This window comes from Oncorhynchus keta, unplaced genomic scaffold (genome assembly GCF_023373465.1).
Source record: "Oncorhynchus keta strain PuntledgeMale-10-30-2019 unplaced genomic scaffold, Oket_V2 Un_contig_2759_pilon_pilon, whole genome shotgun sequence".
In the NCBI taxonomy this organism is placed as follows: Eukaryota; Metazoa; Chordata; class Actinopteri; order Salmoniformes; family Salmonidae; genus Oncorhynchus; species Oncorhynchus keta.
The window spans coordinates 147,501-389,658 of record NW_026285609.1 but is presented as its reverse complement, the minus strand read 5'-3'; the positions used below and the strand labels follow the sequence as shown (position 1 = coordinate 389,658).

The window sequence follows — 242,158 nt, the reverse complement described above, 5'->3', positions numbered from 1 at the left end:
ACAGATGTCCTTGTGTCCCACTAACTCTTCTCCCCCCACACACACCTAATCACTAGATTGCCATACAGACTTGAAACGGCTCAAGTCAATAATCAAGCCAACTCCATAATCTAAAGTTTATTTAGTCAGTCAATCAGATATGTTTCTCTCATGTATATAATCAACATTCTAACTCCACACTGTGGAAGATGTGTTAATGTGTGGTTAAAATGCACAGAGAAATGCCAGTAGTCCTTGGGTGTAGGCATTTCCTAAATACAGGAATACATTCTATGCAAATAAAATTCTGAAGCTGTAATTCCTAAGGAGGTTTATGGGATTCTTTTCATTTGTAGTTCCTGATTAAATGACTACAGGCCCTGTGAAAAGTAAACTTGGGTTCTAGATACAAGAGATTGTATGGCTCAACATTGGCATTTTAGGGTTAAGCCTGACCACTCCCTTTGGTTAGACTCACTCCGTTGCGTTTCCTGTGCAAATGATGACGCGTGTCTGAGGGACTCGGGACTCTGGTTGGGTGAGAGTATGAGTCAAGCTTCCACTGAGCTGCTTTCCTCATAGGCTGGAGTGGGCGGAGGGCGAGTCTTTTTTTGCATCCCTAATGGCACCCTATTCCCTTTATAGTGCACTATTTTAGACCAGGGCCCATAGGACTCTGGCCGATGTAGTGCATTACGTTGAAAATAGGGTGCCATTTGGGACACACGCTCTGTCTGGATGATGTCACAATGGCTTGTCAGGGCCAGCACAGCCGTCTAGGTCCAATGCAGCTGTTTTTAACTTTGTCAAATCATTTCTGTGTAACAATTAAGTACCTTATGTGATTGTTTTTCAAAATAAATTTCAAGAAGAATAGATGGCATCATAACAAATAGTAATTTCTCAAGCAAGAATATTGTTAAGACTGTCTGGGAGCAGTCTGAGTAGGGAAAACTGAAAACTACCTGTTATTGGCAAAGAGCTGTGGAACTCTTTCTTATTGGTCTATTGCCCAAGTTAGCACCTTTTGATGTTACTAGGCAAGCCAAAACGCCATCACGCCAAAGCAGGCTGAAGTTTCAGGCAGTCTTTTCAAACAGCCCTTACAATACAACGGCATTATCATAATTTTCACAATTTCACAGTATTATTCAACCTCATAGTGTGGAAGTATATAAAAAGCATTTTCTGTCTGACCTTGTCCAGACTCCTGACAGGATGTGAAACCAAAATATCATTGTGTTATTTGAGTGAACTATCCCTTTAAGAGCTGTAGTCACCTTTCAGCCAATCAGCCGTCCTCCTTAACTCCTCTGTACATCTCCCGTTTGCCACCGTCCACCTGCCTTTCCTCCTGAACAGTGTCTGTCTGTTCTACAACTTCGGCAAGTCCTGGAAATCAGACCCCGGGATCATCAAAGCCTCAGAGGAGCAGAAGAAAAAGGTAAATGCTGGTACTACCCATGACGCTGGCACTACCCATGACGCTGGCACTACCCATGACGCTGGCACTACCCATGACGCTGGCACTACCCATGACGCTGGCACTACCCATGACGCTGGCACTACCCATGACGCTGGCACTACCCATGACGCTGGCACTACCCATGACGCTGGCACTACCCATGACGCTGGCACTAGCCATGACGCTGGCACTAGCCATGACGCTGGCACTAGCCATGACGCTGGCACTAGCCATCATGCCGGCTACTAGCCCACCATTTTGTTACGCTGGCACTAGCCATGACACTGATCTGGCACTTTAGCCTTTTTCCAACTGATGTTTGGGGTTGGCACTAGCCATGCGCTGGCAGCTGGCACCAGCCATGACGCTGGCACTAGCCATGACGCTGGCACTAGCCATGACGCTGGCACTAGCCATCATGCCGATACTACTAACCAACGCACCACCATTTTGTTATGAAATGGCAAGTAGAGTTGGGTGAGGTTGCCCATAGACACTGATCTTGGGTCAGTTTAACCTTTTTCCAACTGATGTTTGGGGTTGGCGAAGCTGATCCTAGATCTGTACCTAAGGGAAACCACCCCCGGAGCATGAGAAGTGCCTAAGTTGAGAATTTGATTAGAGAGCTGGGCACATTGCACCATTTGTTTTTTTACGACTTAAAAGTAGTACACTATATGGGGAATAGGATGTAATTTGTGACACACAATGTTCAACCCAGTGGCCCAGTGCTAGAGGCATCCACTCTCTCCCCACAGCTCTGGGAGTCGTCTCTCATTAGCACACACTGATGGAGTATAGTAGGGTATCCAGCTTTTTACTGACCCCAGCTCAATCCCCATTGTGTGGGATTGATGAGAGGGCTAAAAATAGCCCCCATCGTTAGTGCTCTGTAGTGTTAACCAGAGCCTGGTCCACTGGTCTGGGCCATGCCCCCATCGTTAGTGCTCTGTAGTGTTAACCAGAGCCTGGTCCACTGGTCTGGGCATTGCCCCCATCGTTAGTGCTCTGTAGTGTTAACCAGAGCCTGGTCCACTGGTCTGGGCATTGCCCCCATCGTTAGTGCTCTGTAGTGTTAACCAGAGCCTGGTCCACTGGTCTGGGCATTGCCCCCATCGTTAGTGCTCTGTAGTGTTAACCAGAGCCTGGTCCACTGGTCTGGGCATTGCCCCCATCGTTAGTGCTCTGTAGTGTTAACCAGAGCCTGGTCCACTGGTCTGGGCATTGCCCCCATCGTTAGTGCTCTGTAGTGTTAACCAGAGCCTGGTCCACTGGTCTGGGCATTGCCCCCATCGTTAGTGCTCTGTAGTGTTAACCAGAGCCTGGTCCACTGGTCTGGGCATTGCCCCCATCGTTAGTGCTCTGTAGTGTTAACCAGAGCCTGGTCCACTGGTCTGGGCATTGCCCCCATCGTTAGTGCTCTGTAGTGTTAACCAGAGCCTGGTCCACTGGTCTGGGCATTGCCCCCATCGTTAGTGCTCTGTAGTGTTAACCAGAGCCTGGTCCACTGGTCTGGGCATTGCCCCCATCGTTAGTGCTCTGTAGTGTTAACCAGAGCCTGGTCCTCTGGGCTGGGCATTGCCCCCATCGTTAGTGCTCTGTAGTGTTAACCAGAGCCTGGTCCTCTGGTCTGGGCATTGCCCCCATCGTTAGTGCTCTGTAGTGTTAACCAGAGCCTGGTCCTCTGGGCTGGGCATTGCCCCCATCGTTAGTGCTCTGTAGTGTTAACCAGAGCCTGGTCCACTGGTCTGGGCATTGCCCCCATCGTTAGTGCTCTGTAGTGTTAACCAGAGCCTGGTCCACTGGTCTGGGCATTGCCCCCATCGTTAGTGCTCTGTAGTGTTAACCAGAGCCTGGTCCACTGGTCTGGGCATTGCCCCCATCGTTAGTGCTCTGTAGTGTTAACCAGAGCCCGGTCCACTGGTTAACACCTCTCTCTCTCACCTCTCTCTCTCTCTCACATCTCCAGACTATTGTTGAACTGGCGGAGACAGGAAGCCTGGATCTCAGCATATTCTGCAGTACTTGTTTGGTAAAGAAATTACTTAATTGTATTATGTACTGAAGTGTTTTGCATGGTTTGGGTTTAACATTGTCATTCTGTCAAGCCCCAATACATTTGTATTTGTCCACACAGATAAGGAAGCCCATCCGGTCCAAACACTGTGCCGTGTGCAACCGCTGTATCGCCAAGTTCGACCACCACTGCCCTTGGGTGGGCAACTGTGTCGGTATGTGTAACACCAGCAGCAGTTTTTAGCTTAGCAACAACCCATAGCCCAGCAACCGGAGTTAGTTCAGCTGATAGTCATTTATGTCCACAGAATTCCAGCCTATGAAGCAGCACATGGTTCTTTAAGAAAAATAAACAAGCTGACACCCATATGAATTCATTAGCTGTTCTGGCAGAATATAGAAAGGTGTGTGTGTGTGTGTGTGTGTGTGTGTGTGTGTGCTGACCAGCTCTATTAGCCGTGAAGCAGCAGCTGCCTGTTTTTCCCTCGACTGTTTGGACTTCCAGACAGATGGCCTCATGAACAGCTGACACGTGTCCAGACATGTCTGCCTGTAAACTTTGAGATGGAAGGAAGGGGGTCCTAAAGCGTCCATGCTGTCCCCTAAGAGCCTGACAGGATGGAGTTTGCCTTTCAGACAGGCAGCGACGTAGACGCACTACCAGTTACTCCCTAGAGGTCCACAGTGTGTTGGCCAGGTGCCCCCCCTCCTCACATCCTTTAGTCCAAACAGTGACTGGCAGCAGCCCCACACACCTGCTCATGTATCTGAGTATGACCCAACGAGCCGACTGACAGATCTGACAACTACTTGGCCTCATTCAATCCTACTGTACTTCTCCTTCTCTCTCTCTACGTCTCTCATTTGTCTTGACCTGGAGAGGAGCCAGGAGGACAGTGAGGGAGGGGATGAGGACAGTGAGGGAGGGGATGAGGACAGTGAGGGAGGGGATGAGGACAGTGAGGGAGGGGATGAGGACAGTGAGGGAGGGGATGAGGACAGTGAGGGAGGGGGTGAGGACAGTGAGGGAGGGGATGAGGAATGTGAGGCATCAGACAGATGAGGCATAACTCCCCCTCTCACTTTTCTCATTGTACTGTCAACAGGAAGTGGGAATCACCGCTACTTCATGGGTTATCTGTTCTTCCTGCTCTGCATGATCAGCTGGATGATCTACGGCTGTATCTGCTGTGAGTGGACCACCCCAACCCACCACACCTCATTCTAGTTACACCACCCTACCACACCTCATTCTTGTTACACCACCCTACCACCCCTCATTCCAGTTACACCACCCTACCACCCCTCATTCCAGTTACACCACCCTACCACCCCTCATTCCAGTTACACCACCCTACCACCCCTCATTCCAGTTACACCACCCTACCACACCTCATTCTAGTTACACCACCCTACCACCCCTCATTCCAGTTACACCACCCTACCACCCCTCATTCCAGTTACACCACCCTACCACACCTCATTCTAGTTACACCACCCTACCACACCTCATTCTAGTTACACCACCCCACCACACCTCATTCTAGTTACACCACCCCACCACACCTCATTCTAGTTACAACACCCCACCACACCTCATTCTAGTTACACCACCCCACCACACCTCTCATTCTAGTTACACCACCCCACCACACCTCTCATTCTAGTTACACCACCCCACCACACCTCTCATTCTAGTTACACCATCACACCACACCTCTCATTCTAGTTACACCATCACACCACACCTCTCATTCTAGTTACACCACCACACCTCATTCTAGTTACACCATCACACCTCATTCTAGTTACACCACCACACCTCATTCTAGTTACACCACCACACCTCATTCTAGTTACACCACCACACCTCATTCTAGTTACACCACCACACCTCTCATTCTAGTTACACCACCACACCTCTCATTCTAGTTACACCACCACACCTCTCATTCTAGTTACACCACCACACCTCTCATTCTAGTTACACCACCACACCTGTCATTAAAGTTACACACCATGATGTCTTTATAATTGTACAGCTGTTAACAACCTAGCTGTATACAGGATGTTTGGCTGCACCACTGCCCAGTCATGTGAAATCCATAGATTTGGCCTTTATGAATTTATTTCATTTGACTGATTCCCTTCTATGAACTGCAACTCAGTAAAGTCTTTGAAATGGTTAGATAACAAAATAACATCTCTATTGGTTATGGCACACCACATTTTGGTTGTTACTTTCATTTGTCCATTAATCCAGTTATTTGTGCTGTTATTTAATTTCTATAAACTTGTAATATAACCCTTTCAGTCATAGGTTGTCAAAGTAATCACTCATACATTTGTCAATCAGACTGCGGGATCAGGTTTAATCGTCAGTCCTTCTCCCTTGGGTTCTTCCCTAACCTCTCTGCCCAGACTGGAGGATCAGGTTTAATCGTCAGTCCTTCTCCTTCACCCTAGGGTTCTTCCCTAACCTCTCTGCCCAGACTGGAGGATCAGGTTTAATCGTCAGTCCTTCTCCTTCACCCTAGGGTTCTTCCCTAACCTCTCTGCCCCTCTACCCAGACTGGAGGATCAGGTTTAATCATCAGTCCTTCTCCTTCACCCTAGGGTTCTTCCCTAACCTCTCTGCCCCTCTACCCAGACTGGAGGATCCACTGCGCCACCAACTACACCAAGGATGGTTTCTGGCTGTACCTGACACAGATCGCCTCCTGCTCTCCCTGGATGTTCTGGATGTTCCTCAACAGTGTGTTCCACTTCATGTGGGTGGCTGTGCTGATCATGTGCCAGCTCTACCAGGTTAGAGAGACCATTGATTGGTTGTATGTTTAACCTGCATTTAGCCAGGTGAGATACGTAAAGTAAGCCTGGTCCCAGCTAGAACGACCCATAGGACAGGAGCATATATCCTGTTTAGAATCAGAATTGTCCATGGGATGCATTTACATCCTTGACCCTCATCTTGACCCTTTGTTGTGATGCCATAGATAGGTACATTTTATTTCTTTTGTACAACTATTTGTGACATGTGTTCTACGCGTGTGCCGGCCCCTCTTCCAGATTGCTGGTCTGGGAATCACCACAAACGAGAGGATGAACGCCAGGAGATACAAGCACTTTAAAGTAACGGCCACTTCAATCGAGAGCCCCTTCAAGTGAGTACTAGCCCTCCCTTCAGGAGCCTCTGCCAATCTGTGTCCTCCTACCCAGAAATACTGACCTGATCCTGGGTCAGTACAGGACAATTTTGCCTTTTTAATGTTTTTATTCCCTCAAAATTGACTGTTCCGGTTATGGTAACAATGGGTACATTCTGGTGCTTACTTAAAGGGATGGTTCATCCAATCTACGGGCCCGTTTCCCAGGCACAGATGAAGCCTAGTGCAGGACTAAAAAGCATTCTCAATCGAGATCTGTTGAAAGTGCTTTATAGTCCAGCACTAGGCCTAATCTGTGTCTGGGGAAACGGGCCCTACATGTTTTGGGTGAAATTAATGTTACCTTGAGTTGTCCCCCGAATTCCCATTTGTTAATATTCCCCTGATATTAGCAAAGCTGCTACCTACCAAAACTTCACCTGATACACATGGTGTACTACTTGTATCAATGGATAACACATGAAGAAGAAGTTATTAGGTCATGATGTCAACATTTTAATTTCTCTCCCTCTCCGTAGTCATGGGTGTGTACGGAACCTCATAGACTTCTTTGAGATCCGCTGCTGTGGCCTGATCCGGCCCAAGGCGATAGACTGGACCACACAGTACACAATCGAGTACGACCAGACGTCCGGGTCGGGCTACCAGCTGGTGTAGCCGAGAAGAGAGGAGAGGTGGAGCGACTGTGTCTAGAAGAGGAGGAGGGGGTTCCCCAGGGTTCAGTATCGGAGCCAGGCTGTTCTTTGGAGCACTCCCCTCAGACCTCCTTCCTCACCCATTCAGACTGAGAAAACCAGCCAGGAACTAGCATGCTGTTACAGGACACCACCATAAGACCAACACCTACTACTAGTCTATATGAAACCACCTCCATTACTGTACCCACCACCACCTCCGAGCCCCTCCTGGGGGGGCCTTCTCCTCTGGTCCCCCCCCTCTCCTGCCCATGGACGGTGCACCGCTGCCAGACGCGGCAGGGAGAGAGGCAGAGGGAGGAGGAGAAAAGAGAATATAAAAAAAACAAAAATAAGGAATCTTTATTTGTTTGCTGTACTAGAGTCATTATGCTGCGGTGAAGGCAGTACGGTTGACGGCAGTATCATTTGTTCCCTTATTTTTTTAGATAAATTTCACATCCATTTTTTTTATCGTCCATCTTGCCCTGCAGATTTATTTTTTTTGGTTTGTTTTTTTATTGTTGCTCAAAACTCTATTGTTCCTTTTAGAACTGTGGTGGCTTGGGAGACTGGGGAAGGAAGGCCTTTTAAGGAAGAAATTGGTTGTTAAGCAGGATTTGATAAGGGATGTTTACTATGGCATGGTCATGTACCATCGTTCAAGTCACCCTGAGGATTGCTTAGAATTGCCAAAGTTGTCAGTATGTCGTAAAATGGCATTTGCAATTGTTGGGGGGGGGGGGGTTGTTCCCAGTGGTCTCTTTCACAAGGTATTGAAGGTGCAGATAGGAGCGACATCCCACTTATAATGTGATGCAAGCATATTTATTTTAACTCTATTTATAGATCAAATGATGTTATAGTATCATCTTATTTTAAATTTGTTTTTTTTTATCAAGAAAAACATCAGCTACAAATTGTATATGGATGTCTGACATGGTGCCCTGAGACCTTCACTAGAAAAGTCGGCACACACACTACAAGAGTAGTGTTAGTGAGAGATCAACTAGAGTCAGGGGAAGATGAGGCCATTCCATCCCAGACTGAATGGATGGTTCTGGGAGTTTACAACAAAGGTTCATTCCAAGTGTGATTTTTTTTTGGGGGGTCCTTTTGTTTGTCTGCCTATGACAATGCACTGATCACCTTTTTGTTTCCGGTCTCGCCGTTACTGAAGAAATACAGGCGTACTCCCGACAAACACTTCAATGTTTACCGATTGACGGAGCTCGGGCCCAATGAGAGAAAGGTATATAGCCCGAGACCTGCCCCTTCTTCTGGGTTCTCATCACATTTCCCGCTAGTCGTCTCTACGCAGCGGCAGCGCAAGGACGGACTGAAATGTAAAATATGTCCAATTGTACATAAACAATCTAGTTTTCTTCGTGAGTGATTTTATTTTGTCAGTTGAAGCTGCTCCTTTTTAAACGTTGATTTCATCCAACCAAATGTAAAAGAGAACTCCCCGATTATAATCCAATTGTATGACTGTAGCTTTTAGTGATGTCCGACACTGCTGTCTAAAGGCATTTTAACCCTGCAAACTACACTGCATGGACATTGGGCTGTCGCCATACTGTTGACCCCCCATCCAAGCTGCCCAGTGATAGCCATGTGTCTGTATATAGTGAATGTTCAGTATTTACAAGTACTTTCTTCGGTATGTTCGCTTTTGTTTTTTAAATCCAGTGTGTATCTTCAGTGCAAGTCCTCCTTCTCGGTCTGCAGACACCAGATATCAAGTCTGGTCCAACCTGCCGAAGTGTAATATTAATGTTCCATGCTGGTGGTTGGATTATACTGGAAGTAAAGGTTTTTTCTATGTCATATTGCTGGGTTTGTTACCCCACTGGATGCAAGAGAAATAATGACAGTATTTTTTTCTAAACTGAAATCATGCGTGTCATCGTACGCTGTAATCCAGGATAACATAGAGGTATGAAGCATGGGTTTAGACATCGTTGTTTGTATCCCCTTATGACGTAAGAGCACGGGACGCACCATTGAGGCGATCTCCATTTTTGAAGTACATTTTCTACTTTAATCAGTTGGCAAACTGCCACCTGGAGTGGGTTGTTGGCGATTTACCACCACCTGCAGGTATGGGGTGTTTGCCCACGAGTATAATTCATTGGTGGTGACCTGGATGGAATTATACAACCCTTCGTTAACTACTTCAAAATGGTGAGAGTCCTCAACGGTGCTGCCTGTGCTAAAACAGGCTTTTGAGAACTAGAGTCCTGTATGGTATTAAAAGGTTTACCATCTTGTGTGGTCATGTCTACATCAGTGAGGGACACAGGGGATCATTTTGCAGGCTCACCTACATCTAAAAGGAGCTCAGCGGTCATCATAAACAACCTACAGGTATAGAGCTCATCCAGGTTCTGTTTCGGTTCCAGAGAAATATTCACACTAGCCTGAGTGCCACTGTTTGTACACATGCCAATTCCTTGTCACCCATTGTCATGCCAAACATGTTTGACTTGACAATGAGGAATGGAGTTGTCAAGAGCACAAACTGATCTGGGATCAGGCTTTTCACACCGGCTCTTCCAACAAATGTCATTTTCCCCCCAGCTGCCACCATGTGAAAAGCACATGATCATCTACAGTGCCTCTCCGCCTTCTTCAGGACATCACCGTAACCCTGCTTCAGATGTTAATATATTGGGCATGGTTCAATTTTAATGGCTTTAATAATAAAATACATTCAAATGTGAAAATACACATTTGTGTTGCTCTCCTGTGGTTTCTTCGAAGGCTAAATGTGTTCTGATTATAGCTATCAAAACATGTCGGTTTTTGAAGTTCAGCTCTTCCCCCATGTATCTGCAAGGAATGTTTCACACTTAAGTTGTTTTTGGTATAGCTTTTTATTTATTTATTGTATTTATTATGGCCCTCCCCCAGCCTTTAAAAAAAACAACGTGGCACAGCGGTTTTCACAGTCAGAAATGCCTGGTCTTGAGGGTGATCATCATTCGGCATGCACCAGAGCGCCAGCTCCCTGGCCATAACCAAATCCTTTGGGTCCAAAGTTCTTTGCGTAACATGCTGGGGACAAAGAAAACAGTGAGTATGGAAATGCATCCTAAAACATGTCAAAGGGTGATTGCAATGGAGGAAGCTGTGTTAAATACAACACTGCTGAAGAAAAGTAACCTTACAATGGACTGTTTCCCTGTGAGCTTGCTGATCCAATGAGGAGTTAATACACCACAGCACAAAACGAGCCTGATCTCAATGCTGCGTGGGCGCTACATGAGACGCTACATTAAAAGCCAACTGATCAATCCGCCAGTTGGCTCTGGGTCCCTGAACATACTCTGGTTGTACAACTAATTTGACAAAACATTTGTTCTTCACTCATGATTACACAGCGGCTCAATGGTTTTGTGCAAACAAACTGTTGTAGTACAGTTCTTAAATGATATTACAACTGAGTCAGATTCGCTGGACAAGTTGAGTGTTTGCAGGGCCTAAAATTCCACCTTGAGCTTCAATAAAATAACCCCTAAGTGCGTATGGGACTGTGCGTGCGCACGTACGTGGACAGCGCTGAATCTATTGTTTAGCCAAAACATTCCAATGCCATTTGGTGTGTATGACCTGGAAAGAGGAGCCATTGTGGAAGATGGATTTGGAATGTTTAGGGCATCGTGACTTGAATTCTAGCGGTTAGATTTCCAGGTGACATGGACAGAGTAACAAAGGCTTAAAGTCCAGAGCCTTCCATCCTAACCCCAGGCACACAAACACAGCTAGAATACATGGCCTCCAATGCCCTCTGCTAATAGTATAATGCTCCTGTTTTGCAGTGCTTTTATGTAACAGCTAGTTCATCTAGTTCTTGTGCCTCAGGTATAATCATGTAATCTGCCTATGGTGGGTTGGGTTCCTTCTCTCTGGTGACAGCTCCGGGGTGAAGTGTCCTCTAGGTACAGATCTACGATCAGCTTTCCCTCCCCTAATCCTAAAACTGAACCAAGATCAGCTTCTAGGGGCAACTTCACCCTACAACAGTTCCCTCACACTGGTGACCATGCAGGCCCAAGCCTGAAAGGGAATCTAGAAACCCGATGTCTCACCTTTGCAGTAGATCTCTCCATCTTTCTCTGTCTGGGTGGTCGACTCCAGGCTCTTCCCACACTTGGCACAGCGGAAGCAGTTCTTATGCCATGGCTGTCAAGATGAGATACTACTTTATTCATTACTGAGGAATAGGACCATCATATCATTGACTAGATTGTAAGAATGTATCAACTAGTGCGCATTGAGGGCAGATTCTAATGTTTTTCATTCCCCAGCAGTATACTACACAGGTACAAATCATACAGGCATTGTTCTAACATCAACACCAGATCTTATTATCAAAGGATTCTTATTGTGTTGCCATAATCCTTCACATACTGTACATTTCCTCTCATTGTGAGCCGCAGAATGCAGCGTAACACCAGTTTAAAGTCTAGCTAAAATCACAGCCTGCCATGACGTGATGGCCTACATCTGCCTGAATCCCCCCAGCCAGTCAGTCAGCACTGCAGACTTCTACACCAGCTGCCTGGAAACCAGCCCTCCAAATCCAGAGTTTATGAAAAAGCTTAAGCCAGAAAAATGTCATTTCTGTCTTGTGAATTTCCTGCAGTGAATCCATCCAATCAGCCCCTTGCAATAGTAAACCCACCTGTTTTCAATCACTGGTGGTCTCTATACAGTTAGCTCAAAACCTTAATACTCTACTACTACCCCCCCGCTCACCTTGCCTGCCCCCACGATCTTCTCCGCAGCGTACACTGACTCCCCACACCGGCCACACTTATCCGAGCCCCCGAACTTCTGGGCGAATTTGGAGGGGTTGGGGTTGGTGGTGGGTCTGTGACACTGGGTCCTGAAGGTACACACAAACAAACAGCATTAGGGGAACAAATCCCCTCTGATTTCTCTGGGGAGTGCATCAGGCCCCTCTCGTCCCCAGGACCAAGGAGTCAGGCTTGGGTAAACTCTGGGACCTTGGAGCGCTCCCTAACGAAGGGGAACCGCCTGCCCCACAGGCCCTGAATAGGAGGCTTTGTGCCGGGGACAGTGTGGAGAGAGAAGAGGGTCAGCAGGGCTGCCCAGGAACCTGTGGTTAGGTTACATAATGGGGCCCTTTCATCATAACAACCACCTGATGCCAGACTGGGTAAACAGCCCTGTGTGTACAGTAGATGAGGTGACTGGCCATTACCACGGCTCTGACTGACTGGCTAGAAGGTTACTGGCCATTACCACGGCTCTGACTGACTGGCTAGAAGGTTACTGGCCATTACCACGGCTCTGACTGACTGGCTAGAAGGTTACTGGCCATTACCACGGCTCTGACTGACTGGCTAGAAGGTTACTGGCCATTACCACGGCTCTGACTGACTGGCTAGAAGGTTACTGGCCATTACCACGGCTCTGACTGACTGGCTAGAAGGTTACTGGCCATTACCACGGCTCTGACTGGCTAGAAGGTTACTGGCCATTACCACGGCTCTGACTGACTGGCTAGAAGGTTACTGGCCATTGCCACGGCTCTGACTAGGAGCCTATCAGGTTATTCCCAGGTCTCTCAGAAATACAACTATGTAGAAAGAGTGTCATGCTGCAATATGAGTCTGGGCCCATATTCAAAAAGCATTTCAGAATAGGAGTACTGATCTAGGATCATGTCCTCTGTCCATTATGATCTAAAAGGGAAATCTGATCCTAGCTCAGTACTCCTATGTTGATTTGTTCTAAATACAAACCCTGATTACAGTACTTAGTGTCTATATTAGTTTATAGTTTATTTTGACAGATGTATATGCACTCTAGTCTAATGTATTCTAGGCTGAACTCTGGAAGTTTACAGTATTTCTCAGATGATCAGGGATCCATTTGGATAACTGTTGAGCAACTATATGTCAGTGTAAATGCACATCAGCACCAATGCAATAATATTAACTGAACAATCGCGTCAGGTCTAATCCGACAGCTGGGTTTCCCTTTAGTCATTTAGCAGATGCTCTTACCCAGAGCCACTTACAGGAGCAATTAGGGTTAAGTGCCTTGCTCAAGGGCACATTTACCTAGTCGGCTCGGGTATTCGAACCAGCAACCTTTCGGTTCCTGGCCCAGTGCCCTTAACCGCTAGGCTTTTGCTGCCCACATAATCTGCAATAGAATACGATTTCATTGTAACTTGATTTACCATACAACCACACAGTAACCAATGAACAGAAGAGAGGAATATGGTGTAGGGCGAAGTTGCCCCTAGATGCTGATCTTTGGTCAGTTTTGCATTTCCCCCACTAATGGTTAGGATTGGGGAAGCTGATCTGTACCAAGGGGAAACTCCACCCCAGAGCTTTGTATATACTACACACGTACTCCTCTGGTTTGATCCCCAGTCTCTCTCCACGGTCCATGCTGAGTGTCCCAGCTCCCTGACCGTAGCCGTAGCCCTTGGGGCCGTACTTCTTTCCATAGCAGGACTTGCAGTAGATCTCAGTGTCGTGGATGGCCACATTGTTGCTGTCTAAACCCTTTCTGCAGACCACTGGATAGGAAGGAAAAATAAAGCTGTCTGAATGACACATTGCATTGTAACTGGAGGGATACTGAATTGTCACAAGTTTCCCTAAAAAGGTCTTAATTCCACAACGGTGGATTTAGTTTCTAAATGGGATATTATCCCTCATTCCAGGAAGGAGGGGGGCAAGAGAGAGCGCCACAGTGTGACATCACAGCAGCAAGATGACCCGTTGCCACAGGAAAATGCAACCAGTGAAGAACACCACTGTAAATACAACCCATATGTTTATTTTGCCTTTTGTACTTTGTGTAAATAGTTAGTTACAACACTGTACATATGACATTCATATGGAACTTTGAGTAATGTTTACTTTGATTATTTCACTTTGGTTTAGTAATGTAAACATATGTTTCCCATCCCAATAAAGCCCATTTAATTGAAATAAGACTGAGTGAGACAGAGAGCATTCTTTCAGATTATGTGCATCAGGTACAATCTGAAACAACACAGTGATTTTGTCCCCACTACCATCCCCCTCGGGCCCGGGTCAGGTTATAAAAGCATACAGGTGAAATAGTATGGGGGCTTCCGGTTTGAGTATGTAGGAGTAAGGTGGTTCCCACACACATTTACCTGAAACTACAATTCACCTTTAACTCCAGATTAAAGTATTTTAATGTACAATGTTTAAGACAGTTTATTATCTCACAACTTAATTCTTGTACAAGCAAGATCAATGTATAACTACCATTTGATAAATGGCATCTAAATAGCATGGCTTCATTTATAAGGTGTTCAACAAAGCAAAACTGGAGGTAGGTGCATTATTAATGCATAAATAGTACACTACCCTATGAGTCCTGGTCAGAAGTAATGCACTATGTAGGGAATAGGGTGCCATTTGGGACTCAGATATTGGTTCCCACTGCTCATTAACTCATCTATAGGTCTGTCTGTCTCTAAACAAAGCCAGTTTTGTAAGGAACCCACAAAAATAGTTAATTTGTGGGACAGATTGTTTTTGTGCTTGCTTTGATGGCAGAGTGCTAATCCACAGCACGTGCTCTGTGTGTACTCTCCAGTCAAGGTCCCCAAAACGTCTTCTTCACTGAGGAGGTACAGACACACAATCTCGTACGGCTAGAAGGACCATGTCCACTTACTATTTACTGAGCTATGGGATGAGAAACACATCAATGCATTGTGCATGATACACTGCATAGATTGGTGAACTTCAGTTTGACCCCTATCATATGACTTCCTCAAAGTATAGTTCCTTTCTCATGGTTCCCATTCATATTAAAGTGGACAGAAAAGACCATTCAAGATGGAGGTTGGGCAGCGTGGGTTCACATGCCCTGTTCAGACACACCCTCTAGTCCCCTCAAACTCTGATTACTTTCATTCATTATTCCCTCTAATCAAGGACTGATTTAGACCTGGGAAAGCTGAGCTGTGTTCACACAGGCATTCCAATTCGATTTTTCTTTTTACCAATCAGATCAGCTCGGAAAAATAACTGATGTGAAAAGATCTGATTTGATTGATCGAAAAAACATCAGAATTGAGCTGCCTGTGTAAACGCTGCCCAGGTGGGTGCAATTCATTGTCAGGTAGAACAGAAAAGCAGCAGTAGTCTGGACCTCGTAGGGTCAGATTTTAATACCCCTGCTCTAGTCTAACCACATCACACTTGTAGATCTGAAATGATTGATTGGGATAGGTTTAAGCAATAAGGTGAACCTTCCACCTGGCTTATCAGGAAGAAAGGTAGAATGACAACCATATTTCTGTGGCTCCTTACACCTGTTCAATCCTTTCAGAGCTCCACAATTGACATGGACAAAGCGGACTAACAGGGCCACCACGTTCAGTAGCCAAACATTGTCGAATATTTCAGATAGAACGTTCCAAAATGTTTTGTCCTACTGAACGCATGCCACTTAGGCTGATCCAACACTGAGGAGAGACAATGAGGTTGCACTCACTGCACAGGAAGCAGCATTTGTGGAAGCTCTTCCCATCACACTGCACCTCCTCGGCATGGTACACCGTCCCCTGGCAGGCACCACACTTGTTACCTCCTCCCCAGTTTGGCATGTTTGTGCTATTGGAGAGAAAAGTGCAGAGGGGATGAGAGACATGATGTGAGACTTAAAATAAGTACTTTGGGTGAAGTTTCCCCTAGGTACAGATCTAGGATCAGTTTCCCCTCCCACAATCCTAACCTTAACCATTAGTGGGGGAAATTGACCCAAGATCACAGTCTAGGGGCAACTTCAGCCTACTCTGAAAGGAGAAACACAGAGGAAGTTACAGGTTAGTCCTTCCTGTCCTGTTTGACACGAAACACCTTCCTGGACCAATGAGATACAGGCACAAGACAACAACCCCCCTGTGCTCAGGAAGTCCAAACAGAACAACAGGTGACTGAGTCGAAGTGAGGACAAAACAATAACACATTATGGAGGTTTCATAGGTTCTACAACACCTCAGAACAATGTTTTTCTAGGAGTTAGAAAATATTAATTCAAATGGCTTGTACAAAACAAGTGTGACCTATAAACACTGATCTGGTGGCCACATAGAATCTACATGACAAACTGATGCAGAGAGTCACATGTCATCATTTTATAGACCAGCCAGCCGTACACTGGTATTTGATTAGAGACACAAAAACATAATTTAAGATGTTACACTTCCATCTGCATTCAATGACAAGCAGAGGGTCCACAAACAACCAGAACGTCCACTGATTACTATGTAGTGCACTACTTTTGATATGGGCCCTGGTCAAAAGAAGTGAATAGGATGCCTTTTGGGACATAACATGATGTCACCATCAAGAAAATAAAGAGTGCTCTTACTTTTTCATGAAGGAAACCACAGAGCAGTGCAGTCATTGATCAAGCATGAGGACAGGTACTTTGTGGAGTTCCCACCCTCCCAACGTTATTACAGACTGCATGACATGCCCAAACATGAGAGAGAATCAAAAGTTCTCAGGGCCTATAATGTCTGATCTTTCAAAAGGGTATCAATGCCCTGCATCCAATATTTAAAATCAGTCTTGTGGTATGTGCATGAATATGTTATTGGGAGTTTCACCACTTGGTTGTGCCTCAATGTTTTTAATACATCTACACATTATGTACTTATTTTTGAGACATGGGAGAGCAGATTTGGGGTGAGGTTTAACCAACTGAAAAAATAGCAATGAAGCCTATTCAATCAAAAACCAAAGAGTTTTGAATAGGTATAATTTTTACATGTATGTGGAATCACATACAACCATATATATATAGGATATTTGCAGACGACAGTACGGTGGTAGGCCTGATCACCGACGACGATGAGACGGCTTACAGCAGGGTTCCCCAACTGGCGGCCTGCGGGACGATTTTATTCGCCCCCCAAGAAAATGAATACCCTAAATAAATACATTATTATTTTTTTTTATCAATTGTTGGACATAAGACTAAAAACAACAGTAAATCAACTCCAAGTGATTTTAATTTAGAACATGTTCCCAAAGTAATTCCACACATAGATATACATATATATATGTGATAGTAAACAAATGTAAGCAAGGTTTGAAATGATGTTTTAGTCAAATGTTATGCGTTTGGGCTTCTTGCGGTCAATTTGTTGTCTACAAATTATTTGTAATTATGTTCCGCCTCCCTGACTATCTGCTCAAGAAAATAAATTGAACCGCGACTGAATTTAGTTGATGATCCCTGGCCTACAGGGAGAAAGTCTGACCTGGCAGTGTGGTCCCAGGACAACAACTCCCTCAATGTCAGCAAGACAAAGGAGCTGATCGTGGACTACAGGAAATGGAATTCCGAGCACGCCCCCATCCACAGGGCTGTAGTGGAGCGGGTCGTGAGCTTGAAGTTCCTGGGTGTCCACAGCACAGCTCTTACCCCCCTGGAGGCTGAAAAGATTCGGCATGAGCCCTCAGATACTCAAAATGTTATACAGATGCACCATTAAGAGCATCTTGATTGGCAACGGCTTAGCAGACGACGACTAGGCGCTACAGAGGGTAGTTCGCACCCAGGACCTCTACACCAGGCGGTGTCAGTGGAAGGACATAAAGATTGTCCATCCACCCGTCATAGAATGTTCTCTTTTCTACCGCACAGCAAGCGGTACCAATGCACCAATTCTGGAACCAACTCGACACCGAACAGCTTCTACCCCCAAGCCATAAAACTGCTAACTAGTTAACTAATAACCTACCCGGACTAACTGCATTGATCCTTTTTGCACCAACGATTTTTACTAATCACATACGCTGCTGTTACCGTTTATCTATCCTATTGCCGATAGTCACTTTATCCCTACATGTGTACATAATTACCTCATACCCCTGCACATCGACTCGGTACTGCGTGTAACGTTACATCGCTAAATTATCGTTATTTCTCTTTTTTCTCTCTGCATTGTTGGGAAGGACCGTAAGTAAGCATTTCACTGTTCGTCTATACATGTTGTCCCTGTAGGCCAGGGATCATGATTTAACCATTTGTATTTCTGTTGATAAGTCTCATCAGATGTTGCCTAACCCAAGAACCTCGACAGACAGTACAGGAAACTGCTACAGTATAGATAACTCACCAGGCTAAACAGGTGTGCCAATTTATTTGGAAAAGTTGAATCAACGGTCCAACTGAGATATGAACCAAACCACTTGCCTGAGCCAAGACTATAGTAAAAGTCTATGCAACAAACGAGTTATTTCACCTGAGCGACTTGTCGTCGACCCAATCTATCTGAAGAATCCAACTGTTTCACGTAAATAAACTCTCCTCGTGCCACCAATATGGATTCAGCTCTGCTTCATAGAAACAAAATGTACCGACCTGTATTTGTTGTGGGAGAATCCTTCAATTTGATCCCAGCGTTTCGACGTCGTGTCCTTTGCGGACTCACCAAACGACTGTGTTCACGGTTGTTTTAGAGAGGGGAGTGGTTTAGCCAGGCAGTGGAGGAGAGTTGTACTGTTTTACTCATTCATTGCTTTTAACCCAACATGTCAGAAATAGGGCATGAAAGCATACCTGTGATTAGACCTGTCTGAGTTAAGCCAGATATCAGTTTTAATTAGAATGCATGCAGGAAACCATAAGTGTTAGAGGTGGTGTGTTGCAAAAACATGTATTTTTACTGCAATAATTATTTTGCAGCAATAAGGTACCTCGAGGGTTTATCCAGGCAGTCAGTGTTGTCCTTAAGAACAGCCCTTAGCCATGTTATATTGGCCATATATCACACCCTGTCGGGTCTTATTGCTATTATAAACTGGTTAGCAACGTAATTATTGCAGTAAAAATGAATGTTTTGTCATACTTGTGGTATACGGCCTGTAAAGTAGAATACATAAAGCCATCACATCACACTGAGACCAGCATGCATCCGTTTAATTTGGAAATGGTGTCCTATGATTGGTTGAAAATGTCATCCAATAGAATAGTAAGTCACATGAGTAGATCATGCATTGTGAAGATGTGATCACCTGCATAGACCTGTGCAGAATGTATGTATCTGCAATATACCACTACACTGTTGTGTACTGTAACTGAGTTGGAATGAAGTGAAAACTGTCAGAAACCTACATGTGGATCTATGGTGGCAAGGCTGAATGTCGGAATGTTAGAATCCACTGATGTTCAAATATCAGGTTTCCCACATCATAATGGAAGCTTCGTCATGGAAACAGAAAAGTGACAGGCACAGAGGCATCTCACAGGGGAGTATGCTCTTCAGATAAGGAGGATCCTACAGACAGCCTAGATAGAAATAAACATGCTTAAGAGGCAGCCCTTTGAGACGGATAGCAGTCTGCACACACTCGCAGGCAGACAATCCCTCCCTCTCTGCACCCACAACAAGGCTATAACTTTTGTTTTAGGGACTCTGTACTTTAAATGTTCCTGCAGCAACCGAGTAGTACTGGGTCGTGCCTCTGTGGATGACTTCACATGGTATGGGGTGAAGTTGCCCGTAGACACTGATCTTTGGTCAGTGTTTAATGTCCCATAAACTTCACCCTACTCCATTAGTTAACACTGTTGTGTAAAAATTAACCAGAATGCTGAGCAAAGGCCTTTTCTGAGATATTTCCACTTCATCAAGATGTGGGTTGGCTTGGTGTGGGTGATATTTAACTTGTCTCAGGGGTTACATCCATTATGTAATCCCCCTCTCTGTGATTAATGTGACACACACACACGCTGCTAATACACTCATCCAACTTCGCTCTGCTCACATATGTGAATCATATTAGCAGGACATGGCAGTATGTTGACAGTAAAATGTATTCGTAAGTAGTAAAAGATGACTGTAGTCAGCCTCCCCTCTCACAACATAGTATCATTGGTCCATATGTTGTCAGCCTCCCCTCTCACAACATAGTATCAGTGGTCCATATGTTGTCAGCCTCCCCTCTCATACCATAGTATCATTGGTCCATATGTTGTCAGCCTCCCCTCTCACAACATAGTATCATTGGTCCATATGTTGTCAGCCTCCCCTCTCATACCATAGTATCATTGGTCCATATGTTGTCAGCCTCCCCTCTCATACCATAGTATCAGTGGTCCATATGTTGTCAGCCTCCCCTCTCATACCATAGTATCATTGGTCCATATGTTGTCAGCCTCCCCTCTCATACCATAGTATCAGTGGTCCATATGTTGTCAGCCTCCCCTCTCATACCATAGTATCATTGGTCCATATGTTGTCAGCCTCCCCTCTCATACCATAGTATCAGTGGTCCATATGTTGTCAGCCTCCCCTCTCATACCATAGTATAATAGCAGCACTGTAGAAACTATTACACTCAACGGAACGACTTGATTAGTGTAGTGTCAACAACGCAGCCACTGCCAGCTAGCCTACAAAGTCAACAACGCAGCCACTGCCAGCTAGCCTACTTCAGCAGTACTGTATCATTTTAATCATTTTAGTCAATAAGATTCTTGCTACGTAAGCTTAACTTTCTGAACATTCGTGACGTGTAGTCCACTTGTCATTCCAATCTCCTTGCATAACGTAGCCTCTTCTGTAGCCTGTCAACTATGTGTCTGTCTATCCCTGTTCTCTCCTCTCTGCACAGACCATACAAACGCTCCACACCGCGTGGCCGCGGCCACCCTAATCTGGTGGTCCCAGCGCGCACGACCCACGTGGAGTTCCAGGTCTCCGGTAGCCTCTGGAACTGCCGATCTGCGGCCAACAAGGCAGAGTTCATCTCAGCCTATGCCTCCCTCCAGTCCCTCGACTTCTTGGCACTGACGGAAACATGGATCACCACAGATAACACTGCTACTCCTACTGCTCTCTCTTCGTCCGCCCACGTGTTCTCGCACACCCCGAGAGCTTCTGGTCAGCGGGGTGGTGGCACCGGGATCCTCATCTCTCCCAAGTGGTCATTCTCTCTTTCTCCCCTTACCCATCTGTCTATCGCCTCCTTTGAATTCCATGCTGTCACAGTTACCAGCCCTTTCAAGCTTAACATCCTTATCATTTATCGCCCTCCAGGTTCCCTCGGAGAGTTCATCAATGAGCTTGATGCCTTGATAAGCTCCTTTCCTGAGGACGGCTCACCTCTCACAGTTCTGGGCGACTTTAACCTCCCCACGTCTACCTTTGACTCATTCCTCTCTGCCTCCTTCTTTCCACTCCTCTCCTCTTTTGACCTCACCCTCTCACCTTCCCCCCTACTCACAAGGCAGGCAATACGCTCGACCTCATCTTTACTAGATGCTGTTCTTCCACTAACCTCATTGCAACTCCCCTCCAAGTCTCCGACCACTACCTTGTATCCTTTTCCCTCTCGCTCTCATCCAACACTTCCCACACTGCCCCTACTCGGATGGTATCGCGCCGTCCCAACCTTCGCTCTCTCTCCCCCGCTACTCTCTCCTCTTCCATCCTATCATCTCTTCCCTCTGCTCAAACCTTCTCCAACCTATCTCCTGATTCTGCCTCCTCAACCCTCCTCTCCTCCCTTTCTGCATCCTTTGACTCTCTATGTCCCCTATCCTCCAGGCCGGCTCGGTCCTCCCCTCCCGCTCCGTGGCTCGACGACTCATTGCGAGCTCACAGAACAGGGCTCCGGGCAGCCGAGCGGAAATGGAGGAAAACTCGCCTCCCTGCGGACCTGGCATCCTTTCACTCCCTCCTCTCTACATTTTCCTCCTCTGTCTCTGCTGCTAAAGCCACTTTCTACCACTCTAAATTCCAAGCATCTGCCTCTAACCCTAGGAAGCTCTTTGCCACCTTCTCCTCCCTCCTGAATCCTCCTCCCCCTCCCCCTCCTCCCTCTCTGCAGATGACTTTGTCAACCATTTTGAAAAGAAGGTCGACGACATCCGATCCTCGTTTGCTAAGTCAAACGACACCGCTGGTTCTGCTCACACTGCCCTACCCTGTGCTCTGACCTCTTTCTCCCCTCTCTCTCCAGATGAAATCTCGCGTCTTGTGACGGCCGGCCGCCCAACAACCTGCCCGCTTGACCCTATCCCCTCTTCTCTTCTCCAGACCATTTCCGGAGACCTTCTCCCTTACCTCACCTCGCTCATCAACTCATCCCTGACCGCTGGCTACGTCCCTTCCGTCTTCAAAAGAGCGAGAGTTGCACCCCTTCTGAAAAAACCTACACTCGATCCTTCCGATGTCAACAACTACAGACCAGTATCCCTTCTTTCTTTTCTCTCCAAAACTCTTGAACGTGCCGTCCTTGGCCAGCTCTCCCGATATCTCTCTCAGAATGACCTTCTTGATCCAAATCAGTCAGGTTTCAAGACTAGTCATTCAACTGAGACTGCTCTTCTCTGTATCACGGAGGCGCTCCGCACTGCTAAAGCTAACTCTCTCTCCTCTGCTCTCATCCTTCTAGACCTATCGGCTGCCTTCGATACTGTGAACCATCAGATCCTCCTCTCCACCCTCTCCGAGTTGGGCATCTCCGGCGCGGCCCACGCTTGGATTGCGTCCTACCTGACAGGTCGCTCCTACCAGGTGGCGTGGCGAGAATCTGTCTCCTCACCACGCGCTCTCACCACTGGTGTCCCCCAGGGCTCTGTTCTAGGCCCTCTCCTATTCTCGCTATACACCAAGTCACTTGGCTCTGTCATAACCTCACATGGTCTCTCCTATCATTGCTATGCAGACGACACACAATTAATCTTCTCCTTTCCCCCTTCTGATGACCAGGTGGCGAATCGCATCTCTGCATGTCTGGCAGACATATCAGTGCGGATGACGGATCACCACCTCAAGCTGAACCTCGGCAAGACGGAGCTGCTCTTCCTCCCGGGGAAGGACTGCCCGTTCCATGATCTCGCCATCACGGTTGACAACTCCATTGTGTCCTCCTCCCAGAGCGCTAAGAACCTTGGCGTGATCCTGGACAACACCCTGTCGTTCTCAACTAACATCAAGGCGGTGGCCCGTTCCTGTAGGTTCATGCTCTACAACATCCGCAGAGTACGACCCTGCCTCACACAGGAAGCGGCGCAGGTCCTAATCCAGGCACTTGTCATCTCCCTTCTGGATTACTGCAACTCGCTGTTGGCTGGGCTCCCTGCCTGTGCCATTAAACCCCTACAACTCATCCAGAACGCCGCAGCCCGTCTGGTGTTCAACCTTCCCAAGTTCTCTCACGTCACCCCGCTCCTCCGCTCTCTCCACTGGCTTCCGGTTGAAGCTCGCATCCGCTACAAGACCATGGTGCTTGCCTACGGAGCTGTGAGGGGAACGGCACCTCCGTACCTCCAGGCTCTGATCAGGCCCTACACCCAAACAAGGGCACTGCGTTTATCCACCTCTGGCCTGCTCGCCTCCCTACCACTGAGGAAGTACAGTTCCCGCTCAGCCCAGTCAAAACTGTTCGCTGCTCTGGCCCCCCAATGGTGGAACACACTCCCTCACGACGCCAGGACAGCAGAGTCAATCACCACCTTCCGGAGACATCTGAAACCCCACCTCTTTAAGGAATACCTAGGATAGGATAAGTAATCCTTCTCACCCCCCCCCCCCTAAAAGATTTAGATGCACTATTGTAAAGTGGCTGTTCCACTGGGTGTCATAAGGTGAATGCACCAATTTGTAAGTCGCTGTGGATAAGAGCGCCTGCTAAATGACTTAAATGTAAATGTAAAATGTAATGTATCAGTGGTCCATATGTTGTCAGCCTCCCCTCTCATACCATAGTATCAGTGGTCCATATCTGTAGTCAGCCTCCCCTCTCATACCATAGTATCATTGGTCCATATCTGTAGTCAGCCTCCCCTCTCATACCATAGTATCATTGGTCCATATCTGTAGTCAGCCTCCCCTCTCATACCATAGTATCATTGGTCCATTTGTTGTCAGCCTCCCCTCTCATACCATAGTATCATTGGTCCATATCTGTAGTCAGCCTCCCCTCTCATACCATAGTATCATTGGTCCATATCTATAGTCAGCCTCCCCTCTCATACCATAGTATCAGTGGTCCATATGTTGTCAGCCTCCCCTCTCATACCATAGTATCATTGGTCCATATGTTGTCAGCCTCCCCTCTCATACCATAGTATCATTGGTCCATATGTTGTCAGCCTCCCCTCTCATACCATAGTATCATTGGTCCATATCTATAGTCAGCCTCCCCTCTCATACCATAGTATCATTGGTCCATATGTTGTCAGCCTCCCCTCTCATACCATAGTATCATTGGTCCATATCTATAGTCAGCCTCCCCTCTCATACCATAGTATCATTGGTCCATATGTTGTCAGCCTCCCCTCTCATACCATAGTATCATTGGTCCATATCTATAGTCAGCCTCCCCTCTCATACCATAGTATCATTGGTCCATATGTTGTCAGCCTCCCCTCTCATACCATAGTATCATTGGTCCATATGTTGTCAGCCTCCCCTCTCATACCATAGTATCAGTGGTCCATATGTTGTCAGCCTCCCCTCTCATACCATAGTATCAGTGGTCCATATCTGTAGTCAGCCTCCCCTCTCATACCATAGTATCAGTGGTCCATATCTGTAGTCAGCCTCCCCTCCCCTCTCCTCTCATACCATAGTATCATTGGTCCATATCTGTAGTCAGCCTCCCCTCTCATACCATAGTATCATTGGTCCATATCTATAGTCAGCCTCCCCTCTCATACCATAGTCTCATAAAGGGTCTAAGAGTGCTGATCTAGGATCAGGTCTCTCCCTGTCTATGTAATCGTGTTTATTATGATCTAAAAGGCTAAACTGATCCTAGATCAGCATTTCTACTCTAAGACGCTGGCCCTGGTTACTGGATCTGGAGGAGTCTAGTCATCAACCAGTGGTGAATCCTCCCTTTCTCTGAGGTCAGGGTTACAACATACCCAGAGATCCTCCCTTCTCTGAGGCCTCAGTACCCAGAGGCACCCTATTGTCAGTCTGACGTCAACAGGCTTTTCTCTGGGTGGATCATAATGCCTTGTAGTCAAATCCATCTCTCAGGACTACGGTGAGAGTCGCAAATGGCAATGGCACCCTATTCCCTATAAAGTACACTACTTTTTACTAGGGATGATAGGGCTTTGGCCAAAAGTAGTGCATTATATAGGGAATAGGGTACCATTTGAGACGTAATCTACCAGATAATTAGCTTGGCCTGTTTTCAGGGCAGAGTCCAGCCCTCAGACAGAGGTGGGATTGTTGGATATTGTTTGGGTGTTCACTCACATATAACTAAAATATTTACCCCTCTGTCTGTCTCAGTCTTCCCAAACCTCAGTGTCCTGTATGATAGCTTTTCTGCGTCCCAAATTTGCACCCCATCCCCAATATAGTGCATTACTTTTGACCAGTGCCCATAGGGAAAAAGTAGTGATGTAAGAAATAGGGTGCCATTTGGAGCACAAACCATTGTGTTATGGTTGGAATGTGCCAAGTATCTGAGATAGCGGCCACATATGGAATCCTCTAGTAACCAAAAAAGTGTTCAACAAATCAAAATATGTTTTAGATTTGAGTTTCTTCAAAGTAGCCACCCTTTGCCTTGATGACAGCTTTGCACACTCTTGGCATTCTCTCAACCAGCTTCATGAGGTTGTCACCTGGAATGCATTAAAAAAACAGGTGTGCCTTCTTAAAAGTTAATTTGTGGAATTTCTTTCCTTCTTCATGCGTTTTAGCGAATTAGTTGTGTTGTGACAAGATAGGGGGTTACAGAAGATAGCCCTATTTGGTAAAAGACCAAGTCCATATTATGTCAAGAACAGCTCAAATAAGCAAAGAGAAAATACAGACCATCATTACCTTAAGACATGAAGGTCAGTCAATACGGAACATTTCAAGAACTTTAAGTGCAGTTTATTCAAGTGCGGTCTCAAAAACCATCAAGCGCTATGATATCCTATTCCTCAAGCTTACTTACACCCGCAACAACACATGATGAAACTGGCTCCCATGAGGACCGCCACAGGATTGGAAGACCCAGAGTTACCTTATAGATACCAACCTCAGAAATTGCTGCCCAAATAAATAAGTAACAGACACATCTCAACATCAACTGGTCAGAGAAGACTGAATCAGGCCTTCATGGTTAAATTGCTGCAAAGAAACAACTACTAAAGGACACCAATAAGAAGAAGAGACTTGCTTGGGCCAAGAAACACAAGCAATGGACAATAGACCGGTGGAAATGTGTCCTTTGGTCTGAAGTCCAAATTTGAGATTTTTGGTTCCAACCACGTCTTTGTGAGACGCGTTTTGTGGGTGAACGGATGATCTCCGCATGTGTATTCCCCACCATGAAGCATGGCGGAGGAGGTGTTATGGTTTGGGGGTGCTTTGCTGGTGACACTATCTGTGACTTATTTAGAATTCAAGGCACACTTAACCAGCATGGCTACCACAGCATTCTGCAGCGATACGCCATCCCATCTGGTTTGGGCTTTGTGGGACTATCATTTGTTTTTCAACAGGACAATGACCCAACATACCTCCAATCAATCAAATCACATTTATTTATAAAGCCCTTCAGCAGAAACCCAGCCTAAAACCCCAAACAGCAAGCAATCCAGGTGTAGAAGCACGGTGGCTAGGAAAAACTCCATAGAAAGGCCAGAACCTAGGAAGAAACATAGAGAGGAACCAGGCTGTGAGGGGTGGCCAGTCCTCTTCTGGTTGTGCTGGGTGGATATTATAACAGAACATGGCCAAGATGTTCAAATGTTCATAGATGACTAGCAGGGTCAAATAATAATAATCAGGCTGTGTAAACGCTATTTTACCAAGAAGGAGAGTGATTGAGTGCTGCATCAGATGACCTGGCCTCCACAATCCCCCGACCTCAACCAAATTGAGGTGGTTTGGGATGAATCGGACCGCAGAGTGAAGGAAAAGCAGCCAACAAGTGCCCAGCATATGTGGGAACTCCTTCAAGGCTGTTGGAAAAGCATTCTAGGTGAAGCTGGTTGAGAGAATACCAAAAGTGTGCAAATCTGTCATCAAGGCAAAGGGTGGCTATTTGAAGAATCTCAAATATAACATATATTTAGATTTTATTTAATACTTTTTTGGTTGCTACATGATTCCATATGTGTTATTTCATAGTTTTGATGTCTTCACTATTATTCTACTATGTAGAAAAGGGTAAAAAGAAAGAAAAACCCTTTAATGAGTAGGTGTTCTAAACGTTTTGGCCGGTAGTGAACATATATAAATAATACCAAGAAAACCCTTGAAGTGAACTGTGCCTCTGACTAAATTTCTTATCTTTCTGTACATTTGGTTTGCCTTTCAATTCAAAGTTTTCATCTCTGATAATACATTGACCAACTACTGCACGACAGAGTCAGATGGTTGGAGTGAAGAAAAACAAGAACGCAGGTTGCACTAACTCATATGGCTCCCAATCTCCACATATCTGCCATCAGACAGCTTGACATGTGTGTTTCCTAAACTCATTTCCTCTGGTCCTTTCTATACTGCACTCCCTTTTCCATACGCTGTCTAGCGTAGTCTCAGTGCCAGCTGGGGAAACCAAGTGCACAACCCATGACAATCCCAGCCAGCTGTGGTCTTCACACAGCAACATGACAGACCTTTATTTCATTGTTATGATGTCTTCACTATTATTCTGCAATGTAGAAAATAGTACAAATTTAGAAAAAACATTGAATGAGTAGGTGTTCTAAAACTTTTGACCGGCAGTGTATATATATATTTAAATGATTTTTAAATGTCTTTCTCTCCTCTCTGTTGACTGAGAAAGGACAGTTCTGAACGGCTCTCCATGAAAGTCGTTACTGAACGCCAAGGACACCAACCGGTAACACGATACTGTAATGAACAAGTGAAAACCTCACACACGATCACGTTGAATGGGTCTGTTACCATTGTGACGCTCAAGCTAGGAATGGTCCAGGGCCATGCGTGGCGAATGGTCCCGTTCACTGCTATGGTTGAACTGCAATGAATTCTCAACTGAAGGGTAGAACCAGTGTTGTTGCGGGTGTAAGTAAGCTTGAGGAATAGGAGATCAAAGCCTCTGATAAGCATTAATGTGTTTCCATTGAATACACCTCTGAGAAGCAGTAGTGTGTTTCCATTCAATAAACCTCTGAGAAGCAGTAGTGTTTCCATTGAATACACCTCTGAGAAGCAGTAGTGTTTCCATTGAATACACCTCTGAGAAGCAGTAGTGTGTTTCCATTGAATACACCTCTGAGAAGCAGTAGTGTGTTTCCATTGAATACACCTCTGAGAAGCAGTAGTGTTTCCATTGAATACACCTCTGAGAAGCAGTAGTGTTTCCATTGAATACACCTCTGAGAAGCAGTAGTGTTTCCATTGAATACACCTCTGAGTGTTTCCAAAGACACAGTAGTGTGTTTCCATTGAATACACCTCTGAGAAGCAGTAGTGTTTCCATTGAATACACCTCTGAGAAGCAGTAGTGTTTCCATTGAATACACCTCTGAGAAGCAGTAGTGTTTCCATTGAATACACCTCTGAGAAGCAGTAGTGTTTCCATTGAATACACCTCTGAGAAGCAGTAGTGTTTCCATTGAATACACCTCTGAGAAGCAGTAATGTGTTTCCATTGAATACACCTCTGAGAAGAAGTAGTGTGTTTCCATTGAATACACCTCTGAGAAGCAGTAGTGTTTCCATTGAATACACCTCTGAGAAGCAGTAGTGTTTCCATTGAATAAACCTCTGAGAAGCAGTAGTGTTTCCATTGAATACACCTCTGAGAAGAAGTAGTGTTTCCATTGAATACACCTCTGAGAAGAAGTAGTGTGTTTCCATTGAATACACCTCTGAGAAGCAGTAGTGTTTCCATTGAATACACCTCTGAGAAGAAGTAATGTGTTTCCATTGAATACACCTCTGAGAAGCAGTCATGTGTTTCCATTGAATACACCTCTGAGAAGCAGTCATGTGTTTCCATTGAATACACCTCTGAGAAGCAGTAGTGTTTCCATTGAATACACCTCTGAGAAGAAGTAGTGTGTTTCCATTGAATACACCTCTGAGAAGAAGTAGTGTGTTTCCATTGAATACACCTCTGAGAAGAAGTCATGTGTTTCCATTGAATACACCTCTGAGAAGCAGTAGTGTGTTTCCATTGAATACACCTCTGAGAAGAAGTAGTGTGTTTCCATTGAATACACCTCTGAGAAGAAGTAGTGTGTTTCCATTGAATACACCTCTGAGAAGAAGTCATGTGTTTCCATTGAATACACCTCTGAGAAGAAGTAGTGTTTCCATTGAATACACCTCTGAGAAGAAGTCATGTGTTTCCATTGAATACACCTCTGAGAAGAAGTAGTGTGTTTCCATTGAATACACCTCTGAGAAGAAGTAGTGTGTTTCCATTGAATACACCTCTGAGAAGAAGTAGTGTGTTTCCATTGAATACACCTCTGAGAAGCAGTAGTGTTTCCATTGAATACACCTCTGAGAAGCAGTCATGTGTTTCCATTGAATACACCTCTGAGAAGAAGTAGTGTGTTTCCATTGAATACACCTCTGAGAAGCAGTAGTGTTTCCATTGAATACACCTCTGAGAAGCAGTAGTGTTTCCATTGAATACACCTCTGAGAAGCAGTAGTGTGTTTCCATTGAATAAACCTCTGAGAAGCAGTAGTGTTTCCATTGAATACACCTCTGAGAAGAAGTAGTGTGTTTCCATTGAATACACCTCTGAGAAGCAGTAATGTTTCCATTGAATACACCTCTGAGAAGCAGTAGTGTGTTTCCATTGAATACACCTCTGAGAAGCAGTAGTGTTTCCATTGAATACACCTCTGAGAAGCAGTCATGTGTTTCCATTGAATACACCTCTGAGAAGAAGTAGTGTGTTTCCATTGAATACACCTCTGAGAAGCAGTAGTGTTTCCATTGAATACACCTCTGAGAAGCAGTAGTGTTTCCATTGAATACACCTCTGAGAAGCAGTAGTGTGTTTCCATTGAATAAACCTCTGAGAAGCAGTAGTGTTTCCATTGAATACACCTCTGAGAAGAAGTAGTGTGTTTCCATTGAATACACCTCTGAGAAGCAGTAATGTTTCCATTGAATACACCTCTGAGAAGCAGTAGTGTGTTTCCATTGAATACACCTCTGAGAAGCAGTAGTGTTTCCATTGAATACACCTCTGAGAAGCAGTAGTGTTTCCATTGAATACACCTCTGAGAAGCAGTAGTGTTTCCATTGAATACACCTCTGAGAAGCAGTAGTGTTTTTCCATTGAATACACCTCTGAGAAACAGTAGTGTTTCCATTGAATACACCTCTGAGAAGCAGTAGTGTTTCCATTGAATACACCTCTGACAGCTCATAGATCATATCTTAAACTCTCTTTATGTATTGAATGTTTACAACCTCTGTTCACTTTAAATACAATTAATTAATTAACTCAGTATCATGCCCAGCCTGAACCAGATGTAATGTCCAGTATCATGCCCAGCCCGAACAAGATGTAATGTCCAGTATCATGCCCAGCCCGAACAAGATGTAATGTCCAGTATCATGACCGAACCAGATGTAATGTCTATGGCACACCATTTGGTAAGCCCTCTAGTGGTGCTTTCTAGTGAATTAGTAGAAGAGCTTCACAAATCATTATGTGTAATGTGTATGATTTTAACCTATTGAATGGAACACAATGGAGCCTACAGTAGAGTCACATCCCATCTGGGGCCGTATGCATCAAATGTAGGAATGCTGATGTAGGATCAGTTTTGTCTTTTATATATTTGTTTAATATCCTAGATCAGCACTCCTACCCTGTCCTTCAGCTTAACCTCTTCATACTGACCTACTTTTACTTTTACTTTTTCTAGTCTGCCAAAGGATTAGATTTGGAACTATGTTTGGGGGCAAACGATCGGCTTCAAATGTAGAAATCCTGGAAGGAGTGGGCAGAGAGTGGACTCATGGGCCTAACCTGTTACTCCTACATTGGCACTGCTCAGGCCAAAGCTTTTCAGCTGGAATGAAAATAATTAGAAATGTAATTCAGAAATTGCGCTCTAGTGATTTCTTGTGGCGGGCCTGGGTGCATTTCTTGTGGCGGGCCTGGGTGCATTTCTTGTGGCGGGCCTGGGTGCATGCACACTGACTTCGGTCGCCAGCTGGTCTGTTTCCTCCGACACATTGGTGCAGCTGGCTTCCGGGTTAAGCGAGCATTGTGTCAAGAAGCAGTGCAGCTTGCCGGGGTCGTGTTTTGGAGGACGCATGGTTCTCAACCTTCACCTTAGACCGCTGCGCCACTCGTGAGTCCTGTCTGTAGATGTTTTTGACCTCTCCCAAGGTAACCGTTGAGAAAAACAACACATTCACATGATTGGCATTAGTGTGCAATTATAATGACCCCCGGAGCTCTACTCATGTTTCATACTGTCCACAGGGAGTCCTGCTTGTTTAAAGTCTCTATGATGTTAACAAAAGGTGATGTTGGAGAGCCTAAGTGCTGTTCAGCTGCAGGAGCTGCTTTGATGAGGAAACACCTGCAGCCGCTAGCAGCCCACACCATAGAACTAGAATCACATTACATCACCATAGAACTAGAATCACATTACATCACCATAGAACTAGAATCACATTACATCACCATAGAACTAGAATCACATTACATCACCATAGAACTAGAATCACATCACCATAGAACTAGAATCACATTACATCACCATAGAACTAGAATCACATTACATCACCATAGAACTAGAATCACATTACATCACCATAGAACTAGAATCACATTACATCACCATAGAACTAGAATCACATTACATCACCATAGAACTAGAATCACATTACATCACCATAGAACTAGAATCCCATTACATCACCGTAGAACTAGAATCCCATTACATCACCATAGAACTAGAATCCCATTACATCACCATAGAACTAGAATCCCATTACATCACCATAGAACTAGAATCACATTACATCACCATAGAACTAGAATCACATTACATCACCATAGAACTAGAATCCCATTACATCACCGTAGAACTAGAATCACATTACATCAGCGTAGAACTGGAATCACATTACATCACCATAGAACTAGAATCCCATTACATCACCATAGAACTAGAATCACATTACATCACCATAGAACTGGAATCACATTACATCACCATAGAACTGGAATCAAAATCATTACATCACCATAGAACTAGAATCACATTACATCAGCGTAGAACTGGAAAAAATCATTTTCATCACCATAGAACTAGAATCAAATTACATCAGTCGTAGAACTGAATCACATTACATCACCATAGAACTGGAATCCCATTACATCACCATAGAACTAGAATCAGGTATTACATCACCATAGAACTAGAATCACATTACATCACCATAGAACTAGAATCACATTCCAACTATAGCAGAACCTTACATCAGCGTAGAACTGGAATCACATTACATCACCGTAGAACTAGAATCCCATTACATCACCGTAGAACTAGAATCACATTACATCACCATAGAACTAGCATCACATTACATCACCATAGAACTAGAATCCCATTACATCACCGTAGAACTAGAATCACATTACATCAGCGTAGAACTGGAATCCCATTACATCACCATAGAACTGGAATCACATTACATCACCATAGAACTGGAATCACTGATTCTTGTTCTTTGTTACAGAGATGCTGGCCTACATACTCCTTAACAAAATTCAACTATAAAACAAAATCAATAGAGATGCTGGCTTCTCTTTTATATATTCAACAATCACCATTGGCTAGAAGTCAGGTATTCTATTTTTAGACAGAGATTGCAAACAAATTCCAACAGAGAAAAAAATAATTTTCTCTCCACAATCACTAGAACAAATTAATTCTTCTTGTCTTCCAAAGAACTGCATAATTGTTGGCCATGTAGTTGAAAATGTCCCAATATGACAAAATAAAGTGTTTGCTGAGGCCTGTGTAACTTGGCTAGAAGTCAGGTATGTTGCTTGTTTCCTCCAGACAGAGATGCTGGCCTGCTACTCTTTTGCAGGTATTCCAACTATAGCAGAACCTTGGCTAGAAGTCAGGTATGTTGCTTGTTTCCTCCAGACAGAGATGCTGGCCTGCTACTCTTTTGCAGATATTCCAACTATAGCAGAACCTTGGCTAGAAGTCAGGTATGTTGCTTGTTTCCTCCAGACAGAGATGCTGGCCTGCTACTCTTTTGCAGATATTCCAACTATAGCAGAACCTTGGCTAGAAGTCAGGCATGTTGCTTGTTTCCTCCAGACAGAGATGCTGGCCTGCTACTCCTTTGCAGATATTCCAACTATAGCAGAACCTTGGCTAGAAGTCAGGTATGTTGCTTGTTTCCTCCAGACAGAGATGCTGGCCTGCTACTCTTTTGCAGATATTCCAACTATAGCAGAACCTTGGCTAGAAGTCAGGTATGTTGCTTGTTTTCTCCAGACAGAGATGCTGGCCTGCTAATCTTTTGCAGATATTCCAACTATAGCAGAACCTTGGCTAGAAGTCAGGTATGTTGCTTGTTTCCTCCAGACAGAGATGCTGGCCTGCTACTCTTTTGCAGATATTCCAACTTTGCAGAACCTTGGCTAGAAGTCAGGTATGTTGCTTGTTTCCTCCAGACAGAGATGCTGGCCTGCTACTCCTTTGCAGATATTCCAACTATAGCAGAACCTTGGCTAGAAGTCAGGTATGTTGCTTGCTTCCTCCAGACAGAGATGCTGGCCTGCTACTCTTTTGCAGATATTCCAACTATAGCAGAACCTTGGCTAGAAGTCAGGTATGTTGCTTGCTTCCTCCAGACAGAGATGCTGGCCTGCTACTCTTTTGCAGATATTCCAACTATAGCAGAACCTTGGCTAGAAGTCAGGTATGTTGCTTGCTTCCTCCAGACAGAGATGCTGGCCTGCTACTCCTTTGCAGATATTCCAACTATAGCAGAACCTTGGCTAGAAGTCAGGTATGTTGCTTGCTTCCTCCAGACAGAGATGCTGGCCTGCTACTCCTTTGCAGATATTCCAACTATAGCAGAACCTTGGCTAGAAGTCAGGTATGTTGCTTGTTTCCTCCAGACAGAGATGCTGGCCTGCTACTCTTTTGCAGATATTCCAACTATAGCAGAACCTTGGCTAGAAGTCAGGTATGTTGCTTGTTTCCTCCAGACAGAGATGCTGGCCTGCTACTCCTTTGCAGATATTCCAACTATAGCAGAACCTTGGCTAGAAGTCAGGTATGTTGCTTGTTTCCTCCAGACAGAGATGCTGGCCTGCTACTCCTTTGCAGATATTCCAACTATAGCAGAACCTTGGCTAGAAGTCAGGTATGTTGCTTGTTTCCTCCAGACAGAGATGCTGGCCTGCTACTCCTTTGCAGATATTCCAACTATAGCAGAACCTTGGCTAGAAGTCAGGTATGTTGCTTGTTTCCTCCAGACAGAGATGCTGGCCTGCTAATCTTTTGCAGATATTCCAACTATAGCAGAACCTTGGCTAGAAGTCAGGTATGTTGCTTGTTTCCTCCAGACAGAGATGCTGGCCTGCTACTCTTTTGCAGATATTCCAACTTTGCAGAACCTTGGCTAGAAGTCAGGTATGTTGCTTGTTTCCTCCAGACAGAGATGCTGGCCTGCTCCTCTTTTGCAGATATTCCAACTATAGCAGAACCTTGGCTAGAAGTCAGGTATGTTGCTTGTTTCCTCCAGACAGAGATGCTGGCCTGCTACTCTTTTGCAGATATTCCAACTATAGCAGAACCTTGGCTAGAAGTCAGGCATGTTGCTTGTTTCCTCCAGACAGAGATGCTGGCCTGCTACTCCTTTGCAGATATTCCAACTATAGCAGAACCTTGGCTAGAAGTCAGGTATGTTGCTTGCTTCCTCCAGACAGAGATGCTGGCCTGCTACTCTTTTGCAGATATTCCAACTATAGCAGAACCTTGGCTAGAAGTCAGGTATGTTGCTTGCTTCCTCCAGACAGAGATGCTGGCCTGCTCCTCTTTTGCAGATATTCCAACTATAGCAGAACCTTGGCTGAAGTCAGGTATGTTGCTTGTTTCCTCAGACAGAGATGCTGGCCTGCTACTCTTTTCATCTACAGATATTCCAACTATAGCAGAACCTTGGCTAGAAGTCAGGTATGTTGCTTGTTTCCTCCAGACCGAGATGCTGGCCTGCTACTCCTTTGCAGATATTCCAACTATAGCAGAACCTTGGCTAGAAGTCAGGTATGTTGCTTGCTTCCTCCAGACAGAGATGCTGGCCTGCTACTCCTTTGCAGATATTCCAACTATAGCAGAACCTTGGCTAGAAGTCAGGTATGTTGCTTGTTTCCTCCAGACAGAGATGCTGGCCTGCTACTCCTTTGCAGATATTCCAACTATAGCAGAACACGTCATTATGACACAACCATGATCTTCTTGGATCTACCCATCAATGGAGAAAGATGACTTCAGGACTGATATTGTAATATCAAACACCACAGATATCAATACGGTAATCTGAAGTCTAAACAGAGACTTTTGTTTCATGTTTGGCTAAGGCTGAGCAGTTCACTCAACATTCTCTATTATTAATTATGAATGGAATAAGAGCCCAGACATGACAGTCTACTCTGTTCTCATCTACAGTTGATGTTTTTTAATGTGGCCACTACCAGTATGCTGTTGTTCATCTACAGATATGGTTTTAATGCCTGGCCACCTATCAGGGATGTTTTTAATACTACCAGACTATGCTGTTGATTCATCTACAGATGATGTTTTTAATGCCTGGCCACTACCAGACTATGCTGTTGATTCATCTACAGATGATTTTTTTAATGCCTGGCCACTACCAGACTATGCTGTTGATTCATCTACAGATGATGTTTTTAATGCCTGGCCACTACCAGACTATGCTGTTGATTCATCTACAGATGATGTTTTTAATGCCTGGCCACTACCAGACTATGCTGTTGATTCATCTACAGATGATGTTTTTAATGCCTGGCCACTACCAGACTATGCTGTTGATTCATCTACAGATGATGTTTTTAATGCCTGGCCACTACCAGACTATGCTGTTGATTCATCTACAGATGATGTTTTTAATGCCTGGCCACTACCAGACTATGCTGTTGATTCATCTACAGATGATGTTTTTAATGCCTGGCCACTACCAGACTATGCCTGTTGATTCATCTACAGATGATGTTTTTAATGCCTGGCCACTACCAGACTATGCTGTTGATTCATCTACAGATGATGTTTTTAATGCCTGGCCACTACCAGACTATGCTGTTGATTCATCTACAGATGATGTTTTTAATGCCTGGCCACTACCAGACTATGCTGTTGATTCATCTACAGATGATGTTTTTAATGCCTGGCCACTACCAGACTATGCTGTTGATTCATCTACAGATGATGTTTTTAATGCCTGGCCACTACCAGACTATGCTGTTGATTCATCTACAGATGATGTTTTTAATGCCTGGCCACTACCAGACTATGCTGTTGATTCATCTACAGATGATGTTTTTAATGCCTGGCCACTACCAGACTATGCTGTTGATTCATCTACAGATGATGTTTTTAATGCCTGGCCACTACCAGACTATGCTGTTGATTCATCTACAGATGATGTTTTTAATGCCTGGCCACTACCAGACTATGCTGTTGATTCATCTACAGATGATGTTTTTAATGCCTGGCCACTACCAGACTATGCTGTTGATTCATCTACAGATGATGTTTTTAATGCCTGGCCACTACCAGACTATGCTGTTGATTCATCTACAGATGATGTTTTTAATGCCTGGCCACTACCAGACTATGCTGTTGATTCATCTACAGATGATGTTTTTAATGCCTGGCCACTACCAGACTATGCTGTTGATTCATCTACAGATGATGTTTTTAATGCCTGGCCACTACCAGACTATGCTGTTGATTCATCTACAGATGATGTTTTTAATGCCTGGCCACTACCAGACTATGCTGTTGATTCATCTACAGATGATGTTTTTAATGCCTGGCCACTACCAGACTATGCTGTTGATTCATCTACAGATGATGTTTTTAATGCCTGGCCACTACCAGACTATGCTGTTGATTCATCTACAGATGATGTTTTTAATGCCTGGCCACTACCAGACTATGCTGTTGATTCATCTACAGATGATGTTTTTAATGCCTGGCCATCTACTGACCAGACTATATGCTGTTGATTCATCTACAGATGATGTTTTTAATGCCTGGCCACTACCAGACTATGCTGTTGATTCATCTACAGATGATGTTTTTAATGCCTGGCCACTACCAGACTATGCTGTTGATTCATCTACAGATGATGTTTTTAATGCCTGGCCACTACCAGACTATGCTGTTGATTCATCTACAGATGATGTTTTTAATGCCTGGCCACTACCAGACTATGCTGTTGATTCATCTGATGTTTGTCGTAAATACATACAAGGCCTAAGCCCGAACCGAACCTATGGGCAGCAACCCACCAGGTTTATTACACCTGTAATAAAATACCAGATTGGTCTGCAGTCACACTGACAGGATGTTAGATGTTAGATCTTATTAGGACAGCTTTGATTGGATTTAGAGGTCGTTGGCCCTGTTTGAATACTGTTAGAATAATTAACGTGATCTGAATGATGACCAATCCAGGCATGTCCATGTCAGACTAGTGAATACTTCAGAGAAAGGAAGGATGCAGGTTTTCATTCAGGGCCTTTAGGATATGGAGCATGCTGTTACTTTGAGTGATCTACTGCCATCTATTGGTCAGTTCCTTCAATGGCAGCCAAGTGCCAGTGCCTTATTCACTATATTGTGTAGCACAACGACCTGTGGCTAAATATGTTGTAATTTGACAAAACGAAGTGTCATTGCTCAGAGCTAGATATACAATGCTACATTTACAGGTGAAAAATCTGTGTGAGAAATACGAGTTGCTCATATCACTGGACATTTTCACTTTTTTATTACAAAGGTTGTGGATGTCTAGAGAAAAAACCCTGTTTGTCCCATAACATACATACAGCCAGTAGTAAGCAGCGTGAAAATAACAATGTGTTGTAATGTTAGAAAAGGTTTCCTACAAAGCAGCGGACGGATAACTACAGAAACTAGCAGTGCAATTATTATTTTATGATAAGAAGCAGCATTAAATTAAACATTTCAATGTTTTGAAGTAATAATTAAAAACATATGAATACAATATACAAAAATAATTACTGGTAAAAAAAAATCAAAAAGAGAAAGATTTGTACATGAACAACACATGTACAGCAGTGGAGGCCTCTGACTGGAGGACGGCTCATAATAATGGCCAGAACAGAGCCAATGGAATGGCATCAAACACATGGAAGCCATGTGTGATGACACCATTCCAGATTCCACTCATTACCATGAGCCCGTCCTCCCCAATTAAGGTGCCACCAACCTCCTGTGTTCTACAGTTCAAGTAGATGATCAGCACCCTTTGGTATAATGTAACTTTTCCTCAATTACCCCAAAAAATATTCCAGAGGCCAAACTCTAATGCATGTCATTTAATGCATTAAATACAGTACTTAGATATTTCACTCTAGTCTCCAGTATATACTGCTAGATAACTAAGTCATTCAAGTATCTTGTAACATCATCAAATCATTTCACATTTAGTTTTCACCTGGCAATGCTGGCATTTGGTGTTATTCTTAAAGCCCAACCATTGGAAACCTGTAAACCACATGAGTGTTGTACAAATACAGAACCCTTTGGAGTGGCCAAGATGCCAGTCTTTGTACCAAAAACCCTGGCAGCCATTTTGTAGGCCTTAAGCTCACCAATGTGTTGCTGTGACTGATTAAAGGAAAACTCCACCCAAAACATCTTGGACTATATCAACAATGGACTAATGAAACACAGCAAAATATAGTTTTTGGGTTTAAGTGAACCTCATTTACACAGTGAAAACCAGTGGTTTTTAAACCTCTCTTAGAGCCAGGTCAGTTACACGCTAGAAATGCAACCGAGAAGCGTATTGATATCTCTTCGACGTCAGGACTTATTACCAACACCAGTTTCTGAAATGTGTCATCATGGGAAACCTTTCAGCTTCCGCAGATATTCACCTATGATCAACTGTTTTCCCTTTTCCTACGGATACCGTTTTACCGAATCCCCCCCAGAGCCAGCGAAACTCAAGAATCAGAAGTATATTCTTAAATAATTAGTGCTAAAAGTAGAGGAACATCATCGGAATTGTTACTCAACAGTCCCAATACTCAACAGATATATTAGTTAATGTATAAATAACGTTGGGATATAATAAAGTCATGGGTGGTGTGATTACCAAGGTAGCTCAATCTTTCTATGGAAGATGGACTAGAAAAATAAATATGAGTGGTACCTAACTCCCACCACAGGAGGGCACTAAAACAAAAGACGACAACACTGCTTCCCTGTGTCCTCTGATAGTTATCGGTGTCCCACAGTCCAATCATGAGGAACTCGAGGGTGAAGTTTCCCCTAGGATCAGCTTCCCTTCCCCCAATCCTAACCTTAACCATTAGTGGGGAAACTGCAAACTGGCCCAAAATCAGAGTCTAGGGGCAACTTCGCCCTACATGATGAGGCACTTAAAGGAGGTATCGTATAGACTAGCATTCATTCCCTAGTAATAAGGCGAAGCACCAGTGGTATGAAAGCAACACAGTTCGGTCATACAGAAAAGATACCCTGAGAGTCAGAGCGTGGGGAGTAAAGCCAAAGCTAGCGCAGTCAGAGCACGTTTAGCCGGAGAGCAACATTTGTCCATTCCTCTCAGGCCACTAGGCAGCCTTTCAGGTTATAGCTAACAGCCATGCCCACTCTAAAAGTCCCCAGACTTCTAATTGGTCAGTGGTTGGCCGATGTCCAGCCTCCTCTGGGCGGAGCCTCGTCGGCGGGCCACGGGGGTTGTGGTGGCCGTTCCCAGGGTCCCTGGCGTCTGGAAGAAGGCCTTGGAGCCACCGCCAGCTGCCGCCTCCTCCTCCTTGGGAGTCTGTGGTGTCTGTGGAGGAGAGACAAGAGAGTGAGGCCCTGAAACCACACAGTTTAAGGAATGCTGCCTCTGCCGAGCATCTCACTACAGATGAATAATCAACTCTGGCAGTAGAGTATCACTGTGACAGTATTCCATCTACCCCTCACCCCCTCTTCCAAATACCAGCCTTATAAAATACCACTCAATTCAATTCTAAGAAACAATGTTTTCCAGCGAAGGACACATTTCAGCTTGAACCCTATTCCCCACTGCGAAACCGAGCTATGCATTTCTAAGCAGAACAAGCGAACAACCTGTTGGAAACAGACCACTTGTATACAGTCTTCATTCCATCAATGTTAGGAGAGGGAGTACATAGCAGGAATGGGAGACCGTGTGCTGATTCATTTGTTATGGATGAACACGTTGGCTCGTCCAATCATTAATAATGTCCCTTCATTTTGCGCCAAGAGTCTAATGAGTGAGCTTGTGTCCCAAATGGTACCCTAATCCCTACATAATGCACTACTTTAGACAAAAGTCCTATGGGCTCTGGTCAAAGGTAGTGAGTTATAGCTATAGGGAATAGAGTCCAATTTGGGATGCAACCGCAGTCTGAGAAGTGTCTTCTCGAGGCACAGAGTGATGTCATCAGAGCTATGTTGGGGAGTTTAATTGTCTTTTAATGACCAAAAGATTCATGAACTCTGAGGTTAAAAAAGCTATATTTTCCTTTTCGGGGATAATCTTTTTAAAGCAAACAAAAGCTGAACTGCTGTGGAATAGTTAAAACATGATAAACAGAGTTTGACAGTGGCATTTCCAGTGTTTGTCTGCTACACAAAAGGTCATACATCATGTGACCGGATTTAACTGCTTTCCAATATAATCTGATCCATGTGAAGTGGTTAAAGCACGGTCTGTCTGTCTATATAATCTGATCCACGTGAAGTGGTTAAGGCACGGTCTGTCTGTCTATATAATCTGATCCACGTGAAGTGGTTAAGGCACGGTCTGTCTGTCTATATAATCTGATCCACGTGAAGTGGTTAAGGCACGGTCTGTCTGTCTATATAATCTGATCCACGTGAAGTGGTTAAGGCACGGTCTGTCTGTCTATATAATCTGATCCACGTGAAGTGGTTAAGGCACGGTCTGTCTGTCTATATAATCTGATCCACGTGAAGTGGTTAAAGCACGGTCTGTCTGTCTATATAATCTGATCCACGTGAAGTGGTTAAAGCACGGTCTGTCTGTCTATATAATCTGATCCACGTGAAGTGGTTAAAGCACGGTCTGTCTGTCTATATAATCTGATCCACGTGAAGTGGTTAAAGCACGGTCTGTCTGTCTATATAATCTGATCCACGTGAAGTGGTTAAGGCACGGTCTGTCTGTCTATATAATCTGATCCATGTGAAGTGGTTAAGGCACGGTCTGTCTGTCTATATAATCTGAAGTCCACTGTCTATATAATCTGATCCACGTGAAGTGGTTAAAACACGCATATAATCTGATCCACGTGAAGTGGTTAAGGCACTGTCTGTCTATATAATCTGATCCACGTGAAGTGGTTAAAGCACGGTCTGTCTGTCTATATAATCTGATCCACGTGAAGTGGTTAAAGCACGGTCTGTCTGTCTATATAATCTGATCCACGTGAAGTGGTTAAAGCACGGTCTGTCTGTCTATATAATCTGATCCACGTGAAGTGGTTAAGGCACGGTCTGTCTGTCTATATAATCTGATCCACGTGAAGTGGTTAATAATCTGATCCACGTGAAGTGGTTAAAGCACGTCTGTCTGTCTGCTATATAATCTGATCCACGTGAAGTGGTTAAAGCACGGTCTGTCTGTCTATATAATCTGATCCACGTGAAGTGGTTAAAGCACGGTCTGTCTGTCTATATAATCTGATCCACGTGAAGTGGTTAAAGCACGGTCTGTCTGTCTATATAATCTGATCCACGTGAAGTGGTTAAAGCACGGTCTGTCTGTCTATATAATCTGATCCACGTGAAGTGGTTAAGGCACGGTCTGTCTGTCTATATAATCTGATCCACGTGAAGTGGTTAAGGCACGGTCTGTCTGTCTATATAATCTGATCCACGTGAAGTGGTTAAAGCACGGTCTGTCTGTCTATATAATCTGATCCACGTGAAGTGGTTAAGGCACGGTCTGTCTGTCTATATAATCTGATCCACGTGAAGTGGTTAAAGCACGGTCTGTCTGTCTATATAATCTGATCCACGTGAAGTGGTTAAAGCACGGTCTGTCTGTCTATATAATCTGATCCACGTGAAGTGGTTAAGGCACGGTCTGTCTGTCTATATAATCTGATCCACGTGAAGTGGTTAAAGCACGGTCTGTCTGTCTATATAATCTGATCCACGTGAAGTGGTTAAAGCACGGTCTGTCTGTCTATATAATCTGATCCACGTGAAGTGGTTAAGGCACGGTCTGTCTGTCTATATAATCTGATCCACGTGAAGTGGTTAAAGCACGGTCTGTCTGTCTATATAATCTGATCCACGTGAAGTGGTTAAGGCACGGTCTGTCTGTCTATATAATCTGATCCACGTGAAGTGGTTAAAGCACGGTCTGTCTGTCTATATAATCTGATCCACGTGAAGTGGTTAAAGCACGGTCTGTCTGTCTATATAATCTGATCCACGTGAAGTGGTTAAGGCACGGTCTGTCTGCCTATATAATCTGATCCACGTGAAGTGGTTAAGGCACGGTCTGTCTGTCTATATAATCTGATCCACGTGAAGTGGTTAAGGCACGGTCTGTCTGTCTATATAATCTGATCCACGTGAAGTGGTTAAAGCACGGTCTGTCTGTCTATATAATCTGATCCACGTGAAGTGGTTAAAGCACGGTCTGTCTGTCTATATAATCTGATCCACGTGAAGTGGTTAAGGCACGGTCTGTCTGTCTATATAATCTGGTCTGTCTGTCTATATAATCTGATCCACGTGAAGGTGGTCTATCTAATCCTGCCGACGGTCTGTCTGTCTATATAATCTATCCACGTGAAGTGGTTAAAGCACTATCTGTCTGTCTATATAATCTGATCCACGTGAAGTGGTTAAAGCACGGTCTGTCTGTCTATATAATCTGATCCACGTGAAGTCTATCTGCTGTCTATATAATCTGATCCACGTGAAGTGGTTAAGGCTGATCGGTCTGTCTGTCTATATAATCTGATCCACGTGAAGTGGTTAAGGCACGGTCTGTCTGTCTATATAATCTGATCCACGTGAAGTGGTTAAAGCTGCCTATCTATAATCTATCTATCTATCTGTCTATATAATCTGATCCACGTGAAGTGGTTAAGGCACGGTCTGTCTGTCTATATAATCTGATCCACGTGAAGTGGTTAAGGCACGGTCTGTCTGTCTATATAATCTGATCCACGTGAAGTGGTTAAAGCTATCTACTATCTTCTGTCTGCCTATATAATCTGATCTATCGTGAAGTGGTTAATCTACGGTCTGTCTGTCTATATAATCTGATCCACGTGAAGTGGTTAATCTTCCTGCCTATCTGTCTGTCTATATAATTCTGCATCTATCTATCTGGTCTATCTATCTATCTATCTGTCTGTCTATATAATCTGATCCACGTGAAGTGGTTAAAGCACGGTCTGTCTGTCTATATAATCTGATCCACGTGAAGTGGTTAAAGCACGGTCTGTCTGTCTATATAATCTGATCCACGTGAAGTGGTTAAAGCACGGTCTGTCTGCCTATATCTGATCCATCTGTCTGTCTATCTGATCACGTGAAGTGGTTAATCTTCCTGGCATCGGTCTGTCTGCCTATATAATCTGATCCACGTGAAGTGGTTAAGGCACGGTCTGTCTGTCTATATAATCTGATCCACGTGAAGTGGTTAAGGCACGGTCTGTCTGTCTATATAATCTGATCCACGTGAAGTGGTTAAAGCACGGTCTGTCTGTCTATATAATCTGATCCACGTGAAGTGGTTAAAGCACGGTCTGTCTGTCTATATAATCTGATCCACGTGAAGTGGTTAAGGCACGGTCTGTCTGTCTATATAATCTGATCCACGTGAAGTGGTTAAGGCACGGTCTGTCTGTCTATATAATCTGATCCACGTGGTTAAGTCTGTCTGTCTATATATCTGATCCACGGTCTGTCTGTCTATATAATCTGATCCACGTGAAGTGGTTAAAGCACGGTCTGTCTGTCTATATAATCTGATCTGATCTGTCTATATATCTGATCCACGTGAAGTGGTTAAGGCACGGTCTGTCTGTCTATATAATCTGATCCACGTGAAGTGGTTAAGGCACGGTCTGTCTGCCTATATAATCTGATCCACGTGAAGTGGTTAAAGCACGGTCTGTCTGTCTATATAATCTGATCCACGTGGTTAAGGCAGTCTATCTATATAATCTGCCACGGTCTCTGTCTATCTATCTAAGTCTGATCCTATATAATCTGATCCACGTGAGTGGTTAAGGCACGGTCTGTCTGTCTATATAATCTGATCCACGTGAAGTGGTTAAGGCACTATCTGTCTGTCTATATATCTCTGATCCATCGTGAATCTATCTTCCTATCTGGTCTATCTATCTTCCTGGCTATCTATCTATCTTCCTGCTGTCTGTCTGCCTATATAATCTGATCCTATCGCTGAATCTATCTATCTTCCTGGTCTATCTATCTATCTTCCTGGCTATCTATCTATCTCTGCCTATCTATCTATCTTCCTGCTGGTCTATCTATCTATCTTCCTGTGAATCTATCTATCTTCCTGGTCTATCTATCTATGCTGTCTATCTATCTATCTATCTTCCTGCTGGTCTATCTATCTATCTTCCTGCTGGTCTATCTATCTATCTTCCTGCTGGTCTATCTATCTTCCTGCTGGTCTATCTATCTATCTTCCTGCTGGTCTATCTATCTATCTTCCTGCTGGTCTATCTATCTATCTTCCTGCTGGTCTATCTATCTATCTATCTACCTGCTGATCTATCTATCTATCTTCCTGCTGATCTATCTATCTATCTTCCTGCTGATCTATCTATCTATCTTCCTGCTGATCTATCTATCTATCTTCCTGCTGATCTATCTATCTATCTTCCTGCTGATCTATCTATCTATCTATCTTCCTGCTGATCTATCTATCTATCTTCCTGCTGATCTATCTATCTATCTTCCTGCTGATCTATCTATCTATCTTCCTGCTGATCTATCTATCTATCTTCCTGCTGATCTATCTATCTATCTATCTATCTTCCTGCTGATCTATCTATCTATCTTCTATCTTCCTGCTGATCTATCTATCTATCTATCTTCCTGCTGATCTATCTATCTATCTTCCTGCTGATCTATCTATCTATCTTCCTGCTGATCTATCTATCTATCTTCCTGCTGATCTATCTATCTATCTTCCTGCTGATCTATCTATCTATCTTCCTGCTGATCTATCTATCTATCTTCCTGCTGATCTATCTATCTATCTTCCTGCTGATCTATCTATCTATCTATCTATCTATCTATCTTCCCACCGGTCTGTCTGTCTTCCTGCCGATCTCACCTGTGTCTCTGTCTGGATGAAGGTCAGAGACGGCCTGGTCTCCAAGGGAGAATGTGGAGGTATGGGTGCCGACCCGAACAGCGGGTGCTGCTCTGGACTGGAGAGGGCCGGCGCCACTGCCACCCCATTGAACTCCGGGGCCCCGGCCACTGTGTAGGGCCCGGCGGATCCCACCACGAAGCAGGCGGGGGACATCATGGTGGACATGTTGAAATTGAGATTGGCATCGCCCCTGTTGGCCATGAGTGGGTAGGGGGAGAGGGTGGAGGAGGACACAAGGACATAGGGCAGGGTGCCAGCAGGTAGAGTCAGGCCGCATGTCGTCTGACCAGCAGAGAGGAGGAAGTTGAGACTGTTGAGACCTGGAGGGGAGAGGGGTGAATGAGGACGAGTCATCTGTGAAAAATGGCACCTTATTCCCCATTTAGTGCACTATTTTTGACCAGCGCCCTATGAAACCATGAGGAGGGGGAGTAGACATCGCTTCAACCAACAGGAGACGAGGTACAGCCAAAAATCACAAGAACATAGAAAAATAGGCGTGATCATCACTCACAATGCCTTTATCCTTGAAGGACTACAAATCTCTACATGGGACTGAGGTCACTACGTTAAGGACACTGCTCCTAAGTAGACAACAAGTCTATCAGCACTACCTGTACAGTCCAATATCCATCCTGTCACAGAGTCTAAAGGTCATGTTTCAGAGACGCAAACAAAAAAAAATGATGTTAGTGTGGATAAGACACGTTAACTGAGCAACACTGACTGACTGGCACAGAGTTGTTTTTAACATAGCATACCTGCAGAGTTAGGCACATAGAGCTAGTGTGGATAAGACACATTAACTGAGCAACACTGACTGACTGGCACAGAGTTGTTTTTAACATAGCATACCTGCAGAGTTAGGCACATAGAGCTAGTGTGGATAAGACACATTAACTGAGCAACACTGACTGACTGGCACAGAGTTGTTTTTAACATAGCATACCTGCAGAGTTAGGCACATAGAGGTAGTGTGAAGGCCGGACCAGGTTGTTGTGGGGGCTCTGTCTGCCCACCTCCCCGTCTCGGAGGACTCTCAATAGGGCCTCTTCCCTGACTAGCCCCCCTGGGTGCTCTAGGGAGCTGGTCCTTGGGCTGGTGGTCATCTGACAGCTGTTTCCCTCCACTCTCCTTCTCTAGGAATAGAAAAACTATTTGTAAAGTGTGCCAAGTACAACAATAATAAACAGCTAGTAGCAGCAGTGTACAAAAGGGAGGAGGGGGGGGGGTTGTCAATGTAAATAGTCCGGTGGCCATTTGATTAATTGTTCAGCAGTCTTATGGCTTGGGGGTATCAGCTGTTAAGGAGCCTTTTGGTCCAAGACTTGGCGCTCTGTTACCGCTTGCCGTGTGGTAGCAGAGAAAACAGTCTATGACTTGGGTGACTGGAGTCTGACAATTTTTGGGGCTTTCCTCTGACACCTATAGTATATAGGTAGAAGCTGTTAAAGAGCCTTTTGGTCCAAGACTTGGCGCTCCGGTACCGCTTGCCGGGTCCTAGGCCCCAGTGATGTACTGGGCCGTGCGCACTACCCTCTGTAGCGCATCACGGTCAGATGCCGAACAGTTTCTATACTAGGTAGTGATGCAACCGTTCAGGATGCTCTCGATGGTGCAGCTGTAGAACTTTGAGGATCTGGGGACCCATGCCAAACCTTTTCAGTCTCCTGAGGGGGAAAAGGTGTTGTTGTGCCCTCTTCACAACTCTCTTGGTGTGTTCGGACCATGATAGTTGGTTGGTGATGTGGAAACCAAGGCACTTAACTCTCTACACTACAGTTAATGGGGGCCTGTTCGGCCCACCTTTGCCTGTAGTCCACGTTCAGCTCCCATTCTTCAGTTTTTAATGCGACCCTCCCACAGCCCAATGCTGCAGCGCTCCCTAGTGCATCCCATAATTAATTTACGATGAGCTTTGATCACATTTCCCTCTCAAATAATGAGCCATGAAATTGCATGGCTCATCTACAAAAATGATAGCTCTGTTTTGCTAATTTTTCAAGCAAAAATAATGTGAACTGCTACGCTTCCTCTGCAGAGGATTTTGTGACTGTTTCAGGTGAATGTACCAGACTACTGGTAGGTAGAAATACTGTGTGGATTTGAGCACACCTACCATGACTTCTCTCACCTACCATGACTTCTCTCACTCCTCAATTTGAATGGAAGTGAGAGGCTGAGATTAATAGTCTGGGGTTTTGTACAATTACAAATATCACATGCATCACCAAAATGATAATGCCATTGTGTTTAATTACAACTTGGAATACTTTTATCCTGGTCAGGGAGCATGCAGTGATTCAGATTTTAATTTAATGCTTCGCTTTCGGGAATCATTAACAACATTTTCTGCATTTTCTGAATTAAATCACAGCATGTATGATGATGAAATATACTGAAATAAATGTCGTCCTCTACTACTTCCACGTCTCCATAATGTCGTCCTCTACTACTTCCACGTCTCCATAATGTCGTCCTCTACTACTTCCACGTCTCCATAATGTCGTCCTCTACTACTTCCACGTCTCCATAATGTCGTCCTCTACTACTTCCACGTCTCCATAATGTCGTCCTCTACTACTTCCACGTCTCCATAATGTCGTCCTCTACTACTTCCACGTCTCCATAATGTCGTCCTCTACTACTTCCACGTCTCCATAATGTCGTCCTCTACTACTTCCACGTCTCCATAATGTCGTCCTCTACTACTTCCACGTCTCCATAATGTCGTCCTCTACTACTTCCACGTCTTCATAATGTCGTCCTCTACTACTTCCACGTCTCCATAATGTCGTCCTCTACTACTTCCACGTCTCCATAATGTCGTCCTCTACTACTTCCACGTCTTCATAATGTCATCCTCTACTACTTCCACGTCTTCATAATGTCGTCCTCTACTACTTCCACGTCTTCATAATGTCGTCCTCTACTACTTCCACGTCTCATAATGTCGTCCTCTACTACTTCCACGTCTTCATAATGTCGTCCTCTACTACTTCCACGTCTTCATAATGTCGTCCTCTACTACTTCCACGTCTTCATAATGTCGTCCTCTACTACTTCCACGTCTTCATAATGTCGTCCTCTACTACTTCCACGTCTTCATAATGTCGTCCTCTACTACTTCCACGTCTTCATAATGTCGTCCTCTACTACTTCCACGTCTTCATAATGTCGTCCTCTACTACTTCCACGTCTCCATAATGTCGTCCTCTACTACTTCCACGTCTTCATAATGTCGTCCTCTACTACTTCCACGTCTTCATAATGTCGTCCTCTATTACTTCAATGTCTTCATATCATCATCAGAAGCTCTCAATTTTCTAATCAATCAGTATAATGCTGCTAAGAAACTTGAGGAAACCTCTTTTCATTATGAAGTGATCGCTGAACATAAACAGCACATTCTTCTGAGTTATGTCTTTCACCTTCACATGTAATGAACCTCACAAAATCACAGGCTGCCTCTCAAATGGCACCCTATTCCCTATATAGTGCACTAGTTTTGGTCAGGGCCCATAGGGAACAGGGTGTCATTTGGGAAACAGCCGTGGTGGAAAATGAAACTCCCTCCTTGGAGAAAACATTCCTGTACGTAAACAAACCATTTGGTAATTCACTGGTCTGACCCCCCCTCATGAGATCAGGCCTGAGTCCCAAGTGGCACCCTATTCCCTACATAGTGCACCACTCTATAGACCCTGGTCTAAAATAGTGCACTATATAGCAAATAGGGTGCCATATAGGAAGCAACACATACTTCCAATACACATGTTGAATTAAACCAACAGAGGACAAAGTTATGTACTGTGATCTTTAGAGGGTATAAATGGAGTGTCCAGACAGACAGGCAGTTCTGTGTGTGTGTGAGACTTCTCAGCAGTCGTACCAGTGTGTGTCACTTATAAATAACAAAAGGGCATCATTGGGAAGCTCATTATTGACAATGCATAAAGAGTGTACTGGTCACCTTGGAAACCAACCAGTGTGTTATTAAGACGGAGGGTTCTATTCAATCAGATCTGCTTTATGTGACATTGGCATAGAGATTGTTTTGGCGGTGGAACTGTAGGAGGTGGAACTGCGTTAGAACTGTCAAATCCACAAGCAGCTCACGTCATTATACCTAAAGCGGACATTGCCATTGGCTGCACAGAGTCGCATTATGAGAATCCCATGCAGCCTGGTTTAGACTGAACACTGATAGAACTCGTCATTATTTCTATGTAGCCTTTCTCCTTCTGAACTTTTACGTGAGCGGGACGGTGTGGCTTCCTGACAATGATCAAGGCCGATTTGACAGCGCCAATGCAGTTCCACCTCCAACACATCAGCGATGAGGGTGTCAGCTATCTCCGGTTAACACTTGATCTGATTGAATCTAGACCTGAGACGTTACAGTATGAGGCGTCGCTCTCCCTGACCGGTCTTATCGGTTGTCAAATCACCACGCTTCTAATTAAAAAGGGAAGTTTCGCTTTTCACAACTTCCCCTTTAAATATGGATCATACATTACTGTGATTGGTCTAGCAGGAGGAGGATGATCTACAGTGATCTAAGGTCAGAGGTGGTCCTAGGTACAGTGTGGAAATATGGACAACGACTACCTGAAGCGTGTCAGGCTTATGGTCAATCAGAGATCCACAGTACATCTGTGGATTTCACTTTCTCCACAAACTCACCTTTTCAGATAGCTCTGTCTCAGGCGACTCCCTCTTCTCCCCCACTCCTTCATCCTTCTTCCTCTTCTCCAGGATGTTCTCTCTGGACCTTGACCCCGGTGACCTTTGAACTTCCGTGGTCAGGCAGTCAAGCCCATCCTGCGCCTCCGGACCTCCATACAGCATGACCACCGAGGCCTGGGATAGGCTGGGTAGATAGGCCATGTGGTGGGGATGGGGGGACAGGGGTCCCACGTATGAACCCTCTGGGTGGACGGGCACGGCCAGGGGGGCTAGGCCCGGGGAGCAGAGCAGGGAGTTGCAGTCACTGTGGGCGGGGCTCTGAAGTCCGCCGCTGGGGTGGGAGACACTGCAAAGACACAGAGGAACCAACTTAGACATATGTTTCTGTCATTCTCTCCAAGTAAATGCTCTGGAGCAGGGCTGTCAAATTCATTTCCTGGAGGGGCCAAGTGTCTACGGGTTTTGTTCCAATGAATGATATGAATTAGTTAGGAACTCTCTAGGTCTTAATCAGACATGGTCCTCTAGGAATTCAGTTTCACACCTTTGCATTATACTGTTTATAAAAAAGATGGGACATTAGAATGTAGAAACATATAGTAGTAAAGTCCTTAAATGCTTTTTCTTCCAGAAAAACAAAACAATGTGGTGACTGCATTAGAGACCAGATTTCAATTGTAAAAAATATAACAAAAAAACACTCCCTCTCAGCAGTTTGGAACCAGCAACCTTTACGACTCCTCCATCCCCACTTTAAAAACACTTAGAGCAGCAACAGCCTTGAGACGGCTGTGGCTTGGCCACCGGTGAAATAGCCACCACATCCCTAGTAGAAATGGTCAGAAACCGAGAGGACCAGGAGACACTGCAGCCAACTCATGTAAAACATGTCAAACCCAGCCTAAACAAACACCAGGGTAAGAGTAAAAACTCAAAGCGAACCATTACGAAAACCACCTTTTATAAATTAAATGAACTGTGAGACGTGGACCAATAACAGTTTGCGGAGAGCTTCAGCCGGGCCTATTAAAAACTCCAAGCCGGAGCCTCTGGAGCTGGTCATTTGCACGCATCACTTCCTCTAAGGGCCCAGTTTCCTGTTCCTGAGTTGCAACTAAATCACCACATAAGCCATGTCTCAAATGGCCCCTTATTCACTATATAGTGCACTACTTTTGACCAGGGCACATAGGGCTCCGGTCAAAAGTAGTGCACTATAAAGGGTGCCATTTGGGGCACCTTCATATATTTTATTCACATGGCAGCCCTGTTGTATACCAGTGGACCTGATGTGTCATTACATTCAACCAACAAGCTAGTCCTTGGCAACAGGCAGTGTAATAGATCATGAAATGCAACACAGAAGTTGTAGATTGTTTGCAGTAAATCTCAGGTTATTACCACTGGATGGCGTATGAAAAGTGATGGTGTGATTAGGAACAGGACTGGTAGCAGCCTGGGATGTGTGTGTGTGAGCCTCCTTCCGTGTGTGTTCTACTTACCCTGTAACAGTGGTTCCAAACTGCAGCCGGCACACAGCGCTGTTGCTCACACACCTTCTGGAATAGTCCACTGACTGGGGAAGCAGACCTGGACAGAAGCAAGGGAGATGTGAGTTAATTACATTTACAGGTATTACTTTATTTGAATGGTCCCAAATAGATGGTTGGTAGAAGTTTAACTAACTAGCTGCTTGCCCTAACCTTATCCTAGTCTTACCCCGACCTGTAACCCTAGCATATCAACAGATTAGTAGTTGGTTGACAGTTGACAGCTATGTGCTCTGACCCACATCACAACTGGTTCATTGGGAACCAGTTGTGATGTGAGCTGTCTGTCCCGACTCCTTACCCGTGACCTCTCTGCGTGGGCTGCTGGGCGCCGAGTTGACACGGCGTTGGCTGGCCACGGAGGTGGGCACCACATTGAAGGAGGCATGGCGTGCCAGCTTCTGTTTCCTGCCGCCCGGAAGAGCGATGGCCTCCGGAAGAGCGATGGCCGCTACAGCCTCTGAGTCCTCTGTTGAAAAACAGAGTGGGGTGTGTCAGTAGGAGTAGGGTGAAGTTGCCCCTAGACACTGATCTTGGGTCAGTTTATCATTTTCCACACTAATAGTTAAGGCTAGGACAGGAGGAGAGGAAGCTGATCCTAGATCTGTGCCTTAATCCCAGAGCGTGTTAGTCTTGGTCAGTAGACAGGTTTATGAGTAGTTTTAGTAGAAGTGAAGACAGTTCCATTATAAATGTGTATAATGCATCCATTTCCATTCACTGTAATAGTGTTTAATAGATGGTCTCCCTATGTACTGAGCTGATGCCCTTCTGAACCAATATGGGAGTGATGTTATTTGTTTTACCACCGAGGACCACTGTGTGAAAAGTGTTTTAATGAATGCTTTTAAGTGCTATCCTATGTGGATCCACATCTGGCTGTATTATTCACTACCCAAATCATTTCAATTCAATCTTACCATGTCTGCTGTGGAAGTCTGCCGGGCCGATCCACTTGAACGCAGGCTTCCTCCCCCTCTCCTCCCGGACGTGGACCTTCTTGATCAATCCCAGACTCGTCAGGACGTTGGCGATGTCATACAGCCGCCGCACCTTAGCTGAAGACAGATTTGAATCAGATTCGAACAACACAGTAAAAAGGCCAATGGGAGGGATGTCTGGGGGTATCTGAGGTGACGTTGCCCCTAGACACTGATCTTGGGTCAGTTTTGCATCTTCCACACTAATGTTTAAGGTTAGGATTATTAGAGGAGAAGTTGATCCTAGACCTGTACTAGGGGAAACTTCAACCTGCAGCTATTTGGTGGCTGGGTTGTGATCATTAGGCCCCAAAGGGAAAACACTGACTGAAACAGCCAGGGACTACCTGGACTTGATGTTGTGTCAGAGGCTCTTTGACTGCACAGCAAAACCCTCAAGATCCCCATGAGCTCTGGTCAAAAGTCATGCACTATGTAGGTAATAGGATGCTTACTTTTGTACTTGCTGTGGCTGGCGGGGTCCTGGCTTTCCTCGATGAGGATTTTGGCGGCCACGTCCAGAGTGACCGTCTGGGTCCTGGACACCAGGAAGAGCATGACAAACTTCTGACTCATGATGCGTAGGGACTTGTCTTTCCTCGTGCTGGCGGCCACTGCAAACAGACAAGCAGAACAAAGTTAAACGGAATACTGGGTTCTATTCACGAAGTGGCAAACGGAAGAAAATGGACAGAAACAGGGAGCGAACTACCTGAACTAGTTTCCACTTTTCCGTTGCAAAACGTTTTGCGATGGTGTGCACTAATGAATAGGACGTTGCAGTGGCTTGTATGGTCTAGTGCTGTTTACATACCAGTGTCAGCGTGGGTTTGAATCTGACCTACAGCACGCCACACCCTCCTCCTATAATAATACTACTACTTTAATGTCCGTGTTACAGAGAACGATGGATATTTGACTCAAGACCTGAGTTACCTGTCAAACAGGTGGTCTTGTCAAACAGGACCATAATACGAACGACAACGTTCCTTATTCAGTGAGAGAAAGTGACCCTTCCCTCCTCTCAAAGGGACGTTATGACAGGAAGTGGATGGCCTAGTGTTCTGCAGGAGGGGACGCCAGATCCAAGGCAACCACTGCCTCTCTAGGGAACAGTAGCTTTGGATTCTGTTAGCAAGCTACATGCAGCTACCTAGTTAGCCAATTAGCCACGTTGAAACGCACAGCCCAGCGTCGTCCCGGGTTAGGGTTTGGCCGGGGTAGCCGTCATTGTAAATAATAATTGGTTCTTAACTTGCCTAGTTAAATACAGGTTAAATCATTTTTTAAAGAATTTGCCTTTAAGCCCAAGTCAGTAAAAGCATTCCTCATCGTCATGAAGATGAGGGTAGGGGGTAACGGCCTCACGGGTTTACCAAGGCTGATGGGATTCTTTGTGTTAATGTGTGTGATGACCAAGCGCTCCTCGTCAATGTGATGGATCACTAATACAACTGGGAGATGACAGCAGAGGAATGGCGACAGGAGCGAAGCTTGGCGGCTGAGCTTTTGATGTGGCACATATTAACTAGCAATCTCCAAACGCCCGCTGAAGTTAATTAACCAGACTGTTTGACTAATAACGACACAGGGTATAAGTGATCCATTACCTGTCGTGAGAAGATTCCCCCCCCAATCCTAACCTTAACCATTAGTGTGGAAAATGCAACACTGACCCAAGATCAGCGTCTAGGGGCAATTTCCCCCTACTCTGCTCTCACCACAGCCGGAGTCTCCTTCACCTCCCTCCTCTGGGGTGTGTGTGGTGGCTCCCTCTCTGTGACCACCCTCCGCGGCCTGCTCCATGTGCAGGTGGTAGCGCTGCTGCCTGCCTATCCCCTGCAGCTCGGCCAGGGTGGACCCCAGGCGCCGCCGCCCGTACCACACGTACTGGTTCTTAGCCACGCGCCCCACGATCATCAGAGACTCCAGGACGTTTACGATGTCATAGATCCGCCGCCGCTCCACCCCTAAAGACAGACAGACACCAGGGACAGGTCACACTGGGGTCAGCAACATGATTTCAGTGTTCTGTTATGTGAGCTGGTTATATAACAAAGCTCTAAGGTACCTCAACAGGATTTAATGACGCAGCAGACCATGTCTGGCTGCATCTTAACGTTCCTCAGTCTCAGACATTGCTTGGTTTATACTACAACCTGGTGCTATTCTGGAAGGTACAGTGGGATACGAGGGCTCTGCGGGAAGGTATCCATAGCAACCATTTCCAAAATCCAATAGTGCGTGATATTTCACATAGCTAATGTAATATCCGTTTTATGAGCTATTTCCATTATTGTCTTCCTTTCTGTGCGGTTACCAATTATGGCAGCCTCCCTGAGCCGGGTCGTGTTCATTAGTCATAAAACGGAAGACAACGGGTCATTTGTAGCGGAGTTGCGAGTGCATGATGCTTGTAACACAAGGGTAGTGGGATCGATTCTCGGTACGGCCCATATGTATAATGTCTGCACGCATGACTAAGTTGCTTCGGATAAAAGTGTCTGCTAAATGGCATTTATTATGTAACGGACTGAAACAGGGAGGGACTGTTAAAACATTTGCAAAACATTTTACATCGCTTGCCCTGATGAACATGACCCAGGTGTAGCTGTAATCTCCCTCTCTGAATTCATTGGCTCTTACCCAGGCTAGTAGACACCTCATCCAATGAGATACTGATGGTGTCAGAGGTTGGATAGTCCGGATACAGGGCCAGGAACTTCTGGCACAGCAGGCCCAGGCTCTTCTGCTTCCTGCTGGGCTTCCTTTCCCCCTCTTCCTCCTCCTCGTCCACCACATCAAACTGATCAGAGAGACAAAGCATTGTCAAGAAAGTCATTGAGTCAAGAATTGTAAGAATTTATTACAGCATGATACTTAAGATTTCAGCATCTATAAATCCATTAGTTGGAAGATGATAATAAAATGACAATGTCACTGTATATTCAAGATAACATATCCTACCAGCAGTTTCTGGCATAACCTTTGCTAATCTCAATCCATACAAATGACCCATAACACATTAATAACTGCTTGCCCAAAGGCAGCCATCACTATCAATTCAGTATAGGAGGTCAGTGTCAGTGTCCCAAATGGCATCTTATTCCCTATACAGTTGACTAGTGTTGACCAGAGCCCTGTGGGCCCTGGTTAAAAGTGGTGCACTATAAAGGGAACAGGGTGCCATTTGGGGTGCAGTCGGTGAGTGGTCAAAGGGTACCTGGCACGGGCCATCCACCTCGACATCCTCCACTGCTCTCTCATTCTCAATGGGCCTAAACAGCACCTTCTTCATCTCTCTGTCGCGGATGTCAGGGCTGGCAGCACTGATGAGCATCCTGAGGTTGGCCGTGGGGGTCCAGGGGTCCGCGTGGGGAGGGGCCCCCCGCTCAGAAGGCTTAACAGGGGTGCTCTGGAGGTGTTCCGGGGTGGGAGGCTTACTGCCATACAGCAGCATGGTGGCCGTGGTGTCCATCTTGTGAGGGGTGGTTCTTCTTCGCTCGACACATCTGTTCTCCTGGGAAGGAGCACAATGTTATGAACTTTGAATAAGTGGGGTGGAGTGATATGAAATGTGTTGCATTTGTAGCCGGATCTACTTCATATAAATAACATAAGCATAACCATCTTCGGTTTGTACTTTTTAATTACCGTTTATAATATTACATATATATATATATTCCCCCCCTCGCTCGACTTTCTTCATTCAACTTTTTCCACCCTGTACACTTTATCTGGACATGGTTCTACAGAACCTCCACCAGCCAAAGCTAAGTGGCAACATTAACATGAAGACTAAGAATTGCTGTACTCATAATATACAGGACAACAATCACCTTATGGTGAGGATAGCCGTGCTGCAAGCAAAGCTTCAGACGCAATCGTTAGGCAAGGGTCATAAGTACAGATCGTAATATAAATCCTCTCGCACAATCCCAAGGGTCATAAGTACAGATAGTAATATCAATCCTCTCGCACGGTCCCAGCAGCCGGACAATTTTCTCATGGCTTCTGGAAGGAAATACTGTAGGAATGCTCAACCGGCTCTCCCCATTAAGCAACAAGTCGGAGTCCGAGTCTTCTCTGGTGTCTCCTCAACCCGTTACGGGGTCTGAGACGCCGAAGCCTCCCACCATTAGCTCTGACAAATTGAACACCGTAGTCATTGCCGACTCCATTTTCCATAGTATTAGACTTCCAGCGATCATACACTGTTTACCAGGGGGCAGGGCTACCGACGTTAAGGCTCATCTGAAGATGGTGCTGGCTAAGACTAAAACTGGCGAGTGTAGAGTATAGGGATATTGTTATCCACGCCAGCATAGTGGAGTCTGCCACTAGCACAGTCAGTGTAGTCAGCTCAGCTATCCCCATTGAGACCATGTCTGTGCCTTGATCTAGGTTGGGCAAAACTAAACATGGCGGTGTTCGATTTAGCAATCTCACTGGAATAAAGACCTCCTCCATTCCTGCCATTATTGAAAGAGATTGTGATATCTCACATCGCAAAATAGGGCTACTTAATGTTAGATCCCTCACTTCCAAGGCAGTTATAGTCAATGAACTGATCATAATCTTGATGTGACTGGCCTGACTGAAACATGGCTTAAGCCTGATGAATATACTGTGTTAAATGAGGCCTCACCTCCTGGTTACACTAGTGACCATATACCTGCGCATCCTGCAAAGGCGGAGGTGTTGCTAACATTTACGATAGAAAATTTCAATTTACAATTTATTTTTTTGTTTAAATTAAAAAATGACTTGAGTTTTCATCCTTTGAGCTTCTAGTTATGAAATCTATGCAGCCTTCTCAATCACTTTTTACAGCTACTGTTTATAGGCCTCCTGGGCCATATACAGCGTTCCTAACTGAGTTCCTATCAGACCTTGCAGATAATATTCACATTTTTGGTGACTTTAATATTCGCATGGAAAAGTCCACAGACCCACTCCAAAAGGCTTTCGGAGCCATCATCGACTCAATGGGTTTTGTCCAACATGTCTCTGGACCTACTCACTGTCACAGTCATACGCTGGACCTAGTTTTGTCCAGTGGAATAAATGTTGTGGATCTTAATGTTTTTCCTCATAATCCTGGACTATTGGACCACCATTTTATTACGTTTGCAATCGCAACAAATAATCTGCTCAGACCCCAACCAAGGATCATCAAAAGCCATGCTATAAATTCTCGGACAACCCAAAGATTCCTAGATGCCCTTCCAGACTCCCTCCACCTACCCAAGGACGTCAGAGTATAAAAAAATATTTTTTTAAATATTTAAAAATAAATAAATAATTTGGTTAACCACCTAACTGAGGAACTAAATTAAATATTGTAATACTATAGTGTAGTCACACCCATAAAAACAAAAAAAACATTTGTCATAAGAAACTAGCTCCCTGGTATACTGAAAATACCCGAGCCCTGAAGCAAGTGTCCAGAAAAATGGAATGAAAAATGGAACGGAAATGGCGCCACACCAAACTGGAAGTCTTCCGACTAGCTTGGAAAGACAGTACCGTGCAGTATCAAAGAGCTCTCACTGCTGCTCGATCCTCCTAGTTTTCCAACTTAATTGAGAAGAAGAACAATCCCAAATGTATTTTTTAATACTGTCGCAAAGCTAACTAAAAAGCAGCATTCCCCATTAGAGGATGGCTTTCACTTCAGCAGTGATCATTTCATGAACTTCTTTGACAAAAAGATAATGATCATTAGAAAGCAAATGATGGACTCCTCTTTAAATCTGCGTATTTCTCCAAAGCTCAGTTGTCCTGAGTCTGCACGACACTGCCAAGACATAGGATCAAGGGAGACACTCAAGTTTTTAATACTATATCTCTTGACACATTGATGAAAATCTCTGAACCGTCAAGCTGCATGCCGGACCCTATTCCAACTAAACTACTGAAAGAGCTGCTTCCTGTACTTGGCCATCCTATGTTGAATATAATAAATGGCTCCCTATCCACCGGATGTGTCCCAAACTCACTAAAAGTGGCAGTAATAAAGCCTCTCTTGAAAAAGTCAAACCTTCATCCGGAAAATATAAAAAACTAAAATAGGCTTATATTGAATCTCCCATTCCTCTCAAAAAATGTAAGAAGCTGTTGCGCAGCAACTCACTGCCTTCCTGAAGACAATGTATACAAAACACTTCAGTCTGGTTTCATACCCCATCATAGCACTGAGACACTCGTGAAGGTGGTAAATGACCTTTTAAAATGCTTTAGACCAAGGCTCTGTATCTGTCCTTGTGCTCCTAGACCTTAGTGCTGCTTTTGATATCATCGACTACCATTCTTTTGGAGAGATTTGGAAACCCAAATTGGTCTACAAGGACAAGTTCTGGCCTGGTTTAGATATTATCTGTTGGAAAGATAACAGTTTGTCTATGTGGATGGTTTGTCTTCTGACAAATCAACTGTAAATTTCGTTGTTCCTCAAGGTTCACTATATATTTTACCTCTTGGTGATGTCATTTGGAAACAATGTTAACTTTCACTGCTATTCGGACGATACACAGCTGTACATTTCGATGAAACATGGTGAAGCCCCAAAATGGCCCTCTCTGGAAGCCTGTGTTTCAGACATAAGGAAGTGGATGGTGGCAAATGTTTTACTTTTAAACTCAGACAAAACAGAGATGCTAGTCCTAGGTCCCAATTAACAAATAGATCTTCTGTTGGACCTGACAATTAATCTTGATGGTTGTACAGTCATCTCAAATAAAACTGTGAAGGACCTCGGTGTTACTCTGGATCCTGATATCTCTTTTGATGAACATATCAAGAATATTTCAAGGACAGCTTTCTTCCATCTACGTAACATTGAAAAAATCAGAAACGTTCTGTCCAAAAATGATGCAGAAAAATGTATCCATGCTTTTGTCACTTCTAGATTAAGACTACTGCAATGCTCTACTTTCCGGCTACCCGAATAAAGCACTACATGAACTTCAGTTAGTGCTAAACAAGGCTGCTAGAATCTTGACTAGAACCAACATTTTTTTTATCATATTACTCCAGTGCTAGCCTCTCTACACTGACTTCCTGTTAAGGCAAGGGCTGATTTCAAGGTTTTACTGTTAACCTACAAAGCGTTACATGGACTTTCTCCTACCTATCTTTCCGATGTGATCCTGCAGTACATACCTACACGTACACTACGGTCATAAGAAGCAGGCCTCCAGCAGGCAAACAGCTGGAGGCCGGGGTTTCTCCTATAGAGCAACATTTTTAAGGAATGGTCTGCCTATCCATGTGAGAGACGCAGACTCAGTCTCGACCTTTAAGTCTTTATTGAAGACTCATCTGTTCAGAAGGTCCTATGATTGAGTGTAGTCTGGCCCAGGTGTGTGAAGGTGAACGGAAAGGCACTGGAGCGATGAACCGCCCTTGGGGTCTCTGCCTGGCCGGTTCCCCTCTCTCCACTAGGATTCTCTGCCTTTAACCCTATTACGGGGACCGAGTCACTGGCTTACTGGTGCTCTTCCATGCTGTCCCTAGGAGGGGTGCGTCACCTGAGTCCCTGACGTGATCTTCCTGTCCGGGTTGGCTCCCCCCTTGGGTTCGTGCTTTGGGGGAGATCTTCGTGGGCTATACTCAGCCTTGTCTCAGGGTAGTAGGTTGAAGACATCCCTCTAGTGGTGTGGGGGCTGTGCCTTGGCAAAGTGGGTGGGGTTATATCCTGCCTGTTTGGCCCTGTCCGGGAGTATCGTCGGACAGGGCCACAGTGTCTCCCGACCCTTCCTGTCTCAGGCTCCAGTATTTATGCTGCAATAGTTTGTGGTGGGGGGCTAGGGTCTGTCTGTTATATCTGGAGTATTTCTCATGTCCTTTCCGGTGTCCTGTGTGAATTTAAGTATGCTCGCTCTAATTCGGTCTCTCTTTTTCTCCCTCTCTTCTCTCGGAGGAATTGAGCCATGCCTCAGGACTACCTTGCCTGATGACTCCTTGCTGTCCCCAGTCCACCTGGTCATACTGCTGCTCCACTTTCAACTGTTATGCCTGCAGCTATGGAACCCTGACCTGTTCACTGGACGTGCTATCTTGTCCCAGACCTGTTGTTTTGGACTCTCTACCACACCTGCTGTCTCTAACTCTGAATGATTGGCTATGAAAAGCCAACTGACATTTACTCCCGAGGTGCTGACCTGTTGCACCCTCTACAACCACTGTGATTATCATTATCTGACCTTGCTGGTCATCTATGAACATCTTGGCAATGTTCTGTTATAATCTCCACCCGGCACAGCCAGAAGAGTACTGGCCACCTCTCAGAGCCTGGTTTCTCTATAGGTTTCTTCCTAGGTTCTGGCCTAGGGGGGGGTTTCCTAGCCACCGTGCTTCTACATCTACATCTGCATTGCTTGCTGTTTGGGGGTTTAAGCTGGGTGTCTGTACAGCACTTTGTGACATCAGCTGATGTAAAAAAGGGCTTTATAAATCAATTTGATTGATTGCTTTAGTTCATGTGAGAAATAATCTTATTTCAAGACACTCCAGGCATGTCATATAACGGTGCTACAAATTCACAAAAAGAGGAATTGACTCTGAAGATTGTTCCTTATTGAAGAGACACTCAGAAACAATAAATAATAAGGAATTGAAGGGTTCATTTGACTTGGATTCAAAACATACCTTCTGATCATTTCTGCCTCCAACTTCCTCCATGTCTGCTTTGCTCTTCTTTGGACTTATGAGATCTCTCAAAGCTAGACATTCAACTTCCATCTGAAAAACAATTAGCCATATCATATTCATTTGTCTCTGAACTGTGCAGAAAGGTCATTATTTAGTTTCATACAGTCATATTTCAGTCACTACTTTGCTATAGCCAAATGCAGCAAATAGATCGATCTATTACATGGCCATAAGATATCAGTGGTCAGAAGATTTTGGCGCAAAGACCTTAGCCCACCTAACGTTAGCTGACGAATCTAGCTAGCTAACAAGCTAACTATCTACTATCACATCTAATTCTGACACATTGAATATTGCTACTGTAAAAGTCCTGATGACAAGACGAATACACAATAAATAGCTAAATTGTAGCTATAGTACACAATGGAAACACTTGACAAAAAAAGGATGCAATCTTGGGAAGTATTTTCTTTGGGCAAATTGAGTATTAATACTGATCCATTCAACCGGACACTTAGCTAGCTAAAAGTTAACAGGTTGCAAGACAAAAAGTATATATACTGTTAATAAATAAACAAAACATATTTGTCTATTTACTTAATACATAAATACCTTGCTACATGATTTACCTGCTGGCTGTCATCTAACTTACTGTAGCTAGGCTAGCTAACGTTAGTGATTATTATTTTACTCACCTTCTTCAGCGTTTCCTACGTAACGTAAGAAGATAAAGTTGTCAATACCAACGTACAGTATCTCCAATTGCACAGACTTACTGGTGGTACGTTGTTTAACTCAAATCAACATAACTTTAATTTCTTAAATAAGTGGGCTTTCTTCTAATATCCAGCTGTAAAACTTCTCCTGTTCCGCTGAAGTTACTTGTGTTGGAATTGCATTACTGAACAGGAATAGCTACAACCAAAAACACCCGCTAAAGCTTTTTTTTCTGGCGCTCTCATGCGTTTCACTCAGTCGAGCCAATCAGCATCTAGATGTTGTGACGCGTACAATTGATTTATCCAATAGGCAAGGGGCAACAGACACGCCTCTAAAGATTCTTGGCGGGGCAGTCCGCGCGGTCTTGACTGAGATTCGTGCTGTTCAGTTTGACTGCTGCTGTTCATGGTGTTGAGTGGCATAGCCGCGCACTTAGAAACCCTATTAATAACCTTAATCACAGAGGCGTTGTTGTTGCATGTATCGACTACGGACCCACTGCGGTTCCATCTAATTAGCTTGCGTGGCTCAGGGAAACAGATGGGACAGGAGTGGGTGGCGCTCATTCTACCTGTGACACCGCGCGAAAAGTTGTAACGTGAGGAGCCCAATACCCAGGGTCCCGCCCTCAGGCTTTCCCAGTCCCTCGAGTTGTCCGGGTTATCACATAATCCCCGCCCAATATTTCAAGACTGTTTACTTGTAGGTTTACAGAAATAATATATAATTTATATTCTTCATTTATTTGCAAAAAACTAAATGTTTCTCAGATACATGGGATTGCATATTTAATGTATTAACATTTATTGAATTGTAAATGTATCCAGTGCAAAATTAGCAAAGGAGAACAAATGGCTATTGATTGGTCCTGGTTGCCTATACTATATATCTACTTTCAGAGAGATAGCATCTTCCCAAAGCACCTGAAACCCTGCCTCTTTAAAGAGTATTTGAAATACCCCCCCCCCTTCTAGCTCTGGCTTTGCTTATAGCTACTTTACTGAGGGAAATGGAACTTACTATGACTGTGATATGTGGTTGTCCCATCTAGCTATCTTAAGATGAATGCACTAATGTCTGCTGAAGGACTAATATGTAAAATGTGCAATGTTGCATTCTCTGCATGGACAGGATGGATGGCAATATACTTTCAACAACAATGTGGAATTGTTCTCTCTCTGAGAAGCTCTATTTGTCACCCAAAGAGCTGATCGTAGGCTATGTCACTGGATCCATTACAGTAGATAGCCCATTCTTCTCAGTATTCACAAGTGTGTCTGTCTGTCTCACCAAGGCAGTGTCGTGGCCTTTTGTTATAAAGAAAAACCGTAGGATTACTTTGTGTGAAGCATCCTATTCAATGTCCTCTGTGAAGCCATCATCACTTTCATCTTATTATATGAAGCTTACTTAGAGAGAGAGTTTGTTAACTGGCAACAAGAGGCATTGCCCACCTCTTTGGGTATATATCATTCAGATGCTCATAAATGTTATCCATTAAATGTCACATCAGTTTTCCCCTCTGCACCGATATTAGAAGCCACAAATCGTTCTTGCATCTTTGATACATTCTAAAATAACATTCAGATCGAACTCCAAAGACATTACCTCTGGTCAGTCACATTATGTTTGGCACTGTGGAACAGTGAGAGCAGTTGCACTTTCGGCTGCATCCAGCCTCCCACTCTAATTGCCTCAGAATGCCACCCTGACATTTCCTTAACAGGTCCCTGGGAATTGTGAAAAATCCATGTGTATTAGTCTGAGGAGCGTTAGCCAATATTTGCAGTCCTTTAAACGACTCAAAATGTCTTCCAACTGCTGACATTTTGGATGGGCTCCATTTATCTGGACTGCTGTTACTATGCCTCTCTGCTCGTCAGCTTTGGTTATTCCAGTATCGGTGGGAAATATTCATAATAAAACACAACACAATGGGCATTGTGCTGCTATAATAGGATGCTACTATCCGGTTTGTATACAATTTGTATGGAAACCCAGTAGTAGCATCCTATTATAGCAGCACAATACCTATGATACAAATTAAGTCCTGAGCATAGAGGATAAGCCTGGCAGAGTGGCAGAGTAGCGTGGCAGTACCCCCAGCCCACTCTGCCGTGATATAACTGGATGCATCCCAAATTGCACCTTATTCCCTATATAGTGCACTACGTTTGACCAGGGGCCATGGGAATAGGGTGTCATTTGGGCTGCAGACTGTGTCATTTTCTCTGGGCACAGCACTCGATAGGAATCAGACAAGGTGATTTTATCTCCCTGCTAACTATCATTGTGGCAACGTTGGGGTGCTCAGCTGGACATTCATTCAGCTTGCAGCTTCATCTGCCCTGTACGATAACACTATAGGCCTTGTACAGGTGGGAGTTGCATTCAGACACTTCTTCCAACACACAAAGACAGGAATATGAATGTTGTAGCACCTCTGGCTTGGGCCCTGTTGGAATACTCCAGAAATAATCCTTCCTGCCTCCTACCTTCACAGATGTAAATTGGTGGTTGGTTATAGATCTGTGCTTCCCTCTCAAGAAAACAAGGAAGGTTGAATTTTTCATGTATTCCTGAGTGTTCTTAACTCTGGGTTAATGTTGACTGGCATGACCAAGGCAACATATCAAAGTCGTCATTCGGGACTAATTAGCTGAATCAGGTGTCCTACTGCAGGGCTGGAAGGACAGCCTGCACACCCAGTAGCTCTCCAAGCCCAGAGTTGGAGAACCCTGGACTATGGCTTAGCTGTCCCCTGGTGACAGCGTTGGTTTTCATGTGTCCATGGCAACACAGATGGAACAAACATAGAGAAGGGGTTTCATGGACCACAACAGCTGCCTGCTAAACACAGCATGCTTGAGAGGCAAACAAGTGTTCCATCTGCCATTGGCTTTGTGAATGATTACCTCTTAACCATCAATATACAGTCACATATGTCTTGTCCAACAGTCTTAAATATTATACCTTTGTGTGTGTGTGTGTGTGTGTGTGTGTGTGTGTGTGTGTGTGTGTGTGTGTGTGTGTGTGTGTGTGTGTGTGTGTGTGTGTGTGTGTGTGTGTGTGTGTATTATAAAATGCATTGGTTGATAGAAACTTTGGCTTGGGGTTGATATTAAAAACTGTATCCTCCCTGAATAGCTGTTTAGTTGGTAAACACAAACCTTCACATGCATCAGAGAGATTCAGAAAAAGTACCTGCCTGATGTGAACAGGGAATAGATTCACCACATCTCATCACAGTAATTCATAATAAACAGCAAGCTTGAGTTGACCATCTCCATTTATAACATTGTTAGCGAACTGCTAAAAGCCCAGCGGCCTGGGACACAGATCGATCTTAACTGAAGGGATGGCATTTCATGAGTGCGTGCATTAGCATGATGCTAAAAGTGTTTAGTCAGTGGGTTCTCTGGACAGCTTTCTAATGGGAGATCATCATAGGCCTGTTGAGAAAAAGCATCATCAGCAGATTAGGATCAAACTGAAAGAAATGGACTGTCCAGTAAGAAAGGTTAACTTTTATTTTCCGTTGCAACCTCCGGTTTCTTGTACTCCTCCTAAGGCATCAAGGCATTTACAGGGTATGCTTCCCAAATAGCACCATATGCCCTATATCAGGGAGGGCAACTCCAGTCCTTGGAATGGTGTCACACATTTTTTTCCATCCCTAGCAAACACAGCTGATTAAACTAATTCCATTCTAAACTGAAGTTCAAGATTAGTGGATTATTGGAGTCCTGTGTGTTGGCTGAGGATGGGGCAAAAGTGGAACACCAATCAGGACACAGAGGACTGGAGTTGCCCATCCCTGGTGTAGTGAATATCATCTCTCCTCAGTCAGTCAAGCAAAGTAGTTTGGGGAGCTGTCTATTGCCCTCACACATAACCCCCGACAGGATCTTGTTGCCAGGGACAAGCTGAGACTTGCCCATCTTCCTGGGTCTCTGTTGACGTCATTAAGGTTGGCAGATGCTCCCCTGGGCTTCTGTTTGGGTTCATAATCTACACGGTTGGATGACTTCTCTGCATCTGTGGTTGAGGGAAGATCATCACCCACTGGCCAGCTAATGACATGGCAGTGTACATTACTCCCGACAGGTCAAAAGGTCATCCACAGATGGGTGCAAGGTAACATTCCCAGACAGTGATTTTGGGTCAGTTTAGCATTTTCCTTACTAATGGTAAGGTTAGGTTTGGGGGAAACAAGCAGAGACAGTGGGAGGCTTGGTGGTGTTATGGTTAACAAAATCTCCCATGATGACAGATTAAACCATAGATGAGGTGAATCTGTACCTACAGGAACCTTCCCCCCGGAGCAGACTTCACTCCCTGTTTTCTTATCTTGGTGTAGGGTACTGGGTGGGGTGACCCCAAGGCATGTGGTAAATAATCCCTCCTACCTCAGATTTAAAGACCTGAGTCATGTTCTTTAGGCACAATACACAAGGAAATGGACTGAAACAGGGAGAGACTACCTAGATTTAAGAAACGGTCATTTTCTTTTTTCATTGTGTGGCGTAATGAACACGATCCAGGTCACCTTCAACCTGCGAGTGGACAAACAACCTGACAGAGATAGTTGCCTTGAGCCAGAATTCCATCTGTTTCACTACATCAGTACCAGCCATTCGGTCCACCATTTGAACAACACAGATAAAAACCACCCTGTCAGTTCGTTGGAAATGGCCAACGTCTCTTTCTTATCATTATTTGAGGGGTTTTATGACACTCAGTTCATCATTAGAATTCTTTACCAAATCAAATCATTGATGTCTTCTCAATTTGTCCAATTGCAAAAATATTGCCAAGTTGATGAGCTAATAAAATCCACCACCTGTTTTTCAGAACCTTTAATAGAAACCTGCATAAATCCATTTAGGCACTTCAGTCCCTATCAACGTTACTTGGACATTTTGGCGAACCTCAGGTGAATGCTTCTCAGTCGTAATCCAACAGATGCTACGCAGGCTGCACAGTATATAGGTTTGCGTCCCAAATGGCACCCTATTCTCTTTGTAGTGCACTACTTTTGACCAGAGATCTGGCACAAACACTGTAAAGGTGGACGTCTTTAATGACTGGGGCTGTGGCGCAAGGACCGAATCCAGTCTATTTATGCTGCTGGCTTACGTAGGAAACCTGTCTCCCTCTAACACAGCTACTCTGTCAGAGCACAGATCGTTAGGGTTATACACCGCCACAAATACTCCATTGATTCAATCATTGAGCTGAGGTGAGGAGCCAAGCCGTATTTCACTGTTCATACTATTGAGAGTTGGGCGAGTTGGTCCCATTTGTTTGAGGAGACCTAGTGTGCGTCCCAAATGGAACTCTTTTCCCTACATAGTGCACTACTTTAGTCCTATGAGCCCTGGTCAAAAGTAGTTGCACTATATACAGAATAGGGTACCATTTGTGTTGCAGCCCTAGTTTGGGCGACAAAGTGCTCAGGTGAAGGAGTGCCCTTGGGCCCCCGTTTGATCAGAGTCTTGGTAGTCCCAGCCCACTGATGATGAATGGCACACTTAATTGTTTGTCTCTCTTACTAGCACTTTCTCACCACACAAGAGATCAATATGGCTCTTAAGGGCTGGTGTGATGGTGTTTTGATATCCTCTCAACTACATTCCATCACTTTCTCTCCTCCTCTCTTACTCACTCCTCTTCTCTTTCTCTCCCCCTCTCTTACTCACTCCTCTTCTCTTTCTCTCCCCCTATCTTACTCCCTCCTCCTTTCTTTCTCCCTCCTCCTCTCTTTCTCTCCCCCTCTCTTACTCCCTCCTCTCTTTCTCTCTCTCTCCCTCTCTCACTCCCTCCCTCTCATTGTCTCTCCCTCTCTCTCTAACCCCCTCCCTCCTCTCTTACTCTCTCCCTCTCCTCTCTTTCTTTCCCCCTCTCTTACTCCCTCCTCTCTTTCTCTCTGTCTCTCTGTCTCTCTCCCTCTCTCACTCCCTCCCTCTCTCTCTCTCTCTCTAACCCCCTCCCTCCTCTCTTACGCTCTCCCTCTCTCCTCCTCCTCTCTTTCTTTCCCCCTCTCTTACTCCCTCCTCTCTTTCTCTCTGTCTCTCTCTCTCTCCCTCTCTCACTCCCTCCCTCTCTCTCTCCCTCTCTCTCTAACCCCCTCCCTCCTCTCTTACGCTCTCCCTCTCTCCTCCTCCTCTCTTTCTTTCCCCCTCTCTTACTCCCTCCTCTATTTCTCTCTCTCTCCCTCTCTCACTCCCTCCCTCTCTCTCTCTCCCTCTCTCTCTTACTCTCTCCCTCTCTCTTCCTCCTCTCTTTCTCTCTCGTGCTTTTACACCTGCATTGTTTGCTGTTTGGGGTTTTAGGCTGGGTTTCTGTACAGCACTTTGAGATATCAGCTGATGTACGAAGGGCTATATAAATAAATTTGATTTGATTTGATTTGATTCTCTCCCCCTCTCTTACCCACTCACCCCTCTTCTCTTTCACTCTCTTTCTCCCTCATTCAACCAACCAATGGTGACAATAGTATTTTGAAGTTATAACATTTGAGACCTAGATTAGTCCTGTGTTGAATGTTAGGAGTACCAACCAACCAATGGTGACAATAGTATTTTGAAGTTATAACATTTGAGACCTAGATTAGTCCTGTGTTGAATGTTAGGAGTACCAACCAACCAATGGTGACAATAGTATTTTGAAGTTATAACATTTGAGACCTAGATTAGTCCTGTGTTGAATGTTAGGAGTACCAACCAACCAATGGTGACAATAGTATTTTGAAGTTATAACATTTGAGACCTATAGATTAGTCCTGTGTTGAATGTTAGGAGTACCAACGGTATGCATTGAGCAGAAAAGTATATCAAATACAATCAAATCCAATCAAATCCAATCAAATCCAATCAAATCCAATCAAATGATGGTTGAATATGCTTCATATACTGTACAATATATTTGATAGATGTTGTCAGGCAGCTAGATCAATATTATATATATTTTTTATTTTACTAGGCAAGTCAGTTAAGAATAAATTATTATTTACAATGACAGCCTAGTGGGTTAACTGCCTTGTTCAAGGGTAGAACAACAGATTTTTACCTTGTCAGCTCAGGGAATTGTTGTAGCAACCTTTCAGTTACTGGTCCAACACTCTAACCACTAAGCTACCCGCCACCTCGTGAAGTGTTACCAAACATGAAGTATGAATCATTTTTATGACCCCATAAGGAGCAGGATTTATTTTAACGAGTTATCAGACTGTAAGCATAAAATGAATGAAGTGTTACCAATTGTCCTTTTCAAATGAAAGAGGAATTGACTGAGATGTAGACCCTATCAAGGCTGTAGGACTGTGTTAATTAAGCTTCTTATAGTAGTAGTGCTGACCCAGGATCAGCCTCCCCCTGTTTATAATCTTATTAATTATGATCTCAAGGTAAAACTGATTATAGCTCAGCACTCTTACTCCAAGACATTTTATGAATAGTGATTCATTGCAAAAATGAGTGCTTTTGACTTGACGTGAACCATCTCAAGTGGAGTATCAGATCTGGAGTGGGACAAAATCCCTCCTGAGATGTGTGCAAACCTAGTGGCCAACTACAAGAAACGTCTGACTTCTGATTGCCAACAAGGGTTTTGCCACCAAGTACTATGTCATGTTTTGCAGAGGGGATCAAATACTTATTTCCCTCATTAAAATGCAAATCAATTTATAACATTTTTGACATGGATTTTGTTGTTGTTATTCTGTCTCTCACTGTTCAAATAAACCTGCCATTAAAATGATAGACATCATTTATTTGTCAGTGGGACAATGTACAAAATCAGCAGGGGATCAAATCCTTTTCTCTCTCACTGTATGTCACCCTGTAGTCACAAAAATAATGCTTTCCTTGATCTCATTTAGTTGATGGAACAGTTTGAGAACCAGTACAATAACTGATCCATATCAACCACAATGCAAAACTGATGAGTATAGCTGAGTTGTTGTTATGGAGAGAATTAGTATTGATCCTATGGATTTCCTGCTACAATGTACTCAAGGTTTTCATCTTACCCTGACTCCCATATGAAACATGTCCCCAGTTTCTATTAGTGCAGAAGAAAGGGAAAGGAAGTGGAGAGATGGAGAGAGAAAAGAACAACCTCCCCTCTTCATCTTCATCTGCCTCATGTCTTTACCTCGGTCTGTGATAAAACAGGGCTGTACTTTTCACTGACCGAGCCTTGGTGATTTCATCCCTTACAGCCAAATGTTATTATCTCCAGAACACTGCCCCCTGCCCAAGTCTAAGGCTGGAAATTCCACAAAATATCCTAGCAACATCCTTTGTTTACAATGTTGGACATTTAGTTAATTATTTATCATGTGTCCATGTCCTGATGGTATTCGGACAGAGATGGACTGGGCCCACATATCGCTTCGGGCATTTGGAACAGACAGGTCCATTTCAAAAAAACATTTTTTTTTTCATTTTTTTCATGATTAGCCAAATAATTATAATTATAATTATAATTCTGCACAAAACCCCCAAATTAGACAGGATCGCATTGGCTAAAGATGGAGCTGCCCATCTGGCATTAGTCTGGACTGTCCTATCCATTTCTGTTTGGTTACCAATCTCCAGGTGCACTGCTAGTGCAGTAGTGTGGTTGGGGCCTGCTTCATTCACTGCTGCACATTTCCATGGCCACATCACTTTCCTTCCCTGATGTACGTCGCTTCGGGCCATTCCTTTATACACTCAGGTACATATACACAATGTTTTTGTTTTCACATAACGCCAGGTGAAGCAAAAACAAGAATGATACAATTTGCTGGAATTTGCAGTCACCCTGTGTAGGCTGTTAAGGTAAACATTTATATTATGTATCAGAGCTTGCCTGTGGCTGGGCCTCTACTACTCCCACAGTCAGGGCACTTTAAACCCAGCGCTGCATGTAAGATAACATTACAATGTAATGGTCCATCAGGCCTGGGCTCCATTTCACCCCTGATTTCCCCAACGCCAGACAGAGTTTCTGCACTGAATTTAAAATACACTGGCAAGCTATCAGTTTGCTCCTACAGCATACATACGTGCTGGCGACACTTTATATATATATATATTCAGTGGGGCAAAAAAGTATTTAGTCAGCCACCAATTGTGCAAGTTCTCCCACTTAAAAAGATGAGAGAGGCAGATATATTCACAACTCACTGCAGTCAACTTAGCAGGTGACCTAGTTGTGACAGTGGCAGTGGATGATATATATATATACAGTGGGGCAAAAAAAGTATGTAGTCAGCCACCAATTGTGCAAGTTCTCCCACTTAAAAAGATGAGAGAGGCCTGTAATTTTCATCATAGGTACACTTCAACTATGACAGACAAAATGAGAAAAGAAAATCCAGAAAATCACATTGTAGGATTTTTTATGAATTTATTTGCAAATTATGGTGGAAAATAAGTATTTGGTCACATACAAACAAACAAGCAAGATTTCTGGCTCTCACAGACCATTAACTTTTTCTTTAAGAGGCTCCTCTGTCCTCCACTCGTTACCTGTATTAATGGCACCTGTTTGAACTTGTTATCAGTATAAAAGACACCTGTCCACAACCTCAAACAGTCACACTACAAACTCCACTATGGCCAAGACCAAAGAGCTGTCAAAGGACACCAGAAACAAAATTGTAAACCTGCACCAGGCTGGGAAGACTGAATCTGCAATAGGTAAGCAGCTTGGTTTGAAGAAATCAACTGTGGGAGCAATTATTAGGAAATGGAAGACATACAAGACCACTGATTATCTCCCTCGATCTGGGGCTCCACGCAAGATCTCAAAAGGATCACAAAATCCCAGAACCACACAGGGGGACCCAGTGAATGATCCAAAGAACACCATACCTACTGTGAAGCATAGGGGGGGAAACATCATGCTTTGGGGCTGTTTTTCTGCAAAGGGACCAAGACGACTGATCCGTGTAAAGGAAAGAATGAATGGGGCCATGTATCGTGAGATTTTGAGTGAAAACCTCCTTCCATCAGCAAGGGCATTGAAGATGAAACGTGGCTGGGTCTTTCAGCATGATAATGATCCCAAACACACTGCCCGGGCAACGAAGGAGTGGCTTCATAAGAAGCATTTCAAGGTCCTGGAGTGGCCTAGCCAGTCTTCAGATCTCAACCCCATAGAAAATCTTTGGAGGGAGTTGAAAGTCCGTGTTGCCCAGCAATCACCCGTCCCCAGCCTGCTCTACAAGAGATCTGCATGGAGGAATGGGCCAAAATACCAGCAACAGTGTGTGAAATCCTTGTGAAGACTTGCAGAAAACGTTTGACCTCTGTCATTGCCAACAAAGGGTATATAACAAAGTATTGAGATGAACTTTTGTTGTTGACCAAATACTTATTTTCCACCAAAATTTGCAAATGAATTCATAAAAAATCCTACAATGTGATTTTCTGGATTTTTTCCCCTCATTTTGTATGTCATAGTTGAAGTGTACCTATGATGAAAATTACAGGCCTCTCTCATCTTTTTAAGTGGGAGAACTTGCACAATCGGTGGCTAACTAAATGCCATATTCCACAAACCCCCAAGATGCCTTACTGCTGTTATGAACTGGTTACCAACATAATTAGAGCAGTGAAAAAGAAAGTGTTGTCATACCCATGGTATACGGTATGATATCCCACAGTTTTCAGCCAATCAGCATTTAGGCCTCAAACCACCCAGTTTTTAATAGTAAGATTATAGGATCTCCATGGTAGGTACACTGTCTGTCTTTGAGACTGCTCTGCTCCGGTCCATAGGGTTGTTGTTACTGTAGACTGCTCTGCTCTGGTCCATAGGGTTGTTGTTACTGTAGACTCTCTCTGCTCCGGTCCATAGGGTTGTTGTTACTGTAGACTCTCTCTGCTCCGGTCCATAGGGTTGTTGTTACTGTAGACTCTCTCTGCTCCGGTCCATAGGGTTGTTGTTACTGTAGACTCTCTCTGCTCCGGTCCATAGGGTTGTTGTTACTGTAGACTCTCTCTGCTCCGGTCCATAGTGTTGTTGTTACTGTAGACTCTCTCTGCTCCGGTCCATAGGGTTGTTGTTACTGTAGACTCTCTCTGCTCCGGTCCATAGGGTTGTTGTTACTGTAGACTCTCTCTGCTCCGGTCCATAGGGTTGTTGTTACTGTAGACTCTTTCTGCTCCGGTCCATAGGGTTGTTGTTACTGTAGACTCTCTCTGCTCCGGTCCATAGGGTTGTTGTTATTGTAGACTCTCTCTGCTCCGGTCCATAGGGTTGTTGTTACTGTAGACTCTTTCTGCTCCGGTCCATAGGGTTGTTGTTACTGTAGACTCTTTCTGCTCCGGTCCATAGGGTTGTTGTTACTGTAGACTCTCTCTGCTCCGGTCCATAGGGTTGTTGTTACTGTAGACTCTTTCTGCTCCGGTCCATAGGGTTGTTGTTACTGTAGACTCTCTCTGCTCCGGTCCATAGGGTTGTTGTTACTGTAGACTCTCTCTGCTCCGGTCCATAGGGTTGTTGTTACTGTAGACTCTTTCTGCTCCGGTCCATAGGGTTGTTGTTGTTGTGTTATGGATAAGAGAAGAACCCACAGAGCCCTGGTGGATCATACAGGCAACATTCTAATGACCTTTCACCCACAGCAAATGACAATAATAGCACCTCATCTTGTTCAGTAGCTATGGTGCAGGTTTGTATTCTGCCGTGTTGCGGGGAGGTTAATTAAAATACAGTGACCCCTCTTGATATTTTGTGTGTATGCCAGTAGGAACGGGGGACTCAGAATTCAACATACTGCAGAAGGTTGTTCTGATGGAATCTGAAGCAGAAAGGTAAAGCACATGGGTATATATAATAAACTAATATAGAGTTTATTTAGCTAATAACCAGAATGCATTTTCTGAGTGGCCACAACCACATTGACATCGATGGTATTTGCCACACTCTCTAGAATGACATAATTCATATTATTCATGCCAGTATATCAACGGGCTATGGACGTGACCTCCCATAACGAAGTGAAACTTCGCAGTGATCGGAAGCAGTGTGTAATGGCTGTGTAATATCTGCAAATGAGGACAAGTTAGGTCTCTGGTGGGGTCCTCACTCATGGACAATACTAGCCCCTTTAAGATAAGTTTAGGCTTCAGTGATTACCACACTGAGTACAGGCCTAGGGTTCAGAGAGTGGGACAGTTACTGGCCTATGACGTTTGATGGATGTGCTGAGCATGTTGACCACTAGTTGGCTCTCAGCCCTTATGCCTCTGCATATGCAGTGGCGTAAAGTACTTCAGTATATTATAACAATTACATTTACTTTTAATACTTAAGTATATTTAAAACCAAATACTTTTAGACTTTTACTCTTTTACCAAATACTTTTAGACTTTTAGTAGTATTTTACTGGGTTACTCACTCTAATAGAAAATGACTCAAGTTAAAGTATCTTTACTTTTACTCAAGTATGACAATTGGGTACGTTTTCCACCACTGGGTATATAACATTTGATAGAGTTGCTGTACTGCAGCTGGATGTGCTGAGAATGTCGACCACTAGGTGGCTCTCAGCCTTTATGCCTCTGCTGTCTGCTCCCTCAGTGTCTGTCTCAAACTGCACTGTACAACACAGTGATGCAATTATGTGCATGGTCAGTGGTGCAGTACTTTGATGCAATGGCACCAGGGACAACAGGTTTTTACCTCAGTCCTACCACAGTTGTCAGTCTCAATCATTTGCACTGTGAATGTGTGTTGGCTATATTATATTTAGCGCTTCTACAGTCATGTATCTATAACATATCTACCTCACATCAATGCTCTCCCACACAAATTCATATACTGCATATCTCAGAATTAAAAAAAAATTCTCACAAGGTTATAGCAAGAGAAAACCTATTCCGTTCTGTCGCATCAATTCCCTTGAGATAATTCAAACACAGACAAAAAAAAGGCTTTTCCTCTCAACTCCGCAGACTGATACCGCCGAGGGAATTCTTTTAAAGGTCACCCCAAAACCCACAGATATAGTTTTTGCTCTGTTTTGGTAAGGCTTTTTCAGACACGAATGTGTGCTACCTCATCACCTCCCCTCCATGCTGCCCTCCATGCTGCGAGGACCCCTCTCCTCCCCGAAGATCCTTCCCCTCCCAGCATCCTCCATCTCAGTTAACATCCTGTGTGAACGTGACACCAGCACAGGCAGGAAATAGTTGGCCTAAATTATCCAATGGCTACACAATGGCTCTGTCGCAATTCATCTTTCCGTTATTCCTCGCCTAGGTCCAAGGTCCCTCCTCTAAGCCCTTTTTCTCCAATGCGCTTTGAGGATGCAGTGAGGAAAGAGGATGTGAGGAACCGAGGAAAGATGAACTGGGAAAGAGCCGATGAGTAGCGCGGATGGACCTCATCTCGTGTGCTGCTATCCCCTTCATGTTGTGTATGAAACCGTATAATACATAGTGTCCCTTTATCGTTTATCCCACAAAACCAGACCTAAAGAGGGACAGGAGGCTTGTTTAGGGAGAAAAGATGTAAGAGTGTTGGCAAGAGTAGCAAAGCCTGTTATCGAGTCCCTCCCGTCTGCCGTGATCATGTGGCTGTGCCCAGCATTAGGTGAGACGAGGTGAGATGAGAAAGGAGATGAAACAGCATATTGAGTCTGCGTCCCAAATGGCACACTATATTTTGTAGTGGACTACTTTTGACCAGGGTCTATAGGGCTATAGTCAAAAGTAGTGCACTATACAGGAAGTAGGGTGCCATCTGGGATACAGTCTGAATCACAGGGGAGAGCGAGAGGAGTGGTTCTGCGCCCGCTCCCATCCCAACAGGAGTAACCGTTTTCTGAGGCGAGCAGGAGCAAACTGCAAAAATCTCTTTCTCTCAGGATCGATTGAGCTTTTCCCCAGCAACCCCGTTATGCTAAAGGCACCCACCAGCACGCACCCACCAGCACACACGCACGCGCACACAGACCCACACACACATCCTGGACTCTCCTTGTCAGATAAAACTATACAAAATATATTCACGTCACCAAATAATTGATTAAAACACACTGTTTTTAAATGAAGGTCTACAGTAGTCTCAACAGCATTCTGTAGGGTAGTACAATGGTGTAGCTGGAGGACAGCTAACTTCCATACTCCTCTGGGTATATTAGTAGTCATTTGTAATTAACACAGTAGTTATGATGACTTCGGGAAGACTTCCTCCAACCTATCAGAGCTCTTGCAGCATGAACTGAGATGTTGTTTACACAGTCAAAGGACCAGAGAATGAATCTAGTACTGAAAGCACAAGCTACAGCTAACTAGCACTGCTGTGCATAAAATGTAGTGGGTAGTTGACTCAAAGAGAAAGACAGACAATAGTTTATCTGCTGTCTCGGCCACTGCCTGTCACCGAGGGTGTACCCCAAGGCTCTATCCTAGGCCCCACGCTCTTCTCAATTTACATCAACAACATAGCTCAGGCAGTAGGATGCTCTCTCATCCATTTATATGCAGATGATACAGTCTTATACTCAGCTGGCCCCTTCCCGGATATTGTGTTAAACGCTCTACAACAAAGCTTTCTTAGTGTCCAACAAGCTTTCTCTGCCCTTAACCTTGTTATGAAAACCTCCAAAACAAAGGTCATGTGGTGAAGTACGAAGAATGCCCCTCTCCCCACAGGTGTGATTACTACCTCTGAGGGTTTAGAGCTTGAGGTAGTCACCTCATATAAGTATTTGGAAGTATGGCTAGACGGTAGGCTGCACTTCTCTCAGCACATATCAACGCTGCAGACTAAAGTTATATCTAGACTTGGTTTCCTCTATGGTAATCGCTCCTCTTTCACTCCAGCTGCCAAATTAACCCTGATTCAGATGACTATCCTACCCATGCTAGATTACGGAGACATAATTTATAGATCGGCAGGTAAGGGTGCTCTTGAGCGGCTAGATGTTCTTTACCATTCAGATTTGCCACCAATGGACACATCACTGCACTCTATACTACTCTATAAACTGGTCCTCTCTGTATACCTGTCACAAGACCCACTGGTTGATGCTTATTTATAAAACTCTCTTAGGTATCACTCCCCCCTATCTGAGATATCTACTGCAGCCCTCATCCTCCACATACACACCCGTTCTGCCAGTCACATTCTGTTAAAGTTCCTCAAAGCACACATATCCCTGGGTCACTCGTCGTTTCAGTTTGCTGCAGCTAGCGACTGGAATGAGCTGCAACAAACACTCAAACTGGACAGTTTTATCTCAATATCTTCATCCAAAGACTCAATCATGGACACTCTTACTGACAGATTGTGGCTGTTTTACGTGATTTACCTATTGTTGTCCCTACCTTCTTGCCCTTTGTGCTGTTGTCTGTGCCCAGTAATGTTGGTACCATGTGCTGCTGCTACCATGCTGTGTTTTCATGTGTTGCTGCCATGCTATGTTGTTGTCTTAGGTCTCTCTTTATGTAGTGTTGTCTCTCTTTCGGGATGTGTGTTTTGTCCTATATTTGTATTTCATTTATTTGTATTTTTAATCACCCGTCCCCGCAGGAGGCCTTTTGCCTTTTGGTAGGACGTCATTGTATATAAGACATATGTCAGAAGACGACCGTGACAATGTAAAATCTGCATAAGTACATTGCATTTACTTGGTGTTACACAGGATTCATAATGAAATTGATCTTGAAGGGTACTTGTAATTATATTTTGTACCGATACTCCGATAGTGGTGGAAAAAGTACCCATACGTGAGTAAAAGTAAACATACATTAATAGAAAATTACTGAAGTAAAAGTGAAAGTCACCCAGAAAATGGTCCTTGAGTAATAGTCTAAATATACTTAAGTATCAAAATTAAAAGTATAACTCATTTTGCATTCCTTATATTAAGCAAAGCAGACGGCACAAAACAACATCTACAAACACAGTACCCCATAACGACAAAGCGACCAGAGACTGCGGTCGCCTTTGCATGGATAAACAGTGTTTGTTTGTCCTGTATTAATCTTTTGTTAGAGTAGCCAACCCCTGATACATCAAACACACAACAGGCTGTTTATCATGATGCACAATCTTGAGACCACATCCTGAAATACACCACCTTCTTGGTCCGTTTCAGTGTGCATACAGGGCTAATTCCTTTACATACACTACATGACCTAGGGGGGCCTACCCACGAACCATGAAAAACAGGCCCAGACCATTTTTCCTCCTCCACCAAACTTTACAGTTGGCACTATGCATTTGGGCAGGTAGCGTTCTCCTGGCATCCGCCAAACCACTGCCAGATGGCAAAGCGGGATTCATCACTCCAGAGAACGCGTTTCCACTTCTCCAGAGTCCAATGGCGGCTAGGTTTACACCCCTCCAACCGACACTTGGCAATGCACAATCTAATCTAAGACATCTGAACGGTTGCTTGGCAATGGAAACTAATTTCATGAATCTCTCAATTAACATTTATTGTGCTGATGTTGTTTACAGAGGCAGTTTGGAACTCGGTAGTGAGTGTTGCAAACGAGGAAAGACGATTTTTACGCACTGCGCGCTTCAGCACTCGGCGGTCCAGTTCTGTGTGCTTGTTTGGCCTACCACTTTGCGGCTGAGCCGTTGTTGCTCCTAGATGTTTCCACTTCACAATAACAGCACTTACAGTTGAACGGGGCAGCTCTAGCAGGACAGACATTTTATGAACTGACTTGTTGGAAAGATGGCATCCTAGGACGGTGCCAAGTTGAAAGTCACTGAGCTATCCAGTAAGGCCATTCTACTGCCAATGTTTGTCTATGAAGATTGCATGGCTGTTTGCTTGATTTTATACAAATCCACAAATTTGAAGGGGTGTCCACATGGATCATTTGTTAAAGAGAAATGAAATTCCTGACATTTAATCCTAGTAAACATTCCCTGTCTTAGGTCAGTTAGGATCACCACTTTATTTTAAGAATGTGAAATGTCAGAATAATAGTAGAGTGAATGATTTATTTCAGCTTTTGGACACGCATATGGGCTATTCATACATAGACAACACCGGCCTGAACTTGTATAGACTTTTGGACAGGAACATTAGCTATACAGTGATAGGCTAGTGATAGTAGGAGTGTGCATGGCGCGTCACCAATAGAGTCGATGCCCCAATGTCTGAGCCAATAAGAGAATGGAAACTAAGTAAGACAACAAGATTCGTAAAGTGGAGTGACACTTATGTAAGGATGAGAAGGTATAAAAGCCAAGTACTAAGAAGAGTCAGTTGTTCCATGGAATTGCTCGGCTCTGTTACTTTGTAATAAATTCACAAGTTCCGCTATTGGTGAATTATTTGATTCAATATTTTCCACAACACTATAAAAGTGCAAAGTCAATTGAAGTCTGGTTTACAACCAAACGTATACCGTAGATCTACAGAGACATCATGAGAGCGACTGCAGCCGTCCTATTGGTCCTATGTCTCCTGACCATCAGTCATGGTAAGTTACCATCATCTGAAACATGCTTGATCAACTTGGATTTGATCATCAAGTTCGCTCCATAATTTCATCCTCCTTGTTGTCTGTGTGCTCAACTCATGTCTTTGTCTCCAAAGCCTGGGACTGTCAGGAGGTAGTAAACATCAAGAATCTGATGCAGATCGATGCAGGACTGGGACAAGTGGTTGCTACGGACACAAGTCAAATCCCCTACTACCTGGTAGGTGATAAATGGATCCGCCTGCCGCTTTCCAGCTGAATCAAGACTGTCAAAACAACGGGTGGAGTCACATTGGCGGCAAGCTTTCCATGATTGAGGTGGCAACTGATGGTAGAGTCTTTGGGGTCACCTCTGCAGGCCATGTTTATACCAGGTAAGGTTACTACTGAACTATGTGTCTAATAATGGTATACATTTAATTATAATTATTATCCTTACTGTACATCCTTTGTGAAGCTCTTTACACAACTAGTAAAATACTGTAGATACATAAATATAATCCGATCTAAACTTATAGGACTTATAAAGACATGTGTAGACATTGTAAGATAAAGTATGTAAAAGTGGGATGTCCTGTAAAGCTACAGTTTGGGATAAAAACAACAACTTCCCAGACACCCCACCACTTGTTTTGGTAAACAGCTGAGGAATGTAGTTAGAGAAATGTAACCAACCTCTAATTCATACATGGAGCTACGGATGCAAAGACAGATCAATTATTTGTTTTAAAAATAATGTAACATGTTTTTTAAAGCTATACATTGTTTGTTTACAATAACATTGTTTTCAAACAATGGAGGAAAAGCTTACATTTTAGCTTCTGATGTGGTTGAATAAAGCTCAAGAGGCAGAAGTTGTATTCTTCAAAAATCTATGGCTATATTCAATTATTACAGTCCAAAAATGGATGTACTTAAAAAAATGGATAAGCTTTAAAACATGAACCCCAACCCTTTCTTCAACACAGAGACGGCATCACAGCCAGTAAACCAGAGGGCACTGGATGGAGCCATGTCTCAATGTGCATGCGCATGGGCCACGTGACCTATGACCTGGGCCGTCTTTGGGCGGTCTCCAAGTCTGGAGTCACCATGGTGTGCACACCTTAGCCTCTCCTCTGCATCTGATGACCGTTGGGGATCTGTCTAAAGTTCACTTGCTAACTCATCGATCTCTCTTTCTGGAACAGCCTTCTGCTTGAGAATGCCCAACATTAGTTCATAAGAATCCTTCATTCTAAAACCTAATACTAACTATACTTTTCAGTACTTTATCTCTGTCAATAGTCATCACTGATCTTAATGATCTTGCTTCAGAGGTTATTCATAAAGATGGATGGAATCCTTTTTAATGCTTATTATCTCATTATATAATAATTTCCCGCAAAAATAAAGCATTCAGTTTGAAGCTATTTTAATTTCCGTGTTTCTTTGTTTTCATATTGAACAGGGGGATTTTAGTTGCTCTGCCAGTGACGATTTTAGCATGTACATCTTGGTGGGGCAAACTCAACAAATTGTTTGAGATATATTCCAGCAAAGCCACTACACTGGTGGAAAAAAGTACTTAATTGTCATACTTGAGTAAAAGTAAAGATACCTTATTAGAAAATTACTCAAATGAAAGTCGCCAATTAAAATACTACTTGATTAAAAGTCGAAAAGTATATAGTTTGAAATATACTTAAGTACTAGAAGTAAATGGAATTGCTAAAAATGTACATAAGTATCAAAAGTAAAAGTAAAAATTCCTTATTTTAAGTAAACCAGATGGCACAATAAAAAAAATTGACGGATTGCTAGGGGAATACCCTAACTCTCTTTAGTGATTTCACCAGATCAGAGGCAGTATGGATGACTGTAAGGTGCCTCACTAGGACGAGGTAGGTGCAAGAGTCAGGAGCAGGAGAGCACTGAGGTCCAAATATTTATTTGGAAGTCCAAAACGCAACAAAACTGGTCAGGAAACAAACCCAACGATGGCGCCCAACAAAACAGGAATTCGAAGTGACAACAGGAGGGAAAAAAACAATCTACTCCTAAATAAATCACAACGGCACAGACGACCGTTAGAATAGCCTGTGGCGCAATCTAGCACAGGCCCCGAACAAACACAGACATATTCCCGCACAAAATAACAGCAGGCAACGAGGTTAATAAACCCACATAAATTAACTCAATAGAACACAGGTGTCAGAAACAGACAGACACAAACGAAAAAGAAAAAATGGATTGGTGGAAGCTAGTAGGCCGGCATCGACGACCACCGAGCACCTCCCGAACAGGAAGAGGAGCCACCTTCGGTGGAAGTCGTGACAATGACAAGGGATGTTCTCTGATAAGGGTGTGAATCGAACCATTTACTTTTGGGTGCAAGGGAAAATGTATGGAGTAAAAAGTACATGTTTTTTTTTAGGAATGTAGTGAAGTAAAAGTACAAGTTGGCAAAAATATAAATAGTAAAATAAAGTACAGATACCAAAAAAATTACTTAAGTACCGGTAGTACATTAAAGTACATTACAAAACAATCCATTAATTGCAGTATAAGGGTGACAGACAGTGCCCACATACCGTTAGGGCCCACATAAAGCTATCCAGACAGCAGAGCTTTCCTTTCTGCACCATGGAGTGAATCTTTACCACCAATACACCTGACTATCAGCGGAGCCTGGCAACCTGGTCTCAGAGTAATTAGTATTATTCTGTATGTAAATCTGGGACCACTATTTAGTATGATATGTTACATTTCGTATGGGATGTATTCATTTGTGGATGTCCATTACCATTTTCATACAATATGTTACAAATTATAAATTGTATTATATGTTACGAACTTGCAAAACTTACAATATGTTACATATTCTGTTTAGGTGGCTAATGTTAGCTAGGTGGCTAATGTTAGCTAGGCTAGGTTAGGGATTAAGTTTAGGAGTTAGGTTAAAGGGTTAAGGTTAGAGGAAGGGTTAGCTAAAAGGTTTAAGGTTAGGGGAAGAGTTAGCTAACATGTTAAGTAGTTGTGAAATACCTAATAAATAGTAAGTAGTTGATGGTGCTAATTAGCTAAATTGCTAAAGCTAGCCGTGATGAGATTCAAACGCGTTATACGCCCACCCATCCACCTAGACTTAAGTAATCATGTGTCATACCAAACCTAACATATCATACATACTAAGTTGAGTGTCCCAGACTTACGTTTATGAGACCAGGCTGAGCATCGTCTGGCAGCAATACAGTTAATTCGGCATAATTCACTGCATTTTATAAAAACAGCTGATATGGCAGACTTGCTTAAATAAATATGGTTTCTATGGATTCCTTGTGGATTTGTGTAACTCGATAAGAATCACATTCTCCTTCAATAATAACATATGCCGACATGAGTTTAGACTTTTGAACCATACACAAACATTATTACATTTATGTTCAGTAAATTCACAATGTTTGTTCTGATCATTAGCAAACGAGCTGTGACGAGGTAGGCCTATTCCTTTAGTACTTTCAAAATGGACACCGACAGAAAATCAGATGTTATTTCAGATAAATTCAGCAATGTGTTGAGGCCTAAACTTTACTCTTCATTAAATCACCACAGACACACATTGAGAGAGAGAGAGAGAGTTAGCCTGAAATTTGAAATATTTTATTAGGCATTTGTGGTCTAAAAAGGAAGGAAAATACAATCCCGAGGATTCACTTTTATGTGAAATATACCGACTCACAGAAGAGGGGGATGACTGCGGCAGCTTTCCAGTCCTTGGGGATCTCAGACGATATGAAAGAGAGGTTGAACAGGCTGGTAATAGGGGTTGCGACAATGGTGGCGGATAGTTTCAGAAATAGAGGGTCCAGATTGTCAAGCCCAGCTGATTTATACGGGTCCAGGTTTTGCAGCTCTTTCAGAACATCTGCTATCTGGATTTGGGTAAAGGAGAACCTGGAGAGGCTTGGGCGAGGAGCTGCGGGGGGGCCGGGGCTGTTGGCCGAGGTAGGAGTAGCCAGGCGGAAGGCATGGCCAGCCGTTGAGAAATGCTTGTTGAAGTTTTCGATAATCATGGATTTGTCGGTGGTCACCGTGTTCCCTAGCCTCAGTGCAGTGGGCAGCTGGGAGGAGGTGCTCTTGTTCTCCATGGACTTCACAGTGTCCCAGAATTTTTGGAGTTGGAGCTACAGGATGCAAACTTCTGCCTGAAGAAGCTGGCCTTAGCTTTCCTGACTGACTGCGTGTATTGGTTCCTGACTTCCCTGAACAGTTGCATATCGTGGGGACTGTTCGATGCTATTGCAGTCCGCCACAGGATGTTTTTGTGCTGGTCGAGGGCAGTCAGGTCTGGAGTGAACCAAGGGCTGTATCTGTTCTTAGTTCTGCATTTTTTGAACGGAGCATGCTTATCTAAAATGGTGAGGAAGTTACTCTTAAAGAATGACCAGGCATCCTCAACTGACGGGATGAGGTCAATGTCCTTCCAGGATACCCGGGCCAGGTCGATTAGAAAGGCCTGCTCACAGAAGTGTTTTAGGGAGCGTTTGACAGTGATGATGGGTGGTCGTTTGACTGCGGCACCGTAGCGGATACAGGCAATGAGGCAGTGGTCGCTGAGATCCTGGTTGAAGACAGCGGAGGTGTATTTGGAGGGCCAGTTGGTCAGGATGACATCTATGAGGGTGCCCTTGCTTACAGAGTTAGGGTTGTACCTGGTGGGTTCTTTGATGATTTGTGTGAGATTGAGGGCATCTAGCTTAGATTGTAGGACTGCCGGGGTGTTAAGCATATCCCAGTTTAGGTCACCTAGCAGAACAAACTCTGAAGCTAGATGGGGGGCAATCAATTCACAAATGGTGTCCAGGGCACAGCTGGGAGCTGAGGGGGGTCGGTAGCAGGCGGCAACAGTGAGAGACTTATTTCTGGAGAGAGTGATTTTCAGAATTAGTAGTTCGAACTGTTTGGGTATGGACCTGGAAAGTATGACATTACTTTGCAGGCTATCTCTGCAGTAGACTGCAACTCCTCCCCCTTTAGCAGTTCTATCTTGACGGAAGATGTTATAGTTGGGTATGGAAATCTCTGAATTTTTGGTGGCCTTCCTGAGCCAGGATTCAGACACGGCAAGGACATCAGGGTTAGCAGAGTGTGCTAAAGCAGTGAGTAAAACAAACTTAGGGAGGAGGCTTCTGATGTTGACATGCATGAAACCAAGGCTTGTGGTTTCATGTGGCATAAACATAACAAATCAATAATTTTTTCATCTGATTGTCAAACTATCATTTCAAAGGGCTCCTCCATAGGCCACCCGCACATGTTTATCCACTTGCAAGATATTTCCAGCTTCCAAATAGTGGTGAGTGGAAAGAGACATCTTTTTCACAAAACACCAAAAAGTTTAATGTCAAATTTGGCTACTGTCAGTAGGGAAGAATTTATACGTCCACTGCTGTTGCCGCGCGTTTCGGTGCCGGCCACTCATCTCTGCCTTGGCAAAATGTCAATGTTCTCGTTGAACCACATCGTATTTGAGTGTAGGCTATACCATTATTTTTTAAATTCATTCGCCATTCATTTGTCATGTCTCTAACATCATAAAAAGTTGTGTAATAGCCTAGAGTTTTTGTGAATGGCTCATGTCTCACCCTGGCTCTATCTGCTACATCATTTATGTTGGTGGAGCGTCACAGCGATGGGAATGAACATGCAAAATATTTTGTACCCCTGCCTTATCACAGGGCGACATCAGTGCTCACCTAAAAAGCCCATGTGCCACTGGTTGAGAGCAATTGTAATGGTTTTTGGGCAGAATTACATGAGGTTTTTTTTCACCCCTATGTGTAGTTAAAAGACAATTCTGAGTGTGAACAGCTCATTTACATTTTCAGGCAAGTGATCCAATCTTCAGGTAACCAAAAAATACTCCTGGCTTGCCCAATGGGCAGGTGCCTTTCAGACATTAATGTAAATCCCTGATGTGCATGAAGCACGTGACCTACGACCTGGGTCGTCTTTGGGTCGTCTCCACGTCTGGAATAATAATTAGTAGCGGGCAGAAACATCCATCATTCTGTATGAACAAGGCATTTGAGAATGCAATCCTTGTCATAGCTCATCATCTCTCATAATACATCATGATCATAGCTCGATCTACCATCAGTGTCCAATAACTAGGCACTCAGTCAATGTTCCAATGTTCATAGTTCAATGTTAGATGAGCAATCAGCATCCCATAACTACACAGAATAATAGGCATCCCATAACTAGTCATCAATCAATGTTCAAATAGTTCAGTCACAGACGTGACATAAACATCTTACCTAAATGTACACTTTAAAACATTTCACTTGGGAAAAGTCCAGTGAGCTTCGATATGGCTGTAATTAAAATTGAGTAATTGTTCAGCTGACATGGAATACTCCATCAACCCAATGATTTTTGCTTAATGTAAAACAATATTGAACTTAAATATTGAAGTTTGCAACACAAATAGGCTGAGTTGATCAAACAGGAGAGTATAATTTGCTGAGACTGACAACTTTAGAAAACTCTGTTGGCTGAAAATACATGTCTCATTAACATATTTCCCAGTGTGCTACCACTGAAATAACAGCAAATTCTTATCAATGTTGATATCCCCTGTAGGGTTGTGATTCATTGAGGTTAAATGAAAAGCAACAGAGTTGGTTTCCTTCCCTGTTTCGGCAGCCTCCCTGAATCTCCATCCGACACTCTAAAATGTAGATGACTGTCTTTAGCAAATTCTCTTCTTACCAGTGATAAACAAATGATTCACCAGATGTGTCAGTTGTGTTAGAGCTGAACAAATGCCACTTATCAAAACAACATGGTTTTTGGTGCATATGCAGTTGATAATGTGTTAGTTAACAAATAAAACAAGTAATCAGAGTACATGAACTTTTCAACGGATCACAAACTGTTTCTGCATATTGATTATTGATGTTTTTTATACTTCTTTTTTTGTACTATACATGGAACTAATATAAATTGTGAAAACGGGTTTACCCTGTCTACTCTTGTGAGATTGTTTTATCTGTTTATCTGGTCTGTGGCTACTTGGGGCAGATTTGATAGAGCCCACGTTCTTGTCTTGCATGGAGAAATAGTTCTAGTTCACAAATGTCTTTGTGTGTTTGGACCATGATAGTTTGTTGGTGATGTGGACACCAAGGAACTTGAAGCTCTCAACCTGCTCCACTACAGTCCTGTCGACGAGAATAGGGGCGTGCTCAGTCCTCCCTTTCCTGTTGTCCACAATCATCTTCTTTGTCTTGATCATGTTGAGGGAGAGGTTGTTGTCCTGGCTCCTCCTCCCTATAGGCTGTCTCACTGTTGTGTCATCTGCAAATCTAATGATGGTGTTGGAGTTGTGCCTGGCACTGCAGTCATGAGTGAACAGGGAGTACAGGAGGGGACTGAGCACGCACCCTTGAGGGGCACCCGTGTTGAGGATCAGCGTGACGGATGTTTTGTTACCTACCTTTAACACCTGGGGGCGGCCCATCAGGAAGTCCAGGATCCAGTTACAGAGGGAGGTGTTAATTACCAGGTTCCTTAGCTAAGTTATGAGCTTTGAGGGCACTATGGTGTTGAAGGCTGAGCTGTCGTAAATGAATAGCATTCTCACATAGGTATTCCTTTTGTCCAGGTGGCAAAGGGCAGTACAATAGAGATTGCATCATCAGTATGAAAATCTGAGTGATTCTAGGGTTTCTGGGATAATGGTGTTGATGTGAGCCAGACGTGAGTGCTACAGGTTGGTAGTCATTTAGACAGGTTACCTTAGTGTTCTTGGGCACAGGGACTATGGGATTCTGCTTGAAACATGTTGATATTACAGACTCAGTCAGGAACGGGTTGAAAATGTCAGTGAAGACACTTGCCAGTTGATCAGCGCATGCTCGGAGTACACGTCCTTGCAATCCATCTGGCCCGGTGCCTTGTGAATGTTGACCTATTTAAAGGTCTTACTCACATCGTGAGTGAGTGATCACACAGTCGTCCGGAACAGCTGATGCTCTCATGCATGTTTCAGTGTTACTTGCCTCGAAGAGAGCATAGAAGTAATTTAACTTGTCTGGTAGTGTTGTGTCACTGGGCAGCCCGCGGCTGTGCTTCCCTTTGTAGTCTGTAATAGTTTGCAAGCCCTGCAACATTCAATGAGCGTCGGAGCTGGTGTAGTACGATTCAATGTTAGTCCTGTATTGACGCTTTGCCTGTTTGATTGTTCGCTGGAGGGCTTTGCAGGATTACGTATAAGCTTTCGGGTTGGAATCCTGCTCCTTGAAAGCGGCAGCTCTACCCTTTAGCTCAGTGCGGATGTTGCCTGTAATCCAAAGCTTCTGGTTGGGATATGTACTGGTCACTGTGGGGACGACATCATCGATGCACTTATTGATGAAAACAGTGACTGATGTGGTGTACTCCTCAAAGTGTTCATGATTTTTTTTTTTTTTAAAACACTCAAACAAAATAACTTTCGAAAACAAAAGCGTATAGTTCTGTCAGGTACAGACGCGAAGCAGAAAACAAGATCCCACAAAAAACAAACAACTTATATGTGATCCCCAATCAGAGACAACGATAGACAGCTGCCTCTGATTTGGAACCACACTCGGCCAAAACAAAGAAATAGAAAACATAGACTATCCCACCCGAGTCACACCCTGACCTAACCAAACATAGAGAATAATAGGGATCTCTAAGGTCAGGGCGTGACAAGAGGATGGAATTATGGTCAGATTTGCCAAATGGAGGGCGAGGGAGAGCTATGTACACGTCTCTGTGTGTGGAGTCAAGGTAGTTTTGCAATGGTCACCAGGGAAGCATATCTTTGTTTGAACTATGGCCCACGTCAACTCTGGCTGACTTCTTTACAATACAACTTTGTCCATTAGTTAGAGCGAACAACCAAAATATATGTCTTCTGCTCCGTACTCACCCCCCCAAACAGCAGACATCACACATACAGTTGAGAGGAGCACAAGTTCAATCTGCAGTGCAGCACCCCTAGATAGAAGGCATGTTGTGGGGTTATCGGGGACTTTGCTCAAGGTCCCAACATCAAGGGAATGTTTTGAGGATGGGAACCCAGCAGCCCTTCAGTTGTGAAATCAATTCCGCCTGTTTATTCCAGCGACCAGCCCGGGATTCGAACAGGACACTTTTCGGGCCACAGGTCTAATTCCTTAGCCGCTGGCTACCTACCGCAAGTACAGTATGTATTGTTGCCTGACTGTTTCCAGAGAAGAAGATAAAAGGAGGAAACAGTTCTTCTACAGAAAGAGTTAATCTGACAAATGAAGACAAATGCTATGTGAATATAACTTCTGCACTCAACAACCCGGTCGCATTCCGCTTCGCTCCACAGGTAGTATCACATTTTCATTTCATTTCATTACATCACAACGGTTTGATTTGCTTGATCGTAGCTAGCTACATAGCTAGCTACATAGCCGTCTTTGTATCAAAGATAATTGTGTAGTCTAGAGCGATTTTCTAGGTTAGCTAGCCAGCTATTGTCGTTCTTTTAACGCAACGTAACGTAATCAACACTGCTAGCTAGCCAGCTAGCCCCCGAATAGCTGCACTGTAGAAACTATTACACTCAACGGAACGACTTGATTAGTGTAGTGTCAACAACTGCCAGCTAGCCTACTTCAGCAGTACTGTATCATTTTAATCATTTTAGTCAATAAGATTCTTGCTACGTAAGCTTAACTTTCTGAACATTCGAGACGTGTAGTCCACTTGTCATTCCAATCTCCTTGCATTAGCGTAGCCTCTTCTGTAGCCTGTCAACTATGTGTCTGTCTATCCCTGTTCTCTCCTCTCTGCACAGACCACACAAACGCTCCACACCGCGTGGCCGCGGCCACCCTAATCTGGTGGTCCCAGCGCGCACGACCCACGTGGAGTTCCAGGTCTCCGGTAGCCTCTGGAACTGCCGATCTGCGGCCAACAAGGCAGAGTTCATCTCAGCCTATGCCTCCCTCCAGTCCCTCGACTTCTTGGCACTGACGGAAACATGGATCACCACAGATAACACTGCTACTCCTACTGCTCTCTCCTCGTCCGCCCACGTGTTCTCGCACACCCCGAGAGCTTCTGGTCAGCGGGGTGGTGGCACCGGGATCCTCATCTCTCCCAAGTGGTCATTCTCTCTTTCTCCCCTTACCCATCTGTCTATCGCCTCCTTTGAATTCCATGCTGTCACAGTTACCAGCCCTTTCAAGCTTAACATCCTTATCATTTATCGCCCTCCAGGTTCCCTCGGAGAGTTCATCAATGAGCTTGATGCCTTGATAAGCTCCTTTCCTGAGGACGGCTCACCTCTCACAGTTCTGGGCGACTTTAACCTCCCCACGTCTACCTTTGACTCATTCCTCTCTGCCTCCTTCTTTCCACTCCTCTCCTCTTTTGACCTCACCCTCTCACCTTCCCCCCCCCTACTCACAAGGCAGGCAATACGCTTGACCTTATCTTTACTAGATGCTGTTCTTCCACTAACCTCATTGCAACTCCCCTCCAAGTCTCCGACCACTACCTTGTATCTTTTTCCCTCTCGCTCTCATCCAACACTTCCCACACTGCCCCTACTCGGATGGTATCGCCCCGTCCCAACCTTTGCTCTCTCTCCCCCGCTACTCTCTCCTCTTCCATCCTATCATCTCTTCCCTCTGCTCAAACCTATCTCCTGATTCTGCCTCCTCAACCCTCCTCTCCTCCCTTTCTGCATCCTTTGACTCTCTATGTCCCCTATCCTCCAGGCCGGCTCGGTCCTCCCCTCCCGCTCCGTGGCTCGACGACTCATTGCGAGCTCACAGAACAGGGCTCCGGGCAGCCGAGCGGAAATGGAGGAAAACTCGCCTCCCTGCGGACCTGGCATCCTTTCACTCCCTCCTCTCTACATTTTCCTCTTCTGTCTCTGCTGCTAAAGCCACTTTCTACCACTCTAAATTCCAAGCATCTGCCTCTAACCCTAGGAAGCTCTTTGCCACCTTCTCCTCCCTCCTGAATCCCCCCTCCTCCCTCTCTGCAGATGACTTCGTCAACCATTTTGAAAAGAAGGTCGACGACATCCGATCCTCTTTTGCTAAGTCAAACGACACCGCTGGTTCTGCTCACACTGCCCTACCCTGTGCTCTGACCTCTTTCTCCCCTCTCTCTCCAGATGAAATCTCGCGTCTTGTGACGGCCGGCCGCCCAACAACCTGCCAGCTTGACCCTATCCCCTCCGCTCTTCTCCAGACCATTTCCGGAGACCTTCTCCCTTACCTCACCTCGCTCATCAACTCATCCCTGACCGCTGGCTACGTCCCTTCCGTCTTCAAGAGAGCGAGAGTTGCACCCCTTCTGAAAAAACCTACACTCGATCCCTCCGATGTCAACAACTACAGACCAGTATCCCTTCTCTCTTTTCTCTCCAAAACTCTTGAGCGTGCCGTCCTTGGCCAGCTCTACCGCTATCTCTCTCAGAATGACCTTCTTGATCCAAATCAGAAAAACCTGACTCTATAGGGGAGGGTCCGGGTGGGCATCTACTTCGGTGGCGGCTCCGGTGCGGGACGCAGACTCCGCTCCACCTCTGACTCCTCCCACTTTGGTGGCGCCTTTGGACTGGGGACCATCGCTGCAGGCTCCGGACTGGGGACCCTCGCTGCAGGCCCCGGACTGGGGACCCTCGCTGCAGGACCGGGACTGGGGACCCTCGCTGCAGGCCCCGGACTGGGGACCCTCGCTGCAGGCCCCGGACTGGGGACCCTCGCTGCAGGCCCCGGACTGGAGGCCGTCGTTGGAGGCTCCGGACTGGAGGCCGTCGAGCTGCCACAGGGCTTACCAGGCTAGGGAGACATACAGGAGGCCTGGTTCTGGGAGCAGGCACCGGATACACTGGGCCGTGGAGGTGCACTGGAGGTCTCGAGCGTAGAGCCTGCACAACCAGTCCTGGCTGGATGGTTACCTTCGCCCGGCAAAGGCGGGGCGCTGGCACAGGATGCACTGGGCTGTGCAGATGCACCGGAGACAGTGCGCAGAGCCAGCGCAGGATAATCTGGGCTGTAGAGCCGCACTGGCGGCCAGATGCGCTGAGCCGGCACATTCCGTACTGGCTGGAAGCCCACCCTAGGCCGGCCGATGGGGGGAGCTGGAATGTAGCGCACTGGGCTGTGAATGTGCACTGGAGACACAGTGCGCTCCATTGCATAACACGGTGGCTGACCAGTACCACTCTCCCTACGGTAAGCACAAGGAGTTGGCTCAGGGTTCCAACCTGACTCAGCCAATCTCCTCGTGTGCTCCCCCCCAATGAACACACACACACACAATTTTTGGGGGTGTTGGCTGTTGAATTTATTATGGATAAATGAATAAACAATATCCCCATTTTAAATAGAATTGTATGTAGGTAAACTTATACTTTGTTTTATAAGTGATTGACAATATGAGTTCATAAGAAGGGATTGTGTGACAGGACAAGGAGTAATAAAAGTTAATGAACACCATTCCAACTAGGCAGAAACAAATGGGTTGGGGACTGAGTAAACACATAATGTCGTTAGCCTATGGTTAACCCAACTGAAACTTAGCTCTGGGGTTTTTAGATAAGGCAGTGAGTGCATTCCTAGGTTTTCTGTCTAATAAAACTGTCAGTTCAGTGGTGATCGATAATGTTGAGGGGTCAAAAGTTATCTGGGAGTGTGTTAGTATGTTAGAATTAACTTTTCACCTTAGTCCCGGTCGAGAGGAGGGGATTCTGTTAAAGCAGTGAAATTACGTCATGATCTGTATATAAACTGAGGCATGTGTTTAAGTGGTAGCGCGCTCCAAGAATAAATTCTATTACCTATTATTGAAAGACTGGTCTGCGTCTATTTTATGCAAACAAGAAATTTTACAAATTCTCATAAAATAGATTAAGGGCTTTCAATTGATGAAAGCACATTGGCATAATTAAATTATATTAATATTGGCCTCCCGGTCTTTAGTGCCAGCCGTGACCCTGTGTAATCCTGGGCCCTTTTACTCGCTGCTTCTGCCTTCCTCGCTGCTTCCACCTGCTCCCACGGCAAGAGATCCTTTCCCACCAGGATCTCCTCCCACATCCAGGATCCTTTCCCACCAGGATCTCCTCCCACATCCAGGATCCTTTCCCATTCAGGATGTCCTCCCACATCCAGGATCCTTTCCCATTCAGGATGTTCTCCCACATCCAGGATCCTTTCCCATTCAGGATGTTCTCCCACATCCAGGATCCTTTCCCATTCAGGATGTCCTCCCACATCCAGGATCCTTTCCCATTCAGGATGTCCTCCCATGTCCAGAACTCCTTACCACACTGCTTGATCCGTTTGTGGTGGGTAGTTCTGTTACGCACGTTGTCAGGGAAATGTCCGGACCAAGGTGCAGCGTGGTGAGAGTACATTTCTTTTTATGTTATAAATGTCACCAACAAACGCAAGAAACAACAAAAACGAACGTGAAGCTTACTAGGGCTATACAGGCCACTAACAAAGTCAACTACCCACAACTAAGTGGAAAAACAGGCTGCCTAAGTATGATTCCTAATCAGAGACAATGATAGACAGCTGTCCCTGATTGAGAACCATACCCAGCCAAAACATAGAAACAGAAAATATAGAAATAAAAAACTAGAATCACCACCCTGATCACACCCTGGCCTCAACCAAAATTGAGAATAAAAGCCTCTCTATGGCCAGGGCGTGACACCGTGACAGAATAAATTCAACCACACCTTTGTTTCATCACCAAACCGGATAGCAACCTCTGTCTGGTGAAGTCCACAAAGCATTTTGCACGTAACAAACAGTGACATGACTTACAGTATTTTCAAGGAAGTAAATCTTTCTGACATTTCATGACCACTAAACAACTACTGACTTAGAACCACGTTACCGCAAGTATAACAAAATAAACAGAAGCTGTCTCCACTATTCCTGCACTATTTAATCTTCAACATTTTAACATGAAATCCCTTATGCTTAGTCTAAAACAGCGACAGCTAATATACCAAAATGTATTTTTAAAACGATTTAGTCCAATCAATGTCCAATCAATGTAATCTCACTGTGTTCTTTGGGACCTTCAATGCTGCAGAAATGTGTTGGTATCCTTCCCTAGATCTGTGCCTCGCCACAATCCTGTCTCAGATCTCTACAGACAATTCCTTTGATATCATGGCTTGGTTTTTTCTCTGACATGCACTGTCAACTGTGGGACCAGATATAGACAGGTGTGTACCTTTCCAAATCATGTCACATCAAGTGAATTTACAACAGGTGGATAATCAATGGAAACAGGATGCACCTGTACTCAAAACGAGTCTAGTATCAAATGGTCTGTATACTTGTGTAAATAAATATTAATAAATATATATATATATATATATAAATATTCTTATGGCTGCAATCCCGTTAACAGAATCGATATGACAACAGCCAGCGAAAGTGCAGGGCGCCAAATTCAAACAAATATTTAAAATTCCTCAAACATACAATTTTAATTACCATTTTAAAGGTAATCTTGTTGGTAATCCCACCACAGTGTCCGATTTCTAAAAGGCTTTACAGCAAAAGCAGCACAAACGATTATGTTAGGTAACCACCAAATCACAGAAAAACACAGCCATTTTCCCAGCCAAAGACAGGAGTCACAAAAAGCAGAAAGTAGTAGCAGGCGTTTATTCTGGGCACCTCTGGGCACCTTATTCATCCAAGCAACTCAATACTGCCCCCAGCCATAAAAAAATCTTGCTTTGTCGTTATGGGGTATTGTGTGTGTAGATGTCGTTTTGTGCCGTCAAGAGCCAGGTGGTAGACAGCAGGTGGTAGACATCATGTTCTAGCTGGTCTGACCAGCATGGTCTAGCTGGTTTTGCTGGTGACAAACCTTCACTGTATTTTGGAAACATACAAGCTTATAATGGTGATGCTGTTATACTGGTGACGAAGCTGGTCAAGCTGGTCTGACCACATCCAACAGTTTGGGTCGTATTTCGTGTTATTTCTAACCCTGGCAGTCACTCTGGATGCATATTGTGAGAAGAAAAGTTCACAACATCCCTTTTCAAGCCAGCATGACGTGACTTGATTCTGGTGACTGGCTTATGTTGGTCACCATCAAAAACACACTGAAGTCTGGTCATCACAAAAAGACAACAAAGAGACCACGGAAACTAAGCAAAGGCTGGTCACCAGCATCCTCAACAGGCTCTTCCTGGTCTAGGCTGTTTTTCTCAGCAGAGGAGGCCGCCATTTTTACACACGTGAATACTCTACACCTCAATTATTGATCACACAGCGCTTGTGATGTACTGTAGGTTGACATAGCAAACATACAGGCCTAAAGACAGTCTACACCTCCATCTTGTTGTGTTACAAAGTGGGCTTGAAATAGATTTAATTGTATTGTTTTTGTCATTGATCTACACAAAATAATCAATGAATACTCCATAATGTCAAAGTAAAAAAACAAATCTGAAATGTTTGACAAATTAATAACAATGAATTAACTACAATATAGTTGTTGCGTAAGTAGTGGAAGTAAAATGTGGCTTAACAAATCACATAAATGATATTGCCTCACTGTGTGAAATAATAGGGGGTTGACCCTTCCTCTGTCCCCCATACATACAGTGGCGGATTTAGGTATAGGCGACATGGGCAGCCGCCCAGGGCGGCATCTTGCCGGGGCGGCACGGGGCGCCCGCACAAAAACAAAAACAATAATATTCGGAATGGTGACATTTGGGCAATGGTTTTCTATCGCTCATTTTCAAGTCACTTAACTTTGTTAGAGTGGGTTCACTGATTCTAGTTTGTGAGCTAGGCAGGCTACTTCCTGGGAAGGTAAACCTCTCAGAAGTACGAGATGGGAGGGGGGGGGGGAGGGTTGACCTCCGGTCTCCCCACTGGAAGCCCGTGGTAGGCAGAGTTGGGGAATCTATCAAATAGCGCACCTCTAACTTTGTACAGTACTAATGCAATTAGTAATGCAATTAGTGGTGACATTTAGTTTGTGTGTTTCCTGTTTGAAGTGCAATAATCCGGTTCTCTTCTTTATAAGTGTGTTAATTCTATATATGTATTTGTGTGATACAGGATTTGTGCAATTTAGCTTTATTTGTGTGTTTTTTGTTAGAAATAGGTTAGTGTAATTTTTTATTTGTATTTATACACTACAATTAGTCTCTATTGGTCTTTGCTACTTCTTTTTGAAATGTTTTAAATGTTATGATTATTTGTTTGTGTTGTTCCAAATGTCTGAATAAAAATTACAGTTAAAAAAAAAGACAAGGACAAAAGAAAATGTAAACACAGAAAACATGAGAAGATTAAAGGAATGATCTTTGTCATCAGGTGACAATAACACAACCCTTCTGTAACGGTTCTCTTCTATCTCCTCCTCTGACGAAGAGGTGGAACAAGGATCCGACCAAAATGCAGCGTGGTTAATTCGATACATGTTTAATGAAGAATAAACACTAACAATACAAAACAATAACCGGACCGTGAAAACCTATACAGCCTATCTTGTGACAACAAACACAAAGACAGGAACATTCACCCACGAAACACTGAAAGAGTATGGCTGCCTCAATATGGTTCCCAATCAGAGACAACGAAAATCACCTGCCTCTGATTAAGAACCGCCTCAAGGCAACCATAGACTTTCCTAGACAACCCTACTCAGCCACAATCCCAATACCTACTAAAACCCCAATACAGAAACACACCACAAAATAAACCCATGTCACACCCTGGCCTGACCAAATAAATGAAGACAAACATACATACTTCGACCAGGGCGTGACACCTTCTCTCTGACGGACACCCTCAAGTCTTTGTTAAACAGGTGGAACAGGAAGCCATCATTGGTGAAAGGTATGTGCAGGGCTATAAAAGCTCAAAGTCTTGCAAGGGGACAATTGAAGTCTGGTGTACAACCAAACGTATACCGTAGATCTACAGAGACATCATGAGAGTCACTGCAGCCGTCCTATTGGTCCTCTGTCTCCTGACCATCAGTCATGGTAAGTTACCATCATCTGAAAAATGCTTGATCAACTTGAAATTGATCATCAAGTTCACTCCATAATGTCATCCTCCTTGTTGTCTGTGTGCTAGACTCATGTCTTTGTCTCCATAGCCTGGGACTGTCAGGAGGTAGAAAACATCAAGAATCTGATGCAGATCGATGCAGGACTGGGACAAGTGGTTGCTACGGACACAAGTCAAATCCCCTACTACCTGGTAGGTGATAAATGGATCCGCCTGCCTGGTTCCCTGAAGCATATCACTGTAGGACCTGCAGGGATCTGGGGTGTCAACAAGGACTATGCAATCTACAAGTATGTGGCCGGTAACTGGGTGCAAGCTGCAGGTTAGTGGAGAGAATTACTTAATATTTATACAGATGACACCTTTTTAGCTTTCCTGATATCATCAGGCTGTTAAACATTTTAAATTGTAAACTTGTAGGTTATTTGGCAGTACTCACAGATATGTGCTCCTTGTTTGCTTGTCCGTCCGTCTGTCTTTGTGGTCTTCAGGCCTTCTGAAACAGTTGGATGCTGGAGGTGAACAGTTTATTGCGGGGGCCAACATGGACGATACTCCATTCTGTCTGACACGTAGTGCCACAGTTGGCTACAAGGGTTCAGGCTCACCTCTTCCATGGACAGGATTGCCAGGAGCTGTGAAGTACTACAGCTGTGGACCCTTTGGGTGCTGGGCAGTCAACAAGAATGATGATATCTTCTTAATGAGTGTAAGATCTGGGAAAGAGTGTGAGAGCTGGAGTAGAGGATGGAGAACCTCAGTTATTCTAAAACTGTTTCACATTATAACTGTTGCAATTGTTCTAAACACCTGATTGAATCTGTTTGTTTCCAGCTGAATCAAGACTGTCAAAACAACGGGTGGAGTCACATTGACGGCAAGCTTTCCATGATTGAGGTGGCAACTGATGGTAGTGTCTTTGGGGTCAACTCTGCGGGTATTGTTTATACCAGGTAAGGTTACTACTGAACTATGTGTCTAATAATGATTTACGTATAATTATAATTTTTATCCTTCCTGTACATGCTTTGTGAAGCTCTTTACACAACAACTAAAATACTGTAGATACCTAAATAAAATCAGTTTAATATAATCAGATCTAAACTTATAGGACTTATAAAGACATGTGTAGACATTGTAAGATAAAGTATGTAAAAGTGGGATGTCCTGTAAAGCTACAGTTTGGGATAAAAACAACAACTTCCCAGACTCCCCACCACTTGTTTTGGTAAACAGCTGAGGAATGTAGTTAGAGAAATGTAACCAACCTCTAATTCATACATGGAGCTACGGATGCAAAGACAGATCAATTATTTGTTTAAAAAAAATGTAACATGTTTTTTAAAGCTATACATTGTTTGTTTACAATAACATTGTTTTCAAACTATTGAGTAAAAGCTTACATTTTAGCTTCTGATGTGGTTGAATAAAGCTCAAGAGGCAGAAGTTATATTTTTCAAAAATCTATGGCTATATTCAATTATTACAGTCCAAAAATGGATGTACTTCAAGAAATGCATAAGCTTTAAAACATGAACCTCAACCCTTTCTTCAACACAGAGACGGCATCACAGCCAGTAAACCAGAGGGCACCGGATGGAGCAATATCCCAATGTCAATGCACATGGGCCACGTGACCTATGACCTGGGCCATCTTTGGGTCGTCTCCAAGTCTGGAGTCACCATGGTGTGCACACATTAGCCTCTCCTCTGTAGCTGAAGGCCGTTCGGGATCTGACAAGCTCACTTGCTAACTCATTGATCTCTCTTTCTGGAAGAGCCTTCTTTATATAGTTAGCTTTATAAATTTCAATATTAGTTAATAAAAATCCTTAATTTTAAAACTTATTGCTCTACCGATTATTTTCAGTTCTTCAATGATCTTATTGACATTTAAAAAAAATAGATTTGATATTTTCTTGATCACTCTTTGATTAACACTTCAATAGATCTTTGCCATGGCTGCTATTTAATTGTAGTGTAAAACTTGGGCACGGTCATGTTGCTCACAATCTACATGGGTTTTGTTGTGTTTCAGAGGTCATCAATAGGGTTGGATGGAATCCTCGTCATTGTTTATCTCATTATATAATAATTTCCTGCAACAATAAAGCATTCATTTTGAAACTATTGTAATTTCTGTGTTGTTTTTTAAAATCATATTGAACAGAGGGATTTTAGGTTGCTCTGCCAGTGGTGATTTTAGCATCGAAATCTTGGTGTGGCAAACTCAACCAATTTTTTTTTTTTTAGATACATGCCAGCAAAGCCACTGCACAACACAAACTGCCCACAAACTGTTAGGGCCTACATAAAGCTGTCCCAACAGCAGAGCTTTCCTTTCATCACCATGGAGTGAATCCTTACCACCACTACACCTGGCTCTCAGAGTAGCCTGGTAACCTGGTCTCAGAGTATTTAGTATTATTCTGTACGTAAATCCGAGACACTCAATTTAAAATGATATGATACATTTCGTATGGTATGTATTCATTTGTGGATGTCCATTACCATTTCGTATGATATGTTACGAATTACAATTGGTATTATATGTTAAGAATTTGCAAAGCGTACAATATGTTACAAACTCTGGCTAGGTGGCTAACGTTAGCTAGATGGCTTTACTATTCTTAGGTAGGGGAATAACTTTTTCTTCCCCCAGGCCTGAGGGCGCTCACTTTCTAATAGGCTTAACTTGAAGATACGGCAAATAGGAGTGGCAATATCGTCCGCTTTAATCCTCAGTAATTTTCCATCCAAGTTGTCAGACCCCCGTGGCTTGTCATTGTTGATAGACAATAAAAAAAAATATGTTTGTTGCTGGCATGTCATGCCTGAGTTTGTTTGGCAATACCAGTGGGTTTTGTGACGAATGAGCAATCTGATTCAATGAATGATGGAGAGGAGTTTGCCTTTTTGCCCAAATTTTCATTGAAGGTACTCAAACTTTTTAATATAATTCTTTATGCTATTTATTTTTGTTTCATAGTGTAGTTTCTTATTTTTATTCAGTTTAGTCACATGATTTCTAAATGTACAGTATGTTTTCGAAACAGTTGTACAGCCAGACCTATTTGCCATCTCTTTTGCCTCATCCCTCTCAACCATACAATTTTTCAATTCCTCATGTGCCGGACTATAACACTTTGGTGCTTAGCAACCTTATCAAACAACTCTACAAATATACCACCTACCAAGTACAGTAGGTACAAATGAAAACAATGGATCCTTTAAAATCACATATCATGGCATTGTTGAATACTTGTTTTTAATTGTCTTGAAGGGCATTCTAGAGCGTGCATTATTTCTCTCTAACGAATTCACTCATTCACTCTTCTCATGACTTTGAATGGACCCACAAATCGCGGGCCCAGCTTCCGGCAATGCAGGCGGACGGGCAGGTTTCGGGTCGAGAGCCAGACCCCGTCCCCCGTTGCGAACACCAGGGGATCTTTTTGCGCAGCGCGGCCTGCTGGAGGTGACCATGGTTTGCTTCCCAGGTCTCCTCCGTGTGTCTGAACCAATCGTCCACCGCAGGAGCCTCGGTCTGACTCTGATGCCACGGTGTCAGAACCGGCTGGTACCCCAATACACACTGGAAGGGGGAGAGGTTAATGGAGGAGTGGCGGGGCGAGTTCTGCGCCATCTCTGCCCAGGGCACGAATGCCGCCCACTCCCCCGGCCGGTCCTGGTAATAGGACTGCAGAAACCTGCCCACATCCTGGTTCACTCTCTCCACCTGCCCATTACTCTCAGGGTGGAAACCCGAGGTGAGGCTGATCGAGATCCGCAAACATTCCATGAACGCCCTCCAGACTCTCGAAGTGAACTGGGGACCTCGATCAAACACTATATCCTCAGGCACCCCGTAGTGCCGGAAGACGTGTGTAGGGCTGTAGGGAGACCGGGCAGAGGGAGGAACCGACAGGACTTAGAGAAACAATCCACAACGACCAGGATCGTGGTGTTTCCCTGTGAGGGACGAAGATCCGTTAGAAAATCCACCGACAGGTGTGACCAAGGCTGTTGTGGAACGGTTAAGGGATGTAGCTTACCTCTGGGCGGGTGTCTAGGAGCCTTACACTGAGCACACACCGAGCAGGAGGAAACATAAACCCTCACGTCCCGAGCCAAGGTGAGCCACCAGTACTTCCCAGTCAGACAGCGCACCGTCAGACCGATCCCCGGATGATCAGAGGAGGGTGATGTGTGGGCCCAATAGATCAACTGGTCACGGACAGCAGACGGAACGTACTGATGACCAGGCGGGACACTGGAGGGGAGCGGGCTCTGTATGCAACGCCTGCTCAATGTCCGCGTCCAGCTCCCACACGAACGGCCCTACCAGACTTCCTGTCTCTCCCAGCGGTCCATGGTCTGGACAACGCGATCCATCATGGCATCGAGATGATGTAGCAAAGCCTCGTGTTCCTGGACGCGTTCCTGGACACCTCTGACCGGGGTACCTGCTCCTGCTGACTCCATGGTGGGTGTAAGATTCTGTCAGAAGTGTGCGTACTGGTCTATAGCAAGCGGCAACGGTGAGAGACTTGTTTCTGGAAAGGTTCATTTTTAGAAGTAGAAGCTCAAATTGTTTGGGTACAGACCTTGATAGTAAGACAGAACTCTGCAGGTTATCTTTGCAGTAAATTGCAACACCGCCCCCTTTGGCAGTTCTATCTTGTCGGAAAATGTTATAGTTAGGAATGGAAATTTCAAGGTTTTTGGTGGTCTTCCTAAGCCAGGATTCAGACACGGCTTGGACATCCGGATTGGTGGAGTGTGCTAGGGCAGTGAATAAAACAAACGTAGGGAGGAGGCTTCTAATGTTAACATGCATGAAACCAAGGCTTTTACAGTTGCATAAGTCAACAAATGAGAGAGCCTGAGGGATGGGAGTGGAGGTAGACACTGCAGGGCCTGGATTAACCTCTACATCACCAGAGGAACAGAGGAGGAGTAGGATAAGGGTACGGCTAAAGGCTAACAGAACTGGACGCCTAGTACGTTCAGAACAGAGAGTAAAAGGAGCGGATTTCTGGGCATGGTAGAATATATTCAAGGCATAATGTACAGATAAAGGTATAGTAGGGTGTGAATACAGTGGGGGTAAACCTGTGCATATAGTGATAATGAAAGAGATATTGTCTCTAGAAATAGCATTTAAACCAGGTGATGTCACTGCGTGTGTGGGGGGTGGAACTAAATTGTTAGCCGAGGCGTGTTGAGCAGTGCTAGAGGCTCTACAGTGAAATAAAACAATAGTTACAAACCAGAACAGCAATCGACACAGCATGGTGACTTTAGGGAAAGGCATGCGTAGCCGGGTGATCATACAAGTCCAGTGCGTGGCACGGGGCTAGCAGGCTAACAGAAAGGCCTTAGAGGGATGACACAATGGAGGGAAGTCTGTTGTGGTCCCCTCGTGAAGTTACATCAACGGACGGATCAGCAGGGCTCCATGTGGTAAACCAGGCCAATTGGCAAAATATGTCTGGTCGCCGAAGAAACATGACCGAAGGGCCTCTTAATTAAGCCAGCAGTCCAATGTGCTTTAGATAGCTAGCAGGCCGCAGATTAGCGGCTGTGCGTCCAGGGGTCATTAGCTGCTATAATTCCAGGTGGATTTTTAAATGTTTTAAATATCATAATAAAAATGTAAAAAAATAAAATAGGTTCAGAGCTTGCGGTAGGAATCCGGAGATATCGAGAAGAATAAGTCCGACTAGCTCTGGTTTGAGTCGCTCTGTACAGACTGGCGAGAGTTGTCCGGGATAAAGATAGCTGATGACCGCTAGCAAAGGATAGCTGACTGCTAGCTAGTGGCTTCGGAATGTATTCGATGGGCCTCGTAATCCAACAGTCCGTTGTGCTCTAGACAGCTAGCATTCAGGGGAAGTTAGCTGCGAAGGTCGGAAAGTGAGAAGGTTCAGAGCTTGCGATAGGAATCCGGGGATATGGAGACAAAAATAGGTCCGGTATGCTCTGGTTGAATCGTGTTGTACAAACTGGCGAGAGCTTTTCGAGCTAGAGGTTAGCTAATGACCGTTAGCTGGCTAGTTAGCGAGCTAGTTTATGTTGGAGAGATTCCAGTAATTCCAGAGGCAAAGAAAAATACATTAGAGAAAAAGCAGGTCCACACCACATTGGGTGAGGCGGGTTGCAGGAGAATATTTTGAAGTAAGGGTTTTGAAAAATATAAAAAGATGCAAAGAAAAATATATAAAAATATATATACATGGGACACAACAAGACGAAGGACAAATGCATCTGACTGCTACGCCATCTTGGATTTTATTCTTCCCAGTAGGTGAAAACATAACCCCTACTCAAACAACGTTCTGCCTTACCTCTATCGTAAGAGTAAAACCAAATTTACAACTTTCCCTTCTCTTTCGGCTTCACCCTTATGAAATGTCCAAGACTTAAAAGTAACATGTAAATCACTAAAATCTCTCCACTATTATTTAGAATTCATTAGATTTAGGTAACTGTCTCTTCTATAATTCAGTCATTTAAATATGACTCCATTCTCAATACGTTATTCCAGCAGACCATTTAGGCAAAAGACAATGTATTACATCGTAATCGTCTCGCTATTATTTAGAATGAATTAGTCTTTCAATTGAACCTAAACAAGCTATTGAAATGTTCAGTTTATATCTTAAACAAACACTAACAACCAAATCTTTCCAGGAAAAACATATCAATAGTTGAATTACAATCAGAAACACAGATTTTAGTCAATTGGTGCATAGGCTGGGATACGAACCCGGGTCTCCCGCATGGTAGGCAATAATTATAGCTCTAAAATTGAGACAATCGTACTACCGAGACAATTCCCCCAAAATAGCCCTAATTTAAAGGTCCAGGCATTTCTCCGGCAATGATTCTTCTTCCTCTCTCTCTCTCGTTGTCTCTGCCTCTCTTTCTCTCTGCATGTCCCCTTATCTTCTCTTTTCCTTTCCTCTCTTGACTTTTGCCACTCTATCTCCTACTCAGAATTTAGGAATAATTACTATTGTGACTTTTAATAAGTTATTAGGTCTCACACGCACATCATTTTTCACCTGCTGATATCCTTCTTGTAACTTTCTCTCGCCCTCTCTACACTTGCCTTCTTACCTTCTTTTCCAGGCTTCAGACAGCCAGGTATCTAACCCTCGACCTGCTGTTTCCCTTCACTATCTACACGTTTTATGTATATCTACTTTATCATTCATTCAAATTTTTCTACATCTAGACGTCGCTCAAATTTGTACTTCTTTCGCAATTTTGGGCATTAGATTTACCCGGTTAATTCCGGGACATTCTTTGAGGATTTACTACCCATGTTATTCAATTACCTTTCCTTGTTATTCTGCTTCTTCTCACAATCTCTGTGTATGTGCTTTTAAAACTCTGATCTCTTCTCACAATCTATGTGTATGTGCTTTTAAAACTCTGATCTCTTCTCACAATCTCTGTGTATGTGCTTTTAAAACTCTGATCTCTTCTCACAATCTATGTGTATGTGCTATTAAAACTCTGATCTCTTCTCACGATCTATGTGTATGTGCTTTTAAAACTCTGATCTCTTCTCACAATCTCTGTGTATGTACTTTTAAAACTCTGATCTCTTCTCACAATCTATGTGTATGTGCTATTAAAACTCTGATCTCTTCTCACGATCTATGTGTATGTGCTTTTAAAACTCTGATCTCTTCTCACAATCTATGTGTCTCACAATTGATGTGTATGTCACTATTCCCTATGTGTGTGCTCCCACTATATGCTCACAATCTATGTGTATCTCTTAACCTATGTGTGCTTTTCCTGTCTTGAAAATGTATCTATAGAGGTGTCTTTCAATCGGACATTATGTCTCACATGGCCCTAGTTAGCAGCCTATTTTTCCCTTGTTCCTTGTGACTTTTGACTCGTTAAAAATCTTGTATCTCACCCCGCTATATTTTTTATTTCAGTATTGTCTTTTGAATCAGATCTATGGTTAATTCACCACATGTTAATGAACAACTTAAGTTATCTTGTTCGCATAGAATTTCCCTCCTATCTCACAAACCCTATTTTATATCCTCTCCTCTCCTCAATTTAGGACTTTATTTAGGTATGTCTTTTGAATCGGATCTATGGTCAATTTACCACATGTTAATTAACCATTTAACCTGTAGTGACGCCCAGCCCGTGAACGGGAACGTTATCATCATCTGACACGAATTAGCAAACGCAATGGACATAAATCTTCCTAGGAAATCTTCCTGTTCATGAAAATCACAAGTGAAATATATTGGAACACAGCTTAGCCTTTTGTTAATCACCCTGTCATCTCAGATTTTCAAAATATGCTTTACAGCCAACGCTAGACAAGCATTTGTGTAAGTTTATCATAGCCTAGCATAGCATTATGCCTTGCTAGCAGCAGGCAAACTTGTCACGGAAATCAGAAAAGCAATCAAATTAAATTGTTTATCTTTGATAAACTTCAGATGTTTTCACTCACGAGACTCCCAGGTAGACAGCCAAAGTTCATTTTTTATATTATTTTTGTAGGCGAAATAGCTCCATTTGTTCTTCGGGTTTGGCTGAGAAATCGCCTGGAAATTGCGTCACCACAACAGGAAAAATATTCCAAATTAGCTCCATAATATCGACAGAAACATGGCAAACGTTGTTTAGAATCCATCCTGAAGGCGTTTTCCTAATATGTATTCGATAATATATCCGTCGGGACAATTCCTTTTTCTCTAGGACCGATTGGAGTAATGGCTACCTCTGCACTTTACGCGAGAATCTCTCTCAGAGCCACCATGTGACCACTTACGCAATGTGCCCCCATACGGCTATTCTTCAACAGAAATGCGTAAAACTACGTCACACTGCTGTAGACACCTTGGGGAATACGTAGAAAGCGTTGTTGGTACATTCACAGCCATATAGGGAGTCATTGGAACGCAGCGCTTTCAAAACCTGGGGCACTTCCGGATTGGATTTTTCTCAGGCTTTCGCCTGCAACATCAGTTCTGTTATACTCACAGACAATATCTTTACAGTTTTAGAAACGTTAGACTGTTTTCTATCCAAAGCTGTCAATTATATTCATATTCTAGCACATTTTCCTGACAAAATATCCCGTTTAAAATGGGAACGCTTTTTTTCCAAAAATGAAAATACTGCCCCCTAACACCAAGAGGTTATTAAGTTATCCTATTTGCACAAAGTCACCATCCTATCTCACAGCACCTATTTTATATGCCTTGTTAATAACCTCTCTGCCTTTTCTCACAGCCCTCAATTATTAAGCAAGTTTTATTTATGGTAGTGCATATGTACCTCAGGCCTTTGCGGACCTGATATCTTATCGATATTGTTAATACACAAAGTAAAAACCGTCTCAGTGAATCTGTTTAGAATACCTAAGTTCCTATCCTCTATTAATTCTAGGTGTTTAGAATATCAAGTCCAAGATGTCTTAAAATATTCCCCCAAATTCGTGAATAACGATTTACTGACCTTATCTTGTAGGCTGGGGAAAGAAATGTTGGTTGGATTCCGTCACTGTCTCTGTTGACCTTAGAAATATACCAGCCTGTTATGGAACCCAAATGTCAGGGGACAGGTCTTTATTTTAAGGGTCAACAACCCGCCCGTGCACGGTTTTCGGCGTGTTACATTCGGACGACAGGGACAGGTATTGGAATCCGGCTTGAAGGACCAAATTGTTATGAGAATTCGTTATCAATGTTCATAAACTTCAATTAATCTACTCAGTCTGCAACCCAGAGTTTGTAAGATTATGGTTGAATGAAATAGACAAGAGTCCCAGCTTACAATAGTCAAAATGTTTATTCACGGGAGCACTCCGAAGTTCATTATAAAAACCCAGTCTTTTATAATACCCAGAAACAAGTTCAAATCGTAAACTAAGCCTGATTTAGACAGTCTGTGTTTTTCCACTACACAGATACATTGTTTAATCTGCAAAACGTTTCATAATTTTCTGCAAGCCTAACAGTTTCTCCCCTCCACCCGTGGAGACAGAATGTCCTGTAAGGAACACAGTAGTACAGCTCGTCTGTCGATAGCTCCTCTTATCATTTGTTTCCCACTTGCACCCTGCTTACATACTAACAAGGAACAAAATGTCCTTGTTCTAATTCTGACTAAAACTACACACATCAGATTATAGTTTTATGATTCTAATACATTTCAGACAATTATATGGTTTCAGAGTGGAATTATTTAATTATTATCTTTAAACAGGCAGTTAACCCACTGTTCCTAGGCCGTCATTGAAAATAAGAATTTGTTCTTAACTGACTTGCCTAGTTAAATAAAGGTAAAATAAACATATATCCTTCCCTATACTGCTCCACCGACTCCCAGACGGTCTCTGGCTCTCTCCTCGGCCGACCACCCCTTGTGCCCCCAAAAATATCTTGGGGTTTCTGTGGCCGCGGACCCTGGCGGCGTCGCTGTCCTCCTATACTCCTTGGTGACTCGCATCCACCCATTATTACCTCCAATGTCCAGCTCTCCTTTAACTCCATGGCATGCTGCTTGGTCTTGTAGTGGTGAGATATTCTGTCACGTTCATCGTATACATAATGAGCGGACCAAGGCGCAGCTTGAGTAGAGTTCCACATATTTATTAAAGTGAACCTTCAACAAACAACAAAGAATAAACTAACGTGCAGTTCGTAGCGCACATAGCACTGAACCAAAACAAAACAATATCCCACAAACCCAGGTGGGAAAAGGACCACAGTAAGTATGATCCCCAATTAGAGGCAACGATCATCAGCTGCCTCCAATTGGGAACCATACTCACACCAACATAGACTAGAACACCCCCTAGTCACACTCTGACCTATTGCACCATAGAGAACCCCAAGGGCTCTCTATGGTCAGTACGTGACAATTATGCTGGTGTCAATTTTGTGAGAGTAAAAATGTATTATTTTCCAATAAAATCTCTGAACTATTGTAGTGGAAATTCATCACCATGTCGTAGATATTACCACCAGGGACACTCAAAACCAATCTTAAATGAATCATCCTTTCTGATCAGCGTGATGGAGATTCCAAACATCTCAATGCACCAGGGTACACGTGTCAAACAGTTGTCTTATATATGACTATACACAGACAAGTTATATTTGCATGATTTAGCATAATTAATCAATTATTAACATTTTGTTTCATTCATGTAACCGACCAATACTGGTTCATACCATGTGACAGACCAATACTGGTTCATACCATGTGACAGACCAATACTGGTTCATAACATGTGACAGACTAACACCTCACAAGGCTTATTTCTCTCTAAACTGAGACCTTGAAAATGAGATCTTTCAAATCAAATTGTATTGGTCTCATACACATAGTTAGCAGATGTTATTGTGAGTGTAGCAAAATGTCTTCTCAAAGCAAAGGTCTGGGCGTACTGCTAAATAGCAGATACTGATCGTGAGAATTCATTGAGTCAGTCACTTGCATGAGCACAGAAAATGGTTATTAGAAAAGCACATGAATAGAACACAGAAATGAGTTATTAGAAAAGCACATGAATAGAACACAGAAATGAGTTATTAGAAAAGCACATGAATAGAACACAGAAATGAGTTATTAGAAAAGCACATGAATAGAACACAGAAATGAGTTATTAGAAAAGCACATGAATAGAACACAGAAATGAGTTATTAGAAAAGCACATGAATAGAACACAGAAATGAGTTATTAGAAAAGCACATGAATAGAACACAGAAATGAGTTATTAGAAAAGCACATGAATAGGACACAGAAATGAGTTATTAGAAAAGCACAAACATAAAACATTTCCAGCACACCATTAACAGGAAAGGCATAGTTCCAGAAATACATTTTAGAATGAAAGATTCTCACAAACAAAACGTCTGGACACTGTAATAGCATGTGAGCTCTCTAATTTCAAGTGACCAATGGCTGGCCAACTTGAGACTCAAAAGATAAACCTGACTTTGCAAAATATATCTTAGATCAGCGTAAAAAGACTAGCACTACAACCCCTCAGACAGCTGTACATGAGAGGATCATGTTTTGTCATTTGTTGTTCCTGTTTGCTTTTCGAGCACTGAGATTCTATTTTATAATGTAAAGCGATATATAAACTAAATCCAATATTATTTATTACTATTATTGTGTGCACTGCATGGTGAAACCGGACGAGGAGATGACCTAAAGATGGCCCAAGTCTTAGGTCATGTGCTTGTGGTGGCTAATTTCTTTACTATCAAATGAGGAGAAAAACTTATCACACAAGTCAGAGTTATACTTAAACTAAATCTTTATTCACTTATTAATAAGGGAGCAGGTCAATACAACACACACATATAAAGTGAATTGATTTAAGTGCTCTATGATAATGTTGGCTGGTCGACGAATCACCCTCAGATGATTTGTTGAGAGCCCCGAGACAAAAGTACAAAGGTCTTTTATAGCCAAGATACACCCCTGTCAACCTACATAGAAAGGGTCACAAGGTTAAGATTTGTGTGAAAGACACTTATAATTCACAGCAGACAGTATCTGCTGTAAAAACAGTTATCTTTGTGTAGAGACCAGGGTCTGGCCCAGAGCCATCTCTCCCTGGTACCATCTAGATCAGAAACATTAACTCATGCTTCTGAATTCTGTCTCCTTAGGTTTTATCACCCAAAAGACATGGTAAATCTCCTGTCAGTGTTATCTCCCAGAGGCCCATCCTCAGTAGAACACACACACAATAGTTATAAGAATCCTCTATTCTGTTGCATAAAACAACTATTTGATGCATTAAAATACTTATAATATAATCTTGTAATTTTGCTCTCACATGCTTCATGTGCATGCACATTGAGACATGGCTCTCTGGTTTACTGGCTGTGATGCCGTCTCTGTGCTGAAGAAAGGGGTGAGGTTTGTGTTTAAAGGAGATCCTAAATGTTAGGGAGACCGTCAAATATACACAGTAAAAACATTAAGTAGTTTCAACTATTTATTATTAAGTAAGGCTTTTTTTTGTTTACTCAACTTTTCAGATAAAGTGTTAGCAGAACTTAATGTTTCGTTGGCCCAAAATTGTGTTTGCTCAACTTGTCTATGTTTGTTCAACTATTATTTGGGCATCTAACAAAGAAAGCATGAGCAACTGGTTACACACACAAAGTGCTTTTTACAGACAACGTTATCAACTTATATATCTGACGTCCATGATTACATTGTTCATGTTCATTTATTCAGTAATTGTTATTCAACATGTCCTTACCTGGGATTTGAACTCACAACCTTTGGGTTCATGGCATTCCGATCTTCCTGCTACACCCCCATGTTGTGTGTTTGTAAAAAGTTATTGTTTTCCTACCTTGTCAGAACATTCAGGTGAATTGTTTGGACGTTGGGGTCCTGAGAAGGCAGGAAAACACGTACACATGTACGCACGCACACATATATGAGATCTGGGTTGGCAGTGTAGCCTAGTGGTTAGAGCCTTGGACTAGTAACTGAAAGGTTGCAAGTTTGAATCCCTGAGCTGACAAGGTACAAATCTGTCATTCTGCCCCTGAACAGGCAGTTAACCCACTGTTCCTAGGCCATTATTGAAAATAAGAATTTGTTCTTAACTGACTTGCCTAGTTAAATAAAGGTTAAAATATATATATATATAAAAAAAAAAATCTGTTAATATAATATATGATGAAAAGGTGTTAATCAAGGACTAAAGGTGAATGTGGTCACACTTTATTTATATAGTTTCATATAGATGATCTACAGATAGTATTACCATCTGTTGATCACTTGAGTGGGTTGAGTCGCTGATGTGGTCTTCCTGTCTGGGTTGGCGCCCCCTTTGGGTTGTGCCGTGGCGGAGATCTTTGTGAGCAATACTCTGCCTTGTCTTCTGGAGGATAAGTTGGTGGTTAAAGATATCCCTCGAGTGGTGTGGGGGCTGGGCTTTGGCATTGTGGGTGGGGTTATATCCTGCCTGTTTGGCCCTATCTGGGGGTGTCATCGGATGGGGCCACAGTGTCTCCTGACCCCTCCTGTCTCAGCCTCCAGTATTTATGCTCCAGTAGTTTATGAGTCAGGGGGCTAGGGTCAGTCTGTTATATCTGGAGTATTTCTCCTGTCTTGTCTGGTGTCCTGTGTGAATTTAAGTATGCTCTCTCTAATTCTCTCTTTCTCTCTTTCTTTCTTTCTTTCTTTCTCTCGGAGGACCTGAGCCCTAGGACCATGCCTCAGGACTACCTGACTACCACCTGGCCTGCTGCTGCCAGTTTCAACTGTTCTGCCTGCGGCTATGGAACCCTGACCTGTTCACCGGATGTGCTACCTGTCCCAGACCTGCTGTTTTCAACGCTCTAGAGACAGCAGGACCGGTAGAGATACTCTCAATGATCGGCTATGAAAAGCCAACTGACATTTTCTCCTGAGGTGCTGACCTGTTGCACCCTCGACAACTACTATGATTATTATTATTTGACCATGCTCGTCATTTATGAACATTTGAACATCTTGGCCATGTTCTGTTATAATCTCCACCCGGCACAGCCAGAAGAGGACTGGCCACCCCTCATAGGCTGGTTCCTCTCTAGGTTTCTTCCTAGGTTTTGGCCTTTCTAAGGAGTTTTTCCTAGCCACCGTGCTTCTACACCTGCATTGCTTGCTGTTTGGGGTTTTAGGCTGGGTATCTGCACAGCACTTTGAGATATCAGCTGATCTAAGGGCTATATAAATACATTTGATTTGATTTACAGCTAAAGGCTATCAAATCTGGTCATCTATTGCGTTCGGGACAGAGAATAAAAGGAGCAGATTTCTGGGCATGGTAGAAAATATTCAGGGCATAATGTACAGACAGGGGTTTGGTAGGGTGCGGGTACCGTGGAGGTAAACCTAGGCATTGAGTGACAATAAGAGAGGTTGCATCTCTGGAGGTGCTAGTTGAGGTCACCCCATTTGTGGGGGGAAAAGCAGTATCTGAGGCATGTTGAGTGGGGATAGGGGCTCCACAGTAAAATAAAACAATGATAACTACCCTAAACAACAGTATACAAGCCATATTGACATTAGAGAGAGACATAAAGCGAGGCATAAGGCAATCACATGTGTTGATTGGGAGAGTAAGCTAAGACAACAACGGGTAAGACAGCAACAGCTAATCAGCTAAGACAACAACAACAGCTAAAATGGCGATGAATGGGCAGAGAGGGTCAGTTAACTACACACAGGGCCTGAGTTCGAAGTCTGGGGCCGACAGGTAAACAAAATAAACAAAATGGAGTACTGTGATTAATGAACAGTCCAGCAGGCATCAGCTATGGAACCAGGCATCATAGGGTCCAGTGAACAGCAATAAATGAAACAGGGAAGTCGTTACTACGCTAGCAAGCGGGAGACACAGCGTTCATAAAGGTTAGCAGGCCAGGGCTAGCAGAAGCGTCTTCACCGATGTCTGACAAGGGCCGATTGAGGGAACATCGGACGAAATTACGTCGGCAGACCAGACGTGATGGATCGGCGGGGCTCCGTGTCGACAAAGGGTCCAGGCCAATTGGCAAAAGAGGTATTTTAGCTGGAGTAATTTTGTTTGCTAGCTGGGAGATGCCCCTGGCTCGGGGCTAACTGGTACTAGCTTCGGGACAAGGGTGTTAGCCACTATAGCCACTCGGTAGAAGCTAGCTAGTTGCGATGAGCCGATGCAAAGGTTCAGAGCTTACGGCAGGAATCCAGCGATGTAGTGGCTTCTAGTCGTGCTAATGAAGAGTCCGGGGGGCATCAGCTGTGTAGCCGAGTGATCATAGGGTCTACTGGGCAGGCCGGGAGATGGGCTTGGCTCAAAGGCTAGCTTCGGGGCTGGGCCAGTCGGTAGCAGCTAGCTAGCTGTGGTGATCTGGAGTAATGGTCCAGTAATGGTGTAATCTGGAGTAATGGTGGAGAAAAGCAGTCCAATATTCTCAGGGTTGATATTGCACTGAGCAGACTGGCGGGTATTATCCAAGGTAAAAGCGTCTGGTGTCTGAGCTAGAGGTAAAGGCCACTAGCCGTGGCTAACAATGACTAACTGGCTAGTAGCTAATTAGCTGATTAGCATCTGATGGCTAGCTTCTGATGGAGGTTCTAGCTGTAAGGTCTAAAAAAAAATGCGTATCCATATCACATTGGGTGAGGCGAGTTGCCATCTTGGATAACTATGTGATACTACTTTGAAGAATCTAAAATATTAAATATATTTTGATTTGTTTTTGGTAACTACACGATTCCATATGTGGTATTTCACAGTTTTGATGTCTTCACTATTATTCTACAATGTAGAAAATAGTTAAACTAAAGCAAAACCCTTGAATGAGTAGATGTGTCCTAACTTTTGACTGGTACTGTAGGTGTTTAGAACTTTGTTGACTGAGACATGGGAATGAAGAAAGTTTACATTCTGTCCAAACATGTTATTGTTGAATCTCATGGATCCTAAGGGCACAGGGCAAATGTCTGGTTTCAGTCACAGATAAGGGAGGACAGGCGTGGATTAAGGAGGAGAGAGGAATTCGGCCCAGGTCACAGGTCAGATGGAGTGAGAAGGAACAGATCACAAAGGTGAGAGGAACCAAACAAGTTCTTGACTAGCAACAGGTATGTATGTATTGGCTGTCGAGATGTGCAAGGAGTTGATTCCGGCTAGTGGGAGGACAAAAATATATGTGTTTGTGGAATCAGGTGTCCTCTGGATAAATATGTAGTAATGCTCTCCACTAACCTGCAGCTTGCACCCAGTTACCGGCCACATACAGTGCCTTGCGAAAGTGTTCGGCCCCCTTGAACTTTGCGACCTTTTGCCACATTTCAGGCTTCAAACATGAAGATATAAAACTGTATTTTTTTGTGAAGAATCAACAACAAGTGGGACACCATCATGAAGTGGAACGACATTTATTGGATATTTCAAACTTTTTTAACAAATCAAAAACTGAAAAATTGGGCGTGCAAAATTATTCAGCCCCTTTACTTTCAGTGCAGCAAACTCTCTCCAGAAGTTCAGTGAGGATCTCTGAATGATCCAATGTTGACCTAAATGACTAATGATGATAAATACAATCCACCTGTGTGTAATCAAGTCTCCGTATAAATGCACCTGCACTGTGATAGTCTCAGAGGTCCGTTAAAAGCGCAGAGAGCATCATGAAGAACAAGGAACACACCAGGCAGGTCCGAGATACTGTTGTGAAGAAGTTTAAAGCCGGATTTGGATACAAAAAGATTTCCCAAGCTTTAAACATCCCAAGGAGCACTGTGCAAGCGATAATATTGAAATGGAAGGAGTATCAGACCACTGCAAATCTACCAAAGACCTGGCCGTCCCTCTAAACTTTCAGCTCATACAAGGAGAAGACTGATCAGAGATGCAGCCAAGAGGCCCATGATCACTCTGGATGAACTGCAGAGATCTACAGCTGAGGTGGGAGACTCTGTCCATAGGACAACAGTCAGTTGTATATTGCACAAATCTGGCCTTTATGGAAGAGTGGCAAGAAGAAAGCCATTTCTTAAAGATATCCATATAAAGTGTAGTTTAAAGTTTGCCACAAGCCACCTGGGAGACACACCAAACATGTGGAAGAAGGTGCTCTGGTCAGATGAAACCAAAATTGAACTTTTTGGCAACAATGCAAAACGTTATATTTGGCGTAAAAGCAACACAGCCCATCACCCTGAACACACCATCCCCACTGTCAAACATGGTGGTGGCAGCATCATGGTTTGGGCCTGCTTTTCTTCAGCAGGGACAGGGAAGATGGTTAAAATTGATGGGAAGATGGATGGAGCTAAATACAGGACCATTCTGGAAGAAAACCTGATGGAGTCTGCAAAAGACCTGAGACTGGGACGGAGATTTGTCTTCCAACAAGACAATGATCCAAAACATAAAGCAAAATCTACAATGGAATGGTTCAAAAATAAACATATCCAGGTGTTAGAATGGCTAAGTCAAAGTCCAGACCTGAATCCAATCGAGAATCTGTGGAAAGAACTGAAAACTGCTGTTCACAAATGCTCTCCATCCAACCTCACTGAGCTCGAGCTGTTTTGCAAGGAGGAATGGGAAAAAATGTCAGTCTCTCGATGTGCAAAACTGATAGAGACATACCCCAAGTGACTTACAGCTGTAATCACAGCAAAAGGTGGCGCTACAAAGTATTAACTTAAGGGGGCTGAATAATTTTGCACACCCAATTTTTCAGTTTTTGATTTGTTAAAAAAGTTTGAAATATCCAATAAATGTCGTTCCACTTCATGATTGTGTCCCACTTGTTGTTGATTCTTCACAAAAAAATACAGTTTTATATCTTTATGTTTGAAGCCTGAAATGTGGCAAAAGGTCGCAAAGTTCAAGGGGGCCGAATACTTTCGCAAGGCACTGTACTTGTAGATTAAGTCTGCCTTGTTGATACCCCAGATCCCTGCTGGTCCCACAGTGATATGCTTCAGGGAACCAGGCAGGCAGACCCATTTCTCATCTACCGGGAAGTAGGACATTTTAATTGTGTCCGTTGCAACCACTTGCAAGGGCTACATCAATCTGCATCAGATTCTTGATCTCCACTTGCTCCTGACAGTCCCATGCTATAGAGACAAAGACATATGGGTAGATTGCACCAATAGAATCTCGATCAATTCCAAGTTGATCAAGCATGTTTCAGATGATGGTAACTTACCGTGACTGATGACCAGGAGACAGAGGACCAATAGGACGGCTGCAGTAGCTCTCATGATGTCTCTGTAGATCTACAGTATAAATTGAGATTTTACACCAGACTTCAATCGTCCCCTTGCAGGGCTTTAATAGCCCTGCACATTGCTTTAAAAGCAATGATGGCTTCCTGTTCCACCTGTATAACAAAGAGTTGATGGGAGGCTTGACCAGGCTTTTCTGGTTCCTCGCTAATGATTAACTTCGTAACCGCTGCTGCCCCGCTACCTAACTGCTACTGCCCCGCTACCTAACTGCTACTGCCCCGCTACCTAACTGCTACTGCCCTGCTTCCTAACTGCTACTGCCCTGCTACCTAAATACTACTGCCCCGCTACCTAACTGCTACTGCCCTGCTACCTAAATACTACTGCCCCGCTACCTAACTGCTACTGCCCCGCTACCTAACTGCTACTGCCCTGCTACTGCCCCGCTACCTAACTGCTACTGCCCCGCTACCTAACTGCTACTGCCCGCTACCTAACTGCTACTGCCCTGCTACCTAACTACTACTGCCCCGCTACCTAACTGCTACTGCCCCGCTACCTAACTGCTACTGCCCCGCTACCTAACTGCTACTGCCCTGCTACCTAACTGCTACTGCCCTGCTACCTAACTGCTTCTGCCCCGCTACCTAACTGCTACTGCCCTGCTACCTAACTGCTACTGCCCCGCTACCTAACTCCTACTGCCCTGCTACCTAACTGCTACTGCTCTGCTACCTAACTGCTACTGCCCTGCTACCTAACTGATATTGCCCTGCTACCTAACTGCTACTGCCCTGCTACCTAACTGCTACTGCACTGCTACCTAACTACTACTGCCCCACTACCAAACTGCTACTGCCTTGCTACTGCCCTGCTACCTAACTGCTGCTGCTCTGCTACCTAACTGCTACTGACCTGCTACCTAACTGCTTCTGCCCTGCTACCTAACTGCTACTGCCTTGCTACCTAACTACTACTGCCCTACTACCTAACTGCTACTGCCCCACTACCTAACTGCCACTGCCCTGCTACTGCCCTGCTACCTAACTGCTACTGCCCTGCTACCTAACTGCTACTGCCCTGCTACCTAACTGCTACTGCCCCACTACCTAACTGCTACTGCCCTGCTACTGCCTCACTACCTAACTGCTACTGCCCTGCTACCTAACTACTACTGCCCTGCTACCTAACTGCTACTGCCCTGCTACTGCCTCACTACCTAACTGCTACTGCCCTGCTACCTAACTACTACTGCCCTGCTACCTAACTACTACTGCCCTGCTACCTAACTGCTACTGCCTTGCTACCTAACTACTACTGCCTCACTACCTAACTGCTACTGCCCTGCTACTGCCATGCTACTGCCCCACTACCTAACTGCCACTGCCCTGCTACTGCCCTGCTACCTAACTGCTACTGCCCTGCTACTGCCTCACTACCTAACTGCTACTGCCCTGCTACCTAACTACTACTGCCCTGCTACCTAACTACTACTGCCCTGCTACCTAACTGCTACTGCCCCACTACCTAACTGCTACTGCCCTGCTACTGCCTCACTACCTAACTGCTACTGCCCTGCTACCTAACTACTACTGCCCTGCTACCTAACTGCTACTGCCCTGCTACTGCCTCACTACCTAACTGCTACTGCCCTGCTACCTAACTACTACTGCCCTGCTACCTAACTACTACTGCCCTGCTACCTAACTGCTACTGCCTTGCTACCTAACTACTACTGCCTCACTACCTAACTGCTACTGCCCTGCTACTGCCCTGCTACTGCCTCACTACCTAACTACTACTGTCCTGCTACTGCTCTGCTACCTAACTGATACTGCTGCAACTTAAAGGGAAACAAAACGCTGTTTTTTTCCAATCTCTTGTATCAGTATCATGTTGAAATGGAATGGAATGTTATAACTATTTCTCCAGGCACGACAAGACTGTGGCTTCTATGAAAGCTGTTCTGAGTAACCACAGACCAGATAAACAGATACAACAATCTCACTATTCTAGACAGGGCAAACCTGTTTTCACGATTTCTGTTAGTTCCATTTATAGTACAAAAAAAAATCACTAGTCAATATGCAGAAATAGTTTGTGATCCATTGAAAAGCTAATGTACTCAGATTACTTGTATTTACTTGTATTTAACACATCATCAACTGCATATGCACCACGAACCCTGTTGTTTTGACAAGTGGCATTTGATCAGATCTAACACAACTGACAAATCTGGTGAATAATTTGTTTATCACTGGTTTGAAGAGAATTTGCAGTCATCTACATTTTAGAGTGTCGGATGGAGATTCAGGGAGGCTGCCGAAACAGGGAAGGAAACCAACTCTGTTGCTTTTCATTTAACCTCAATGAATCACAACCCTACAGGGGATAACAACATTGATAAGAGTTGTCTGTTATTTCAGTGGTAGCACACTGGGAAATATGTTAATGAGACATGTATTTTCAGCCAACCTAGATTTGTAAAGTTGTCAGTCTCAGCAAATTATACTCTCTTTGTTTGATCAACTCAGCTCTCTGTGTTGCAAAGGCAAACTTCAATATTTAAGTTCATAATTGTTTTACATTGAGCAGAAATCATTGGGTTGATGGAGAATTCCATGTCAGCTGAACAATTACCCAATTTTAATTACAGCCATATCGAAGCTTACTGGACTTTTCCCAAGTGAAATGTTTTAAAGTGTACATTTAGGTAAGATGTTTATGTCGTGTCTGTGACCAAACTATTTGAACATTGATTGATGACTAGTTATGGGATGCCTATTATGCTGTGTAGTTATGGGATGCTGATTCCTCATCTAACATTGAACTACGAACATTGGAACATTGACCGAGTGCCTAGTTATTGGACACTGATGGTAGATCGAGCTATGATCATGATGTAATATGAGAGATGATGAGCTATGACAAGGATTGCATTCTCAAATGCCTTGTTCATACAGAATGATGGATGTTTTTGCCCACTACTATTTATTCTCAATGTGGGCACTGCATGGTGAAGCCAGACATGGATTCAAGCACATCAGGGATATTTACATTAAAGTCTGAAAGGCACCTGCCCATCGGGCAAGTCAGGAGTATTTTTTGGTTACCTGAAGATTGGATCAGTTGCCTGAAAATGTAAATGAGCTGTTTACACTCAGAATTGTCTTTTAACTACACATAAGGGCGAAAAGAAACCCTCATGTAATTCTGCCCAAAAACACTTACAATTGCTCTCAACCAGTGGCACATGGGCTTTTTAGGTGAGCACTGATGTCGACCTGTGATAAGGCAGGGGTACAAAATATTTTGCTTGTTCATTCCCAGCGGCCCCTCTGTTGGCATTGCTGTGACGCTCCACCAAAATAAATGATGTAGCAGATAGAGCCAGGGTGAGACATGAGCCATTCACAAAAACTCTAGCCTATTACACAACTTTTTATGATTACCGCATGTTAGAGACATGACAAATGAAAGGCGAGATGTGGTTCAACGAGAACATTGACATTTTGCCAAGGCAGAGATGAGTGGCCGGCACCGAAACACGCAGCAACAGCAGTGGACGTATAAATTCTTCCCTCGTGACAGTAGCCAAATTTGACATTAAACTTTTTGGTGTTTTGTGTAAAAGATGTATCTATCCACTCACCACTATTTGGAGGCTGGAAATATCTTGCAAGTGGATAAACATGTGCGGGTGGCCTATGAAGGAGCCCTTTGAAATTATAGTTTGACAATCAGATGAAAAAAATATTGATATGTTATGTTTATGCCACATTAAAATGTAACATATTTAAACATATAACTTAAATAAAAAATGTTTTTGACTAGGCCCACAGAGATCCTTAGGGACTGTATATGTAATTCTATGATTAAGCCCATAAAAAATGTTGGTTCACGCGCTTGATCCCGTACCTGGATATAGTATATGGTAGAAATAGTATATAGCCTTTTCTGTAGCCTACAGGCAGGAGATAAAATGTATGACACAACAGCCTGTTTTACAAACGGTGGGCCTAACACATTATTTATACATTTCCTTTGATGGCCTACATGGTACTCTACACCCCAGTGAGCACGGGCAGACGCCAATGTCCTCTGGACGTCTTTTTTTGGTCCTGTTGGACCTGATGTTCTTTTTTTGGTGTTTCACAATGGTAGGCCTACCATATAGATGGCCATTCATAAAACGCTGTTTCAGGCGACACTGTAGGCTACACCCCAGTAAACACGGATAAATGCAGACACCTTTTGGACACCTTTTTTTGGTCCTGTCTGGACCGGCCTTGATTTCTATGTCCACGGAAGTTGGTTTTTAGTCCGGTCCAAACATAAATCTAAACCAGTCATAGATGTCTATGTTTGGTTCAGATAAAAATTATGTCAAAACAAGTTATACCGTAGCTTTGATTCGACTGATCATGTCAACATCATACTTTCAAAATCTTAGCTAGCATGATAGCTAGATAGACAAGCAGTCATCATTATGAATCACATTGCCAATCTACTGGGAAATCATTTTCAATCCTTATCATATAAAGATACATTATGAATAAAACATCTCTGTGCTCATCGGCCATTGGACATAAACATTACACAAGAAGTCGGAAATCGCAAATTCAACAATGAGTGGTTTGTAAGGAATCGGTGGCAAACTGCAAGTGCCGCAAAGCAACGACTATTTTGCTTCCCCTGCCTGCTATTCGGTGGAGAGGGTGTGTGCTCCAAGTCTGGGTTTAAGGGTTGAGAACATCTGTCTGAAAGGGTCTCATTATCAAGCTTAAAAGGATAAACATTCACATGCAACATTATGGGCCAGAAAAGGTTGAAATCATTGGCCATGCATCAATCCAGCATGACTTCATCCAGAGAATGCCAGACTTTAATGACAAAATTTGCCCACAACAGGGACTACCACGCCACATTCCTGTTCAAGTGAGCACAGCACAACAATGGTGTCCACAAATATTTATTGTAAACTGCTGCATATATTAGGGGCGGCAGCGTAGCCTAGTGGTTAGAGCGTTCGTAACCGGAAGGTTGCGAGTTCAAACCCCTGAGCTGCCAAGGTACAAATCTGTCGTTCTGCCCCTGAACAGGCAGTTAACCTGCTGTTCCCAGGCCGTCATTGAAAATAAGAATATGTTCTTAACTGACTTGCCTGGTTAAATAAAGGTAAAATAAAAAATTAATTAAAAATTAAATTAGTATGCCAGGGAGATATGAAAATGATGGGTGGTGCACTTGTAGCCAATTGCCTGTTTTAGAGAACTGTCATCATCATCATAAGCGCTTTTATTGTCTGCTTCTATGCCCCCGTTATTTATCCTATGGTTCTGACTTGGTGTATAGGGAGAATACAGTAAGATCGGCCCATTCTGTTGCTGTCCATTTCAAAAGTGCTGAAACAAATAGGCATATCAACTACGTCCATTTAAACTCGCTGTCACGTTCTGACCGGAGTTCCTTTGTTTTGTCTTTTGTTTTAGTATGGTCAGGGCATGAGTTGGGTGGATTATCTATGTTAGTTTTTCTATAATTGTCTATTTCTGTGTTTGGCCTGGTTTGGTTCTCAATCAGAGGCAGCTGTCAATTGTCGTCCCTGATTGAGAACCATATTTAGGTAGCCTGTTTTCGATTGTGTTTTGTGGGTGGTTGTTTTCAGTCTTTGTGTGTCTACACCAGCCAGAACTGTTCCGGTTGTTTCTTTGTTGTTTTGTTATTCAGTGCTCAGTTTACTTTATTAAAAAGATGCACACGTGCTGCGCATTGGTCCTCACCTTCTTCCACCGACAACGAACGTTACCCTCGCTCAATAATGTCTTAAACAAAATGGCTTCCCTCTTATCCACAACTTTTTACTTATATTGTATTTTGTACATCTCAATTGTTATATTGTGTATATATAGGTCTATCTCATTAGTATCTTGTTCATTATTTTAGGTGGTGTCGCAATGATGCATTTAATTGTTTTGCTTACTTTGTGTATTATAATTAGCTCAGGTGTTTTTCTCCATGAGGAGGGGACACTATACAATTTTGTTGGGTCCGTAACCATGAGGAGCGGACACTATACAATGTTGTTGGGTCTGTAACCATGAGGAGGTGACAATATACCATGTTGTTGTCACACCCTGGCCTTAGTTATCTTTGTTTTCTTTATTATTTTGGTTAGGTCAGGGTGTGACACGGGGATTTATGTGTTTTGTCAGGTCTAGGGGTTTTGTATGTTTATGGGGCTGTTTCCTTTCTAGGTAGTTTTGTTTGTCTATGGTTGCCTAGATTGGTTCTCAATTAGAGGCAGCTGTCTATCATTGTCTCTGATTGGGAACCATATTTAGGCAGCCATGTTCTTTGGGTATTTTGTAGGTGGTTGTCTTCTGTCTTTGTGTCATTGCACCAGATAGGACTGTTTCAGTTTTCACATTTGTTGTTTTGTATTTGGTTGTTTTCTCGTGCATGGTCTTGATTAAACATGTTGAACTCTAACCACGCTGCATTTTGGTGCGATCCCTGCTACACCTCCTCTTCAGACGAAGAGGGGGAGGAAAACCGTTCGTTGTTGGGTCTGTAACCATGTTTGCCAGTGACAGTCTCTTTCCATTCAAATATTTGTTATCAACAAAAGGTTCATTAACAGACCCATGTAATTCCAGTTGATTTGGCAAGGGTTGTTTTGTTTGCTCAATGCGCTGTCTGTGAGTGTGTGTATATATAAAGAAGAGTGAAGTTAAGGACTCATCACATTGCTGAAATAACATCTGAATTTCTGGCGGTGTCCATTTTGGAAGTACTAAAGGAATAGGCCTACCTCGTCACAGATCGTTTGCTAATGATCAGAATAAACATTATGAATTTACTGAACATAAATGTAATAATGTTTGTATGGTTCAAAAGCCTAAACTCATGTCGGCATTCACTATTATTGACGCAGAATGTGATTATCGAGTTACACAAATCCACCAGGAATCCGTAGAAACCATATTTATTTAAGCAAGTCTGCCATATCAGCTGTTTTAATAAAATGCAGTGAATTATGCCGAATTAACTGTATTGCTGCCAGACGATGCACAGCCTGGTCTCATAAACGTAAGTCTGGGACACTCAACTTAGTATGATATGTTAGGTTTGGTTTGACACATGATTACTTAAGTCTGGGTGGATGGGTGGGCGTATAACGCGTTTGAATCTCATCACGGCTAGCTTTAGCAATTTAGCTAATTAGCTACTGCAACTACTTACTATTTATTAGGTACTTCACAACTACTTAAAATGTTAGCTAACCCTTCCCCTAACCTTAAACCTTTTAGCTAACCCTTCCCCTAACCCTTTAACCTAACTCCTAAACTTAATCCCTAACCTAGCCTATCTAACATTAGCCAGCTAGCTAACGTTAGCCACCTAACCAGACTATGTAACATAATGTTCGCTTTGCAAGTTAGTAACATATAATACAAATTATAATTTGTAACATATATGAAAATGGTAATGGACATCCACAAATGAATACATCCCATACGAAATGTAACATATCATAATAAATAGTGGTCTCGGATTTACATACAGAATACTAATTTCTCTGAGACCAGGTTGCCAGGCTCCGCTGATAGTCAGGTGTATTGGTGGTAAGGATTCACTCCATGGTGCAGAAAGGAAAGCTCTGCTGTCTGGATAGCTTTATGTGGGCACTGTCTGTCACCCTTATACTGCAATTAATGGATTGTTTAATGCAGTGGTGTAAAGTACGTAAAGTAAAAATACTTTAATGTACTACTAAGTCATTTTTTTGGTATTTATTTTACCTTTATTTAACCAGGCAAGTCAGTTAACAACAAATTCTTATTTTCAATGACGGCCCCTGTTCAGGGGCAGAACGACAGATTTGTACCTTGTCAGCTCGGGTGTTTGAACTTGCAACCTTCCGGTTACTAGTCCAACACTCTAACCACAAGGCTACCCTGCCGCCCCTATCTGTACTTTACAATTTATATTTTTGCCAACTTGTACTTTTACTTCACTACATTCCTAAAATTTTTTTACTTTTTACTCCATACATATTCTCTGGCACCCAAAAGTAAATGGTTCGATTCACACCCTTATCAGAGAACATCCCTGGTCATCCTTACTGCCTCTGATCTGGTAGACTCACTAAACACACATGCATCGTTTATAAATGTTGTCTGAGTGTTAGAGTATGCCCCTAGCGATCTGTACATTTTTTTTATTGTGTCGTCTGGTTTACTTAAAATAAGGAAGTTTTACTTTTACTTTTGATACTTATCTATATTTTAGCTATTCTATTTACTTGTATTACTTTTAATCAAGTAGTATTTTACTTGGTGACTTTCACTTTTACTTGAGTCATTTCCTATTAAGGTATCTTTACTTTTACTCAAGTATGACAATTAAGTACTTTTTCCACCAGTGTAGTGGCTTTGCTGGAATATATCTCAAACAATTTGTTGAGTTTGCCCCACCAAGATGTACATGCTAAAATCGTCACTGGCAGAGCAAACTAAAATCCCCCTGTTCAATATGAAAAAAGGAAACACGGAAATTAAAATAGCTTCAAACTGAATGCTTTATTTGTTTTTGCGGGAAATGATTATATAATGAGATAATAAGCATTAAAAAGGATTCCATCCATCTCAATGAATAACCTCTGAAGCAAGATCATTAAGATCAGTGATTACTATTGACAGAGATAAAGTACTGAAAAGTATAGTTAGTAGTAGGTTTTAGAATGAAAGATTCTTATGAACTAATGTTGGGCAATCTCAAGCAGAAGGCTGTTCCAGAAAGAGAGATCAATGAGTTAGCAAGTGAACTTTAGACAGATCCCGAACGGCATTCAGACGCAGAGGAGAGGCTAAGGTGTGCACACCATGGTGACTCCAGACTTGGAGATGACCCAAAGATGGCCCAGGTCGTAGGTCACGTGGCCCATGTGCATGGACATTGGGATATTGCTCCATCCGGTGCCCTCTGGTTTACTGGCTGTGATGCCGTCTCTGTGTTGAAGAAAGGGTTGGGGTTCATGTTTTAAAGCTTATCCATTTTTTAAGTACATCCATTTTTGGACTGTAATAATTGAATATAGCCATAGATTTTTGAAAAATATAACTTCTGCCTCTTGAGCTTTATTCAACCACATCAGAAGGTAAAATGTAAGCTTTTCCTCAATTGTTTGTAAACAAAAAAAAAAAAAACAATGTATAGCATTATTATACACATAGTTCAGTAGTAACCTTACCTGGTAAAAACAATACCCGCAGAGTTGACCCCAAAGACACGACCATCAGTTGCCACCTCAATCATGGAAAGCTTGCCTTCAATGTGACTCCACCCGTTGTTTTGACAGTCTTGATTCAGCTGGTTAACAGATTCAATCAGTGTTTTAGGACAATTTCAACGTATATAATATGAAACAGTTTTAGAATAACTGACACTCTCCATCCTCTACTACTCTACTCCAGCTCTCACACTCTTTCCCAGATCTTACACTCATTAAGAAGATATCATCATTCTTGTTGACTGCCCAGCACGCAAAGGGTCCACAGCTGTAGTACTTCACAGCTCCTGGTAATCCTGTCCATGGAAGAGGTGATCCTGGACCCTTGTAGCCAACTGTGGCACTATGTGTCAGACAGAATGGAGTATCGTCCATGTTGGCCCCCGCAATAAACTGTTCACCTCCAGCATCCAACTGTTTCAGAAGGCCTGAAGACCACAAAGACAGACAGACGGACAAGCAAACAAGGAGCACATATCTGTGAGTACTGCCAAATGACCTACAAGTTACAATTTAAAATGTTTTCAACAGCCTGATGATATCAGGAAAGCTAAGAAGAAGGTGTCGTCTGGATAAATAGAGTAATTCTCTCCACTAACCTGCAGCTTGCACCCAGTTACCGGCCACATACTTGTAGATTGCATAGTCCTTGTTGACACCCCAGATCCCTGCTGGTCCTACAGTGATATGCTTCAGGGAACCAGGCAGGCGGATCCATTTATCACCTACCAGGTAGTAGGGGATTTGACTTGTGTCCGTAGCAACCACTTGTCCCAGTCCTGCATCGATCTGCATCAGATTCTTGATGTTTACAACAGGCTGACAGTCCCAGGCTATGGAGACAAAGACATGAGTCGAGCACACAGACAACAAGGAGGATGACATTATGGAGCGAACTTGATGATCAATTTCAAGTTGATCAAGCATGTTTCAGATGATGGTAACTTACCATGACTGATGGTCAGGAGACAGAGGACCAATAGGACGGCTGCAGTGACTCTCATGATGTCTCTGTAGATCTACAGTATACGTTTGATTGTACACCAGACTTCAATTGTCCCCTTGCAAGACTTTGAGCTTTTATAGCCCTGCACATACCTTTCACCAATGATGGCTTCCTGTTCCACCTGTTTAACAAAGACTTGAGGGTGTCTGTCAGAGAGAAGGGTTGTGTTATTGTCACCTGATGACAAAGATCATTCCTTTGTTCTTCTCATGTTTTCTGTGTTTACATTTTCTTTTGTCCTTGTCTTTTTTTAACTGTCATTTTTATTCAGACATTTGGAACAACACAAACAAATAATCATAACATTTAAAACATTTCAAAAAGAAGTAGCAAAGACCAATAGAAACAAATTGTAGTGTATAAATACAAATAAAAAAGAGACTTGAATTATTACACTATTAACCTATTTCTAACAAAAAACACAAATTAAACTAAATTGCACAAATCCTGTATCACACCAAATACATATATAGAATAACACACTTATAAAGAAGAGAACCGGATTATTGCACTTCAAACAAGAAACACACAAACTAAATGTCACCACTAATTGCATTACTAATTGCATTAGTACTGTACAAAGTTAGAGGTGCGCTATTTGATAGATTCCCCAACTCTGCCTACCACGGGCTTCCAGTGGGGAGACCGGAGGTCAACCCCCCACCCCTCCCATCTCGTACTTCTGAGAGGTTTACCTTCCCAGGAAGTAGTCTGCCTAGCTCACAAACTAGAATCAGTGAACCCACTCTGACAAAGTTAAGTGACTTGAAAATGAGCGATAGAAAACCATTGCCCAAATGTCACCATTCCGAATATTATTGTTTTTGTTTTTTGTGCGGGCGCCCCGTGCCGCCCCCGGCAAGATGCCGCCCTGGGCGGCTGCCCATGTCGCCTATACCTAAATCCGCCACTGTATGTATGGGGGACAGAGGAAGGGTCAACCCCATATTATTTCACACAGTGAGGCAATATCATTTATGTGATTTGTTAAGCCACATTTTACTTCCACTACTTACGCAACAACTATATTGTAGTTAATTCATTGTTATTAATTTGTCAAACATTTCAGATTTGTTTTTTTACTTTGACATTATGGAGTATTCATGGATTATTTTGTGTAGATCAATGACAAAAACAATACAATTAAATCTATTTCAAGCCCACTTTGTAACACAACAAAATGGAGGTGTAGACTGTCTTTAGGCCTGTATGTTTGCTATGTCAACCTACAGTGCATCACAAGCGCTGTGTGATCAATAATTGAAGTGTAGAGTATTCAGGTGGGTAAAGATGATGGCCTCCTCTGCTGAGAAAAACAGCCTAGACCAGGAAGAGCCTGTTGAGGATGCTGGTGACCAGCCTTTGCTGTGTTTCCGTGGTCTCTTTGTTGTCTTTTTGTGATGACCAGACTTCAGTGTGTTTTTGATGGTGACCAACATAAGCCAGTCACCAGAATCAAGTCACGTCATGCTGGCTTGAAAAGGGATGTTGTGAACTTTTCTTCTCACAATATGCATCCAGAGTGACTGCCAGGGTTAGAAATAACACGAAATACGACCCAAACTATTGGACGTGGTCAGACCAGCTTGACCAGCTTCGTCACCAGTATAACAGCATCACCATTATAAGCTTGCATGTTTCCAAAATACAGTGAAGGCTTGTCACCAGCAAAACCAGCTAGACCATGCTGGTCAGACCAGCTAGAACATGATGTCTACCACCTGCTGTCTACCACCTGGCTCTTGACGGCACAAAACAACATCTACACACACAATACCCCATAACGACAAAGCAAGATTTTTTTTATGGCTGCGGGCAGTATTGAGTAGCTTGGATGAATAAGGTGCCCAGAGGTGCCCAGAGTAAACGGCCTGCTGCTACTTTCTGATTTTTGTGACTCCTGTCTTTGGCTGGGAAAATGGCTGTGTTTTTCTGTGATTTGGTGGTTACCTAATATAATCGTTTGTGCTGCTTTTGCTGTAAAGCCTTTTAGAAATCGGACACTGTGGTGGGATTACCAACAAGATTACCGTTAAAATAGTATAAAATAATTGTATGTTTGAGGAATTTTAAATATGAGGTTTCTGTTGTTTGAATTTGGCGCCCTGCACTTTTGCTGGCTGTTGTCATATCGATCCTGTTTACGGGATTGCAGCCATAAGAATATTTATATATATATATTTATTAATATTTATTTACACAAGTATACAGACCATTTGCTACTAGACTCGTTTTGAGTACAGGTGCATCCTGTTTCCATTGATTATCCACCTGTTGTAAATTCACTTGATGTGACATGATTTGGAAAGGTACACACCTGTCTATATCTGGTCCCACAGTTGACAGTGCATGTCAGAGAAAAAACCAAGCCATGATATCAAAGGAATTGTCTGTAGAGATCTGAGACAGGATTGTGGCGAGGCACAGATCTAGGGAAGGATACCAACACATTTCTGCAGCATTGAAGGTCCCAAAGAACACAGTGAGATTACATTGATTGGACATTGATTGGACTAAATCGTTTTAAAAATATATTTTGGTATATTAGCTGTCGCTGTTTTAGACTAAGCATAAGGGATTTGATGTTAAAATGTTGAAGATTAAATGGTGCTGGAATAGTGGAGGCAGCTCCTGTTTATTTTGTTATACTTGCGGTAACGTGGTTCTAAGTCAGTAGTTGTTTAGTGGTCATGAAATGTCAGAAAGATTTACTTCTTTGAAAATACTGTAAGTCATGTCACTGTTTGTTACCTGCAATATGCTTTGTGGACTTCACCAGACAGAGGTTGCTATCCGGTTTCGTGATGAAACAAAGGTGTGGTTGAATTTATTCTGTCACGGTGTCACGCCCTGGCCATAGAGAGGCTTTTATTCTCTATTTTGGTTAGGACAGGGTGTGATTAGGGTGGGGATTCTAGTTTTTTTATTTCTATATTTTCTGTTTCTATGTTTTGGCTGGGTATGGTTCTCAATCAGGGACAGCTGTCTATCATTGTCTCTGATTAGGAATCATACTTAGGCAGCCTGTTTTTCCACTTAGTTGTGGGTAGTTGACTTTGTTAGTGGCCTGTATAGCCCTAGTAAGCGTCACGTTCGTTTTTGTTGTTTCTTGCGTTTGTTGGCGACATTTATAACAAAAAAGAAATGTACTCTCACCACGCTGCACGTAACAGAACTACCCACCACAAATGGATCAAGCAGTGTGGTAAGGAGTTCTGGACATGGGAGGACATCCTGAATGGGAAAGGATCCTGGATGTGGGAGGAGATCCTGGTGGGAAAGGATCCTGGATGTGGAGGACATCCTGGTGGGAAAGGATCCTGGATGTGGGAGGACATACTGAATGGGAAAGGATCCTGGATGTGGGAGAACATCCTGAATGGGAAAGGATCCTGGATGTGGGAGAACATCCTGAATGGGAAAGGATCCTGGATGTGGGAGGACATCCTGAATGGGAAAGGATCCTGGATGTGGGAGAACATACTGAATGGGAAAGGATCCTGGATGTGGGAGGACATCCTGAATGGGAAAGGATCCTGGATTGTGGGAGGAGATCCTGGTGGGAAAGGATCTCTTGCCGTGGGAGCAGGTGGAAGCAGCGAGGAAGGCAGAAGCAGCGAGTAAAAGGGCCCAGGATTACACAGGGTCACGGCTGGCACTAAAGACCGGGAGGCCAATATTAATATAATTTAATTATGCCAATGTGCTTTCATCAATTGAAAGCCCTTAATCTATTTTATGAGAATTTGTAAGATTTCTTGTTTGCATAAAATAGACGCAGACCAGTCTTTCAATAATAGGTAATAGAATTTATTCTCGGAGCGCGCTACCACTTAAACACATGCCTCAGTTTATATACAGATCATGACGTAATTTCACTGCTTTAACAGAATCCCCTCCTCTCGACCGGGACTAAGTAAGGTGAAAAGTTAATTCTAACTTACTAACACACTCCCAGATAACTTTTGACCCCTCAACATTATCGATCACCACTGAACTGACAGTTTTATTAGACAGAAAACCTAGGAATGCACTCACTGCCTTATCTAAAAACCCCAGAGCTAAGTTTCAGTTGGGTCAACCATAGGCTAACGACCTTATGTGTTTACTCAGTCCCTAACCCATTTGTTTCTGCCTAGTTGGAATGGTGTTCATTAACTTTTATTACTCCTTGTCCTGTCACACAATCCCTTCTTATGAACTCATATTGTCAATCACTTATAAAACAAAGTATAAGTTTAGCTACATACAATTCTATTTAAAATGGGGATATTGTTTATTCATTTATCCATAATAAATTCAACAGCCAACACCCCCAAAAATTGTGTGTGTGTGCGTATGGGGGGAGCACACGAGGAGATTGGCTGAGTCAGGTTGGAACCCTGAGCCAACTCCTTGTGCTTACCGTAGGGAGAGTGGTACTGGTCAGCCACCGTGTTATGCAATGGAGCGCACTGTGTCTCCAGTGCACATTCACAGCCCAGTGCGCTACATTCCAGCTCCCCCATCGGCCGGCCTAGGGTGGGCTTCCAGCCAGTACGGAATGTGCCGGCTCAGTGCATCTGGCCGCCAGTGCGTCTCTACAGCCCAGGTTATCCTGCGCTGGCTCTGCGCACTGTGTCTCCGGTGCATCTGCACAGCCCAGTGCATCCTGTGCCAGCGCCCCGCCTTTGCCGAGCCTCCAACGACGGCCTCTCAGTCCGGGGCCTGCAGCGAGGGTCCCCAGTCCGGGGCCTGCAGCGAGGGTCCCCAGTCCGGGGCCTGCAGCGAGGGTCCCCAGTCCGGGGCCTGCAGCAAGGGCCCCCAGTCCGGAGCCTGCAGCGATGGTCCCCAGTCCAAAGGCGCCACCAAAGTGGGGGAGCCAGAGGTGGAGCGGAGTCTGCGTCCCGCACCGGGCCGCCACCGAAATAGATGCCCACCCGGACCCTCCCCTATAGAGTCAGGTTTTGCGGCCAGGGTCTGCACCTTTGGGAGACGGGGGGACTGTCACGCCCTGGCCATAGAGAGGCTTTTATTCTCTATTTTGGTTAGGCCAGGGTGTGACTAGGGTGGCTATTCTAGTTTCTTTATTTCTATGTTTTCTGTTTCTATGTGTTGGCCGGGTATGGTTCTCAATCAGGGACAGCTGTCTATCGTTGTCTCTGATTGGGAATCATACTTAGGCAGCCTGTTTTTCCACCTTAGTTGTGGGTAGTTGACTTTGTTAGTGTCCTGTATAGCCCTTGTAAGCTTCACGTTCGTTTTAGTTGTTTCTTGTTTTTGTTGGAGACATTCAAAATAAAAAGAAATGTACACTCACAACGCTGCACCTTGGTTCGGTCATTTCCCTGGCGACGTGCGTGACACATGGTGTATTCTTACTGTCTTTGCCTTAGGCATATATGTCACGTGTCAAGGTATATAAACTAACAAGCTATAGAGCAAACAACTCAACTATCACAACATAGGTTGTAATATGGCTTTTTTCTGGCTTCCCCAGTGATAATACCTAAGCACCGCTACTGTATGTTTTGCTCAGTCTGGCAGTAACCCAGATCTACCAGAGACTGAGGATCTCTCTTTCGGCTGCTGCTGACAGACACTGCATGTAAATTGTTGTACTACACCCTAAAACCTTATACAGTATGTACACATAGCATTTGTCTTCATTTGTCAGATTAACTCTTTCTGTAGAAGAACTGTTTACTCCTTTTTTCTTCTTCTCTGGAACCAGTCAGGCAACAATACATACTGTACTTGTGGTAGGTAGCCAGCGGCTAAGGAATTAGACCTGTGGCCCGAAAAGTGTCCTGTTCGAATCCCGGCTGGTCGCTGGAATAAACAGGCGGAATTGATTTCACAACTGGAGGGCTGCTGGGTTCACATCCTCAAAATATTCCCTTGATGTTGGGACCTTGAGCAAAGTCCCCGATAACCCCACAACATGTTTTCTATCTAGGGGTGCTGCACTACAGATTGAACTTGTGCTCCTCTCAACTGTATGTGTGATGTCTGCTGTTTGGGGGTGAGTACGGAGCAGAAAGACATATATTTTGGTTGTTCGCTCTAACTAATGGACAAAGTTGTATTGTAAAGAAGTCAGCCAGGGCCATAGTTCAAACAAATGTATGCTTCCCTGGCGACCATTGCAAAACTACCTTGACTCCATACACAGAGACGTGTACATAGCTCTCCCTCGCCCTCCATTTGGAAAATCTGACCATAATTCCATCCTCTTGTCCATCCTCTTGTCACCTTAGAGATCCCTATTATTCTCTATGTTTGGTTAGGTCAGGTGTGACTCGGGTGGAAAGTCTATGTTTTCTATTTCTTTGTTTTGGTCGAGTGTGGTTCCAAATCAGAGGCAGCTGTCTATCGTTGTCTCTGATTGGGGATCACATATAAGTTGTCATTTTCCGTTTGGTTTTTGTGGGATCTTGTTTTCTGTTTCGCGTCTGTACCTGACAGAACTATGCGCTTTTGTTTTCAAAAGTTATTTTGTTTGAGTGTTGTTTTGAAAATAAAAATCATGAACACTTTGAGGAGTATACCACATCAGTCACTGTTTTCATCAATAAGTGCATCGATGATGTCGTCCCCACAGTGACCAGTACATATCCCAACCAGAAGCTTTGGATTACAGGCAACATCCGCACTGAGCTAAAGGGTAGAGCTGCCGCTTTCAAGGAGCAGGATTCCAACCCGGAAGTTTATAAGAAATCCTGCAATGCCCTCCAGCGAACAATCAAACAGGCAAAGCGTCAATACAGGACTAACATTGAATCGTACTACACCAGCTCCGACGCTCATCGAATGTTGCAGGGCTTGCAAACTATTACAGACTACAAAGGGAAGCACAGCCGCGAGCTGCCCAGTGACACAACACTACCAGACAAGTTAAATTACTTCTATGCTCGCTTCGAGGCAAGTAACACTGAAACATGCATGAGAGCATCAGCTGTTCCGGACGACTGTGTGATCAGTCACTCCATAGCCGATGTGAGTAAGACCTTTGAATACGTCAACATTCACAAGGCACCGGGCCAGATGGATTGCAAGGACATGTACTCCGAGCATGCGCTGATCAACTGGCAAGTGTCTTCACCGACATTTTTCAACCCGTTCCTGACTGAGTCTGTAATATCAACATGTTTCAAGCAGACCCCCATAGTCCCTGTGCCCAAGAACACTAAGGTAACCTGTCTAAATGACTACCTAACCGTAGCACTCACGTCTGGCTCACATCAACACCATGATCCCAGAAACCCTAGAACCACTCAGATTTTCATACTGATGATGCAATCTCTATTGTACTGCCCTTTGCCACCTGGACAAAAGGAATACCTATGTGAGAATGCTATTCATTTACGACAGCTCAGCCTTCAACACCATAGTGCCCTCAAAGCTCATCACTTAGCTAAGGAACCTGGTAATTAACACCTCCCTCTGTAACTGGATCCTGGACTTCCTGATGGGCCGCCCCCAGGTGTTAAGGGTAGGTAACAAAACATCCATCACGCTGATCCTCAACACGGGCACCCCTCAAGGGTGCGTGCTCAGTCCCCTCCTGTACTCCCTGATCACTCATGACTGCAGTACCAGGCACAACTCCAACACCATCATCAAGTTTGCAGATGACACAACAGTGAGACAGCCTATAGGGAGGAGGTGCCAGGACAACAACCTCTCCCTCAACATGATCAAGACAAAGAAGATGATTGTGGACAACAGGAAAGGGCGGACTGAGCACGCCCTATTCTCGTCAACAGGACTGTAGTGGAGCAGGTTGAGAGCTTCAAGTTCCTTGGTGTCCACATCACCAACAAACTATCATGGTTCAAATTATACTCTCTTTGTTTGATCAACTCAGCCTATTTGTGTTGCAAACTTCAATATTTAAGTTCAAAATTGTTTTACATTGAGCAGAAATCATTGGGTTGATGGAGTATTCCATGTCAGTTGTCAATTACCCAATTTTAATTACAGCCATATCAAAGCTCACTGGACTTTTCCCAAGTGAAATGTTTTAAAGTGTACATTTAGGTAAGATGTTTATGTCGTGTCTGTGACCAAACTATTTGAACATTGATTGATGACTAGTTATGTGATGCTGATTGCTCATCTAACATTGAACTACGAACATTGGAACATTGACTGAGTGCCTAGTTATTGGACACTGATGGTAGATTGAGCTATGATCATGATGTAATATGAGAGATGATGAGCTGTGACAAGGATTGCATTCTCAAATGCCTTGTTCATACAGAATGATGGATGTTTTTGCCGACTACTAATTATTCTCAATGTGTGCATTGCATGATGAAGCCAGACATGGAGACGACCCAAAGATAACCCAGGTCGTAGGTCACGTGCTTCATACACATCAGGAATTTACATTAAAGTCTGAAAGGCACCTGCCCATCAGCAAGTCTGGAGTATTTTTCAGGCTACCTCAGAGCAGGCTTAACTTGAGTGACTGCTCAGTTCACTGCCCCCAGGAGGCAATAGGACATTCCTTACCCTCAATCCCTGCACATTTAGACATTGCTCCATCCAGTGCCCTCTGGTTTACTGGCTGTGATGCCGTCTCTGTGCTGAAGATAGAGGTGGGGTACATCTGTTCAAAATGCCTTGAATCCCACATTATCATTTCCGTGATTTAGTGCTTCCAACCCATTTGAAAAATGGTATGTTTGAACTACATTGCATTAGTCTATTTATTCTGCATCCATTGACACCAACTATTAGCCTGTATGACTAACGGCCGCTGAGCTGAAACAGTTTGTGAGACCAGGGCGGATCCTGAAAATGGTTCTTCTCACAAAGACGTCTCAAAAGGTTTTCCCTATTAAGCAGGAAGTCTGAGTCTGAGGCCAAGCCTTCTCTTGTCTCTACTCCTCCCGTTACGGGGTCTGAGACTCCGAAGATTCCCACCATTAGCTCATTAGCTCTGACAAATTGAAAACCCTCGTCATTGGCGACTCCATTACCCGCAGTATTAGACTTAAAACGAATCCTCCAGCGATCATTTACCAGGGGGCAGGGCTACCGACGTTAAGGCTAATCTGAAGATGGTGCTGGCTAAAGCTAAAACTGGCGAGTGTATAGAGTATAGAGATATTGTTATCCACGTCTGCACCAACGATGTTAGGATGAAACAGTCAAGAGGTCACCAAGCACAACATAGCTTCAGCGTGTAAATCAGCTAGAAAAAATGTGTCGGCATCGAGTAATTGTCTCTGGCCCCCTCCCAGTTAGGTGGAGTGATGAGTTATACAGCAGTCTCTTGCAACTCAATCGTTGGTTGAAAACTGTTTTCTGCCCCTTCCAAAAGATAGAATTTGTAGATAATTGGCCCTCTTTCTGGGACTCACCCACAAACAGGACCAAGCCTGGCCTGCTGAGGAGTGACGGACTCCATCCTAGCTGGAGGGGTGCTCTCATCTATGAACATAGACAGGGCTCTAACTCCTCTAGCTCCACAATGAGATAGGGTGCAGGCCATGGCAGCAGGCTGTTAGCCAGCCTACTAGCTTAGTGGAGTCTGCCACTAGCAGAGTCAGCTATCTCCATTGAGACCGTGTCTGTGCCTCGACCTGGGTTGGGCAAAACTAACCATGGCGGTGTTCGCCTTAGCAATCTCACTAGGATAAAGACCTCCTCCATTCCTGCCATTATTGAAAGAGATCGTGATACCTCACATCTCAAAATAGGGCTACTTAATGTTAGATCCCTCACTTCCAAGGCAGTTATAGTCAATGAACTAATCACTGATCATAATCTTGATGTGATTGGCCTGACTGAAACATGGCTTAAGCCTGATGAATTTACTGTGTTTAATGAGGCCTCACCTCCTGGTTACACTAGTGACCATATCCCCGTACATCCCGCAAAGGCGGAGGTGTTGCTAACATTCACGATAGCAAATTTCAATTCACAAAAAAAAATATGTTTTCATCCTTTGAACTTCTAGTCATGAAATCGATGCAGCCTACTCAATCACTTTTTATAGCTACTATTAACAGGGCCATATACAGCGTTCCTCATTGAGTTCCCTGAATTCCTATCGGACCTTGTAGTCATAGCAGACAATATTCAGATTTTTGGTGACTTTAATATTCACATGGAAAAGTCCACAGACCACTCCAAAAGGCTTTCGGAGCCATCATCGACTCAGTGGGTTTTGTCCCATGGAATAAATGTTGTGGATCTTAATGTTTTTCCTCATAATCCTGGACGATCGGACCACCATTTTATTACATTTGCAATTGCAACAAATAATCTGCTCAGACCCCAACCAAGGAGCATCAAAACTCATGCTATAAATTCACATACAACACAAATATTCCTTGATGCCCTTCCAGACTCCCTCTGCCTACCCAAGGACGTCAGAGGACAAAAATCAGTTAACCACCAAACTGAGGAACTCAATTTAACCTTGCACAATACCCTAGATGCAGTTGCACACCTAAAAACTAAAAACATTTCAAATAAGAAACTAGCTCCCTGGTATACAGAAAATACCAGAGCTCTGAAGCAAGCTTCCAGAAAGTTGGAACGGAAATGGCGCCACACCAAACTGGAAGTCTTCCGAACAGCTTGGAAAGACAGTTCCATGCAGTATCGAAGAGCCCTTAATGCTGCTCGATTAACTTATTTTTCCAACTTAATTGAGGAAAATAAGAAAAATCCTAAATATATTTTTGATACTGTCGCAAAGCTAACAAAAAGCAGCATTCCCCAAGTGAGGATGGCTTTCACTTCAACAGTAATAAAATCATGAACTTCTTTGAGGAAAAGATCATGATTATTAGAAGGCAAATTACAGACTCCTCTTTAAATCTGCGTATTCCTTCAAAGCTCAGTTGTCCTGAGTCTGCACAACTCTGCCAGGACCTAGGATCAAGAGAGACACTCAAGTGTTTTAGGATAAAATATCTTGACACAATGATGAAAATAATCATGGCCTCTAAACCTTCAAGCTGGACCCTATTCCAGCTAAACTACTGAAAGAGCTGCTTCCTGTGCTTGGCCCTCCTATGTTGAACATAATAAACGGCTCTCTATCCACCGGATGTGTACCAAACTCACTAAAAGTGGTAGTAATAAAGCCTCTTTTGAAAAAGCCAAACCTTGACCCAGAAAACATAAAAAACTATCAGCCTATATCAAATCTTCCATTCCTCTCAAACATTTTAGAAAAAGCTGATGCGCAGCAACTCACTGCCTTCCTGAAGACAGACAATGTATACGAAAGGCTTCAGTCTGGTTTTAGACCCCATCATCAACCGTTCGCTGCCTGCACCCGCACGCCTGACCAGCACCACCACCCTGGATGGTTCCGACCTTGAATATGTGGACATCTATAAGTACCTAGGTGTCTGGCTAGACTGTAAACTCTCCTTCCAGACTCATATCAAACATCTCCAATCGAAAATCAAATCAAGAGTCGGCTTTCTATTCCGCAACAAAGCCTCCTTCACTCACGCCGCCAAACTTACCCTAGTAAAACTGACTATCCTACCGATCCTCGACTTTGGCGATGTCATCTACAAAATTGCTTCCAACACTCTACTCAGCAAACTGGATGCAGTTTATCACAGTGCCATCCGTTTTGTCACTAAAGCACCTTATACCACCCACCACTGCGACTTGTATGCTCTAGTCGGCTGGCCCTCGCTACATATTCGTCGCCAGACCCACTGGCTCCAGGTCATCTACAAGTCCATGCTAGGTAAAGCTCCGCCTTATCTCAGCTCACTGGTCACGATGGCAACACCCATCCGTAGCACGCGCTCCAGCAGGTGTATCTCACTGAGCCAACACCTCATTTGGCCGCCTTTCGTTCCAGTACTCTGCTGCCTGTGACTGGAACGAATTGCAAAAATCGCTGAAGTTGGAGACTTTTATCTCCCTCACCAACTTCAAACATCTGCTATCTGAGCAGCTGACCGATCGCTGCAGCTGTACATAGTCTATTGGTAAATAGCCCACCCATTTTCACCTACCTCATCCCCATACTGTTTTTATTTATTTACTTTTCTACTCTTTTGCACACCAATATCTCTACCTGTACATGATCATCTGATCATTTATCACTCGTGTTAATCTGCAAAATTGTAATTATTCGCCTACCTCCTCATGCCTTTTGCACACAATGTATATAGACTCCCTTTTTTTCTACTGTGTTATTGACTTGTTAATTGTTTACTCCATGTGTAACTCTGTGTTGTCTGTTCACACTGCTATGCTTTATCTTGGCCAGGTCACAGTTGCAAATGAGAACTTGTTCTCAACTAGCCTACCTGGTTAAATAAAGGTGAAATATATATATATATTTTAAATAGCACTGAGACTGCACTTGTGAAGGTGGTAAATTACCTTTTAATGGCATCAGACCGAGGCTCTGCATCTGTCTTCGTGCTCCTAGACCTTAGTGCTGCTTTTGATACCATCGATCACCACATTCTTTTGGAGAGATTGGAAACCCAAATTGGTCTACACGGACAAGTTCTGGCCTGGTTTAGATCTTACTGTTGGAAAGATATCAGTTTGTCTCTGTGAATGGTTTGTACTCTGACAAATCAACTGTAAATTGCGGTGTTCCTCAAGGTTCCGTTTTAGGACCACTATTGTTTTCTATATACACTGCGCAAAAAAATAAAGGGAACACTTAAACAACACAATGTAACTCCAAGTCAATCACACTTCTGTGAAATCAAACTGTCCACTTAGGAAGCAACACTGATTGACAATACATTTCACATGCTGTTGTGCAAATGGAATAGACAACAGGTGGAATTTCTAGGCATTTAGCAAGACACCCCCAATAAAGGAGTGGTTCTGCAGGTGGGGACCACAGACCACTTCTCAGTTCCTATGTTTCCCGGCTGATGTTTTGTTCACTTTTGAATGCTGGCGGTGCTTTCACTCTAGTGGTAGCATGAGACGGAGTCTACAACCCACACAAGTGTCTCAGGTAGTGCAGCTCATCCAGGATGGCACATCAATGCGAGATGTGGCAAGAAGGTTTGCTGTGTCTGTCAGCGTAGTGTCCAGAGCATGGAGGCGCTACCAGGAGACATGCCAGTACATCAGGAGATGTGGAGGAGGCCGTAGGAGGGCAACAACCCAGCAGCAGGACTGCTACCTCCGCCTTTGTGCAAGGAGGAGCAGGAGGAGCACTGCCAGAGCCCTGCAAAATGACCTCCAGCAGGCCACAAATGTGCATGTGTCTGCTCAAACGGTCAGAAACAGACTCCATGAGGGTGGTATGAGGGCCCGACATCCACAGGTGGGGGTTGTGCTTACAGCCCAACACCGTGCAGGACGTTTGGCATTTGCCAGAGAACACCAAGATTGGCAAATTCGCCACTGGTGCCCTGTGCTCTTCACAGATGAAAGCAGGTTCACACTGACCACATGTGACAGATGTGACAGAGTCTGGAGACGCCGTGGAGAACGTTCTGCTGCCTGCAACATCCTCCAGCATGACCGGTTTGGCGGTGGGTGGGTCAGTCATGGTGTGGGGTGACATTTCTTTGGGGGCCGCACAGCCCTCCATGTGCTCGCCAGAGGTAGCCTGACTGCCATTAGGTACTGAGATGAGATCCTCAGACCCCTTGTGAGACCATATGCTGGTGTGGTTGGCCCTGGGTTCCTCCTAATGCAAGACAATGCTAGACCTCATGTGGCTGGAGTGTGGCAGCAGTTCCTGCAAGAGGAAGGCATTGATGCTATGGACTGGCCCGCCCGTTCCCCAGACCTGAATCCAACTGATCACATATGGGACATCACGTCTCGCTCCATCCACCAACGCCACGTTGCACCACAGACTGTCCAGGAGTTGGCGGATGCTTTAGTCCAGGTCTGGGAGGAGATCCCTCAGGAGACCATCCGCCACCTCATCAGGAGCATGCCCAGGTGTTGTAGGGAGGTCATACAGGCACGTGGAGGCACACACACTACTGAGCCTCATTTTGACTTGTTTTAAGGACATTACATCAACATTGGATCAGCCTGTAGTGTGGTTTTCCACTTTAATTTTGAGTGTGACTCCAAATCCAGACCTCCATGGGTTGATACATTTGATTTCCATTGATCATTTTTTGTGTGATTTTGTTGTCAGCACATTCAACTATGTAAAGAAAAATTTATTTAATAAGAATATTTAATTCATTCAGATCTAGGATGTGTTATTTTAGTGTTCCCTTTATTTTTAGTGTATTTTTTTGAGCAGTGTATTTTACCTCTTGGGGATGTCAATCGAAAACATAATGTTAACTTTCACTGCTATGCGGATGAGACACAGCTGTACATTTCAATAAAACTTGGTGAAGCCCCGAAATTGCCCTCGCTAGAAGCCTGTGTTTCAGACATATGGAAGTAGATGGCTGCAAACGTTCTACTTTTAAACTCTCACAAAACAGAGATGCTTGTTCTAGGTCCCAAAAATCAAAGAGAACTTCTGTTGAATCTGACAATTAATCTAAATGGTTGTACAGTCGTCTCAAATAAAACTGTGAAGGACCTCTGCGTTACTCTGGACCATGATCTCTCTTTTGACAAACATATCAAGACTGTTTCAAGGACAGCTTTTTTCCATTTACGTAACATTGCAAAAATCAGAACATTTCTGTCCAAAAATCCAAAAAATTAATCCATGCTTCTTTTTCTTCTGGGTTAGACTACTGCAATGCTCTACTTTCCGGTTAAAGCACTAAATAAACTTCAGTTAGTGCTAAATACGGCTGCTAGAATCCTGACTAGAACCAACAAATTTGATCATATTACTCCAGTGCTAGCCCCCCTACACTGGCTTCCTGTCAAGGCAAGGGCTGATTTCAAGGTTTTACTGCTAACCTACAAAGCATTACATGGGCTTGCTCCTACCTATCACTCTGATTTGGTCCTGCCGTACATACCTACACGTACGCTATGGTCACAAGACGCAGGCCTCCTAATTGTCCCTAGAAGTTCTAAGCAAACAGCTGGAGGCAGGCAGGGCTTTCTCCTGTAGAGCTCTATTTTTATGGAATAGTCTGCCTACTCATGTGAGAGACGCAGACTCGGTCTCAACCTTTAAGTCTTTACTGAAGACTCATCTCTTCAGTAGGTCCTATGATTGAGTGTCGTCTGGCCCAGGAGTGTGAAGGTGAACTGAAAGGCTCTGGAGCAATGAACCGCCCTTGCTGTCTCTGCCTGGCCGGTTCCCCTCTTTCCACCGGGATTCTCTGCCTCTAACCGTATTACAGGGGCTGAGTCACTGGCTTACTGGTGCTCTTTCATGCCGTCCCTAGGAGGGGAAACGGAAGGAGTGTGAAGGTGAACGGAAAGGCTCTGGAGCAACGAACCGCCCTTGCTGTCTCTGCCTGGCCGGTTCCCCTCTTTCCACCGGGATTCTCTGCCTCTAACCGTATTACAGGGGCCGAGTCACTGGCTTACTGGTGCTGTTTCATGCCGTCCCTAGGAGGGGTGGGTTGAGTCACTGATGTGATCTCCCTACCTGGGTTGACCCCCCTGGGTTGTGCCGTGGCGGAGATCTTTGTGGGCTATACTTGGCCTTGTCTCAGGATGGTAAGTTGGTGGTTGAAGATATCCCTCTAGTGGCGTGGGGGCTGTGATTTGGCAAAGTGGGTGGGATTATATTCTTCCTGTTTGGCCCTGTCCGGGGGTATCATCGGATGGGTCCACAGTGTCTCCTGACCCCTCCTGTCTCAGCCTCCAGTATTTATGCTGCAGTAGTTTATGTGTCGGGGGGCAAGGGTCAGTTTGTTATATCTGGAGTACTTCTCCTGTCTTATCCGGTGTCCTGTGTGAATTTAAGTATGCTCTCTCTAATTCTCTCTTTATCTTTTTCTTTCTCTCTCTCGGAGGACCTGAGCCCTAGGACCATGCCTCAGGACTACCTGGCATGATGACTCCTTGCTGTCCCCAGTCCACCTGGCCTTGCTGCTGCTCCAGTTTCAACTGTTCTGCCTGCGGCTATGGAATCCTGACCTGTTCACCGGACGTGCTACCTGTCCCAGACCTGCTGTTTTCAACTCTCTAGAGACAGCAGGACCGGTAGAGATACTCTCAATGATCGGCTATGAAAAGCCATCTGACATTTTCTCCTGAGGTAGGAGTGGTAAAGATACTCTTAATGATCAGCTATGAAAAGCCAAATGACATTTACTCCGGAGGTGCTGACTTGCTGCAACCTCAACAACTACTGTGATTATTATTATTTGACCCTGCTGGTCATTTATGAACATTTGAACATCTTGGCCATGTTCTGTTATAATCTTCACCCGGCACTCCCAGAAAAGGACTGGCCACCCCTCATAGCCTGGTTCCTCTCTAGGTTTCTTCCTAGGTTTTGTCTTTCTAGGTAGTTTTTCATTGCCACTGTGCTTCTACACCTGCATTGCTTGCTGTTTGGGGTTTTAAGCTGGGTTTCTGTACAGCACTTTGAGATTTCAGCTGATGTACGAAGGGCTATATAAATACATTTGATTTGATTCGCTGGGAATGAACAAGCAAAATATTTTGTAACCCTGCCTTATCACAGGGCGACATCAGTGCTCACCTAAAAAGCCCATATGCCCACTGGTTGAGAGCAATTGTAATGGTTTTTGGGCAGAATTACGTGAGGTTTTATGGGTTGTTGGGGAAGGTGGGTCTTGGTCAGATTAGCTCAGAAAATGCCGCCCTCGTCCATATGCCTCCATAGACGGCCGCATAATCCTTCCTAATGAGCGGGCCGGCCCTGCTCAGAGGGTAGGTACAGGGTAAGACTGCTGTAAATTAAACCTGTACATACCTTAAGGGAAGATTTCGGCAGTTGCTGTATGGTTAGTGAGAAAGTCCATATTGCAAATGTACGGTCCCTTACTAGATGTCCGAAATCGTTTGTAAAATTCGCGGACGGCGTCGGGCCGAGCGGCAGGGCCGGACCTACCAGGAAGTCATCAAATGAACTTTGTCGGACATTCGGTTTCCGTTTTACAAAAATAATAAGATTTTGGTCATTTTTCCGCTGTCCCGGAATATCCCACAAGAGGGCATAAGCAATCATATTGCTATTGGACAAAACATCACGATTCACGACGGGGCCTTATCTCGAAAACTCGAAAACTCGCATAATGGGCAGTTGGCCCCGAACAAGATGGCGTCTAGGCCTCAACGGTTTTTGAGTTATGGCCATTTATCTGGGATTAAAGGTCCAAAATGAAAATAGAGAAATTATTTTTCCACTTCACTTCAAAGTCAAGGAGCCTCCGGTGTCAATAAAAAAAGAACCAGCCATTTATCTATCGTCATTTAAGAGAAATCGTACGATGACAGATTGGTGATGTTCACGGATAGGTGTTTTTTTTCTTCAACGGTTACAGATCCAGTTGCGGGGTGTTCTTACGAATCTTTTTAAAGTGTGCTGCGGAGCTCTGCGAGATTTCTGTGATTTTCTATGATTTTCTGAAATAACACACACTCACTAAACCCTCTGTAAATAACTCAGTTCTTAACGTAAAGACTTAAAACTCAGGATTCTGTAAAGGCATACACCAATCAGGATATGAGTTTATTTATAGCTTCCTGTGCCAACCGGAAGTGCCTTAAATGGTGTCACAGTGGCAGTTTCCAAGGGGTAAAAAGGTCAGATCTTTTCAAAACTTCATATGTGTGATGAGGCAACCCCCATAAACTGTAAGTCAGTCATTTCTCCCAACAGATGTCAAAGAAAAGCTCTCTCTCACACACACACACACAGAAACACACACACAGCAAGGATGGAGTGACAAAGTGCGGTGCTTAAAGACACACAAAGCCTACAATGGAATTTCCATATTCCCTAGGCCGTGCCGAGTTCAACGAGATGCCCCGCTTGACCGTTGCTCGCTCGGTCTAAGCACAGCGACCATTAGAAAAGTAGGCCCAAAATGAAGGCTGGCCTTCAATGTCATTTGCTTTTGGGTGACAGTGAGAGAACTGTTAGGGTGAGAAGCACAGTTCGACCTCATTGACTTCTCTCCCCATAGGAATACATTGCCTGCACCCCTAAATTCAACCTGAATCCTATGTGGGTTATGAATATCGTATGAACCTGTCTTCGATGACAGTCCATCAGGCCACTACGAGGTCTATCTGTGTTGATTCTAAGCTTCCTGGACCAACCGGAAGTGGTTAAAATCACCCTAAAAGTGTTTATCCATACCCTGCCTGCAGTTTGATAGACATAGTGCATTCAACCCTGTGTAAATCAGTCAATTCTTAACGTAAGGACTTAAAACTCAGGATTCTGTAAAAGCATACCCCAGTGAGGATATGTGTTGACTTAGCTTCCTGTGCCAACCGGAAGTGCCATAATTGGTGTCTCTTGGGCTGTTTCGAGGGGTTAAAAAAGTCAGATCTTTCCAAAACGTCATATATGTGATTAGGCAACCCCCATGAACTGTAAATCAGTCATTTGTCCCGTAAAATTTCAAAGGAAAACTAAACGTATTGGGGTGCATAGAGACTGACAGTGTCTGCAATAGCTAGCTTTGTTCGAGCTAAAAAAGAACCGTCAGACCTAGAGTTCCGAAACTTTAGAATCCTGTTCTAGACCTTCGGTCGATAGTGCGTGGTGAGTTACGTGGCTCTAGGTTCTCGGACCGAGAAACAGCCTCGTACATTTGCAATGACTTCAATTCATTTTGACCATTATGAAAATGACGACATTTAGAAAAGTCTCAGAGACACAAGTCTAGGTGCATTGCGACCGTCTCGGCCCATAGAGACGGAACCCAACGTTTCTGTCCGATAGCTGATTCAAGGATCCCGTAGCAAGTCATGGAAAAAAGTGGATTTTCAGCACCAATTAGGGTTTTGCTCGGACACCGAATGACCGATCGAGCCGAAACTTGGGATTCGGGATCGCCTCAGCTAGGCCTACACATAACATAATAAATGGACCCGCAGCTAGAACGTAACTACGTGTTTTATGTTTTTTTTTTATGGTTTGAACCGAAGGCGTTGTGAATTTTGGGCCAGCTCTGAAGTATGTGATAGTTGGCTACTAAACGAGTTGGAAAAAGTGGGTTTGGTGTCAGTTTGTATCAGTTTCGTGTCAGAATGATATCTAATTGACTGATGGACGGTGACTTGCTGGTGACTCTTGTCCAGTTGCAATATGTTTAAACAGTGAGGTACCATCACCAAAGTGACACTCTGAAATCAACCCTAACGAGCCATTGAGATGAACCAGAATCACTGGCCAGCCATCCCGAGTTCATCGGGCCAGTCAATTTCACATTCCTGCAGGATTTTTATAGCATGACAAATTCGTGATGGTACCTGCCCATTGAACCATATTGCAAATGCACAGTGACTTTGCAAAAGTAAGAAAACATAAACAAATGGACATTATGAAATCAACACAACGAGTGATGGGAAGGTACAACTATCACTGCTCGGCCATCCTGTGTTCATCAGGCCAGTCAATTTTGCATTTTTGAGCATGTCAAATTTCATATGGTAAATGCCCATTGAACCATATTGCAAATGCACGTGCATTTGCAATATGATTCTATAGTGAAAAAAACATCACCAAATGGACATGATGAAATCAACACAACGAGTGATGGAAAGGAACAACTATCACTGCCCGGCCATCCCGAGTTCATCAGGCCAGTCAATTTTGCATTTCTGCAGGATTTTTGAGCATGTCAAATATCTTATGGCATTTGGCCCCAAAAAATGTGAAAAAAATCACAAAATGGACATGAAAAAACAACGTTTAAAAAATAAATATGATAATAAAATACAACATAAAGTAAATGGTTGATACAGTTCTTATGAAAAAAACATCACCAAATGGACATGATGTAATTGAAAGGAACACAAAATTTGAAAGAATTTTTGAGAAAATATCTTATGGTTTGGCCAAAAATGAAAGCACTTTATACAGTTCTTATACGTGTGTAATTGTTTTTACAAAACTTTGACATTTTTGACTTTTGACTTTTGACTTCCTATGAAATCATATTGAAAATGGACAAAACATATTACTTATGCGCATGTAAAAAACAAATAAAAAATATGATAATAAAATTGGACAAAAGTATATTCATACAGTTCTTACACATGTGTAATTGACAAAAAAAAAAATCGAAAGAATTTCAAAAAACGGTCCAGAAAGCACTTTAAGGGGTGATAAGTTTTTGACAAAAAAATCATTTTTTTCAAAATTCTGCTTTTGGAGGTTGACTTGGGTTACATTTCCAATATGAAAAACCATGGTGGAGCGGATTCGCCACCTGTTGAATTTTTAAAGTGTTACAACTGGCAATTGCCATATGGCATTTGCAATACACTTTGCATGAATCAACACCGAATTGGGTGGTATTGGACAATGTGTATATGGTTTGTCCGATGCCAATGACTTCCCATTCATTTTTGTCCAATACAGGGGGGTATTCCCTTACACAATTAAGGCAAGCACACAAACCAGAGTAAAGTTTATTTCATGAAAAATAAAGCATTAATCATTCGTAGCTCAAACCAATCAGACTTTAATGACGTTTTTGTGAGAGGAATCATTTTCAGGATCCGCCCTGGTCTCACAAACACTGCTCAAGCTCAGCCCCGGTTAATCACACAGGCTAATGATTGGTCTCAATGGATTCAGAATAAATAGACCAATGCAATGTAGCTCAAACACACCAGGGGTTGGAAGCACTAAATCACAGAAATGATAATGTGGGATTCAAGGCATTTTGAACAGTACCCCACCTCTATCTTCAACACAGAGTCAGAATCACAGCCAGTAAACCAGAGGGCACTGGATGGAACAAATGTGTAAGGATTGACGGTGCCTTTAGGGGCAAGTGAACTGAGCAGTCACTCAAGTTAAGCCTGCTCTGAGGTAGCCCCAGTGCTCTGAGGTAGCCCCACTGCTCTGAGGTAGCCCCACTGCTCTGAGGTAGCCCCACTGCTCTGAGGTAGCCCCACTGCTCTGAGGTAGCACCACTGCTCTGAGGTAGCACCACCGCTCTGAGGTAGCACCACCGCTCTGAGGTAGCACCACCGCTCTGAGGTAGCCCCACCGCTCTGAGGTAACACCACCGCTCTGAGGTAGCACCACTGCTCTGAGGTAGCCCCACTGCTCTGAGGTAGCACCACCGCTCTGAGGTAGCACCACTGCTCTGAGGTAGCACCACTGCTCTGAGGTAGCACCACCGCTCTGAGGTAGCACCACCGCTCTGAGGTAGCCCCACCGCTCTGAGGTAGCCCCACTGCTCTGAGGTAGCACCACCGCTCTGAGGTAGCACCACCGCTCTGAGGTAGCCCCACCGCTCTGAGGTAGCCCCACTGCTCTGAGGTAGCCCCACTGCTCTGAGGTAGCACCATTGGGCCGGTGATATAAAAAAGTGAATTCAAGCCAACTGAAACTAACTCCAGTAGTCTTAACCTAAAACAAATCTTTCTGGTTCCTCTACATTTAAGGTTAGTGAAAGACAGACAATGTACGGCAGTCAGGCTGGTTGAGCCTGTTCTTACATAACAACCAAAATACATGAGTCCACCCCTATGTGTAGTAAAAGGCACTTCTGAGTGTGAACAGCTCATTTACATTTTCGGGCAAGTGATCCAATCTTCAGGTAACCAAAAAATATTCCTGACTTGCCCGATGTGTCGGTAGGTGCCTTTCAGACTTTAATGTAAATCCCTGATGTGCATGAAGCACGTGACCTTGTCAATCCTTGTCACAGCTCATCATCTCTCATATTACATCATGATCATAGCTCAATCTACCATCAGTGTCCAATAACTAGGCACTCAGTCAATGTTCCAATGTTCGTAGTTCAATGTTAGATGAGCAATCAGCATCACATAACTAGTCATCAATCAATGTTCAAATAGTTTGGTCACAGCATAAACATCTTACCTAAATGGCATTTCCCATAACTAAAATTGGTCATCAATCAATGTTCAAATAAAACAATTTTGTTTGAAGTCACCAGGGAGCCATACAAGCTAGAACCGCCAAAACATCTTACCTAAATGTACACTTTAAAACATTTCACTTGGGAAAAGTCCAGTGAGCTTTGATATGGCTGTAATTAAAATTGGGTAATTGACAACTGACATGGAATACTCCATCAACCCAATGATTTCTGCTCAATGTAAAACAATTTTGAACTTAACATTGAAGGGGAGGTTCGCCAAGGGAGCCATACAAGCTAGAACCGCCACTGTATACAGACAACATCTGTAAGGTCCCTCAGTCAAGTATTGAATTTCAAGCACAAAACTGATACTGCCTCCCAACCAAACTGCTGCTGCCCCACTACCTAACTGCTGCTGCCCCACTACCTAACTGCTGCTGCCCCACTACCTAACTGCTGCTGCCCCCTACCTAACTGCTGCTGCCCCGCTACCTAACTGCTGCTGCCCTGCTACTGCCCCCTACCTAACTGCTGCTGCCCCTGCTGCTGCTACCTAACTGCTGCTGCCCCCTACCTAACTGCTGCTGCCCCCCTACCTAACTGCTGCTGCCCCACTACCTAACTGCTACTGCCCCCCTACCTAACTGCTGCTGCCCCCTACCTAACTGCTGCTGCCCCGCTACCTAACTGCTGCTGCCCCCTACCTAACTGCTGCTGCCCCTACCTAACTGCTGCTGCCCCCCTACCTAACTGCTGCTGCCCCACTACCTAACTGCTGCTGCCCCCTACCTAACTGCTGCTGCCCCCTACCTAACTGCTGCTGCCCCGCTACCTAACTGCTGCTGCCCCTACCTAACTGCTGCTGCCCTCCTACCTAACTGCTACTGCCCCCCTACCTAACTGCTGCTGCCCTCCTACCTAACTGCTGCCCCACCTAACTGCTAACTGCCCCCTACCTAACTGCTACTGCCCCACTACCTAACTGCCCTACCTAACTGCTGCTGCCCCACTACCTAACTGCTGCTGCCCCCCTACCTAACTGCTGCTGCCCCCTACCTAACTGCTGCTGCCCCCCTACCTAACTGCTGCTGCCCCCCTACCTAACTGCTGCTGCCCCGCTACCTAACTGCTACTGCCCTGCTACCTAACTACTACTGCCCCCCTACCTAACTACTACTGCCCCACTACCTAACTGCTACTGCTCCCCTACCTAACTACTACTGCCCCACTACCTAACTGCTGCTGCCCCGCTACCTAACTGCTGCTGCCCCACTACCTAACTGCTGCTGCCCCCTACCTAACTGCTGCTTCCCCCTACCTAACTGCTGCTGCCCCGCTACCTAACTGCTGCTGCCCCCCTACCTAACTGCTGCTGCCCCCCTACCTAACTGCTGCTGCCCCCCTACCTAACTGCTACTGCCCCCCTACCTAACTGCTGCTGCCCCCTACCCCTGCTGCCCCCTACCTAACTGCTGCTGCCCCGCTGCTGCCCCGCTACCTAACTGCTGCTGCCCCCTACCTAACTGCTGCTGCCCCCCTACCTAACTGCTGCTGCCCCCTAACTGCTACCTAACTGCTGCTGCCCCCCCCTACCTAACTGCTGCTGCCCCCTACCTAACTGCTGCTGCCCAAACTACCTAACTGCTACTCCCCCCTGCCCCCCTACCTAACTGCTGCTGCCCCGCTACCTAACTGCTGCTGCCCCCTACCTAACTGCTGCTGCCCAAACTACCTAACTGCTGCTGCCCCCCTGCTGCCATACAAGCTAGAACCGCCACTGTATACATACAGCATCTGTAAGGTCCCTCAGTCAAGTATTGAATTTCAAGCACAGATTCAACTATACAGACCAGAGAGCTTTACAAAAGCCTCATAAAGGAGGGTAGTGATTGGTAATTGGGTAACAATGTCAAATCAGATATTGAATATCTATTTAATTTAACATTTAACTAAAATGTAATTCAAATATAGGACAAAACACATCATGACAAGAGAGACACCACAACACTATATAGAGACCTAAGACAACAGCATGGCAGCAACCCAACATGACAACATGTTAGCAACACAACATGGCAGCAGCACAGCATGGTAGCAGCGCAAAGCATGGTAAACATTATTGGGCAGACAACAGCACAAGTGGCAAGAAGGTAGAGACCACAATACATCACGTGAAGCAGCCACAACTGTCAGTAAGAGTGTCCATGATTGAGTCGTTGAATGAAGAGAATGAAGTATGGTCACATTAATAATTATGCTGTGGATGATGTTTTAAACCACCCAGACACAACAAAGATACATTGGTCCTTCTGAACTGAGCTGCAGGACAGGAAGGAAACTGGTTAGTCATTTTAAAACAGCTAGAGTTCAATGGCTGTGGTGGGAGAAAACTGAGGATGGATCAACAACATTGTAGTGACTCCACAATAATGACCTGAATTACAGAGTAAAAATAATTATAAAATGTACAGAACAAAATATTACAAAGCATGGATATGTATGCAACAAGGCAACAAACTGAACACAGCAGGGGAATACACGTTTTAGCCTAAATGCAAAGCCTTATGTTTGGGGAAAATCCAACAAACACATCACTGAGTAACTGCCTCCTTATTTTAAAGCATGGTGGTGGCTGCATCATGGTATGGGTATGCTTGACATTGGCAAAGACTGGGAAGTTTCTCAGGATGAAAATTAACAGGATGAAGCTAAGTACAGGAAAAATCCTAGAGGACAACCTGATCAGTCTGCTTCACACCAGCCACCGGGAGAGGAATTCACCTTTCAACAGGACTAAGACAAATCTACACCGATTGGTCATCAAAATCAAAAGACCAAGGCGCAGCATGGTAAGCGAACATAACTCTTTAATTAAAGAGAGAACACTGAACAGAACTAAACAACGAACCGTGAGATAATATGGCTAGTGCAGAACAGGCAACTGAACCTAGAATAACAACCTACAAAATACCCAGGGAATATGGCTAGTGCAGAACAGGCAACTAAGCCTAGAATAACAACCTACAAAATACCCAAGGAATATGGCTAGTGCAGAACGGGCAACTAAGCCTAGAATAACAACCTACAAAATACCCAAGGAATATGGCTACCTCAATATGGTCCCCGATCAGAGACAACGATAAACAGCTGCCTCTGATTGAGAACAAATCTAGGCAACCATAGACATATAAACACCTAGACTAGAATACCCCATGACATACAAAAAACCCTAGACAATACAAAAACTAAACAAACTACCCTTGTCACAATCTGACCTAACCAAATAATAAAGAAAACATAAATAACTAAGGTCAGGGCATGACAGTTACCAAGAAGACAGAGAATGTTCCTGAGTGGCCAAGTTACAGTTTTGAGTTAAGTCTGCTTGAAAATCTATGGCAACACTTGCAAATTGCGGTCTTGCCATGATCCACAACATCTTTACACAAACTATATGACCTAGTGTGGCCTAGCCTAAACCACAAAAACCATCCAAGACCATTATTTCTCCTCCAGCAAACTCTATAGTTGGCTATATGCATTCGGGCAGGTAGAGTTCACCTGGCATCCGCCAAACCCAGATTCATCCGCTGGACTGCCACCTCAATTACCTCGACTAACCTGTGCTTCCCCCCCCGCTGCTCTATTTTTATTTATTATTTTATTTTTTTACTTAATACTTATTTGCTTCAACTGCATTGTTGGTTAAGGACTTGTTGTATTCGGCGCATATAAACTTTGTAAAACTTTGTAAATACTATGTGAAGAAATCCAAGGTGGGTGTGGACTTTCTATAGGCGCTGTATTTCAAAATGTAAACATGGCAAATGCATACTACAATGTAAACACAGAAAACATGAGAAGATTAAAGGAATGATCTTTGTCATCAGGTGACAATAACACAACCCTTCTGTAACGGTTCTCTTCTATCTCCTCCTCTGACGAAGAGGTGGAACAAGGATCGGACCAAAATGCAGCGTGGTTAATTCGATACATGTTTAATGAAGAATAAACACTAACAATACAAAACAATAAACCGGACCGTGAAAACCTATGCAGCCTATCTTGTGATAACAACGACAGGAACATCCACCCACAAAACACTCAAAGAATATGGCTGCCTCAATATGGTTCCCAATCAGAGACAACGAAAATCACCTGCCTCTGATTAAGAACCGCCTCAAGGCAACCATAGACTTTCCTAGACAACCCTACTCAGCCACAATCCCAATACCTACTAAAACCCCAATACAGAAACACACCACAAAATAAACCCATGTCACACCCTGGCCTGACCAAATAAATGAAGACAAACATACATACTTCGACCAGGGCGTGACACCTTCTCTCTGACGGACACCGGACACCCTCAAGTCTTTGTTAAACAGGTGGAACAGGAAGCCATCATTGGTGAAAGGTATGTGCAGGGCTATAAAAGCTCAAAGTCTTGCAAGGGGACAATTGAAGTCTGGTGTACAACCAAACGTATACTGTAGATCTACAGAGACATCATGAGAGTCACTGCAGCCGTCCTATTGGTCCTCTGTCTCCTGACCATCAGTCATGGTAAGTTACCATCATCTGAAACATGCTTGATCAATATGGAGTTGATGAAGTTTGCTCCATAATGTCATCCTCCTTGTTGTCTGTGTGCTCGACTCATGTCTTTGTCTCCATAGCCTGGGACTGTCAGGAGGTAGAAAACATCAAGAATCTGATGCAGATCGATGCAGGACTGGGACAAGTGGTTGCTACGGACACAAGTCAAATCCCCTACTACCTGGTAGGTGATGAATGGATCCGCCTGCCTGGTTCCCTGAAGCATATCACTGTAGGACCAGCAGGGATCTGGGGTGTCAACAAGGACTATGCAATCTACAAGTATGTGGCCGGTAACTGGGTGCAAGCTGCAGGTTAGTGGAGAGAATTACCCAATATTTATCCAGAGGACACCTGCTTCTTAGCTTTCCTGATACCATCAGGGTGTTCAAAACATTTTAAATTGTAACTTGTAGGTCATTTGGCAGTACTCACAGATATGTGCTCCTTGTTTGCTTGTCCGTCTGTCTGTCTGTCTTTGTGGTCTTCAGGCCTTCTGAAACAGTTGGATGCTGGAGGTGAACAGTTTATTGTGGGGGCCAACATGGACGATACTCCATTCTGTCTGACACATAGTGCCACAGTTGGCTACAAGGGTCCAGGCTCACCTCTTCCATGGACAGGATTGCCAGGAGCTGTGAAGTACTACAGTTGTGGACCCTTTGGGTGCTGGGCAGTCAACAAGAATGATGATATCTTCTTAATGAGTGTAAGATCTGGGAAAGAGTGTGAGAGCTGGAGCAGAGTAGTAGAGGATGGAGAACCTCAGTTATTCTTAAACTGTTTCATATTATATCTGTTGTAATTGTCCTAAAACACTGATTGATCTGTTTGTTTCCAGCTGAATCAAGACTGTCAAAACAACGGGTGGAGTCACATTGACGGCAAGCTTTCCATGATTGAGGTGGCAACTGATGGTCGTGTCTTTGGGGTCAACTCTGAGGGTAGTGTTTATACCAGGTAAGGTTACTACTGAACTATGTGTATAATAATGGTATACCTTTAATTATTATCCTTACTGTACATGCTTTGTGAAGCTCTTTACACAACTAGTAAAATACATAAATAAAATCAGTCAAATATAATCAGATCTAAACTTATAGGACTTATAAAGACATGTGTAGACATTGTAAGATAAAGTATGTAAAAGTGGGATGTCCTGTGAAGCTACAGTTTGGGATAAAAACAACTTCCCAGACACCCCACCACTTGTTTTGGTAAACAGCTGAGGAATGTAGTTAGAGAAATGTAACCAACCTCTAATTCATACATGGAGCTACGGATGCAAAGACAGATCAATTATTTGTTTTAAAAAACCATGTTATATAACATGTTTTTTAAAGCTATACATTGTTAGTTTACAATAACATTGTTTACAAACGATTGAGTAAAAGCTTACATTTTAGCTTCTGATGTGGTTGGATAAGCTTTAAAACATGAACCCCACCCCTTTCTTCAACACAGAGACGGCATCACAGCCAGTAAACCAGAGGGCACCGGATGGAGCAATATCCCAATGTGCATGCGCATGGGCCACGTGACCTATGACCTGGGCCGTCTTTGGGTCATCTCCAAGTCTGGAGTCACCATGGTGTGCACACCTTAGCCTCTCCTCTGCGTCTGAATGCCGTTCGGGATCTGTCTAAAGTTCACTTGCTAACTCATTGATCTCTCTTTCTGGAACAGCCTTCTGCTTGAGAATAACCAACATTAGTTCATAAGAATCCTTCATTCTAAAACCTACTACTAACTATACTTTTCAGTACTTTATATCTGTCAATAGTAATCACTGATCTTAATGATCTTGCTTCAGAGGTTATTCATTGAGATGGATGGAATCCTTTTAAATGCTTATTATCTCATTATATAATCATGTCCCGTAAAAATAAAGCATTCAGTTTGAAGCTATTGTAATTTCCGTGTTTCTTTGTTTTCATATTGAACAGGGGGATTTTAGTTGCTCTGCCAGTGACAATTTTAGCATGTACATCTTGGTGGGGCAAACTCAACAAATTGTTTTAGATACATTCCAGCAAAGCCACTACACTGGTAGAAAAAAGTACTTCATTGTCATACTTGAGTAAAAGTCAAGATACCTTATTAGAAAATTACTCAAGTGAAAGTCACCAAGTAAAATACTACTTGATTAAAAGTCGAAAAGTATTTGGTTTGAAATATACTTAATTGCTAAAAATGTACATAAGTATCAAAAGTAAAAATTCCTTATTTTAAGTAAACCAGATGGCACAATAAAAAAAATTGACGGATGGCTAGGGGAATACCCTAACACTCTTTAGTGATTTCACCAGATCAGAGGCAGTAGGGATGACTGTAAGGTGCCTCACTAGGACGAGGTAGGTGCAAGAGTCAGGAGCAGGAGAGCACTGAGGTCCAAATATTAAAATATTTATTTGGAAGTCCAAAACTTAACAAAACTGGTCAGGAAACAAACCCAACGATGGCGCCCAACAAAACAGGAATTCGAAGTGACAACAGGAGGGAAAAAAACAATCTACTCCTAAATAAATCACAACGGCACAGACGACCGTTAGAATAGCCTGTGGCGCAATCTAGCACAGGCCCCGAACAAACACAGACATATTCCCGCACAAAATAACAGCAGGCAACGAGGTTAATAAACCCACATAAATTAGAAAACTGTTGTCAGAAACAGACAGACCCAAACGAAAAAGTAATGGAAAATGGATTGGTGGAAGCTTGTAGGCCGGCATCGACGACCACCGAGCACCTCCCGAACAGGAAGAGGAGCCACCTTCGGTGGAAGTCGTGACAATGACAAGGGATGTTCTCTGATAAGGGTGTGAAAACCATTTACTTTTGGGTGCAAGGGAAAATGTATGGAGTAAAAGTACATTGTTTTTTTTTAGGAATGTAGTGAAGTAAAAGTACAAGTTGGCAAAAATAAAAAAGTAAATACAGATACAAAAAAAAAATTACTTAAGTACAGGTAGTACATTAAAGTACATTACACCACTGCATTAAACAATCCATTAATTGCAGTATAAGGGTGACAGACAGTGCCCACAAACTGTTAGGGCCCACATAAAGCTATCCAGACAACAGAGCTTTCCTTTCTGCACCATGGAGTGAATCCTTACCACCAATACACCTGACTATCAGCGGAGCCTGGCAACCTGGTCTCAGAGTAATTAGTATTATTCTGTACGTAAATCTGAGACCACTATTTATTATGATATGTTACATTTCGTATGGGATGTATTCATTTGTGGATGTCCATTACCATTTTCATATGATATGTTACAAATTATAAATTGTATTATATGTTACGAACTTGCAAAACTTACAATATGTTACATATTCTGTTGAGGTGGCTAACGTTAGCTAGCTGGCTAATGTTAGCTAGGCTAGGTTAGGGATTACGTTTAGGAGTTAGGTTAAAGGGTTAAGGTTAGGGGGAAGGGTTAGCTAACATGTTAAGTAGTTGTGAAGTACCTAATAAATAGTAAGTAGTTGAAGTTGCTAATTAGCTAAATTGCTAAAGCTAGCCATGATGAGATTCAAACGCGTTATACGCCCACCCATCCACCCAGACTTAAGTAATCATGTGTCAAACCAAACCTAACATATCATACTAAGTTGAGTGTCCCAGACTTACGTTTATGAGACCAGGCTGAGCATCGTCTGGCAGCAATACAGTTAATTCGGCATAATTTACTGCATTTTATAAAAACAGCTGATATGGCAGACTTGCTTAAATAAATATGGTTTCTACGGATTCCTTGTGGATTTGTGTAACTCGATAAGAATCACATTCTCCTTCAATAATAACATATGCTGACATGAGTTTAGACTTTTGAACCATACACGAACATTATTACATTTATGTTCAGTAAATTCATAATGTTTGTTCTGATCATTAGCAAACGAGCTGTGACGAGGTAGGCCTATTCCTTTAGTACTTTCAAAATGGACACCGCCAGAAATTCAGACGTTATTTCAGATAAATTCAGCAATGTGTTGAGGCCTAAACTTTACTCTTCATTAAATCGAGAGAGAGAGAGAGAGAGAGAGAGAGAGAGAGAGAGAGAGAGAGAGAGAGAGAGAGAGAGAGAGAGAGAGACAGAGACAGAGAGAGAGAGAGAGAGAGACTGAAATTTGAAATATTTTATTAGGCATTTGTGGTCTAAAAAGGAAGGAAAATACAATCCCGAGGATTCACTTTTATGTGAAATATACCGACTCACAGATAGCTCATTGAGCAAACAAAACAACCCTCGCAAAATCAACTGGAATTACATGGAGAAAAACACCTGAGCTAATTATAATACACAAAGTAAGCAAAACAATTAAATGCATAATTCCAACATTACCTAAAATAATGAACAAGATACTAATGCGATAGACCTATATAAGCAATATAACAATTGAGATGTACAAAATACGGCATAAGGGAACATTTTGTGGATAAGAGGGAAGCCATCATTTTGATTATGACATTAATCAGCGAGTTTAAATGGAATTAGTTGATATGCCTTTTTGTTTCAGCCCTTTTGAAATGTACAGAAACAGAATAGGCCGTTCTTACTGTATTCCCCCTATACACCAAGTCAGAATAGTAGGATAAATAACAGGGGCAAAGAAACAGACAATAAAAGCTCTTACAATATTCAATAATGACAGTTCTCTAAAACTGGCTATTGGTTATTGTTAGTGGAATTCTAAATTCCTCTGTATTATTTCCCAATCAGAATTAAATACTCTGTCAATACATTCTATGGGATCGTAAAACCCATATTATTATTATTATAGGAATGGACAGAGACCCAGTCTTAAACTCAGGTAGCAGCGTTTATTACAAGAGAGTACTGCCACATACACATTTTTCCACAGGTTATAAACTGAAAATGACGTCAGCGTTTTTAAAATGTTCTATCTCTTTCATGACATCATTAGTGAGGCCCTATAGTTCTCGAGCCTTCGCTCCACGCCTGAAGTCAAGGTCAGTCAGTGTAAATCAGCATTCTAGACAGTCTGGAGATAGTCCGTCCCTGCCATCTGGAGATAGTACATTCATTTGTACAAGGAACAGACCGTCATTGTTACTAAACTCCTGACTATATTATATACAATTGGGAATGGGAGCAAGAGAGAAAATTCATATATGTACAGTACATTATAGCATTTGGACTAGTCAGTTCTGATTGGAATGTATACATAATTAGTCATTTCAACTATATTTTCCTCCAACAGTTATAGGTGCACCACCGTCAGTTTACATAAGGAAGGTGGCGTGGCAGTCCCTCTTGTGGGCAAACTTTGTCATCATCAAACTTGGTCATCAAAGTCTGGCATTCTCTGGATGAAGTCATGCTGGATTAATGAATGACCAATGATTTCAACCTTTTCTGGCCCATAATGTTGCATGTGAATGTTTATCCTTTTAAGCTTGATAATGAGACCCTTTCAGACAGATGTTTTCAATCCAGAAACCCAGACTTGGACCACACATCCTCTCCACCGAATAGCAGGCAGGGGAAGCAAATAGTGGTTGCTTTGCGGCACTTGCAGCACATTGTTGAATTTGTGATTTCGGACTTGTTGTGTAATGTTTATGTCCAATGGCCGATGAGCACAGAGATGTTTTATTCATAATGTATCTTCATATGATAAGGATTGAAAATGATTTCCCAGTAGATTGACAATGTGATTCATAATGATGACTGCTTGTCTAGCTACATATCATGCTAGCTAAGATTTTGAAAGTATGATGATGACAGCTTGTCTAGCTTTCTAGCTAAGATTTTGAAAGTATGATGTTGACATGATCAGTCCAATCAAAGCTACGGTATAACATGTTTTGACGTCTTTTTTATCTGAACCAAACATAGACATCTATGACTGTTTCAGATTTAGGTTTGGACCGGACAAAAAAACAACTTCCGTGGACATAGAAATCAAGGCCGGTCCAGACAGGACCAAAAAAAGATGTCCAAAAGGTGTCTGCATTTATCCGTGTTTACTGGGGTGTAGCCTACAGTGTCGCCTGAAACAGCGTTTTATGAATGGCCATCTATATGGTAGGCCTACCATTGTGAAACACCAAAAAAAGAACATCAGGTCCAACAGGACCAAAAAAAGACGTCCAGAGGACATTGGCGTCGGCCCGTGCTCACTGGGGTGTAGAGTACCATGTAGGCCATCAAAGGAAATGTATAAATAATGTGTTAGGCCCACCGTTTGTAAAACAGGCTGTTGTGTCATACATTTTATCTCCTGCCTGTAGAAAAGGCTATATACTATTTCTACCATATACTATATCCAGGTACGGGATCAAGCGCGTGAACCAACATTTTTTATGGGCTTAATCATAGAATTACATATACAGTCCCTAAGGATCTCTGTGGGCCTAGTCAAAAATATTTTTTGTTTAACTTATATGTTTAAATATGTTACATTTTAATGTGGCATAAACATAACAAATCAATAATTTTTTCATCTGATTGTCAAACTATCATTTCAAAAGGCTCCTCCATAGGCCACCCGCACATGTTTATCCACTTGCAAGATATTTCCAGCTTCCAAATAGTGGTGAGTGGATAGATACATCTTTTACACAAAACACCAAAAAGTTTAATGTCAAATTTGGCTACTGTCACCAGGGAAGAATTTATACGTCCACTGCTGTTGCTGCGTGTTTCGGTGCCGGCCACTCATCTCTGCCTTGGCAAAATGTCAATGTTCTCGTTGAACCACATCTCGCCTTTCATTTGTCATGTCTCTAACATGCGGTAATCATAAAAAGTTGTGTAATAGGCTAGAGTTTTTGTGAATGGCTCATGTCTCACCCTGGCTCTATCTGCTACATCATTTATGTTGGTGGAGCGTCACAGCGATGCCAACAGAGGGGCCGCTGGGAATGAACATGCAAAATATTTTGTACCCCTGCCTTATCACAGGGCGACATCAGTGCTCACATAAAAAGCATATGTGCCACTGGTTGAGAGCAATTGTAATGGTTTTTGGGCAGAATTACATGAGGGTTTTTTTCACCCCTATGTGTAGTTAAAAGACAATTCTGAGTGTAAACAGCTCATTTACATTTTCAGGCAAGTGATCCAATCTTCAGGTAACCAAAAAATACTCCTGACTTGCCCGATGGGCAGGTGCCTTTCAGACATTAATGTAAATCCCTGATGTGCATGAAGCACGTGACCTACGACCTGGGTCGTCTTTGGGTCGTCTCCACGTCTGGCTTCACCATGCAGTGCCCACATTGAGAATAATTAGTAGTGGGCAGAAACATCCATCATTCTGTATGAACAAGGCATTTGAGAATGCAATCCTTGTCACAGCTCATCATCTCTCATATTACATCATGATCATAGCTCGATCTACCATCAGTGTCCAATAACTAGGCACTCAGTCAATGTTCCAATGTTCATAGTTCAATGTTAGATGAGTAATCAGCATCCCATAACTACACAGAATAATAGGCATCCCATAACTAGTCATCAATCAATGTTCAGTCACAGACATGACATAAACACCTTACCTAAATGTACACTTTAAAACATTTCACTTGGGAAAAGTCCAGTGAGCTTCGATATGGCTGTAATTAAAATTGAGTAATTGTTCAGCTGACATGGAATACTCCATCAACCCAATGATTTCTGCTCAATGTAAAACAATTATGAACTTAAATATTGAAGTTTGCCTTTGCAACACAAATAGCTGAGTTGATCACACAAGAGAGTATAATTTGCTGAGACTGACAACTTTAGAAAACTCTGTTGGCTGAAAATACATGTCTCATTAACATATTTCCCAGTGTGCTACCACTGAAATAACAGCAAATTCTTGCCAATGTTGATATCCCCTGTAGGGTTCAATGATTCATTGAGGTTAAATGAAAAGCAACAGAGTTGGTTTCCTTCCCTGTTTCGGCAGCCTCCCTGAATCTCCATCCGACACTCTAAAATGTAGATGACTGTCTTTAGCAAATTCTCTTCTTACCAGTAATAAACAAATGATTCACCAGATGTGTCAGTTGTGTTAGAGCTGAACAAATGCCACTTAACAACATGGTTTTTGGCGCAAATACAGTTGATAATGTGTTAGTTAACAAATAAAACAAGTAATCAGAGTACATTAACTTATCAACGGATCACAAACTGTTTCTGCATATTGATTATTTATGTTTTTTATACTTCTTTTTTTGTACTATAAATGGAACTAATATAAATTGTGAAAACGGGTTTACCCTGCCTACTCTTGTGAGATTGTTTTATCTGTTTATCTGGTCTGTGGCTACTTGGGGCAGATTTGATAGAGCCCACGTTCTTGTCTTGCATGGAGAAATAGTTCTAGTTCACAAATGTCTTAGTGTGTTTGGACCATGATAGTTTGTTGGTGATGTGGACACCAAGGAACTTGAAGCTCTCAACCTGCTCCACTACAGCCCTGTCGACGAGAATAGGGGCGTGCTCAGTCCTCCCTTTCCTGTTGTCCACAATCATCTTCTTTGTCTTGATCATGTTGAGGGAGAGGCTGTTGTCCTGGCACCTCCTCCCTATAGGCTGTCTTACTGTTTTATTATTATTATTATATTATATCTGCAAATTTAATGATGTTGTTGGAGTTGTGCCTGGCACTGCAGTCATGAGTGAACAGGGAGTACAGGAGGGGACTGAGCATGCACCCTTGAGGGGTGCCCGTGTTGAGGATCAGCGTGACGGATGTTTTGTTACCTACCTTTAACACCTGGGGGCGGCCCATCAGGAAGTCCAGGATCCAGTTACAGAGGGAGGTGTTAATTACCAGGTTCCTTAGCTAAGTGATGAGCTTTGAGGGCACTATGGTGTTGAAGGCTGAGCTGTCGTAAATGAATAGCATTCTCACATAGGTATTCCTTTTGTGCAGGTGGCAAAGGGCAGTACAATAGAGATTGCATCATCAGTATGAAAATCTGAGTGGTTCTAGGGTTTCTGGGATAATGGTGTTGATGTGAGCCAGACGTGAGTGCTACGGGTTGGTAGTCATTTAGACAGGTTACCTTAGTGTTCTTGGGCACAGGGACTATGGGAGTCTGCTTGAAACATGTTGATATTACAGACTCAGTCAGGAACGGGTTGAAAATGTCAGTGAAGACACTTGCCAGTTGATCAGCGCATGCTCGGAGTACACGTCCTTGCAATCCATCTGGCCCGGTGCCTTGTGAATGTTGACATATTTAAAGGTCTTACTCACATCGGCTATGGAGTGAGTGATCACACAGTCATCCGGAACAGCTGATGCTCTCATGCATGTTTCAGTGTTACAGTGCTTCCCTTTGTAGTCTGTAATAGTTTGCAAGCCCTGCAACATTCGATGAGCGTCGGAGCTGGTGTAGTACGATTCAATGTTAGTCCTGTATTGACGCTTTGCCTGTTTGATTGTGCGCTGGAGGGCATTGCAGGATTTCTTATAAGCTTCCGGGTTGGAATCCTGCTCCTTGAAAGCGGCAGCTCTACCCTTTAGCTCAGTGCGGATGTTGCCTGTAATCCAAAGCTTCTGGTTGGGATATGTACTGGTCACTGTGGGGACGACATCATCGATGCACTTATTGATGAAAACAGTGACTGATGTGGTATACTCCTCAAAGTGTTCATGATTTTTATTTTCAAAACAACACTCAAACAAAATAACTTTTGAAAACAAAAGCGTCTAGTTCTGTCAGGTACAGACGCGAAACAGAAAACAAGATCCCACAAAAACCAAACGGAAAATGACAACTTATATGTGATCCCCAATCAGAGACAACGATAGACAGCTGCCTCTGATTTGGAACCACACTCGACCAAAACAAAGAAATAGAAAACATAGACTTTCCACCCGAGTCACACCCTGACCTAACCAAACATAGAGAATAATAGGGATCTCTAAGGTCAAGGCATGACGAGAGGATGGAATTAGAGCTATGTACACGTCTCTGTGTGTGGAGTAAAGGTAGTTTTGCAATGGTCGCCAGGGAAGCATACATTTGTTTGAACTATGGCCCACGTCAACTCTGGCTGACTTCTTTACAATACAACTTTGTCCATTAGTTAGAGCGAACAACCAAAATATGTCTTCTGCTCCGTACTCACCCCCCCAAACAGCAGACATCACACATACAGTTGAGAGGAGCACAAGTTCAATCTGTAGTGCAGCACCCCTGGATAGAAAACATGTTGTGGGGTTATCGGGGACTTTGCTCAAGGTCCCAACATCAAGGGAATATTTTGAGGATGTGAACCCAGCAGCCCTCCAGTTGTGAAATCAATTCCGCCTGTTTATTCCAGCGACCAGCCGGGATTCGAACAGGACACTTTTCGGGCCACAGGTCTAATTCCTTAGCCGCTGGCTACCTACCACAAGTACAGTATATATTGTTGCCTGACTGGTTCCAGAGAAGAAGAAAAAAGGAGTAAACAGTTCTTCTACAGAAAGAGTTAATCTGACAAATGAAGACAAATGCTATGTGTACATACTTGCTAAGGTCTTAGGGTGTAGTACAACAATTTACATGCAGTGTCTGTCAGCAGCAGCCGAAAGAGAGATCCTCAGTCTCTGGTAGATCTGGGTTACTGCCAGACTGAGCAAAACATACAGTAGAGGTGCGAAGGTAATATCACTGGGGAAGCCAGAAAAAAGCCATATTACAACCTGTTGTCATAGTTGTGATAGGGGCGGCAGGGTAGCCTAGAGCGTTGGGCTAGTCACCGAAAGGTTGTAAGTTCAAATCCCCGAGCTGACAAAGGTACAAATCTGTCGTTCTGCCCCAGAACAAGGCAGTTAATCCACTGTTCCTAGGCTGTCATTGAAAAAAGAATTTGTTCTTAACTGACTTGCCTGGTTAAAAAAGGTAAAATAAATATATTTTAAAAATAGTTGTTTGAGTTGTATAACCTGTTAGTTCATATGCCTTGCGACCCTGATATATATGCCTAAGGCTGAGGCAATAAGAATATACCGTGACAAAATAAATTCAACCACACCTTTGTTCATCTTGAAACCAGATAGCAACCGCTGTCCAAAAAGCATATTGCATCCAACAAACATTGACACGACAAACAGCATGGTCAAGGAAGTTCATTTGTCTGACATTTCATGACCACTAAACAACTATTGATTTAGAACCACGTTACCGCAAGTATGAAAAAATAAACAGGAGCTGCCTCCACTATTCCAGCACCATTTAATCTTCAACATTTTAACATCAAATCCCTTATGCTTAGTCTAATACAGCGACAGCTAATATACCAAAATATATAAAAAACGATTTAGTCCAATCAATGTCCAATCAATGTAATCTCACTGTGTTCTTTGGGACCTTCAATGCTGCAGAAATGTGTTGGTATCCTTCCCTAGATCTGTGCCTCGCCACAATCCTGTCTCAGATCTCTACAGACAATTCCTTTGATATCATGGCTTGGTTTTTTCTCTGACATGCACTGTCAACTGTGGGACCTGATATAGACAGTTTAACTTTCTAGATCATGTCCAATCAATTGAATTCACAACAGGTGGATGATCAATGAAAACAGGAAGCACCTGAGCTCAAAATGAGTCTCGTATCAAAGGGACTGATGTGTAAATAAGGTATTTCTGTTTTTTATATTCAACAAATGTAACAAAATCTTGCTTTGTCGTTATGGGGTATTGTGTGTGTAGATGTCGTTTTGTGCAGTCTGCTTTACATAATATACGGAATGCAAAATGATTTATACTTTTCATTTTGATATTGTATTTAGACTATTTAGACTATTTTAAGGACTATTTTACTGGGTGACTTTCACTTGTAGGTGTGGACTCATCTAGTGGGCTGGATACTTGACTTTTTTACCATCAGAAGCCAGAGGTTGAGGGTAGATGGGTGCCTGTCAGGGGAGCTGGCATCATCAACAGGCTCACCTCTGGGACTTCCTCTCACCACTCCAATATATCCTGTATATTCTGTCGTAGCCACTACACTCAGAAAAAAGGGTTCCAAAAGGGTTGTTTGGCTGTCCCCATAGAATAACCCCCTTTGATTCAAGGTAGAACCCTTTTTGGTTCCAGATAGAACCTTTTTGGGTACCATGTTGGACCTCCCAAAAGAGTTCTACCTGGAAACGAAAAGGGTTCTTCAAAGGGTTTTCCTTTTGGGACAGCCGAAGAACCCTTTTCGGTTCTAAATCTCACCTTTTTTTCAAAGAGTGTTCGAGAATGTAGTTTATGGACGACTCAGTAATAGTCCTTCATGCAGTTAAAACTGCTAATGATTTTGTACATTGATGCGACAGTATATTCTTACAACTGAATGTGACAAACACTAAAGATATGTGTATTGATTTCAGGCATTAACCCCATACCCCTCAGAACACTATCATCAAGAGCCTGGTGGTAGACAGCAGGTGGTATACATTATGCTCTAGCTGGTCTGACCAGCATGGTCTAGCTGGTTTTGCTGGTGACAAGCCTTCAGTGTATTTTGGACAATGGTGACAAGCCTTCACTGTGTTTTCGACACAGGTGACAAACCTTCACTGTGTTTTGGACACATACAAGCTTATAATGGTGATGCTGTTATACTGGTGACGAAGCTGGTCAAGCTGGTCTGACCACGTCCAACAGTTTGGGTCGTATTTAGTGATATTTCTAACCCCGGCAGTCATTCTGGATGCATATTGTGTGAGAAGAAAAGTTCAAAATGTTTTATATCCCCACTCTGGGTAGATTCTGATAGGTATTAAACATCCATTTTCAAGCCAGCATGACGTGACTTGATTCTGGTGACTGGCTTATGTTGGTCACCATCAAAAACACACTGAAGTCTGGTCATCACAAAAATATAACAAAGAGACCACGGAAACTAAGCAAAGGCTGGTCACCAGCATCCTCAACAGGCTCTTCCTGGTCTAGGCTGTTTTTCTCACCAGAGGAGGCCATCATCTTTACCCACGTGAATACTATTACCATCATGGTATGGGTATGCTTGACATTGGCAAAGACTGGGGAGTTTTTCAGGATGAAAAGAAATAGGATGAAGCTAAGTACAGGAAAAATCATAGAGGACAACCTGATCAGTCTGCTTCACACCAGACACCGGGAGAGGAATTCACCTTTCAACAGGACTAAGACAAATCTACACTGATTGGTTACTGTCACGGTCATCAAAATGAGGAGATAAAGGCGCAGCGTGGTAAGTGAACATAACTCTTTAATTAAAGAGAGAACACTGAACAGAACTAAATAACAAAACGAACCGTGAGACAATATGGCTAGTGCAGAACAGGCAACTAAACCTAGAATAATAACCTACAAAATACCCAAGGAATATGACTAGTGCAGAACAGGCAACTAAACCTAGAATAACAACCTACAAAATACCCAGGGAATATGACTAGTGCAGAACAGGCAACTAAAGCTAGAATAACAACCTACAAAATACCCAAGGAATATGACTAGTGCAGAACAGGCAACTAAAGCTAGAATAACAACCTACAAAATACCCAGGGAATATGGCTAGTGCAGAACAGGCAACTAAAGCTAGAATAACAACCTACAAAATACCCAGGAATATGGCTAGTGCAGAACAGGCTAGTGCAGAACAGGCAACTAAAGCTAGAATAACAACCTACAAAATACCCAGGGAATATGGCTAGTGCAGAACAGGCAACTAACAACCTACAAAATACCCAGGAATATGGCTAGTGCAAGCTAGAATAACAACCTACAAAATACCCAGGGAATATGGCTAGTGCAGAACAGGCAACTAAAGCTAGAATAACAACCTACAAAATACCCAGGAATATGGCTAGTGCAGAACAGGCAACTAAAGAATAACAACCTACAAAATACCCAGAATAACTAGTGCAGAACAGGCAACTAAACAAAAACAACCTACAAAATACCAGGGAATATGGCTAGTGCAGAACAGGCAACTAAAGCAACTAGAATAACAACCTACAAAATACCCAGGAATATGGCTAGTGCAGAACAGGCAACTAAAGCTAGAATAACAACCTACAAAATACCCAGGAATATGGCTAGTGCAGAACAGGCAACTAAAGCTAGAATAACAACCTACAAAATACCCAGGGAATATGGCTAGTGCAGAACAGGCAACTAAAGCTAGAATAACAACCTACAAAATACCCAGGGAATATGGCTAGTGCAGAACAGGCAACTAAGAACAGGCAACTAAAGCTAAATAACAACCTAGAATAACAGGCAACTAAAGCTAGAATAACAACCTAAAAATACCCAGGGAATATGGCTAGTGCAGAACAGGCAACTAAAGCTAGAATAACAACCTACAAAATACCCAGGGAATATGGCTAGTGCAGAACAGGCAACTAAAGCTAGAATAACAACCTACAAAATACCCAGGGAATATGGCTAGTGCAGAACAGGCAACTAAAGCTAGAATAACAACCTACAAAATACCCAGGGAATATGGCTAGTGGAACAGGCAACTAAAGCTAGAATAACAACCTACAAAATACCCAGGGAATATGGCTGGAACAGGCAACTAAAGCTACAAAATACCCAAGGAATATGGCTAGTGCAGAACAGGCAACTAAAGCTAGAATAACAACCTACAAAATACCCAGGGAATATGGCTAGTGCAGAACAGGCAACTAAAGCTAGAATAACAACCTACAAAATACCCAGGGAATATGGCTAGTGCAGAACAGGCAACTAAAGCTAGAATAACAACCTACAAAATACCCAGGGAATATGGCTAGTGCAGAACAGGCAACTAAAGCTAGAATAACAACCTACAAAATACCCAGGGAATATGGCTAGTGCAGAACAGGCAACTAAAGCTAGAATAACAACCTACAAAATACCCAAGGAATATGGCTACCCAGGCAGAACAGGCAACTAAAGCTAGAATAACAACCTACAAAATACCCAGGAATATGGCTAGTGCAGAACAGGCAACTAAAGCTAGAATAACAACCTACAAAATACCCAAATACTAGTGCAGAACAGGCAACTAAAGCTAAATAACAACCTGGCTAGTGCAGAACAGGCAACTAAAGCTAGAATAACAACCTACAAAATACCCAGGGAATATGGCTAGTGCAGAACAGGCAACTAAAGCTAGAATAACAACCTACAAAATACCCAGGAATATGGAATATGGCTAGGGAATGCAGAACAGGCAACTAAAGCTAGAATAACAACCTACAAAATACCCAGGGAATATGGCTAGTGCAGAACAGGCAACTAAAGCTAGAATAACAACCTACAAAATACCCAGGAATATGGCTAGTGCAGAACAGGCAACTAAAGCTAGAATAACAACCTACAAAATACCCAGGGAATATGACTAGTGCAGAACAGGCAACTAAACCTAGAATAACAACCTACAAAATACCCAAGGAATATGACTAGTGCAGAACAGGCAACTAAAGCTAGAATAACAACCTACAAAATACCCAGGGAATAAGGCTAGTGCAGAACAGGCAACTAAACATAGAATAGCAACCTACAAAATACCCAAGGAATATGACTAGTGCAGAACAGGCAACTAAACATAGAATAGCAACCTACAAAATACCCAGGGAATATGGCTAGTGCAGAACAGGCAACTAAACCTAGAATAACAACCTACAAAATACCCAAGGAATATGGCTACCTCAATATGGTCCCCGATCAGAGACAACGATAAACAGCTGCCTCTGATTGAGAATCTAGGCAACCTTAGACATATAAACACCTAGACTAGACAACCCCTAGACATACAAAAAACCCTAGACAATACAAAAACTAAACAAACCACCCTTGTCACAATCTGACCTAACCAAATAATAAAGAAAACATAGATAACTAAGGTCAGGGCGTGACAGTTACCAAGAAGACAGAGAATGTTCCTGAGTGGCCAAGTTACAGTTTTGAGTTAAGTCTGCTTGAGTTTTGAGTTAAGTCTGCCCCCCACACACACACACACACACATTGACACTGTACCGGTACCCCCTCGAAATAGCCTCGCTACTGTTATTTTACTGCTGCTCTTTAAATATATTTTATTTTTTACTTAATACTTATTTATTTCAACTGCATTGTTGGTTAAGGACTTGTTGTATTTGGCGCATATACACTTTGTAAACTTTGTAAATACTATGTGAAGAAATCCAAGTTGGGTGTGGACTTTCTATGGGCACTGTTTGTATTTCAAAATGTAAACATGGCAAAGGCATACTACAATGTAAACACAGAAAACATGAGAAGAACGAAATAATGATCTTTGTCATCAGGTGATCTCTTTGTTAAACAGGTGGAACAGGAAGCCATCATTGGTGAAAGGTATGTGCAGGGCTATAAAAGCTCAAAGTCTTGCAAGGGGACAATTGAAGTCTGGTGTACAACCAAACGTATACTGTAGATCTACAGAGACATCATGAGAGTCACTGCAGCCGTCCTATTGGTCCTCTGTCTCCTGGCCATCAGTCATGGTAAGTAACCATCATCTGAAACATGCTTGATCAACTTGAAATTGATCATCAAGTTCGCTCCATAATGTCATCCTCCTTGTTGTCTGTGTGCTCTACTCATGTCTTTGTCTCCATAGCCTGGGACTGTCAGCCTGTTGTAAACATCAAGAATCTGATGCAGATCGATGCAGGACTGGGACAAGTGGTTGCTACGGACACAAGTCAAACCCCCTACTACCTGGTAGGTGATAAATGGATCCGCCTGCCTGGTTCCCTGAAGCATATCACTGTAGGACCAGCAGGGATCTGGGGTGTCAACAAGGACTATGCAATCTACAAGTATGTGGCTGGTAACTGGGTGCAAGCTGCAGGTTAGTGGAGAGAATTACTCAATATTTATCCAGATGACACCTTGTTTTCAGCTTTCCTGATATCATCAGGCTGTTGAAAACATTTTAAATTGTAAACTTGTAGGTCATTTGGCAGTACTCACAGATATGTGCTCCTTGTTTGCTTGTCCGTCTGTCTGTCTTTGTGGTCTTCAGGCCTTCTGAAACAGTTGGATGCTGGAGGTGAACAGTTTATTGCGGGGGCCAACATGGACGATACTCCATTCTGTCTGACACGTAGTGCCACAGTTGGCTACAAGGGTCCAGGCTCACCTCTTCCATGGACAGGATTGCCAGGAGCTGTGAAGTACTACAGCTGTGGACCCTTTGGGTGCTGGGCAGTCAACAAGAATGATGATATCTACTTAATGAGTGTAAGATCTGGGAAAGAGTGTGAGAGCTGGAGTAGAGTAGTAGAGGATGGAGAACCTCAGTTATTCTAAAACGGTTTCATATTATATCTGTTGTAATTGTCCTAAAACACTGATTGTATCTGTTTGTTTCCAGCTGAATCAAGACTGTCAAAACAACGGGTGGAGTCACATTGACGGCAAGCTTTCCATGATTGAGGTGGCAACTGATGGTAGAGTCTTTGGGGTCAACTCTGCAGGCCAAGTTTATTCCAGGTAAGGTTACTACTGAACTATGTGTATAATAATGGTATACCTTTTAATTATAATTATTATCCTTACTGTACATGCTTTGTGAAGCTCTTTACACAACTAAAAATACTGTAGATACATAAATAAAATCAGTCAAATATAATCCGATCTAAACTTATAGGACTTATAAAGACGTGTAGACGTTGTACGATAAAGTATGTAAAAGTGGGATGTCCTGTGAAGCTACAGTTTGGGATAAAAACAACAACTTCCCAGACACCCCACCACTTGTTTTGGTAAACAGCTGAGGAATGTAGTTAGAGAAATGTAACCAACCTCTAATTCATACATGGAGCTACGGATGCAAAGACAGATCAATTATTTGTTTAAAAAAATGTAACATGTTTTTTAAAGCTATACATTGTTTGTTTACAATAACATTGTTTACAAACAATTGAGTAAAAGCTTACATTTTAGCTTCTTTTGTGGTTGAATAAAGCTCAAGAGGCAGAATTTTTAGTCTTCAAAAATCTATGGCTATATTCAATTATTACATTCCAAAAATGGATGTACTTAAAAAAATGGATAAGCTTTAAAACATGAACCCCACCCCTTTCTTCAACACAGAGACGGCATCACAGCCAGTAAACCAGAGGGCACCGGATGGAGCAATATCCCTATGTCCATGCGCATGGGCCACGTAACCTATGACCTGGGCCGTCTTTGGGTCATCTCCAAGTCTGGAGTCACCATGGTGTGCACACCTTAGCCTCTCCTCTGCGTCTGAATGCCGTTCGGGATCTGTCTAAAGTTCACTTGCTAACTCATTGATCTCTCTTTCTGGAACAGCCTTCCGCTTGAGAATGCCCAACATCAGTTCATAAGAATCCTTCATTCTAAAACCTACTACTAACTATACTTTTCAGTACTTTATATCTGTCAATAGTAATCACTGATCTTAATGATCTTGCTTCAGAGGTTATTCATTGAGATGGATGGAATCCTTTTAAATGCTTATTATCTCATTATATAATCATGTCCCGTAAAAATAAAGCATTCAGTTTGAAGCTATTGTAATTTCCGTGTTTCTTTGTTTTCATATTGAACAGGGGGATTTTAGTTGCTCTGCCAGTGACAATTTTAGCATGTACATCTTGGTGGGGCAAACTCAACAAATTGTTTTAGATACATTCCAGCAAAGCCACTACACTGGTAGAAAAAAGTACTTAATTGTCATACTTGAGTAAAAGTCAAGATACCTTATTAGAAAATTACTCAAGTGAAAGTCACCAAGTAAAATACTACTTGATTAAAAGTCGAAAAGTATTTGGTTTGAAATATACTTAAGTACTAGAAGTAAATGGAATTGCTAAAAATGTACATAAGTATCAAAAGTAAAAGTAAAAATTCCTTATTTTAAGTAAACCAGATGGCACAATAAAAAAAATGTACGGATCGCTAGGGGAATACCCTAACACTCTTTAGTGATTTCACCAGATCAGAGGCAGTAGGGATGACTGTAAGGTGCCTCACTAGGACGAGGTAGGTGCAAGAGTCAGGAGCAGGAGAGCACTGAGGTCCAAATATTAAAATATTTATTTGGAAGTCCAAAACTTAACAAAACTGGTCAGGAAACAAACCCAACGATGGCGCCCAACAAAACAGGAATTCGAAGTGACAACAGGAGGGAAAAAAACAATCTACTCCTAAATAAATCACAACGGCACAGACGACCGTTAGCCTGTGGCGCAATCTAGCACAGGCCCCGAACAAACACAGACATATTCCCGCACAAAATAACAGCAGGCAACGAGGTTAATAAACCCACATAAATTAACTCAATAGAACACAGGTGTCAGAAACAGACAGACACAAACGAAAAAGAATGGAAAATGGATTGGTGGAAGCTAGTAGGCCGGCATCGACGACCACCGAGCACCTCCCGAACAGGAAGAGGAGCCACCTTCGGTGGAAGTCGTGACAATGACAAGGGATGTTCTCTGATAAGGGTGTGAATCGAACCATTTACTTTTGGGTGCAAGGGAAAATGTATGGAGTTAAAAGTACATTGTTTTTTTTAGGAATGTAGTGAAGTAAAAGTACAAGTTGGCAAAAATATAAAAAGTAAAGTACAGATACCAAAAAATTACTTAAGTACCGGTAGTACATTAAAGTACATTACAAAACAATCCATTAATTGCAGTATAAGGGTGACAGACAGTGCCCACAAACTGTTAGGGCCCACATAAAGCTATCCAGACAGCAGAGCTTTCCTTTCTGCACCATGGAGTGAATCCTTACCACCAATACACCTGACTATCAGCGGAGCCTGGCAACCTGGTCTCAGAGTAATTAGTATTATTCTGTACGTAAATCCGAGACCACTATTTAGTATGATATGTTACATTTCGTATGGGATGTATTCATTTGTGGATGTCCATTACCATTTTCATACGATATGTTACAAATTATAAATTGTATTATATGTTACGAACTTGCAAAACTTACAATATGTTACATATTCTGTTGAGGTGGCTAACGTTAGCTAGCTGGCTAATGTTAGCTAGGCTAGGTTAGGGATTACGTTTAGGAGTTAGGTTAAAGGGTTAAGGTTAGGGGAAGGGTTAGCTAACATGTTAAGTAGTTGTGAAGTACCTAATAAATAGTAAGTAGTGGAAGTTGCTAATTAGCTCAATTGCTAAAGCTAGCCGTGATGAGATTCAAACGCGTTATACGCCCACCCATCCACCCAGACTTAAGTAATCATGTGTCATAGCAAACCTAACATATCATACTAATTTGAGTGTCCCAGACTTACGTTTATGAGACCAGGCTGAGCATCGTCTGGCAGCAATACAGTTAATTCGGCATAATTTACTGCATTTTATAAAAACAGCTGATATGGCAGACTTGCTTAAATAAATATGGTTTCTACGGATTCCTTGTGGATTTGTGTACCTCGATAAGAATCACATTCTCCTTCAATAATAACATATGCCGACATGAGTTTAGACTTTTGAACCATACACGAACATTATTACATTTATGTTCAGTAAATTCACAATGTTTGTTCTGATCATTAGCAAACGATCTGCGACGAGGTAGGCCTATTCCTTTAGTACTTTCAAAATGGACACAGACAGAAATTCAGACGTTATTTCAGATAAATTCAGCAATGTGTTGAGGCCTAAACTTCACTCTTCATTAAATCACCACAGACACACATTGAGAGAGAGAGAGTTAGCCTGAAATTTGAAATATTTTATTAGGCATTTGTGGTCTAAAAAGGAAGGAAAATACAATCACGAGGATTCACTTTTATGTGAAATATACCGACAGCGCATTGAGCAAACAAAACAACCCTCGCAAAATCAACTGGAATTACATGGAGAAAAACACCTGAGCTAATTATAATACACAAAGTAAGCAAAACAATTAAATGCATAATTCCAACATTACCTAAAATAATGAACAAGATACTCATGAGATAGACCTATATAAGCAATATAACAATTGAGATGTACAAAATACGGCTTACGGGAAAAATTTGTGGATAAGAGGGAAGCCATCATTTTGATTATGACATTAATCAGCGAGTTTAAATGGAATTAGTTGATATGCCTATTTGTTTCAGCCCTTTTGAAATGTACAGAAACAGAATGGGCCGTTCTTACTGTATTCCCCCTATACACCAAGTCAGAATAGTAGGATAAATAACAGGGGCAAAGAAGCAGACAATAAAAGCTCTTACAATATTCAATAATGACAGTTCGCTAAAACTGGCTATTGGCTATAGGTTAGGTGCACCACTGTCAGTTTACATAAGGAAGGTGGCGTGGCAGTCCCTCTTGTAGGCAAACTTTGTCATCATCAAACTTGGTCATCAAAGTCTGGCATTCTCTGGATGAAGTCATGCTGGATTGATGCATGACCAATGATTTCAACCTTTTCTGGCCCATAATGTTGCGTGGGAATGTTTATCCTTTTAAGCTTGATAATGAGACCCATTCAGACAGATGTTTTCCATCCTTTAAACCAGACTTGGACCACACACCCTCTCCACTGAATAGCGGGCAGGGGAAGCAAAATAGTGATTGCTTTGCGGCACTTGCAGCAAATTGTTGAATTTGTGATTTCTGACTTGTGTAATGTTTATGTCCAATGGCCGATGAGCAAAGAGATGTTTTATTTATAATGTATCTTCATATGATAAGGATTGAAAAGGATTTCCCAGTACATTGACAATGTGATTCATAATGATGACTGCTTGTCTATCTAGCTATCATGCTAGCTAAGATTTTGAAAGTATGATGTTGACATGATCAGTGCAATCAAAGCTACGGTATAACATGTTTTGACGTCATTTTTATCTGAACCAAACATAGACATCTATGACTGGTTTAGATTTAGGTTTGGACCGGACTAAAAACCAACTTCCGTGGACATAGAAATCAAGGCCGGTCCAGACAGGACCAAAAAAAGATGTCCAAAAGGTGTCTGCATTTATCCGTGTTTACTGGGGTGTAGCCTACAGTGTCGCCTGAAACAGCGTTTTATGAATGGCCATCTATATGGTAGGCCTACCATTGTGAAACACCAAAAAATAACATCAGGTCTAACAGGACCAAAAAAAGACGTCCAGAGGACATTGGCGTCGGCCCGTGCTCACTGGGGTGTAGAGTACCATGTAGGCCATCAAAGGATTTTATATATAATGTGTTAGGCCCACCGTTTGTAAAACAGGCTGTTGCTTCATACATTTGATCTCCTCCCTGTAGGCTACAGAAAAGGCTTCATACTATTTCTACCATATACTATATCCAAGTACGGGATCAAGCACGTGCACCAACATTTTTTATGGGCTTAATCATAGAATTACATATACAGTCCCTAAGGATCTCTGTGGGCCAAGTCAGAAATATTTTTTATTTAACTTATACAGTGGGGCAAAAAAGTATTAGGTCAGCCACCAATTGTGCACGTTCTCCCAATTAAAAAGATGAGAGAGGCCTGTAATTTTCATCATAGGTACACTTCAAGTATGACAGACAAAGTTAGAAGAAGAGAAATCCATAAAATCACATTGTAGGATTTTTAATGAATTTATTTGCAAATTATGGTGGAAAATAAGTATTTGGTCACCTACAAACAAGCAAGATTTCTGGCTCTCACAGACCTGTAACTTCTTCTTTACGTGGCTCCTCTGTCCTCCACTCGTTACCTTTATTAAAGACACCTGTCCACAACCTCAAACAGTCACACTCCAAACTCCACTATGGCCAAGACCAAAGAGCTGTCAAAGGACACCAGAAACAAAATTGTAGACCTGCACTAGGCTGGGAAGACTGAATCTGCAATAGGTAAGCAGCTTGGTTTGAAGAAATCAACTGTGGGAGCAATTATTAGGAAATGGAAGACATACAAGACCACTGATAATCGCCCTCGACCTGGGGCTCCATGCAAGATCTCACCCAGTGGTGTCAAAATGATCACAAGAACGATGAGCAAAAATCCCAGAACCACACAGGGGGACCTAGTGAATCACCTGCAGAGAGCTGGGACCAAAGTAACAAAGCCTACCATCAAATCAAATCAAATTTTATTTGTCACATACACATGGTTAGCAGATGTTAATGCGAGTGTAGCGAAATGCTTGTGCTTCTAGTTCCGACAATGCAGTGATAACCAACAAGTAATCTAACTAACAATTCCAAAACTACTGTCTTATACACAGTGTAAGGGGATAAGGAATATGTACATAAGGATATATGAATGAGTGATGGTACAGAGCAGCATACAGTAGATGGTATCGAGTACAGTATATACATATGAGATGAGTATGTAGACAAAGTAAACAAAGTGGCATAGTTAAAGTGGCTAGTGATACATGTATTACATAAGGATGCAGTAGATGATATAGAGTACAGTATATACATATGAGATGAGTATGTAGACAAAGTAAACAAAGTGGCATAGTTAAAGTGGCTAGTGATACATGTATTACATAAGGATGCAGTATGATGTACAGTATGCATATGAGATGAATAATGTAGGGTAAGTAACATTATATAAGGTAGCATTGTTTAAAGTGGCTAGTGATACATTTACATCATTTCCCATCAATTCCCATTATTAAAGTGGCTGGAGTTGGGTCAGTGTCAATGACAGTGTGTTGGCAGCAGCCACTCAATGTTAGTGGTGGCTGTTTAACAGTCTGATAGCCTTGAGATAGAAGCTGTTTTTCAGTCTCTCGGTCCCAGCTTTGATGCACCTGTACTGACCTCGCCTTCTGGATGATAGCGGGGTGAACAGGCAGTGGTTCGGGTGGTTGATGTCCTTGATGATCTTTATGGCCTTCCTGTAACATCGGGTGGTGTAGGTGTCCTGGAGGGCAGGTAGTTTGCCCCCACTGGTGATGCGTTGTGCAGTCCTCACTACCCTCTGGAGAGCCTTACGGTTGAGGGCGGAGCAGTTGCCGTACCAGGCGGTGATACAGCCCGCCAGGATGCTCTCGATTGTGCATCTGTAGAAGTTTGTGAGTGCTTTTGGTGACAAGCCGAATTTCTTCAGCCTCCTGAGGTTGAAGGCGCTGCTGCGCCTTCTTCACGACGCTGTCAGTGTGAGTGGACCAATTCAGTTTGTCTGTGATGTGTATGCCGAAGGAACTTAAAACTTGCTACCCTCTCCACTACTGTTCCATCGATGTGGATAGGGGGTGTTCCCTCTGCTGTTTCCTGAAGTCCACAATCATCTCCTTAGTTTTGTTGACGTTGAGTGTGAGATTATTTTCCTGACACCACACTCCGAGGGCCCTCACCTCCTCCCTGTAGGCCGTCTCGTCGTTGTTGGTAATCAAGCCTACCACTGTTGTGTCGTCCGCAAACTTGATGATTGAGTTGGAGCGTGCGTGGCCACGCAGTCGTGGGTGAACAGGGAGTACAGGAGAGGGCTCAGAACGCACCCTTGTGGGGCCCCGTGTTGAGGATCAGCGGGGAGGAGATGTTGTTACCTACCCTCACCACCTGGGGGCGGCCCGTCAGGAAGTCCAGTACCCAGTTGCACAGGGCGGGGTCGAGACCCAGGGTCTCGAGCTTGATGACGAGCTTGGAGGGTACTATGGTGTTGAATGCCGAGCTGTAGTCGATGAACAGCATTCTCACATAGGTATTCCTCTTGTCCAGGTGGGTTAGGGCAGTGTGCAGTGTGGTTGAGATTGCATCGTCTGTGGACCTATTTGGGCGGTAAGCAAATTGGAGTGGGTCTAGGGTGTCAGGTAGGGTGGAGGTGATATGGTCCTTGACTAGTCTCTGAAAGCACTTCATGATGACGGAAGTGAGTGCTACAGGGCGGCAGTCGTTTAGCTCAGTTACCTTAGCTTTCTTGAGAACAGGAACAATGGTGGCACTCTTGAAGCATGTGGGAACAGCAGACTGGGATAAGGATTGATTGAATATGTCCGTAAACACACCATCCAGCTGGTCTGCGCATGCTCTGAGGGCGTGGCTGGGGATGCCGTCTGGGCCTGCAGCCTTGCGAGGGTTAACAGAAGACGGCTTCGTTTCCCTCTTTTACGAAGTTGTTGTTTTGGGTCGCCGGCTGGGATCCAATCCGTTGTCCTGGGTGAAAGGCAGAACACAGGATCCGCTCCGGGAAAGTCATATTCCTGGCCATACAGATGGTGAGTTGACGTTGCTCTTATATTCAGTAGTTCTTCTCTACTGTATGTAAAGAAACCTAAGATTACCTGGGGTACAAATGTAAGAAATAACACGTAAAAAAAAAAATGCATAGTTTCCTAGGAACGCGAAGCGAGGCGGCCATCTCTGTTGGCGCCGGAAGTCAGGTAGCATCACTGCTCTGCGGTATTCCCACTGCTCTGAGGTAGCACCACTGCTCTGGGGTAACACCACTGCTCTGAGGTAGCACCATTGGGCCGGTGATAGAAAAAAGTGAATTCAAGCCAACTGAAACTATTACATATCAACCAAAATACATGAGTCCACCCCTATGTGTAGTTAAAAGGCATTTCTGAGTGTAAACATCTCATTTACATTTTCGGGGAAGTGATCCAATCTTCAGGTAACCCAAAAAATATTCCTGACTTGCCCGATGGGCAGGTACCTTTCAGACTTTAATGTAAATCCCTGATGTGCATGAAGCACGTGACCTACGACCTGGGTCGTCTTTGGGTCGTCTCCATGTCTGGCTTCACCATGCAGTGCACACATTGAGAATAATTAGTAGCGGGCAGAAACATCCATCATTCTGTATGAACAAGGCATTTGAGAATGCAATCCTTGTCATAGCTCATCATCTCTCATATTACATCATGATCATAGCTCGATCTACCATCAGTGTCCAATAACTAGGCACTCAGTCAATGTTCCAATGTTCATAGTTCAATGTTAGATGAGCAATCAGCATCCCATAACTACGCAGCATAATAGGCATCACATAACTAGTCATTAATCAATGTTCAAATAGTTCAGTCGCCGACACGACATAAACACCTTACCTAAATGTACACTTCAAAGCATTTAATTTGGAAAAAGTCCAGTGAGCTTCGATATGGCTGACATGGCTGACATGGAATTCTCCATCAACCCAATGATTTCTGCTCAATGTAAAACAATTATGAACTTAAATATTGAAGTTTGCCTTTGCAACACAGAGAGCTGAGTTGATCAAACAAGAGACTATAATTTGCTGAGACTGACAACTTCAGAATACTCCGTTGGCTGAAAATACATGTCTCATTAACATATTTCCCAGTGTGCTACCACTGAAATAACAGCCAAGTCTTGTCAATGTTGATATCCCCTGTAGGGTTCAATGATTCATTGAGGTTAAATGAAAAGCAACAGAGTTGGTTTCCTTCCCTGTTTCGGCAGCCTCCCTGAATCTCCATCCGACACTCTAAAATGTAGATGACTGTCTTTAGCAAATTCTCTTCTTACCAGTAATAAACAAATGGTTCTCCATATTTTTCAGTTGTGTTCGATCTGATCAAATGCCACTTGTCAAAACAATAGGGTTTTTGGTGCATATGCAGTTGATAATGTGTTAAAATACAAGTCATCTGAGTACATTAGCTTTTCAGAGGATCACAAACTGTTTCTGCATATTGACGATTGATTAAAAATAATAATAATTGTACTATATATGGAACTAACAGAAATCGTGAAAACAGGTTTGCCCTGTCTAGACAAGTGACATTGTTGTATCTGTTTATCTGGTCTGTGGTTACTCAGAACAGGTTTCATAGAAGCCACAGTCTTGTCGTGCCTTGATAAATAGTTATAACATTCCATTCCATTTCAACATGATACTGATACAAGAGATTGACAAAACAGCGTTGCGTTTCCCTTTAAGTTGCAGCAGTATCAGTTAGGTAGCAGAGCAGTAGCAGGACAGTAGTAGTTAGGTAGTGAGGCAGTAGCAGGGCAGTAGCAGGGCAGTAGCAGTTAGGTAGTGAGGCAGTAGTAGTTAGGTAGCAGGGCAGTAGCAGTAAGGTAGGAGGGCAGTAGCAGGGCAGTAGCAGTTAGGTAGCATGGCTGCAGCAGTTAGGTAGGGGGGCTGCAGCAGTTAGGTAGGGGGGATATTATCTGTTAGGTAGGGGGCAGAAGCAGTTAGGTAGGGGGGCAGTATCAGTTAGGTTGCAGAGCAGTAGCAGTTAGGTAGGGGGGCAGTATCAGTTAGGTAGGGGGGCAGCAGCAGTTAGGTAGGGGGGCAGTATCAGTTAGGTAGGGGGGCAGCAGCAGTTAGGTAGGGGGGATATTATCTGTTAGGTAGGGGCAGAAGCAGTTAGGTAGGTGGGCAGTAGCAGTTAGGTAGGGGGGCAGTAGCAGTTAGGTAGGGGGGCAGCAGCAGTTAGGTAGGGGGCAGTAGCAGTTAGGTAGGGGGGCAGTATCAGTTAGGTCACGGGGCAGCAGCAGTTAGGTAGGGGGGCAGTAGCAGTTAGGTAGGGGGCAGCAGCAGTTAGGTAGGGGGCAGTAGCAGTTAGGTAGGGGGCAGTAGCAGTTAGGTAGGTGGCAGTAGCAGTTAGGTAGGGGGGCAGTAGCAGTTAGGTAAGGGGGCAGTAGCAGTTAGGTAGGGGGGCAGCAGCAGTTAGGTAGGGGGGCAGTATCAGTTAGGTTGGCGGGCAGTATCAGTTAGGTAGGGGGGCAGTAGCAGTTAGGTAGGGGGCAGTATCAGTTAGGTCGCGGGGCAGCAGCAGTTAGGTAGGGGGGCAGTAGCAGTTAGGTAGGGGGGCAGTATCAGTTAGGTATCAGAGAAGTAGTTGGTGAACCAGGCGAGGCAATCATTTGAGAAACCAAGGCTGTCGAGTCTGCCGATGAGGATGTGGTGATTGACAGAGTCGAAAGCCTTGGCCAGATCAATGAATACGGCTGCACAGTAATGTTTCTTATCGATGGCGGTTAAGATATTGTTTAGGACCTTAAGCGTGGCTGAGGTGCACCCATGACCAGCTCTGAAACCAGGTTGCATAGCAGAGAAGGTATGGTGAGATTCGAAATGGTCGGTAATCTGTTTGTTGACTTGGCTTTCGAAGGCCTTAGAAAGGCATGGCAGGATAGATATAGGTCTGTAGCAGTTTGGGTCAAGAGTGTCCCCCCTTTTGAAGAGGGGGATGACCGCAGCTGCTTTCCAATCTTTGGGAATCTCAGACGACACGAAAGAGAGGTTGAACAGGCTAGTAATAGGGGTGGCAACAATTTCGGCAGATCATTTTAGAAAGAAAGGGTCCAGATTGTCTAGCCCGGCTGATTTGTAGGGGTCCAGATTTTGCAGCTCTTTCAGAACATCAGCTGAACGGATTTGGGAAAAGGAGAAATGGGGAAGGCTTGGGCGAGTTGCTGTTGGGGGTGCAGTGCTGTTGACCGGGGTAGGAGTAGCTAGGTGGAAAGCATGGCCAACCGTAGAAATAGGCTTATTGAAATTCTCAATTATTTTGGATTTATCAGTGGTGACAGTGTTTCCTATCTTCAGCGCAGTGGGCAGCTGGGAGGAGGTGTTCTTATTCTCCATGGACTTTACAGTGTCCCAGAACTTTTTTGAGTTAGTGTTGCAGGAAGCAAATTTCTGCTTGAAAAAGCTAGCCTTGGCTTTTCTAACTGCCTGTGTATAATGGTTTCTAGCTTCCCTGAACAGCTGCATATCACGGGGGCTGTTCGATGCTAATGCAGAACGCCATAGGATGTTTTTGTGTTGGTTAAGGGAAGTCAGGTCTGGGGAGAACCAAGGGCTATATCTGTTCCTGGTTCTAAATTTCTTGAATGGGGCATGTTTATTTAAGATGGTTAGGAAGGCATTTAAAAAAAATATCCAGGCATCCTCTACTGACGGGATGAGATCAATATCCTTCCAGGATACCCCGGCCAGGTCGATTAGAAAGGTCTGCTCGCTGAAGTGTTTCAGGGAGCGTTTTACAGTGATGAGTGGAGGTCGTTTGACCGCTGACCCATTACGGATACAGGCAATGAGGCAGTGATCGCTGAGATCTTGGTTGAAGACAGCAGAGGTGTATTTAGAGGGGAAGATGGTTAGGATGATATCTATGAGGGTGCCCGTGTTTAAGGCTTTGGGGAGGTACCTGGTAGGTTCATTGATAATTTGTGTGAGATTGAGGGCATCAAGTTTAGATTGTAGGATGGCTGGGGTGTTAAGCATGTTCCAGTTTAGGTCGCCTAGCAGCACGAGCTCTGAAGATAGATGGGGGGCAATCAGTTCACATATGGTGTCCAGAGCACAGCTGGGGGCAGAGGGTGGTCTATAGCAGGTGGCAACGGTGAGAGACTTGTTTTTAGAGAGGTGGATTTTTAAAAGTAGAAGTTCAAATTGTTTGGGTACAGACCTGGATAGTAGGACAGAACTTTGCAGGCTATATTTGCAGTAGATTGCAACACCGCCCCCTTTGGCAGTTCTATCTTGTCTGAAAATGTTGTAGTTTGGAATTAAAATTTCAGAATTTTTGGTGGTCTTCCTAAGCCAGGATTCAGACACAGCTAGAACATTCGGGTTGGCAGAGTGTGCTAAAGCAGTGAATAGAACAAACTTAGGGAGGAGGTTTCTAATGTTAACATGCATGAAACCAAGGCTATTACGGTTACAGAAGTCGTCAAAAGAGAGCGCCTGGGGAATAGGAGTGGAGCTTGGCACTGCAGGGCCTGGATTCACCTCTACATCGGCAGAGAAACATAGGAGGAGTAGAATAAGAGTGCGGCTAAAAGCAATAAGAATTGGTCGTCTAGAACGTCTGGAACAGAGATTAAAAGGAGGTTTCTGGGGGCGATAAAATAGCATCAAGGTATAATGTACAGACAAAGGTATGGTAGGATGTGAATACAGTGGAGGTAAACCTAGGTATTGAGTGATGAAGAGAGAGATATTGTCTCTAGAAACATCATTGAAACCAGGAGATGTCATTGCATGTGTGGGTGGTGGAACTAATAGGTTGGATAAGGTATAGTGAGCAGGACTGGAGGCTCTACAGTGAAATAAGCCAATAAACACTAACCAGAACAGCAATGGACAAGACATATTGACATTAAGGAGAGGCATGCTTAGTCGAGTGATCAAAAGGGTCCAGTGAGTGGAGAGGTTGGTTGGGGGTCACGGCGATTTAGACAGCTAGCCAGGCCATCGGTAGCAAACTAGCATAGGATGGAGGTCTGTTATTAGCCACCTCTTACGTTCCGTCAGTAGATTGGTGGGGTTCCGTGTGGTAGAGGGGATTAATCCAAATCACACAACAACAACAAAAATAAAAACAATAGATATAGTTATAGAGGCCCAAGAAGAAAACATAATAATAATAAAAATAAATAAATTGTCCGATTGTATATTCAGATAGTAGCCGGTAAGACAGCTAACAGTTAGCAGGCCGCAGATGGGCGTTCAGGTAACGTCGCGACGGAGGAGCCAGCCGGATAACTCCTTCGGGTAGATAACGTCGGCAGTCCAGTTGTGAAGGCCCGGTGGGGCTCCGCGTAGGCAGTAAAACGGGTCCGGATAGGTGACTGCAGCCCAGGAGTGATTGATGGAACTTAGGAGTGATTGACAGAGCTGGCTAGCTCCGGAATAATTGATGTTTGCTCCGGAATCGACGAAAGCCGATAGTCACACGGATAGCAGTTAGCTAGCTGTGAGATCCAGGTATGAATGTCCAGAGAGCAGTTGAAATCCAGGGACATGGAGAAAAAATTGGTCCGGTATGTTCCGTTCTGAGCCGTGCTGCGCTGCGCCGTACAAAACTGCCGATAGATTTTCGAGCTAAAGGATAGCTGATGACCACAAACCGTGGTTAGCTGAATACTAACGATTTGCCAGTAAAGAAGCTAACTAGCTTCTGAACTAGCTTCTGATTAGCTTCTGGATTAGCTTCTGGGCTAGCTTCAGGCTAGCTCCTGGCTAACTTCTGGCTAGTTTCTGGCTAGCTTCTTGGAGTTTCTGGCTAGCTTCTTGGAGGATTACAGATTTGAGGTAAATAATACTTTTTTATAAATATAAATTGGTGAGGCGGGTTGCAGGAGAGTGTTTTGAAGATGAGTTGATGGAAAATAGAAATAAAATGTATGTGAAAAAAGTTGTAAATATATATATATACGGGACACGACAAGACGAGGACAAAAGACGTCTGAACTGCTATGCCATCTTGGACACGCGATCATCTGAAACATGCTTGATCATCTTGGAATTGATCAAGATTTTATTGGTGCAATCTACCCATATGTCTTTGTCTCCATAGCCTGGGACTGTCAGGAGGTAGTAAACATCAAGAATCTGATGCAGATCGATGCAGGACTGGGGCAACTGGTTGCAACAGACACAAGTCTAATCCCCTACTACCTGGTAGGTGATGAATGGATCCGCCTGCCTGGTTCCCTGAAGCATATCACTGTAGGACCAGCAGGGATCTGGGGTGTCAACAAAGCAGACTTAATCTACAAGTATGTGGCCGGTAACTGGGTGCAAGCTGCAGGTTAGTGGAGAGCATTACTCAATATTTATCCAGAGGACACCTGCTTCTTAGCCTTCCTGATATCTTCAGGGTGTTGAAAAAATGATGAAGTCATTTGGCAGAATTCACAGATACGTGCTCCCGCTTGCTCGTCTGTCCATCTGTCTTTGTTGTCTTCAGGCCTTCTGAAGCAGGTGGATGCTGGAGTTTATTGTTGGACGATACTCCATACTGTCGGACTCGCACAAGGGACCAGACACCCCTTCCATGGACAAGAGTGCCAGGAAGTGTGAAGAACTACAGTTGTGGACCCTTTGGCTGCTGGGCAGTCAACAAGAATGATGTTATCTACTTAATGAGTGTAAGATCTGGGAATGAGTGTGAGAGCTGAGAGTAGTAGAGGATGGAGAGTGTCAGTTATTTTAAATCTGTTTCATATTATAACTGTTGAAATTGTCCTAAAACCCTGATTGAATCTGTTTGTTTCCAGCTGAATCAAGACTGCCTAAACAACGGGTGGAGTCCCATTGACAGCAAGCTTTTGTGATTGAGGTGGAAACTGATGGTAGTGGGGTCAACTTTTGGTGTGATGTTTAAACTAGGTAAGGTTGTGTTAGGTTCTGAACAAGTAAAAACTCACGAAAAGCTCAAACTAAATTAATTCACCCACTGGTCCTCCCACTAGCCGGAATCAACTCCTTGCACATCTAGACAGCCAATACATCTCTGTTGCTAGTCAATAACTTGTTTGGTTCCTCTCACTGGTGTAGTCATGGCCCCGCTTGACGCTAAAACCTTTGTGGTCTGTTCCTTCTCACTCTATCTGACCTGTGACCTGGACCGAATTCCTCTCCCCTCCTTAATCCACGCCTGTCCTCCCTTATCCGTGACTGAAACCAGACATTTGCCCTGTGCTTCACCCCTTAGGATCCATGAGATTCAACAATAACATGTTTGGACAGAATGTAAACTTTCTTCATTCCCATGTCTCAGTCAACAACTTTCCAAACGCCTACAGTACCAGTCAAAAGTTAGGACACATCTACTCATTCAAGGGTTTTTCTTTAGTTTAACTATTTTCTACAATGTAGAATAATAGTGAAGACATCAAAACTGTGAAATGACACATATGGAATCGTGTAGTTGCCAAAAAAGTGTTAAACAAATCAAAATATATTTAATATTTTAGATTCTTCAAAGTAGTATCACAGAGTGATCCAAGATGGCAACCCGCCTCACACAATGTGATACGGATCCGCTATTGTTTTTTGACCTTACAGCTAGAACCTCCATCAGAAGCTAGCCATCAGATGCTAATCAGCTAATTAGCTACTAGCTAGTTAGTCATTGTTAGCCACTGCTAGCGGCCTTTACCTCTAGCTCAGACACCAGCCGCTTTTACCCTGGATAATACCCGCCAGTCTGCTCAGTGCGATATCAACCCTGAGAATGTTGGACTGCTTTTCTCCACCATTACTCCAGATTACTCCATTACTGGACCATTACTCCAGATCACCACAGCTAGCTAGCTGCTACCGACTGGCCCAGCCCCGAAGCTAGCCTTTGAGCCAAGCCCATCTCCCGGCCTGCCCAGTAGACCCTATGATCACTCGGCTACACAGCTGATGCCCCCCGGACTCTTCACTAGCATGACTAGAAGCCACTACATCGCTGGATTCCTGCCGTAAGCTCTGAACCTTCTGCTAGCCCTGGCCTGCTAACCTTTATGAACGCCGTGTCTCCCGCTTGCTAGCGTAGTAACGACTTCCCTGTTTCATTTATTGCTGTTCACTGGACCCTATGATGCCTGGTTCCATAGCTGATGCCTGCTGGACTGTTCATTAATCACAGTACTCCATTTTGTTTATCTTTCGAACTCAGACTTCGAACTCAGGCCCTGTGTGTAGTTAACTGACCCTCTCTGCCCATTCATCGCCATTTTACCTGTTGTTGTTGTCTTAGCTGATTAGCTGTTGCTGTCTTGCCCGTTGTTGTCTTAGCTAGCTCTCCCAATCAACAACTGTGATTGCTTTATGCCTCGCTTTATGTCTCTCTCTAATGTCAATATGGCTTATATACTGTTGTTTAGGGTAGTTATCATTGTTTTATTTTACTGCGGAGCCCCTAGCCCCACTCAACATGCCTCAGATACCGCTTTTCCCCCCACAAATGGGGTGACCTCAACTAGCATATCTAGCACCTCCAGAGATGCAACCTCTCTTATTGTCACTCAATGCCTAGGTTTACCTCCACTGTACCCGCACCCTACCAAACCCCTGTCTGTACATTATGCCCTGAATATTTTCTACCATGCCCATAAATCTGCTCCTTTTATTCTCTGTCCCCAATGCAATAGACAACCATATTTGATAGCCTTTAGATGTAAATCAAATATAGCCCTTCTTACATCAGCTGATATCTCAAAGTGCTGTACAGAAACTCATTCTAAAATCCCAAACAGCAAGCAATGCAGGTGTAGAAGCAAAACCTAGGAAGAAACCTAGAGAGGAACCAGGCTATGAGGGGTGGCCAGTCCTCTTCTGGCTGTGCCGGCTGGAGGTTATAACAGAACACGGCCAAGATGTTCAAATGTTCATAAATGACAAGCATGGTCAAATAATAATAATCACAGTAGGTGTAGAGGGGGCAACAGGTCAGCACCTCAGGAGTAAATGTCAGTTGGCTTTTCATAGCCGATCATTGAGAGTATCTCTACCGGTCCTGCTGTCTCTTGAGAGTTGAAAACAGCAGTTCTGGGGCAGGTAGCACGTCCAGTGAACAGGTCAGGGTTCCATAGCCGCAGGCAGATCAGTTGAAACTGGAGCAGCAGCACGGCCAGGTGGACTGGGGACAGCAAGGAGTCATCATGCCAGGTTGTCCTGAGGCATGGTCCTAGGCCGAATGATATAGGCCGATAGTTTTTAATATTTTCTGGGTCAGACGTGGATAACAATATCCCTATACTCTCTACACACGCCCGTTTTAGACTTAGCCAGCACCCTTTCCAGATGAGCCTTTACGTCGGTTGCCCTACCCCCTGGTAATCAGTGTATGATCGCTGGATAATTATTTTTACGTTTAATACCGTGGGTAATGGAGTCGCCAATGACTAGGGGTTTCAATTTGTCAGAGCTAATGGTGGCACAGACGCTGTTTCATCCTTTCCTACACTTAAATGACCCTTGCCTAACGATTGCGTCTGAAGCTTTGCTTGCAGCACGGCTATCCTCAACATAAACCGATCGTTCTGTATATTATGAGTACAGCGACAGCAATTATAAGGTTTAATGTTAATGTTACTACTTTGCTTCGGCTGGTAGTGGTCCTGTAGAACCATGTCCAGATAAAGCGTCCGGGGTGAAAAAGTTGAGCGAGGGAAAAATTTAAATATAAAACGTTAGCAACACACCTGATACCAATAATGAATGTTTCACTAAGATCCTAAATCTGAGTGGGGTGTGTTGGATTGGGGATCTACAGCGTCATGGAACCCTAGAGGCAGGACAGGGTGAACCAGCTATATTGTGTGCAAGTAAAAATAACTCTATAGTACTATTAGGCCTATGATATGAATCATATGGAGGTTATACTGTTACTGTTAATGTGTAGGTGTATGTGTGTTTTCATTCAACTTTTGTTTTCCAAACCTTTCCCTTGAGAAATAAAAGAAAGATGGGAAGGAAGTTGTGTTAGGGAGAGAACTGAGTTATTGACTAGACTGGTGGGGGTCGGCGTGGAGGTGGCTCGGGTTGGCTTGGCGGTCTGGCTGAAGTTTGATATAGAGTGATGTCTTAAAGACAATCCAAAGTTGTTTTGTAAGAGTTGTTCATAAGTCAGACTATTGGTTCAAGGTGCAACACAACATTGAGTATTGAATTATCATGGATCTAGTTCTGTCTTATCAATCACTTTAACATATTTAATCATCTCTTACCTGGCTTGATGACTGTGAGCATTTTTGCCTACTTTCTGTTGTTCTAAACAGAGATGGCTAGAAGGGCCATGGATCTTATTAGATTGTGTAGAAATGCAGGATATGTGCTTTAGGTGCCCCAAGAACGGGAGGGCCCCCAGACCCAAGTTATGTCCCCCTATGCAAAGTAATGCTGGGTGATTTAAAAAGTCATAGTCAATCGATAAATAATACAATAATACTCTTAGCAAAATGTTTTATTTCAAATTTACAATTTGTAGAATCTATGAGAATAGAAGTGTTCAGAACTTTTGTAAAACATCACAGCACAGTTGAAAAACACAGTGCATTGGGAAAGTATTCAGACCACATTTTGTTACGTTACAGCCTTATTCAAAAATGTATGAAATATTTTTTTCCCCTCATCAATCTACACACATTACCCCATAATGACAAAGCAAAACAGTTTTTTTGAAATGTTTACAAATGTATTAAATGTATAAAAATCTTAAATTTCACATTTACATAAGTATTCAGACCCTTTACGCAGTACTTATTTTAAGCACCTGGAAGCGATTACAGCCTCGAGTCTTCTTGGGTATGATGCTACAAGCTTGGCACACCTGTATTTGGGGAGTTTCTCCCGTTCTTCTCTGCAGATCCTCTCAAGCTCTGTCAGGTTGGATGGGGAACATCGCTGGATGGGCAGCATCGCTGCACAGACATTTTCAGGTCTCTCCAGAGATGTTTGATCGGGTTCATGTCCCGGTTCTGGCTGGGCCACTCAAGGACATTCAGAGACTTGTCCTGAAGCCACATTTGCGTTGTCTTCACTGTGGGCTTAAGGTTGTTGTCCTGTTGGAAGGTGAACCTTGTGGTAGGAGAATCAGAATTAGCTAAGTTACATAGATAATTAAGATGTCTTATCTGCGTAATATGCTTATATGACTGAACTGTTGAACTCTTGTTATTAGAATGTCTCCATTTGGACTCTGGTGTTGGCAGCTGCATATGGGCCTCAGTCACCTGGGGCCCAGAGAGGGGAGAAGTCAGGCTTGTCTATCACATGTCCCTGTGCAGAATATCAGAAAGAGGATAGGGAAAAGGAGGTCAGAAGGGAACATTGTTTCCATATGTGAATATATGTCTTCACCTATTGAAAAACATGTTAAGGAATGGCTTGAGTAATGGGGAACAAATCACTTGTCTCCACAGTGTCTTTGCCTCAGTCACCCCCTCCTTTTATCAAGGTGGAGACTAAGTAACGAAATATGTCATTTTGTGTTCTTAGTACTGAACTAAACAACAACTTATTTTTACTGGAGGCCAAGTCCCGGTACAGGATGTGTGGGGTTGGTGTTTGGAACCATTGTACGTCATCGCCGAGGTTGCATCTATCTTGAGATAGCCTCTGGGTTATGTTCTCACTCCACTCAGTTGGCTCTCACTCTATTCACTTTTGTGTGGGTATTGCGACCATCTCCCTTATCGATAAGTTATTTAAAAAAAAAGTTAATATCCTGATTAGGGATTGACCTTGTCTCTCCTCATTATTCACCACATTATTTGGCGACGAGGATGGGATCTGTAACTTCATTTGTTGATCGCTCCTGAATACCTTGGTAAACTGTGCACAGGGGATCCCCAAATTGGGATATCAGGGGAGCCGCACTCCTGAAGGAGCAGCTGGACTGCCTAATATCTGAGAGGAAGCGGGCACGAGTGGATACCAGATCCCAAACTATTGAGAAAGGGGAGCAAGATGATCCACCAATAGAAAAATACATAAAAAGGAGTCCCTGTTGAGGGTACGCTCAAGATCGGGGACTTCCCTAAGAAGCCACAGCTGAGGTAACTAACAGGACTGAGTTGAGTTGATAAAATTGTGAGGCAGTGAGGGGAGTGAGGCAGACTCCAGCCATGATTGTTAACTAGCCAGTTGAGGGCAACCGATGCCCCTGTTGAGGGCACGCTCAAGAGTGGGGACTTCCCTGAGGTGAGGGACCAGAGCCAATGGAGTCTGTGTGTCACTTTGTGAGTTTGAGGGAGACACTGGCCTGACGAAACCTAAGTACACTTGAATAGTGTTGTCACATGTCATTGTGAGTATTTTGTAATACCTGGCACTTCACCAGAAGTAGAGGTTAGAAAATACAAGGTTAGATTGGATTTTGGGACCGTGTTACACAATTAGATAGGAGGCACGGGTATTCTGTGGGAAGTTTTGCATATCTGGATGGATATAAGATCATCTATACTACAGTGATCAGCAGTAGGCGATATCTCCGTGTGGAGATAACACCCTGTTCTGGGGCCACTAATTAGGCAATATTTTAATGGAGATAGGAATTTCCCTGTTCATATGGATAAATATAAAATCCTAAACAGCATTTGTCTACCCCTATGTTTGTGTGTCTGTGTTATCTGTGAGTGTGTGAATGATTTGATTTGATGGAGCAGGAGCCAGGGGAGGGTAGCGGTATAAAATGTGTTATACTCAGTCTGGTACTGTCACACCCTGACCATAGTTTACTTTGTATGTTTCTATGTTTTGTTTGGTCAGGGTGTGATCTGAGTGGGCATTCTATGTTGGATGTCTAGTTGGTCTGTTTCTGTGTTTGGCCTGATATGGTTCTCAATCAGAGGCAGGTCGTTGTCTCTGATTGGGAACCATACCTCTACAGAGACATCATGAGAACCACTGCAGCCGTCATACTGGTCCTCTGTCTGTCAGTCATGGTAAGTTACCATCATCTGAAACATGATTTGACAGGCAGCTCTACATTAAACTTCAAATTGATCATCAAGTTGACTCCATTTCATCCTCCTTTTTGCTGGTTTACTTTACTCATGTGTCTTTGATCTGGTGTCTCCATAGCCTGGGACTGTCAGCCTAGAGTGGATATCAAGAATCTGATGCAGATCGATGCAGGACTGGGGCAAGTGGTTGCAACGAACACAAGTCAAATCCCCTACTACCTGGTAGGTAATGAATGGATCCGCCTGCCTGGTTCCCTGAAGCATATCACTGTAGGACCAGCAGGGATCTGGGGTGTCATTTTTGCCCCACTGTGCCCGGTAACTGGGTTAAATTTACAAGTAAGTGGAGACCATTCCTCAATTATGAATCCAGCGAACACCTGCTTCTTAGCTTTCCTGATGCCATTGTAAGTCATTTGACTGTACTCTAGTTGCAGACCCTTTGCATGCTGGGCAGTCAACAAGAATGATATCTACTTAATGAGTAAGATCTGGGAAAGAGTGAGAGCTGGAGTAGAGTAATAGAGGATAGAGAGTGTCATTTATTTTAAAACTGTATTATAACTGTTGCAATTGTCCTAAACACCTGATTGAATCTGTTTGTTTCCAGCTGAATCAAGACTGTCAAAACAACGGGTGGAGTCACATAGTTGTGGTCAACTCTGCAGGTAATGTTTCTACCAGGTAAGGTTACTACTGAACTATGTGTATGGTTCCACCCTTTTACCTTTATTTAACTAGGCAAGTCAGTTAAGAACAAATTCTTATTTTCAATGACGGCCTAGGAACAGTGGGTTAACTGCCTGTTCAGGGGCAGAACGACAGATTTGTACCTTGTCAGCTCAGGGATTTGAACTTGCAACCTTCCAGTTACTAGTCCAATGCTCTAACCACTAACCCTTTCACCCCTCAACATTATTAACTTGAAAATGACTTGTAATGATAACTAACAATAATAATGATATACCTTTATGAATAACTCTGGTCCTTACAGTACATGCTTTGTGAAGCTCTTTAAAGAAACATTTAAATAGATACATAAATAAAATCAGATCTAAACATATAACAGACTTATAAAGAAATGTGTAGACAGTGTAAGGTAAAAGTTGGATGTTATTTAAAGCTACAGTTTGGGATAAAAACAAGTACACAGAGACCCCACCACTTGTTTTGGTTAACAGCTGAGGAATGTAGCTAGAGAAATATAACCACAAATGTATACATGGTGTCACCTTCGTCGTATGAATCAGACCAAGGCGCAGCGTGGTATGCTTGCATTCATTCATTTATAAAAAGAATGACCACTGAACAAACGAATAAAACGAACCGTGAAGCTAATATGAATAGTGCAGACAGGCAACTAAACATAGAACAAGAACCCACATACACCAAAGGGGAAATGGCTACCTAAATATGATCCCCAATCAGAGACAATGATAAACCGATGCCTCTCATTGGGAACCATATCAGGCCACCATAAACATACAAATACCTAGACCTACAAAACCCCTAGACAATACAAAAACAATACAAAAACTAGTTTATCAGTTAGGTAGCAGGGCAGCAGCAGTTAGGTAGCGGGGCAGCAGCAGTTAGGTAGCGGGGCAGCAGCAGTTAGGAAAGGGGGTCTTTCACCTTACTATAAATTGTCTGTCTTTACTTAACCGTTAGTGAGGAACCAGAAAAGCCTGTCTGGGTCCAGCCTCCCATCAACTCTTTCTTATCCAGGTGGAACAGGAAGCCATCATGGCTTTTAAAGCTGTGTGCAGGGCTATTAAAGCCGAAGCCCTGCAAGGAGACGATTGAAGTCTGGTGTAAACCTCAACTTATACTGTAGATCTACTGAGACATCATGAGAGCCACTGCAGCCGACCTATTGGTCCTCTGTCTCCTGGCCGTCAGTCACGATAAGTTACAATCTGAAACATGCTTGATCATCTTGGAATTGAGGAAGTTTGCTCCATAATTTCATCCTCCATTTTATTGGTGCAATCTACTCATATGTCTTTGTCGCCACAGCATGGTGCTGTCACGAGGCAGTGGACATCAAGAATATGATACAGATTGATGCAGGACTGGGGCAAGTGGTTGCAACTGACAAAAGTAAAATTTCCTACTACCTGGTAGATGATAAATGGATCTGCCTGTCGGGTTCCCTGAAGCATATTACTGAAGGTTATTTCACTAGGCAAGTCAGTTAAGAATATTTCTTATTTACAATGACGGCCAAACCTGGACTAATTGTGCACCACCCTATGGTACTCTCAATCATGGCCCGATTTAATACAGTGGATTTGAACCAGGAACTGTAGTGATGCCTCTTGCATTGAGATGTCATGCCTTAGACCGCTGTGCCACTCGGAGCCTAGTATGGAGAGTGTCAGTTATTTTAAAACTGTTTCATATTATAGCTGTTGAAATTGTCCTAAAACCCTGATTGAATCTGTTTGTTTCAGCTTAATCAAGACTGCCAAAACAACAGGTGGAGTCACATTTATGGCAAGCTTTCTATGATTGAGGTGGAAACTGATGGTAGTGGGTCGTTGTCCTGTTGAAAACAAATGATAGTCCCACTAAGCGTCAACCCAGATGAGATGGTGTATTGCTACAGAATACTGTGGTAGCCATGCTGGTTAAGTGTTCCTTGAATTCTAAATACATCACAGACATTGTCACCAGCAAAGCACCCCACACCATCACACCTCCTCCTCCATGCTTCACTCTGCGTCTCACAAAGACATGGCGGTTGGAACCAAAAATCTCAAATTTGGACTCTTTAGACCAAAGGACAGATTTCTACCGGTCTAATGTCCGTTGCTTGTATTTCTTGGCCCAAGCAAGTCTCTTCTTCTTATTGGTGTCCTTTAGCAGTGGTTTCTTTGCAGCAATTTGACTATGAAGGCCTGACTCACGCAGTCTCTTCTGAACAGTTGATGTTGAGATGTCTGTTACTTGAACTCGTGAAGCAATTATTTGGGCTGCAATCCCTGAGGCTGGTAACTCTAATGAACTTATCTTCTGCAGCAGAGGTAACTGATCTTCATGTCTTAAAGTAATGATGGACTGTCGTTTCTTTTTGCTTATTTGAGCTGTTCTTGCCTTAATTAACATGAAATTGGTATTTTCCAAATAGGGCTATCTTCTGTATACCACTTCTTACCTTGTCACAACACAACTGATTGGCTCAAACACATTAAGAAGAAAATACATTTTACTTTACTGTACTCTACTTTTGGTCATGTAGTGTAAGTTTTTAAAGAAAATAACAATTGAAATAAAAAAATTACTTAAGTTACAAAATTGAAAATACATTTGTCCTCCAATGAGGGGGGTGGTAGGGGTAAAAAATGTGTTACACTCAGTCTGGTACAATGTAAACATTACATGGGTCCTCCTATAACACCGAGCAACCTTAGCAATCAAACAGCTCTATAAATACGCCACCTGCCAAATACAGTAGGTGAGAGAAATAAGCTTGTGTGTGTATAGAACATTTCTGGGATCTTGTATTTCAGCTCATAAAACTTATGATCAACACTTTGCATGTTGCGTTTCATATTTTTTTTCAGTGTGTCTGTGTATGGGAGAGGGTGGGGTTATATCCTCTTAACTTTTTATTGGAACAGGTTGTTTGTCAAATATAAATAGCTCATTAATAATTATGTCATGGGGGTTGAAAGGTGTTTGCAGGGCTTTATAAGAGGGACAAGTCTGTGTTCAACCAAACTGCAACCAAACTTATACCGTCACTCTACAGAGACATCATGAGAACCACTGCAGCCGTCCTATTGGTCCTCTGTCTTCTGACCATCAGTCATGGTAAGTTACCATCATCTGAAAAATATTTTTATAGGCAGCTCTACACTAAACTTGGAATTGATCATCAAGTTGGCTCCATGATTTCATCCCCCTTTTTGTTGCTGTACTCTACTGATGTGTCTTTGATCTGGTGTCTCCATAGCCTGGGACTGTCAGGAAATAGTGGCTATCAAGAATCTGATGCAGATCGATGCAGGACTGGGGCAAGTGGTTGCTACGGACACAAGTCAAATCCCCTACTACCTGGTAGGTGATAAATGGATCCGCCTGCCTGGTTCCCTGAAGCATATCACTGTAGGACCAGCAGGGATCTGGGGTGTCAGCAACGGAAACCTCATGTTCAAGTATGTGGCCGGTAACTGGGTTCAATTTGCAAGTAAGTGGAGAACATTACTCAATTATGAACCCAGAGAACACCTGCTTCTTAGCTTCTTGATTACCATCAGAGTAAATTATACATGTTAACATTATGCCATTGTAGGTCATTTGGAAGTACCCACAGATGCATACTCCTTGTTTTCTTGTCTGTCTCTGTCTTTGTGGTCTTCAGCCAGTGTAAAGCAGCTGGATGCTGGGGGACCAGTTTGTTGTGGTGGCCAACATGGACTATGTTCCAGGGTGTCTTTCAAGAAGTGCCTCACTTGGCTTCATGGGTGCTGACTCATCCCTTCGAGGGATAATGTTGCCAGGAGCTGTGAAGTATTCTAGTTGTGGACATTTTGGGTGCTGGGCAGTCAACAAGAATGATGATATCTACTTAATGAGTGTAAGATCTGGGAAAGAGTGTGAGAGCTGGAGTAGAGTAGTAGAGGACGGAGAGTGTCAGTTATATTAAAACTGTTTCATATTATAACTGTTTAAATTGTCCTAAACACCTGATTGAATCTGTTGTCCAGTTGAATCAAGACTGCCAAAACAACGGGTGGAGTCACATTGACGGCAAGCTTTCCATGATTGAGGTGGCAACTGATGGTAGTGTCTTTGGGGTCAACTCTGCAGGCCAAGTTTATACCAGGTAAGGTTGCAACTTACATTTGTGTATGGTTCCACCCTTTCACCCTCAACATTATTAACTTAAATAACTTATAATAATAATGATATACCTTTATGAATAACTCTGGTCCTTACAGTACATGCTTTGTGAAGCGCTTTACACAAAAATTAAAACAGATGCATAAATAAAATCTGGTAAATAGAAATCAGATCTAAACTTATAAGACTTATACAGAAATGTGTACACAGTGTACAGTAAAATCAGCAAAGGTTGGGTATCCTTTAAAGCTACAGTTTGGGATTTTAAAAAACTACTTGGCCATCCCACCACTTGTTTTGGTAAACAGATGAGGTATGTAGCTCAAATGTAACCATTCTCAAATTCATACATGGGGCTACGGATTCAATCAATATGGATCCATGAGAAAAAATATATTTTTAAACACATTTTTTTTTAAAAATAACATGATTTAGAAACAATTGAATGAAAACGTACACTTCTGATGCGGTTGTGTTAAGCTCAAGAGTCACAAGTTATATTCTTATAAAATCAATAGCTATATACAATTATTGAAGTCCAAAAATGTTTTATAAACTTTGAACGCAAACCCAACCCTTTCTTCAACACAGAGACGGCATCACAGCCAGTAAACCAGAGGGCACTGGATGGAGCAATATCCCAATGTACTTGCCAATGAAGCACGTGACCTACGACCTGGGCCGTCTTTGGGTCATCTCCAAGTCTGGAGTCACCATGGTGTGCACACATTAGCCTCTCCTCTGCATCTGAAGGACGTTCGGGATCTGACAAGCTCACTTGCTAACTCATTGATGATCTCTGCCTGGAACAATCTCAATTCTCAACATTAATTCACAAGAATCCTTCATTTTAAAACCTATTGCTCTAACTATATTGTCAGTACTTTATCTCTATCAATAGTAAACACTGATCTTAATGATATTATAAAGAATTTATCAATGATGTTTTCTTACACAATTTGACAAGCAACAGCGTTATAAAAGTGTAATATTGATCAACACTTCAATTGAGCTTTGCCATGGCTGCTATTTGATCGAAGTGTAAACTTGGGCATGGTCACGATCCACATGGGTTTTGCTGTGCTTCAGAGGTCATCAATAGGATTGAATGGAATCCTTGTCATTATATAATCATTTCCTGCAAATAAAGCATTAATTTTGAAACTCATTTCAGTGTGTTTGAAATCATATTGAACAGGGGGATTTAAGGTTGCTCTGCAAAGATCCAGTTAAAGATCTGTTTTGTGAATCTTCTTACTTATAAAGTGAAATATGACTAGAGTGCTACAGTACTACAGTGTGCAGGAACTGGTGAACCTTTAGTTCCCTGATGCATAGTTTGATTGACAGCTGTCCTATTGGTGTCAGGTACATATTTGACAACACCTTTTACAGTGTGCTCTATTAAATATGTGTAACTACCCACTAATCACGACATTACTCTTTGAGGCAAATGTGTAATTTATTATTAACAAATGACTAGTTGCCTAGAATGTAAACATATTGTGGAAACTCTTTGCAGACCGTATTGCTCTGTAAATAGCCTGACTACCCCCAGCAGAGGGGACACCTGCATAGAACTTCACAAACACTAAAATATCAATCTGGGACATTTGCTGCTGCTCCATGATCATTTCAATACACCAGAGTTATAAAGCCTTCACTCTTAAAGAAAAGGTGCTACAGTATGTGGCGCCTTAAAGTGTTCATCAAATCAAATGTTATTGGTCACTTCCACATGGTTAGCAGATGTTATTGCAAGTGGAGCGAAATGCTTGTGTTTCTAGTTCTGACAGTGCAGCAATATCTAACAGGTATTAACTAACAATTCCACAACAGATACCTAATACACACAAATCTAAGTTAAGGAATAAGAATATATAATTAAGTATATGGATGAGCACCTGTCCTCGTTATTGTCTCCACCGTCTCCAGGTGTTGCTTGTTTTCCCCAGTGTATTTATCCCTGTGTTTCCTGTCTCTCTGTGCCAGTTCGTCTTGTACGTCCAAGCCTACCAGCGGTTTTCCCGGTTTCCTGCTTGGCCTTTCTCCTTTTGCTAGTCCTCCAGGTTCTGACCCTTGCTTGTTTCTGGACTCCAAGCCTGCCTGCCTGCCTGACCCTTCTGCCTGTCCTGACCTTGAGCCTGCCTGCCCTTCGGTACATCCGGAACACTGAACTGGTTTTGACCTTTTGCCTGTCCTCGACCATTCTCTTGCCTACTCCCTTTGGATTTATTAAACATCTTAAACTCCAACCATCTGCCTCCTGTGTCTGCATCTGGGTCTCGCCAGGTGTAAGATAACATTATGACAGGCTATATATAATTTCACCACCTCAGTGCATTAGTTATGGGGGCTCCCGAGTGGCGCAGCGGTCTAAGGCACTGCATCTTAGTGCTAGAGGTGGCACTATTCCAGGTTGTATCACAACAGGCAGTGATTGAGAGTCCTGTAGGGCGGTGCACAATTGTCCCAGGGTCGTCCGGGTAGGCCATCATTGTAAATAAGAATTTGTTCTTAACTTACTTGCCTTGTTAAATAAAGCTTAAATAAAAATACAAATAATATAAAGTATCCATATGAAGTAGAGTAACTTGTTAAATTACAGTCAGGTGTGAAAGTGACACCATTGTGTAAATACTATAAAAGACTGAGATAACGGGAGATCCAATGAGAGACTGAGATAATGGGAGATCCAATTAGAGACTGAGATAATGGGAGATCCAATGAAAGACTGAGATAATGGGAGATTAAAAAAAAAAAAAAAAAAAAAATATAGATCCAATGAGAGACTGAGATAATGGGAGATCCAATTAGAGACTGAGATAATGGGAGATCCAATGAGAGACTGAGATAATGGGAGATCCCATGAGAGACTGAGATAATGGGAGATCCAATGAAAGACTGAGATAATGGGAGATCCAATGAGAGACTGAGATAATGGGAGATCCAATGAGAGTCTGAGACAATGGGAGATCCAATGAAAGACTGAGATAATGGGAGATCCAATGAGAGACTGAGATAATGGGAGATCCAATGAAATACTGAGATAATGGGAGATCTAATGAGAGTCTGAGATAATGGGAGATCCAATGAGAGTCTGAGATAATGGGAGATCCAATGAGAGTCTGAGATAATGGGAGATCCAATTGTCACGCCTTGGTCTTAGTATTTTGTGTTTTCTTGAATTATTTGTTCAGGCCAGGGTGTGACATGGGGTTATTGTATTTTCGTATTGGGGTTTGTAGTATTTGGGATCGCAGCTGAGTTGGGGAGTTGTATGGGCTTGGCTGCCTGAGGCGGTTCTCAATCAGAGTCAGGTGATTCTCGTTGTCTCTGATTGGGAACCGTATTTAGGTAGCCTGAGTTTCGCTTTGTGTTTCGTGGGTGTCAGGACCCGGTTACGAACCCGGGTCTCCGGAGTGAGAAACAGTCACTTAACCAACTGAGCCACGAATAGTCGGCAGAACCCAGAAGATGAGGCAGACACAGCAGTACTTGAGATGGTGTATTTAATTAAGTAAAAGTGAAATCCTTCAGGAAAACATGTAACTCCACAACCTCAAAAGGAATTCCACAAGAACAAAGGTAATCCTCCAAGACAAAAGGAAAATCCACAAGGTGGTAGGTATAGCATAAAAAGCCTCAAAAGATACTCAAAAATAAATAAACAAGAACAAAAAACAGAATTCCACAAGAGAGTCCACCGGGATCAACAAGAGTTCACAGAATACTAGGGCTGGGTGCTAACATACAAACACAGAGCAAAGAACTGAGGAAAACTAAGGGTTTAAATACAATCAGGGGAAACGAGGCACAGGTGCAAATAATAATGGGGATCAAGGGAAAACAAAAGGTCAAAAAGCACAATGGGGGCATCTAGTGACCAAAAACCGGAACAACCCTGGCCAAATCCTGACAGTGGGTGATTGTTCCTGTCTCTGTTCCTGTCTCTGTGTAGTTTCACCAGATAGGCTGTAATTAGGTTTCACGTTCCGTTTTGTTGTTTTTGTATTTGTATAAGTTATGTTCATGTATTGCGATCCTTCATTAAAGATCATGAGTAACAACCACGCTGCATTTCGGTCCGACTCTCTTTCGACAAACGAAGAACGCCGTTACACCAATGAGATAATTGGAGAGAGGCTGATCTTGCTCTATTCAAAGATGTGGCACAAGCTGCACTTAGCAGAGAGTGTTTGTAGAGACTGGTGGGACTTATTTAACAGAATGTACAGATTGGTTCATCAGATATCGTTTACCAACTGTCCAACTGTTGCCTGCCGTATAGCCACCTGATGCTCCACGACAGCACCATGCCAGCCAGTGTTCTGCATGCCCCAGGTGCCCTGGATTTTTAACAATTTTCGGTACAGACAGGGACGACAGGGAGGGTAGCAGTTGTTCTGCCTCAAGTTCAAGGAGTCATGCCATTTCACTGAAACTTCCCCAGAGATGGTTCCTTAGGCACTGAAGATCTTCCTCTGTGGGCTCTTGGGACAGAGGGTTGTAGTCTTCGGCTCAGTAGATGTCTTCCACTGACTGCACCTGGTTTGGCACGGCTGGCTTCCTCCACTCGCATTACACATCTGTACAGCCGATATTGTGAACTGGCAAAATAGGCTGCATGGCTAAACTCACGAGGTCCACGGAGGCATTTGCATGTGATAGAGAGAATCCTCAGGCCACCTATAGAGAAATGACAAGAGGAAGGATGTTACGTGTCACATGCCTTTCAATGCATGACTGTGAACACCTTGAAATGCATTTGTTGTAAGAAATGTGCTATATCAATAAAGTTTGATTTGACTGATGACATTACAGCTGTAGATGTTACGGTTTTCTTCCGTTGAAGGAGAGTCGGACCAAAATGTAGCGTGGTTAATTCGATACATCTTTAATAAACAAAAAACACGAACAATACAAAAACAACAAACGGAATGTGAAAACCTATACAGCCTATCTGGTGACAACTAACACAGAGACAGGAACAATCACCCACAAAACACTCAAAGAATATGGCTGCCTAAATATGGTTCCCAATCAGAGACAACGATAATCACCTGACTCTGATTGAGAACCGCCTCAGGCAGCCATAGACTATGCTAGACACCCCACAAAAACCCCATGACAAAAACGCGCCACAATAACCCATGTCACACCCTGGCCTGACCAAATAAATGAAGACAAACATACATTACTTCGACCAGGGCGTGACAGTAGAATATTTAATAAACTGTCATTTTCACGAATGCAGTTTTTCTATAAACGTTTAATTGATAACTAGGGATTTTATTACTACATGTTATTACTACATTACTACATGTCAATCATATAGTGGGAAGGATCCTATAAATCCATCACCCTACTGGTAACTGTAGTTGATATTTAAACTAAACGTAGTCAGAGATGCTGTATATAATGATGAGACAATCTTTACTCCGTCCTAACAATCAGAGTCCAAAAGGCGGGAAGGCAGGCTGTCTGCTTATCGTTGTATCCTTGTGTGGACAGGGTGTTGTCTTTTATAACCAATTCCGTCTCTGAGGCTGTTATTCATCTGAGAGATAGTGTGATGGTGTCTGTTAAAACAGTCATCGTAACACCTTATATGGATAATCCCAAGTAGATGGTTTGTAGATGGTCAATAACTTTCAACAACATTTCAACTAACCATCCACTAACACTAGTCTGAACCTTACCCTAACCCTTATTCTAACCCTAACTGTAACCTTAACAACAGTTGCTTAACAACAGTTTGTTGATTGTATGATCATCTACATGGGACTATCTAAATAAAGTGTGACCACATTCCCCTTTATGCCTTGATTAACACCATGTTATTATCTCTCATATTGAACTGAACAGAAATATAAACGCAACATGCAACAATTTCAATTTTTTAACTCAGTTGCAGTTCATATAATGAAATCAGTCAATTTAAATAAATGAATTAGGCTCTAATCTATGGATTTCACATGACTGGGGATACAGATGATGCATCAGTTGGTCACAGATGCTTTAAAAAAGAGTGTGGATCAGAAAACCAGTATCTGCTGTGCAGTGACACATCTCCTTCGAATAGAGTTGATCAGGTTGTTGATTGTGTCCTGAATGTTGTCTCATTCCTCTTCAATGTCTTATCGAAATTCCTGGATATTGGCTGGAACTGGACCCCGCTGTTGTACACGTTGATCCAGAGCATCCCAAACATGCTCAATGTGTGACATGTCTGGTGATTATGCAGGCCATGTAAGAACTGGGACATTTTCAGCTTCCAGGAATTGTGTACAGATATTTGCGACATGGGGCCGTGCATTATCATGCTTAAACTTGAGGAGATGGCGGCAGATGAATGTCACGACAATGGTCCTCAGGATCTCGTCACGGTGTCTCTGTGCATTCAAATGGCCATCGATAACATGGAATTGTGCTCGTTGTCTGTAGCTTATGTCTGCACATGCCATAACTCCACCGCCACCATTGGGCACTCTGTTCACAACGTTGACATCAGCCAACCACTCGCCCACACGACAGCGTACACGTGGTCATACTGCAAAATTCTCAATAACGACGTTGGACGTGGATTATGGTAGAGAAAATAACATTAAATTCTCTGGCAACAGCTCTGGTGGACATTCCTGCAGCCAGCATGCCAATTGCACACTACCTCAAAACTTGAGACATTTGTGGCATTGTTATGTTACAAAACTGCACATTTTAGAGTGGCCTTTTATTGTCCTAAGCACAAGATGCACATGTGTAATGGTCATGCTGTTTAAACAGCTTCTTGACATGCCACACCTGTCAGGTGGATGGATTATCTTGGCAAAGGAGAAAGTCTTACTAACAGGGATGTAAACACATGTGTGTGCAAAATTTGAGCAAAATAATTTCACAAACTTGTTGCGTTTATCATTTTTGTTCAGTTTGGAACAGGTTGTTTGTCAAATATAAATAGCTCATTAATAATGATTTGATGAGGGTTGAAAGGTGTTTGCAGGGCTATATATATGAGGGGACAAAGTCTGTGTTCAACCAAACTTATACTGGAGATCTACAGAGACATCATGAGAGCAACTGCAGCCGTCCTATTGGTCCTCTGTCTCCTGACCATCAGTCACGGTAAGTTACCATCATCTGAAACATGCTTGATCAACTTGGAATTGATCATGAAGTTGGCTCCATGATTTCATCCCCCTTTTTGTTGCTGTACTCTACTGATGTGTCTTTGATCTGGTGTCTCCATAGCCTGGGACTGTCAGGAAATAGTGGCTATCAAGAATCTGATGCAGATCGATGCAGGACTGGGGCAAGTGGTTGCTACGGACACAAGTCAAATCCCCTACTACCTGGTAGGTGATAAATGGATCCGCCTGCCTGGTTCCCTGAAGCATATCACTGTAGGACCAGCAGGGATCTGGGGTGTCAGCAACGGAAACCTCATGTTCAAGTATGTGGCCGGTAACTGGGTTCAATTTGCAAGTAAGTGGAGAACATTACTCAATTATGAACCCAGAGAACACCTGCTTCTTAGCTTCTTGATTACCATCAGAGTAAATTATACATGTTAACATTATGCCATTGTAGGTCATTTGGAAGTACTCACAGATGCATACTCCTTGTTTTCTTGTCTGTCTCTGTCTTTGTGGTCTTCAGCCGGTGTAAAGCAGCTGGATGCTGGGGGGGATGAGTTTGTTGTGGTGGCCAACATGGACTATGTTCCAGGGTGTCTTTCAAGAAGTGCCTCACTTGGCTTCATGGGTGCTGACTCATCCCTTCGAGGGATAATGTTGCCAGGAGCTGTGAAGTATTCTAGTTGCGGACATTTTGGGTGCTGGGCAGTCAACAAGAATGATGATATCTACTTAATGAGTGTAAGCTCTGGGAAATAGTGTGAGAGCTGGAGTAGAGTAGTAGAGGATAGAGAGTGTCAGTTATTTTAAAACTGTTTCATATTATAACTGTTGAAATTGTCCTAAAACCCTGATTGAATCTGTTTTCCAGTTGAATCAAGACTGCCAAAACAACGGGTGGAGTCACATTGAAGGCAAGCTTTCCATGATTGAGGTGGCAACTGATGGTAGTGTCTTTGGGGTCAACTCTGCAGGCCAAGTTTATACCAGGTAAGGTTGCTACTGAACTATGTGTATGGTTCCACCCTTTCACCCCTCAACATTATTAACTTAAATAACTTATAATAATAATGATATACCTTTATGAATAACTCTGGTCCTTACAGTACATGCTTTGTGAAGCTCTGTACACAAAAATGTAAACAGATGCATAAATAAAATCTGGTAAATAGAAATCAGATCTAAACGTATAAGACTTAAAGAAATGTGCACACAGTGTACAGTAAAATCAGCTAAGGTTGGGTATCCTTTAAAGCTACAGTTTGGGATTTAAAAAAAACAACTTGGCCATCCCACCACTTGTTTTGGTAAACAGATGAGGTATGTAGCTAGAGAAATGTAACCATTCTCAAATTAATACATGGGGCTACAGATTGAATCAATATGGATCCATGAGAAAAATGTATTTTTTTAAACTACACATTTTTTTTAAATTAACATTGTTTAGAAAAAATTGAATGAAAGCTTATATTTTGGCTTCTGAAGAGTCGTACGTTTTTTTTGTGTTTTTTTTTAAGGGGGGGGGGGTCAGCTTAATATTGTGGAAAGATTGTTGCTTCCATCAAAGTAATTGTCTGCATAATTTCCAATCCCCCATATATTTTTGGGGTAAATATATATATCCATACACGCATGCATACATGTACACATACAGTATATACATACATATACCTATATAGACATACATACTTTTTTAAAGGATATACCTTTATTATTATTCCCCGCAAACCCTACCGCCGATCCCCCAATTGGAGTAAACTAATAAACACTTCGGCTTTTACCTTCAATTTATACATCTTATACATGTTTTACATTCACAGTCTATTTTACAATAGTTATTTTTTGTTTGTTTTTAGTCCTTCCTCTATTTCTATTTGTAACTGTGCTATTTCACAAAAGTTCTGAAACCTATATACATTTTACAGACCCCGTAGGTTTTACATGGTTTATCTTGTTATTAGTCCCACCCTTCAGCTTCATTCAACCTCTCCCATCTATCTCTCAACATCATCCATTTTGGATTTCTATTTGCAATATATTTTTCAACTGTGCTGTGATGCTTCACAAAATAATTGAACCTTTCTATTCTCGTAGCTTCTACAGATTGTAAATGAAAAAAATTTTTTTTTGCTAAAATAATAATTATATTATTGATTGATTGACTATGGCTTTTCAAATCACCCAGTATTGCTCTCTGCAGTGTTAGTTCTAGGCAAATGTTGCAATTCTTCAGCCATTCCTGGACCTGTGACCAAAAACGAGCTACATATGGACCATACCAAAAATAAATGATCTAATGACTCTGCCTCCTCACAGCAAAATCAGCAGAGTTGGGAAGATTGTATCCCCCATATAACATTCTATTAGTTGACAGAATTGTGTATAGTAATTTACATTTAAAGATGTGAAGTTTTGAATCCGCCGTTGTTTTGATTCATAAACCATGTGCCATGGAATGGGTACATGGAAAATCTCTTCCCAACTATTTTGCAATTTATATGGCACAGCTGTCCGTTTTTGGTCCTTAAATTAAATTGGTATATGTTTTTATTTATCACACTTTTATTTAACCATTTATGTTCTTTAATACAGGGCCGACATACAAGTTCCTTACTTTTTTCCCCTTCTACTTGCCTCTTCCATTTTTGTGGTAATGCTGCAATTAATTGGTTGTAATTTTGGGTAGAGCAGACATTTCCATATGTCTGTGTTAGCTGCATGTGTGACATAACTCCACTAGTCCTATTTATGATATCATTCACAAAAATTATACCTTTTTTTTTTATTTCTTCAAAAAATAGATTTTTAAAATCAATTAGTATATTTTAATTTAACCACAATATTTGTTGTATTATTTGTTCTGTCTTTTCATGTGGATTAAACTGAAATTGCAACCAACTTTCTAAGGCTTGTTTAAAAAATAAAGATATTTTGGAGATTATTTCCTTTTCAAACAACCGAAAGTGGGCAGGTGTAAAATGAAAAAGGCCCTTCTTGAACATAGGATAAGACATTCCTACCAATTTACTAGAGAACCAGTTTGGATTTAAGTATAACTTTTGTATGACTGATGCCTTTAGTGAGAGGTCTAATGCTTTAATATTTAATAATTTCTGCCCTCCGAATTCATATTCGTTATATAAATAGGCCCTTTTAATTTTATCTGGCTTGCCATTCCAAATATAACATAATATTTTATGTCCATATAATTTAAAAAGCAGGTCACGAGGTGTAGGCAAAACCATAAGAAAATAGGTCAACGGTGATATAACTAAGGAGTTAATCAGGGTGATTTTTCCACCAATAGACAGGTATTTTCCCTTCCATGGTAGCAAGATCTTATCTGTTTTTGCTTAATTTCTATACAAATTTATTGGAGTGAGATCATTTCTTTATTTTGGAATTTGTATACCGATTATGCCCACATCTCCATCAGACCATTTTATTGGTAAACTACAAGGTAATGTAGAATTTGCATTTTTTTGTGATCCACTATATTACATAGTACACTAATTTGGTTTTAATCCAGAGAACATAGCAAAAGTATCTAGATCCTCTATGAGGCCGTGGAAAGACTAATTGTGGTTTTAAAAGAAAACATGAATCATCAGCGTACAATGACACCTTAGTTTTTAAGCCACGGATTTCTAATCCCTTAATATTATTGTTTGATCTAATCTTAACAGCTAACATTTCAATGGCAATAATAAATAGATATGCCGATAGTAGACAACCTTGTTTTACTCCTCTAGATAGTTAAAAACTTTCTGAGATGTAGCCATTATTTACTATTTTACAGCTAGGCTTACTATACATAACTTTAACCCATTTTATAAGAGATTCCCCAAAATTGAAATATTCTAGGCATTTATATATAAACTCCAGTCGTACTTCATCAAAAGCCTTCTCAAAATCAGCTATGAAAACCAGACCTGGTGTCCCAGATATTTCATAGTATTCTGTTGCTTCCAGTACTTGTCTTATATTATCTCCAATGTATCGTCCATGTAAAAAAAAACTGTCTGATTAGGATGAATAATATCTGACAATACTTTTTAAATTCTATGCGCCAAGCATTTGCTAGTATTTTTGCATCACAACACTGAAGTGTAAGAGGTCTCCAATTTTTTTAACGGACTGAATCTTTATATATACCACTTGGGTCCTGTTTCAGTAATAATGATATCAGACCTTGTTGCGTGTCTGATACCATTTATATAGGAGTGGTTAAAACATGCTAATAATGGTCCTTTGACTATATCAAAAATATAATTGTATACTTCCACTGGTATGCCATCCAGCCCTGAACCTTTCCCATCCTTAAAGGCCCCAATTGCATCAAGCAGTTCCTCCTCTGTAATTTGTCCTTCACATGAATCTTTCTGAACAGATATTAATTTTTCATTATTATTATTTAAAAAATCCATACAATTAATTTCAGTTAATGGAGATGGAGGAGCCTGAAACGAAAACATATTCTTAAAGTACTTTACTTCCTCTTTCAAAATATAATTTGGGGAATCATGCGTGACTCCATCATTTGTAACAATTTTTAATAAAAACATGTTGGTAGCATTTCTATATTGAAGATTGAAAAATAATTTGGTGAATTTTTCCCCATATTCCATCCAGTTCGCTTTATTTTTATAATATATTACACTGGATCTTTCTTGAAGAGTCATAAGTAATATTCTTAAAAAATCAATGGCTATATTTAATTATTAAAGTCCAATTTTTTTTATTAACTTTGAATGCAAACCCCACCCCTTTCTTCAACACAGAGACGGCATCACAGCCAGTAAACCAGAGGGCACTGGATGGAGCAATATCCCAATGTACATGCCAATGAAGCACGTGACCTACGACCTGGGCCGTCTTTGGGTCGTCTCCAATTCTGGCTTCACCATGGTGTGCACACATTAGCCTCTCCTCTGCATCTGAAGGACGTTCGGGATCTGACAAGCTCACTTGCTAACTCATTGATGATCTCTCTGTCTGGAACAATCTCAATTCTCAACATTAATTCACAAGAATCCTTCATTCTAAAACCTATTGCTCTAACTATATTGTCAGTACTTTATCTCTATCAATAGTAAACACTGATCTTGATATAAATAATTGATCAATTATGTTTTCTTACACAATTTGACAAGCAACAGCGTTATACAAGTGTAATATTGATTAACACTTCAATTGAGCTTTGCCATGGCTGCTATTTGATCGTAGTGTAAACTTGGGCATGGTCACGATCCACATGGGTTTTGCTGTGCTTCAGAGGTCATCAATAGGATTGAATGGAATCCTTGTCATTATATAATCATTTCCTGCAAATAAAGCATTAATTTTGAAACTCATTTCAGTGTGTTTGAAATCATATTGAACAGGGGGATTTAAGGTTGCTCTGCAAAGATCCAGTTAAAGATCTGTTTTGTGAATCTTCTTACTTATAAAGTGAAATATGACTAGAGTGCTACAGTACTACAGTGTGCAGGAACTGGTGAACCTTGATTGACAGCTGTCCTATTGGTGTCAGGTACATATTTGACAACACCTTTTACAGTGTGCTCTATTAAATATGTGTAACTACCCACTAATCACGACATTACTCTTTGAGGCAAATGTGTAATTTATTATTAACAAATGACTAGTTGCCTAGAATGTAAACATATTGTGGAAACTCTTTGCAGACCGTATTGCTCTGTAAATAGCCTGACTACCCCCCCCAGCAGAGGGGACACCTGCATAGAACCTGACATGTTCTGAATACGTTTTCTGTGTTTACATGTTCTGAATACGTTTTCTGTGTTTACATGTTCTGAATATGTTTGCTGTGTTTACATGTTCTGAATACGTTTGCTGTGTTTACATGTTCTGAATATGTTTGCTGTGTTTACATGTTCTGAATACGTTTTCTGTGTTTACATGTTCTGAATACGTTTTCTGTGTTTACATGTTCTGAATACGTTTGCTGTGTTTACATGTTCTTAATACGTTTGCTGTGTTTACATGTTCTGAATATGTTTGCTGTGTTTACATGTTCTGAATACGTTTGCTGTGTTTACATGTTCTGAATATGTTTGCTGTGTTTACATGTTCTGAATATGTTTGCTGTGTTTACATGTTCTGAATACGTTTGCTGTGTTTACATGTTCTGAATATGTTTGCTGTGTTTACATGTTCTGAATACGTTTTCTGTGTTTACATGTTCTGAATATGTTTGCTGTGTTTACATGTTCTTAATACGTTTTCTGTGTTTACATGTTCTGAATACGTTTGCTGTGTTTACATGTTCTGAATACGTTTGCTGTGTTTACATGTTCTGAATACGTTTGCTGTGTTTACATGTTCTGAATACGTTTGCTGTGTTTACATGTTCTGAATACGTTTGCTGTGTTTACATGTTCTGAATACGTTTGCTGTGTTTACATGTTCTGAATACGTTTGCTGTGTTTACATGTTCTGAATACGTTTTCTGTGTTTACATGTTCTTAATACGTTTGCTGTGTTTACATGTTCTTAATACGTTTTCTGTGTTTACATGTTCTGAATACGTTTTCTGTGTTTACATGTTCTGAATACGTTTGCTGTGTTTACATGTTCTGAATATGTTTGCTGTGTTTACATGTTCTGAATATGTTTGCTGTGTTTACATGTTCTGAATATGTTTGCTGTGTTTACATGTTCTGAATATGTTTGCTGTGTTTACATGTTCTGAATACGTTTTCTGTGTTTACATGTTCTTAATACGTTTTCTGTGTTTACATGTTCTGAATATGTTTTCTGTGTTTACATGTTCTTTTCTGTGTTTACATGTTCTGAATACGTTTTCTGTGTTTACATGTTCTGAATACGTTTTCTGTGTTTACATGTTCTGAATACGTTTTCTGTGTTTACATGTTCTGAATACGTTTTCTGTGTTTACATGTTCTGAATACGTTTTCTGTGTTTACATGTTCTGAATACGTTTTTTTCTGTGTTTACATGTTCTGAATGTGTTTTCTGTGTTTACATGTTCTTAATACGTTTTCTGTGTTTACATGTTCTGAATACGTTTGCTGTGTTTACATGTTCTGAATACGTTTGCTGTGTTTACATGTTCTTAATACGTTTTCTGTGTTTACATGTTCTGAATACGTTTGCTGTGTTTACATGTTCTGAATACGTTTGCTGTGTTTACATGTTCTGAATACGTTTTCTGTGTTTACATGTTCTGAATACGTTTGCTGTGTTTACATGTTCTGAATATGTTTGCTGTGTTTACATGTTCTGAATATGTTTGCTGTGTTTACATGTTCTGAATACGTTTTCTGTGTTTACATGTTCTGAATATGTTTGCTGTGTTTACATGTTCTGAATACGTTTTCTGTGTTTACATGTTCTGAATATGTTTGCTGTGTTTACATGTTCTGAATACGTTTTCTGTGTTTACATGTTCTGAATACGTTTGCTGTGTTTACATGTTCTGAATACGTTTGCTGTGTTTACATGTTCTTAATACGTTTTCTGTGTTTACATGTTCTTAATACGTTTTCTGTGTTTACATGTTCTGAATATGTTTGCTGTGTTTACATGTTCTGAATACGTTTTCTGTGTTTACATGTTCTGAATACGTTTTCTGTGTTTACATGTTCTTAATACGTTTTCTGTGTTTACATGTTCTGAATACGTTTTCTGTGTTTACATGTTCTGAATACGTTTTCTGTGTTTACATGTTCTTAATACGTTTTCTGTGTTTACATGTTCTTAATACGTTTTCTGTGTTTACATGTTCTGAATATGTTTGCTGTGTTTACATGTTCTTAATACGTTTTCTGTGTTTACATGTTCTGAATACGTTTGCTGTGTTTACATGTTCTGAATATGTTTTCTGTGTTTACATGTTCTGAATACGTTTGCTGTGTTTACATGTTCTGAATACGTTTTCTGTGTTTACATGTTCTGAATACGTTTTCTGTGTTTACATGTTCTGAATACGTTTTCTGTGTTTACATGTTCTGAATACGTTTGCTGTGTTTACATGTTCTGAATATGTTTGCTGTGTTTACATGTTCTGAATATGTTTGCTGTGTTTACATGTTCTGAATATGTTTGCTGTGTTTACATGTTCTGAATATGTTTGCTGTGTTTACATGTTCTGAATACGTTTTCTGTGTTTACATGTTCTGAATATGTTTGCTGTGTTTACATGTTCTGAATATGTTTTCTGTGTTTACATGTTCTGAATACGTTTTCTGTGTTTACATGTTCTGAATACGTTTGCTGTGTTTACATGTTCTGAATACGTTTTCTGTGTTTACATGTTCTGAATACGTTTGCTGTGTTTACATGTTCTGAATACGTTTGCTGTGTTTACATGTTCTGAATACGTTTGCTGTGTTTACATGTTCTGAATACGTTTGCTGTGTTTACATGTTCTGAATACCTTTTTACTGTGTTTACATGTTCTTAATACGTTTGCTGTGTTTACATGTTCTTAATACGTTTTCTGTGTTTACATGTTCTGAATACGTTTTCTGTGTTTACATGTTCTGAATACGTTTGCTGTGTTTACATGTTCTTAATATGTGTGTTTACATGTTCTTAATATGTTTTCTGTGTTTACATGTTCTGAATATGTTTGCTGTGTTTACATGTTCTGAATACGTTTGCTGTGTTTACATGTTCTGAATACGTTTGCTGTGTTTACATGTTCTGAATATGTTTGCTGTGTTTACATGTTCTGAATATGTTTGCTGTGTTTACATGTTCTGAATACGTTTTCTGTGTTTACATGTTCTGAATATGTTTGCTGTGTTTACATGTTCTGAATACGTTTTCTGTGTTTACATGTTCTGAATACGTTTGCTGTGTTTACATGTTCTGAATACGTTTTCTGTGTTTACATGTTCTGAATACGTTTTCTGTGTTTACATGTTCTGAATATGTTTTCTGTGTTTACATGTTCTGAATACGTTTTCTGTGTTTACATGTTCTGAATACGTTTTCTGTGTTTACATGTTCTGAATATGTTTTCTGTGTTTACATGTTCTGAATACGTTTTCTGTGTATACATGTTCTGAATACGTTTTCTGTGTATACATGTTCTGAATATGTTCTGTGTTTACATGTTCTGAATATGTTTTCTGTGTTTACATGTTCTGAATATGTTTGCTGTGTTTACATGTTCTGAATACGTTTTCTGTGTTTACATGTTCTGAATATGTTTTCTGTGTTTACATGTTCTGAATATGTTTGCTGTGTTTACATGTTCTGAATACGTTTTCTGTGTTTACATGTTCTGAATACGTTTTCTGTGTTTACATGTTCTGAATATGTTTGCTGTGTTTACATGTTCTGAATATGTTTTCTGTGTTTACATGTTCTGAATATGTTTTCTGTGTTTACATGTTCTGAATACGTTTTCTGTGTTTACATGTTCTGAATATGTTTTCTGTGTTTACATGTTCTGAATACGTTTGCTGTGTTTACATGTTCTGAATACGTTTTCTGTGTTTACATGTTCTGAATACGTTTTCTGTGTTTACATGTTCTGAATACGTTTTCTGTGTTTACATGTTTTCTGTGTTTACATGTTCTGAATACGTTTTCTGTGTTTACATGTTCTGAATATGTTTTCTGTGTATACATGTTCTGAATACGTTTTCTGTGTTTACATGTTCTGAATATGTTTTCTGTGTTTACATGTTCTGAATACGTTTTCTGTGTTTACATGTTCTGAATATGTTTTCTGTGTTTACATGTTCTGAATACGTTTTCTGTGTTTACATGTTCTGAATGTTTTCTGTGTTTACATGTTCTGAATACGTTTTCTGTGTTTACATGTTCTGAATACGTTTTCTGTGTTTACATGTTCTGAATACGTTTTCTGTGTTTACATGTTCTGAATATGTTTTCTGTGTTTACATGTTCTGAATATGTTTTCTGTGTTTACATGTTCTGAATATGTTTTCTGTGTTTACATGTTCTGAATACATGTTCTGAATGTTCTGAATATGTTTTCTGTGTTTACATGTTCTGAATACGTTTTCTGTGTTTACATGTTCTTAATACGTTTTCTGTGTTTACATGTTCTGAATATGTTTTCTGTGTTTACATGTTCTGAATACGTTTTCTGTGTTTACATGTTCTGAATACGTTTTCTGTGTTTACATGTTCTGAATATGTTTTCTGTGTTTACATGTTCTGAATACGTTTTCTGTGTTTACATGTTCTGAATATGTTTTCTGTGTTTACATGTTCTGAATACGTTTTCTGTGTTTACATGTTCTTAATACGTTTGCTGTGTTTACATGTTCTTAATACCTTTGCTGTGTTTACATGTTGAAATAGTGCCTATAGAAAGTCTACATTGCATTTCTTCACATTTTATTGTTTTACAAAGTGTGATTAAAATGCTTTTTCAAAATTACATTTTTGTAATAAATAAAAAAATAACAAGGTAAATGAATGAAAAATAAAACACTAATGACCTTGATTAGATAAGTATTCAACCCTCTTAGTCAATAGATGGTAGAAGCACCTTTGTCAGTGATTACAGATGTCTTTCTGGGTAAGTCTCATAAGAGCTTTATACACCTGGATTGTGCAATATTTGCCCATATTTGTGAAAAAAAAGGTGCTGTCAAGGTGTTGGGGATCATGGCTAGACAGCAATTTTCTTGCCATAGATTTTGAACAGATTTAAATCAACCTCTAGCTTGGCCACTCAGGAACATTAACTGTCATCTTGGCAAGCAACTCCAGTGTAGATGTGGCTTTGTGTTGTAGGTTATTGTTCTGCTGAAAGGTGAATTCCTCTTCTGTTGACTGGTGTAAAGCAGACTGAAACAGATTTTGCCTGTGATTAGCTCCATCCCATTTATATTCATCCTGAAAATCTTCCCAGTCTTTGCCAATGTCAAGCATACCCATACTATGATGCAGCCACAACCATCATGCTTTAAAATGAGGCAGTTACTCAGTGATGTGTTGTTTTGCACCAAACATAAGGATTTGCATTTAGGCCAAAACGTGTATTTCTTTGCCGTGTTTTTTGCTATTTTACTTTAGTGCCTTGTTGCATATATTCTGTATATTTGCTATTTTACTTTAGTGCCTTGTTGCATATATTCTGTATATTTGCTATTTTACTTTAGTGCCTTGTTGCATATATTCTGTATATTTGCTATTTTACTTTAGTGCCTTGTTGCATATATTCTGTATATTTGCTATTTTACTTTAGTGCCTTGTTGCATATATTCTGTATATTTGCTATTTTACTTTAGTGCCTTGTTGCATATATTCTGTATATTTGCTATTTTACTTTAGTGCCTTGTTGCATATATTCTGTATATCTGTATTCTTCTTTTCACTGTCATTTAGATTAATATTGTAGAGTCACTACAATGTTGTTGAGCCATCCTCAGTGTTGAGCATATTCTTGCTTTCTCTGAAAAAATAAAAACGACTGAAATTGTCAAATAAGAAAACTCTGTCTGACTAAATTATGCTACCCACTCTCAAACGCATTCCATGCAACCATGAGAGATTCAAAACATACAGAAACAAACTAAATCTAAATATTAAAACAACCAAAAAGTATACTATGTTAGTGAACTATCGAAGCACAAGATCAATGTGGGGCACTATCAATGAAATCCTTAAAAGGATAAAACTCAACTCCCTGCCCAATGAATTCCTAGTTGACGAATCATTGACTTCTGATGCAAGAGAGACAGCGCACAAGTTCAATCTGTTCTTCACAGACATTGGGCTTACTTTAGCAGACAGAATTCCATTCAATAGAGAATTCCATCAGAAAAACAATATTCCAGAACCCATGTCTCTACCGTATATGGTTTAAACATTACAGACAATTTTACTCTTGAGAATTTAGCATGTTTAGAGGGATTGGTCACTTAAGCAGTAATAACCGAGGTGGTGTGGTAAATGGCGTTGCGTCCTGCATAAGAACAGCCCTTAACCGTGGTATAATGGCCATATACACTATAAACCCCTGAGGTGCCTTATTGTTATTATAAACTGATTACCAATGTATTTCGAGCAGTAAAAATATATGTTTTGTCATACCTGTGGTATACCATCTGATATACCATGGCTGTCACCACTCAGTTTATAAGATGAATTAATCAATCACTGTACATGCAAAAGCACAGCAAGAAAAAAAATATTAAAACAAACAATTCAAAACATTAACTGCAATAGAGAATGCTGGCAAATATGATAATGATGGGTGTGGTCAGACCAGCTTGACCAACATAGACGAGCATGGACCAGCTTGGTCCTCAGCATACCAGCATCACCATTAGTATGTGTGTCCAAAACACAGCGAAGGTTAGTCACCAGGGTCCAAAACACAGCGAAGGCTAGTCACCAGGGTCCAAAACACAGCGAAGGCTAGTCACTAGGGTCCAAAACACAGCGAAGGCTAGTCACCAGGGTCCAAAACACAGCGAAGGCTAGTCACTAGGGTCCAAAACACAGCGAAGGCTAGTCACCAGGGTTCAAAACACAGCGAAGGCTGGTCCAGTTCTACGTGGAATCAAAAAGGGTTCTCTTATGGGGATAGCCAAAGAACCCTTTTGGAACCTTTTTTGTATGGATGAATTGATCAATGAATGAACCTATTTCAAGGCTGTAGTCATGAAGATCCTACCAGCATGCTGTTTGACAAAATCCATTAATGTGTAGAGAATCAAGATCACCAGTGGGCTGGAGTTCCTTTTGTATTACATTTAGTATCCAGTTTTTCTCCATTAACCTGGTATTATGAACAGTGCGAGCTTTACACTTTCTTCAATTGGCAGACACACTTTCCCAGGATTTGGAAAAAGTGGATTTGTACAGAATTCTAATCATGAAAAAAAAAACAGTCAGCCAAGATAAATAAGGAAACACTTCAAGACAGCCTTGGAACGCATGAGTTTTCTCAAGGTGTTGTTTCATCTGAACATGCACGGTAGGAGCACTCTTGGCAGCCATGTTAACTTTAAGAAGAAACTTGAAGTAGGAATAATCCTTGCCACCACACCCTTCTAGACGACCTGTGACTAAAGCAGCGTTTCCCAAAATCGGTCCTGGGGACCCAAGGGGTGCAAGTTTTGGTTTTTGCCCTAGCACTACACAGCTAATTCAAATAATTAAAGCTTGATGATAAGTTCATTATTTGAATCAGCTGTGTATTGGTAGGACAAAAATCCAAAAAACATGCACCCGTTGGGGTCCCCAAGACCGGGTTTGGGAAAAGCTGGACTAAAGACTATAGTGCAGGGGTAGGCAACCCAGGTCCTGGAATGCTGCAGGGGACTCATTTATCAACCGTGCTTAGGCACAAATCTGTGCCTAAACCATGAATTTCCATGCAGAAAATGTGTGTAAACTTACACACATCCATGACCATGCCTACGCACGGTGCCAAGTGATGGGACAAGGGAGATGCTTGTCAAACATATATTTTCCCATTCTATGCTGAAAATGTGTGCATTTCACAGAGAGAGTGTTTTCAGAGACTGGTGGGACTTATTTAACAGAATGTAAAGATTGGTTCTTCAGATATCGTTTACCAACTGTCCAACTGTTGCCTGCCGTATAGCCACCTGATGCTCCACGACAGCACCATGCCAGCCAGTGTTCTGCATGCCCCAGGTGCCCTGGATTTTTAACAATGTTCGGTACAGACAGGGATGACAGGGAGGGTAGCAGTTTTTCTGCCTCAGGTTCAAGGAGTCATGCCATTTCACTGAAACTTCCCCAGAGATGGGGAAGATCTCCCTCTGTGGGCTCTTGGGACAGAGGGTTGTAGTCTTAGGCTCGGTAGATGTCTTCCACTGACTGCACCTGGTTTGGCACGGCTGGCTTCCTCCACTCGCATTACACATCTGTACAGCCGATATTGTGAACTGGCAAAATAGGCTGCATGGCTAAACTCATGAGGTCCACGGAGGCATTTGCATGTGATAGAGAGAATCCTCAGGCCACCTATAGAGAAATGACAAGAGGAAGGATGTTACGTGTCACATGCCTTTCAATGCATGACTGTGAACACCTTGAAATGCATTTGTTGTAAGAAATGTGCTATATCAATAAAGTTTGATTTGACTGATGACATTACAGCTGTAGAATATTTAATAAACTGTAATTTTCACACGAAGACAAGTAGTTTTTCCACAAACATTTAATTGATAACTTGGGATTTTATTACTTGATATATCAATCGTATAATGGGAAAGATCCTATAAAACATTCTAGAACTGAGTCATGACTCAGTCATTGTGTAAGTGTTGTATCTGGGGTAATTCGGTTAATGATTATATAATTGTTTAAGTGGCTGTTTCCTTGTAAAATGTTGACAGCTGTATAAAACACATTATATTGCTAAGATGCTCATACTTAACTTCATAGCTACACACCAACACAGGATAAACTTTATCCCTCATGCTGGCCCTGACCAAACCGGTTAGTTGCCCCTCACTATAGCTGCACTTCTCCACATGTCCAGCCTTCTAGTGGTCTTCTCCACATGGCCAGCCTTCTAATGGTCTTCTCCACATGGCCAGACTTCTAGTGGTCTTCTCCACATGTCCAGACTTCTAGTGGTCTTCTCCACATGGCCAGACTTCTAGTGGTCTTCTCCACATGTCCAGACTTCTAGTGGTCTTCTCCACATGGCCAGAATTCTAGTGGTCTTCTCCACATGGCCAGACTTCTAGTGGTCTTCTCCACATGGCCAGACTTCTAGTGGTCTTCTCCACATGGCCAGCCTTCTAATGGTCTTCTCCACATGGCCAGACGTCTAGTGGTCTTCTCCACATGTCCAGACTTCTAGTGGTCTTCTCCACATGGCCAGACTTCTAGTGGTCTTCTCCACATGTCCAGACTTCTAGTGGTCTTCTCCACATGGCCAGACTTCTAGTGGTCTTCTCCACATGGCCAGACTTCTAGTGGTCTTCTCCACATGGCCAGACTTCTAGTGGTCTTCTCCACATGGCCAGACTTCTAGTGGTCTTCTCCACATGGCCAGACTTCTAGTGGTCTTCTCCACATGTCCAGACTTCTAGTGGTCTTCTCCACATGGCCAGACTTCTAGTGGTCTTCTCCCCTTTTAATGCTCGTATGCGCATCATTGAAAAATGCCACAAGGTCTGAAATAGACACCAAAATAGAAACAATTTACCAGAAAGAGCCCAGTCATCATCAGAGGATTTGCAATAATCTGCATTACCTTCCAGTGGAGGAGTGCAGAGGGTATGAATGTGGGGGTGCTCATAGACACAACAAAGGCCTTAAAAATGTCCACAATCTTCTCGGCCACATGTCATTAGTACACCTCACCTCAATACAGTTCAAATAACAATACACAACTTGCAAGCAACCCAAATACTTCTGGCAGGGCAATAATAGTCCAGCTCTAATGAACTTCAATGGGAAGTGCATTTGAAAAATAGAAAGTCTGCTGCAGGGTAAAGCACTGTAACGATAGAGGGAAGAGAAAAAGAGATCTTAGCTGTTGACTTGCAGTTGTACTGGCTTGCAGTTGTACTGTCTGACCGTCTGATGGTTTATTGGCTTGTATGTCAACGCTTCGCAACAATGTTGCTACTAAACCATATGATCCAACAAGGACTTCTGCAGCATAGCACACACACAATCAAACTGTCGCGCCAACCAAGAGCTCCACCCCAGTGATCTGAAAGAGCTGTCTTTATTTCCTCCTTCCTTACTGCTGATGAGGTCTTAAAGTGTCAGCGCATGGTGAAGGCTCCGTGCAGGATTTCGCCACAATATGATCATATCTCATATTGTGCGTGTGTGTGTGTGCGCGTGCATGGTTGTGTGTGTGTGCGGGAGGGAATTATATCCACCTCCCATTAACTTTACCTTGGAACAGGTTGTTTGTCAAATGTAAATAGCTCATTAACGCTTTTATATTATTATTGTGTCTTTGTGTGGGAGAGGGTGGGGTTATACCCTCCTGCCAACTTTTCCTTGGAACAGGTTGTTTGTCAAATATAAATAGCTCATTAATAATTATTTTATGGGGTTTGGTTGAACACAAAGTATGTGTTCAACCAAACTGCAACCAGACTTATACCGTAGATCTACTGAGACATCATGAGAGCCACTCCAGCCATCCTATTGGTCCTCTGTCTCCTACCCGCCAGTCATGGTAAGTAGCCATCATCTTAAACATGCTTGATCAACTTCAAATTGGTCATCAAGTTGGCTCCATAATTTCATCCTCCTTTTTGCTGGTTTACTCTACTCATGTGTCTTTGATCTGGTGTCTCCATAGCCTGGGACTGTCAGCCTGTAGTGGATATCAAGAATCTGGTGCAGATCGATGCAGGACTGGGGCAAGTGGTTGCAACGAACACAAGTCAAACCCCCTACTACCTGGTAGGTGATAAATGGATCCCCCTGTCTGGTTCCATGAAGCATATCACTGTAGGACCAGCAGGGATCTGGGGTGTCAACAAGGCAGACTCAATCTACAAGTATGTGGCCGGTAACTGGGTGCAAGCTGCAGGTTAGTGGAGAGAATTACTCAATATTTATCCAGAGGACACCTGCCTCTTAGCCTTCCTGATACCATCAGGGTGTTGAGAAAATGATGAATGTTTTACATGTTTAACGTAATGCCATTGTAAGTCATTTGGCAGAACTCACAGATACGCACTTCATGTTTGCTTGTCTGTCTGTCTTTGTGGTCTTCAGGCAGTCTGAAGCAAGTGGATGCTGGGGGCAACCAGTTTGTTGTGGGGGTCTACATGAAAGATACCTCATTCTGTCTGACAAGTAGTGCCACAGTTGGCTACAAGGGTCCAGGTTCACCCCTTCCATGGACAGGATTGCCAGGAGCTGTGAAGTATTCTAGTTGCGGACATTTTGGGTGCTGGGCAGTCAACAAGAATGATGATATCTTCTTAATGAGTGTAAGATCTGGGAAAGAGTGTGAGAGCTGGAGTAGAGTAGTAGAGGATGGAGAACCTCAGTTATTCTAAAACTGTTTCACATTATAACTGTTGAAATTGTCCTAAAACCTTGATTGAATCTGTTTTCCAGCTGAATCAAGACTGCCGAAACAACGGGTGGAGTCACATTGACGGCAAGCTTTCCATGATTGAGGTGGCAACTGATGGTAGTGTGTTTGGGGTCACCTCTGCGGGTAGTGTTTATACCAGGTAAGGTTGCTACTGAACTATGTGTATGGTTCCACCCTTTTTCCACATTATTTCCACAAATTATTAAATCATTTGAAATAATATTAGACATTCTATAATATTAGATCATGATTTTCCACAAATAAGGCATTCAGTTTGAAACAAATGGTGTGTTTATTTCCTCCAAGGCAACGCTGAAACTGTTCTTTACAATTGGTATGACTTTTCCAGACTTTTCCAGGGAAGGAAGAAATACAGTGAAACAAGGAGAACAAGGAGGGAGAGAGGGACAAAAGACAAGTGTTTTCTTTAAAGAATAAAAATGAAAATAAAGTTATCCTCCAATGAGGAGGGAGAGGATTGGTAGTAGTATAAAATAGATCTATACTTAATCTGTTACAGTGTAAACATTATAGAGGACCTCCTATAACACATTGGCACTTTATTTTAGTATGTCAATGTACAGCATATCTTTGTTGTAAATGTTTAAGGACCAAACTGCTGGCAGTTAAGACATATAGTCGAACCTCAAATTCAACTTTCCGGACCTGGGCCCAGATTCACCAAGTCTTCATAAGAAGAAATTTCTTACTGATGTGCCATTTTCCCCTTAACTTTATACTGAAAAAGAAACATACTAAACAAGTTACTATTCCCCAAAGTTCTTGAAAATGTTCTTACGTTTCTTCCTATGTTTCTTCCGAAGAAAATAGTTAAGAAATTAGATTCTTGAAAATAAAGTTATTGGATTTCTTCTTGAAAATATTCTGAGTGTCCGAGGAAGGCCCGAAAGATCGTCAAGGACTCCAGTCACCCGAGCCACAGCCTGTTGACCCAGACGGTCACACCTATCACTGCATGTTGAAACCCCCCCCCCTTAGTAAAACATGCTCTGCATGTTCATTGAGAGGTTGTTGAGAGGAAAAAACTATCCAGATATTTGTCCACCTCTAAAGCAGTGGAACTGGTTTAATCACATTATCGGACACATTTCCAGGATGTGCCACGAATTGGTTAGGAGGGTTCTTCCGTGAACCACCCATTCAACAGGTTGTGGGATGCTCCTTCTTATGGATTGAAATCTGTGTGCTGGGCTACAATATATATGGGGACAAAGTATGTATTCAACCTAACTGCCACCAAACTTATACTGTAGATCGACAGAGATAATATGAGAACCACTATCCTATCCTACTTCTACCCAATCGCTATAATGTGGTACAGATTGATGCAGGACTGGGCCAAGTGGTTGCAATGACCATACATGTGCAGTCCTTCTTTCTGAGGAGCTTTCGTGGTATTATGCAGGTTGACGTTTATTGTCATGCATTTTTGGGACATCAGCACAACAGACAGTCTTCAAGGTAGTGGCTGGTAACTGGGTGGCTGGTAACTGGGTGGCCGGTAACTGGGTGGCCGGTAACTGGGTGGCTGGTAACTGGGTGGCTGGTAACTGGGTGGCCGGTAACTGGATGGCTGGTAACTGGGTGGCTGGTAACTGGGTGGCCGGTAACTGGGTGGCCGGTAACTGGGTGGCCGGTAACTGGGTGGCCGGTAACTGGGTGGCTGGTAACTGGGTGGCCGGTAACTGGGTGGCCGGTAACTGGGTGGCCGGTAACTGGGTGGCCGGTAACTGGGTGGCCGGTAACTGGGTGGCCGGTAACTGGGTGGCCGGTAACTGGGTGGCCGGTAACTGGGTGGCTGGTAACTGGGTGTGAACTGTTGGTAAGTGAAGAGCATTGCTTTATAACTGTAGTTATTTTCAGAGGGTAGATCTTGTATAGGTGTGATTTTTTTAGCTTTCATGATGTCACTTTTTCCTAGTTGTTCTTGAACAAAATGATTTAATGTTTTCTAATCATAACAATATGTCAGTGTAAGTAATTTGGCAGATGCTCTCTGTCTTTGTGTTCCTCAGGCAGTCTGAAGCAGTCTGATGTGGGGGGTAACCCGTTTACTGTGAGGGTAAACAAGGCAGCTGTACCATTCTGCCTGAGAAGTTATGCCAAGCTCTGATCAGGCCCTACACCCAATCAAGGGCACTGCGTTCATCCACCTCTGGCCTGCTCACCTCCCTACCACTGAGGAAGTACAGTTCCCGCTCAGCCCAGTCAAAACTGTTCGCTGCTCTGGCCCCCCAATGGTGGAACAAACTCCCTCACGACGCCAGGACAGCGGAGTCAATCACCACCTTCCGGAGACACCTGAAACCCCACCTCTTTAAGGAATACCTAGGATAGGATAAAGTAATCCTTCTCACCCCCCTTAAAAGATTTAGATGCACTATTGTAAAGTGGCTGTTCCACTGGATGTCATAAGGTGAATGCACCAATTTGTAAGTCGCTCTGGATAAGAGCGTCTGCTAAATGACTTAAATGTAAATTATTAAATGCTTGGCTTCATGAGCAGTAGCTTGTCTGCCCCATGGACACCAATTATATTAAAACTGTTTATTATAACAGTTAAGGTTAGATTAGAAATTGTGCTACTTACCAATGACTTTGCTTTCAAAACCCTGATTGACATGTTTGTTCCCAGGATGAGAATCCAAAAACCTACCAAAACAAAGCTTGTTTCCGGCAGCCCTTCCTTGATTGAGGTGGCAACTGATGGCAGTGTCTTCAGGGGTCAACAAAGCAGGCCAGGTCCTTTAACAGGTAAGGTTGCTACTTAAAGCTACAATCTGGGAGTTGTGTTCAGGGCAGACCCAGGTGGTCTGAGTCATAGATGAGAATGACAAACTCAGTTGCAATGCTAATCTTTCATTCTTTTAAAATGTGTATTGTTATTTTACCCCCTTTTTGTGATGTCCAATTGCAATCCAATGTCATCGCTGCGACTTCCCAATGGGAGAGGTCTAGTCATGCATTCACCAAAACATGACCCGCCAAACCACGCTCCACTACACTCGCACGCTTAACCAAGAAGCCAGTCGCACCAATGTGTTGGAGGAAACACTGTGCAACTGACGACTGAAGTCAGCCTGCAGGAGCCTGGCCCGCCATAAGGAGTCGCTAGAGTGCGATGAGCCAAGTAAAGCACCCCCAGTCAAACCGTCACAATACTGGCCCATTTGTGCGCCGCCCTATGGGACTCCCGGTAACAGCCGGCTATGACACAGCCTGGGATCAAACCCCGGTCTGTAGTGACACCTCAAGCACTGCAATGCCGTGCCTTAGACTGCTGCGCCACTCAGGAGGCCCCACTAATCTTTGATTCTAATCTTTAAATGTATTTTATCTTGTCAAGTATATCAAGTCTAATTTAGTCACCTAAGTCGCTTTGTAACAGCTCACCTAAGTAGCTGTTACAAAGACCACCATTTTTTCATGAATTCTTAATAAGACTGTTTTATTATGAAATGTTGATGTACCTTTTCTTTTTGTAATGCTTTTCAGTACTTTATCTACGTCAATAAAACACTCTACTGAACAAACATCATGTCTTCTTTCCCAAACCTGACTGCAGCCCACAACCCTGCATTTGTTTTTCAGCTGAACAACAGCACCACCACTTGGTTTGAAATCAAATTGAGGGATGTGGAGCTAGAGAAACGTAACCACTCAAATTCATAGATGAAGATATGGATGCAAGGACTGATAGTCCATGAGATCAACATGATCATTTTAAACATATTTCGAAGATATATACTGTTTGTTTACAAAGACATTGTTAAAAGCATGGACTCAAAACAACCTTATATTTTGTCTTATGGTGGGATAAAACAGTTGTTCAATGCTGAGGCATTCATAAGATAGAATCAAGGGAAATATAGCATATATTTAAATATCTATTTAGCAGCAGAAAATATTGCACATTAATCCCTATAAAATATATTTGCTAGTTCACTACCTGGTAAGACACCAATTGTGGTAAGGAAGCACAGCCAAAGGTATTTACTCACATGCAGAAGTAATCTCTTCTCTATGGCTTTCTGTGATTCTTATCAGACGTATGTAATCAATTGCGAGAACAGCTTTGTCACGGCAATGGTTGGTCTGTGAGGTTTTAGAAGTAGGTGGGAGGGACAGACAGACAGAAAACACAACTCTGACCTGTAGAGGTTATCCCAGCCAGATCAAATCAAATCAAATGTTATTGGTCACATACACATGGTTAGCAGATGTTATTGTGAGTGTAGCAAAATGCTTATTCATGTGATCAATGACTATGCAAGTAGATGAATGATAACTATGCAGGAGACATGTAGCGCCAGCCCTGTCCCACTCTGGTCTCTATCCACGTATTGTTTCTGAACTGCCAGCGATTAAATCCAGATGCCTCACAACGAAACCATTTATTGAATCGTGAAACAGTCATTTTTGTCATCCACATTCATGTGATCAATGACTATGCAAGTAGATGAAATAAATATGGTTCAGGCATAAAGACAGGCCAAAGGAAACCCCTGAAAGCAAAGACTTGTGGGTATATGAGGTAATGAGTGTGACTACATGACGGTGGAATTTTGTCCAGGCTACTAAAAACACATAGTCTATTTATATGTCTGTAAATGTTCTGGCTTTGACATGGACAATATTTTTGTTGACATGAACCTGTTTGAACTAATATGAGATGTGTGGTCAGTTTTGGGAATGGATCTAACGTCTGGAAGATGTGCCTGGGTGGACATATTGCAGCTCGGGAGGATACATGAATCTTTCCAATGTGTTCAATGTCCTTTCGTCTTTTAATCACATGTTTTTGGTCCATTTGAGACTATGGTTTGTGACGTGGAATGAATACTCTGAACTGGGCCTAAGATCCTCTGTAATTTTGCTCAAAGCTGCAGCAATTGGATAGTGCACTGCTGTTCCTACCTGGCGTTGAAAACCTGGAATCTGAATGACTGTAGCATCGTCCTTCGAGGACAGCAACAGGCACTACACTGTATGGTGCTTCAATAGAATGTCCTTGTTGCTATGACAAGAACAGAAAAGTAAATATGAGTGCAGGCTCAAAATAATATCAGTGCTAATGTCTGTTAGACCTCCTTGGTGAGCAAACACACACACACACACACACACACACACACACACACACACACACACACACACACACACACACACACACACACACACACACACACACACACACACACACACACACACACACACACACACACACACACACACACACACACACACACACACACCCTTGGAGACATCTATCTTAGAACGAGTACAGTCCATTGATGGAACCAACTGGAGATGATGAGTTGGGTCAGATCAATGTACACAACCACAGCGGGCATCAGACACAGTGGCTGGTGCCTGGAGGAGTGTGTGACTGACTATGTGAAGATGAATGAATGTCTCATGCAAGCAGGGAACCTAATGGACCAGGGAGGGGTGCTGAGCTGACATTTGTAGTTTGCATAAGCAGGGTCTAACTTTGTCTTAGTGCCAAGCACATGCACAGAGAATGCTCTTGATGAGACCCAGAAGTGAAGTGCAAGCTTGAAAATGGTGCTGTCTGGTTGGAGGAAGACAAGGTCTGGGTGAATGAGAACAACGTGATAAACAGAATAGAAAGAAAAAATGCAACACAAAAGTCGTGTTCAAAATGGCATTTTAAAGTGACTCAAATAAACAAAATGTTGCATATCCGATTCAAATCGGTTCTTTTTTCTTCAGTCTGAACAGCCAAAAAGCACACAGAATAGGATATTTCAAGCCACATTCCACCTTCGTAATCAGATATAAATCTGATTCCTGGCCATGCGACGTGTCTGAACGGTCAAATCTGATGTATTTTCCCTCGTGGTTTTTAATCGTGTTGCTTGCTAGCTACTCTGTTGACAGTTTGAAAAGATCATGTGGTAGCCAACTAGCTACTTAATTGTTTACAAACCAATTAGGGAAGGTGCTAGAATGCTAAACAGCTACCTAGTTATCTACTTGACTGCTGTGGCCAAAAAGGACTAATTTGACAAGTGGATTATCTTATCCATTGAGACTTTAAATGTGTTCTTACACATGGGTTTTGAACAACTGGGAAACGTCCATGGCAGGCATTGTTGTCACCTTAGCCAGCTACATAACTTCTGAGTGATAGGAAGCACAAACACCACCACCAGCCTACACCACTGCACACACACCTGTCGTTACTAGGACAACTAGCGTAGCAATGGCAGAAAATGACTGCTGTTTGAACTCACATCCAATTTGGTCCAAAACGGATTTCAAAAACAAAACTGATTTGAGCATGAAGATCTGCAGTGTGAAGTCGGCTTAAGAGGTCCGAAGTACTTCACAAATCATGTTGTGATTTTGTTTGATATTTATTCAGACAGAGTAGCATTGCAGCTCATTAGTTTGACCTTCAGTCTGGGCTGTTCCACAGCCATAAGGCATGAATGTCCCTTAAATGATTCTACAGCATGAAATCTCACAGCTGGAGCAACAACCTAATATACAGTGCTCAATTACCAGTTGAACACAGCTTGAGCCAATCTCCCACAATCTCTCACAAATGATTTGGTCATATATACATTTCAGGGAATCCCTTGAGAGAGGCTAAACATAATCATCCCAGATGCCTCAGCCCGATTGAGGTCAGAAACCACACGGACATTTGTATACGAGGCCTCCCCTGCTATTTAGCTTTTTCGTCTGGCAATGGCTAACTTCCTCGGGGTAAATACCCCCAATTTAAAACATTATTAGCATTCTGAAAAAATATACAGTAGGGTGTTGGATCACACATCAGTTTGACCGATGGTGATACATCTCAATGTTTGAAGGCTGTTAAGACCCTTCCCTGTGAATCAGATGGATATCTGGCAAAACAGCTCAGGACAATGTATTCCGGCTGTGAGTTATTGTCTCTCAGTGATGACCTTACCAGATAGTTGCCAATCTGGACCCTGACCAGGATACAGAGACAGACTAACAAACAGGCTGTCTTGTCTGTGTTACCTTGAGTGAATGTCACAGTGGAGTGATGACTCCGGGGAGCAGACATAATGAGCTCACCAGTTAGTGCCACGCGGGCGTAATTGGAGTCAATGGGCTGATTGGTAATGCAGACATGTTGAAAAGCGAGCCGCATCCCACTTGCCTCGTCCCTAATTGAGTATTCATGATATGGCTACTGGAGCTCTTGTCTGAGCCTGGTCAACCGGTGAAGACAGTGATAACCTTGGGGAAGGACTTCAGGTTGGCAGGAGATAATGGGTGAGATGCGCGAGTAGGGCCTGATGACTTTGAACAACGGTGGCTTGCTTGTGTTCTCTGAGAGCAACAGGAGTTTCACATCCATGGCTTTTGATCTGAAGTGAGTATGTTGTAAATCATAGGCTAAGGAGGCTGGTGAGGGGAGACCTGCTCATAATAATGAATGAAATGGAGTGGATGAAATGGTATCAAACCCATTGGAAAACCAGGTGTTGGATGTGTGTAATATCGTTAGATTCATTCCGTTCCAGACATTACTATGAGACCGTCCTCCCCAATTAAAGTGTCATAGACGGGCGGGGAATTGAACTTATACCAATTTGTATGTCCATGATTTCAAAGCCAGTTTGTCAGTATAAGACTAATTGTATTAGAGATAAAAGTCATCTGGCTGTTTTTAAGATCAACATCCAAAATATAATGTGTCATTTTTCATTGTTTTCTTTTCTATATTATACAAGTGAACACATTCAAATGCAAACATTGAACAGGGGTAGAGGACAAATGTGAATATTTCTGCATATTCATCCATTGGTTGACTGGATTTTAGTGAATGGATGCTGCAAGAGTCCTCTTGGATGCCACAGGAGTAATCAGATGCTGTAAGAGTCACTGGTGTTCAGGACATGGACAGTTGCCAGGGATTCAATTGTGTTCCCATGTCTGTGATTTATTGAAATCACACATACACTGGGTGTGAACTCACTCATTATCAGAGCAGGCTGTGGACACCTATGATCACCCCTGAATTAGACTCATCAGTGATGTTTGTTGAGGCAAAAATAATTAGCAGGCATATTTTCTCCTCCTATCTGTGTATTTGTCATGGCGATGGGTTGTGGAGCACAGTGCAATGCAGACAGTGTGTTTGTATAGATCAATTCTAATTAGGGGAGCATGCAATGAAAACACATTTTATAGTGTGTGATTTCTCTCCATGGGCTGTAGAGGCTAGTGGTGGCACAGCGATGCACCACTGACCAGAGAAGTCAGCCTAGATCAGCACTGTGGGAAAGGAGCAGGAGAGAGAAGACTAGCTTTCAAACAGTGGTCGGAGCATAGAGAAACAGGGAACTTGGCACACAAAAAAATATTTGTAGGACTTTCAGAGCTCTCTGTTCAATTCTATGTGAAGGAGATCTTGAAAATGTTCCCTAATCTCAACTTCATGTCTCTGTATCGGTGAGACCGGTTGCCGTGGATACCCAGCAACGCCACACACAAATTAATAATACAGCGACACGATGCTACCTTATCAAGTTGCATCCTAAAAATCAACACCCACAGAAATATATTGGAGGTGTAAAGAGAGCAGTGCCAGCCCGGGCTAAAAATGACGTCATTGTGACGTCACATGCCACATTTTGCTGGCTGGGATGACCCTGAAGATCTGCTCTGGGACACCTCCCTTTTCATCCAAGAGTGTAGGGTGGATGTTAAGCTGATGGTTGGCTGTTGCTTTGATACATGCAGTTGTTCTAATCAAGCAAAGACCCTGACGAACAATACTGAATAGGGCTGTTGTATCAACAGCTTGTTGAGCTGTTGTCTCATACCACAGTGCCTCCTGGTGGTATGATTTATAAGAGATTGCCTCTATATTCTCATCATATGTTTTCAGTGGTTGTTCTTAAAAGTGTAAGGGATCTATGAATTTCATTTGAGAACAAAAATACAAGGTTCCTCCTCGGTGGAAGCAAGTGTTGATTGAAATCCATACAGTGTAAGACGAGGTAAGCACATTGAAGAAAACAGACACTGGAGTAACTTCAGCAACACTTTCCGTAGCTCACTCCGACACTAGGCATCACATTTTCATGGAATCTAATGGGCTGCTTTAGCATTAGCTAGCCTAGCATGAGGACGGAATAATGTAATTCAAAACTAGCAGTATTTCAATCTTCTCAAATGGTCATTTTGGATAGTTAGAGGAACAGCAACATCTTCCATCCCTGGATTGAGGTAGATTTTCTCATTAAATCCTGCACTCGTCACCACGGTGCAAACATTATGGGAGGTGTGTTTTTTGACCTGAAAGGTTCAGATACAATTCCTGCAAACTTCAGCCCTGATTTTGCAATCTTTAGTCCAATAAATGGGGTTCCTCAAACGAAGAAAATAAGATTTACAAAGGGCCGAGTGACTGCGGGCCAAAGTAAATCAAATCAAATTGTATTTGTCACATTCTCTGAATACAACAGGCATAGATAGATAAGACCTTACAGTGAAATGCTTACTAACTTTTTTTAGTTGTGATGTTTGATCTCTGTTTTCTGTGAGATTCAGTAGACAGAATCAATCTGCACACTGAGTTTAATTGTATCATAGTTATCACTGTTGATTCACCGCACCGCTGCGAAACTGAGTGGAGGAAGGTGTGATGTCCTGAACGTTTCAAATTATAGAAATGTGATCTATAGAGCTGATATGATTTCCTATTCTACATATTATATACTGAACAAAAATAGAAATTGAACATGCAACAATTTCGAAGATTTTACTGAGTTACAGTTCATAGAAGGAACTGTAACTCAGGTGAATAAGCCAGATGTGGAGGTCCTATGCTGGCATGGTTACACGTGATCTGCGGTTGTGAGGCCGGTTGGACATACTGCCAAATTCTCTAAAATTATGCCGGAGGCGGCTTATGATGGAGAAGTGAACATAAAATTCTCTGCCAACAGCTCTGGTAGACATTCCTGCAGTCAGCATTCCAATTGCATGCTCTCTCAAAATGTGAGAGATCTGTGGTATTGTGTTGTGTGACAAAAATGCACAGGCTTTTTGTTGTCCCCAGCACAAGGTGCACCTGTGTAATGATCATGCTGTTTAATCAGCTTCTTGATATGCCACACCTGTGAGGTGGATGGATTATCTTTACAACTGAGAAATGCTCACTAACTGGGATGTAAACAAATTTGTGCACAATATTTGAGAGAAATTAGGTTTTTGTGCATATGGAACATTTCTGGGATATTTTATTTCAGTTCAGGAACCATGGGGCCAACACTTTACATGTTGAGTTTATATTTTTGTTCAGTTAAGTTTGAGTGTCATTTACTGTGTTAGGTCTAGGCTATGGTCGCATTCTAACAGATCACTTTGCCTTCCAAAGTGTGTGGCATTATAGGGATAAAAACTGTCCGACTTGCGCTGACATGAAGACTGCATGAACTTTGCAAAATCCATGTGATCAAAAGCAGTTGCTCTTCAACTTCATCCTGAAGCCATTGCCTGCATTGTGGTAGGCTCCATACTCAACCAATCATTAGGTTGTTTTTGTTTGTCCTACACGTGACTGAAACAGGAACCAACTTAATATACACAGTATATATGTACAATTAAAATGTGATATTTAAGGGCCTCTGACCAATTTATAGTACAATGTACACACATATATTTGGAAAAGTTTATTTCGACATTACAAAAAATTACAAAAATGTTGCAACGCAACCATGTTGCACTGGGTTCCTTTTGGAAAACCACATCAGTGTCTGACTCTCATTTCGGCTGTCACAGATGCGCCTCCCTTCACCTCGACTTTCGTGCACAATCGGTGTAACAGCGCCACATGGTGCAAAGTCCGGCAGCTGCAGGTTAAGGACAGTCGTCTTACGCTCTCGGGCACGGCTTGGCACTGATGCGTCAGCGTCTATGGAGCATTCGCCTGGGCTTCCAGGAGTGACAGCTTGCCATACCCCTGCTTTCTAGGAGCAGCATCTATCCGGAGATACAACACCGCTTTTCCATACACGGGTTCCTGTTTGTTCTGGTGTATTTTGAAGACTCCGTGAAACCGCTACTGCCAAGCTGTTAGCAGGTGAGGTAGTTTGCGTTCAATCTGTTGTCGTATTCATCCATTGACATGTTGCTGGCTACATTATCATGCATTAACAGTGGATAACGGTGTTTACGTATAGCTGAGTCTACCGCAACCTGCTGAAATTATCTAGCATAAATACCTGCTTGTAAATAGCCTAAACATACAATTTTGTTAGGTGTCACATTGAGCACATGTAGGCGGTAGTTCTTGCGGTCCAGTTCTGCGTAATTGCATCGGAAATCGATTTTATTGTGCCGAATCTCCTGATCTTCATGCATTTCAAAGAGTGACTCGGTTATAGGCTCGAGATCTCATAATTCCCTATCTCATCATCACTGTTGCCTCATGTTGATGCCCGCTCATTTTGTTTTCCAAATTCCATCTCCAGTCAGCGCATCACATCAGTCACTCAAGATGCCACTACTGGCACAGGTGAGAAATACATTTAAAATACGTCATCTGATGAGAAACTCCCCGTGAACTGAAATATTTCTTATTGCATTTTAACCAAATGTAACATGTAGCTAGGATCATTTTTAACATGTATCGATCTCTCATCCACAAAATGCACCCCAAATCCCTTTCCTGGACGGCTTCTTGAAATAAAGGCGAATCATTTGAGCTTGGACTATTCCCAGAGAAAAAAAACGCAACATGCATGGGTGACGTTTTATTAGTTGGCATCGTGATGCTCGCTATCATAACGCCTCGAACGGATTAAATAATGCATGAACCGGTGTCAGCCGCTCCAGTGTTTGCATTGATTCGTTCTCTGCAGGGGGTGAGCCTGGATGAGTTAAGGGGGTTTAGTTTGGAACAGATAATATTGGGGGAAGAGAACGATAGGCGCATGTAATTCTCCTATCATAATTGGCAATGCGCATGTATTAATCATTTCATGGTTATGGACTTCAAATAAATAAGCTCACGTGATGTTATTTCCTCTCACAATTATATCCCATCACCAGATTTTGTGGATGGAATTATACATGCTGCTTTCTTTGAATTCAATTACATGCAAAAACAAAAGGCAGGCGGAATTATCACCATGAGTAACAAGTGAGATGCTCCTGGATCTGAGCATAGACATTAAAACCAGGCATCTGTCTCCTCTTTCCTGGACTTCAGTAGAAAACTCCAGTACTGAACTAAACCCCTTGCTGGCACATTATGTCTATGGCAAAGAACATCTCTAATGGATCTCAAATTCAAATATTGGATACAGGTTATAAAGTCATTTAAAATGCCATGGACCTGTTCGAATTGCAAACGGAATATTACCGCTAGGGAATTATCATAGGCCTAATCTATGGATGATAATCAATAGCCTACTATGAAACGGAATATTACCGCTAGGGAATTATCATAGGCCTAATCTATGGATGATAATCAATAGCCTACTATGAAACGGAATATTACCGCTAGGGAATTATCATAGGCCTAATCTATGGATGATAATCAATAGCCTACTATGAAACGGATGTCGTTACAGACTATTCTAGCGAAGTCGGCGGGTAGCTCGACTGGGACTTGGATCTGGGTCTCTGCAACTGTCTGTTCAACACTTTATCCATTACACAGAGGCTTGACGCTCTTAACGAGGTCGCTATACATGTTGTAGTTACTACCTCTCCCTTCTGAATGCACATGGCTGTGCTTCACTCTCACAATTCCTTTGAGCCCATACTGATGGGACACGCCTTTGATGGCCTCCTTTAAGCGCCAATGCTCCATGACACTGCTGACATCAATGTAGCAAATCTATCAGGTAGCTGGACCAGGAATTGAACCTGGACCCCAGGTGATGTGCTGGTAATGTTTCCTTTTTTTTCCGGAATATTGCGAAAATACTTTTACTCCAGGTACTTTTTTTGGATCAGAGGGCACTTTTATGTTGTTTTTTCACTTTTATTTAACCAGGTAGGCCTGTTGAGAACAAGTTCCCATTTACAACTGCGACCTGGCCAAGATAAAGCAAAGCAGTGCGACACAGTTACAAATTGAGTTACACCATTAATATGAAACAACGTCACTCTCATCTAGCTCAGACAATGGCAGGAGATGGCATGTAGTAGGGATGGGCATTTGAAATTATTTCACTAATCGAATATCGTATTTTTTCGGTAATCCGGATAGTCCAAATTCATGTGTTTAAAAGAAGCACCCCTCCACCTCACCTTCCCTTCCCTCCCTCACCTCCACACACACGTCAATGAAGATACTCTCGCCACTACTCGAGAGAGCCGGTGCACTGCGCTCTGCTTATTTCAGCAGAAGGGTAGGGGAGGATCAGGGGCTGGTGTGTGACAGTCTGTGTGTGACATGGGAGAGGAAGCAGCCAAACCGAATCGCGCAGATTAGACAAACGTGTGACTGCAATAGGTTATCTCATACCAAATGGTAGTGACTGTATCAAATAGTTGTAAATAAGCTAACTAGCTAAAGTAGCAAGGCTAATTCATGCTATGTTGCTGCGCTCTCCGTGGTGTACATGTCTACAACAACACCATTCATATGAAACAACGCCCTTCTCATGTAGCTAACTTGTAATTCAATTTGGCATTGACTGGACATTTTCCTCTTCACTTGCTACACGTGGAGCCTCAGACTGTAGCGCCCCTTTGATTGACCTACAACAACAACCCGCTACGGCTACCAGTCCGTCTTTTTTATGGTGCACTCATAAATATGTTTTATGAAAATGTGTGTAATTGTCTATCCTTGTAGGCTATGTTGCAATGTCATATAGATCATTTTCATTCATTTTAGATGAATACTTTTCATTGTTTAATACAGATATATAAAAACAGTACCAGTCAAAAGTTTGGACACCTTCCAGGGTTTTTCTTTATTTTTTAAACTATTTTCTACCATGTAGAATAATAGTGAAGACAACAAAACTATGTAATAACACATGGAATCATGTAGTAACCCAAAAATTGTTAAACAACTCTAAATATATTTAAGATTCTTCAAAGTAGCCACTTTGTGATGGCTGGCTATCTCTTGATGACTGACTTTGTACCTAGCTGAGATTTTCTGTCGCCATTTTCTTTCTCTGATGGCTGGCTAGTTGTCTGATGGCTGGCTGAGTAGGCTGGCTATTCTTTCAGTGGCTGGCTAGCTGAGATGGCTGGCTATCTCACTGGCTTCCTACTGGCTATCTCACTGTCTACCTATCTCACTGCTGCCTACTGTCGGCTGATGGCTGGCTATCTCACTGGCTACTGTCACTGATGGCTGGCTATCTCACTGGCTACTCACTGATGGCTGGCTATCTGATGGCTGGCTGGCTATCTCACTGGCTACTGTCACTGATGGCTGGCTATCTCACTGGCTACTGTCACTGATGGCTGGCTATCTCACTGGCTACTCACTGATGGCTGGCTATCTGATGGCTGGCTCTCATCTACACTGATGGCTGGCTATCTCACTGGCTACTGTCACTGATGGCTGGCTATCTCACTGGCTACTGTCACTGATGGCTGGCTATCTCACTGGCTACTGTCACTGATGGCTGGCTATCTCACTGGCTACTGTCGCTGATGGCTGGCTATCTCACTGGCTACTGTCACTGATGGCTGGCTATCTCACTGGCTACTGTCGCTGATGGCTGGCTATCTCACTGGCTACTGTCGCTGATGGCTGGCTATCTCACTGGCTACTGTCACTGATGGCTGGCTATCTCACTGGCTACTGTCACTGATGGCTGGCTATCTCACTGGCTACTGTCACTGATGGCTGGCTATCTCACTGGCTACTGTCACTGATGGCTGGCTATCTCACTGGCTACTGTCAGATGGCGCTGGCTACTGCGATGGCTGGCTACTCACTGGCTACTGTCACTGATGGCTGGCTATCTCACTGGCTACTCTTTCTGGCTATCTCACTGACCACTGATGGCTGGCTATCTCACTGGCTACTGTCACTGATGGCTGGCTATCTCACTGGCTATGATGGCTGGCTATCTGATGAAGGACACTTTATGTCGCTGATGGCTGGGGGTAACTCTCCAGTCCATTGTAGAAGGAGAATGGAAAGTTCATGAGATTTGTTGGCACTTGTCAATATGTCTTTGGTTTGCGCAGCTGATTGTGGCTGCTGTTCTAGTAATCAGACTGGAGGAGCAATGAACCCTGAAGTACGCAACCATCACCTTTCCACCCCTGCCCATCAGTCAATCTTTTAACTCCCTTCTCTCTCCCTAGTTCACTGCTGTGTTACATCTCCCTCCCTGTTGCTTTTCTCTTGTCTATAGAACGTTGAGATTGAGACCAATCTCTCTCTCTTGGTCACATGATGTGTCCTGTCCTTGTGTGTTCTGTTTCAGTGAGATCACTGTTTCAATGAGATCAACAAGTGGTGAAGAGATCTCAAGTGAATTAGATTGCAGACGTGTTTTAATGGAGACGATAGAAAGCTGTGACATTCTCTCTTTTCAGCAACAATTAGTGTTGTTGTCATATAGGGGGAAACTCACTTGATTAATGGTGCCGTGAGTACCACCTGGAAGGAAGCCATCCAACATTCACATGCATTAGCCTGGTCCTATCTATGTGATATAACTACTGTGATCTACAGATTGCTGTGATTGTTCCTGTCTTTGTGATATAACTACTGTGTTCTACAGATTGCGGCGATTGTTCCTGCCTCTTTTTTACTATGAATGCAACCATTGTGGTCTTAGGAAAAGTGGACTCAAAATAGAGCAAGCACCTTAACCATGCGAAGGGCAACACAACCTGGGTTTGGGGGGCATGTTGAATTGAGTGTTGACATTACTTTGTGACACTTGCTGATGTAAAAAGTCCTTTATAAATTTGACTGATGATTTGGTGCTTTGGTACTTTTGACTTTTGATTTAAGCCTTATCTAGGATTAGATTAGATTTTGGCCAAAATGTCTTGACACAAACAAACAGCTCTCTCTGTTTTTGGCCAGATGAGAGTACTGTAGTGGGTAAAGAGAAGAGGGAGTGAAAACAAACTACACTGAACAAAATATAAACACAACATGTAAAGTGTTGGTCCCATGTTTCATGAGCTGCAATAAAAGATCCCAGAAATGTTCCATACTCACAAAAAGCTTATTTCTCTAAAATGTTGTGCACACATCTGTTGACATTCTAGTTAGTGAGCATTTCTCCTTTGCCAAGATATCCACCTGACAGGTGTGTCATATCAAGAATCTGATTAAACAGCATGATCATTACACATGTGCACCTTGTGCTGGGGACAAAAAAGGCAACTCTAAAATGTGCATTTTTGTCACACAACACAATGCCACAGATGTTTCATGTTTTGAGGGAGCGTGCAATTGACATGCTGACAGCAGGAATGTCTAACCAAGCTTTTGCCAGAGAATTTGATGTTCATTCCTCTACCATAAGCTGCCTCCAACGTTGTTTTAGAGAATTTGGCAGTACGTTCAACCGGCCACACAACCGCAGACCATGTGTATGGCGTCGTGTGGGCGAGCAGTTTGCTGACGTCAACGTTGTGAAGAGTGCCCCATGGTGGCGGTGGAGTTATGTTATGGGCAGGCATAAGCTACGGACAAAGAACACAATTTCATTTTATCGATGACAATTTGAATGCGCAAAAATACCGTGAAGGTATCTGTGACCAACAGATAGGTATTTGTATTCCCAGTCATGTGAAATCCACAGATTAGAGACTAATTTATTTATTTCCATTGACTGATTTCCTCATATGAACTGTAACTCAGTAAAATATATCTTTGTTCAGTGTGTATATAGGAAAACATAGAGACTGCTGAAAATACGCCTTTTCTCTTTGAAGTGATGAAGAGGGGAATGAAGAGTCTGAATCCGAGACCGAGTGCGCCACCGTGCAGAGGGAGTGAGCGAGCGGGGGCTGATTTGTCACTTCTGAGTGTTACAAGGAGGGGGGGGGGGGGGGGGAGTACCCTGACACTGATGGCTTGTGAAGTTTACCCTCGGATGCTAGTGAATTAGGTTGTCATGACGAATAATGCACTCCTTACAGTTGGTTGTGACTGTGGCCAACACCGGGCTGAATGAAGAGGATGGGAGAACAGGGTAAAGGCACATTCTGCAAAAAAGATCCATATCAATCATTTTTGTTATTGCCTTCAATGATTCAAAACAAGGTGTCATGTCCTTCAATGATTCAAACTCATTCTCAAAACAAGGTGTCATGTCCTTCAATGATTCAAACTCATTCTCAAAACAAGGTGTCATGTCCTTCAATGATTCAAACTCATTCTCAAAACAAGGTGTCATGTCCTTCAATGATTCAAACTCATTCTCAAAACAAGGTGTCATGTCCTTCATGTCCTTGTTGATACATGAGTTATAGCCCTATTTTCTGTCTCCAAGCACCCATCCCACGGAGTCCCCATCCCATAGAGCAGGGTTTCCCTAACTCGGTCCTGGGGCCCCACATGGGTGCACATTTTGTTTTTTGCCCTAGCACTATACAGCCAGTGGGGACCCCAGGACCGAGCTTGGGAAGCCCTGTCAGAGTCCCCATCCCATAGAGCAGCTGCCACGCATAAGGACGTGCTTTTTAATTAATTTAGGCCTACATACATTTGCCTTTGGGAAGAACGGCTGGCCTACTGGATGTGTGCAACCTTGGCCCAGATAATGGCACTGAATACCATGGGCTTAAATGAAGACGGAAGCTGTGAATGTAGCTGGAAGCTACAGCTGTCTGTGTCTGGCTCGCTAGCTGGCTGCCCGTGAAGGTAGCTGGAAACTACAGCTGTTTAGGCCTGACTGGCAGGCTGGTGGCCTGTAAAGAATGGCCCGAGGTGCCTTAATGGCCCTTTTGAGCAGGAAATAAAGAGCTGACTCATGCTAATGTGTTCATCTGAGGCACAGGTCTCATAATCAAGTCCCATAAGTCCCTTCTCAGTATGATGAGGAATCTGCATTCGGACATGTTTGATATATTATGTTTGATATGTTTGATATATTATGCACAATATATTTGATATATTATATTTGATATATTACATTTGATATGTTTGATATATTATATTACGTTTGATATATTACATTTGATATGTTTGATATACAGTGATATGTTTGATATACAGTATTATTTTTTATATGTTTATATTATGTTTGATATGTTTATATTATTTTTGATATGTTTATATTATTTTTGATATGTTTATATTATGTTTGATATATTTATATTATGTTTGATGTGTTTATATTATGTTTGATGTGTTTATATTATGTTTGATATATTTATATTATGTTTGATGTGTTTATATTATGTTTGATATATTATGTTTGATATGTTTATATTATTTTTGATATGTTTATATTATGTTTGCTATGTTTATATTATGTTTGATATGTTTATATTATTTTTAATGTGTTTATATTATGTTTGATGTGTTTATATTATGTTTGATATGTTTATATTATGTTTGATATGTTTATATTATGTTTGATATATTCTGTTTGATGTGTTTATATTATGTTTGATGTGTTTATATTATGTTTGATGTGTTTATATTATGTTTGATGTGTTTATATTATGTTTGATGTGTTTATATTATGTTTGATATGTTTATATTATGTTTGATATGTTTATATTATGTTTGATATATTATGTTTGATGTGTTTATATTATGTTTGATGTGTTTATATTATGTTTGATATGTTTATATTATGTTTGATATGTTTATATTATGTTTGATGTGTTTATATTATGTTTGATATGTTTATATTATGTTTGATATGTTTGATATATTATGTTTGATATGTTTGATATTATGTTTGATGTGTTTATATTATGTTTGATATGTTTATATTATGTTTGATGTGTTTATATTATGTTTGATATATTTGATATATTATGTTTGATATATTTGATATATTATGTTTGATGTGTTTATATTATGTTTGATATGTTTATATTATGTTTGATATGTTTATATTATGTTTGATGTGTTTATATTATGTTTGATGTGTTTATATTATGTTTGATATGTTTATATTATGTTTTATATATTATGTTTGATATATTGTATTTGGCCAGCAGCATACCACTCTACATCCCACTGCTGGCTTGCCTTTGAAGCTAAGCAGGGTTAGTTCTGATCCGTTCCTGGATGGGAGACCACATGCTGCTGAAAGTGGTGTTGGGGAACCAGTAGGAGGAACTCTTTCTTCTGGTCTAAACAAGTTATATTAAGAGGAGGGGTGTTAACCCCGTTGTCCTGGCTAAATTCCCAATCTGGCCCTCATACCATCATGGCCTACCTCATATCCAGCTTCCAATTGGCTCATTAATCTCCCCTGTAACTATACCCCAGCTCGTTGATGTAAATGAGAATGTGTTCTCAGTCAACTTACCTGGTAAAATAAGGGTAAAATAAATATTGTTACGTGATAGGCTTTCAGAATGCATGGGGTAGGATGGGGGTGAGGGAGTGGTGGAAGCTTAAATCTTCTGTCTTGCCCATTCACCCTCTGAATGGCACACACACACAATCCATGCCTCTATTGTCTCAAGGCTTAAAAATACTTCTTTAACCGGGTCTCCTCCCCTTCATCTACACTGATTTGAAGTGGATTTAAGAGGTGACATCAATAAGGGATCATAGCTTTCACCTGGTCTGTCATGGAAAGAGGTGTTCCTAATGTTTCATCCACTCGGTGTATCCCACTGTCATGTTGATTTTGTCTCTGTTGGCAAAGTTGAGATTGACGTTGAATGGATGTGCTTTTAAAAGCAGAGAATCCAGGCCCCAAATTCCATCTTGGCCTCGTCTCGTCCTCTGCTTAGGAGCGACTCTGAGATGAGAAATGGCCGCACTGTTAAATGAACTTGCATCCAAAGGTAAGTGCTGAAGGTACATTACACATTTATGGAGGAGGGAGATGAAGTCAGACTTCTGGCGGAGCCAGCAGCCACGCAAAATCTTCATTCCAATGAGTAGGATGATCCTCTGAGTGGTGGGGTCTGATAAGGAGCCTGTAGGAAGAGCTTACGGAGTCCTTCACACACTACAATCGTCTTCCTTTTTATTAGGATTGTATAAAATAAGAATTTGTTCTTAACTGACTTGCCTAGTAAATAAAGGTAAAATAAATAAATAAATACCTGGAGCGAGATTCTATATACACAGATTCTATATACCCAGACTGTAAACTCCACATCAGCTCCTCCACCCCCAGACTGTAAACTCCACATCAGCTCCTCCACCCCCAGACTGTAAACTCCACATCAGCTCCTCCACCCCCAGACTGTAAACTCCACATCAGCTCCTCCACCCCCAGACTGTAAACTCCACATCAGCTCCTCCACCCCCAGACTGTAAACTCCACATCAGCTCCTCCACCCCCAGACTGTAAACTCCACATCAGCTCCTCCACCCCCAGACTGTAAACTCCACATCAGCTCCTCCACCCCCAGACTGTAAACTCCACATCAGCTCCTCTCCACCCTCCAGAGACTGTAAACTCCACATCAGCTCCTCCACCCCCAGACTGTAAACTCCACATCAGCTCCTCCACCCCCAGACTGTAAACTCCACATCATCAGCTCCTCCACCCCCAGACTGTAAACTCCACATCAGCTCCTCCACCCCCAGACTGTAAACTCCACATCAGCTCCTCCACCCCAGACTGTAAACTCCACATCAGCTCCTCCACCCCCAGACTGTAAACTCCACATCAGCTCCTCCACCCCCAGACTGTAAACTCCACATCAGCTCCTCCACCCCCAGACTGTAAACTCCACATCAGCTCCTCCACCCCCAGACTGTAAACTCCACATCAGCTCCTCCACCCCAGACTGTAAACTCCACATCAGCTCCTCCACCCCAGACTGTAAACTCCACATCAGCTCCACCACCCCCAGACTGTAAACTCCACATCAGCTCCACCACCCCCAGACTGTAAACTCCACATCAGCTCCTCCACCCCCAGACTGTAAACTCCACATCAGCTCCTCCACCCCCAGACTGTAAACTCCACATCAGCTCCTCCACCCCCAGCTCACATCAGCTACCCCAGACTGTAAACCCACATCAGCTCCTCCACCCCCAGTAAACTCCACATCAGCTCCTCCACCCCCAGACTGTAAACTCCACATCAGCTCCTCCACCCCCAGACTGTAAACTCCACATCAGCTCCTCCACCCCCAGACTGTAAACTCCACATCAGCTCCTCCACTCACAGACTGTAAACTCCACATCAGCTCCACCCAGCTTCATCAACTCCCCTTGCTGTCCACTGGGAGTTTCGCCAATAGAGCATCTAATTTCAATTAGAGGTAAATCTCTGTTTTGATCTTGGACTTGAGTCGGTGGTGTTGAAAGGCCTCCTCAACCCATTTCATTAACCCAGTGGCCTCCTCGTACTCCCCCTCCCCTCTCGTCGGAGTGCTGAGACCCTGCCAAAACCTAATCTACTCCCAGACTGCATTTTGTGTGTGTGTGTGTGAGAGAGCAACTTGGTCTCATAGACTAGATGTAACATTGTAAAATGTAAATCCGGGACACTTAAATTAGTTTAACATTTGACGTTTGTTATGGTTACATAAGACAGAAGGTTTCTTAAGGCAAAAAAGAGAGTAGAGTGGTTGGTAGGGTTGGATGTGTTGGCATATAACACGAACGTCTAACAACCCAAAGGTTGCGTGTTTGAATCTCATCACGGACAGCTTTTGTATTTTAGCAACTTTGCCACTACTTGCTACTTTGCAACTGGTTAGCATGTTAGCTAACTCTTCCCCTAACCTTAACCCTTTAATCTAACCCCTAACCTTACCCCTAACCACTAACTCTAACTCTAACCCCTAGCCTAGCTAATGTTAGCCACCTAGCTAACATTAGAAACAACACATTGGAATTAGTTTATCATACGTTTTGCTCATTCGTACCATATTGTACAGAATAATACAACATGCTGGTTGGTGAGAGAGAGTATGTATGTTTCCTTTGTTCACTGCACAATGCAACATGTCATTAAGAATGGAAGTCTTCCACTGCACAGCAGACGTGATTTTCAGAGTTTGGGTTGATTGTGTTTAGTTCTGCGTGTGTGTGTGTGTGTGTGTGTGTGTGTGTGTGCACGCGTGCTTTGTGTGTGTTTCTGCTTGTGTAAGTGGTCGTGGTGGTGTGTGTGAGTGTCTCGGGGTAATTGTCCTCAGCTCTGGCCAGGGAATGTTGCTGACACAAAGAGAAAAACAACCACTTTTCTTCTCTTGCAACAATCAGCATGGCATCACTTGTACCATCAAACTGTGGTGGGGGGAGGGAAGGGGTGGAGAGGAGGGGGGCGAGGGGAGGAGAGGAGGAGGAGGGGAGA

General features: G+C 42.9%; 11 protein-coding genes, 2 long non-coding RNA genes and 1 pseudogene across 26 annotated transcripts; 10 read left to right on the top strand and 4 right to left on the bottom strand.

Annotated features, from left to right (window-relative positions):
- Positions 1-1,255: 1,255 nt before the first annotated feature.
- LOC118379544 (palmitoyltransferase ZDHHC17-like) lies at positions 1,256-10,036 on the top strand (the record flags this gene model as incomplete). The annotated part of the gene is made up of 7 exons (XM_035766564.2): positions 1,256-1,423; positions 3,414-3,476; positions 3,582-3,675; positions 4,567-4,650; positions 6,111-6,268; positions 6,530-6,624; positions 7,146-10,036. Coding segments are annotated over 7 exons (801 nt in total), but the record flags the coding sequence as incomplete, so codon positions are not given.
- Positions 4,658-5,576, bottom strand: LOC127922905 (uncharacterized). Of its 10 annotated transcripts, none has more exons than XR_008112767.1 (4): positions 5,428-5,566; positions 5,355-5,380; positions 4,940-5,234; positions 4,658-4,881 (listed from the first exon to the last, which is right to left on the bottom strand). It is a non-coding gene; the product is annotated as an uncharacterized LOC127922905 (long non-coding RNA). The 10 variants fall into 10 exon arrangements; XR_008112770.1 differs by lacking the exon at positions 5,355-5,380 and having other exon boundaries at positions 4,658-4,794; positions 4,853-4,881; positions 5,381-5,565; XR_008112769.1 differs by lacking the exon at positions 5,355-5,380 and having other exon boundaries at positions 5,433-5,576.
- A 125-nt stretch (positions 10,037-10,161) lies between the features above and the next one.
- csrp2 (cysteine and glycine-rich protein 2) lies at positions 10,162-18,974 on the bottom strand. 3 transcript variants are annotated; one of them, XM_052506859.1, is made up of 7 exons: positions 18,717-18,869; positions 17,611-17,785; positions 15,834-15,952; positions 13,701-13,869; positions 12,066-12,195; positions 11,396-11,489; positions 10,162-10,361 (listed from the first exon to the last, which is right to left on the bottom strand). In XM_052506859.1, exons 3-7 carry the CDS (start codon positions 15,943-15,945, stop codon positions 10,285-10,287), a joined length of 582 nt encoding a protein of 193 aa, XP_052362819.1. In that variant the 5' UTR covers positions 15,946-15,952; positions 17,611-17,785; positions 18,717-18,869; the 3' UTR covers positions 10,162-10,284. The 3 variants fall into 3 exon arrangements, with proteins under 3 accessions (XP_052362819.1, XP_052362818.1, XP_052362820.1); XM_052506858.1 differs by lacking the exon at positions 17,611-17,785 and having other exon boundaries at positions 18,717-18,974; XM_052506860.1 differs by lacking the exons at positions 17,611-17,785; positions 18,717-18,869 and adding an exon at positions 18,598-18,620.
- Positions 18,975-38,307: 19,333 nt separating this feature from the next.
- e2f7 (E2F transcription factor 7) lies at positions 38,308-63,179 on the bottom strand. Of its 2 annotated transcripts, none has more exons than XM_052506847.1 (13): positions 62,539-63,179; positions 61,841-61,933; positions 56,412-56,700; positions 55,835-55,994; positions 54,910-55,158; positions 53,644-53,802; positions 53,129-53,266; positions 52,510-52,677; positions 52,161-52,248; positions 50,656-51,004; positions 46,919-47,108; positions 45,928-46,289; positions 38,308-40,383 (listed from the first exon to the last, which is right to left on the bottom strand). In XM_052506847.1, exons 2-13 carry the CDS (start codon positions 61,849-61,851, stop codon positions 40,222-40,224), a joined length of 2,325 nt encoding a protein of 774 aa, XP_052362807.1. In that variant the 5' UTR covers positions 61,852-61,933; positions 62,539-63,179; the 3' UTR covers positions 38,308-40,221. The 2 variants fall into 2 exon arrangements, with proteins under 2 accessions (XP_052362807.1, XP_052362806.1); XM_052506846.1 differs by having other exon boundaries at positions 56,412-56,708; positions 62,539-63,178.
- A 16,604-nt stretch (positions 63,180-79,783) lies between these two features.
- Positions 79,784-195,069, top strand: LOC127922898 (fish-egg lectin-like; annotated as a pseudogene).
- On the top strand, positions 80,274-81,431 carry LOC127922904 (uncharacterized). Its single transcript, XR_008112762.1, has 2 exons — positions 80,274-80,393; positions 80,988-81,431. It is a non-coding gene; the product is annotated as an uncharacterized LOC127922904 (long non-coding RNA).
- On the top strand, positions 96,816-99,230 carry LOC127922899 (fish-egg lectin-like). Of its 2 annotated transcripts, XM_052506851.1 has the most exons (6): positions 96,816-97,072; positions 97,189-97,422; positions 97,592-97,809; positions 97,935-98,053; positions 98,661-98,787; positions 99,139-99,230. In XM_052506851.1, the coding sequence occupies exons 1-6, from the start codon at positions 97,018-97,020 to the stop codon at positions 99,190-99,192; spliced, it is 807 nt and encodes a 268-aa protein (XP_052362811.1). In that variant the 5' UTR covers positions 96,816-97,017; the 3' UTR covers positions 99,193-99,230. The 2 variants fall into 2 exon arrangements, with proteins under 2 accessions (XP_052362811.1, XP_052362812.1); XM_052506852.1 differs by having other exon boundaries at positions 96,820-97,072; positions 98,661-99,230.
- On the bottom strand, positions 124,417-126,260 carry LOC127922902 (fish-egg lectin-like). The gene is made up of 5 exons (XM_052506855.1): positions 126,095-126,260; positions 125,745-125,978; positions 125,356-125,573; positions 125,107-125,225; positions 124,417-124,864 (listed from the first exon to the last, which is right to left on the bottom strand). The coding sequence occupies exons 1-5, from the start codon at positions 126,147-126,149 to the stop codon at positions 124,723-124,725; spliced, it is 768 nt and encodes a 255-aa protein (XP_052362815.1). The 5' UTR covers positions 126,150-126,260; the 3' UTR covers positions 124,417-124,722.
- LOC127922901 (fish-egg lectin-like) lies at positions 152,350-154,548 on the top strand. The gene is made up of 5 exons (XM_052506854.1): positions 152,350-152,607; positions 152,721-152,954; positions 153,132-153,349; positions 153,482-153,600; positions 154,105-154,548. The coding sequence occupies exons 1-5, from the start codon at positions 152,553-152,555 to the stop codon at positions 154,244-154,246; spliced, it is 768 nt and encodes a 255-aa protein (XP_052362814.1). The 5' UTR covers positions 152,350-152,552; the 3' UTR covers positions 154,247-154,548.
- Positions 168,921-171,129, top strand: LOC127922900 (fish-egg lectin-like). Its single transcript, XM_052506853.1, has 5 exons — positions 168,921-169,088; positions 169,205-169,438; positions 169,613-169,830; positions 169,964-170,082; positions 170,686-171,129. The coding sequence occupies exons 1-5, from the start codon at positions 169,034-169,036 to the stop codon at positions 170,825-170,827; spliced, it is 768 nt and encodes a 255-aa protein (XP_052362813.1). The 5' UTR covers positions 168,921-169,033; the 3' UTR covers positions 170,828-171,129.
- LOC127922903 (fish-egg lectin-like) lies at positions 195,067-196,710 on the top strand. The gene is made up of 3 exons (XM_052506856.1): positions 195,067-195,276; positions 195,407-195,525; positions 196,134-196,710. The coding sequence occupies exons 1-3, from the start codon at positions 195,079-195,081 to the stop codon at positions 196,273-196,275; spliced, it is 459 nt and encodes a 152-aa protein (XP_052362816.1). The 5' UTR covers positions 195,067-195,078; the 3' UTR covers positions 196,276-196,710.
- Positions 196,711-202,505: 5,795 nt separating this feature from the next.
- On the top strand, positions 202,506-208,032 carry LOC118381352 (fish-egg lectin-like). The gene is made up of 5 exons (XM_052506850.1): positions 202,506-202,667; positions 202,794-203,027; positions 203,202-203,419; positions 203,550-203,668; positions 207,460-208,032. Exons 1-5 carry the CDS (start codon positions 202,556-202,558, stop codon positions 207,599-207,601), a joined length of 825 nt encoding a protein of 274 aa, XP_052362810.1. The 5' UTR covers positions 202,506-202,555; the 3' UTR covers positions 207,602-208,032.
- Positions 208,033-218,756: 10,724 nt separating this feature from the next.
- Positions 218,757-219,457, top strand: LOC118374450 (fish-egg lectin-like). Its single transcript, XM_052506857.1, has 2 exons — positions 218,757-218,843; positions 218,970-219,457. Exons 1-2 carry the CDS (start codon positions 218,789-218,791, stop codon positions 219,206-219,208), a joined length of 294 nt encoding a protein of 97 aa, XP_052362817.1. The 5' UTR covers positions 218,757-218,788; the 3' UTR covers positions 219,209-219,457.
- LOC127922897 (fish-egg lectin-like) lies at positions 219,313-223,252 on the top strand. The gene is made up of 5 exons (XM_052506848.1): positions 219,313-219,320; positions 219,396-219,609; positions 219,740-219,858; positions 222,376-222,494; positions 222,693-223,252. The coding sequence occupies exons 1-5, from the start codon at positions 219,313-219,315 to the stop codon at positions 222,755-222,757; spliced, it is 525 nt and encodes a 174-aa protein (XP_052362808.1). The 3' UTR covers positions 222,758-223,252.
- Positions 223,253-242,158: the final 18,906 nt, after the last annotated feature.

Excerpts from the sequence above, each read along its gene's own strand:
- csrp2 (XM_052506858.1), bottom strand. The coding sequence starts at position 15,945 with ATGCCAAACTGGGGAGGAGGTAACAAGTGTGGTGCCTGCCAGGGGACG. Across the intron at positions 11,490-12,065 it reads AGATCGTGGGGGCAGGCAAG|CCATGGCATAAGAACTGCTT; the intron begins GTGAGCGGGGGG and ends TCATCTTGACAG. Across the intron at positions 10,362-11,395 it reads TGGAGAGATCTACTGCAAAG|CATGTTACGCAAAGAACTTT; the intron begins GTGAGACATCGG and ends CTTTGTCCCCAG.
- e2f7 (XM_052506846.1), bottom strand. The coding sequence starts at position 61,933 with ATGGAAGTTGAATGTCTAGCTTTGAGAGATCTCATAAGTCCAAAGAAG. Across the intron at positions 51,005-52,160 it reads TTTGGAACCACTGTTACAGG|TGTCTCCCACCCCAGCGGCG; the intron begins GTAAGTAGAACA and ends GTGTCTTTGCAG. Across the intron at positions 40,384-45,927 it reads TCATCCAGACAGAGACACAG|ACACCACAGACTCCCAAGGA; the intron begins GTGAGATCGGCA and ends TCTCCTCCACAG.
- LOC127922899 (XM_052506851.1), top strand. The coding sequence starts at position 97,018 with ATGAGAGTCACTGCAGCCGTCCTATTGGTCCTCTGTCTCCTGACCATC. Across the intron at positions 97,423-97,591 it reads TAACTGGGTGCAAGCTGCAG|GCCTTCTGAAACAGTTGGAT; the intron begins GTTAGTGGAGAG and ends TGTGGTCTTCAG. Across the intron at positions 98,054-98,660 it reads GCGGGTATTGTTTATACCAG|AGACGGCATCACAGCCAGTA; the intron begins GTAAGGTTACTA and ends TCTTCAACACAG.
- LOC127922902 (XM_052506855.1), bottom strand. The coding sequence starts at position 126,149 with ATGAGAGTCACTGCAGCCGTCCTATTGGTCCTCTGTCTCCTGACCATC. Across the intron at positions 125,979-126,094 it reads TCTCCTGACCATCAGTCATG|CCTGGGACTGTCAGCCTGTT; the intron begins GTAAGTTACCAT and ends TTGTCTCCATAG. Across the intron at positions 125,574-125,744 it reads TAACTGGGTGCAAGCTGCAG|GCCTTCTGAAACAGTTGGAT; the intron begins GTTAGTGGAGAG and ends TGTGGTCTTCAG.
- LOC127922901 (XM_052506854.1), top strand. The coding sequence starts at position 152,553 with ATGAGAGTCACTGCAGCCGTCCTATTGGTCCTCTGTCTCCTGACCATC. Across the intron at positions 152,955-153,131 it reads TAACTGGGTGCAAGCTGCAG|GCCTTCTGAAACAGTTGGAT; the intron begins GTTAGTGGAGAG and ends TGTGGTCTTCAG. Across the intron at positions 153,601-154,104 it reads GAGGGTAGTGTTTATACCAG|AGACGGCATCACAGCCAGTA; the intron begins GTAAGGTTACTA and ends TCTTCAACACAG.
- LOC127922900 (XM_052506853.1), top strand. The coding sequence starts at position 169,034 with ATGAGAGTCACTGCAGCCGTCCTATTGGTCCTCTGTCTCCTGGCCATC. Across the intron at positions 169,089-169,204 it reads TCTCCTGGCCATCAGTCATG|CCTGGGACTGTCAGCCTGTT; the intron begins GTAAGTAACCAT and ends TTGTCTCCATAG. Across the intron at positions 169,831-169,963 it reads ATGATATCTACTTAATGAGT|CTGAATCAAGACTGTCAAAA; the intron begins GTAAGATCTGGG and ends GTTTGTTTCCAG.
- LOC127922903 (XM_052506856.1), top strand. The coding sequence starts at position 195,079 with ATGCTGGGGGACCAGTTTGTTGTGGTGGCCAACATGGACTATGTTCCA. Across the intron at positions 195,277-195,406 it reads ATGATATCTACTTAATGAGT|TTGAATCAAGACTGCCAAAA; the intron begins GTAAGATCTGGG and ends TCTGTTGTCCAG. Across the intron at positions 195,526-196,133 it reads GCAGGCCAAGTTTATACCAG|AGACGGCATCACAGCCAGTA; the intron begins GTAAGGTTGCAA and ends TCTTCAACACAG.
- LOC118381352 (XM_052506850.1), top strand. The coding sequence starts at position 202,556 with ATGAGGGGACAAAGTCTGTGTTCAACCAAACTTATACTGGAGATCTAC. Across the intron at positions 202,668-202,793 it reads TCTCCTGACCATCAGTCACG|CCTGGGACTGTCAGGAAATA; the intron begins GTAAGTTACCAT and ends GTGTCTCCATAG. Across the intron at positions 203,420-203,549 it reads ATGATATCTACTTAATGAGT|TTGAATCAAGACTGCCAAAA; the intron begins GTAAGCTCTGGG and ends TCTGTTTTCCAG.
- LOC118374450 (XM_052506857.1), top strand. The coding sequence starts at position 218,789 with ATGAGAGCCACTCCAGCCATCCTATTGGTCCTCTGTCTCCTACCCGCC. Across the intron at positions 218,844-218,969 it reads TCTCCTACCCGCCAGTCATG|CCTGGGACTGTCAGCCTGTA; the intron begins GTAAGTAGCCAT and ends GTGTCTCCATAG.
- LOC127922897 (XM_052506848.1), top strand. Across the intron at positions 219,859-222,375 it reads GCGGGTAGTGTTTATACCAG|GATGAGAATCCAAAAACCTA; the intron begins GTAAGGTTGCTA and ends GTTTGTTCCCAG. Across the intron at positions 222,495-222,692 it reads CAGGCCAGGTCCTTTAACAG|GTCTAGTCATGCATTCACCA; the intron begins GTAAGGTTGCTA and ends CCAATGGGAGAG.